Source organism: Helianthus annuus, chromosome 1 (genome assembly GCF_002127325.2).
Source record: "Helianthus annuus cultivar XRQ/B chromosome 1, HanXRQr2.0-SUNRISE, whole genome shotgun sequence".
NCBI lineage: Eukaryota > Viridiplantae > Streptophyta > Magnoliopsida > Asterales > Asteraceae > Helianthus > Helianthus annuus.
Genome location: NC_035433.2, coordinates 142,037,759 through 142,326,116, shown reverse-complemented (window position 1 = coordinate 142,326,116; position 288,358 = coordinate 142,037,759). Strand labels below are relative to the sequence as shown.

The window sequence follows — 288,358 nt, the reverse complement described above, 5'->3', positions numbered from 1 at the left end:
AAATTTATCTTAGTTTATTGATTTTAGGGGGAGTAAATTCAAAAAAATCGGAAAATCCAAAAACATCGAAAAATTTCAAAAACTCAAAAACAATAGAAAAACAAAAATGAGTTTCCTGGCGAGCAAAAGAGAAAATGATAGTACATCAGTGGTCTATCCAAACCTCTTTAAACCTTAAATGAAAAACGATAAGCAGCTCTATATAAGATGTATCGGTAGGCTCACAATCATTTTAAAGTGTGCAGGGTGATATAAATCTTAATCGACTGAAGACCAGGTGGGAACCATTCATTGGCATATGGTCTTAGTACCGAAATTTCGTTTGATAGATTGCCGAGGTTCTGAGATATTCGGTCTTTATGCTGCTTATCATCTGGGTATCATGGTTGTATCTTTTACCGAAAAATAACGGGGACGCAAGTCTAGATCTTCCATGATACTATACATACGTGTACATATTACATACTGCATTCGACCTCAATAAGTGATAAACAATCACATGTCCAAATCAAATAAGTGATAAAATATCACATTTATCCGGGTGTCAAGTTCGTCTCTCTGCTGTACGGAAGTACTGACCTGTTCACGGACTTGCACCTGTGCCCTCATGCATACGAAAATCAAGTTCCTCATCAATAAGTGATTATATCACAAAGGACTTGTTTTCAAATCAAAATAAGTGAGTATCTCACATTTTATACGGTCAAACAGATGATAATCGGTATACTCACCGGTAAGATGAACCCTCGTGCATACCTTGATACGGGAATGTGTCGTGATGTGGATGAACACCGGTCGGTAAGTATAAATCATACCTTAACGTATCCCCTCGCCATGATTACATCTGATAAGTTGAGCTTAAGTGGACAACAATACCGATAATTGTTATAGGATGCTTATCTTAATGTTAACTAACTGAACAACAAGAGTGTTTTGGCATGACCGTACACTGATATGATTCTCTTACTCTCGAAACTCGCAAAAAGAATGTCTGTATATATGTTTATTTACTGCTTAACTTTTATTGTTTTCTTTTTAAACAGTTTCGTCGTTTGGTGCATATCAGCACGACATTAAAGGTGATGTCGTTTGATAACACTCAAAGGATTTTAAATTGTTGTCTTTTACTTTCAAAAATACCAAAAAGATTTTAGGTGTGTTTTAATATAAACTTTATAAAAGACAAAAAGATTTTCTTTCTACTTTATTTTCGATCGTACGATGTTGGAGCTCGAGTCTTCGTTACCTGAAACCTGAACGAAAACCGAATTGACTAAATCTTCATAAACGGTCGAAATTTGCAAGTTTTGAAAGTTAAAGACTTAAATTGACAAATTTATTAAACTTTCAAACTGTCGGACGGTGTTTGATTGTGACATGGTCATTCGTGTGTCATTTGTTTATGCTATGTTCCAAGCAGTTGTTCTCATTACGCGTTTAGATTTCTTGCATGTGCAGATTCTAAAGGCTAGGAGAACATGGTCGATGACAAGCTTTGGAATGAAGACACGACGAGAAGGCGCTCAACTGATGAAGATGATCGAGTAGCCGCTGACCATCCTCAACACCACAAGGATCTCACTTCATAAAGATAAAGTCCATTCACGAGCATAACTCAAGGGGGAGCTTATGTTAAGGGGGAGTTTGTCAACACACTTCCTACATGATACGGGTAGTTTGTTGATACACTCTCTGCTTTCAAGACGTGAAGACTTTGAAGATCCTCCGACATTGAAGACTTGAAAGGACATCAGAGTTTTGGTAACTCGAAGACCAAAGACCGTCGAAGTTCAAGACGAGTCTGCAACTATAGAAGATAAAGACAAAGCTACAGCCAAGGGGGAGTTTGTTGGTGCACTTGTGTCTGTACTTTGTCTGTATTCGGTCTGTATGTAAACGATGTCCAAAGTTAGTCTGTAAGTTGACCAAGTCAACTATCCTCCTAGTTTGACTTGGCCAACAGATAACATATGTTTGATATGTGTGTCGATGTCGAAGGATAGACTCGAAGGATTCTGTTGATCCTTCGAGGTGATCGAAAGATAGGCTTCGAACAATAGACCTCGAAAGGTGATCTTTCGAGGTCCTTGCTAATCCTTCGAAAGCTTTCTATCCGAAAGATGATCCTTCGGACCATCTATCGGATCCTTCGACCAGGCATCATGAGCTGGGTATATATATACCCATGCAGTGTAGTGTGAAAGGCAGATGCACACAGACAAGAGTTAGAGAGCTTGAGAGCATTCTGCTGGAAACACACACACACTTGAGAGTTTACATCTTTGGTTTTGTAAACATTGTGCTTGTAACCGAAATCTTCATACGTATTAATACAGTGGTGTTAATCGGTGAAATCTTGTGTGCTTGTTTCTCTACTTGCTTCATCCCGGTTTGCCTACTAGCTTGGATTCCGCACTTGCTAGTAGGTTAGTATAACAAGGTTTAGGTTCGTTATCCTCCGCGAAAAGGGACCTACACAAGTCCTTGTTACGTGCCATATAGTAAGAATGTCATGAATCCATAATCTTTGAATTTAACTTGGAAGGATTCTATACTTTGAAAGATCTATGATTTGTCCTATCCATGATAGGTAAACCTTCTCATGTTCATCTATTATATCAACCTTTTTCTTCAACCCTCTTAGTTCATAGCTTCAAGAACTTCTTCTATAGATAATCTATATCTCACATACATCAATATATCCACTTAATGTTCATACACTTAAGGTAAAAAGGTTAAGAAGATAATTTTTTTTTGTCTTCTTTCATCTAATATTCTAATTTGACATATACGTTTTCAAGATCAAGAAGAAATTTATTATACTCATTTGTATAATCTTTAAGATACTTACCAAGAGATATTTGAAATGTGTATAATCTCTTCATGGGATAAAAGCACTTAGCTAGGGATTTTGTCATGTAGATACTCTCAAACTAATTGGTTTGAACTCCTGCTGTAGAAATTTCTTTTGATACCGCTCGTAAATACTCTATCCTTAAAATTCATAATCAAAGAACTATGTTATTTCTCCTTAATGTCTTTTTTATCCTACCTAGATAGAGTTCTAGGTAGATTCAAATCACCCAAAAAAGCTTACACAATTCCCTGTATCACAAACGTATCGTCAATTTCAACCTCCATAACTGAAAATTGTTTTTTTTCGCATCAAACTTCTCTAAATGAATTTTGCATGACCCATTCTTCAGTATATTAGAGAATGACTATTTTACCCCCCTTTAGCTTTTTTTCCATTTGTTTTTTCAGTTTTTACTTTTTTTTTCTGACAATCACCGAATGAATCAGCAAGTCCGGAAACAATAATTTCCGACAAACTGTTTGGACAACCACTTGTGAGCTATACATGGATATCGCAAAACGTAAAAATTAGAATGGTTGACTTCCACCATTTGATTTTTCCACCCACTAGTGTAGCAGTGATATGCACAAAATGCAACATATAAATTACATCAATTGTGGCTTAAAACTAACCCTTTTTTAGTACTAATGTTGGAAAAAGTGTGCTTTTGTCTTCCTTTTGTATTTTCAGGATTAAATGAGCTCAAAATAACAAAAGAAGCAAAAAGCCAGCAAAATCAAACATAAATACAAGAAAAGGAACAAAAGTGATATGCCCGACCAGCCGACAGCATCTTCCCAAGCAAAACAAAGAAGGCAGAAGACTGAACACGCCCCGTGCTTAGTGAGCACGGGGCCGTGCCCAAGTGCCAGCAGAAAAGACAAACTCATAGAAGCTTCTCTTGCCCACCACGGGGCCGTGCCCAGCGGACACGGGGGCGTGGTCAACTTCCTGCAGGCGCATTTATTGTAATTGCGAATTACAATTAATGAAGAGAGAGAGTCAGATGGACACGGGGCCGTGCCCGAGCTTCTGTTCAGCCTATAAATAGGAGTGTTTGGAGCTCTTGCAACTCATCCCTTGGCACACCAGCTCTCTCACACTTCACCCACCACCCACCACCATCATAACACCATCATCCACCACCATCATCCATTGTCCATCATAGAGTGTGTGAGTCGTCTCGGTATCCAAGATTGATCGTAAGAGTTCTTGACAATCAAAGGCCATGTTTGCCTAAGTCTCTTACATCACTTGGTGAAGACAAGTGTTTAGTGTAATACTTTTTATTTTTAATCTTTTGCACTTTTAATTGGTTTTGTATTAATGACTTTAATTACTAGTTTCTTATGTTGAAGGTGATTCTTCCTTATCGTTTGTCCGTGGTGTCTTGGCATTATTTTACTGTCTATATAAAATAAAAGATTTTCACCATTCATATCTCCACGGTCTATATGGAGGTATGTTGGCTACCTGGTCGGGGGTTAAGGGAATGGTTTGGTAAGAGTCTTGCCATTGTTCAGTGTATAGATCCTGCAAAGGACATGGGTCAAATTTAGTAGGACCTCCTTCAATGCCCAAAATGTATTGGATGGCGGGGGTCCAAACTCTTTGATCCCCTCATAAGTTAAACTACTATTAAAACTTTAACCCAGCTACTTAGGACTGTATCCCTGCTGACTCAGACTACTTAGCTGAGGGTAACGTCGCCTTCAAAAGAGGGGCCTACCACATTATGCATTAATAACTTAATTAATTATCTTTCAATAATCCGACCCTTTAGGATTGTATCCTTGCTGACTCAAACTACTGGGTTGAGGGTAACGTCGCCTTCAAAAGAGGGGCCTACTACAATAACTAAGATAATCTCTTAAACAAGTGCAAAAGTGCGAAAATAATCAAAGGTTACACTACACATGAGTCGGATCCAAGTGATTCATCTTGTCTATCTGTTTTACTTTTATTTTATTTTTCAGCATTTTAGTTAGTTTTATTTTCTTAGTTTAAAACCTTTTTCTAACATTTTGATTTGATTAGACGTTGATGATAAACCGGTACTAAAAGCTCTTGTGTCCTTGGACGACCTCGGTATCTTACCAACACTATACTACGTCCACGATGGGTGCACTTGCCCATATGTGTGTTTAGTGTTAGTAAATATCGTGTTTTATAAAGGGCTTAAAATATATACCTAAATTATATTACACTCAACACACATCAAGCAGCACAACACTTAATTTACAAAATAGAAGGCTTGATTTCCACCATTAATTTCTCCACTCAATGAATGATGTAGCACCAATCACCATACCGTAGAAGGAAGACTAATGGTACAATTCACGGAGTGTGTGCTATTTGTGGTAGTCGTAGTTACTCCGCTTTCTAACACGTGGTAATGACGGCGGGGATGCAAACAACGGATGAGGTTCCTTCAGGGAATTTCTCTAGAATCTTTGCCGGTGAAATTGAAGATACACCGGAGACAAGAATGGTGAACTCGAAGATACACCGGAGACAAGAAATTTTGTTCTAACGTAACCGCTTTCGATCCAGAAAACCGTCAAATCCATCATTCGTTTCAACACTTCATATGAGACTACAACAAGGATTGCATATCGTTGTTCAGAAATCTTTGTTAGGGTTTGGAGATGTAAAGATGAAATAAGTGTCTGAAATTTTCTTTCAAGTTATAAAAGGGCATTTCAGTCATATTCTTTAATTTTATAGAAGAAGGGAATTTATGTAATTTAAGTTTTAGGTTGGGTATATATGTAATTAGGTTTTAAAATAGAGAGATATATGCAATTCTCCCTAATAAAAAATCAACAATATGAAACTAATATCATTCTAGTATAATCTAACACTACAAGAAATCTTCTCATCTTCTCTGATACGTTGACTTTTTTCGACGAAAAGTTGTGTAACCACAGCTGCGACGCTAAAAGTCAGAAGGTCGTCAGGACCCTTTAACGGCAACGAATCGTCGCTAAACAGTCGTTGAAAATAAAAATTTAATTAAAAATAATTCAAAATAAATATTACATATAACTTTTCTCGACGAAAAGTCGTCGGTAAAGGTTTGTTGTATATATAAAATAGCAGCCTATCCTGATGACAAGTCGTCGTTAAAGGGTTGCTATTTAAAAGATCTGTTAAAAATTTAGCGGCAAATTGTCGTCAAATGTCAATCTAATATCTACAATATTTCCTCCAAATTTTCTCATCAAACGCAAACATATAAATCGACAATTGAAACTAAAACCATTAATACAAACGCAACTAACAATCAAGACAAATCACAAATTACATATGTTTGTTCTAATACAAACCACTAAATCAAGTTATCATAACAAACTAACAATTTTCTTCACCTTCGTCTTCATCTTGGACTTGCGATGGTGACCCGCATTTTTCTATATTCTTGAACGTGGCTGACAAGTAATGGACGTGCTCGTTTAGTTGGGAGAAGTTTTCGTTCAACGGATTCTATTCCGCTCCTGTCCTCGTCAATTGGGTGAGCTCTATTTCAATTTGATCTTGTAAACAATATAGTAAACATATATTAGATTTTTAATGAAGTCCAACAACATAATTACTGTAAAATGGATAACTAACATGTTCAACTATATGCAATAAACGAAATAGTTTCCGAAATTATGCAATAATAGCAACAATACGTAACTATTTCCATCTTTTAGTGGATTTAGATCAAACGGGTGATGTTACTAATTATCTTATATTAAATTACATAATTAATTATGTATAAAATACTTGTTTGGAAAATTGCTTTGCATAATTAGCCGGTGTCGTGTTGTGTTGTAAAGCGAGAACCCGACTTGTATATCAAATTTGGGCTTTCCTGCCGAAGCTTGTCCATACGACATGTCATCGGGAAAGGTTAAAAACACCAAAAAAAAGTATATCCGAGCTTGTACCGACGAACTGTCATCGGGATAGAGTCCCTATACCGACGTCGGGATTGGGTTGACGTGTTAGATAAAGATTTCTTAGAGAGAAAAATTGGCAATTTAGCCCCAAGTCTATTAGACTTAGGCTGACCTAGTCCCTCTTGGCACTAGCTCCTCATTGACACCAAATGCTACCAAACATTCTAGTTCAGTGGCGGATCTAGGATTCGCGCCAAGCGGTAACGTTTTATAAATAAGCGGTAACGAAATCGAAAAAACGTCAAATTTTTCCAAAATTTACACTAATTTTACACTACCGCCGGAGCGCCAAGCCGTAGCGGAGGCTACCCCTTATATCTATGTACATCTGCCCCTGTTCTAGTTGCTACCAAACAATTATTTCTACGGATAACTTCGTTGTTAGCAAACACATCGGTATTGAATTGAGCTCTTAGTTAAATTTATCTTTAACTTAATTAAACAAACACATTTCAACATTAAACTTACAAAGGAATTTTGTTATGTACGTCCACATGACCCACACAACAACCGAAACCACATAACTATTTGTATCGATAACTTCGTTGTTAGCAAACACATCTGTATTGACCTCTTAGTTAACTTGATCATCATCATCATACTCAGTAAATTCCACCAATAGCAAAGCAAAGGTAGGGTCTAAGGAGGGCAACTTGATGTCTGACTTAATTAAACAATACATTTCAACATTAAGCTTAAAGATACATGACCGAGTCCGGACCACATTGAAGGTCGGGCGTATATACACCCACCGGAGGACCAAGTGCTTAAAAGGCCATGACCAATAACAAAAAGGTCCGTCCCTCCGTCCATGGAAAGGACACATCATAAAGTGCGTCCAGTCGAATAACGTCATCTAAAACCAACTGATTGCAAGTACACCTCAAGTACGATTTTCTGAACATTCGTCCTCATTATATCTCTATTTTCCCTCTCTAAACAAATACTTATCCTCATGCCGGAGGGTAGTCGCAGAGTGGCCCTAGCTCCCACCTCTGTGGCGAGCCTAACGGTTTGTTGCTTGTATAGGTTCAGTTCTTCAACCTGTTAAAGGTCTAATCGTGGTTAATTTAGAATTCGGCCACTTTTTTGGATCTTCAAAGCTTAAAAAGGAATTTTGTTTATGTACTTCCACATGACCCACACAACATCCGAAAGCATTGGTAAGAGACCAACATAAACCCGTCATCTTGAAACTTTGATTCATACTTCATGCATTCGACAAACAAGTGGCATTTCTAGCTCGGCCATCATCACACATTGATAAAATGAAAGTTTGCTCCTCGTATGTCTTATTTTATTCTTATAACGGTTGTTAGCATAAAATTTTTTTTTTTTTCCACTTCTATTATTTTAATATTATGTATATTTTGTAATCATATTTCATTTTTGTTTTATAACTGTAATGATATTTTATAAAATTGTGGGTAAACCGTTGTGATTTGTTTATTTTTATCTATATTTCTATATAAGTTTTATTCGATACCCGACCTGGGTCAAATATAACATATTTCGTTTAAAAAATATACTTTTTGTAAGTTCCGATCCGCCTGTTTTTCGATATAACTTTAATTCAAAACCGATTGACGAGGGTTATAATATACTATTAGAACATACTTATCTACCTTTCGATATGAATTTTATTCAAACATGCGGCCAAACCCCACAAAGCAATTATAATATGATTTTAATTTCTTTCACAACAACGTAACGTTATTTTTTTTAAGTCTTGAATATACTATTAGAACATACTTATCTACCTTTCGATATGAATTTTATTCAAAACTGAGCTGCCACATGAAAACAGGGTTAAAATCCACTAATTCTTCTTTAAGAGACTTATAAACTGCTCATAATATATAGCAACAATCACAACATTCAACATAAACGTATTTAAAATTTTGAGGAAATATAACGTACTAATGTTGTATAACAAATCTCAAATATAAGAGTTATCAAAATGTGTCATGTTATATTACACAGGTTATTTTTAACCTGACACATTTAATTAAACTATCTAATACTTAACACTACCACATAGTTCTTAAAAATCAATTTACACGACACATCTATTTTAGCATCATTCACTAAAAGTAGTTCCACAACATAAATGACGCGACATATTTGTCATGATTATTGACATAACTCTGATGTAGGTTGTTCAACAAATCGAATAATGGATTTTAGAATTAATCAAATCGAATCATTCAGGTTTTTATTTTTTTATACCTGGATTCATATTAAATTGAATTTATTTGATTCGAACACGAAATTTATGCCAGTTCAAAATTTGATTTTATTATATTTGAAACTCGAATTCAAATAAATTTCGATTGGATTCAAAATCACCCAAATAATATATTATTTTACCTTTATTTTCAAAATTAATAAAAACAAATTACTTTTAACATAAAAACACTAATCTACAAAAGTAATAAACTATATATCTTTATATCAAAAGACCAAAATCAAAATTGTAACTCCCATGTACAAATCTAAAGTATAGTAGGTTAGAGACTTAGAATTCAGAAAGTAGTATATCTATATGGGACTCGAAAGAAATAGTATGTGACTATGGCGCGATTGGGTGTAGTGGTGTTATGGACTTATGCCTAACTAGTAATACATGTCACAAAGAGACATAATCTAAGGCTGGAGGGTGTGGGGGTCGTCCCTAGCCCATCCTGCTTCGTCGCCGCCGTCCCCCCATCCCCCCCCCGCCCCACCGCCGGTATCCTGAACGTCGACATCCAGACGTTGGAGACGGTCCTCCCCCTCTCTCACACACCTATACATACAATATATATACATATATATATTTTAGGCCCATACCCCATTTCTTTACCTCCATCCTCTTTGCCCCATCCTCACACCCGATCTACGTGACGCTTATGTGGCGGATCATCCTCCAAGGATAGGCTATCACCATACCGTATAGTCTAATGATGATAAAGTGCATTCCCTCTATTTACGAGGTGAAATGTTTAAATCCTACAAAGATCAAGGTACAAGAATATTTAAAAGTAGATTAGATTACTCTTTAAAACATATAAACCAATAATATCTCACCCCTGAAGTAAATGAACCATAATTTTCGGGATTATCTTTGATGAAAATTCTTTTGGGTAAAAACATTTGAATTCTTTTTGTCCCCACTCCGATGTTTTGGCGACAACCGGGGGGAGGGTCGGTATTATTCAAACAATAAAACCAACTTCGAATATACATATACATACATATATATACCCACCACCAAATTCATCATCGTTTCCTACATCCACCGACGTGATCGCCGTTTCTCTTTTTCTTCATTCAACCGGGTACTTTTCTTCCTTCTTTTTTCCCATCAACATGCATACGTTTACATTCATTTCCCACAAAATCATGCCCTTTTGTTGATTTCTATGAATGGTTTCATATGATCTTTGTTAAAAAGTCAGTTGGGTTTTGTCGGAATTAAGAGACTTTGTAATAATGTGCTTGATAAGTAATATATAATGATCCATTGGGTTGCATATAATGAGTTGTCCTATAAGATATAGGGTTATGAGATCATAGCGCGCAATTTGGGAAAAATATGTCTTTATCTTGTTCATGTTCTCATTTTAGCCTGTTTTTTTTTTTTTGTTTGTTTTTTTTTTTGGCTAATTGGTATGAAATTATGTTTGTGTTAAGTAAATTTGATGAGATAATAACATGGTTTTTTTGTGGCTAACTTGTATAAAATTATGTTTGTGTTCAGTAAATTTGTTGATAATAACATGGGATGAGGAAGAGGCTGAAAGTGTAAAAACTACTAAAAATCTTGATTGTTTTTATGGGCAATACATGTCGTGGATCTTATGCAGTAAGAGTCGATGAGGGCTTTGATCAACCCGAAAAAAAGTCTGCTTCCAAGAGAAATAACAAGCCTTCAAACTACCCATCCACAGCTTTGAACCCTCAAAACCGTGCACCCGAAAAGACCAGGAAAAAAGATTCCAATATAAAAAAACCAAATTCAAATCCCATATCAAAACCTCGGATTAAAGAAACCACCATGAACCGCCACAACGCCAATCAGGCTTATTATGTCCTTGGTCATAAAACCGCCAACATTCGTGATCTTTACACATTGGGTCAAAAGCTCGGTCAAGGGCAGTTTGGTACAACTTATTTATGCACCGAGAATTCAACGGGTATAAGATACGCCTGCAAATCTATCGCCAAGAGGAAGTTGATTTCAAAAGAGGATGTCGAGGATGTTAGAAGGGAGATTCAAATAATGCACCATTTAACGGGTCACAAGAATATTGTAACAATTAAGGGTGCATATGAAGATCCTTTGTATGTTCATATTGTTATGGAGCTTTGTAACGGTGGAGAATTATTTGATAGGATTATTCAAAGAGGTCAATATAGTGAGAGGAAGGCTGCCAAATTGACAAAGATTATTGTTAGTGTTGTTGAGGTGTGCCATTCGCTTGGAGTTATGCATAGAGATCTAAAGCCCGAGAACTTTTTGTTGGTTAACAAAGATGATGATTTCTCAGTCAAGGCCATTGATTTTGGACTCTCTATTTTCTTCAAGCCAGGTGAACTTATTAGGAACAAATGTGTTCAAAGGTTAACCACTACTTTGTTATTTAACCGCGGTTAATGATTACTTGTAATGGGTGAGGTTCATATAAAAATGACCATTTTCGTGAGAAGTGTGAGAAGGCATAGGAATTAATATGTAGGCATCATATATTGGAATTAGGCACGACGTTTTGTTAAGAAAAACAACAAACATAACAATTTAAGACACAATGCAATGAATTCTAGGCATGAAATTTAAGACACAAATTAACACTTAAAACACACTACTTAACGTTCTAGACATGATGTTTTAAGTTTTAAGCCTAGATTTCATTGCATTGTGTCTTAAATTGTTATCTTTGATGTTTTTCTTGCCAAAACAGCCCAAAACATCGTCTAAGTTCAAAATATGCCTACATGTCAATTCTTATGACTTCTCACACTTCTCACGAAATATGTCTTTTTTACAGGACTCTAAACCTACTTGTAATAATGATAATAAGGTTTAATACCATGAAGAGAACACTATACTTTCTTATTTTTGTGAAAAAAGTATGTCAACCTAAGTATATTAAAGCCCCTCATCTTGTAAAAAAAAATACATGAGAAGGTCACTAAACTAATATTTGCATATTAAAGGCCCCAAACTTGTCTAAAATGCACGTACTTGTAATTTTTTTAATGAGTTGTTAACTTTTAAAATTGGTCAAAATTTGATAAAATGACATCCAACATTTTTGTAAGATAAAAAACATATATACCATCTTATTTTAACCAATTTAAGAGTTAACAAGTCATTATTTGAATTTAATTCAAAAGTGTGTGTATTATAAACAAGTTTAGGGACTTTAATATACAAAATTAGTTTAGTGACTTTATAGTGTTTTTTAGAAGTTGAGGGACTTCAAATTAACAAATTAGGTTGAGCAACTTTTTCATGAAAAATATAAGGAAGTTAAGTTTTTTTTTTTCAAATTACAAACTGATGTTTTCAAGCTTTTTATCAAAAAGAGGATACGATTCCATTGATGTAAAACTTTTCTCGAAACAGTGCTCTAAACGACGAAAACGGTGCTTCAATTCGAGTGTTTGAATTTCTAGTTAACAAAAATCTCGTCATTTAGAGCACTGTTTCAAGGTAAGTTTTACATCAATCGACTTGTATCCTCGTTCTGATCAAAAGCCCGAAAACATCCGTTTGTAATTCGAAAAAAAAAAACTTAACTTACGTTTTTTTAACGGCGGACTATTTTACAAACAAAATAGAAGAGTTCGGATTATTGTGGGTAATTAACTGAGTTGGGATTATTATCGGCCAAAGGAGCCGGTTCAGATTATTAAAATCCAATTTGCCTAAAATATATTGATTTTTTTTACGGCATTAACATTTTATGGAATATTAACTTTTATTGGGTTCATCTTTCAGGTCAAATTTTCACGGATGTGGTTGGAAGCCCGTATTATGTTGCTCCCGAGGTGCTATTGAAGCATTACGGGCCAGAAGCAGATGTATGGACCGCAGGGGTGATACTTTATATACTTCTAAGTGGTGTACCACCATTTTGGGCTGGTATGTGTTGATGCTATTATCTTTCATGTATGTTGCATAAAATGTTGACTTTCCTGAATGCTTGTTTGACCTTTTTTTTTCTTTTATGTAGAAACACAACAAGGGATATTTGATGCAGTTTTGAAGGCACATATAGACTTTGAATCAGACCCGTGGCCCCTTATATCGGATAGTGGAAAGGATCTTATTAAGAAGATGTTATGTTCTCATCCTGCAAAACGGTTAACTGCTCATCAAGTTCTTTGTATGTTTCGATATTTTTATAAAAATATTTTTTGTGAGATTTGAATTATATGTGTTGATGAAATTGGTATGTACAGGTCATCCATGGATATGCGAAAATGGTGTCGCTCCTGATAGAGCAATTGATCCTGCGGTTCTTTCTCGTTTGAAGCAGTTTTCTGCAATGAATAAGTTAAAGAAAATGGCTTTGCGGGTACGTGGAGATTTCTTTGATGAACTTGCTTGAATTTTCCTGGTTGGTTTTTGTAATGAATGATTTAGCATTTTAACTAAACAAGGAAGATATTGTTGGGGTGACCACACTCGATCAATGTTTGACGGGTCGTGATTCCATATAGATGGAAAAATGGACCAGTGTAATGGGTATCTGGTTGAAACAGGCTGTTTTTACTATGTGTTGGGTCGGGTTGACCAATAAATATTTTTTTTGTTATATGTATATAGTTAATTAATGCATTAATACCCAAAAACTACTTTAATACAGTTATCATCTAGTTTTTTTTAAAATAAAAGTGATTTAGGAGGTGGCTGTAAGCATTAAAAATACACAACAATTTTCAACCGGTTTAACCTATTAATCATTAGGCTTTATTTTTTTTTTATTTTTTTATTTTTTTTTTTTTTGTGTGGGTTGACCTTTTTGGTGTAACCATGTCCAAATGTAAATGGGTCGAAATTGTGCACCTCTAAAATTAATTCCGTTGTCATTTTGGTTGTTATCCTTATTACAATAATAGGTGTGTTGAAAGGCCAATAATGTATTTTGTTGTTGTATGTTGTTAGGTAATAGCCGAAAGCTTGTCTGAAGAAGAGATAGCCGGTTTGAGGGAAATGTTCAAGGCGATGGATACGGATAACAGTGGTGCAATAACGTTTGATGAGCTTAAAGCCGGTTTAAAAAGGTTCGGGTCAACTTTAAAAGACACAGAGATTCGAGACCTTATGGATGCGGTACGTCTATTTTTATTGCTTGGTGTCGTGTTATTGAGTTAACTGTTATTTTCGTCCCTGTGGTTTGTTCACTTTTGACATTTCAGACCAATTTTAAAAAATGCACAAGTTTCCTCTATGATATACTGGAAACGTGCCACTTCAGTCCAAAAATTAAAACACAGATAAATCAGAAAGGTTAAATGAAGGGTATTATAGTCAACTCATAAAATAAGGTGAAAATAAAAGATATATGAAGTGACAATAATACCCTTCATTTAACATGTCTGACTTAACTGGGTTTTAGTTTTTGGACTGAAGTGACAAGTTTCCAGTATGTTAGGGAGGAAACTGATGGATTTTTAAAAATTGACCTGGAATGGCAAAAGTGAACAAACCACAGGGACAAAAATGACAGTTAACTCTCTTACTTTTATCAATTTGTCCAAGTGTATTTTTTAATACATAAATCCTTGTAAATCATCTTAATAAAAAAATTATATTACTATTAAAATAATATTGTTAACTGATGTATTACTGGTTTAGGCTGATGTGGATAACAGTGGCACAATAGACTATGGAGAGTTTGTAGCTGCTACAATGCATCTGAATAAATTGGACCGAGAGGAGCATCTTGTTTCTGCATTCCGATATTTTGATAAGGATGGAAGTGGCTATATTACGGTTGATGAGCTTCAACAAGCGTGTATAGATCATAATATGACTGATTTTCTTGTGGAGGATATCATTAAGGAAGTCGATCAAGATAATGTAAGTTTAAGAAGTTAAATGATGGAAGTTGTTCTTTTTCTATGCGTGAAGGAAGGACAAGATTTAGAGTAAGCCTCGCAAAATTGGCGGGTTGGCTAATGGGTTGGGTCAAAACGCGTAGTTTATTTAAACGTCGAAACCATTGATCCCAACCAGTTTTTTGGCTAATGGGTTGGGTCATTAACAATACACATTGGACAAGTTTCAACCTCGATGTTTTTTGTCCGTTTGATCTTTTAGAGATAAACCATATTCGTAATAGACCTTTTATTTCATTTCACCGAAACATTTGAAAAAATCGATAATGAATTGTAGGGGTGGAAAAAGACGTGGGTTGGGTAGGTTTGGGTGGGTTCGGATGGGTTTATTAAAAAAAGGTTAGAATGGGTTTGATCAAAATGGGCTTGGATCATTATAGGCTAAAAATAAAAATTCAAATTCAAAAAATTATAAAAAAGCAAGTTTTAAAAAATCAATTTTTTTTTTAATTTCTAGAAAAACCAAAAACAAAAAAAAATAGAAAAAATAAAAAAAGTTGAAAATTTAAAAAAATCAAAAACATTTAAAAAAATTAAAAGATTTAAAAATAAAAAAAATTAGGGAAATTTAAAATAAAAAGTTTACAAAAATTAAATTTTTAAATGTTTTAATTTCTTTATAATTAACTTTTAATTTTTTTTACTTTTTAAATATTTTAAATTCTTTATATTTTGTTTGATTTTTTAAAATTATTAAATTAATTTTTTTATTTTTTAAGTTGTTTTAACTTTTTAACTTTTTAAACTTTTTAATATTTTTATTTTTATTAATTTTATTTTTAATCAACTCCAAACGATAAATCATGATCCTCATTTCTCTTTTATATTTTGGTATACAATACAAAACTGGTTTGAGTTACTTTGGTATAAAACACATTTTAATTTTTTTCTAAAATATGTCCGCTAGTTCAACCGTAAACTGACATGAACCCATTTAGACTACCATTTCATGTTAAAATTCAGGGTCATGTCAGAAATTCACAATCCTGATAACAAGTTTATGTTTGTCTTCTTCCAGGATGGAAGGATCGACTATGGGGAATTCGTTGCTATGATGACAAAAGGAAATGCAGGAATAGGAAGACGAACTATGAGAAACAGTCTTAAAAGCATGCGAGGGGATAACCAGCATCCCGACTCGTACATTAATTAGTACCCTAATGTAATTATTAACTGTGTGATCAAAGAATTAAATCCATAGGATTCATGGAATACTTCTGCTGTATTAATGTACAGAACTTACATGGTTTTGGATTTTTTAGATTTTTAATTCTACTTTTGTGGTGCAATCTGGCAGAGGGGCTTGCTATAATGCTAAATTTTGTTTTCATTTTTCCTCAACCATTTCAAATAATTAATTTCCTAAAATTTGAGAATAAAACTCTATTACCGTTGGCAAATCTTGAATTTATATAAAAAAAAAGTTTTGGAGCTACTAATATGGTATTTTAATTCAATAACAACCAAACCTGGGCTTATAGCTCAGTGGTTATGGAAATGAGGGAAGACTCCTGACCGAAACGTCTCGAGTTCGATTCCTGATCCAACCGGGTTTTACCGGGTTTGCATTGTCGTGCCCTCGGGCAGGTGCAGGGTCGGGTTTTCTCCGGAACTGGTGGCATGTTGGCTAGGGGCTCCGTGTGTGCAGGTTGGGCTGCCGCGGGCTACCTTTCGGCCAATGGGTGCCGTGTACGGAGTACCCGGAGATTCTTATGTTGGACGTTCAAAAAAAATTCAATAACAACCAAAAGGGTGTCTGCGTGATACGCCGGGAAACACATACACTGTCAGGGTGTGCATAGTTCGATCAATTCGATTATTATCATCAACTGAAGCCGAAACTAATTTTATTTAGTTAGACTGACGGTTTTTAGTTTGGTTTGTTTAATTTAGATCAATAGGCAAAACCAAACCTGTGCTAAAACTTTTGCATAGAAATAAATGAAATTAAGGTATAAAAAAACCGATAACCAGTTTTTCGTTAATTCGGTTAAACAATTTTCAGTTAATTCAGTTTTTTTGGTTGATTTCCATTCAGTTTCATCTGCTTTCGGTTCGGTTTTGGTTAAAGGCCTATAAAAAAAGTATAGCAATGCTATACTCAAACAAAGATTATGAAATACTCTTTATTATTGTATTTAAAATAAATACTAACGTAAGAAAAATTTACAGACGTTTAAAAATCATAGGTGTAACTAGTAAAGATGAGAAATTATGATTATGTATTAAAGTGTAAGTAGTGTTTTTAGTTTTTTATTTTCCAAATAGGATTTTTCCGCCTGTGCTCCGCAGCGGGATAATCGACCTTTAATAAAAAAAGCAACCAAAGCAACCACCGCCACAGTTCCGGATGTCATGATTTGAAGCACCACTGCCACGAACATGTAATTTGTTTATTAAATCTAAAAAATTTCATTGCAACAAAACAAAAATATATAAATAAACTCTGAAAAAGAACCGAGGGAATTTTAGAAACAGTAATAAAATTTAATACACAATTTCCCCATTTCATTTAATTAACATTAACATGTGTTACGCTCTCGTATTACAAGATATCAAGTCCAACCTTCAAAAAATAAACCAAGCTTCCAACGACTTTCTATACCCACTCTAGTTATCTATAGCAGCGACTTTCTATCCTTGATCAGGCTATCTATATCCGCGACTTTCTACTCGTAACCTTTGTCGCGGTGTAGCCGAGATACCCGCATGGCTTGCCCGAGCAACTCCCCGATCAACCTTAGGTCGCTTTGTTAGCATAATAATATAGTTTAATCATTGTGGGATTTGGCCCGTTAGCTAGTAAGTTTGTAGCCCAGTTGTATGATTTTTATTTCTACTTCATTTGTGTAGAATACTTTTCTATTGAATTAACCCTAGTTGTTTTCCTCTATACATGTTTATCTTTTAACATGGTATGAGAGCACTATTTGATCCATTTTTCTTGTTAACATGATTATGAAAGAGTTTTTAGCAAGTATTAGTTACGCATATCAAACTCCGCATTGAGTATTTTTTGGGAGTTATGGTGTTGAAGGTCATTACCGTGATTGTTTTTTGTTTGATGATATAAGGTTCGGCCAACACATTTGTTTTGTTCCTTGTTATTTTCATCATGGATGATTCTCTTTCGTCTACACGTGGCTTTAAAGTTGCTTTCGATCAATGTGCATATTGCAAACAAAAAAAGCATTGGAAGTCTAAAGGTCCATTGTTGCTTAACAAGATATCACAACAACGACACGTTTCAAATCCGAATGCACCATTTGGTCTTGTACTAATGTCTGCTTCAGATCCTTAGGTTTTTTAGCAATTTAGACTGTTTCTAAACTCAGGCATGTCTTCGTCTAGTACCTTAGGTATTCCTTCATCCAATTGGATTTTGGATTCTGGTGCATCTCATCATATGTCACCCTACTTGTCATCTTTTGTGTCTTTGACATCTAGTTCTCTAGCATCTGTGATGTCTTCTAGTGCTACATCAATGCCTGTAAAGGGTGTTGGATCTGTTGTTACCCTTAATATTTCTCTCATTAGCGTTTATTATAATCTAGATCTTGCTTGACACTTTGTTTCGGTTAGTCATTAGTGCAAATCAGGTTATTGGGTGTTCTTTTTTTATTCCGTTTGTTATGTAATGGATTCACATTCTATGAGGGTGATTGGGGTTGGGCATAGGGTAGGTGAACTTTATGTCTTGGATGGTCTTAAAGAAATTGGTGTGGCTGCTTCTGGAGTTGACTTGTCTTCCTTTCGCTTGAGTCGTTTATCATGTTATTTTTGTCAGGGGCATTCTCGTTTGGGACATGTGTCACCATCGCGTTTAAAGTTTTTGGTTTCCACAGGTGCGTTGGGTCGATTGAACACATGTGGTATTTCTGATTGTAGTGGTTGTAAACTTGCAAAATTCTCAGCTTTGCCTTTAAAAAAAGTATTTCTCATTCTGCTCCTCGTTTCGATATTGTGCATTTTGATATGTGGGGTCCATCACCAATCTCCACTAAGGGTGGGTCGATTTATTATGTATCTTTTATAGATGATTATACTCGTTATACCTGGGTGTATCTTATGAAGCATAAATCTGAATTCTTTGGCATTTACAAAGGCTTTAGAGCATATGTTAAGACGCAACATTCAGCTATGATAAAATGCTTCGGATGTGACCAAGGGGGTGAATATACCTCCAATGCTTTTAGCCGATTACTTGCCTCAGACGGTACAATACCAGGCATCTTGTACCGACACCCCTCAGCAGCATGGTGTCGCTGAAAGGAAACACTGTCATCTTATGGAAACTGCTCGCTCGTTTCTTCTATCTGCTGATGTTCCAAGGGTTTTTTGAGGAGAAGTAATCCTAACCTCCCAACATGTAATTAATCGTATCCCTAGTGCTCATGATTCTGTGATGTCTCCTTTTGAGAAACTATATGGCGAACTCCCAGATTACGATGAATTAAGGGTTTTTGGATGCACTTGCGTTGTTCTTCGTCCTCATGTAGAACGAGACACATTGTCAAATAAGTCGGCACTGTGTATTCTTGGGTTATGCTAGTGGTCCGAAAGGTTATCGCACTGCACAAAAAGGCTATCGTTGTTTTGATCCTCTAACTAAGAAGTTCTATGTTTCGAGGCATATTTTCTTCCTTGAGCATATTCCTTTTTATTCGATTCCATCCAAGTCAAAACGATGTAACAAAGTCAGACCTTCTAAACATTGACTCCTTCACTTGTGATATTGATGCATCAATATCGTCTAATGTTCCTGCTACATTTGTTGAACCCGATGGCCTAGTGGAACTTGATGGGCCAATAGCACCTGATGGATCTGTTTAAGATACCCATATATCGCCAAACACAACTTCAGGTGCGCCTATGCCTGAGACAACTCCTTCATCTGTTGAGACAGCGCCACCTCTAAGGAGGTCCACTCGTGAATGTAAGTCCACCAAGCTATAGATTTTGCGTAATCTACTTACTCAGCTTCATTTGCTTCCTTTATTGCAAATATATACTAGATATCTGAACCCGAATCGTATAGAGAGGCTGTCTCTAATCCTCTTTAGCAGAATGCTATGGCTAAAGAGCTCACTGCTCTTTGTCAAACAAAAACACGGGATTTGGTTCCACTCCCACTTGGTAAACAGGCAATTGGTTGTTGTTGGGTTTATACGATTAAAATGAAGTCGGATGGTTCTGTTGAGCGATATAAGGCTAGACTTGTAGCGAAATGATACTCACAAAAGTATGGTATGGATTATGAAGAAACATTTACCCCAGTGGCAAAAATGACTACAGTTCCTACTCTCATAGTTGTTGCATCTGTTCGTTAGTGGAATATTTGTCAAATGGATGTCAAGAACACCTTTCTGAATGGTGATCTCAATGAGGAGGTTTTCATGATTCCTCCCCCAGGAATTGCTCATCAGCCTGGTGAAGTCTGTCGGCTTCGGAAAGCTCTATATGGCCTCAAATAAGCCCCTTGTGCTTGGTTTGAGAAATTGTCTACAGTGATTACTTCCCTTGGTTTTGTTCATAGTAACCATGATTCAACATTGTTTGATAAATGTAGCGGTACTGGACGCATTACTCTATCTTTATATGTTGATGATATGATTATTACAGGCGATGATTATGATGGTATCGAGGCCTTAAAGCGTGATTTGGCTAACCATTTTGCTATGAAGGATTTGGGTCTGCTACGATATTTTTTGGGTATTGAGGTGGCTCAATCTAAGAAAGGATACCTCATTTCTCAGACAACATATATATCTGATCTATTTCAACGGGCAAGACTTTCTGATAACAGAATTGTAGACACTCCTTTTGAAACCAATGCGCGATATTCTCCCACTGATGGTTTTCCCATGGCTGACACAAGTTTGTATCGTGCTATTGTTGGCAGCTTGGTTTATCTTACAATTACTCGCCTAGATATCACTCATGTTGTTCATGTGGTTAGCCAGTTTGTTACTTCTCCTACATTTGTTCACTAGGGAGTTGTTCTTTGAATTTTGAGATATCTTCGTGGTACTCAGCTTCAGAGTCTTCTGTTTCCCTCAACATCTTCTCTAGAGTTACGTGCCTACAGTGATACTGATTGGGATAGTGATCGCAAATCTACCACTGGTTTCTGTGTTTTCCTTCGAGATTCATTAATCTCATGGAAAAGTAAGAAACAAGATTTTGTTTCAAGATCTACTAGTGAGGCTGAGTATCGTGCTATGGCTGTGACTACATGCGAAATTGTTTGGTTACGATGGCTTCTTGCAGATATGGGGGTTACCATCTCTTAGCCTACCCCTTTACATTGCAATAACAAAAGTGCTATACAGATTGCTAAGAATTCTGTTTTGAGCGAACAAAACATATTGAGATTAATTGTCATTTTACTCGGCACCATCTTCAGCTTGGAACAATCTCGCTAGCTTCCCTTCGTGCCATCAGCCTTACAGATTGCAGATGTTTTCACAAAGGCTCAGTCGACGTCTCAATTTCGGTTCCTATGTGACAAACTCTCAATGCTTATTACTGTTGAATTGTGAGTTTGAGGGGGGATGTTAGCATAATAATATAGTTTAATTATTGTGGGATTCGGCCCGTTAGCTAGTAAGCCTGTAGTCGGCTATATAATGTTTATTTCTCCTTCATTTGTGTAGCATACTTTTCCATTGAATAAACCCTAACCATTTTCCTCTATACATGTTTATCTTTTAACAAGCTTATCTCTCTTGTAGTTCAACCCAAAACCATAAAATCTCTTTTTATGGGTGTCGTTGTTGTTTGTTGTTAAATAAACAAAAAGCAAACAACAAAGCTAGAATAAAATGTTTCAAACCATATAAATACAAAACTAAAAACATGCCACTTTAACAAACATAAACCTTTTCGTCCCAACCTCCTAGTTTAACAAAACCAACCAAACCATAAATTGCACTTTAGTACTCTGTAAAAATGATAAACCACCTTTATGTAAACATTTCCTACTAAGTTTGAAATTCAAAAATTCTACAAACTGGATTCAGTATTTATATATCTTATCAATCGATAAGTATTTGAGGAGTTCTGACACTTGACCCCAGATCACGTGCATAAGCGAAAAAGGATTGTTGGTGCAGTTTTTGTGTCCGATGTAGTTCAAATAGATTAGATTAATTTTATGTTGATTATGTAATAGTTAGTGAAACGGTCAAACGAACGTGTATAGACCCGCTCGTTTGAAGTGGTCAAACGAAAGGGTTATTTGTTTGACCGTGTGTGTTTGCAAGTGAAAGGGGTGTGGCTATAAAAAACACCACTTGGTTATTTGCAACATTTATGAAGGTTTTAGACTTGGGGGAGAGATCACCATTTGGTCTCTCTCCGGATGTATGCTCCTTTGGTATAGTTCGGCTAGCTTGTAACCAGGCCAGTTTGTAATGTTATGCTACCGAATTTATTCAAGAAAGTTGTTTTATCCATATCTAATCTTCCCGTCTTTGAACATAATCACACACTAATCACGGGTTTTGGTCCGAATCATGAACTTACAATTGGTATCAGAGCCATGGTACCCGACTTAGTGAATCTAACCATTTGCTAAGTCACATGTGCTCTTCATCAGTGATTTTTGTGGTGTTTTTGTTCAAGATGTAAAGTTGTGTAAACATGAAGATAACTCAGATCTGGACCCAAATGTATGGGTCTGAGCTGAAACGGAACACACCAGAGGGTTGGGTTTTATGTTTCATGTCACACCCCAACCGATGGCGGAATCATCGGGGCGCGACACTAGGCGAATCAGATTGCTCAAGAGAATCCATAACAACTATATTGCGATAATATTTATTACATTCGTTATCCCATACTAACAAATAATACAATCACATAAGTCATCACAGATTTCTTGTCCTCTCGAACAATTCAAACCCGACAACCTAGATTTTAGGTGAGTTTCTAGACTTCCTAGCTTGATTTGATGTAGACTTCAACTAAACCTGCAACATACGTTAAAATAATGTCAATACAAAAGTATTGGCGAGTATACAGCTTTGATAGGTAATAGCGTATAGATTAAAAAGTGTTGCGAATTTCCACATGCATAAACGTAATACACGACATATATACTCACAAAACTGATACTACCAGCTAAGTCCTCGATGCTCGATTCTTCGATGGCATAACTAGACCCCGTCGGGCACAATAGTACTATACTAGTCGTGGTGGGACGTCACGAGTATAAGTCCTAGCACATATGCAACTAGCATCACGTATATCTATGCAAACAGTTATTCGCAAGTGATAAATTGACTGATTTGATTATTCGTTGGATAAGTTCGATTTATAAGGAACGTATGTTACACCCAAAATTCGATAAAAGAGGTCAAGTATACTCACAGTGCGTATTTGGTTTGGATTGGCGGGATTATGTTTGAGAATGCCCTGATTATAGACTGATCACATGAGTGTTTGATGGCGCGTTAAATGATAACGGAATACGCGAAAGCGAATGAAAATTTGATCAAGGTTGGCCCGTTCGGATGGGCCGTCCGATCGAATAGGTTGTTCGATCGGAGGGACCGTCCAATCGGATGGGCTGTCCGATCGAATAGGCTGTTCGATCGGATGGACCGTCCAATCGGATGGGCTGTCCGATCGGCTAGCCTGTCCGATCGGTTGGGCTGTTCGATCGACCGGCCCGTCCAGCTGTTTTCGACAATTTTGCATGTTTTTCGGTGGTTTTGGTCGAGACGTTGCTGTGACGTGTTAAACAACTGAAATCCCATCAAGTCTGACTTATTTTTAACGGTCGGGCATCACCCCGTTCCATCAGAACTGACCGTTCGTGACGGTTTTTCCATGTTTAACCCGAAATTTGGTCGTCTCATCGTTAGGAATCAGATCCTTGACCAACACGACACTAGAAATGAGTAGAAGGTCGGTATAAGCTCTAATTCCATCGTTTTTGAGTGCTTTGAGAGTAAAAGAGTTGAAAGAGGGTTGGAAAACCATCCTTCAAACCTTTTATTCATGATTATGTGTAGATCTGTGGTAAAAAGGTTGTTTATTCTTGTGGAAATCCCTTAGATCTGAGTTGTTCTTGATAGAATGAGGCCAACACTTGAAGTTCATAAGAACTTCATGATGACATCACTCTAGAACACTCCAAATCCGTTGATTTCACGGTTAAAAGTTGGAATTTGAAAGATAGAAAGGTGGAGGAATGCATATAGATCAAGGAAGTACAAGATTTGAGTTGAAAACTTATAAGAATCGCGAGAAATCGAGAGATAAAGGGGTTGGAACTTCTGGTCGAGCAGCAACAGTGACAACAAGTGTGTTTGAGGTGAATGAGGGGTATTTATAGGCAAGGAGGAAGGAAAGGAGGGCAGGTTGGCCTGGATCGGACGGCCCGTTCGATCGGCCGGCCTATCCGGATCGGACGGTCTGTCCGATCGGTCAGCCCAGTCCGGATCGAATGGCCTGTCTGATCGGTTGGCCCAGCCATTCGGCTGGCCCATCCGTTCGGAGGCTCCTCGATCCTCGTTTTTGGTGCGTTGCGATAGTTTTGGGCATACATTTTCATTCGTATTCAGTTATTATTTATTTATTTATTATAATTAATCACAAAAGGTCGTATATACGTATCTATATATTCAATATTCGGTGCGATGATCGAGTTACGCATGTCTTCGAGTGCGTTCTTCGATGTGATGTGCCACAATGCTTATCGGGGTAGTACTTGCTCGTATTGCCATCATCGTCACGACGGCTGGAGGCATGGTACTCACCCGATAGTCCTTGTTAGCGTTGATTGTTTACGTTTCGACACCTCACGACTATCGAGGAGGGTAGAATAGGTCCTCACTCAATGTCATCGTGAGCGTTATTATTTGCGAAAACAGCTTTGTAATAGTGATAGAATATGCGTAATTATTTGATTATACTGCGATATGGCGATGTATCTGATATTGATACATTATGATCCGAATATCTGATGCTAGGCGTAACGAGTGTAATGAGCAGTAACAACGCACGAAAGTGCGGGTTGTTACATTTCACACAAAGAAAATCAAGTTTTCATCATCGTTTATCATTTTTGAAGTGTTTTTCGTCAGATCTGCAAATGAACAAGATGTCTATGTTCTTGAGGGGGTGGCGACTGTTAAGAAACATTAGGGTTTCTTCACATCAGGACCCACAAAGGACTATGTTGGTGCCTCCTACTCACGAAAAATCCTCTGCCGAAGAACTCCCTAGGCGAAGAATCAGTTGCCACGAAGAACATCTTTCGTGAGTTTGTTGCTGATTACAAGTCCTGCGAAGAACCAACATGTACTTAAAACACCCTCACGAAGAACCTCAGCGAAGAACCTCACTCTGCCGAAGAACCCAGCTCGATGAAGAACCTCTTTCACGAAGAACATACTTCGTATGAAAAGTGAGCGGAGGTGGCCGTTGGCCGGCGCCGCAGTGGTGGTCTGTGGAGGTGACGGAAGCGGTTTGGAGGTGCACGATGGAGGATGTCTGATTATGGTGGCTGGAGAACAATGTTTGTCAGCTGAAAGATGGCGTTAGCGGCTGAAAGTTGAATTTTTAGGGTTTTGGATGAGGGAAGATGATTTGACGGCTTGTACAAGGTAGATGTCGCAGGATTAACTGATGTTTGCAACTAGGGCGTGTGATTTCATGTCTTGAGTGGGCCAAGGTATGGTGGAATGCTTCTTTTTAGGCCACAAAATTCCAAGGTTGGCTTTTATCATCTTGGGCCCACTTGAAATGCCTAGTATTGTTACATGGTGGTTTTATCATCTTGGGCCCACCTAATTTGTCTTGTTTAAGTAAGTGGCCACAAAATGGTTGAATTAATTTCCTTCCATCATATGTTGATGTTGGAGGTTACTAATTTCCATGCAAACTTTTAAGAAAAGTATTTAATACTTTGTTTTTTAATGAATTTGAATTTTTAATTCAAATATAAATTGATTTAAATGTTTGTGAGTATTAGTTAGGTTGCCATCTACGAAACTTAATGGGCCGCAGATTTACTGAAACAATAGGTGGGTTGCGACATGTGTTGGACCTGGTAAAATAAAATCTTTTGGGTTATGAACAAGATTGGGTCGGGTGTTAAAAGAACGACACTTGGGCCAGGAGTACAAGATTATTATATGGGCCAAGAAATTCAAGTGTTGAGTACGTGTTCAAGTGTTGAGTACGTGTTCGGGAGCGCGCCAAACCAGTTTGGGATGATGAAAACAAATGACTTATTTTGAAAAATGTGGGGTAGTCACGGTTACCGATGCAAACGTTAAAATTGGTGACTTGACTATTATGGGCCAAAAACGGTATATTTATTTCTGCACGTGAAAATTTATTTTGTTATTGGTGTTTGTAAATGCTCGAAAGAATTTTGTTTATTGTCATATTCTCGCAATTGATAACGATTGAAGGAACCTAGAGAGCCAAGACCGGTCCTAACGAGTTCACAAAGTCGAAGAGTTATGCCTGTGATGGAAGTTTTCGGATTAGGTGTTAGCAGAACTTTGGGGGAATACAAGTCGGATCCTACGGGGCTAGGGGACTTTCCTTATCAACTAGAATATGCAAAGAAGAAAGTCGTTTTCATGATTCTTCAAAAAACCGAGAACATTTGAAAGATTCTGCTCAGTGGAGAGAATTTGTTCAGTGAAGTTGACGACAGTTCCGCTCAGAGGAGGGAATTTGTTAAGGTTTAGTGATTTCACCAAAGAAATGAGGGGGATAAAAATTTTCATATGTTTTGGAATTTCTTCAGTAAATTTCTAAACGCAATCACAGGTGGTAAAGGTTGTGATTTTGTGGTTATATGTTTTTGAATTTCTTTGGTAAATTTCTAAACACAATCACAGGTGGTAAAGTTTGTGATTTTCTGGTGATACCAAAGGTTCTGCGTGGAATGTTTTGCACAGACACATATTTCAGGATTTTAATTAATTCTCCAGCCAGCGTGAAGGGTTTTGCACGAAAACATATAGGTATCTAAAGTAAACAGTAGTTTCAAAACGCTGTTCACTAAAGACCTGGTGAATCTTTATGAGAGCTGATAGTTCAAGGCGGACAAGTGTGGATTCCAACTCTGTCAGTTGATGGGGAATTTGCAGGATGTGGTTTTGGGTTTGATGTCTCTTTGGGATTTTACAAGGATCTGGGTGTAACTCAATTCGTTGAGTTTGCAAACGATGTGCTTGGTCAAGCTGACATTCTGAGTATTGATGCTGAAGATCCGTAGTGCATGACGTGGTCAACTTCACAAAGGCGAGACAATGAGATCTCGATGTAGTTCAACTAAGTGTGCTGGTTGAGCTTGCAAGTGATATACTCAGTCTAGATGACTTCCTGAGTGTTGATGCTGATGATCAAAGTGCATTACTTGGTCGATTCCACAAAGATGGTTTACAGAAGACAGTTTACCAGAAAACTCTACATTATGTAGTATGCTTGAATGAGATAGAGTTCTTATGACAAGATCAAGACTTGATGCAATTTTTAAAGAATGGAACCCTTATCAAATGCCGGTTGGAGTATTGGAAGATAAGCGGCGGTCAATTTAGCCTTGTGAGGACATTGCACAACACCCAACACAGATACGCGTACTTTGAGGGGGAAATATTATACGAGAAGCTTCAAGGGTTTGATATTGCTATGAAGACTCAAGTCAAGATACTACTTACCTGGATCATCGGTCAAGGGGGAATTTGTTAACACAGAGAAGCCAACATCAACAAATACTTAACTGAAGATCGATTGCAGTTGCATTTTCAGCATTCGATAGCAACGGACAAGGGGGAATTTGTTGGTGCAGTTTTTGTGTCCGATGTTGTTCGAATAGAGTAGATTAATTTTATGCTGATTATGTAATAGTTAGTGAAACGGTCAAACGAACGTGTATAGACCCGCTCGTTTGAAGTGGTCAAACGAAAGGGTTTTTCGTTTGACCGTGTGTGTTTGCAAGTGCAAGGGGTGTGGCTATAAATACCACTACTTGGTCATTTGCAACATTTTTGAAGGTTATGTATGCTCCTTTGGTATAGTTCGGCTAGCTTGTAATCAGGCCGGTTTGTAATGTTATGCTACCAAATTTATACAAGAAAGTTGTTTTATCCATTTCTAATCTTCCCGTCTTTGAAAATATTCACACACTAATCACGGGTTTCGGTCCGAAATCTTGAACTTACAAGGATCAGTAATGACACTTCACTGATACAACAAAATACGGCTCAGTGTCGCTACGGTTGCAAACGGAGTTGCCACACCAAGTAGCAAGCCGACATCATCGCCAGATAACGCTTCAAATCCCCAATAAATTGACATACACATAGTCTTTGCTTTTCACCCCAAAAATTTTAAAGCTTGCATTTTCACAACTACTGTCAACGCCACAACCACCAAGATCAAAACCTGCCTTTTCATCAAAACCATCACAAAAGCCAATAAACCATTGAAACTTCGCAGAAGCAAAGTCCAGTAAAAAAATTAACCACAAGTTGACCTAATGTCCTCTTCAAGTGTAGTAAGTAACAACCATACACATTCGTATGATTCAAAATTGCATAATCAAACACTACACACAAATAGATATAAAAAAAACACACATCAAAACTATACAAATCGACTCAGATCCGAAAGGATCATTATCGTTGTTGAACCCACTCAGTTGCACAGCGATTGCAACCGAAGTTGCCATACTAGGTAGCAAGCAGGGGGATGACCGCCAAATAGGGCTAACCTTGATCTAAAAGTTCTATTATCTCAATATTGTTCATATGTGAGTAGGGATGTTCAGTCTTCAAATCAGATTTGAAGAAATTTAAAATTCGACTCATTTCGAATTTGAGTTTAGCAATCAAATTCGAATCGAATAAGAATATTTGATCCGGATTGGAATTTGAATTTTAACATCCCCAAACAGATTTAACCCAAACAACTTACCTTATTTTGCACGAGGAGAAGGGGTGGTGACGGTGGTGGCCGTGGAGACAAGGTGATGCCGGTGGAGACGAGGTGGTGCCGGTGGAGAACCTACATTCACCAAGAACAAAGAAATTACAACCTATATAACAAAATAAACAAAGAATTCAACAAGAAACTAACCGATTTCAAGTGGAAAAGAAGAGATTCGCCGAAGTGGAGAGGAACCGGATGGAAGCAGAACCGATTTGGGGGAAAGTAGGTGGAGGGAAGAAGATAAATGGCGCTGAACTGATTATATTCGTCGGACCAATAGCGGCGACAATATGTCGCCGCTATTGATTAAAATTCATCGCCGCTATTAACAAGGGAACACCCCAACCGTTGGATGATCACAACAATCGTGTGGCTAGGGTTAAAGATGGGACCGGGTGCGGATTGGACCAATAGCGGCGACACATGTCGCCGCTATTGCTTGATGCTCATCGCCGCTATTAACAACGGAACGCCCCAGCCGTTGGATGATCACAACAATCGTGTGGCCAGAGTTAAAGATAGGACACCGGGTGCGGATTGGACCAATAGCGGCGACATGTTGGAGGTCGCCGCTATTGAGGTCGCCGCTATTACTCGTATTTCTTGTAGTGTATATACATAAAGCTTATAAACTTAGGCCAATATCTAAATTATCCATTTATTTAATTTAATTTAATTTAATTTAAATATTTAATACACAAAGGGGAATGAATATATGTTTTATTATCTTAAATGTGTCGCATCATACTTTTAACTCGTTTAACAGTTTAACATGATTAGTTAAATGGGTTGGACTCTTATGTGGCTTTATAGCCTAATGGTCATTTTGGTGGTGGGATAAGGCTTTGGGACCAATAGGTCCTGGGTTCGATTCTCACAAGGGGGGTTTTCCCATGTTTATTGGGTTTCCTTCTGAATTAGTGTGGCATTATGCCTAGTGGAGATGGATATGATCGGGTGGTTCCTCTGGTGGCACGATAATACTCCAGTGGTCCGTCAGTGATCCAAATTTGCCGTTCAAAAAAAAAAAAAAAAAAAAAGAGGGTTGGACTCTTTAAAACATGTTTTTAGTTGTGTCCATAGCATGTCGGTTATTTAAAACCCAAACTCATTTGCCTCAAACCCTAAGTCATTTAACTTCGTATCGAATCATGTCATTGACATGTTAGTGAATCGAGTAAAAAATTCCATTAGGAGCTCTACCCATATGTACTAAATCTGTTCCTTTAAGAGATAATGGATTCAAAACTTATAACAAAATCTGAAATAAGATAATTTACTTCATATATAGAAACTGATTTGCTGACATTCTAGTTTTGATATGACTTGGCGTAAAAACGATATGTACAAAACAAAACAGAGTAGAAATAGTGAAATCCAAATTGTTGACTTTTGAAAACCCTAGGTAAAACATTTCGGGCCACTGAACACTTCCTGTAAGTTCACAGGTCTTGTAACATTAATTGATCATACGAACCGCCATTTAATAAAAGTTTTTATACTTTTAAGTATATTTTCTAACTTTCACAGAAAAATATAAACTGGAATTTGACCTTAGAAGGGCAAAAATTGAGGATTACTAGAAGAGAGAAAAGTTGACACTTTGATGAATAAGTTGTGGGGTTTTACGTCTCATTAAAGCAACCATGTATTGAGTATTTGGCTGTATAAACATCTGGGATCAATGTCACAAGAACCTGTAATTGTACCAGTCTGTGCTTCTGTCTAGTTTAGTTCTCTCTCTTCAAAGAAATGGAGAGAGAGGGATATATATATTTAAGATAATATATTTGAAGTATTCTCGGTTAATCGTACCAGTATGAATTATATTGTCCGATACGTTTCCTATTGATTTAATTCGTTCACCAACTGAAGCCTTATGTGAATTGTATTGCCTTATACGCTTTCTATTAACGCTATGAGAATCGTATTGCTCTATACGTTTCCTGTTGGGGTCACTTTTCAGACCTTTTCAGTTCTGAACTGTTTGCATGCCAGAGTATATCGTGGTTCAGCGTAACAATTGGAATCGTATTATCCTATACCATTCCTATTAGTGTCATATTTAATGTTTTAAAACCTATGAAAAGCGTATTGAACTATACGTTTCCCAGATCTACATAAATTTTAAGGGATGTGTAGATACCATCACCCTTTTTATATGGTGATATACATATTAATATTCTGTACACATATAGTCTCTATTATTTTATTAGAGTATCTATTCTTTAATAACAAACACGTAAATGGGTCCGACCAAATTCTAATTTACTGATATCTCTTTCCTTGTGAAAACATGATCAGCTTCTTCCTTATCCTAATTTGAAACACTATTGAAAAGATAGAAAAAGAAACTTGAAAACCAAGATGGGAATGGAGGAAAAGTATGGGATGATGGTGTTGGTTATCAGGCCCAAAGATCAAACAATTAAACACTCACGAACCCTAGGAATTCTTGCAAACTTTCTTTATGAAATTGAGAGTACAAAAAAACAATGAAGTCCTGATAACCTATTTATACATAAACTTAACAAATAAAACCACATGCATAATATATCACGTGCTCCTACTTTCAAGCTAAAGATTCCAACGTTCACCTCTCCTCAACTCCACCTCCAACAAACTCGGTCAACCATATACCAAGTCTAACACCGTAACCCGTTGCCGACTTGACCCGTATCCGACCCGAAATAACACGAAACATCAAGATTAAACCCAACATTCACCCCCGTAATCTTGATTCGGTTCTTTCTTCTGGCTTGTCTTCAGTCTTGCTAAACTTTATTGATTCGAACCCGTTCTTGTTTGCTTGTCGAATCTTCTTGCTAACCTTCATACTTTCTGAACTTGCTCTTTCTTTCTTGCTCAATCCAAGTTCAACTTTCTTGCTATTTGAATCATTAAGATTCAATCTTTCTACTTTCTACGAGCCAATATGACTCGATTCTTGCTCTTGCTTCACGAACCACGCGGGCCCGGCCTTTCTCTTTCTTACGTGAACGCTTTCGGTCTCTCGTTCACGACTCGGTCTATTGTGAACTCTTTCGGTCTTTGTTCACAATTTTCGGTCTTTCTTTCTTTCTTCGCTGATTTCAATCAGCCGTTCTCCATTCTTGCTTACGGTTGTCGGCTTTCTTTCTGCATCGACACCGATTCTTTCTTTCTTTCTTGTGACGGCTCTTTCTTTCTTCTTTCTTGCACCGCCATTACTTTCTCATTCTTCCTTGCTTACTTTATTTTCCTTTCGTTCTTGCTTTGCTGATTTTTTAAACTATGTGAGTTCAAAATTCAAACTTGGATTTGAATTTAAAACACCAAGACTTATCCACTCGGAACCACCATCTTCAATTTTGATTTTTTTATTCATACTTATTATCACAAACAAACAGGAATGTTTGTTTATCTTCTTCCTTCTATTCAATTTTCTTGCTGCTTCAATCGGTAATACTTCAGCTTCAATTCTTTCTCAACCTGAATATTGATCCTTGCTTCGTGCTTCATTCTTCCAATCACGACTTTGATCAACCTTGCTTGCTTTCACTTTCACTTTCACTTTCGGACCTTCCCGACGGTTCTTCGGTTTGATTTCCAAACCACCGGCCGATTATGGCTTCGGTCTTTTCTTTCTTTACACCGGTTTCGTATTTCCGTAGACGGTATCTCTCGATCTTACTGCTGTACCAGCGGCTCGTGCTTCTTCGTTCTTTCCGACCGACGACTACATCCCAAGGCTGCTGCCTTGCTTTCTCGAGCTCTCTAAACGACTCTCAAAACGGCGTCTCCGGTCTTAACCTGCTCTGATACCAAATGTTGGTTATCAGGCCCAAAGATCAAACAATTAAACACTCACGAACCCTAGGAATTCTTGCAAACTTTCTTTATGAAATTGAGAGTACAAAAAAACAATGAAGTCCTGATAACCTATTTATACATAAACTTAACAAATAAAACCACATGCATAATATATCACGTGCTCCTACTTTCAAGCTAAAGATTCCAACGTTCACCTCTCCTCAACTCCACCTCCAACAAACTCGGTCAACCATATACCAAGTCTAACACCGTAACCCGTTGCCGACTTGACCCGTATCCGACCCGAAATAACACGAAACATCAAGATTAAACCCAACAGATGGATCAGATCAACCACTACATTAAAGGAAGACCGGTCTTCCCTTCCATACCTCAATCTCCTCGAGACCTGCACTATGCCATGGTGATGTTAGGAGGTGGTGATTGTGGTGGTATGTCTTTTAGATCTGATTCAACCATGGGTATGTCAACAACTTCGGGCCTTAGCGGCGATAGCGGTAGCGGTAGTGGTTTATACATGGAGATTGGTGGAAGATGGCCAAAGGAAGAAACCCTAGCACTTCTTGACATCAGATCAAGGCTCAATTTTCAGTTCAAAGAAGCTAAACACAAGGGCCCTTTGTGGGAAGAAGTTTCAAGGTCTATCTTTCTCAATCTCATCATCTTAAACTAATTTTTTTCTTCTTTTTTATTTATATATTATGGTTTTTAGATCCAGAAGCTGAGTTTTGGTTCACTCAAATAGGGTTTCTCTAGATCATAGAACCCTAAATTCACACCTTTCTTACTAAGCTAATTATTACTTAATAAAAAAGATATTTGCTACATAATTGCTACGAATATCGCCATATCAAATAAATGTTTCATTTTTTTTTATGCTTCTTAAATGCTAGTTTAATGGTTAAAGATCAAAGCTTTACCCTTCTCTGATGTAAACACAAACTTCACTTAGTAACAACAAAACTGTGACGTTATGCTTGAAGGGTTTAACTAGTGGAAAAACTATACTATAAAGTGGACAAACTTTTTACTTCACTTTGTTTTCTTTCCTTCTTAAATGCCATTGTTGAGTTTACAAGTCAAAGCTTTTTTATTTTTTTTCTTTCATAACTTGATCACATTACAAGGTTCACCTTAAATGATGTTGTGCTTGAAGGGTTTATTTAGTTCTTCTAAGTTCTTTGAAACAACTTTCATGAAAACTATTTTAAACTGTTCACTTTGTCGATGGGTTCAATCAAGCAATACATCAGCCTTAAAAGTGGCCAAAAAGGGCTCTTCTTTCTTGTGAATCTTGAAAGCTTTATTCCTACCTTTTTATTCTCACTAACTTATTCATTTTGTTGTTTGATTTTCAGGATAATGTATGTGGAGCACGGGTATAAAAGAACTGGGAAAAACTGCAGAGTGAAATTTGATAACTTATACAAGTATTACAAGAAGATTAAAGAGGGGAAAGTAGGGAAAGCTGGAAGACAAGACCCGAAGCATTACCGATTCTTTCACCAACTACAAGCTATATACGGGGAGACAAGCAGCACTAGTACCAATCTCAATGCTAGCAATGTTTCAGTCACTAATGCAACTTTGCCTCCATTTATGGAAGAAAATGACCAAGCAGTTACCAAGAGAATGCTGGGGAAGAAGCGTTGGAAGACCGCGATAACTGACTATATTGAAACAAAAATGAACACACTTATAGAGAAACAAGAAAAATGGATGGAAAAGGTGATGAATACCATAGAAGAAAAAGAACATGAGAGGATTTTAAAAGAGGAACAAAGGAGGAAAGAAGAGGCTTCAAGGTTAGAGATGGAAAAAACGTTCCGCTCAAATGAACTAGCATGGATGCAGTCTCGAGATTCGACTATAATGGAAGCTTTGCACAACATAACTAAAAATGAATCAACAATTGAGACTTTGTGTACCGAGAACTGTAATGATCAAATCCCATTTGCCACTGATTGGGTAGAACATGAGATTACACAACTGATACTACTAAGAAGTGGGATGGAAACAAGATTTGAGGAAGGTGGGCATATGGAAAATGCTCTTTGGGAAGAAATTTCTTTAACGATGGCTGGTTTAGGTTACAATAGGAGTGCATTGATCTGCAAGGCTAAGTGGGATCATATTAATTTTCTATTGAAATACAAGAAACAAAAAGGAAGCTCAACTTTGTATTCTGATCACCATAATCACATCTTTCATCAGGCAGGTGAAAATTTTGCCGCATTGAATGCTCAACACGATGATTGTGGGAATAGGGTTATGATGAATGACCCTGAGATGATGTGGAATTACAACGGAAACATATAAGAAACTTTATGGTGTTTTCTTGATTATGGAAATCGTGTGACTAAAAGAGGAGTTGGTGTGCTAATAACCTTGGAATATATTATTTGGTTTGGATTTCAATGATTATATTAATATGTTTGATCATATTTTGAGAACAAGTTAATTCTAATAATTTTTTATCTTGTCTTTCCAATGTTATTAGTGGAGGGTATACATATATATCCCCCATATCTTTCTTACTATATGATCTCTCTTCTCCAAATTAATGTCACATCAAATTCCACTAATTTCTTAATTCACTACAAAGAATGTTTGCAATAGCGGCGACCTTTGTCGCCCCTAATACTCCCCAATGTTGCCTCTAAAGGTTTTAGCGGCGACTTGTCGCCGCTACTGAGTCGCCGCTTATGAACCGGCGGAGTCAAGGTGTTGCAGCGGAGCTCCGATAGAGTCAACCTGGTGCGGCGGCGGTGTGGTGTTTTGTGGTCTGAGAGAGAATCAGAGAACCATTGTTGTGTACAGAGGTGTGTGGAGGGAAAATGTGCGCTAAGAGACCTTTTCTGCTTTTTTATTCAGGGATAAACCCTATCCATCAAATTATTTTCGGAAGGAACGACCCAGATCACTTCAAACACCCATGTTGCGGATTGAGACCTTTAGCGGCGACATTTCCTAAGTCGCCGCTAAAAGTGTCGCAGCAATTACTTGTTTTTCTTGTAGTGATTTTCTTACTACAACTGAGGATGTACATACGCTTATTCGCCAAATTACCAAAACTTTTTAAATAATTAATGGTCCACATGAAGAAAGAGATAGAGAACATAAAAGAAGAGAGAAGGGGAGAGAGAGATGGACCATCATGAAGAGAGAGAGAGAGAGAGCGTAGTATGATCGGCAAACTTTACACCGCTCTTGTTGATATGTTGTGGTACCAACAATTTGTAGAAGGCGCTAAACGCTAGTCGGGCGGTGAGGTACCGCCTAGGGATTAATCGGGATTAATCGGATTGGATTTTTTAAGTATAATTTTACAGATTTATATATATATATATATATATATAAGAGTAAATTACAAGTTTTGTCCTTTATGTTTGTCCCAAATTTCAGGCGTTGTTCTTTACCTTTAAAATTGATGAGTTTTGTCCTTAATGTTTCAAAATCTTGCACGTTATGTCCTTTAAGGCAAACCCAGTTAATTTTCAATGTTAAATCTGGTCACATAGACCCCACATAAGGACAAATTTGTGTTTTTACCCTTTCAATAAAAATATTAAATATATATTCATAAAGCTTCATCTTCTCCACTCAGACACTCTCCCTCAACTCTCTCTCCCTCTCTCATTCTCTCTCTAAAAACACCACCTGCCACCACCATCTTTCACCCACAAGCACCGCCTTGTAACACCGCTTTCTACCACCCACCCTCACTAACCTACCCTTTCTCTGTCCATCGCCCACATCCAGCAACCGCCACTGAAAAGAGTCACACTTAATCTGTTAACAGTTATCCATAACAAAATATAAAAAGAGAACCAATACAGGAAACTAGAGGAACAAAATATGAGGGTTAAGGATGAAAAAGTACCAAATACCCAAGTTATCTCTCTTGTCAAACATAACATATGTTTTGTCACACTTTCAAGCCTCTGCCAATTCATCTTATGAAATCGTTAAAATTTTAATTAGCTTCTTCACTCACAAAATTGAAGTGTGACTCTTGTGGCTAACACGAGTCAATTTTGCTTCACATAAAGTTGTTTCTGAACCGTTGGTTAGATTAGGGTTTGTTACAAGTATAAACACCACGCTACTGAAAAGAAAACACCACCGCGCGAGTTTTAACAGAAAAGGTCCTAGATCGGGGTTATCGAGAGAGGATTCATCTAGTAATAACTGCTTTTCTGGCGATTTCTTCTTTACGGAGCTCCGATCTGACGACGGCTTGGCGCGTGAGGATGACGCAGAGGGTGATGGAGGCCTCCATTGCGCCGGTGGTATTGTTTTGGGGTTGATTGAGTTGGAAGTGGTGCGGATCTGGTGGTTATGGTTGTCTTCTGGAATGGAGATTCGCGGTGGCGTTTTGACGGAAACTAAACCGGGCATGGTGGAGATGTGTTGATAAAATGCAGATCTGAAGTTACGAGTGAGTGTGGAGGTGAAGGGTATGGCGGCGACGGTGGTGGGGAGTGTTGACAGCGGGCTGTGGAGGTGGATGTGGAGGTGATGGGGTCTATGTGACCACTTTAAAGTTAAATGAATGGTGTTGTTTGCAACTTTTTACCGTGGGGTTATCTACTCATAAACATGATAGCGGGCTGTCATCTTCACTTCATAAACATGACAGCGGGCTGCGGAGGTGGATGTGAGAGAGGGCATAAAGAGAGATGATTGCAACTTTTGAAGATGGGGGTATTTATTTTAAGTTAATTATATAAATTTTCCAAAAAACGAAATTACAAAAATGCCCTCATGTGCCTTGCACATGATTAGATTTAACATTGAAAATTAACTGGGTTTGCCATAAAGGACATAACGTGCAGGATTTTGAAACATTAAGGACAAAACTCATCAATTTTAAAGGTAAAGCGCTTGAAATTTGGAACAAACATAAAGGACAAAACTTGTAATTTACTCTATAGATTTATTAATAAATTTACAAGTTTAGTAGATAACTTTATACTTTTTATTAATAAATTTAAAAGTTTAGGAACCATATGTAAACTAGTGAAAGATAGAGGGGGTTAAATCTTAAAATACCTCACTTTAAATGTTAAAATAGGTTTATAACTAAAATTTGGGCTTTAAACCATGGCCAGGTTTCAAAAATTGGGTTTTTTGGGTCAAAAAAACATGGGCCTGATTAGTCCGATTTTTACCGATTTGTCCGACTTTTACCGACTTTGACCGATTTTGACCATAACCGATTTTTTTGACCGACTAGCTTAAATTTAGGCAGTAACCCACCGACTAGCGCCTAGGCGCCGATTAATCGGCCGCCTAGGCCGATTTCTGCAACATTGGGTACCAAACAAGAGAGAATGGTGTTACCCTCCTTTCCATGTAGGATCATTTTGGTACCAAATTGGGTTTGCTGCAACCACATCATACAGGCTAAAGCTTTTGTGAGAAAACATGATCCCATGTACGACAGTTGTCACATAGCGTGACTTAGTAGATTTTTCGTCTTATAAGATGGAGAGCTAGATTGTCACTTATGTTGAGGATATAAGTTGTTTGACTGAAATTATATATATATATATATATATATATATATATATATATATATTAAACCCATTAAGTCTAACCGTTTTTGAAATCGATCCTGGCCGTTTAAACTTGCTGAGATTAAATCCTGTCCGTTTAAACTAGCATAAATAACCGCTACCAGCAGCGGTTCAGAGAAGTTACCTGGTAGTTTCCGGTGGTGGTTTCGTTCCATATATTTCTGCCCCATAATCTGGTGGTTTTGCTCCATTATTTCTGCCCCATTATCTACCTGCAACCGATTAATGTAGAGGATTTTCAAAATAACTAAAGCCACGATAAATGTGGAAGTTATTTTCAGCAAATCACATTTTTGTTTAGCTGGAAGTTACCTCCGAAATCTCTGTTATTAATGGTTTTTATTTTTTCCCTAAAAAATGGCCATGTTCTCCACCTTCCTATATTTTAGCTCCTTTGCAGTTATACATGTGCTTATAAATATTGAAACCTGACCGATCAATAGTACATCCTGCTTTCTTTCTTTACCTTATGTCGCTACGTTTATGCCGCTGAACATGGAGCAGCATCCTGGGTTTTTGTTGCTGAACATGGAGCAGCAGATTGAAGATGCAACAATGGATAAAGTTGTTAAAGTAAGCTTCAGACATACCTGTTTATTTCGGCTGGTTGTAAACTCCACTTTTTTTTCTTTCAGGTTGCATCAATGGACAACTCCTTCCTTAGCCCAATCGTGTGTAAACCTACAAATGAATCGGATAAGGTAAGTAGGAGCTTTATAATCAATTTAATAGCTTTTTTATACCTATGATTTTATTGTTATAATTTATCATACAAGTCATTTATTATTGTGTAAAAAACAGGAAATTGTTGACGTGGAGTTTGAGGCATTGAATGGTGGTCACAAAGACATTCCATCCAGTATCGAGGATAGCCAGCAAGCAATCATCTCTGAATCTTTCTATGAATTGGCAAAAGTATATACATTATACTAAATTTAATTTTGTACACGTATTAATATTCTATTATTCTCATGACTTCAATGTTTTTTTAGGTTAGCAAGTTTAAGAGATTCGACAAAAGGGCAAATGCTTTAAAGACTTGGAAGTGGGATGAAGTGATACAAATTGATAGTGAAACCGAAGATGAAGAAGAGGATGCTACACCTGTGATAAAAAGAGCTAAGCATGCTTTTGTTTTTGAATCAAATGTTGTTGGGTAGAAACAGAAATGTTTTTAAGGGGTCTTGTAGTGGTGTTAGAAATTGTAGGTTGTAGTTTTTGTGTTTTTCCTTTCCTAGGCTGGACCATGTGGCTGTATCTTTTATTGTATTGAATGAAATGGCTCTATTTTGATGTTTAAACCATTTGCGGTTTTAGTGGCTGATACTTACATGAAGATGATGTGTCTTTCATCCATTGTATTGAACGACATGGTCTAAACGGGGGTTTTAAATGAGGTAAGTCAAGCAAACTCCCTATGCCTATGGCCCCATAACTCCCAAAGGAGTAAAGGTTCAACCCGTTTTAAGTTAACCTCTCTTTTAGCACTTTTGTCTAATTCGGTTAATCCGTTTAACATTTATTGGATTGACTTTGTAACACTAAGCTTTGTGCTATATAGGAAGGTGTTATTTCCATTTAGTGGCATTTATTTACATTATGTGGAGGATTCCTTTTATTTGATTGAGTAAAAAGTAATTATGTTATCATAAGTTGGTATTTAAAAGCTTGAGTCAACTAATAAATGGGATCACAATCAGATTGCTATGCAATGGATCAGAATTCGGCTCGTGTTTCAACTGTTGTAACTAATTCGATTATATTATCTATTATATACTACTGTACAATCTTTTGGATAACATTTATGTTTGACCAACTACTCATGTACTTAATATTGCATACATCTTTAATTGTTGTGTTTCTTTAAATAAGTTTTTCTAGGTTATATTGAATAGATTTCAACTATACTAGCCCTTTGTTCTATTGGAATTACAACAGAAGAAATAAAATAGTCAAATTACACAAAAAAATAGCAAATTCTAAAAAATTCTTATTAGTTTAATACCCTTCCATCAGAGTTTAAAGAACTGAGAATATGCAACCTAGCTTCCAAAAGTTTTAAGCTTATGCTATCTAATATACTACCAGTTTTTTTGTTACTGGCCCTTTGGGGACTTCCAGTTTATTACTAGCCATTTGTTCTATTTTGAGTTGTTAAAAAAAAAAAGAAACCCAAATGTAGACCTTTGATCTGGCAGTTTTGGCCCAAATGTCTAATTTGGGTTGACTTGGTCTTTACAAAGAAAGTCATTGGCTGTTTTGGTAAACATTGTTATTTTCTTGTAATATAACCGACTAACCAACCCATCACTCCACTAACCCCATGACTTCGCTAACTACAGGGTAGTTGATAACATAAGTTATGTTTTGCTTACTGTTCCCTGCAAGCAGTTATTTTCTTAAAGATAATGTAGGTCCCTTTTCTCGGAGGATCGAGAACAAACCTAAACCTTGTTATACTAACCCACTAGCGAGTGCGGAATCCAAGCTAGTAGGCAAACCGGGATGAAGCAAGAACAAACACAAGAACACACAAAGTTCACCGATTAACACCACTGTATTAATACGTATGAAGGTTTACGGTTACAAGCACAAGGTTTACAATCTGTTTGCAAACTCTCTAAAGTGTGTGTATGTGTGTGTTTTCCAGCAGAGTTTCTCTAACTCTCTATGTGTGCATCTATCTAACACTAACACACTGCATGGGTATTTATACCCATACATAGCAGTTCTGGTCGAAGGACTCGATAGATGGTCCGAAGGATCATCTATCGATAACAGGGAGCTCGAACGATCAGCATGGACATCGAAGGATCATCCTTCGATGTCTAATGGTTGAACTATGGTCGAACCATATCTTTCGAGCACCTCGAAGGATCAGTTGTATCCTTCGAGGCTATCCTTCGATCCAGACAACATCATGTTGTCCAAGTCAAACTAGGAGGATAGTTGACTTGGTCAACTTACAGACTGACTTTGGACATCGTTTACATACAGACCGAATACAGACAAAGTACAGACACAAGTGCACCAACAAACTCCCCCTTGGCTGTAGCTTTGTCTTTATCTTCTATAGTTGCAGACTCGTCTTGAACTTCGACGGTCTTTGGTCTTTGAGTTACCAAAACTCTGATGTCCTTTCAAGTCTTCAATGTCGGAGGATCTTCAAAGTCTTCATGTCTTGAAAGCAGAGAGTGTATCAACAAACTACCCGTATCATGTAGGAAGTGTGTTGACAAACTCCCCCTTAACATAAGCTCCCCCTTGAGTTATGCTCGTGAATGGACTTTAACTTTATGAAGTGAGATCCTTGTGGTGTTGAGGATGGTCAGCGGCTACTCGATCATCTTCATCAGTTGAGTGCCTTCTCGTCGTGTCTTCATTCCAAAGCTTGTCATCAACCATGTTCTCCTAGCCTTTAGAATCTGCACATGCAAGAAATCTAAACGCGTAATGAGAACAACTGCCTGGAATAGTATAAACAAAAGACACACGAATGACCATGTCATAATCAAACACCGTCCGACAGTTTGAAAGTTTAATAAATTTTGTCAATTTAAGTCTTTAACTTTCAAAACTTGCAAATTTCGACCGTTTATGAAGATTTAGTCAGTTCAGTTTTCGTTCAGGTTTCAGGTAACGAAGACTCGAGCTCCAACATCGTACGATCGAAAATAAAGCAGAAATAAAATCTGTTTGGCTTTTATAAAGTTTATATTAAAACACACCTAAAATCTTTTTGGTATTTTTGAAAGTAAAAGACAACAATTTAAAATCCTTTGAGTGTTATCAAACGACATCACCGCTAATGTCGTGCTGATATGCACCAAACGACGAAACTGTTTAAAAAGAAAACAATAAAGGTTAAGCAGTAAATAAATAAATATATACAAACGTTCTTTTTGCGAGTTTCGAGGGTAAGAGAATCATATCAGTGTACGGTCATGCCAAAACACTCTTGTTGATCAGTTAGTTAACATTAAGATAAGCATCCTATAACAATTATCGGTATTGTTGTCCACTTAAGCTCAACTTATCAGATGTAATCATGTTTAGAGGATACGTTAATGTATGATTTATACTTACCGACCGGTGTTCATCCACATCACGACACATTCCCGTATCAAGGTATGCACGAGAGTTCATCTTACCGGTGAGTATACCGATTATCATCTGTTTGACCGTATAAAATGTGAGATACTCACTTATTTTGATTTGAAAACAAGTCCTTTGTGATATAATCACTTATTGATGAGGAACTTGATTTTCGTATGCATGAGGGCACAGGTGCAAGTCCGTGAACAGGTCAGTACTTCCGTACAGCAGAGAGACGAACTTGGCACCCGGATAAATGTGATATTTTATCACTTATTTGATTTGGACATGTGATTGTTTATCACTTATTGAGGTCGAATGCAGTATGTAATATGTACACGTATGTATAGTATCATGGAAGATCTAGACTTGCGTCCCCGTTATTTTTCGGTAAAAGATACAACCATGATACCCAGATGATAAGCAGCATAAAGACCGAATATCTCAGAACCTCGGCAATCTATCAAACGAAATTTCGGTACTAAGACCATATGCCAATGAATGGTTCCCACCTGGTCTTCAGTCGATTAAGATTTATATCACCCTGCACACTTTAAAATGATTGTGAGCCTACCGATACATCTTATATAGAGCTGCTTATCGTTTTGCATTTAAGGTTTAAAGAGGTTTGGATAGACCACTGATGTACTATCATTTTCTCTTTTGCTCGCCAGGAAACTCATTTTTGTTTTTCTATTGTTTTTGTGATTTTGAAATTTTTCGATGTTTTTGTATTTTCCGATTTTTGGATATACTCCCCCTAAAATCAATAAACTAAGATAAATTTAAAAACACACAAAGATATTTACAAAAATGATTTTCCGATGTTGGTTTACTCTTGCTTGACCTTAATGCCATTTACCAATAATAAGAAGTCAAATCTAGATTTGTCAAAAGCTTTGGTAAATAAGTCGGCACGTTGGTCATCGGTGTGGACCTTAACAACATCGATTAGCCTTTTCTCAAAGCAATCACGTATGAAGTGATATTTGATTTCGATGTGTTTGGTCTTTGAATGCTGCACAGGATTTTTAGTGATATCTAAAGCAGCAGAATTATCAACGTATATAGGAGTAGTTAGGAATTCAAAACCGTAGTCCCGCAATTGTTGTTGGATCCAGAGAACTTGTGAGCAACAACTTGAGGCAGCAATGTATTCAGCTTCGCATGTTGATGTAGCGACACACGTTTGCTTCTTGCACTGCCAAGTGACTAGGCGATTTCCTAAAAACTGACATCCAGCCGTTGTGGATTTGCCGTCGATTTTACATCCGCCAAAATCAGAATCACTGAATGCGACCAAGTCAAAGTTATTATCCCTAGGATACCACAGACCGGTGTCGGGGTAAGCCTTCAAATAACGAAAAATCCTTTTGACAGCAGCAAGATGTGAGGCCTTCGGGTTGACTTGATATCTGGCAAGCAGGCACGTTGGGTACATTATATCTGGCCTTGATGCTGTGAGGTACATAAGGGATCCGATCATCGCGCGATAGTATGAAGGGCTAACTGGTTCACCCTTCAAGTCAGGAGTTATTCCGTGATTAGTTGGCAATGGGGTTCCAATGGGCGTTGCATCGGACATCTGGAACCGGCTCAAGATGTCTCCAACATATTTAGTCTGATGGATGAATATCCCAGACTCCGTTTGTTGCACTTGTAGGCCCAAAAAGAAATTCATTTCCCCCATAGCACTCATCTCGAACTTATCCTGCATGATGCGCTCGAAATTCCTACACAAAACATCATTAGTAGAACCAAAAATAATGTCATCAACATATACCTGTACCAGAAGAAGATCTCCATCTTGTTCTTTGATGAAGAGAGTACAATCGATAAGACCTCTTCGAAAACCGTTCTCCAGCAGATATGTAGATAAGGTTGCATACCAAGCTCGTGGCGCTTGATGAAGACCATAGAGAGCTTTGTTGAGCAACCAAACCCGATCGGGATGAACAGGATCTTCAAAACCTGGAGGCTGTTCGACATATACCTCTTCTTCAACCACACCATGTAAAAATGCACTTTTGACGTCCATCTGGTAAACCTTGAATCCTTTGAATGAGGCATAAGCCAGAAAGATCCGAATAGCTTCCAGACGTGCAACAGGTGCATAGACTTCGTTATAGTCGATCCCTTCTATCTGACGAAAACCTTGAACGACTAAACGAGCTTTATTCCGAATAACCACTCCACGGTCGTCTTTCTTGCATTTGAAAACCCATCGAGTGCCAATCTTCTTGTAGTTCTCAGGTTTTTCAACAAGCTTCCAAACACCCAGCTTGTGAAATTGCTGTAATTCTTCCTGCATGGCTTCAACCCAGGCACTGTCTTTCAAAGCGTCTTTCCACAACTTTGGTTCTTCTTGTGACACATAACACGCGAAGGACCAGTCATTTTGTTGGCCAGATTCTCTTATAGCTGAATACAAACCAGCATTCCGGTTGTTTCTCAGCTGATTACGCGTCTGCACACCGCGATGGACATCTCCTATGATATTCTGCTGGGGATGGGTATCGTGAATCCGCATTTCAGGATTATCTGGCACACGAGCATTGATACCCAAATTGTTCAGATTAAGATCAACAACCAACTCCACACCAGGAATGTGGTTAGAAGTGGATGCATTCCCTTCAGCAGTATCGATATTCTGCGTATGAGGTGTATCACCAGAGGCACCTTGAACAGGAGCAGCTGGAGCTGAAGATCCTTCGGCTGCATCATGATATTCATCATCTTCAGAAGAGTCATTATAGTCAGCAGCATCTTCATAAACCTCATTTTGAACCATATTGTTGACAGACGTAGAAGCTTGAGGGTCAACAACAATAGGTCTAACCAATGGCGAGACAGCAGCGTTGTCACTTTCCAACAACATCCGAGCTGCTGCTGATTCTTCGTCAAAGGTTGGCAGATTAAAGGAGTCAAATAGCCCATCATAATCGAACATCCACGGATCACCCGGAGCCCTAACAGGACTCGTGTACCTTTGAACCCTAACTTCGCTCCATAGCTCAATCTTCTTGGTAGCTAGATTCCAAACACGAAAATTCGGAGTAGCATATCCAAGGAAGAAACCCTCGATAGCTCTTGCACCAAACTTTCCATCCGGTTCAATCATAGTACAAGGAGCACCAAACGGTTCAAGGTAAGAAAGATCCGGTTTCCTTTTCTGAAGGAGTTCGAAGCAAGTCTTGCCATGTCTCTTTACTGTAAGAACTCTGTTCAACGTGTAGCAAGCAGCCGATACAGCCTCTCCCCAGAATTGAATAGGGAGTTCCGACTCTACTAACATTGTTCTTGCAGTTTCTATAATCGTCCGATTCTTCCTCTCAGCGACACCATTTTGTTGTGGAGTATAACGAGAACTGTACTCATGAAGAATGCCTTTAGAAGTACAAAACTCATCCATAACTTGATTCTTGAATTCAGTTCCATTGTCGCTTCGGATCCTTTTCACTTTCAACGTATAGAGATTCTCCAACATTGTAAGAAGATCCTTGAGGATGCCAGGAGTTTCACTCTTGTGTGCCATAAAAGATACCCAAGAAAATCTAGAGTAGTCATCAGTAACTACTAAACAATAAGCATCACCAAACGTTGTCTTGTGCTTCATAGGTCCAAAAAGGTCCATATGAAGACGTTCGAGAGGCATGCTAACAGTGTTGATTTTCTTCAAAGGGTGAGACTTCTTCGTTTGCTTCCCCTTTTGGCACGAGACACAGATATCTTGTAGATGAAAACTTCTTACAGGCACACCATTCACAAGATTATTCTTCACCAAATGGTTCATCTTTCTCAAGTGAATGTGTCCCATTCTTCTGTGCCAAGATATAGACTCCTTTTCTGTGGCTTTTGAGACAAAACAAGTAACTTGTGCAGAGGTTGTAATCGCCTGGCTCATGTCGAGAATATAAAGATCATTAACTCTCGGAGCCGATAAGAGAATCCATTCTTGTGGAATTTTGAATCCAGGTTTCAGCACATAGCAGCCAGCATCATCAAAGATTACTGAGAACTTTTTATCGCAGATTTGCGACACACTGAGAAGATTGTGATCAATTTGCTTCACATAATTGATCTTGTCAAAGCACACGATGCCATTGGAGATACTTCCTTCTCCAGTGATGTACCCGCCTTTATCACCCGCAAAAGCAACATACCCTCCTCTGATATTTCTCACGTCATACAGGAGCCGTAAGTCGCCAGTCATGTGCCTGGATGCTCCACTATCAACAATCCAATGACTATTAATAGTTCCTCCTAGAACATCCTGCACATGTCAAATAAACACATCAGTTGAGAATGGGGACCCAAGCCTTAGTGGTCTTGGGTCGTCCCTTGGCATCACGATACGTAAGCTCTATCTCTTGATGGTTTTCAAGAACAACTGCTCCCCCTGAACTGTCACCCGACTTAGGTAACCAAGTTTGTCTGTGACTACCAGTTTTTGAAGATTCTGGTTTTATATGTTGTGACACACTTGGTTCCTTTAGTACTGTTTTAACTTCAGATTTTACAGCTTTTTCAACAGTTTTTATGTTCTTGCGTCGTTGTTTAGTTTCTTGTTCTTTTACAGTTCGTTTATCTTGTTTAGGTGAAACTGATCGACGTTGAGGGTGAACTGTTTCAGGTGGAGTTTTCCCAACAAATTTCTTCTTTGGAGCATTTGGGCAATTTCTGATAATGTGCCCAATTTCTCCACATTTGAAACAAGTTCTCCTTTCAACAGACTTAGGAGAACTTGATTGACTACCAGATGTTGAACCTGTAGAACCTGAGGTACTTGCTCTTTCATCACACCCGTTTGTGTGTTGGGTGTAATTGTTATCACTGTTACGTTTCAAAATTTTGACTTGTTGTACGAAATCAGTGTTTGATTTGTTTTCAAAAGTCTCAATTTTATCTGTACCTCTTGATGCTACAAATTTTACATTTTTTCTTTCTTCGTGTAACGAGCTCCTTTTGATTCAACCTTAGCCTTTGGCTTTGGAGCTCGTTGTTGTTGTTTACCCTTAGAAGCAGTCGGTTGTTGAGTGGTTGGAGATTTTTGATTGCCAAACTGTTTCCTAATCTCAGCCTTAGGAATTGGATCACATTGTGTTACCACAATTCCCGGCAGTGTTTTTCCCAAAAATTTGTTTGTATTGTCTTCAAAGACTTTGTCAATCAAAGATTTATTTACATTTTTAATTGGAAAAACATGATCTGAGTAGATTTTATTATCTCCAACCAAAGTGTACAACACATTACTGCTTTTAACAGTAGACACACTTGTCTTATCAACCTTGACTGGATCAATCACTTGCTTCTCAACAGATGAAGCCTCAGGAGTATCAGGATCACAAAGGATGTGATTCTCTCGTGGAATATCTACTCCTTTCATCTTGCTAAGTGATTTATCCTGATCACTTACAGCCACTTCTGATTCATCATCCGATGTCTCATAGTCCTCGATAATTGGAGGACTTTGTTTCATGGATGGTGAAGTTTCTTGTTCCTTAGGGGCTGTGTTTGAAGAACTGTCCGATTTGAACCCTAGGCCAGTAGAAAATTCCTCAAAGTTCAAAGGCACACTGGGTTCATACCGAGGCATTTCCTCTTCATCGGGCATCTTGGTATAGTTGTCCATCAAAGGGGGTGGACACGCCTTATACCCTACACCTTTCACGTTACCTTTCAGTTGTTGAACGTCTATGATGTGATCAAGCACAAATCGGGAGTTAGAATAACTATCCAATTTCTGTTTGATCGCATCATGCTTGCATTGGGCAATGGCTAATTGCTTCTTAGTTTCTTCCACAAGGTTAATGTATTCATTTATACTTACTTGTTTGTGGTAAACTACTTTGTTAACCTCGGACACATTTTTCTTTAATGTTTCTATTACAGATTTAAATTCTTTTTCATTCCGGGTTAAAGCCATGTTTGCCTCTTGGCATTTTGACAGTTCAATAACCAAATTCTGATTATGACTATGAAGCTTTTCTGATTCAAGCTTCATCTCTGCACATGATTTACAAATACTAGGAGCAGGAGGTTCAGAAGTTACCTGACTAGTAGAGGCTGAACCGTTTGCCATAAAGGCAGTTTGAAAAGAAAAAGCTCCATCTTCAGAGAATAGCTTTTCCACTTCCGTTGATGTAGCAGCAGCCTTCCTAATCAGAATTGATTTCTGACATTTAAGCTCATCAGCTTCATTCAGTAGCTCCTGTATATCATCGTCTCCTTCCTCATTCACATCAGGCTCTGAGTGATTATCCCCAGAAACGGAGCCTTCTTCATCCGAACTGCCCGAATAACCAGAACTGTCATCGCTCCCAGAAGATTCTTCTTTATGAACCTGCTCGATGACCTTAGCATACAATGCAGTTCCACTTCCTTGATCACCTTCACCAAACTGCATTGACCAGTCACATCCTTCATCAGCTTGAACAGCCAAAGCCCGATTGTGATTGGTAGCTCCAGGCTGTCCCTGATTGTTATTCACTGCCACCATCCTCCGTTCACGGTTTTCTTGTTGGGCATTCACATTAGTCTGGTTTCTGAACGGGTTGTGATTGCCGTGTTTTGTTGGTCGAGTGCACTCACGTTTAAAGTGCCCTTTCTCGCCACAGTTAAAGCACGTGACGGCATTAATATCAAACCCATACTTCGTGTTTTTCTTTCCTTCCAACGAAGTTCTTCCAGTTCGCGCCATGAAATCTTTTGCCCTTCTAACCGCACTAGCAAAAGCCCATTTAATATCCATCAACTCCATTTCTTCCTTGTCGATCTGATCATAATCTTCATTGGTCATGTTGATGTTTCCAAGCTGACCAGCTACCAAACCACAGTAAGCACTGACCATGGTGTTGATAATTTCCATATGTTCCTTAGCAACTTCAATGCTAAGGTGTGAAAGATTTGAGTTGTCGACTCGGATTGTGTGATGACTTTGGGGTTGAGGTTGAGGATTGCTTGTATAGTGAGCTTGCTGTTGTTGTTGTTGTTGAGGTTGTGGTTGTGGCTGTGTTGGAACAGGAATGTAAGACCTCGGATCGAATTGAGGTTGTGGTGGAGCAGCTGTTGATTGAGGAAATGGAAAGGAACTCGTATTGGACACAAAAGCAGTTTGAAGCTTCGGTTGCTGAACAGAACTAGAACTAGCTGAAGGACCAAAACCAGGCAAATACATTTCTGTATTCTGAGGAGCTGGAGCACGCCTTGCTTTCCTAATTTCTTCATCATTTTTATGTTCCAGCTTCTGAATGAACTCATAGATGTTAATCTCATCTAGAGCTTTAGTATGCTTCAACAACTCAATAAACGAACTCCACTTTGGGGGTAGGGCGTCAGCAAACCTATTCACCATGTCTTGTTGAGTAGCTGCCACCCCATAAGCACACATTTCACTAATCAAATGATAGAAACGTGTGGTCATATCATTCAGAGTCTCGTTTTCCAAAAACTGAAAAGATTCAAATTCTTTCTTCAACAAATCATGCCTAGACTTTCGAGCAGCTGCATTGCCTTCTCCTCTAGCAACTAAGGCATCCCACAATGCTTTCGTGGTCTTGCAATATGAAAACTGATGGTAGATGTCTTTGTTGAGTGCTTGAGTAAGTATTGCATAGGCCTTTTTCTCCAATTCATAAGCCTTCTTGTCATTTTCAAGCATGTTGGCGTAACCTTCTGAAGTGGATGCTCTACTTTCAAGACTTTCATTGAATGCATTGACAAAACACATCCAAAGGTCGGTGCTTTGTCCTTGAACATATGTGTGAAAGCGGCCTTTCCATGACGGAAAATCGTTCATGTGGTTCAGCTTTGGTGGACGATTGTTACTGCCTGTTTCACTCTCACTAATCAGAAGATTTTGAAGACTTTGACTTTGATTGGATACCAAAGCCCATTGACATGAACTTATTGACTGTTGTTGTTTAGGTATTGCACTCGTCATATATTCAGCCATCGACATCTGTTTTAGATCTGGTTGTGGATCCGTACTCCAATCCCAAGGACTTGTGCAACTCATTTTGATCAAAAATTAACAAATAACCTACACACCACAAACTGTTAACAACAAACAGACAACAATTGAAAGATACAATCTGATCGAAAGATCAAGACTTGTTCGAAGGATCAACAGTGATCGAAAGATTACTGTTGAGTTTCGAGCAAAGTCTTCGAAAGATTCTCAATGAAAGATCCTTATCTTTCGACTGATTATCACGAAAGATTCACAGTTCGAAAGATCTATATCTTTCGAATACTGATCTCGAAAGATTCACAATGAAAGATCCTTATCTTTCGAGATGTATCCTTATCTTTCGGACAACCAATCTTTCGAAAAGATTCCAACAACGAAGGATACTTCTCAGACTTCGAAAGACTACTCGAAGGATGCTAATCTTTCGAGCTGTCTCTAATCGAAAGATGATCTTTCGAAATCGAAAGATATCCTTCGAAAGCTTACTGACACACTGACACGAAAGGACAGGTTGGTGAGAAAGGTGACAGGTAGGTGAAGTTGCTTTCGGCAGAAAGTATGTTCTGCACACAAATCTTCACCAACTTTTTGACTTTCAAAAAGTTTGCCAAAACAAGCAACCTTATCCCCAAGTCCAGTCACCGGAAAGATGATCGGAACACGGCCGGAAAAATCAAAGTTTCACAAAAACGATTTTTATGTTACCCAAACCGACCCCGAACACTCCCGAAGGTTTAGAAGCCGTTTTTCAGTTTAGAAAAGCAAGAAAAACCACCAAAACGGGTGCTAAACCTAGTGTCCAAACACACCAAAGAACTTGAACAAACCGGTTTTAAACAAGGTAAAGAGCGAGGCTCTGATACCACTTGTAGGTCCCTTTTCTCGGAGGATCGAGAACAAACCTAAACCTTGTTATACTAACCCACTAGCGAGTGCGGAATCCAAGCTAGTAGGCAAACCGGGATGAAGCAAGAACAAACACAAGAACACACAAAGTTCACCGATTAACACCACTGTATTAATACGTATGAAGGTTTACGGTTACAAGCACAAGGTTTACAATCTGTTTGCAAACTCTCTAAAGTGTGTGTATGTGTGTGTTTTCCAGCAGAGTTTCTCTAACTCTCTATGTGTGCATCTATCTAACACTAACACACTGCATGGGTATTTATACCCATACATAGCAGTTCTGGTCGAAGGACTCGATAGATGGTCCGAAGGATCATCTATCGATAACAGGGAGCTCGAACGATCAGCATGGACATCGAAGGATCATCCTTCGATGTCTAATGGTTGAACTATGGTCGAACCATATCTTTCGAGCACCTCGAAGGATCAGTTGTATCCTTCGAGGCTATCCTTCGATCCAGACAACATCATGTTGTCCAAGTCAAACTAGGAGGATAGTTGACTTGGTCAACTTACAGACTGACTTTGGACATCGTTTACATACAGACCGAATACAGACAAAGTACAGACACAAGTGCACCAACAGATAACCGATAAACCAACCCCTCACTCCACTAACTACAGGGTAGTTTACAACTCAAGATATGCTTAGACGGGCCATGAACAAATGGTATAAAATATTGACCTCATCCCGATCCTGATACCGATAATCCTGATCCTGACATGTTTCGGTATTGGAAATGGTATCCACATTTTGGTTTTTTCGGTATCGGTACGGTGTGGTATCGGTAAAATACCGTCTTTTTCCCTCAAAATACTGATATCGTACCGAACCGACATGTTTCGGTATTGGTATCATGTATTCATGAAATTTCGGGATGGGGATTATCGGTGTCGGGCTGGGATCGGGACGGGATCGGTATTCGCTCATCCCCACTTTAGTTTTGTGTTCACTTAATGTGTGAGTTTGTAATTGTTTATTTTGACCTGCTTTTAAGTTTTTGACTTCTTAAAATTTAATATGTCATTTTTGTAGTGTTTGGATAACGTTTTTGCAAAATATGTTTCACTGGGTTTAAAATAAAAAAAAAGTTCGATTGTTGTACTATTTTCAAATAGGAGATGGAAAAGAGGAAAAGGAGAAGCAAACCGAAAAACCATGAATATACATTGTCTTTGTCTGTTACCTTAGCGTAACCCGTCCAACGGACGGGTATTAAACTAGTTGATTTGGATCTCCATCTATGTGCATGGAATATTCTTCATTTCTTGTCTTTGACCTTCACTTTGTATGTTGATAAATTTTTTTATTTTTGTGCAAATGAAAGATCGTTTGACTTGTATGCCCAAGAAATTACATATAACAATCTTGTTTTTGGCATATGATGTTAATAATTAGATGATTAAGCGTGTGAAATGCATGTAATTAGATTATTAAGTGTGTGAAATGCATGTAAAACTTAAGTATATGTGTTGTATTTTGTTTATTATGATTATCCGATTTAACTAGGGTTAAGGATGTCAGAGGTTGGTTAGGTAATTTCTTCTTTGTCAGAGTAAACCACAAAATCCCATTAGATCAAATAATGCTCCCATCGCCTCAAAGCTTGAACCACGACATAGATTTCCTAGTCATAAGTTGAATTTTTCATTGTGGTTGGCAACTAGTTTGCATTCTTGAATCAAAACTACTCTAATATCTACCCCACATGCATCACATTCTAGTTCGAAGATTTTGTCAATGTCAAGGAGGGCTAGAACTAGGGCTGTAGTCAATTTTTCTTTGACCAGCTTAAAGATTCATTTGGCCTCCTCGATCTATTTAAACTATCCTTTCTTCAAGTAATCAGTGATTGGGGATTCAATACTACTAAAGTTGCATGTGAATCTTCTGTAATAGTGGCAAGACCATGAAATATGCGAACTTCAGTATTGGATTTTGGAGAGAGCCAATCTAGAACTGCTTTGATTTTCTCATCATACACATGTATTCCTTTATCACTTACAACATACCCAAGAAAGTTTATCCTCTTAATTAAAAAACTACATTTCTTTAAGTTAGTATATAGTCCCATTTTCATGAAGGGTAGACAAAATGGGACGTAAATGAACAAGATACTCCTTCACTATACGACTATAAACCAATATGCCATCGAAGTACATGACGACAAACTTGCCCGTATAAGTTCGGAGTACTTGTCTCATCAGCCTCATGAAAGTACTCAAAAGCGTTTGAAAGATCGAATGGCATGACTAACCATTCATAAAACCCGTCCTTCCTTGTGAAATTTGTCTTTCACTCATCCCATGGCTTAAAATGAATCTAGTGATAGCCACTCCGAAGGTCTATCTTGGAAAACAGCTTGGCACCCGATAAGTTATCCAGTAGATTATCAAGAGCAAAGATTGGAAACATATACCTCAATGTGATCTTGTTGATGGTTCAACTATCTATGCACATCCTCCAGCTTCCATATTTTTAGGTGTGAGGAGAGTAAGAATAGCACAAGGATTGATGTTCTCCAGGATGTGTCCCTTCTTCAACAGTTCCTCCACCTTCTCCTTCATCACTTCACATTCATTGGAACTCATACGATAGTAAGGAAGATTGGGAATGCTTGCACCCGAGATCAAGTCAATCTGGTGTGTTGGATGCTCCTTAAAGGAGGCAAATTATCATGGGTTTATTTAGACATGCTTGCGGATCCGATGACAAAAGGTCTCACACCTAAAGTTTACAAAGAACGTGTTCGGAATATAGGATTTACTAAAGACCTTATTTAGAATATTGTACGAGCTTATGTTTTATGTTAATGAAATTTCCTCAGTTTGATTTTGTATGTCTCTAAGAATATGTTCAACCGGTATAATGGCATATAGACAAATAAAGTTACAAATCAAACAAACGGCTTATGCGTATTTTGATCATAACTATTAGGTTCTAAATTAAGGTTGTAGTATGACTAATGGGGGTCCTGAGTTGCATAATGATTCAACACCTGTATTTCTCTGCTACAGTTCTTGGTTTAGAGCTAAAATGAGTGTTAACTCCTGGTCAAGCTTATCTAATACTCATAGTAAATGATTAGTTGGCTAAGTAGGAGAATGTAAGATTAAATATAGAGTTAAATGTCATTTTAGTCCCTGTGGTTTGGTCCATTTTCCAGTTTAGTCCAAAGGTTTCATTTTCCTCTTTGGGTCCAAAAAGGTTTCACCGTTGTCATTTTATTCCACTTGGTTAACTTCATCAATTTTTTCTATTAAAGAGAAAGGCATTTCGATCATTTTGTAAGGCCAAATTGCTCTTCTAGTTCATAGAATTACATATATACTGACCGAATTGCCATTCTCGTTAACAAAAAAAATTGATGAAGTTAACCCAGTGGGCTAAAATGGCAACGGTGAAAGCTTTTTGGACCCACAGGGGAAAAATGAAACCTTTGTACTAAACTGGTAAAATGGTCCAAACCACATGGACTAGAATGGCATTTAACTCTTAAATATATTTAATCTAGTAGCCATTATAATCATTTAGATTCTACAGATCAAAATATATAACAACCTATTAAATAATTAGTTGGTAATTGTTGATGGACCATATTACCCTTATTAACTAATTAGGTTTTCTCTTGGGTGCATATATAAGAAGACTAATGTAGAGATTAAAGGTTACACAACGTAATTACTCAATAACATCAATCTCGACCTGCTCTCCATAGCCAATTCCCTTTTATCGGTTTTTATCATCATCATCATTAGATTGCACCCTAAGAAGGAACAATATCACCTTGACATGCATGTCGAACTCGATGGTTGCATCACTTACTGGATTCTCTGCTGGCCTGTCTGCAATCACGGTTATGTAATGTTTTCCATTATCATTAAACAGATGATGTGATGAACAAATTTATCTTTTTGTACATATTATATAAAGTAAAATGGTTAGGTAAGAATTTATTAGATGTATGGTGTGATTGAGTGACTGGCTCCCTTTGAATTCATAGATGCATGAGTACGAATATACACATTTGTAATCTTTCATCCTTTATTACCATCCCTTTACGCAAAATGTGTGTGTATACATACACACTTTTGCACTTCCATCTACATAACATGCATGAGAGAGAGAGAGAGAGAGAGAGATTGTGGTTTGAGAAGGATTGAAAGAAGTAGCAGTTGCAGCAAATGCATGCAAATTGATGTAAGATGAAATGTGATGCATGTATGCATGATAGACAACCCACTGTCACTTCCACAGCTTCTTACACAACGTTCCGTTTTTTTGGTGGAAAACCAAGACACAAACAAAATAAGAGACAGAAGACCTTACACAGTCTTGCAGAGTCAATGTCACCCCCACTGCATTACCAAAAAATGTTTTTGACATCAAATGCTAATATATATTAGCATATACAGTTTAATAAGTAGGGGATTTGGGATTATTTTGTTATATTTTATTTACCTCTAGAAATTCATTGAAATATTAACGTTCCTTGATAAATATCCATTAGCTATAACACCAAAGAATCTGAGGCGAATATAGAGTGTAACAAGGGTAACCCCCGTTGCCCCTTGATGCTCCAGTGATAGTGTAAATTTTGGAAAAAGTTGACGTTATTTTTTTATTTCGTTACCCCTTTAGAAATTTTGTTTGAAAGATTCTGTATAATAATTTTCTAGATCCGCCATTGCAAAGAACCCCATAGTGACTAAGGCACTCATGATGAAGTCCACACGATCTCAAATGGATCTTATAATTTTTAGCAATATTTTATTCAGAATTAACAAAACATAATTTTTTAGCAATATCTTATTCAGAATTTACTACTTGTACATTTTCTATACGGTGGAATAGTGTCAGGCAGCTGCCTCGCACTCCTCCATTGGACCAACACGTTTTGTTATTTTATATCCATTTTAAAATTATGTTTTTGCCCTTAACTCAAAATAAAATTACGTTTTTTGTCCCATCTCAAAATTACGATCTTGCCATAAATTCAAAATTACGAATTTGTCTTGCACTCCCCCATTGGACCAACCAGTTTATTATTTTATACCCATTCTGAAATTACGTTTTTGCCCCTACTTAAAACTACGGTTTTGCACCCGTTCAAAATAAAATTATGATTTTGTCCCCAGCTCAAAATTACGATTTTTCCATCCATTGAAAATAAAATTGTGGTTTTGCCTTCAACTCAGAATTACCTTTTCGCCCCCAGTTCAAAATAAAATTTTGTTTTCTCCCCCAGCTAAAAATTTCGATTTTGCTCTCTGTTCAAAAATGCGATTTTTCCCCGTTTAAAAAATTGTGATTTCGCACTCAATTCAAAATTACGTTTTTTCCCCAGTTTAAAATAAATTATGTTTTCGCCCTCAACTCAAAATTACGATTTTGCCCTCGGCTCAAAATAAAATTGTGCTTTTGCCTCCAGCTTAAAATTACGACTGTACCCTTAGTTCAAATTTATCGTACGCTGTTACCCCACGTTCAAAATTACGAATTTGCCCCTGTGAAAATTTACAGCTGTGCCCCTGGTTCAAATTTATAGTACTGCCATTACTTTAGCTTTTGACAAATTACGAGTTTACCCCAGTCAAAAAATACAACTTTCACTCGGTTAAAAATTATAATATTGCCATTGTTTTAGTTTTTTTTAAACTATAAAAGTGTTTTGTTTTTAATTGGTTGACTGTAGGTCCGGGTTTCGGGATCGATTCCGTGATTTTCATGATTATGTTCAAGATGGGAAGAGATTAGAGATGATAAACAAACAACTTTGCATTAATCCGGTAGTAAAACATTACAAGTCGGCCCGATTACATGATAACCGAACTAATACCAAAGGAGTATACATTCGGGAAGAGATCAAGTGGTGATCTCTCCCGGTGAGGTCACAAACCTCCTCCAACTCTCTTATGTTGCAAATGACAAAGTGTTGGTATTTATACCCAACATAGGTTGTATGGTCGAAGGATCTAACTGACTGATCGATAGATCGTCGATCATCCAGCTATCGAAAGATACACATATACCTCGAAGGATGACATATCCTTCGAGGTCCATCTTCATCCTTCGATGGATATCTTTCGAGCTCATCGAAGGATATACACAATCCTTCGATGCCTTATCCTTCGACACCAAACATTATACAACCATAATTTGTCTAGCAAACACACACGGTCAAACGAATAACCCTCTCGTTTGACCACTTCAAACGAGCGGGTCTATACACGTTCGATAGACCGTTTCACTAACTATTACAAATTCAGCGTAAAATAATAACTAATCTATTCGACAAGCATCGGACACAAAATCTGCATCAACAAATTCCCCCTTGTCCGTTGTTGTCGAATGCTGAAAATGCAACTGCAATCGATCTTCAGTCAAGTATTCATCTTCTCTGTGTTAACAAATTCCCCCTTGACCGATGATCCAGGTAAGTAGTATCTTGATGCTCCTTGTATAATATTTCCCCCTCAAAGTACGCGTATCCGTGTTGGGTGTTGTGCAATTTCCTCAAAAGGCTCAATTGACCGATCTTCCGCTGATCTTCCAATACTCCAACCGGCATTTGATAAGGGTTCCATTCTTTAAAAACTGCATCAAGTCTTGATCTTCAAGCATACTACATTGATAGAGTTTTCTGGTGAACTGTCTTCTGTAAACCGTCTTTGTGGAATCGACCAAGTAATGCACTTTAATCTTCAGCATCAACACTCAGGAAAGTCAGCTAGACCAAGTGTATCCCTTGCAAGCTCAACCAAACAGCACGCTTAGTTGAACTACATCCAGATCTCATTGTCTCGCCTTTGTGAAGTTGACCACGTAATGCACTACAGATCTTCAGCATCAGTACTCAGGAAGTCAGCTTGACCAAGTACATCGTTTGCAAACTCAACGAATTGAGTTACCCCCAGATCCCTGTAAAATCCCAAAGAAACATCAAACCCAAAACCGAATCCTGCAGGTCTTCAGCCTTGAACTATCAACTTTCATAAAGATTCCCCCAGGTCTTCAGTAAACAGCGCTTTGAAACAACTGTCGACTTTAGATACCTGTATGTTTCCGTGCAAAACCCTTCACGCTGGCTGGAGAATTAATTAAAATCCTCAAATATGTGTTTGTGCAAAACATTCCACGCAGAACCGTTTGTATCACCAGAAAATCACAAACTCTACCACCTGTGATTGCGTTTAGAAATTTACCGAAGAAATTCAACATATGGAAATTTTTATCCCCCCATTTCTTTGGTAAAATCTCTAAACCTTAACAGAGTCTTTCCACTTCAAAGAACTGTCGTCAATTTCACATAACAAATTCTCTCCACTGAGTAGAATTTATCTTCAAATGTTCACCAATTCCCTCCACTGAGCGGAACTGTCATCAATCTTCATTGAATGTTCTCGGTTCCGAAAAATCACGAAAACGACTTTCTTCTTTGCATATTCTAGTTGAATAAGAACGTCCCCTGGTACCCCGTAGGATCCGACTTGTATCCCCCCAAAGAATTTGTGAACTCGTTAGGACCGGTATTGACATTCTAGGTTCATTCATTCGTTACCAAATGCGAGAATATGACAATAAACAAAAAGATTTCTTCGTTGCATATTCTAGTTGATAAAGAAATTTCGCCTAGTACCCCGTAGGATCCGACTTGTATTCCCCCAAAGACTTTGTGAACTCGTTAGGACCGGTATAGACGTTCCAGGTTCATACGTTCGTTTTCAAATGCGAGAATATGACAATAAACAAAATGCTTTCGAACATTTCCGAATAACCGGTAACAATCATAAATATTGACATGCGGAAGTGAACATACCGTGTTGTTTTTGGCCCATTATAGTCGCGTCACCATTTTTGCCATTTGCATCGGTAACCGTGACTACCCCACATTTTTCAAAAATCAAGTTTTCATCATCTCTTGTTTTCATCATGCCGCATCATCCCGCGCGCTCCCAAATTTGTACGAATTTGACGTTAAAAAATAGAAGCACGGTTCAAATAATCTTCGCGAACACCCGACCCCACTCCCACTAGTAATTTGTTTACTCAAACAAATAAACTAATGAAAATCCAATAAACACTTGTGCCACAAATACTAGTGGGCCATGAAGACTTATGATTGAAAAGGAAATTGGTTATCCACAAGGACTTGGGTTCATTAGTCAAAACCCACAACATGAATTATTGATTTCTTTCAATATTAGAGGCCCAAGACAAAAGAGTTATCATTAAGCAATCACAGCCCAACTCCACTACCCATAATGATTTCGGCCCATTTCATTTGATGGTATGTAAACACCCAATAGTCCTAACCCTATCTCCATTTCAAAACCACTTCTGTCGACATACAGACATCCACACCCCAAAAGTCAAACCAACTACAAAAGTCATACACCAACCCGGCTTCGAAAGATGATCTTTCGTAAGTTGATACAAACGAGAAATGATTACAGATCTTTCGTATATCTTTCGGGCACAGATCTTTCGAGCACATGTCAGATCTAGATCTCACAAACATCAGTTGCTATCTTTCGAACATATCAGATCTGATCTTTCGAAGTTGTTGATGACCCTTCGAAATCTTGTTTGATCTTTCGAAAAACTTGTTTGATCTTTCGAAAATCTTGTTTGATCTTTCGAAGTTGTTGGGGATTATGAAGATCCTTCGAAGTTGTTGAGGGGTAAAGGTGATCCTTGATTCTGTTTAGGTGACCCTTCGAAACAGATAGATGATCTTTCGAAAAACAGTTTGATCCATCGAAAAGGGAGGATGACCCTTCGAGGAGCTACTTGACCCTTCGAGGAACTGTTTGACCTTTCGAAGTATGAAGATACCAAGAACATCAAGAACACAGGAGGCTGTGAAAATTTGCAGATTTGATGAAACACTTTTGTATACAATTTTTGATGATGATTACTTGAATATTCGGGTGAAAAACATAAAATCCAACACTCGTTTAAGCACAGATCTGAATATTCGGGTCCAGATCTGAGTTTTTCTTGATTTTCACCATTTTTACATCTTGAACAAAAGACACAAAAATCACAGATCTAGAGCACATGTGACTTAGTAAACGGTTAGATTTACTAAATCGGGCACCATGGCTCTGATACCAATTGTAGGTCCGGGTTTCGGGATCGATTCCGTGATTTTCATGATTATGTTCAAGATGGGAAGAGATTAGAGATGATAAACAAACAACTTTGCATTAATCCGGTAGTAAAACATTACAAGTCGGCCCGATTACATTATAACCGAACTAATACCAAAGGAGTATACATTCGGGAAGAGATCAAGTGGTGATCTCTCCCGGTGAGGTCACAAACCTCCTCCAACTCTCTTATGTTGCAAATGACAAAGTGTTGGTATTTATACCCAACATAGGTTGTATGGTCGAAGGATCTAACTGACTGATCGATAGATCATCTGTCGATCATCCAGCTATCGAAAGATACACATATACCTCGAAGGATGACATATCCTTCGAGGTCCATCTTCATCCTTCGATGGATATCTTTCGAGCTCATCGAAGGATATACACAATCCTTCGATGCCTTATCCTTCGACACCAAACATTATACAACCATAATTTGTCTAGCAAACACACACGGTCAAACGAATAACCCTCTCGTTTGACCACTTCAAACGAGCGGGTCTATACACGTTCGATAGACCGTTTCACTAACTATTACAAATTCAGCGTAAAATAATAACTAATCTATTCGACAAGCATCGGACACAAAATCTGCATCAACATTGACTCGATTTAATTGTTTTTCGTGTCAATGAGTTGTCTAACACTCGCTTATTATTCGGCCATCGCCCCGCAACGCGGGCGGGACGTCAACTAGTTAACAAAACAAAACCAAAATGATACTTTGACTGTCTAAAGTGTTTGGTGTTTTTTAAAATATAATAGTTATGAATAAAACTGACATATAGTTTCTAAAAACAATTCTGTAGTTTTTTAGAGTATAAAATTTTGAGGGGTTATTGGGTTTTAATAATCCTAAGTTTCACTAGTTGGCTGATAATAATCCTAACTTTAAAAATTCCCTTCAATAATCCCAACTTGTAAAAGTTTGGCCGCCATTGATTCTTTTCAAACATATAAGAATTTAGTCTCCTCAACAGATTCAATTACACCTAGTGACTCTTTAATTGATTTAAGTGCACCTATGTTAGAAAAGGATCAATGGCGGCCAAACTTTTATAAGTTGGGATTACTGGAAAGAATTTTTAGGGGAATTGGTCTGTAATAATCTCACCTATACATTATTGGTCATTAATAATCCCACCTCAGAATATTCTCCCCACCAGTCCCACATTTCCCCTATTTTTCATACAATGGTCCCCCGTTAAAAAAAATAATAAAAAAAAAAAAAAAACTTAACTGAGTTAAGCTTTTTTTTCCCAAATTACAAACAGATTTTGTAGGGCTTTTGATCAGAATGATGATGCGATTCCATTGATGTAAAACTTACTTCGAAATGGTGCTCCAAGTGACTTGATTTTGGTTCCAAACGATGAAAACGGCGCTTCAATAATTTAAACACCCGAATTGAAGCGCCGTTTTCATCGTTTGGAGCACTGTTTCGAGGCAAGTTTTACATCAATGGACTCGTATTGTTGTTCTAATCAAAAGCCCTAAAAAATCTGTTTGTAATTTGGAAAAAAGCTTAACTCCGTTAAGTTTTTTTAACGGGGGACCATTGTAGAAAAAATAGGCGAAAGGTGGGACTGGTGGGGGAAAATATTCTGAGGTGGGATTATTAATGTCCAATAAGGTCTAGGTGGGATTATTACAGGCCAATTTCTCGAATTTTTAAAGTTGGGATTATCATCGGCCAACTAGTGAAACTTAGGATTATTAAAATCCAATAATCCAATTTTAAAACCTTTAGAAAAGCAGATATAAATATTAATAGAAAAAATTATAACCAAACACACCGCTTGTGTCCCCATAGTTGTAAAATGTAATATTTATATTACTTTTTTTAATAAGCCTATACTATATATGAGTTGATGATGAAATCTGATTTGACAAGTGAATGAAGCCAAACTGTGAAGCTGCTGTTTTTGCTACAAACTCCCACTGTTCTATGAATCCCAAGACTGCTAACTAATTCTTTCTCATAATAACTTCCACTTCACTTGAAGTTTAACTACCAGTAAGATGTCTTATAAGATGCATGTCACAGTGTCACCTTTCTTTAGTTATTATCTTCTCCAACTTTAAATTCACTACCAAGCCCTTTGGCAGTGGCGGATCTAGGATTCCGACCAAGCGGGAACGTTTTATAAATAAGCGGTAACGAAATCGAAAAAACATCAAATTTTTCTAAAATTTACACTAAAAACGTCAAAAATTTTCCGACCAAGCGGTAGCGGAGGCTACCCCTTGGTCTAATATATATCCGCCCCTGCCCTTTGGGGCGTTTTTTTGCTCAATCACCCCAATCTTGTCCACATGCCACTACGCATGAGCGTGTTTGGCATATTTTTTGTTTAGGCGTGTTTTTAATCACGCTCATGGGGCAATTGTTTGGCCAATCATTTTTAGCTTCCTATTTTTAGCCAATAGGATTTTTGGTTGGTTTTTTTATTTATATTTAATTCTCTACACCATTTTAACATAATGTCCACATCCCTACTACACCCATTTTAGAAAAACGACCAATAATGCCTCTTGCTGACTGGGCTGACACAAGGCGCAAAACACCCAAGGGTGGATCTTGCCCACTACGCATGGTCTAATATAACTAGCTTTAAAACTGGCTAGTTTTAAATGTATGAGATACCGGAAGCAAGTTATATTAATTTAGTGAATTTAAAGTATGGGAAGATAATAACAAATCAATATTTTGGGCGATACCCGCCAAAAAAGGTTATTTTTCTACTAATGACAAAAAATTTTGTTCGATTAGTTACGTTAACGAACATGAATAGAGGTCTCGTTCTTTTTACATGTTTTTGTGAACGTTCGGTGATATGTTCGTGAACGTCTGTTCATTTACAGTTTTTTCATACTCGTTTATTTATTTTGTTCGTTAAAGATTTTGTACATTTGTTTATTTTATTTTAACTTTTTATATTCTTTAATTCTTATTTCTTTATTTCCCTAACAAATAAAATAGGTAACCTCACTCCCACTTGTTTATGCAATGTTCCTCTTTCCTTCTCATTATGCACATCGACGAATATTATCAACTTTTGTTCCACGATAAGGGCTTTAAGTTCCAATGCTACTCCCTCCGCCATCCACATCTAGCCTCCGCAATTTTATTGTGTTCATTTAATGAACTAACACGAATATAAAATCTCGATCGATAAATGTTCAAAAACCGTTTTTGAACATATTATTTTCTTAACGAATGAACATGGAAAACACCGTGTTGGTGTTAGTATCTTTGTGTAGTGTGGGGTTTAAATTAAAAAAAAAAGTTAAAAGTGGTTGTGGAAAATTGGTGTCTTTTTTTAATGATAGGATTCTAGAAAAACCCAACAATTAGTGTCTCCATTTTGAAAATAAAAGTCAAAAGGACTTTTATAGTATTTGGATTTTAGGAATCTTTGGGGGCGTTTGGTTCGTGGAATGATTTGGAATTGGAATTTGTATAGGAATTAGAATTTGAAGGAATTGGATTTGGAATTTAAACATTCCAATTGGAATTGGAAATTGTTGGAATTGGAATCTCAATTCCATTTTTTATGTGTTTGGTTGTCAAATGAATTAGAATCCATCACCCGGCACCCACAACCCCCGGTTTGGGTTGAAACGGTACGGGTGGAAACGGTCTGCGTCTAAAATGTTTGGATCGAACGTTTCACGTCGAAACGGTTCACGTCGAAAGGGTACGGTTCGATACGGTTCGCGTCGAAACGGTTCGATTCAAAAGGGTACGGGTCGAAACGGTTCGATTCGAAAGGGTACGGGTCGAAACGGTTCGCGTCGAAACGGTACGGGTCGAAACGGTTCGCGTCGAAACGGTACGGGTCGAAACGGTTCGTCTCGAAACGGTACGGTTCGAAAAGGTTCGCGTCGAAACGGTACGGGTTGAAACGGTGCGGGTCGAAACGATCGAAGATTCCAATGAATTTACTTTAATTCCTTCACATATAGGAAGGATTTTGAATTCCTTTAGTTAAAAGAATTTGAAGGAATTCATGCCTAATTCCAATTCGATTCCATTGTTAACCAAACACATGAAGATTGGAATTGGGATTCCAATTCCATCAAATTCTGTGACCAAACATCTTAAGAGATGGAATTCAAATTCCAATTCCCTTAAATTCCATTGAATTCCTGCGAACCAAACGGTCCCTTATAATTTGATCAGATTTTTAGCATTGCCTGTTAATTTATTCTTGGGCCGGTTCTAGTTTAAGGTTTACATGAAAACAAATTAAATTTATTCTTGGGCCGGTTCTAGTTTATGGTTTACATGAAAACAAATAAGTGGGCTTAAATGTTTGGAGTTACAGATGGTGAAGATAGTTGGTTGTGCTGCATTTTGTTTAATGGTTTAACAACATTTTGAACCGATTCAAGCTTTTATGTTGGATCAGAAGTTTGCCTAAAAAGTAGCTTATACGCATATTAGTTTAAATCGGTTGGCGACATTCGTTTGGTTTGGGACAAGATGCGTTCGGATTTTAAAGGAAATAAGTTGGGCTGCTAATTATTTATTTAAATTTGCGGTGGGCTATTTCCGAAGAGTAAGGTTATTGTACAAATAGGCTTAAGATACTATACGTGAGAATTAAAGGAGGAAAATATGATTTTTTTTTTTCAATTTTGTTAAGTACATATTTTAGTCACAGTATCTAAAAAAAGTCGTGTATTTACACTAATAGAGGAATTATGTAATCACTCTAAAGTAATTACACATAAGTACTCTATTAGAGTAAATACATGAATTTTTTTTAACATTTTGTAACTAAACATTATGTTTAAGTAAATGAAAAAGATTCAAAAAAAAAAATCACTTCTAATATTAAGACTCATTTGTATTTTAAAACCCATTTGTATGTGATCTTTACGCATTTTGAAATTCAAATTTATTTGGATCTAATATTTTTTAGCCTATTCAAAGGAGGGTTGCTGCAAGTTGACTGATTTTGGCACACAAGTTTATCATTTGTTTTGGATTTGGGCCGGGTCTTAAAAGCTCATATGTGGGCCTAGAGTTTTAATTTATTTTAGGGTTGGGTGTTAAAGAATGTTTATTTGGGTCAGGTCTTATAAATTTTTAAGTGGGCCAAGTGATTTCCAAGGCGAGTCGTGAACAAGATTGGACCAATCAACAGAGTTTGTACTGTGGGCCGGGTTGTATTGATTTATTTTAGGCCGAATACTCTTTTGGATTACGACTTTAGATTATAATTCTAGACAATGAAAGTTTTTTTTTTTTTTTTTTTTTTTTTTTTTGTAATCAGTTGATTTATGAAGATATGAGACAATGTCAAACAAAGAAGAATTAGCTAAAGCTCAAGGTTAATCCTCTAAAGCTCGTGAAGACAAGTCAACGACATCTGTTGCTTGGTTATCACATGACGAAGACATGAAGCCTGGAAGATGCAATGGTCTAGGGGGAGTATTGTTAGCAATTTGGAGTCCATTGTATACCAAGTCTAAAATTCTATGGACTTAAAGTGTAATTAGCCTAATTATGTTTAGGCTATAAATAGTAAGAGATTTAGGGTTTTTAGTAACACACATCAAGGGTAATTAGGGCTTAATTATATTTATCATTTGCAAATTATCCAAGGGTTTTATTAAATATTTGAGTGCATGTTCATCTTTGATTCTTCATTATAATTAGATTTTAAACCATGTTTGATCCTACACATAAAACCCCAACGATTAGTGTCTCCATTTTGAAAATAAAAGTCAAAAGGACTTTTATAATATTTGGATTTTAGTAATCTTATAATTTGATGTCCAAAGCAGATTTTTAGCATTGCTTGTTAATTTATTCTTGGGCCGGTTCTAGTTTATGGTTTACATGAAAACAAATAAGTGGGCTTAAATGTTTGGAGTTACAGATGGTGAAGATAGTTGTTGTGCTGCATTTTGTTTAATGGTTTAACAACATTTTGGACCGATTCAAGCTTTTATGTTGGATCAGAAATTTGCCTAAAAAGTAGCTTATACGCATATTAGTTTAAATCGGTTGGCGACATTCTTTTGGTTTGGGACGAGATGCGTTTGGATTTTAAATGAAAAAAGTTGGGCCGCTACTTATTTATTTAAATTTGCGGTGGGATATATGAGAAGAGTAAGATTATTGTACAAATAGGTTTAAGATACTATACGTGAGAATTAAAGGAGTAAAAACAAATTTTAAATTTTTTTCCAATCTTGTTAAGTACGTATTTTAGTCACAGTATCTAAAAAAAGTCGTATATTTACACTAATAAAGGAATTATGTAATAGTACTCTATTAGAGTAAATACATGAATTTTTTTTAACCTTTATGGTATCGGGCTGGGGCTGGTATCTGGTTTGACCGGCATAACCAGCCGATTTATACCAGTATTTAAAACATGTCGGTTTATACCGGTGTTTAAAACATTGTAAAAAACAGAAGCACATCGCATATAGAGAAGGAAAGTTCTGCTTCCATTCGCGGTTAAAACTTGTTGACTTTTAAGCAGGGGCGTACCCACCTTATGGCCAAGGTGGGCGGACGCACCCCTTGAAAAAAAAAGATTAAGTGCTAAATTTCTGGTAAAATCTCGATCGCACCCTTTGAAATTTCCGTCCGCACCCCTTGGAAAATCTCGACCGCACCCCTTGAATTGTTTTTTTAAATACAACCTAATTAACTTTCACATAACCCAATTAACTTTCACTTAACCCAATTAACTTTCACTTAACCCAATTAACTTTCTCTTAACCTTTAGCTTAATAAACACTTTATAACCCAAGTCCAACCCAATTAATAATATAATCTGAACTAAAATATAATAACCCAACCCACCGCCCTTTCCATTTTTCTCGTCCCGCTCTTTGTTTTGTGATCCCAGGCCCACGACACCAACAACAGCGCACAACAGGTCTTCATCGGGCAGTAACAACGGCTTCGGATTCCGCCAGAGAATAGTAAATTATGGTCCCCAAACTCACGAAAACAACATCTTCAACACTCTTTCTAGGCATGGTTCGATTATTTTGTCGTTTTCTTGTTTTATTTGGTTTTTTAGGAGAAATAAAATTGTTAAAAATGTTTGAAATTTTAGTTCTTTTGTTGTTTTTTGATACTTTAGTTGGCTGATTTTGTTGTTTTAGTTTAAGTTTAGTGTGTTTAAATGGTTAGTTACAAGAAATCAACAATTAAAACTAGGGCTTGATTTTAAAGTTTAAAATTATAAAGTATGGTGATGGTTGTTTAAGTGTTTAGTGTTAAAACTTAGTTGTATATGTTATACAGAAATACTTGCTTATAAAAGTAGCTCTAAATGATGTTTGTATACGTTTTAAAAAATAAAACCCGTAGGGCGACATTTTAAATATGTTTGTAGCGATGTTTGACGTTTTTTGATGATTATATAAATTTTAGTTTAGTATTCTTTTGTTTTACATTACCCGGCCCGACCCGACCCAATACGGCCCGATATGAACCGGAATTTTTTTCATATACCTAAGAACCTAAAATTTTTAAAAATATTCCTCACCCCCACAAAAAAACCTGGGTCCGCCACTGCTAGTTCAAAATTTTCTTTTTTTTATTAGGTTTCCTCTGACGTTTGCATGGTGATGTACATGTAAAACGATCACATAGGCCGCGAGACTATAACTTACCAAGGTTGAGGCAATGAGACTTTAACCAACAAACAAGGTTGTGGTGATGGCGTCCCACCAATTCATCCTTCCCTCAGTCAATGCGCCCCAACACGGTCAAAGAGCCCCTCACGCCCCCGTTAAGGGTTTGGGTAGAGATGAAGATGGTGATCCCTAATTTGGCCAACATTATGGTGTTTGAAGCCCTGTTTGGGCGAGTTGGCAACCCACTCACATTCATAGGTATGTTCCAAGTTAATTCACAATAATGTATACATTAAGCAAGTTCATCAACATTCATACACCGTATTCGCTAGGTACTAAATGGGTGGTTGATCACTAAATCGTATCTATAGCTTCTAGTATAATATAATGAAAAAGCATAAACATCCACAATACAAGCGCTACAAACGACTGCCACGCCATCTCTGGCTCTCGCACGACTAAAGAAATGGAACACCAATACATTCTCGTGCTGCATGCTTACTATAAAAAATATAAATCAATCCTCAGCACAAATCAAACCTCAAAAGCAGCAAACAGAAGTATATATCAATCAAACCAAGCAGAAATGTTACTCATGCTTATTATAAAAATCTCCTACTCGGATTTAAACCACAGGTCTAAAACAAAAAACAAACATAGAAATAGGTCCAGAAAATCAAAATCCAACCAACCTCATTCAGACAAAAATGTCTCAAAAAAAAAACATAGTACTGAAGACTTACGCAGCAACGTTTAGTACTTGTAGTCCTTAACATGGAGGCTTTCAGATGCACCTTCACTCAAACCAGAACCACCTTGATACTTTCCAAGGGTCGCCTCAGAGTTAGCCTTGCACCTCGCAAGAAACGCAGCCTGTGCTTTCTGCACATTCTCTTCTTTCCCGGCCCAAGCCTTGAGGGTGCTTTGTTGTAGGGCCCGCCCAAATGAAAACGACAACGACCACGGCTTCTTACCTTTGTACTGGTTCATGGCGTTGAGGTTAACAGTAGCCTCTTCCTCGCTCTGACCGCCTGACAAGAACACAACGGCTGGAACCGCTGCTGGCATGGTTCGTTGCAAAGCGCGGACAGTGTACTCGGCTACAACTTCCGGTGCAACCTTTTTGGCGTCTGACCCGGGTGTGACCATGTTGGGTTTCAAAAGGGTACCCTCGAGGAGAACATGGTGGTCGTTGAGAGCTTTGTAGCAGGCGGCTAGAACACGCTCGGTTACATCAGCACACTTGTTGATGTCGTGGGGTCCGTCCACGAGAATCTCAGGCTCAACGATTGGGACCAAGCCGTTTTCTTGGCAGATGATGGCGTACCTAGCTAGCCCGTTAGCGTTCTCGTTGATGGCGAGCTGTGATGGCTCGTTCGGGCCGATTTTCAAGACTGCACGCCATTTGGCGAAACGGGCACCGGCTGAATAGTATTGGGCGCATCGTTGGGCTAGACCGTCTAGACCTTGGGTTGTGGTCTCACCATTTGTTCCAGCAAGCTCAACGGTACCCTTGTCAACCTTGATACCAGGGAGAACTCCGGCTTCCTTCATGACATCCACAAACGGCTTACCTGAAAAAAAAAAAACATTTATTAATATTTAAAGAGTAAATTAGTATTGGATCATTTTTTTAATAATATATATGTATAATTCTTTTTAATAATATATAGGGTTATCGGAATTTATCACCCCTAACTATTGGCTATTAGCCGTTGCCACCACCAACTATCACTTTGACGTCCGCCACCCCCAACTTAACACTTAGTTTGTTCTGTCACCACGCCGTTAACTGATCATCAACTTTTGAGCTTCTTACTATACTTTTCGGGGTGTCCAAAGATCCCTAAAACCTTCCTAAGATCCCTATGACACCCCCAAAAGTATAAAAACAGGATCAAAAGTTAATGATTAGTTAACGACATGGTGACAGAACACACTGAGTGTTAAGTTGGGGTGACGGGCGTGAAAGTGATAGTTGAGGGTGGCAACGGCCAATAGCCAATAGTTGGGTGTGATAAAATCCAATAACTCTAATATATATGTATAATTCTTATGTTTAATTTATTAAAAAGGTGTTTCCAGATGATTGGGTAAAAAGACCAATTTACCCTTCACCCAAGGCTTAAAATTTACAGAGTTAAGATTTAAGAACGTAACATGTGAGATTATAAAATATTAAATACAAAAGCCGCCAATTTAAAAAACAAAGGACACCGCCTGAAATTTGGTATAAAGATAACGGACAACACTTGTGATTTACTCATATTTAAACTCCAGCCAAAAATTAAAAACCAATTGACTGATTCGCTACTAGATTGTAAAACAAGAAATAAATAAATGGAAACGGTAAATATTTTGCATTGTATCGAAAATACTGCATAGTTTTGTAAGTAATAGCAAGAATACTTTAGAAAGGCTCAATAATGTACATCGTGTTTGGGAGCTTGAGGTAGCACTTCATGAAAATTTGGGTAAAAACTGGTCAAAAACTAGGGAATGTGGGTCTGTGTAAACAGCCAAATGGATGAAGAAACTAAAATGGTAGTCGTACATAAAACTTGTTTGGTTGATCGTAGGGCAACCGGCAACGCCTCAAGTATGGAAACTCACACGACACACATTTTTAAAACCAACGAATAGATTGATAAAAAGGTAAATAGTAAATTGCATTTTCTTGCGTTTATGCACAATTTTATAGTAAATATACCTGCAGCAGTCTTCTGGTAGAGGGTTTCCTCAAAAAGAATAACTCCACTGAGGTATTGGAGGGCACCGGGAGTGCAGAAAAGAAGCTCACGAAGAGCTCTCCTGTTTGACTCAACGTTCTCAACATTGATGCTGGATAGACGTTTTCCAATAGTGCCAGTTGACTCGTCAGCAGCAAGAATACCCTTTCCGGGTGTACCAATGTAAGCAGCATTGGCGATTAGCTCATCTGATAAGAAAGAAAAGATTCATTAAATGTTTCATACATGAACGTAAATAAATCTGCATTTATTTTAATCAAAATGGTATGACAATGTCACAATTATAACGTTAAGCATAGTTAATTTATGTTGGAGATGAACAAAATCATTACAACAAAGATGTCAACACATCTACTAAATTACACCATCCAAGAACAAACGCTCCTTTTAAACATTGGATGAGGGCAGGTAAAAAAAAGACACATATGGCGATTAAAATTATATTTATAGTAATTATATTAAAACAAAACTCAAAATCACTGAGGCGGCTACAGTGTTTTTCTAATTTTCTTAACTTTTGGAAGTTTCAAATAAACCCCTTACTCTACAAATAATATACACATTTATCCCAATAATTTTATTTTTCCTCTTCTAAATTTCATTCATTTGTTTTTTTTACAAAAAAACCATACACAATATTTGTTTAATGGGAAATTTCATTGAAATGCCAAAACACAATATAATTTATTTTTAAAACGACCGAACCGGTATCACCAAAAAAAATTATTTAAAATTTCTATTACATAAACTTAATGCTTTTCATTTCAAGTGAAACATCAACTACACAATGACTCATAAACCAAACGTTACTAACAAAGATGCAATTAGCTCTATGAATCAATTATCACCAAAGTAAAAATATACGTCAAATCAACTAAAAATTATTAGACTATCCACATCAAGGATGTTTGTAGGTGACATGGAGGGTGTTCATTCCTATGTGGAGGGCATTTGTGAGAAGGATGGATTAGTGGGTGTTGTAGAGGATGACATGGAGGGTGTTCATTCTTCACAATTCTTGGGGAAGAATGGTGAAGAATGGCCTAATGGTGGGTCCTTTCTTTTTTTTTTTATAAGGTTGTTTGTGGGAAGGATATATATGTTATTGTTGTGGGTAAAAAGTGTTTGTGGGAAGAATAAGTGAAAAGCTGATGTGGCATGCTGATTAGGCTGTTTGTAGAAAGGATAGCCTTTTACTGATGCGGATAGTCTTATACATCAGCTACAAAACATATCAAATAACTAAATCATATCAACAAAACTACTAACAATTATTCTACCTAACCATTACGAAAACAGATAAAAAAAATCCAGTAAGAGCAAGTCTAAATAAACTATCTGAATCTAAGTTGAAAAAAATAATATACATCTGCTACAGACAACATCAACAGCTACTATCAAACAACTGAATCGGCAGTTCTTCAACAAAAACAAACAGATCTACAATAAACAATCTCAAAACAAAATTATCCTCTGCATAAAACTAAAAATCATATCAACAAAACTACTAACAACAGTTAATCAACCTAACGATAACAAAAACAGATACAAATCCAGTAAGAAACCGTTCTAAACAGACTATCTGAATCTAAGTTGATAAAATATTAAACATCATCTACAAACAATATCAACAACTATTATCATAAACTAAATCGACGGTTCTTCAACAGCAACATACAGATCTACAATAAACAATATATCCGCTACGTAAACCTAAAATCATATCAACAAAACAACTAACAACAATTATTGAACCTAACGATTACGAAAACGGATAACAATCCAGTACGAAACAAGTTGAAAATACAAATCAGATCTATAATAGCAGAGAGAAAACCTAAAAAGCTATTACAAAGTCAAACTAACAGTAGATCTGAACAAAAATTGACGAAAAAAAGATGCATATATAGAGAATTGAAAGCAGATGATTGAATAGATTGATCAGAGAGATGAAGATGGAGATTATACCAGCATACTTTCCTCTGTAGCAAGACATGGTTTGAGATCTGAAAAGAGAAGCTTGGAGAAGAAGTTAGTTACAGAAAAGAGGAAAGTGGATATGTCATGGAAAAAGAGTGAGGGTTTATTTATAAGATGGAGACATCGGTATCACCGCCTCAAGTCTGGCGTCTCATAGGTCTATGGGCCGTTTTCGTTTGTTTTGACCATTTTGCCCATAGTTTTGTTTTTTCCTTGACTAGACGGTGTGGGTGTGGGAGCTAGTTCACACCGAGCACATCACCCAGGAACGGCGTTGTTGATGGGGCGAGAAGAATTCCACGGGCATGAGGGGCAAAGTGTTAGACGACGTGGTCGCGTGGTATTAGTTGTTTATAACTAGCTGTTGAATGGCTAGTTTGACTAAAAAAGATATTTTAAAAATAACATATATATTCACATCTTTTAACCTAATTTTTTTATAACACACAATCAATCTAATCATTTCTCTCTACTCAAATATATATTCACTCCTAAATAATTACATCAATTTTTAAGAAATAGAAGGCTCTAGTTCGTCATCTTCATCGTCTTCGTCATCGTCCTCGCTTGAGAAGTATATTTTATTCGCGTCAGATGACGAGGGGCCGGTTCTAATAATTTAAGTGTTTCAGAAAGTGGTTTAAACTAAATTCAAAGACGAAGGGTGCTCATCAGAACCCAGAGGAGGAAATATATACTATGCGATCGAATCACTGCACATGATTCATTGGTAAGTGACTAGTAGGGTGCTTGCGCGTTGCGGTGGGGGCGACACTCTGCATTGTGGTACTCGTTTGTTGTGTTTGTCTTATTCGTTTATTATTTTATTGTAGCATTTTTGTGGTGGATATACGTCATAAGTAGGTTATGCGTTAGTCCATTTCATTGTGGTGTGCATGGTTCGTTCGGTTTAGTTATCGTCCTGAACTGAAGTCATCGGCTATTCTATTTTATTAACCAATCGATTTTCGATAATCAGTTCGATTTATTCATTTAAATTGATGGCAAAAATTTACAACATAGTGCTTGTTAATAACCAACTTCAATAAAAGAAACACAAACATATGAAAATAATTCATTTAACTTTCTAGGTAAACACAAAAATATCTCTAACATTCTAAGTGTAAGATGATATTTATCGTGATACCTAAGACTGGACGGTATGGGGGTCGGCTTAGGCCCGGCGAGCCCTGGCGCCGGTCCCCCACACCGCCCCCCTCCCTTCCGTCCCGGGCTCACCTGCAGCCCACAACCGAAGTTGCCGAGCCTCCTTCTCCTTTCTTCTCTCACATATACCTATACATACATACATATATATACACAAAGGGGTTCATCCTCCATCCCCCTAGATCCATCCCCTCCAAGCCACTCCTATGTGACGGTGACGTGACGGCCCGTTCTTGGAGGACTTGCCTCCTCCATACCTTCCAGTCTAACTACACAATCTCTATTATTCCAGCAATTATGATCATCTAAAAATCCCAAGTACCTCGGTTCTATGTGTTGACATCGTATTGACCACACACTCTTTGATCAATGCCAGCTATAAAGTCAACGCTGACTTTTTTCATCAACATTCTAATGTCATGGTGTTAGATAATATATGTTTTATATATGGGTATTGTTAAATATACCCAAAAAGTCAACTACTTTTACTTTTTCTCATAAATTAGCTGCCATTTCAGTCAACTGTCAGGTCAATGGAACAAATTTCTATATACAACTTTTACATTTAAGAGTTTTTTTTTTTCAAAATGGTGTTAGTGGAAAATTTTTTTTTACCAAAATTGTTTTGTATGAAAAACATTTACCAAAATAGTGTTTTAGAGATTTTATGTATTTCTCACTCCTAATCTTGTTAGATAACTTCAATTCCCTTAAATAATATTTGATTTAATCATAAATTATCATATAACTATATTTTTCATGAATCAGAAATTAAACTTTTTTTTTTTACAAAACTTACTTTGAAAAAAAAAATACTTATTTTGAACACTAAATACATTAGTTTTCTTGTGGGTTACGGTTATCCCTACGGTTACAAAATATTTTTCAAAAAAATGTGCCCTTAATATTTAATTTTTTTTTCTGTAGTAGTTAAACCATAAAATATTGATCGTTGTTTATGTTTATGAATATACATATATGATTCTATATGAATGAATAACTAGATAATAAATTACATTTAGCAAAACATTAAGGTTCGTTCTTGTCGTTTGAAAAGTTGTAATTGATTTGAGTAAATTACCATATTTTGAAAATTCGTTAGCAAAATATTTAGTTTTTTTTTAAATATTATATTTGTTAACCCATATATTCCACCACCACCGTTCAAAAAAAAAGATATTCCACCATCCGCCGAACACCTGTTTAATGTTTTAATGTTTGCACGTTTACTGTTTTATTAGAGACTCGTTATTTATTTATAATTAACTTTTTCACTTTCGTATTTATAATAAAGTATCTTGATTATGTATTTATTAATATTGATATTAATACTAATAATAGTATAACAAAATATAAAAAAGTAATAAAAGTATTATAAAATAAAATAAGATAAAAAACATAATCATTACTTTTGACTTTCTAATAAAATATAATTATTACTTTTTACTTTATAATAAAATAATATAATAAAATAGTTAATTATTACAAAATCATTACTAAAATTGACTTTTAGGTATAATAATCTTTGTGATGGGTATATTTATCACACCCCTTATATATTTTATCTTTGTATGTATTAATGTATTTCCTTATGTAGGTTTTGTGTAAATATCTTGTCAATATAAACTCACTATATTATGATTTTTAATCAATAAGAAAAACCCTTTGATATTTTACACACATGGAGTAGCTTATTATCCCAACTTAGTATCCCTCTTTTCAAGGTCTAAAGATTATAATAAAAGAGTTTAATTTCTGTTTAGTGAGCCTTTTCTTAAACCTTTTCACTCAATGTTGTACCCATCATCTCCAAATTTAGACTTGGCTTCTAAATGCTTGTGTTGCATGATCCAAGCATCTTTACCACCCCCTTTCCTATTTTTAGCACCGTTTTGAGGACTCCAAAAACCATTGTGTTAATACATAATAATACTATGGCCTCCTGTCATTTTCAAGTTCTATATGCATCTTGTAAATGTTTTGTTATATTTAAAGTAACTTCCAACTTTTCAAAATAAATGGATGCAAAGGAGTGTTCAAGTAAGCATTTGGTCTAGGTTGGTTAAGTTAATGATGAAATAGGTAGTTTGGTTCGAGCCAGTTCCGATTCTAACTGCTCGCTTGACCTGCGAAACTTGTGAGAACCAATTTTTTTGGAAATTCTTTTTTTTTTTTTTGTGGTAACAACATAGATAATTAGAATAATAAATTAAAATAATTTAACAGAATATATACACCACCTCCTCTAATTTACTTTTGAGTTAACCGCCATTTTCGTCCCTGTGATTTGGTGGAAAATGCCACTTTAGTCAAAAAAAAAAATTTATGCCAGTTCCGTCCTCAACATTTTTGAAACATGTCATTTCAGTCCAAAAATGTTGAGGACGAAACTAGCGTATTTTTTTTGGACTGAAGTGGCATTTTTCACCAAACCACAGGGACGAAAATGACAGTTAACTCTTTATTTTTAAATTCCATTTCTATATCAAACTCATTCTTGAAATCTTGGTTGATTTTTAAAATCAAAATCATCGCCCTTGTTAACTGGAAATGGAAATGCATTGTTACTTTTGGTTTCGTTATGGAATAATTCACCTTTGCAACTTCTAGTATGCCTTTACATGTGTGTCTTCAGTCTTCACTAGTAACATGTTGCAATAGTCAAAATTGTAAGCTTCCAACGTGCTAGAAGCTAGCTCCATAGCAAGATTATTACCTGAACGAAATTTATTAACAATGTATTCTTTTATGGAAACGATTGTTTGGTTTTATATAAACATGAATGATGGACAAAGAAATTTTGTACAACATGACCTCTGCTATTTTCTTTAACAATTTGCCATTGTTCTCCAAGGATTCTAGATAAGTCAACAACCATGGCATAAAGCTTCTCGTCGCTGTTGATTTTGGTGGTTGTACTTTATCGGCCTCAAGAATATTCAAATACAATTTATTTATATACTCTTAAATAGAAAGCGCGGTGACCAACCAAATAGACAAAACTGCCCCTAAGAAATGTTGTCTTTTTTGTTGTGCCATTGTCTTCCACACATCTGCCAAAGTCTGCATCTTCACTCAACCTTCCCGATCGCCATGACCGAACCTTCATCTTCCAATCATTCTCCGTCATCGTCGCCATGATCAGTAACGGCGCCACCTCTACCACCACCACCGCCGACGCCGCCGCTTCTTCTTCCTCCAACACCGCCGCTCAATCACTCGGTCTCAAAAACTTCTTCAAAACTCCTGGCCGGTACAAGCTTCTGCACGATAAAACGCATCCTTCGTCTCTTCTTCCGTACGCACTCGCTAAATCTATTACTCAGGTAATCAGTTAATCATATTGTATGTGTAGGTGTTTGAGTTTGTGTATGTATGATTAGGTTAATTGAGTTAGTTAAGTGATATTCGTATATGTAGATAGATTCGAAATTGTAGTTACAACTGTAACAGAAACCCTAGCTTACCTCTACTTTTCCTGATGCAAAATTGACATGAGTATTGTTGCAAATTGCAACACAATCTGAGTGATGATTTTTTTGGTGGGTGTGTATGTAGTTAATTTCTATAATATTAAAGAGAAAGGTCGGTGGTTTTGCCACCTAACCTTTCTCTCTTAATAATTCCCTCCAAAATCTCAGACATCTAGGGTTAGGGTTTCGTCTCCATCGCCCAAATCCCTTCAAACTCTCTATCCAATCGTGGATAGATACAGAGGAGGAGATCGATACAACAACCCTAATGATTCTCAACCATACAGACACCCTCGCGGTCCACCGCGATCTTCAAACGATTCTCCGATCAATCGCCACCGTAGCGGTTTCTCCGGCAATCGCCGCAAGTTGCATAAGAAGTCAAGAAATCATCCAATTTCACGAACCCTAGGACCAATACCACAAATAGGTTTCACCATTTTACCTCTTGAATCTCATATCGTGTAGAGGGGTTTAAAGTTGCAGGTAACCAGGAGTTTTAATTTGCTGTTCAAGTAAGTTTTGCTTTGCGCATTCCTTTTAATTCGTAGGGTTCGTAGGGTAGAGTTTCTTCTTTCTTTATTGTCTTTTGGTTTTTTTTTGGCTTCTTCCTTGCAGATTGACCGGTGTGTTTTCAGTTGTTGGATTTCATATGTATTGCCATAATGAACCTTAAGCATGAATGGTTCCTTTTTTTTATTTGAATTTATGTTGGTGTCAATTGTATATCTATACAAGTTATGATAGTTAAAGGCATTGTTTGTTAATTTGTTACAGTTTGGTTCAAGATGTTATTTGAATGCATGATGGTCTCATTTGTATAGTTACTCGATTGTACAAGTGATCACTTTCCCAAAACTGTATATATTTGCTTTTTATCTTATTCCCAGAAATAATAAGACATCAATTCTCAGTTTGTTTACGTACTATCAGTTTTCCTTTTGTGAATTTTTTAGGAGAATTTAAACATCTATTTGCTGGTGCTCTTTTTTAAACAAAAGTCTGGAGGTAGCTAAGGGTTGAAATTGCGACCTTGAGAGCGTAGTTGAAAAAAGTTGGTTTAATGAGATCGGTAGACTTTTTAAAGCAAAATGCTTTTGATAGTCTACAAACTGATGTCATTAAAAGCTTGATGTTGACCAAAATGGCATTTCTCTTGATTACCAGTATGATAAAAAAATATCGTTCTAGCAACCACACAACCAGGAGGTTGCAATGCATTTTTTTAAGTGATCTCTGTGAAGAAGTTATGGCAGACTTCCGTTTTTTATTTATGGGCATTTTTTTTACATTTGACATGGTAAAACACTAACATGTTGTGGTTGTCTAGTCCTCCAACAGTACTACGCTCAATGGTCCACAACTCCACGCATCCTCTCCTTTTCTTTAAGAATGTGACGTGCTTCACCGCAGCAACACAGCCGTGGCCACACCACTACACCACCTCCTGTTAAACCATTGGCCCATTGCTCACACGACGGTGCTTCTTAAAGACCATAAATAAGGATGGTGCGGCGACTGTGGCCTTCGATTCCGACGAAGACGAAACAAGCGATGAGAGGTGACTACGACGGTAGTGGTAAGGGAGAGAGAGAGAATGGTTGTTGATTATTATTGTTCAAAATGTTATCTTTATTAATGTTAATAAAGTCAAGAATGGTTAATTGTATTTGTTTTAGCTTTTGTGACGTGTGTTGTATTGAGATAGTGTTGTGTTGTTGTTTGTAGAGCGATTCGGTGGAGGCGGTTTCGAGAAAAGGAATTTTGATGGAGATGGTTATGATAAAAGACATGGTGATGGTGGTAATTTTAGCAGAAAGCAATCTGATGGCGGCAATGTGGCCAAGCTTTTTGTTGGGTCTGTTCCGAAGACTGCCACCCAAGACGATGTAAGTTAGTTTTGGGCATCTGAAATTTTGCAAATGACACATGGTTTTCTTATATATATATATATATATATATATATATATATATATATATATATATATTAAATAGAAATGTCGGTGACATTTACATGTATGGTCCCTTTGCATTTTTCTTCTTTGCTCCTCAAGTTTTAGTTTTTGTATGTTAGGTCCCTGTGCATTATTAACATACTTCTTTTTTACTTTTTATCTACTTTCTTATACTCAGTGTTCTCCCAAATGAAGACGAAGAAGAAAATGTCGTAATGCTTCGCGTAACATATTAAGCTGGTGTACATTGAATCGGACCTAAGGTAATCGGCCATCCTGTGTTTGTGTTCTCCGTTTTGTGCTTCTCCGGGTTCGTGTCAGTGCCTATTTGGTTGTTTGCATGTTCCAAATTTAACTTCCGAAGTTTGGCGTATTGCATCCCGCACGTAAACAACGGAAGGTAATTTTCGTTTGTTTTCTTTTTGTTTCTTACATTCTGGCCAAAGAACCCCAAATAATTGAAAACCACTGCTCCAAATTTGTGTGCATATGCGAACAATGGTCATGGTAATCGGAAATCGGAACGGTGGTTCTTGATTCTTCAATTTGAGATTTGGAATTAAGATGAATCAAGTTAGTTCGTAAATTATATTTGAAAGCAAGTCGGGTCAAATATAATATGTTTTGATTCGATGGCGATGTAATTTTTTTAAGTAAAGTGTCGGGTCAAATATACAATATAAATACGAGTTACTTTAACTTTCGACGCCGCCGCAACGCGCGGCTAGTCAAAATCCTAGTTTCTAAATACAATTAAAAGAAAATTCCAATTAGTATATCAGTAAATTAACATTCATGTTATAAGGAAAAAACTTAGTTGAAGAGTAGCACGTTGAAGTTGAATCGTTTCATACTCGGGATTAGGTGGCCGACATTCTCACCAAAAGCGTTACGATTAGAACAATTCAGTGATCTACGTGCAAGATTAGGCATCAAGATTATATGAACTTGTTGGATTTATATGTACGGGTTCGATAAGTCAACCCCGCTGACCGAGCTATGACCCGTAAGAGTTACACCTTGGGCAACGAACATTAAATCCACTTAACTCGATTAACTGGTAATCACGAACAATTAACGGAATGAAATATATAATTATCTAGAATAATTATATATCCACGAGAAACGGAATTTATTATTTATACGGGTTATAAATAATATAATGTTTAATTATTTATTTAATTAAACTTTGTTTTTCGAGCTTCGTATCACGTCTGGGCTTGAACTTATTATATTGGGGCTTTAGGGCCTAATAGATAATTAGGGATCTTAACCTAAATATATTACTATATATTTATGTCAAGAATCTCTTTTGGCTAGCCTACTGCCGTAAGAGATCACAAAAGGCAAAGGAATTTTTTTGTGAGACAACTACAAAATACAACAGCCAATGTTATTTTCTTTTGGCGATTGAACTCCAAAAGAAAAGAAGCTTTTGTTTTGTGGTTCAGTGAAGTGCCGCCACCATTGTGTTTCGGTGCCGCCACGAGACGCCTCGCTCTTTGTTCGTGTTTGTGTCTAGCACCCGTTCGTTGTACCTCGATGCCTCACACGGTTAATCTTTAACCACTAAGGTATATTTAATCTCATCAGTAGATTAATTGTTTTATGTATCGTATTTGCATGTTTGTAACCATGTTCCTGTTCGGTTCACTTTTGGTGTTGACTATTTATATTTATTCCGCTGCGTTGTTTTTATTAATTATATATTTAATTAATAAAATATGTCAAACCCGTTTTGATAAAAAGTAAAATTGACACCACTGAATCCCAACAGAACTAAGGGAAGATATCAAAAGTAATTCATATGGACATGTCCTTGTTATTATTAGCCATTGTTATTCTTTGATTTGAAGGTAGTTGGATCATCCAAATATTAAGTTAAGCACACTTATCTACTACAATTTGTTTTAGTTTATTCCTTTTTTTTTGTTCGCATTGCTTTGTAATTGACTATTTAAAGCCTTTCAGTCTAATGAATAAGGTAACTTTTCCTAATCATTATTCTCTCTATTTGTGATTTCTATTATGCGAGTGGTCTGATTCAACAACGTTTTATATTACTCGTCACCTATTTTACCGCTTTAGAGTGAAACAGGGAATCTACAATTGTACATGCATTCTAAATATATGAATATAATAAAATAACCACCGGTAGTTAGAACCATTCTTTTTCGTATTGATGCATTCTAAATTGTATATGATTGTAATTCCAAGGTTCAAATTAGCTCATGCCATTTTGAATTAAATATCGAAAAATCAATCATCACATCTCATTAACTATTGTTCATTGTAAAACATATACTTGAAAATGCACAAAATAATGCTCTCCTATGATGTTATCCTAACATAACTTTGTTTCCCAAATATTCCACGACCATACGTTGAAACCATGAGATCAACAAGCAATGGTAACTGTAATGTCACAAATGAAGCAATTGGTAGACATGTTAACGCAACAACTGGGATCAAGATCCATGACTTTTCTTGCACAAACATAATATATAATGTTGCACTAAAGGCAATCATCATGGATGTTAATGACATGAATAACATCACAAGGCCGAGTATTAGTCTGTTAGGTAACTTGTAAAGAAAATCCTCTTCTGCATAACGTGCTGTGAGAATAGATAGAAACAACAACAAGGAGGTTGTGGATGTGAACAATGAGATTGCATCAGAGACAGCGAATACGATGAAGCTTGGCCTGGTTTGAAAAGTTGGTTTTCCAGTATCCCCTTTGACTCCGCCAGGTACAGTAATGGCTGCAGCAAAAACTATTGTGATAATAAGTGTAGCTGTGATTGTGTAAGATTCGGATGTCTTTTTCATCCAGTCTTCGCCTTTTTGTCTCAAATCATTGTGTTCCTGTCTGAATACCATAATTGGTGTTTCTTGTTTATTGTTCAGAGCTTCCTTGTCCTTCGGTTTCACAAATTTGCCAACTTCCTGTAGGTCAATAGATGTTATAGCAAACGAGTTGAAACACATTTACATATGTTTTATAAAATAACATTTATACCTCAAACCACTGTAACTCTCTTTGCAATTGTAATGCTGCACCACTAACCATGTTGAGTTTGTGTTTAGGAGCCAATATTCCAGCCAAGTGCAAAAGGTTATTGTTATTTTCGTCTTCACTTATAGTATGTAAATACTTATCCTGAGTCACTTTGTACGCTAAAAAGTTGAAAACTTTTTCACATCGGTTAATTATTGAAAGTTCAGAAAGTAAATAACCATTTCCCCTGGTCCAAATTGATTCTGGAAAACTTTGTGTAATCTGCTCAATCACCTCTATAGTGTTATTATTCACCGCCACAATAAATGCATCGTGGTAATAATAAGAATGATTGGATTTTAATTTACTGACTTCCTCACATATAAACTTGAGTATCATGAGAGCTATATTGTGTTTCACTTTGTCTTCCTTTAGGCGCTTAATATGTGGCACTGCAGTTAACAAATAATTAATATAAACAATCCATTTATTAGTTGATTTATTTAAAAAAAAAATATTAGCAGACAGAAACTTTGTTTACCGCGTAGCAATGCAGCCTTCCAAATTTTAACATAAATCATGTGAACGACTACACAAAAAACTAAATTCAGTTCTACAAAAAAAAAAAGGAAATGTATTTAGAAAGAAAAAATCAGTTTCCGTTCAATGAATTAATCTTTATAGTGAATCATACTTGTGGTTCATTTAATTAGACTTTATGAATAACTAACCTGGGTAGACGTAGCTCTTGGTGCAATCTTTGAGAAGATTGGTCGCATATGTCACTTGGTTCTCTAAATCTTCATTCTCATGTGTATGGTCCACATTGTAATTATCCGTTGGCACATCTTCAGAAAGAAAATAAATACAAATTAGTCATTAGTTTTGGATTCATTCAATAAACTTAGCACAAGTGAAGAAACTGACGAGAATAAACAAATCTTTGATAGAAGTTGTAACGTGTGCCACTTGGAAATGCATCCCACATTTTTGCAATACACCATAATGGAGGCTTTCGAGTATGAACTGTGGTAGCTAGGTTAGGGTAGTCCTTGAGTAAATTATATGCAATATCTGCAATTAGGATTTACAATACACAATTAATTTGACAAAATGGCAACTTTTCTAGAAACATATCCACTTTAGCAAAATATTTGAGAGCTCACCTAAAAACCCTGCCAAGATTGTATTATTGAGAAGATAAACACCCTTTTCGCCCTCAAAGGGATCGTGATTTCCATCCTTTTTGCTGAGCCCAATATGTTGTTTGCAAACTTGAAACAAATAAAGAAAAGTTGTTTTGTGCGAATTATATATAGCGTTTTGGATTGGCAAGTTGTTCCGGTTGTCGACACGGAATAACAAATCTGGGTTTTTCTCGACCAGCGTCTTTGCCGCTAAGTAGTTGTCAAGTGTTGCAGCATAGTGCAAAGCGTTTCGCTGTGTATTATCGACCATAGTTGGAAGTGACTCTGGGTTTATCTGCTCCAGGAGTTTCTCAAGTATCCAAATATTTTTAGGATCACCAATTGCAACATGAAGTGCTGTGAATCCGTAATCGTTGATTTTACCAATCAATGCGTCTTCGTCATTGTTGAAAAATTCTTGAGCTTTCTCCCAATCCCCCATTTGAATAGCTCTACATAGTGGGACGTACTCTCCAAAATCTATTGCCACACGAAAAGCTTAATTACAACTGTCATGGAAAAGTACTAACAAAGATATATAGAGATACGATCAAAAGGCATACCTTCTTTCATGGTGTTGACAGCAACGGGTGGCGGAGCAGGGGGAGTAGTGTAATTTGTCTTTAGCTCATTCCAAACTTCATAAGCTGTTTGAAGACCGACAACAGTTTCCATCACATCTTCGCTTAAAGAACCATAAATCCATCCTTTCACTAGCGTGTCCGACCTTTTCCATTCCCTATACATGTTCTCCTCAGGTTTCTCTAACGTGCCATCGATAAAACCGAGCATATCGTAGCAGTCCAGAAGGCATATAATCTGCTCCCGCCATCGTACGTAATTGGGCTTACCGGACAACTTTATAGACAGAAAGCTGGCGGCATTCACTTGAGAAGGGAATGGATATTGTTGTGACACTGAGGATTGTACGAATATGAGATCAATATGTATGTTTTGATTAAAAAAAAAATACACGAAGGATGAACAAATTCATATTAGGGCCATACCTTTTTCTCCGGTAGCAGCTATAATATTGGAATCCATATTGGAAGGTAGCTGTACGTAGACTTGGTGAAGGTGAGCAGCTATTTGAGGCCACGCATGATGGTACTTATGGTAACTTTATCCACCAGTGGACCAAAAAATAAAAGAAAAAACCGTGGTGGTATTATGATAAAGTTATCCACCAATGTGTGAACCAAATAATATAAAGAAGAGTATATTACAAAAATCGTCCTTTATATTTACATTAACATCAGATTGCAAATTAGATTTTTTATTTTTAAAAAATTATAAAAAACATACTCAGTGTATGCAAACTTGTGCACGGTATTTCTTTTGGATAAAAGTGCTATAGAAAATATAATAACTCAACGAATAACTAATGGTATACCCTCGATTTGATTATTGAAACTATTTAAATTTCTATGCCTCTAAACAATAAAACTAAGGGGCTGTTTGGTAGCCTCTTAATGACCATTCAGATGCTACCTTTTAATGGTTTAAAACCTCTGAATGAATAAGAGGTAACCTCAAGTCTGAATGGTTAAGAGGTAACCTCTGAATGGTAAATCATCACATGTCACATTCTTCTACCTTCTCATTGGTAAAATTCTTAATGGTTCCATTAAGAGGTAGCCTCTTAATGACCATTTACAGACTACCAAACAGCCCCTAACATTATTATATATATAATTGGTTGACTATTTAGCTATAATAACTTTGACTTTTTTGAATCTCACTTTCTCAAATTTTAATATTGGCACTTACACAGTTACACCCCCTTTCAACTTTTTAAAAACTTTGCCATTTGACCCCCATCGAGTTTAACATGTTTTTTATGTGCCTATCGATGTAAATTCAAATTGATTTACGTATTAACATGATATTTTTTTCGTTTCATGAGCCATGTCATATAACACGTTTTGGTACTTATTTTTTTAGACATTTTGAGTTAGTCTATGTTTTGACATTTATGTATGTGTTGATATAAATTCAAATTTGTTTACATTTCAACATAATAACATTTTGACAACCTTGAGTTTTACGTGTTTAATATAAATTATATACGTGTTAATATAAATGTGCATCTAGATTAAGCATTTACATCAAATCACATTGACATTTTTTTTAAAGTAAGTCTATGTTAAATATAATTCTACGTGTCCCCAATATTTGTGCATGTATTAGTGTGCGGCTCTTTATCTTACTTTTGATCGATAAGGCATTTGTAAAATTTACCCAAAACAGTAGATCCTACAAATCACATTAAAAAAACGACCCCGCAACACGGGTTCAAAATTCATAATGATGCAAGCTTGTTCAAATTGTCCATAAACAAGTCTGTTATAAGTTAAACCTAACATAAAATAAATTATATTCCACCTCACCACTACAGACATTCTTACACACACCAAACTATAGAGTCTATGATAACATAGGGAAGAAAAGGTATAATTAGGCAATTAAAACTCCGAATTTTCAAGAAAAATGTCCCCAATATTGATGTTATCACAATGTCACCTAAAATTCGCTAGTGAAGTTTGATTTCTACGGTACGATGTAGCAAATTAATTATTGTCAAAAAGCCAAAATGATGCGGCTCTTTAGGTGTCCATTCGTATTCTCTGGGACGCCGACTTACCGCACAAACGCTGGGCCGAATTTGTATTAGAAGATGGCACGGGATTTTATTTACCAAAAAATCGAATGACTATATGTTTTATTGTTTAAATTGTACACACATTAACCAAATCCAATATATGAGGCCCTTAAAATCCTTCCTATCAAAAGATGTTATGGGTATTTTATATATTATAATTTACCCAATAAACTTGATTAAAAACTTACTATATGGCTTTAGTTGAAAACAGAGGGCCCAATCCAATACGACTACAGAAGTAGATTAGAAAAAAGAAATAAAAGACGCAGCATATAGGGCCCAATTTTTCGAGGCTCGAACATAGGTACGTGAATTTCTTAGTTTAATGACAGCTACCTGAGTCAGGTAAAATGTTTTGTTAAATTTATCTACCAACATAATAAACTTGTAGGGTCAAGAACAAAACAAAAAACTAAAAACATCTAAAAGGACCCCTCGGCATTAGTCAATTTGAATTCCATGAAAATATGTGGAAACTTTGAGTGACGCACACATATGTCCTCACTGCAGGTTGATGTCAAGTTAAACATGACCCTTAGCATCCTCGTGAAATTCATGTGCCATGAATACCAGTGTATTCTATGTGAAACGTATGTCATGCAATACCCCTTACACTCCAACCGTAAATCCTAAAATTTCATATAATATTACACAGTTCATAAAATGTAGTAGCCTTTGCTAGACTGTTACTTGCTATTGGATATTTTACAATTAAATTGCCAAATTACACTGCATTATTTGTCATCATCTCAATTCATCAATACCTAAATCCAGTAAATCTCACTTAACAATAGCTCACTAAAGGTTAAGATAAGGTTTTGTCTGAGGTAAAAAAATGCGTAAGATGCCAATATGACATGATTCCTTAACTCTCTATCTACCCCGTAGGAATCACGACGAACGGACACTAAGCTAAACATCCAGACACCAATTTGAGATTCCCATCCGTGCTCGATACCATAACTATTAAATTTGTCTATTTGTTAGTAATAAACCCCTGATAACCATACAAACTAGTTCAATGTCCCAATTAGTAATAAGAGATTCTAACACATCCAGAGGCACCGGTTAGATACCACCCTATAAAAAACATATCTTGTTTAGAATGTTACTTCAAAGAAGGTACTCAGCATTGACGTTCGGTTGCATCGGTTCTCAAAGTCCACAAACTTTTCGACCCCTACAAATTGCCGGTCTACCTGTTAATTGTTCATTACATTAAAACGAACGAATATAAACAAACGTTCGTTTCATTTACAGGCCTAGATCAAACCAAACTTACTAAACCATTTTCAAAATCCCAAACGCACTTCGTTTTAGATTAACTAATTCCAATTCCACATTCTAGATCACAACATAATTGCATCACCAAACCTCTCAGCTTTCAAATCATAACCTAGTTAAATCAAAGCTAACAAAAACATCATACCCTGCCCGGCCTGAGACGACATATAACGCAATCGAAAGCGGCTTTCGATCACTCCTACTCTTCATCCCAGGCAACACAGCCTTAACCAGATTAAAACTCCCAACCAAATTCACATCAATCATCTCCCTAACCTCCTTAATCTCCTGTTTCTCAAGCTCATACGCAACAAAAACCCCTTGATTACAAACCAACACATCGATCGGATCCACACTCTCCACGGCCGTCTTCACGGCGTCAAAGTCGCACACGTCAGCGCTAACGGTGGTGACGTCGATGCCGGTTGAGAGGCGGATGGAGGCTTTGGCTTCTTCGAGCTTGCTAGGGTTTCGAGCTAGGATGGTGACGCGAGCGCCTTCGGCTGCGGCTTGGCGCGCGAGAGCCAAGCCGATGCCGCTGGAGCCGCCGGTGATGAACACGTGGCGGGATTTGATTGGGATTGTGACTGGGTGGGGCCGGATTATGAGTTTGAGGAAGAGTAAGAGGAGGATTGGGAGGATGCAGAGTGTGAGGAATGAGAGATTAATGTCTGCCATTTGTGATGTGAGAAGAAATTAGAAAAAAAAAGTGAGAAAATATGAAATATAGATACAGATGTAACAATATATAGATACAGATGCAACAATAAAGAAAAAACAACAAAAGGTGAAGTTTTTAAGGTTATTTTATTTTATAGATCTCATCGATGATTTTAATAATAGAACTAATAAGGGACGCACGCGTTGCGGCGCGAGAGCATCGCAAGTATCGAATAGATTTGTTCAAGTGTTAGGTAATGCGTTAAGCATATGAAAACGTATGTTTCAACATATCTGATTGAACTCGATGTAACCTCTATAAGTATTGCGATTGTATCACAACGTAAAGTAAATTGAATATTTCTCGTACAATCATAACTTGTTCTATAGGATGAATTAAAGCTTTGAAAAAAAAAAGAAAAAAAAACCATAATTTGACTCCAGTCTGTCCAGAACAAAATTTATGAAAACGTACATAACATAAGTAAGAAAACGTATTATAATAAAAAAAAAGTATATCCAGATGTAGACCAACTCGAATTGATACAGACGCATACATAAAAATATGCACGTAAAATGGTTTTTTAAACGAAAACGTGTTATATTTGACCTAACTTGTTTACAGAAAAAGTTTATGTCGAAAAGTAGACACCCTTAAATTTATACGGATACGTACATAAAAATATACATGGAAAAATAGTTTTTTTAAGTAAAAAAATGATATTGGTAAACAAAAGAAATTAACGAACGAATGTTGTCGAAGGAAATTTAAATTAGTAAAAAGCTAGGGGCTAAAAATGTCAATTGTTAAAGAGAAGAATAGTAAAGTTAGATAAGGGACTAAAATTGATTGCTCCAAAAGTGGAAGGGCCGTAGCAAAGCTAAGGGGCTTCAACTGCAATTATGTAAAACTTTAGGGGGGCAAGGCAAAGCCGGTGGGTATCCCCACCGACTTTGTCTTTTAAGTAAGTATAAAATAAGTAGGGTTTAAAACGAACCAAACGTTTGACGAATAATTTGAAAACCGTTTAGGAAACTTCATTTGTGTCCATTCAACAGAGGTCGTGTCTGTTTATTATGTTCGTGAATAAACAAACACGAATATAATATCGCGTTCGGTAATTGTTCTTGTAGGATCGTATCGCGACCTAAACGAGTCGTTCAGAGGCTTTCTCCTGAGTTTCAGGCGCGGAATAACAAGAAACTAAGGTAGAAATAGCACGCAAATCACTTTAACTACTTGTTTATTGATCTGACAATCTTTTACAGTTCAAATCTCGCACCGGCAGCACTTCGGTACGATTTCAACACATCGTTACAGACTAGATCGCTCATTGGACTATATATAGGCGATTGGGTTCGCTTATTGGACAGGCCCAATAAGCGAACCTGTTACATGCCACTCGAGCGGACCTACATTGGTCACTCGAGCGAACCAAACAACATGCCAAATGAGCGGACCATGTTACTTGCCGTTCGAGCGGACCCAACATCTTGTCGTTCGAGCGGACCCAACATTGTACAAATGAGCGAACCTGATCAATGCTGTTCGAGCGGACCACTCATATGTCCGCTCGAGCGAACCTAACCTAATTGGACCAATGAGCGGACCTATCTATTACATGTTTTCTCGTTTTCCGTTCATTATACCATCAGTCCTATTCTAAGACTCGAACGAAGATGTAGTCGACAGACAACTGCACCAACAGACTCCCCCTTGAATGTTGACGGAATCTTCAGTGAGAGTCTTCAACATGACATTCTCGGATATTGCTCGGTCTTCTTCAGGAATTCTGCCTGGATCTTTCTTTGGCTATAACTATCGTCAGACTCCCCCTATCATCCTGCTAGGATTGTCATCTGGGATTTGTTACCACCATTGAAATCATCTCCTGGCTTTTCTCTGTTCAGCTCATCATCTGCATACATCTCAAACACTCATAAGAATAATTTCAGATTTAACATTTTAAAGACTATGAAGATCAATATGTAGGTTAACATTCAACTTAGAATACAAGTTTAATGAACCATTTTGACGTTTTAATCTTCACTTTTTCACTCACTCACTCTCCCAAACCACAAGTTCAACATGTTTAGCATTTGAAATGTAGAAAATCAGTTCTTCACACACTGTTGTCGAAAATCTTTTTGGAGTTTTCAAATTTAAACAAAAAAATACAATATTTTTGGATTTTTTTAATGAAATACAGAAATGAAACACTATTTTTGAGAGATTGTGCAGGAGGATCATATCGGTTTTTGAGACACATCACTAACACCATTGATCTTACTTAATCAGCATATGTTCAAACAAATTTACTTCTGGTTGTCAGTATTGTTGTCCACTTAAACCTCTACACAAGTTTTTAATTGATTCAAGATACGTATTTAATGTTTTAGAACTTAAAATTATTTGTGTGTCCCACCCCTTGAATATACTCCCGTATCCAGATTTCAATATTCTGATTTACAGGTAAAAATATACTACAAATGATATCTGTATATAAATTAGGGGATATGCGAAAACTGAGAGATCTCAGGTCGATACTTCCGTATGCGCAGAGAGATATCAGTTTCGACTTCAAGGTGTGTCCCCTTTAGGAGATCTTTTAGCTACAACAACTGATTATCAATTTTATTGTCTAATCAGCTGAGGGCTTTATGCTATGTTTCAAGCATTTTGCAGCAAGTATTATCCAGGGACTAGGTCAGAACTTCCATTCAGCAGAAGTCCCGGGATAATACCCCAGACATCATTGAGTAAAACACCTAGTATATCAGAATAAGAAACCTTTCAAACGAGATTTCAGGGGTTACCTATATATTCAAGTAGTGTTCCCCACAAACTAAGCAAGTTTGAATTTAGGTTTATATCTCGAATACAATTTACTAACTGTGTGAAGTCTACTGACACATCATTAGTAAGATTTGTTTAAAAACATTTTTGACTTTACAAATTTCTAGCATGCTGTGATAGTCCACCGATGTACTATCATTTCCTCTTATAGCAACAAATCTCATTTTGTATTTTTCAATTTTTTAAATTTTCAAAATTTTATTACTCCCCCTAAAATCAAAATATGTTTCAATTTTGATTTTCCGAGTAAAAATTGAAAACAAACTATACAAGAAAATTTGACAACATTATGTGAATTACCTCAATTCACCATTCTCATGCAAAAACAATCAGAACTCCCCCTCACAACAAACTATTTACCCATTATGATTTCAAAACACTTAAGTTTGTTTTAATCAAAATGGTTTTTCCGGAAAAATTAGTTTGTTTACCAAACATTTTAGGTACGGAGTTACTTCATCATCTTGTTTTTCAATCAGATGTAGGAAAATCCAAGTACAAATTAATGTCCTTGATTTACCATTTGCAGTTCAGAATCCTCTGTACCACTTGCAAAACATAAACTTATCTAATACCTCTTGTAGGAAAAACACATACAAACCTTTTTACTGTTTGTATGATTGACATTACCGAATAGATTTTGAAAAAGATGCCGATTCATGATCCACAATACCATCTTGGGATCTCCGGCAAGTCAGGATTTTTCATTTAAACAGATCCACCCAAGCCTGACCAGCCTTGGGTGATTTCGAATTTTTATTCAACAATGGTGGAAAGTTTTTCTCATCCATTGTTAAACTAAAATTCTCGACCTTTACCTCAACACATGGCTCTTCTGGCTTTGACGAACCAGAATCATTGCCTGCAGATGGCTTCTCTGACTTTGATGAGTCAGATTCATCGCCTGAAGGTGGCTTGTCTGACTTCAGCACGGCAGATTCATCGCCGACCTTTTCCTTCTTCTTCTCCTCTTTTGTCCCCAGATTTGTATCTGATAAATTCATCTTGCTTGACTTTGCAATCGAGAAAGTTGATTCATCAGCACTCTTATTCGATCTGTCGGGTGAACCCGAGGACAAAATCTTTTCGAGATACTCTCTCGCTTTCTTTCTCTTTTTCCTCAGTCGGTCTTTCTGCCCCTGAGAAAGCTTTATCTTTGTTTCTTGAACTTTAGGTTCTTTGACCTTCTGTTCTTTGACATTTTGGCCCGAAGCTTTCAATTCTTTGGGCTTGACAACAACTGGTATTTTCTTTGCCATTTTCTGAGAATTAGCCCTCAATCTGTCATTCGATCTTGGGCAATCTCTGGCAATGTGACCTTTGATGTTGCAGTTAAAACACCTCCTGGTCTCATAACTCCAATACTGGCAGTTAACAGCAATGTGTCCCTGATAGCCGCAGCTGTAGCACACCATGTTATCGTACCAGTTACCACCTTTTACACACCAACAACTCAGATCATAACATTGTTTTGCTTGGTGGTATTCTTTCTTCCTCAAGTTTGCTGGTTTTGGCGCTTGAGCATTGTGGTCCAACCTGCACCACTTATTACCAACATTTTTTGAATTTTCATTTTTTACTTTTTGTAATTTTTCATTACGGTTGAATGATCGATCTGATGAACTTTTATTATCTTTTTGAACAATTTTCTCATTTTTAATTTTTTGTTTCTGTTCCACTTTCTTCTTCAAAGGTTTTTGCTTAGAGCATTCTCCTTTTTCAGTCGATTGCAAAACAGTTTTCTGAAATTTTTCCTTTTTATCATCAGATTTCTCACCACAATCTTTAACTTTGACATTGTCAAAGTTTGTGACATTGTCACTTATTGGAACAGAATTGATTGGTTTTGGACAGGGAAAATTCAAACTGTCTGATTTAGTCACAAAACCTATCAATTTCTTCTCAAGTTCATCAATTTTGTTCCTCGAATTCTCAGCTTCACTTTCAAGCTGACATATTCTCCCAAAATGAGACTTGATTGTTTTCTCATTATCATTCTTCAAATTTTCAAGAACAGATTTTTCATTCATCAAAACTTTTATCTGTTCCTGAAATTTTGATTCATTCGCTTTCAGATTCTTGTTTTCAAGCTTAATCCAGAAATCTAAATCTTCTGAAGATTTCTGTTTGCTTTCAAGCTCTTTTTCCAACTTTTTGATTTTCAATTGAGCACATTCACCTTCTTTTCAAGTTCGATAATTTTCTGAAGATGGGAATTTATCATTTTCTGTTTTTCAATGTTGTTTTTACTGAACACATTTCTTCCATCTTCAAGAATTTTCATTTGCTCTTCAAATTCTTGATTTTTCAATGTTAAACTGTTAAAATCATTTAATAGTTTGTCATTTTCTGCTTTTAGGTTTTCACAATTTTCATGTAACCAAAGAATCTGGTTTTCAACAGTGTGCTTCTCGTCTTTCAACTTTTTGACTTCAGATGCCAAACTTCCCATGTCTTTCATGAGTTTGTCATTATCAGTCTTGACGTTATCGCATTTTGAGCACATTGTTTCATTGTTCACCAATTCTTCAGCTTTTGGAGCTCCTTCATCCTTTGCTATGAATGTACCTCCACAAAAGATTTTAACAAAATCAAGAGGATTTCCATTATTATCAATATAACAACCTCGTTTGAAATCGTATTTCAGCACATATTTTGCCCTGACACATTTAGCAACCCTTTTGTGCATCTCTTCAATCACATCTGAACTCAGATCTAGTACATTATTCTCCAAAACCTTGATCATTTCTTTCCTTTTCTTTCTGGTTTCAAGTTCATGAGCTTTAAGTTTGCTGATGAATTGATTTAGAGGTAGTTTTGAAAAATTTGAGTCCTCCCTTAAATTTTTCAAACATTCACCCCATTCTATCGGTAATGCATCTGCAAACTTCTCTAATTTCTCAGCATTTGACGGATATATCTCATGATCTTTCAAATAATTCAGTAAGACACCATATCGGTCTTTAAGATCTTCCAACGTTTCGTCTTTCAGACACACAAAATATTTAAACCTTTTTGCCCATCCATCTTTGCTCACTTTTCTATAACCCTCATCTAGAAATCCGTGATGTCAATCATTAAATCTTTCGAAATAATAGTTCTCTTGTTCATCAAACACCATCGCCATTTTTCACAAAATCCCGATACGTAGTTGTTGACAGATAAGCGAACCAGGATGACAGAAAAACGGACCAATCAGCAATTGGACACAAAAGCGGACCGGATGGGTCAAATGAGCGAACCGAATGTATAAGCGGACCGGACAAGCTGATTTGGAGTGGACCGGACAGATAAGCGGATCGGACGAGTTGATCTTGGAGCGGACCGACCGTATAAGCGAATCGGACGAGTTGACTTTGGAGCGGACCGACCTTATAAGCGAACTGATCGACCAAATAAGCGGACCGAACGTCCAAATAAGCGAACCGGACGAGCGGATCTCTATCCGACCGAATAAGCGGACCTCCTGGTTTGACCCATTTTTCTTTCGAACTTCAACACCAAACTTTCCAGGGTTTGTCTCGATACAATTACGCACAATCTGTGAAAATTTGGACCAATTTTGACCGTCAAATCTTCCCGAATCAGTAAAAGAAGGTGTAGAAGTAAAAAAAAGTGACGAAATCCGGCTATTTTCTGCAGAGAACCTCCTCCTAGCTCTGATACCAATTGTAGGATCGTATCGCGACCTAAACGAGTCGTTCAGAGGCTTTCTCCTGAGTTTCAGGTGCGGAATAACAAGAAACTAAGGTAGAAATAGCACGCAAATCACTTTAACTACTTGTTTATTGATCTGACAATCTTTTACAGTTCAAATCTCGCACCGGCAGCACTTCGGTACGATTTCAACACATCGTTACAGACTAGATCGCTCATTGGACTATATATAGGCGATTGGGTTCACTTATTGGACAGGCCCAATAAGCGAACCTGTTACATGCCACTCGAGCGGACCTACATTGGTCACTCGAGCGAACCAAACAACATGCCAAATGAGCGGACCATGTTACTTGCCATTCGAGCGGACCCAACATCTTGTCGTTCGAGCGGACCCAACATTGTACAAATGAGCGAACCTGATCAATGCTGTTCGAGCGGACCACTCATATGTCCGCTCGAGCGAACCTAACCTAATTGGACCAATGAGCGGACCTATCTATTACATGTTTTCTCGTTTTCCGTTCATTATACCATCAGTCCTATTCTAAGACTCGAATGAAGATGTAGTCGACAGACAACTGCACCAACAGTTCTTGAACAGTTTGTGAGCACATGTATTTCTTAACAAAGGAACACAAACAAGGTATCATTCGTGTTCGTACAGTTTGTTTGCAGCCCTAAGAATAATAGATAAGAGATTAAAATTTACAAATAAACTAATTTAATATATACTACAGTTGGTAAACTCCTCTCTTAGTATGGTTAAGACGGTCTTCGATGAATACTGCGTGATGGTAAGGTGTCTTTTCTTTATCTATGAGATAGAGGGTTCAAATTCAGGAAGATGCAGGCGTAGTAGTATTTTAGGGATAGGTTAGTTTATCGCCTAAAAGAAACTCACAGTTCATTGTACAAGAAATGGATTGGTTTCAGGTTTTGGTTTTGTATTTGGGCTTAAAAAGAGTAAAAAAAAACTTGGTTTAATATATGAATTTAGTCTTAAAAAGGTGTAACCTATGGCATTAACTTTAGTTGAAAACGAATGTTAGTTCGTATGTTTATATTCGAAAACAATATCACGATGAACCAAATCAATTCTGGCAAAAAAAAAGAGGATATTTTAGAAATGAAACCACATGTGTCAAGCTGTCATTTCTACAATTGTATATTCCAAGATTTAAGATCCTGATGAATCAGAAATGACTAAAAGTTCAGAAAGAATACCAGTACAGTACACGAATCAGAAATTCATAAATATAAGAGTTAAATGCAATTTTAGTCCTTGTAGTTTGGGTCATTTTGGCAGTGTAGTCCAAATGTTTCTTTTTTGCCTGTGGGTCCAAAAAGGTTTCACCGTTGCCATTTTAGTCCACTGCGTTAACTTCATCCATTATTTATGTTAACGAGAAGGGCAATTCGATCATTTTATATGGCTAAATTGCCCTTCTAGTTAACAGAATTACATATAAAATGACCGAATTGTCCTTATCGTTAACAGAAATAACAGATGAAATTAACCCGGTGGACTAAAATGACAACAGTGAAATCTTTTTGGACCCACAGGCGAAAAATAAAACCTTTAAACTAAATTAGCAAAATAACCCAAACTACAAGGATTAAAATGGCATTTAACTCCAAAATAAAGTGGCGTGATGATAAATCATCAATGGGTCGATGTATTCCATGATTGTTTAAAACATAATTGGGCTTGGGCCTTGGAGGATTGGATTTAACACATAAGATGGGCTAGTTAGAATTGTAGTTATTAAAATATGCAAGTAAAACTATAAGTTGTTAATCGGTTTATTCGGTTACTGAATTAACGGAACGCAAAAATTTATGAAACTGGTAACCAAACCAAATAGCCGAAATTGTTTATTTGGTTCGGTTATGAGTCGGTTCAATTCGGTTATTGGTTAAATCAATTTCTAATAGAATAAAGAACACCCCAAATCAATGTATGGGTTTAATTGATCAAAATCTCAATATTTTACATTATTATATATTTTCTTTTTTAGAAAAATCTTAGTTCAAACCATGATGCCCGAAACCCGAATTCTACATAAAACTCAAAAAAATTAATATAGGTAATGCCATGAACATTTAGGCTTGGAAGCAGTTACGAGATTGCTCGACAAGAAAACCTAAAAAGAATTGTGAGTTTTAGACATGTATGGTATTAGACTATAAGATGATATTCGTCTAATGATTTCTCGAAAAGATATCATACTTGTTTACCTAACTTTCATATTATTTTAAAAATATTATGAATAGATTTGCTACTTGTGTAGTGTTGAGTATTTGATATTTTAAGTTGGTTTTTATGACGAGTTTATGCATGGTCTCTAGTAAGGAAACACTGACAAATAACTTTTAGCCTCATAAATAACACAATGTATCGTGTATTAGCGTATATGCTTGAAATTTCATATTGGATTAAATGTATAATACTAAACCTTGTTTGAGTCATGGGTATGTTACAATATCGATACGGTTATAGCTTCTAAAAGTAGCTAAATTTAAATATTCATTTTAAATATCTATCATCATTTATCTTATTTATTATATCGGCAATTTCATGTCGTATTTGTGTGAGCATGTATTATGTATATAAGATATAAGATGTGTATGGTTCCTAAGGGACATCAAGGTGGTAAAGTGATATGTTCTCTAACCAGTGGTTATGGTTTTAAATCTCTTGAAATGTACGGGTTGTGACTTTAGGAGTAGAGTAAGTGTAGAGTACAGAGTATATGTGTTTGCCGGTAAAAAAAAAAAAAATATAGCATGTGTGTGAATTGTGATGGTTGAACGAAGTCAGATTTCTCTCTTGTTATTTCTTACTAAACTCTAGACCCTAAAAAATATACCCCTGAAAAAAAATTAACACAAAAATCAATCGTTTGGTTGAGTCTTCTCGAGTTTTCTAACGAAAGAAGAGTTTTCTCATGATTCTATCATGTGTGTGTATGTCTATAAGGTTTAATATAGAAAAATATAAGGAGTTTTTAGTTTTACATGTCACCGTATATTGATATGTTTAAGGGCACACAACAAATAGCAAGTAACTTCAAAATACGGACTAAAAGCTTATTATCAAATGTTACAAAATAATACATAAGAAAAAAAATATAGAAGTTCGTCACATGTTAACACATCAACCATTGTTTAAAACTAAAACGTTCTTTTCAATTACGGTGACCAACCATTTGATTAATGAAGTTTAAAAGTCAATATAAACAAATTGAATTAAAAATAATAGAATTCTATAATGTCGTTTTTTGGCTTTATTTTCTTGCCTAATGTTGTTTATCTTGGAGTCAGGAGCTAATCAGTTTAACTTAGGTCTTAGAATGTTGAGTTCCACAAGAGGATTCTCTAAGCACCTTCAAAGGACTAGAATGAACTTAATCATTAAAATAGAGCACTGTAAGCGATGGCGTATAAAATGAATTCTCTCTGTAACCACACTCCAACATGAGAATAAGTATCCGTTTATCACCAGAAAAATAAGCATGTAAGAGAGTCGACAGAGATTGATTGTTACCTGTCATTGTTAAAGAAGAGAGTCGACATAGATTGATTGTTCGCTGTCATTGTTAAAGAGATGAGCTCAACGAGGGCATAACCAAATTGATATTGGCATCCCCATTTTGATTGATGGTCACATTATCATGCATTGTGGATCCACATCAGCCTAATTTGTTACGCTGGAGGGTGTGGTATAAAGCCCCTATGGGCTTTATCATCCCACGTCAGTGCATGTCACATAGGGGGCTTTAAAGCCTCTCCCTTTAACTTGCATGCAATGCTTTAAAGCCCCTTTTAAAACCCTCTATTAAACAAAATAAAAAAATAAAGAGAAGTGAAGAGATTTGATTGGTTGAAAAAAATGGGTCCCACCTTCTTTCCCCTTTAACAAGCGTTACTGCAATGGAGACCTCCCCATACCCCCCCCCCCCCCCGCGACGCCCAGGGGGGTGGCTATGGGGTGTTATAGATGGTGATGTGGCGGGGGCTTTATACCACACCCTCTGGCCTTAATGTTTCCTACCCTATCTAGATCCATAGGTTCGAGATTGATTAGTTAGGCTTAACTCAGGTGTACCGAGTTTGATATCATATATCTTCACGTTTTATAAAGCCGGCTGTGACATATCTACTTAATGCCAATATTCAACGCGTTACGTATGTACTATGAAATCAGTTGAAAACTATAACGACTTTAGGAAGAAAATCAGTTGAACGCTTTAACGACTTTAGGAAAGATAATACATGTGTAACTGCAGGGGAGGAGCTAATGTATTAAGAGGGGTAGCACGTGCTACGGCTCAATCCTGTATTCGTAGTGTATTTTTTTCAGTTTTGTACAAAAGATACCCTTAAATAAACACGAGGATACATCTAAATTAATACGTTAGCTCCGCCACTATGTAATAGTGTAAAAATATATGGGTTTATATCAAAAGGGGATGGTTCAAATGAAAACCACTTTTATTGTGAAAACTCGAAAACTAACTAAAAAAGCCTAAAAAAACCTAAAAAACATACAAAAAAATTTTTTTTTTTTTAAATTTTTTTTAGAAAAATCGCTACTTTTTATATATGGAAAAAAAATTTCAAAAAAAAAAAAAATTTTGGTTGTACTGCACATGTGCACTAATACGGAAAGCCTAAACCACTTAACCCACCCCCACCGACACCCCCCAAAAACCTAAACCCCCCACCCCCCCCCCCCCCAAAACCCTAAACCCCCCCACCCCCACCCTCCCGAAAACCTAAAACTAAACCCTAAACATAAACCCGAAAAAAACCTAACCCCCCCCACCCCCACCCCCCAAAAACCTAAACCCCCCTCCCCCCCACACCCAAAAACCTAATCCTAAACCTCCAAAAAAACTAACCCTAAAAGCTAAACTAGAATCAAAAAGCTAATTTTAAGCATGTAATGCACATTGTAGTACATGTTATATTGCACATGTGCACTACTATAATAATAGTATTGAAAACAAGACGACACCATAAATCTTTTTTTATGTCATAAAAATATGCTCGAATATACTTGAATGAAAGATAAGAAAATTTGTGATCTTATGGTGCCATTTTTGTTTTAAAATGATAACGTATGGGAAATGTTTGAAAAGTTATATATTTTTTGTTCCAATTTTACCCCTCCTTCATTAAAAGTATTCCCCCCCTCCTTTTTAGTGGGTTTTAGTTAGTTTTTTAGTTTTCACAATAACTAATGGTTTTCATTTCAACCTTCCCCTATATCAAAAATGCATTCAAACTTTAAACTAAAGATATAAATACTTGTTAAGTTTAATTTATCTAATAGAGAAACTCATTAAAATATCAAATAACCAATCTCAAACATCCCTATATAGATACATTTAAATTGTACAAATCAATTCATATCTCCTTCACGTGACCGTTAAGATCCATTCGAACTTTTAACACATCTTAGCCACGATCTATGAACCCAAAGTCACAGCTTGGTCAAAGTCAAACCCTCAAAACCAAAAATACGTCATTGCTTACATCACCTCACACTTAACTCAACAGACTTGAAACTTGCTGACCCCAAATTTTTATAGGGCCCCACCCCACCACCATCCTCCTCTACATACCCTTTAACCCCTCTACTTTCTCTCTTGTACAAAAACACCCCTCCAATTCCCAAACTTAACAAAACTAACCCACATAGCAAACCTAACCCAACCCATAACCCAATAAGCTTATTCTCTTTCCCTGCACCCTCACGCACCTTAAAATAACCCACCTTGGTATCATCGAGTGCTTCAACAATTGTTTGTATGGGGTAGTCTATGGTGTAACAAAATCCAGATGTGTTACTGTACACCGCACCCCAGCACGTGCAATTCTCTTCACATGCACGTGCACATTTCTCTAAAGAATTCATGATCGTGTAAGCCATTATCTCTTTGTTTGGTAACTCAACTCCGATCTTCTTCAACACCGTGTACTTTTTCCGGCATAAGTCATCGTCGGTGACATGTATTTCTTCAGTGTCACAACGACCGGAGGTGTAAGACCTCCGGTCGTCCAAACACGAACACCCTTTGCCGCGTTGGCACATACCGTATGGCCCACATGAGCTAGGTAGATCACACTGATCGGGTACTTGCTTGAAATCAACCAGCCAGGATGATCTGGTCCAGTAGTACCCGATCAGGTTACCGTCGGGTTCTAGACGAACCCGACGGTTACCTGTCCCCGGTTACTGGAAGCTAGTAAACGGCTGCACATCAACCGGGGCTGTACTGTTTTGGTACATACCCAGAAACCCATCCGGACTGACCACAACCCGGATGGGTCCCCCGCCTTCTATGACCCGGGCCTTAGCTTCCATTGGATTATGCTGGAAGTAAAGATGGCCCGGGTCAGAACTGGCAACAAACTTAGCGTAGAACCCGATGAAATCGGGTCCTAGCTTCATGGTATACATCCCGTTTGATGAAACTAGTGTCATGTCACTAGTGAAATTTTGACCCTCCATGAGGGTATTATAGGGAAAGTCAAAACTTTGCCATATGATTGAAAAATTGTCTCCTCCTTTCTCTATTATTAAATTAGAGGTGTTGGAGAGGCGAACGCGGTCGCCGTTAGCGTGACTTGACCATAATGCCCCTGTTCGTGAGTCAGTAATTACTAGACTGCCATTGAATGACAACCTAGTCTGGGATGACCACCGACTCAAAAGACCTTTTCCCGCGGCCCATACTTGCTCTTTCGACGGGTTGTGAATAACGACAAGAGCGAGTTGACTTTTATCAACTCGGAGGAAACCCAGTGAGTAGTTACCGACCGAGTCACTGAGTAGAGGCTGGAATGAGGTTACCGATGAATCCGGGGTGGCGGTAAAACCTTTCCGAAGCTCTTGGGGGGTGGCGGTGGTAGCGGATATCGGGTGAGTTAACACGGTGAGGATGAGGAGGAACGAGTATATCCGAGTCAACTCAGAAAGGATATCATACATTTTGAAAAGTGGGAGAGATTATATGAGTGTGATCCATATATGATAGTGGAGAAATTGGTATTGATATGCATGGATATAATATAATAGTGTGCAACTGGAAAACCAAAATTTAATATGTGTAGTCTAAAAAAGAGGTATGACTTTTGGCCCATTGGAGCTATAAATGGTTATCAACTTTTATTGTTTTGAAAATTGCTTATTTATTGCGTATGTCAATAAATAGTGGGTTGACTATGGTTTTTAATAATATAAAACAAGAAAACGAAAGAAACACAATTTGGTAAACGATACTAAAAAAAGTCGTATATTTTATTATAGGAAAAACTTTTCTTTCGGGTTTATTTTGTTAATTTCTTAGACCATGTGTAGTGGTTTAGCCAAATAATGCACCCACCATGGGACGTTTTGCGACACGTGACAGTCCAGTCAGCATGGGGCATTATTGGGGGTTATTATAAAAGTGACGTAGTGGGAATAATGCCCAAAAACCCCCATGCAATCATTACACAATTATTTATTTTTTTTTAAATTAAAAACTTAAAATACTTCATTAAATTAAAAAAAAATACAATACTAAAAAATTACATTGCAAAATTTTAAGTTGAGTAAAATGCACGGATAGTCCCTGTGGTTTGTCAAAGTAACACCTATAATCCCCAACTTTTCAAAATTACACTCGTGCTCCCTTTGGTTTAACAAGTTGTTACTCGAATAGTCCCTAGAGTGAATGGCCGTTAGTTATCTCAGTTAAGTGGGTTTGAAATGACATAATTACCCTTACTAAAAGAAAAACAATTAAAATAAAATCTACCCTTCCCTATATCAACGCCATTATCCACCTTCATTCCAAAATCTCCACATCTTCACTCACACCTCCAATGGCAGATCATCTTCACCCTCAACCGCCACCTGACGCCATCAAGCCTCCACCCATCTCCGACCACAAGCGACTTCTACTGTAAGGCACTTACGTCATCCAGATCCCTAAAGACCAGATCTACCACATTCCGCCACCGGAAAACTCTCGCAAAGCCCAAAAACTCGCTAATCGGAAACCTAAACGGAGTTGCTGCTTCTGCTGGACACTCGTCGCCGTTTTCATCCCTCTAATCCTCCTCGTCGCCGCCGCTGGAGTTCTGTACCTAGTTTTCCGGTATTTAGGAGGTTGTTAGGTGATGAGGTTAGAAAAGGGTTTATGTGGAAATCCAAGAAGATTTCACATAAAGGATGAAAACCACATGCGAAACTATTAAGGTTTCTTATAAAATCAACAAATGAGGCTAAGAACAAATTAGATGCCGTTGAATACTTGAGATGGCCGGTCAAACGGTGAATTTTGATAATTTTCCATCAAATATGGCACTGAAATTAGCGATCATTCAGTTAGAATCTGTGCTCATTAAGAATTTATATAGTTTATTTATGAGTGAAATAATATTGAAAAAATGGGTTTCAGGTCGGAGGGAGTTCGGGGTTAGATTGTAGGTGGTGGTTGATGGAATTCAATGGTGGTGGTGGACGATAGAGGTTTTTGGATTGTCGGGTCGAGTTGGGGGAAGATGATGGCGGCTGAGGTTAGTTGTATCTGTTGGTTGTTAGAGTAGATGGTGGATCTGAGGTGAACGGTGAGTGGATAATAGTGGGTTGTGGAGGTTGCTGGTGGATGGGGAATAAGGATAAGGATAGGGGGTAAGGTGGAGGTTGCAGGTTGTGGAGGTTTTAATTTAAACGTTTTCTTTTTAGCGAGGGTAATTATGTCATTTCACACCCCCTTAACTGAGAAAATTAACGGCCATCCACTCTAGGGACTATCCGAGTAACAACTTGTTAAACCACAGGGAGCACAAGTGTAATTTTGAAAAGTTAGGGACTATAGGTGTTACTTTGACAAACCACAGGGACCATCCGTGCATTTTACTCTTTTAAGTTTTATAAAAGATCCAAATAAGACATTTAATAAACAAAACTTTAGGGACTGATATAGCATTTTTGAAACTTGAAATATTAAAGATATTGAAGTTTAAAACTACAGGGGCCTCATGTGTAAAGAGCAAAGTTTTAAAAGAAACCACCAGCATCCATCTTCTTCTTCGTTACCTTACCTGCAACTTCTCCAAAAAATCCGGCAGAACTTCTCCAAAAATCCGGCAAACTCAAACCCCAAATTCCATCTCTCTCTCTAAACCCACATGCCCTCATCTGATTGGCTAAATATTTTCCATTTAGGCGTGGTTAAAACAACGCTTTTTCAATTTTTTTCGAAAAAAACGCCCACAAACGCCCCTATGTAATGGGATGTGGGCGTTTTTTGGCGTTATTTTTCAATTTCAAAAAAAAAAACGCCCCACTACGGGGGGTCTTAGAGTGAACGGGGCACTATGCGGGGAGTGGTGCGGTGACCCAAGTCTCCGAGCGGGAACACCGCCGCCATCAACGCGGGGAGGCAATTCGGTGAGGGGGATCGGTGTGTATTCACCGCACAACCAAACCCATTTTACACTCACACACAACCTGCAACTTCTAGAGAGATAGAGAAAGAGAGCGTGAGGGGAGTTAAGAGGGGAGTGCCGCCATCAAATTGAGGGTGTGAGGGGAGTTAAGAGGGGAGTTGACGTGGCGCGTGCTGATTGGCCGTGAATAAGAGAGGGGACTCCCCTAAGAGAGGAGTGCCCCTTTCACCTTTATAATTTGAATTACCATATATATTATATAAAAATAGTATTGTTTGATATTGGCTTGAGTTAAAAAAAAAGTAGCACACCGAATATATAAACCTTCATAAGAAATTAAGAGCATTACAATAATACAATCTACAAACAAAGTTTTTATTGGATTTGTGTATTGTCAAGTAAATGTGAAAACCCACGCGTAGCGATAGACGACACGATGATTATAAACTATAAAAAATTGACACTCGGCGAATATCCGTTATTAATGTTATTTTAATGTATAGGTAAAAAGTTTACTTGCAAGTGGATGGTGGTCTACGGGTTACTATAAAAAAAATATATATAATATTATAGAGCAAATGCTGTTTGCTAACCCTGTTATTTGTCGAAAATATGGATTTTAGTATGTAATCTTTTTGTTTTTTTTGTCAAGCCACTCTTTACTTTTCATTTTTTTCTCATTTTGGTCCCTAACACAGGGCCGGCCCAGAGTAAGTGCCGAGTGGACGACTGCTCTAGGCCCAAATCAAAATAGAGTCCAAAAAAATGTTTAAATTATTTTTATATAAATATCTAAAAAAATCTGTAGGTTTAAAAAAAAATCTTAAAGGGTCTGTATTTATGATCCAAAACGTTTTTGGGTTTTTTCAGAATTTTGGATTTTGTGGCCCAATTTGTCAATTTGCCTGGATTTGAATGTATGGAGATTTGCGAATGCCCCAATTTTTTTTATCTCACACAGGGTCCTTTTTTTCGTGATTTTCAGAGACGGTCCTGCTTCGACACTAACAAAGTTAAATCTTACTGTTAGATGGAAGAGTGTAGCTACCATTTTAACTTTAGATTCATATAAACATGTAGAAGGTACAAACTTTAATATAAAAAATAATTCAGATAGAAGGATTATGTGTTATGTCAAAGAAATGCTAAGGATTGAATGAAGGGTTGTCCATTGAGCAGTAGGTTTATGTATATTATACGGATTGAGGTTTTCGTATGCTTGAGCCATAAATGACAAATTATATGTTTAAGTTTGATGAATATTCTGCCTCTTTTTGGTTTGCAGATTTCTTAGTATCAGGCACTGACCTTAAAACAAAAGCAGGTAAGCAAAAAAAACAACTTTTCCCATTGCTTTCAGTTTTCAGATTATGTATTAAAATGTGGACTCAATTGTTAAAAGGAATAATAAATTTTAATAATCCGAACTATTAGCCGAGCTCGAGCCCAGTCGAGCTTGGGTTCAGCACTTCGGCCCAGCTCGTTTACACCCCTACTCGTCAATATACTCCATACAAGCATAGGTGTAAAAAACCGGTTTTGGAATCGAAACCACAAAAAATTTAAACTATTTAACCAGTTTCAACCCGAACCGAACCAACGATTGATAGACTAGTCAGTATTCTTGATCTTTGAAACCGGTTTAAACCGGTTTTTTTAGCCCAGACCGGTTTTAAACCAAACCAATTAGCACCAAAAAACTGTTTAAAAAAAAAAAAAAAAAAAAAAAAAAAAAAAAAAAAACCGGGCCGGTTTAAAAAAATAATCCGATCTACATACAAGTTTCTTTAAAAAAAAAAAAGAAAGAAAAAGAAAAAACGTTTTGTTTGTTTTACATGGGTTGGTTGTTGCTTAATATGGAAGTTTTGTTCTTGCCAATTTGGGGATGACACGTGCGGCTTCGGATCCTTCCCCCTAAACCCTGATTGGTCCGTCAAACCCACCTTCAACAAAAATAAAAACTAAAAATATCTTCCACAGAACCACCAATGTCGGCGGTGCAACAATGGTCACGCCGGTCAACACACCGCCATTGCCAATTTGCCTACCAGATTTTTATATACATTACCTATATATACACACTCCAATCTCCCTATGTCCCCCACCGACCATTCACAAAATTCATTCATTATATTATGTGTCTTCAATGAATCCCCACTCTTCATTTTCTCCGGCAGGATCCGACCCGATTTCATCGGCATTTGGTGGGTATTTAGTAGTTATTACAAATTTTCAATATTTGTTTTAATTTTAGGGTGAACATTGAGCAACATCGTTCAAGGCTACTCTCATGGTACCGGTAAGGGGGTACGGTACGGTACCGGTATTTAAAGGTAAAATTGTATTTTACCGGTTTCGGTACAGGTACCAAAAGTACCGGTACCGAAATGTTCGGTATAGTATGGTACGCTACCGGTTATTTGAAGTGAAAATTGGTATTTTGCCGGTTTCGATATAGGTACGAAAAGTACCAATGCCGAAAAATGCCAAAAAGTGGGTACTGAATTGGTACTGTAAAAAAATTGGTACATGTATTCAGTACCAGATGCTCATCTCTACTAGCATGCGAGGAAGCATTGTGCACGGGGTTCGTTCTTTTCAGTAATTTTATTTTAGGAGTGACTCTTTAGCAAATAGCAACATTAAGGTTGCTATCATGTGACTTAGGACCTAGCTCAGGGGCGGAGATAGCATTGTGGCAGCCGTAGTACGGGCTACGGCTCAAAGTCGTGTTTCGCAGTGTTAATTTTTTGTTTTTTTTTTTCGATTTTATATAAAGGATACCCCTAAAAAAATACGAGGATACCCCTATAAAGGATTTTTTATGAATACACCGTAATTTTTTTTTGTGATACCCCTGGTGTTAAAGTCTAGCTCCGCCACTGACCTAGCTTATGAGAGTTATGTACCGGGTTGCCCATTTTCTGTAATTTCTAATTTGTATAATTTTTTGTTAACTACTTCTTTTATGCTTTTTATATTTTAGTCAGATTTTATTTTAAGATTGAGAATTGGTGACAGGAGATACGAATGTGGCGACAATTCGAGAAGGGGAGATGATTCCCCGACCGCTAGAGAATTTACAAGGAACACAAATTCCAGCATTTTTGTCAAAAACTTTCGATCTAGTGGACGACCCGACACTAGACCCGATTATCTCATGGGGTAGGAGTGGGCAAAGCTTCGTCGTCTGGGATCCAGTGGCATTTTCGAGAACAATCCTGCCGAGGAACTTCAAACACAACAATTTTTCGAGCTTTGTTCGACAACTTAACTCATATGTGGGTAAATATTAGCTTTAAAACATTTTATACACATTTTGCGAAACCAAGCAAAAAAACTGAAGGAATATGAAAAATATTGTGGCTCCGAACATAGGGATGAGCGTGGTACCGGTAGTGAAAATCGTCAAAACTGAGTACCGGTACCGAAAATGCCGGTACGGTATCGGTATTTGAAGGTAAAAATCAGTATTTTACCGGTACCGATACCGAAAATGCCTAAAAGTGGGTACCAGTACCGAAAAAATTTTGTACGGGAAATTTGGTATCGGTACCGGGTACCAAATGCTCATTCCTATCCGGAGATAGACATTGTGGACAAAAAATCTAACATTTCAAGTCGCAGTATCAAACGCAATATCAAAAAAATAAATAAATAAATAAATAAAATCCGGAGTTGCAAAATACGGAATTGAACTACCACCCCAAGTTAAGGGTGTGTATGGGTCAGTTTAGGTCGGTTTTAGGTGCAAGCCGAACCAAAACAGGAATTTCGGTTTTACGAAACCGATCAATTTCGGTTTTCTTAAAAAAACAAAATCAAACTATCGGTTATTAGTTTGTGTTGCTATTTTGGTTCGGTTTTGTCAGTTAAGTCGTTTCAATTCGGTTAATCGTTTTTTTCCACTCCTACCTAGTAGAACAAGAAAGTCCCATTTGTAGTAGGTTTTTTTTTTTTTTACTAAATACATTAGTTTTGAAGAAAACAATAATCCATGTATATCAGTGTTTTCAGACCCGGACCGGCCGGTCGGACCGGGAACGGAGGGATTTCGCAATTCAAATCATACTTTATACTGATTGAACGCGTTTTTTTCGGTTCTTAGCATTGTTTAAACGTGATTCGATTCAGGGATTTCGCAAGATAGATCCCGACAAATGGGAGTTCGCAAAGGAAAGCTTCTTACAAAACCACAAGCATCTTTTAAAGAACATTCAAAGGCGTAGATCGAATCAACCGATGTCAACAAGCACCCGCTTTTTAGCCAATGAAGAATTTAACAACCTGGAAGCTGAGATACAAAGACTACACAAACAAAAGACAGAAATGATGCAACAAGTCATCGAATTAAAGCACGAAAACCGCGAAACACACAAGTATATGGAATCAATAAACGAAAAACTCAAAGCTGCTGAGAGTAAACAGAAGCAAATGCTTTTGTTTATGGCGAAAATGTTTCAAAACCCGACAGAACAACACGAGCAAATGCTGCGAGTTTCGTCTCCAAGAACCGCTCGGAAGTTTGTCAAACATCAACCCCATGATGGTTTTGAGTCAAAAGGAAAGAATGTGGTGGAGAATGATCACTCAGAAGCTGTGCTGGATTACCCATTGGACCCGCTTTCGGGTCGGATAGGTGGCATTAGTGTGAAAGAGGAGGATATTTGGAGTGATCTTGGAAACTATGAGTTGTCGGAATTGTGGGATTTAGGGACTTCTGGTGGTGATAATTGGCAAGGTGATGGTAGTTTTAGTAAAATGGATCCTTGAGGGAATTGGATTCGAATTCGGGTTAAAACAAAATGGTGTAGGTAATGTGAATATTTAGTAATGATAAAACCAATGCTTTAAAAACCGGTTCAAACTGGCTGGTTGTACCGATTGAACCGTCCGGTAGAACCGGTTAAACCGTCCGGTACACCCGGTTGAACCGCCCGATATACCCGGTTAAACCGTTTCTGAACTAAATCCGGTGCGGTATAAAACCGGATTTTAAAACATTGGATAAAACTGTTATTTCATTGTTTTCGTCTTTTTGAAATAGTGGTATGTCATTTGTTATTGCGATAACGACTTAAAATATGTTTATGACCGTGATATTATACATAAAAAGTTTTAAAAAAAGACGAGTTTTAGATGATCATTGATTTGCTACATACAATTTATATATGTAGCAAAGACTGTCTAGTCAAACGAGAGCATGTTCGTTGCATAGTGTAGCGAACTAAGTCGTTTTTAACATGTGTTATGTATGTGATCACACAAACATGTAGGTGTATGTTTTATCATGGGCCTCCTTGTAATGTTGGTCTTCTTCAAATGTATATGTTCTTTTGAACACCAATACATATGCAAATGATCACAAGTAGCAACTCATTGTATTTGGCTTTCTTCATAATAGCACAAAATCATTTTATTAACAGGACTGTTTGAGTTACTATGAATTGGTAAAACGACAACATCAGTTCGACCATGGAATGTTGGATCTGACCCGACCTGAAAGTTTCAACGTTTAGTTGTGAGAATCAGACAACTGAAAAAGGTGAACCCATAGGAAAAAAAAATCCCGATGCTCTTATTGGTCTATTTCATCTTGCAAACAAAGAAGAAAAAAATGAAGATTTATTTTGATAAGAATGTTTATCTATGAGATTTCCCAAATTAATTGACACTTGAAGCCAAGACTAGTCACATACGAATAAATGTAATTTCAAGGTGTTTAAATGTCAAAAAAATCCAAAGGTTAGACTCTCTTTAGTAAAAAGGTTTATGAGGTAAATTAGTAATACACCTTGGTCCTTGGCTAACCTTTGAAAGTTTGAACCCAGACACCGTGTGACCCGTTATCTCTTTAGGTACTTAGACCATGTGTAGTGGTAAGATGTTATAATGCCCCCACCATGGGGCATTATCCGACACATGTCATCCCACTCAGCATGGGGCATTATAGCATAAAGTGGTGTAGTGGGACATTATTCCAATAACCCCCATATTATTTTTAATGAAAAAAAAAAAAACACACACATGGGGCATTCAGCATGTCAGAGCATGTGGATATAATTGATTGGTGGGTATCATTTGTTCCAAAGCAATTCGGCGTTTTCATTATAACGCGAACAACAATTTTTTCCAAAAAAAACGCCGGGTAACGCCGGGGTGTAGTGGGGGGAGGGGCGTTTTGGGGCGTTTTTTTTTTTCAATTTTTTTTTTTAAATCACGCCCCACTACGGGTGGTCTTATTTTGTTTATGCTCATTTGACTCGTAAGCTAAACATAATCCATCCTGCGGGACTACTCATAAGCATATCTGATTTGAGCAACACTTGAGCTTATGAGTTATGGAGTTGGGCTAAGTATTGGATCGTATTATGTTGATTTGGTGCAAAAGGTTCTGAATTGGTGTAGGTATATTTATTTGGAATAGATTTAGTTGACTTAATGTTATCTTTTCTTCATTAATGTTTCTTGTATAAAGTTTGGCCCTATATAAGGATGTGTAGCTTTTTTGTTTTCCATTGTAGCTTGTAATCATATACAAGTTTTCATAATAACAAGTTTATCTCTTTTAAGTTTAACAAGTAGTGTCAAACACAAGCAGTAGGTTTGAGGAACTTGTCAGTTTTATTTCAATCAAAAGAGGTAAATATATATTTTCTTTTACATCGAGATAGAATGTAAGGTCAACAAGCTATGTCACTGTCTCATTTTAAATAGCAAAATTAAGTCTTTTAAAAACTACATCTATAGATCTCGACGTCATAACATTATTATGCATGACCCTTTGAACTCGACTAAGTATATCCACAGCCTCTGGCGCGAGGAAACCAAAAGTATCAAAAGTAAATGAAAAAAAAAAAGATTTGATTTGTTTATTTCTATGTATTGATAATCCATACCGTTAAGAGTTTGTATCTGGAAAGGATACGAGGGAGACATATAAAACTATAATTCTAAGCTTATGAAAAAGGATACGAGAGTCATGTACAACTATAATCCTAAGCTTAAGGGTATAAGGAGTGGTTAAACACTTTAAAGTGGCAAACCAAAAAACCGACCAATGAGAGCGCGCCATGTCAATTAGGCAAAAGTGTTTAAATTTTGGTGAAAAATGTTAGCAATGGTTTAAACACTTGGTGAAGTGGTAAACTATTTTTAAAAAAAAAAAGAAAAAAGATGTGATTGGTTGAGATTGGAATGGACCACACCCCATACCCCCCCTCTCTCTCTCCTTCTTCCCTTTGCCGCATCGGTGTTGGCTCACTGATTTCTCAACATTTTCGTCAAACATGGAAGTGGCAAATGGGTTGGCATTGGTTTGCCACCCATTGCCGCATCGGTGATTTCGTTTTGCCGCCCCCCACTCCTTATCCCCTAAGAAAATGTGTCGGAACAAAATCAGTCAAATCCACTTTGAATCAAACGTACAACTGTAATTATAAGTTTATGAAATATGTAATTAGAGTTTTAAATAGGAGAGATATATGTAATAATTTTTTTTCTATAATACTTAATTCATTATTTTATTTAAATTTGTTTTAATAACTTGTGGTTTGTTGTAAATTCTCACCAATGATTTTTTTTTTTTTTTTGCCATGTCAATTCTCATCTCCAACTCCCCTCTTGCCTCTCCTTCCTGGCTTCCAGAGTTTACTAATAGAAGGAAATGAAAAGAAACAAAAAGAAAGTAAAGATATTATGTGTTCCAGGGTTTCATTTAAGGAAGAAAAAGAAATGAAAATAAAACATGTCGTGTTTCCGAGTTTCATTTAAGAAAGGAAAAGAAATGAAAGGAAAACTAGACTAAATTCTTTAGTTTTTCTTTCTCGTTCTTTCCTTTCTCACTTTTACTTCTTTTCTTTTCCCTCGTTAAGTTAACTTGGGAACATATCACAAGGAGTGGTTTCACTCAAACCATTTAAAAAAATGAAAATGTGTGATTGGTTTCATATGTAGTAACAGTCAACAAACAATTCCCCTCAATGATTTCAAGCATGCCGCGCAGTGAGGAAAGGGTCGACGATGGTGTTACCACACGGGAAAACCCACCCCGCTTGTCACGACCCTCGACCCCACCCTGGACGGAATCGGGAGCCGTGAGCAGCCCAGTGGTACCAGTGATTATTTTTGAAAAACATTGCAGCGGAAATTTCATCAGGACCGTGAGTTAGGAAAACTATTAGAGTTTAGAAACACCGGATTTTATTTAAATAGATGGAATAAATTCCATTTTTACAAAGGTAGCTTTTAATAAAACAATATTCTTTAATTTGATTTAATTAATCAAATAAGCCACTTCTTTGAAGTCTTTCAGTGCCGGAGCCAATCCTTACTCCAATCTACTGTAATTACCTGAAACGTGTTTTAAAAAGGTTTTGTCAGCGAGAAATACTGAGTGAATCATTCATTTTACTTAAAACGACGCATTTGTTATAATTCACAGTATTAAGAGCGATTACAATGTTACTGCTATCAAACCAACTACCCACAGTATTTGTCACTCGACCGGATCTGTGACTGTGGTCATATCACTGTTGGGTCCGTTCACCCACAAGTGACATAAATCACTATTTAGGTCCGACTACCTAATAGTGTATATCATGATTTAGGCTCGCTCACCTAACATGATACAAACAATAGTAATGTGCACAATACCCCACATACCGGCTGTAATTTGGTGATTACAAAGACTTAATCCCTGTAATTATAACTTTGGAAAATAATTTGGAGTATTGTAAAACAATTGATAAAAAGAGAATGACTCACATTATAAGCATGCAGTAATTAACGAGCTTCATGATTCAGATTCTTCTGAGAATTAGCATCTACTTTGATTGTAAGTGTATGGGGTAAAGTTTAGTCTACTGGTAAGACTAATAACCTAATTTAAGAAATGATGCACACGAAACTAGGTAAATAACTAATACAGCATTTACGATAATTCACGAGATTAAACCCTCACAACGATTAACAAAGTGCAATACTTAACAATTCAGCGGATTCACAACGAATGACAGAGTATAGTCCGAATTCGAACAGCACTCAAACATTCAAGTCGAAATCACGATGAATAACAAAGTATGAACTCAATTTGAGCGACACTTAAACAATCGTTGGATAGTTATAATCGAGCGGACGTTGAATCGTAATAGCGATCGAGTTATTACCCTGTTATCGCGGCAGAATTTCGAGATTATGTGGGTTTTTGTAGTATTCAGACGATATCTGGGTGTAGGAATTGAATTTTACCGTCGAACCAACGCAGGAAATCAAGTGCCAAACTCCTCTATTTATACTGGAAAAACGGCGCGCTCGCGTGTCACGAGAGGCTCTCGCGTGGCGCGAGAGGTCACTTTTAATATGAGGTAGCCACGCGTCTCAGTAGCTTGGGTGAGTCGACGGTTCGTTAAAATTCAATTTCTATCGAAAACAGTTTGGATAATACTAACTAGGAAATACCCCCCCCCCTGAGTTTTAGGGGCCCTGATCCTGATTCCGATTGTTCTGAAAATTTTAGGGGTCATGCAGTATCACTTAGGGGTCTTAATTAGGGTTTCCTATTGGACAAAATATAATAAGAAATAATAGTTTTGATGAAAGTTGTTACACCGCTCCCTTCCTCGCACCCACCAGGTTCACCCTAAGGTACCGTTCGTTTTATGGATTGTAATGGAATTGAAATTGGAATTCGCGCGAGAATTGAAATTTGATTTGGAATTTAGGTGTTTTGTTTCACAAAATGGAATACAATCTAGATGGAATTGGGATATATATTTCATTTCTTATGTTATTGTTCAATTACAATGCTTTCATTTATTTAAATTTGTTTTAATAACTCGTGGTTTGTTGTAAATTCTCACAATGATTTTTTTTGCCATGTCAATTCTCATCTCCAACTCCCCTCTTGCCTGTCCTTCTAGAGTTTCTAATAGAAGGAAAGGAAAAGAAACAAAAAAAAAAGTAAAAATATTATGTGTTCCAGAGTTTCATTTAAGGAAGAAAAAGAAAAGAAAATAAAACATATCGTGTTTCCGAGTTTTATTTAAGAAAGTAAAAGAAAAGAAATGAAAGGAAAAATAGACTAAATTCTTTAGTTTTCTTTCTTTCCTTTCTCACTTTTACTTTCTTTTCTTTTCACTCGTTAAGTTAACTCGGGAACATATCACAAGGGGTGGTTTCACTCAAACCATTTAAAAAAAATGAAAATGTGTGATTGGTAGGGCTGTTCAAATTGCTCAGCGCTCGACGCTCGTTCGATGCTCGTTCAAAAGATGCTCGAAATTTGCTCGTTTAATTCAGCTCGATTGAAAAAATGTTCGGTTCGAATCGGTTCGGTTTGTAGATGAACAGAGCACGAGCAAATGTCCGCTCAGTTCGGTTCGGCTCTGTTGTCTCGATTTATTTTTTAATATATGTATTTGTGTGTGTGTGTATCATTTTTAATGAAATGACTAGAGACCAACATCAACAATATTTGGTTCAATATTCAAATAGAGCTCATTTAAGTAATTAGAATTGAAATCCAATACCAATAGTCCATTGTCCAATACTTAAATGTCCATTTGAGTAATTGAGTCAAAATTTCAAATACTTAATTCTCAACCCGCCTTTCGATTCAGAAGTACAAAAACCCTAATCAAAACTCCCCATTGGCCATCGTTATTTGATTTCTCCATCGCCACTCGCCAAGACGCCAGCTCGCGAGGGTTTTGCTTCAATCGGTTCATTCATCAAACTTCCGATAGAACAAGGGTATGTTTCAATCGGTCGATGATTTATCTTTCTGCTTAGTTAATCTCAATAGAACTAGTTAAGGGTTTTGTATTCCTTGTTATTTGTTAAACTTTTACTTGTGTTCTGTTAGACGAAACATAAGGGACGAAAACTGCAATTTATTCTAATAACTAGCACTCCCATCGTCACTTTCCTTGTTTGTTTTGCGACGCTCGATCCTCGCTCGACGCTCGTTCGAAAAATGCTCGGATCAAAATACGCTCGCTCGACTTTGGCTCGGTTGAAAAAACGCTCGGTTCGGTTCGGATCGGTTTGTAAACGAACCGAGTACGAGCAAAGGTCTGATCGGTTCGGTTCGGCTCGTGAACAGCCCTAGTGGTTGGTTTCATATGCAGTAACAGTCAACAAACAATTCCCCACAAGCAGTGACAGGTCCCTGATTTCAAGCATGCCGCACAGTAAGAAAAGGGCCGACGATGGTGTTACCGTACAGAAAACCCCGAACCCACCACGTTCACCCTAAGGGTATTTTAAGTATGTCCGTATTCCATGTATAAACGTGAGGATACAATACAAAATCAAACAAATCAAAAACCCGTAATAAACTTGACAAATTCAATTTTTGAAAACTTACCGTGTTCCGCGAAGCACCGTATCACACCTCCATCCCGCTGCCTCTTTATAAACTTCATATTCATTTTCCCCAAACCCTAACGTTTTTCTATTTTCTGCTCACACACTCTCCTCTCTGCCGCTCATCTTCTCTCTAGAATCTTCGTCAACAATGGAGTTTTGGGGTAACGATTCACATATTTCTCTATTCTGTTATCATTTCTACATGCATATATCGTATTTCATCTTCCGTTCTGATAGTTAGGGTTTTTACCGGATGAAAATGCGTACATATTTTGGATTTTATGATTATTCGTGATGATAAATCGTTATTTTGTTTGTTGTGATTTTGATGTTATGTATCTGTTTATTATGTTTTTGTTTATGATCGTGTGTAGATGATTTGCTTCTGTAATGTGTTATTCTTTCGATTTTATGATTTGAGGTTTGTTTTCGTTGTGGAAATTTGTGTGAATGTGAAAGTTATGTATGCGTTTGCGAGTATTGTTTTGTTTTTAGGTTAATTTTGGAGGATGTAGCTGTAGGTTTGATGATTTGATTTTGATTTTTGTAATATGTTATTCGTTTTTGTTTTGGAAATTGGTATGAATGTGCGAATGTAATTTTGTTTTTAGGTTTTTTATAGGATGTATCTGTAAGTTTGATCGCTCCGTGTTTATGTTTTATTTTGTTTTCATTTGTGATTGTGTGTACATGATTAGTTATTGTCATGTTTTATTCGTTTGAAATTTATGACTTGACGTTTGTTTTCGTTGTGGATTTAGTATGAATGTACTCGTTATGTACGTTTTTATGAATATTATTATACAGTTTTTAGGTTTTTTTGGAGGATGTCGCTGAAGGTTCGATTGCTCAGTGTCTATCTGTTATTTTGTTTTCATTTGTTGTTGTATGTATGTGATTTTGCTTGTTATTTTGATGATACAGTGGTGTGAAAGTGATTTATGAAGTGATGGTCTAGATTTAGCTCAAAATGTTTGAATTGTTCTTAGGTTTTTTTAGAAGACGTTGCGGTAGGTGTTTATGTCAGGAGAGTTTTGGTTGTTATGTTAAAGACAAATTGTCGTGAGAGTGTTTTTTAAAAGTAACGGTCTAGATTTAGTTCATAGTGTTCGGCTAGTTGGTTCTATAGTCAATTTGATCGGTTAATTTTCTATATCATTCTGTTTGCAGGTGTCGAGGTTAAAAGTGGTCAACCACTAGAAGTAAAGCTTGGTGAAGGCAAAGTTTTACATCTTTCACAGGTATACAACTTCTTCATACAATGGATTTCAACGCCTTTGTCGCTTCGATCTAAAACAAACTCGCTTTTTGTTTATGTAGGCTTGTCTTGGAGAACTCAAGAATAACAAACCAAGTGACTCCGTTTACTTGCACATCAACATTGAGTCCAAAAAGCTTGTTCTCGGAACACTCAATTCTGAGAGATTGCCTCAACAGCTATTCGACTTGGTGATTGACAAAGATTTCACTTTGTCACACAACTGGAAAAATGGCAGTGTCTACTTCTATGGATACCAAGCTGACCAACCTATTGATGAATCTGAATTAGAAGAAGAATCTGGTTAGTGTATAATAAAAACATTAGTATGTTTATATATATGTGAAATGATTTATCCATCGCCTACAACAAATAACAAAACGTAACATATAAATTAAACGATTTTCAAAATAATATAAGAGAAAATGTCTTAATAAAAACTTCAGAGAAACATAGAAATATATTATAAGGTATGTTTATGTGTACAATATTAATTAAAAAGGTTAAATAAAAATGCAAACGTTCTTGAATCATGGATATACATTTTTATTTTTGAAACCGAACGTTTATGGTTACGGTTTTACCTAAAAACCGAACCGAGCCGTGCACACCTCTAAATTGTTCTGTATTTTCTTTACTATTTTATTGTTTTTAGTTTTGTTATTTAATGTTTGTTGTTTTTTTCTAGATTCTGATGAAGAAGATGCTCTTCCACTTCCAGTTGTTAATGGTATAAAACTATAAATTGTTTTTTCTGTTAATATACATTATTGGAGTAGTCTTGGTCGTAACATGTAATTTTGGTTTTCAGGCAAGAAAGAAGATAAGCCAGTGGTGGTGAAGCAGGAGGAAAAGAAAGAAGCTGTTCCAGCGGAGTCCAAGAAGAAAGATGGTAAGCAGAAAGTGCAGATTGTAGAACCTTCGAAAGATTCCGACTCTGATGATTCCGACTCTGATGACAGTGATTCAATGTCTGAAGGTTCAGACGAGGTATGCAGTTTTTGTATTGCAAATCTCGTTTCATTCCACTATAGTGATCCACTGAATCTTAGTTACCAACTCTTGGTACTTGTTTTTTTTAAATAGGATGATGAGGATTCCTCTGATAGTGAAGACAGCAGTGACGAGGAGGAAGAGACACCAAAGAAGGTTAGTAAAATATTCTGTTTCTGTTCTTTTTTACTTTCATTTATTTAAGTAAAACAAGTGGGCTACCAACGTAGATAAAAATAAGCAAAACACGAGTTAACATGTTTGATGTTTTAGTTAAGGGGCTAAAGTTATTTATTAGTAAGGGTATACGGGGCACCAGCGGGGAGTGCCTTCGGTGACCCAATTCCCCTAGCGGGAACACCGCCGCCATCCCTGCGGTGACCCAATTCGGTGAATGGGATTGGTGAGAGGTTACCGCGTGAAGGGAGAGAGGGAGAGGGTGGCCCACAAGCTTTTCAACCAATCAAATTATTTTCTTTTTTTTTCTTTTTGAATAAAAAAGCAAGTCCCCTAAGAGAGGAGTGCCGCCATCAAATTGAGGGTGTGAGGGGAGTTTAAGAGGGGAGTTGACGTGGCGCGTGCTGATTGGCCGTGCATAAGAGAGGGCACTCCGAGTGCCCCTCTCACCCTAAAGTTTAGGGGCCAAAGTTATTTATTTGTTTTAGTTAAGGTACTAAATATGTCATTACCAAAGTTGAGGATGTCACTATTAAAGTTGAGGTGCTAAACATGTTGCTCTTAATTATCCAAGTTGAGGATATCACTATTAAAGTTGAGGGGCTAAACATGTTGCTATTAAAGTAGAGGGGTTAAAGTTGGTTAATGCTAAAGTTGAAGGTCCAAAGTTGGTTGATTGGATAAAATAGCATGTTTATAGTTTCAACATTGTTTTGGACTTTTTTTTATTGTTGTAGCAACAATCTGGAAAGAAGAGAGCTAATGAGTCTGCAATGAAGACCCCTGCAAGTGACAAAAAGGCAAAACTGTCTACCCCTCAGAAGACTGGTAAAATTTAGACTTGCAAAATTTTAATCAAGTATGAATGTAGAATGATATTAAAATAGTTGCATATTTTTGACAGATGGCAAGAAAGCAGGAGGACATGTGGCGACACCTCACCCCTCAAAGCAAACCAAGACGCCAGCAAACAAGTCAAATCAGAAAAGCCCAGCCTCTGCTTCTACTGATGGTGCACATTCTTGCAAACCATGCAACAGGTATGCTTTTTTATGTTTAAATCTTTTCATATATTGTTCTAAATTACCCCACCACTGACAGTTCTCGACACGGATACAAACATAGGGGTGCGAACGAGACGAACCAGTTTCGATAAAGCTTGGCTTGGTTTGTGCTTTGTTTTTAAAGCTCGGACTCGGACTCGGTTTGTTTATTAAATATTATAATAAATAAAAATAATATAAATAATAAACTCGTTTAGGCTCGCGAGCTTGATGAGTGAAGCTCAGGCTTGTTTACTTAACAAGACTATTTTTAAGTTCGGGCTTGGTTTAAAACTAGTTTAAATAAGCTTGGCTCGACACGTTTACCAGACAACTTTATATAAGGTTTGAATGTTTCATTTTAGTCTTTGTGGTTTGGGCCATTTTGCCATTTTAGTCTAAAGGTTTCATTTTTTGCCTGCGGGTCCAAAAAGGTTTCACTGTTGCCATTTTAGTCTATTGGGTTAATTTCATCCATTAATTCTGTTAACGAGAAAAGCAATTCGGTCATTTTATATGGCAAAATTGCCCTTGTAGTTCACAGAATTACATATAAAAGGACTGAATTGCCCTTCTAGTTAACAGAAAAATGGATGAAGTTAACCTAGTGGACTAAAATGGCAACGATGAAACCTTTTTGTATCCACAAGCGAAAAATGAAACCTTTAGACTAAACTGACAAAATGGCCCAAACCACATGGACGAAAATGGCATTTAAACTCAAATATTAATAAAAGAAGCTTTAATATGGGCTTAAGGTTTGTTCGGGCTCGATAAAGCTCTGCTTGTTTCGAGTATTTTCTTGAGTTGCTTGTCTTGTTTGCACCTCTACACATACGGGTCATGGTCAGATTTTCAAGTCAACCCGAAACCCTTAAACTTGACGTGATAGTCTCCTGTACTGAAAATCATTTGATTTGAAACTAGCCAACATGAATATATGAACTGTTGGTGGTTTGTTTTTGTAGGACCTTCAAGTCCGATAGTGCTCTTCAATCTCACAACCAGGCTAAGCACAAGTAAATGGTATTTGAAAAGATGAAAATGGTGGCTGATTTTGTTGAAGGATGAGTGAGGTTAGTTTTAAGCAGGGTTGTTTTTTAGTACCAGAAAAGGCACCAGACCAGAATTATGTTTTTGAATGATGTGGAAACAACATGGTGGATTTATTTGCTTCAAATATCTACTTTTTCTAAACTGTTTCAGATTTATATTTATTTGAATTGAATGGAGAAAATGATTAAAGTGTCTACACAAAACAAGAATAACACAAGCATTAACTGCTTAGAATAACAATAAAATGTGTATTGATATTGTAAGAGAGTATGATGTGATTTACATATCATTATATCATTCAGAAGTTGTCAAACAACCCTTAAAACGAAACATACTTGGATTGAGAGAGTTTGAAAAGCATTTATGAAGTGTGTAACAATTTAATTTGTAGATGGGCGTTTCTCGATGGTGATGATATACATTACAACATATATACTTTATGTTAACAACGTTATTCGTGTAAAGATTTTTAACATGTTGAAACATGCAACATGTTTAACATAGAAGAAATTTTTGCTATAAACATCGTCATTTGATCTCTACGTTAGATACAGTTCCAAACTTGTTTCAAAGAGTTAATGTGGTGCAACAAGAAAACCACCTGCTATGTAACTTTATATTTTAAAATGTAACTTTCTTTAAAGAGTTAATGTGGTGCAACAAGAAAACCACCTGATATGTAACTTTATATTTTAAAATGTAACTTTCTTTGTTTAGTTCACTTTCCGAACCATCCTTGGTAGCAAATTTCAATATGTTGCAACATTTCTCTAATGTAATTTTTAAGTTACATTATAAATGATACTCATTTTCAGATTTATGTAAACTTACATAGTAAACTAAAGTATAAAAGTATTATGTTGTCATTGTTTACACATGAAGTATCAAAGGGACATGAAATTTGCACTCTATTGATGTGATTACTTGTTTTGGTTTTTGGTTTTTTATTTTTCTGTTCCAAGTATATTTTTTTGTTTTGTTTCATAAACTTCAAACATAGTCGTAAACTGCACTGTTTTCGATACAATATGTAACTTAGGGTCTGTTTGGTATGGGGTAATGGAATAGATGAGTTAATGGAATAGACGAGGTAATGGAATGGACAACGGAATGAAATGGATCATTCCATTTCATTGTGATGTTTGGTTAATCATATGTGAATATAATGAATCATAACTTTGTACAATTTGATAAACAAAAAAAGATGAAGTAACGAAACACAACTGTATTAAAAACGACAAAAATATAATTGCCTCAATAATAATAATAATAATAATAATAATAATAATAATAATAATAATATATTAATGTTATAGATTTTTTTATATATTAATATTAGTATGAATATTAATAAGTATAAATATAAATACAAATAAAAGTATAAGTATATATATAATAATAATAATAATAATAATAATAATATATTAATGTTATAGATTTTTGATATATATTAATATTAGTATGAATATTAATAAATATAAATAGAAATAAAAATAAAAGTATAAGTATAATAATAATAATAATATGAAAGAAGATATTTATTTCCATTCCTTGAAGGAATGGAAAAAAAACACCTACATACCAAGGAATGAAAATTATTATATTTGGAAGGAGTTGTATTCCTTTGGAATGCTCCATTCCATTACCACATGATAACCAAACATGTTTCTTTTCATTCCATCAGAATGATCCATTCCATTCCACCTTCCATTCCTTCATACCAAACGCTACCTTAATCTGTTATAGTTTATTTCAAAACTTGTAAATGTGATAAAAGATTAAACGTTACAATTGCGTATAGTAACATTATACATAAAGCATTTAATTAGTGATGACGGGGGTAGCCCAAGACTAAATAAAGTGACTAAACATGCAAATGCTTAAAGGGTTAAACGGTTCAATGGTTGAAAAGCTGTGAGATGGGAAAAGCGAGGAGGGAACAGTAATCAATCACATCCGAGCTCGCTTCACCAACCCACGCCCGCAAAAGCAAAGCAGGTCTGCACAATACATGCTATTATCCAGGGGTCAAAAGCCTTCAACCCCAAAAGGGGAAACCCTCCACTGCAAACAGGTTTTACTAGTCTTGTACATACTATTTGGGGAGATGTCTTCGCCTATAAAAAGACAGCTCATTCACCCCCAAAAGACATTCTCCGAGCAGTTGAGATTCTCTCATCTCGGGTCATTCGTAGAGTACTTGCTCGCTTTCAAGTTACTCCTTATCACATCCACCACACACATTCTGTTTGCTCTCACTTCTGGATTCGAGCACGTCTTGGAGAAAGAACTTTTAGCAAACAACAATTACAAACTAGCGAACCTCCTTCCACGTTTTGCAAACGTGGGGGGACCCCGCGACCTGCGGTAGGCAAGGTTGAACCCTTCAACCTTTTTGCCTAACCAACCCAGCTACCATCTTTGGTCTCGTGTTTGTTGCATCAACAAGTTGGCGCCCACCGTGGGGCTACGCCGCTATTTCTTCTAAAAAAAAAGACCTAGTAGTGTAGCTCTCTTCACTCAAAGTCACCATGTCTGAAAGTGGATCTCCGGGAAAAGTGAACCAGATCCCTAACACTTCCACCCCGGGTAGTGGCCAAGCTCATACGACTATAACAACACCTTTCTCGACTCCGGGGAGCACACCCGAGTTCTTTACCTTCAACACACCAACCCTATCCAGATCTGGGGCTCCATCTCCCAACGTCGGTGTATCTGACATCCCGGCGCGTGTTGAACTTACCCCCGAGGGGGTCGCTAATAATTTCCTCGAGTTAAGGTCACTTCTTAACCAACATGTGAGTAAAGAAAGGGAAAAGGGTATAAGGATTCGTTTAGATTATGACGAACCTGAGCCAACGCTGTCTCCCGGACCACCCCTACCTCCTTTTACCACAAGAGGTGAGGCTGGTCCCAGCAACCCTCCAAACCCTCACCCTTATCTGTCCACTATGACAAATCCTACGGTACATCCTATCCTCTCTTCCCAACCAATTACTAGTGGTACTCCTCTGGGACACGAGCTAACGCTTGACCAGCTCCTACAGTCCCCGGTGACAAGCTATCCAACTTCTTTAACAACCACATGGGAGCAAGCTCTGTCCGTACTCCCTTTAGCACGAAGTGCTGTTACCAGCACCCCTCTTGGAGTAAACTGCTCGGTTGGTCCTGGAAGCCTTCAAGGCTTCAACCTCATACCCAATATGATATCCCAGATGATGGCCAACTTCCCATGGCAACACTTCATTAATCAAGTGCTAGCCACTCAGGGGAATCACGGCAATAGTAACAATGTGGATACAAGGCCTGAAGAGGACTTGGCTAAACCCTATAAGCCAAGCAACCTCTCATGCTTCTCAAGGCAGATAGCCGATTATGATTTTCAATCAAAGATTAAGATGCCAACCCACATCAGAACGTATGATGGGACTGAAGATCCCGAGGACCATCTCCAGATCTTCACTGGTGCAGCTCGAATAGAAAAATGGTCAAACGCTGAATGTTGCCTAATGTTCATGCAGACTCTTGTTGGATCCGCCAGAATCTGGTTCAACGACCTACCTGCTCAAAGCGTTCGAAGCTTTGACGATCTCAGCAGGGGTTTTCTGGCAAACTTCTCCCAGCAAAGGCGATATGTCAAAGACGCAACAGTAATCTTCCAGATAAAACAACGTGATGAAAGTCTTCGAGCTTTCATTGAACGATATAAGAAGGAAGGTCTGACCTATGTAGGGGCAGATGAGAAAATGAGAGTGGCTGGCTTTATGAATGCTATAACCTCCAAATACCTCACACGAGATTTCAACAAATCTCTGCCCAAAACCCTGGAAGAAGCCCTTGAAAGGGCCGAAGCTCACATTCGGGGAGAGGAAGCCGTAGACATCAAGGAACAAAGGAAAAGAGGGTCCGGCTGGCGAAGCAATAGCCCGGCTAGAAAGAGGGGAAACTTCAACTCCTATGACAGGCGCCCAAAGGGTTCAGACTCCCGAAGGTCTGAAGGTCGAAACCTTCCAAGCAGAGACAAAGGCATAAGTTTCACTCCCCTCACCAAAACCCCTCAGGAAATCCTGTCAACAGAAGAAGTTAAACAAAACTTTAGATCTCCCAGGCCTCTCCCCAAAAGCAGAAAAAATGAGAACTCCACACAATTCTGCGAGTTTCATGAAGAAAAGGGACATCACACCAACGATTGCTTCCAACTAAAAAAGAGAATTGAAGAGGCTGTTAAGTCAGGAGAACTCGCCCATTTGGTAAAAGGAGTTCGAGACAAGATGGCTGAAAACAAGGGGAAGTAAGTCAATATGGTATACTCTGATGAGAAGGTTCCTCACAAAAAGCAGCGGTTGGTAGAAGCCACAGTAGGAACACTGCAAACATGTAAAGCATACATAGATACAGGGGCAGCCACTGAAATCATGTTCGAAAAGTTCTTCAACCGTTTAAGCAATGAAGAACGTTCAATGCTTCAACCTTCTGGAACCTCCATAAAAGGTATTGCCGATATACCCCTCAAGCCTCTGGGGCAGCTAACCCTTGATGTTCGTTTCAGCGAAGGATCGAAAGAGAGAACCCAATCATTAACCTTTGTGGTTATCAACATCCCCTCAAGTTATGACGTAATCATAGGGAGACCCGGACAATGTGCATTTTACATGGCAGTGTCTGTTGGCCATGGCACGGTCAAATTCCCTACTGAAAGGGGGATAGCAACCCTTCAACCCTCGCAGGAAGCTTACATAATTGAGGGTGAAAGCTCAAACAGTGAGGAAGACAAGCAAGGGTTGGTCATAAACCCTAAATACCCTGAGCAACGGATAAGGGTCAACCCAAACCTTTCCCAGGAGACCCTTTCATACCTTGAAAAGCTGCTAACACATCACAGTGATGTATTCGCTTGGTGTCCTGAAGATATGACTGGGATCCCTCGGAACATTGCCGAACACGAGTTAAGAATACCACCGGATGTCAAACCGGTGGTCCAAAAGAAAAGAAGCCTGGCACCCGAAAGAAGCCTGGCAGCTTGCCAAGAGGTTGAAAAACTTGTGTCGGCCGGCATTCTCCGAGAAGTCAAGTACCAATCATGGGTTGCAAACCCGGTTATGGTCAAGAAACCCGACAACTCTTGGAGAATGTGCATAGATTTTAAAGATCTTAACAAAGCTTGTCCCAAAGATTGTTACCCACTGCCGGAAATTGATCTCAAGGTCGATTCCCTCACAGGATATTCGTTTAAATGCTTTCTTGATGCATAAAAAGGTTATCACCAAATCCTCATGAAGAAGGAGGATGAAGAAAAGACAGCTTTTCACACGGACAAAGGTATCTTTTGTTATCAAAAGATGCCTTTTGGCCTCAAAAATGCAGGTGCCACCTATCAACGACTCATCGACAAGACCTTCGAAAACCAAACTGGCACAAACATGGAGGCATACGTTGATGACTTGGTGATTAAAAGCAAGACGGAACACCAAATACTTGACGATATTCAAGAAACTTTCAAGAACCTCAGAAAGGTCAACATGAAGCTCAATCCGGAGAAATGCTCGTTTGGATTCGAGGAGGGAAAATTCTTGGGTCACATCGTCGGAAAGCAAAGCATCAAGGCCAACCCTAACAAAGTAAAAGCTGTCCTCGAAGCTAAACCACCAAGAACCAAGAAGGAGGTTGAAAGCTTAAATGGGAAGCTTGCAGCCTTGAAGCGTTTTACCTCAAAATTGGCCGAAAGATCGCTACCCTTCTACAAAACGCTCAAGAACTGCTCAGACAAGAAGGATTTCAAATGGACTGATGAAGCTGAAGAAGCTTTCAATCAAATGAAGCAGCACTTAGTTTCCCTACCAGATATTGCAGCGCCAGAAACTGGGGAGGTAATATCGGTGTACCTTTCAATCGCTGACGAAGCCATCAGTGCAGTCCTCACCATTGAAAGAGACAAGGCCCAGGTACCCGTTTATTTTTTCAGCTAAACTCTAAAATTAGCTGAAACCAAATACCCTCCCCTCGAAAAACTTGCCCTAGCTCTGGTTCAAACAGCTAGAAGGCTTAGGAGGTACTTCCAAGCACATCCTATACAAGTGGTCACTGACCAACCTGTCAAGAATGTGCTTGAAAAACCTGAAAACTCTGGAAGGCTAGCAAAATGGGCAGTGGAACTAGGTGAACACAACATCACCTATGTCCCACGAAAAGCCATTAAAGCTCAGGTTCTGGCTGACTTCCTGGTAGAAGTCCCAAGCCAAACAATTGACGAAGTAAACACCACAACCACTGAACCCTCCAACCCTGAAGCCTGGAAATTATTCACTGATGGGGCTTCAAGCGTTGAAGGGTCAGGAGCCGGTTTAGTTCTAATCAACCATGAAGGGTTAGAATTCACATATGCTCTCTGTTTTAGTTTTCAGACCACTAATAACGAGGCTGAATACGAGGCATTGATCGCTGGTTTAAGACTGGCCAAAGAAATGAAAGTTCAGAAGCTTGAAGTGTTCACAGATTCATTGCTAGTCTCAAGCCAAGTTAACGTCAGCTATATCGCTAAAGAACCCAACATGAGAAGATACAAAGAGAAGTCCAAGGAGTTAATGAACACCTTCCAAACATGCAGCATCAAGCAAATTCCAAGGTCCCAAAACAAAAAGGCCGATGCCTTGAGTAAATTAACATCCCTCACCTTCGCCCACCTCACTAAAAAGGTGTTTGTTGAAGGCCCCATCGATCGATGAATTGGAAGTACAAGATGTAGTCACCGAGGAAGATCCAAATTGGATGACTCCCATCAAAAAAATCCTCCAAGGTAATGAACTACCCAATGATCAAATAGAAGCCGAAATGGTTAAAATCAAAGCAAGACAATATGTGTTGCAAGGAGAAACCCTCTACAAAAAAGGTTACCTTTCCCCCTTGCTAAGATGTGTTGGTCCCGAACAAAGCAAGTATTTGATCAAGGAAATACATAAAGGAATATGTGGAGCCCATTTTGGAGCTAGGTCGGTGGTTGCAAAGCTCATGAACCTTGGATATTTCTGGCCGTCGATGCATCGTGACACCGTTGAACAATTGAAGAAATGTGATGCCTGTCAAATCCATGCCCCAATTCCAAGAAGTCCCAAACATGATCTTGTTCCAATAACCTCGGCATGGCCATTCCATAAATGGGGAATGGACATTGTTGGGCCATTCCCTCCAAGCAAAGGGGGAGTAAAATTCTTGTTAGTAGCAATCGACTACTTTAGCAAGTGGCCAGAGGTTAAACCCCTTGCCAAGATCACAGGAAAACAAGTCATAGACTTCGTTTGGGAAAACATCATCTGCCGCTATGGGTTGCCGGGGGTAATTGTCACTGACAATGGAAAGCAATTTGCCGAGAAACCTCTCAGCCTTTGGTGCAAGGAATACAGGATCAACCAGATCTTTAGCTCAGTGGCTTACCCGCAGTCAAACGGCCAGGTCGAAAGAGCCAACCGAAGCATTGTGGAAGGCATCAAGACAAGATTGGGAAGATATGAAAGCAATTGGCTCGAAGAATTGCCTAGTGTTCTATGGGCAATTAGAACAACCGAAAAAACAAGTCACAAGAAAACACCTTATAGCTTGGTATTTGGATCCGAGGCCGTAATCCCTGCTGAAATAGGAGTTGTAACCCAACGAATTGTCAACATGGATCCCGAAACAAATCAACAAGAGACCATGTTGAATTTACAACTCCTAGAGGAAGCCCGAGATCAAGCGGCAATACAAGAAGCCAAATACAAACAAAAGATGGAAGCCTACTACAACAAGAAGGTTAAGAATGAACGATTCAAACCAGGGGATCTAGTCCTCAGAAACAACGAAGCTAGCAAAAGGGAAAATCAAGGGAAGCTGGGCCCAAAATGGGAAGGTCCATATACCATCCTCGAAGCACACAAGGGCGGATCCTACAAGCTAGCAGACTCAGAAGGCAAAAGGCTTCCAAGGCATTGGAACGGAAAAACCCTGAGAAAATTCTATGTGTAAACAGAAAAGTTTGGTTTGTATCAAAATGAAAACCTTTTGTAAAAAGCAGGTACTGCTTGAATGAATGAAGTTGATTTATCAAACTTGTCTTTCTATCCTAATATCAGGTTGAGAACCTAGAAAAAAACTCCATGGCAAGGGCCATGAAAGGGGATGAGCTCCCAGGCCATATCGCTCAATAGGTTCAAGGGTTGAATGAACCTATATAAGGGGTGAGTTCCTAAATCAATACAACTCCATGAGACTTATTATGCAAAAACAATAATGTCTCATAGACAGGTTTGAACAGCCTACACCAATCGTTCCTTAAGTCTTAGAAATATAATCAACAAATAGGCTTACGAAATCAAGTAAATCACAAAGAAATAATGAAAAGGATAGATACTACGTCTTCTTGTTCATAAACACTAAGGCTAAGTGTCTGCAACACTGAACCCTTTAAAGTGTAAAAAACATAAAGACAAAGTAAACTCAACAAAGACAAGGCTAAGAAAAAATGACAGTTGACAAAGGAAAAATAAGCAGACCCATCAATAAAACATGCAAACCAAACCAGAAGCTATCAAGGCTTCAAGCCACCCAGATAATAAGCTCGAAACGTTGAAGGCTTCAACCCAAAAACAGCTAACCAAAAGGCTTGAAGGGTTAAGAGCCTACTGAACAAATCAAGCAAAGCAAGTATACAAACATAACACAAGTAACATAATAACCATCATACCATAACTAGGAAGGTCATAAAAGACCTTCAGGAAAGAGTTAAAGCAAGTTCTAGTAACTTGCAAGAGAAACTATTGTTCAAATGGCCATACAGGCCCAACAAACCACCAATAGGAACCTTAAGGGTTCCTGGAAACCTAATATTGTTTAAAACATTACAGATATAAAGTGTTTTGCTAAGAAAGCTACGAATAAACGTCAGATGGCAGAAGGCTTGGAACCTTCAGCTTTGGACTTCTTGGCTTTCTTAGACTTCTTGGCCTTAGCGCCATCATCACCACCAACCGCGGAGGCCTCTAAACCAACATCCTTTGAAACATCAGGCAGACTGGAGAGGGTATCATCACTATCTCCGGAATAAGATCTCTTCTTTGAAAGGGAGCCCAAAACCTCAGCACACACCTTTTCATTCAGACCCTCAGGTTTCAAATCCTGTAAAACAGATAAAGGCTTACCAAAGCAAGAGGAAACCTGATGAACATAAGGATAGGTTAGCCTCTCCATTTGTTCAACTGAGCTCTTGAATACATCAGAAGAATCCGGGCGAAATAAGGGAGACTTTTCCAGAGCATGCCCAGCTTCATGCAGTTTATAACCAGCAACGAGACCTTGGTGTTTTCCCAAGTTGAGCAACTTTGTATACACTTCACCAAGAGCAGAATTAAACTCAGTAGAGTGAAGCAGGTAAGTGACAACCTGTTGAAAGCCCTGCTCAATCAACCACTGGTTATCGCTAGTGGCACGAGATACTGAAGCCTTCAAACTCTATTTCTCTTCATCAAAGGCTTTCTGGGCAACAGACAAAGCTGTTGGTGCACTTGTGTCTGTACTTTGTCTGTATTCAGTCTGTATAAAAACGATGTCCTAAGTCAGTCTGTAAGTTGACCAAGTCAACTATCCTCCTAGTTTGACTTGGACAACATGATGTTGTCTGGATCGAAGGATAGCCTCGAAGGATACGCATCATCCTTCGAGGTGCTCGAAAGATATGGTTCGCCATGGTTCGACCATTAGGCATCGAAGGATGATCCTTCGATGTCCATGCTGATCTTTCGGACACATTGTCATCGACAGATGATCCTTCGGATCATCTATCGATCCTTCGACCAGGACCTGCTGTGTTTGGGTATAAATACCCATGCAGTGTGTTAGTGTTAGAGAGATGCACATTTGGAGAGTTAGAGAAACTCTGCTGGAAAACACACACACACACACACTTTAGAGAGTTTGCAAACAAGATTGTAAACATTGTGCTTGTAACCGTAAACCTTCATACGTATTAATACAGTGGTGTTAATCGGTGAACTTTGTGTGTTCTTGTGTTTGTTCTTGCATCATCCCGGTTTGCCCGCTAGCTTGGATTCCGCACTCGCTAGTGGGTTAGTATAACAAGGTTTAGGTTTGTTCTCGATCCTCCGAGAAAAGGGACCTACAAGTGGTATCAGAGCCTCGCTCTTTACCTTGTTTAAAACCGGTTTGTTCGAGTTCTTTGGTGTGTTTGAACACTAGGTTTAGGACCCGTTTTGGTGGTTTTTCTTGCTTTTCTAAACTGAAAAACGGATACTAAACCTATCGGGAGTGTTCGGGGTCGGTTTGGGTAACATAAAAATCGTGTTTGTGAAACCTTGATTTTTCCGGCCATATTCCGATTTGTTTCCGGTGACCAGATCTTGAAGATAAGGTTGCTTATTTTGGCAAAAATTTTTGAAAGTCAAAAGTTTGGTGAAAAAGTTGTTGGCAGACCATCCTTTCTGCCGAAAGTACTTCACCAACCTATCACACTTTTCACCAACCTGTCCTTTCGTGTCAGGTGTGTCAGAGGATTCGAAAGATATCCTTCGACATCGAAAGATATCCTTCGACATCCTTCGATTGGAGATAGCTCGAAAGATTAGCATCCTTCGAGTAGTCTTTCGAAGTCTAAAGGGTTATCCTTCGTAGTTGGAATCTTTTCGAAAGTTGGTTGTCCGAAAGATAAGGATACATCTCGAAAGATAAGGATCTTTCGTTGTGAATCTTTCGAGATCAGTGTTCGAAAGATATAGATCTTTCGAACTGTGAATCTTTCGTGACAATCAGTCGAAAGATAAGGATCTTTCAATTGTGAATCTTCCGAAGACTTTGCTCGAAACTCAACAGTCATCTTTCGATCACTGTTGATCCTTCGAACAAGTCTTGATCTTTCGACCAGATTGGATCTTTCAAGTGTTGTCTGTTTGTTGCTAACAGTTTGTGGTGTGTAGGTTATTTGTAAATTTTTGATCAAAATGAGTTGCACAAGTCCTTGGGATTGGAGTACGGATCCACAACCAGATCTGAAACAGATGTCGATGGCTGAATATATGACAAGAGCCATTCCTAAACAACAACAATCAATAAGTTCATGTCAATGGGCTTTGGTATCCAATCAAAGTCAAAGTCTTCAGAACCTTCTGATTAGTGAGAGTGAAGCAGGCAGTAGCAATCGTCCACCAAAGCTGAACCACATGAACGATTTTCCGTCATGGAAAGGCCGCTTTCACACATATGTTCAAGGACAAAGCACCGACCTTTGGATGTGTTTTGTCAATGCATTCAATGAAAGTCTTGAAAGTAGAGTATCCACTTCAGAAGGTTACGCCAACATGCTTGAAAATGACAAGAAGGCTTATGAATTGGAGAAAAAGGCCTATGCAACACTTACTCAAGCACTCAACAAAGACATCTACCATCAGTTTTCATATTGCAAGACCACGAAAGCATTGTGGGATGCCTTAGTTGCTAGAGGAGAAGGCAATGCAGCTGCTCGAAAGTCTAGGCATGATTTGTTGAAGAAAGAATTTGAATCCTTTCAGTTTTTGGAAAACGAGACTCTGAATGATATGACCACACGGTTCTATCATTTGATTAGTGAAATGTGTGCTTATGGGGTGGCAGCTACTCAACAAGACATGGTGAATAGGTTTGCTGACGCCCTACCCCCAAAGTGGAGCTCGTTTATTGAGTTGTTGAAGCATACTAAAGCTCTAGATGAGATTAACATCTATGAGTTCATTCAGAAGCTGGAACATAAAAATGATGAAGAAATTAGGAAAGCAAGGCGCGCTCCAGCTCCTCAGAATACAGAAATGTATTTGCCTGGTTTTGGTCCTTCAGCTAGTTCTGTTCAACAACCGAAGCTTCAAACTGCTTTTGTGTCCAATACGAGTTCCTTTCCATTTCCTCAATCAACAGCTGCTCCACCACAACCTCAATTCGATCCGAGGTCCTATATTCCTGTTCCAACACAGCCACAACAACAACCTCAACAACAACAACAGCAAGCTCACTATACAAGCAATCCTCAACCTCAGCCTCAAAGTCATCACACAATCCGAGTCGACAACTCAAATCTTTCACACCTTAGCATTGAAGTTGCTAAGGAACATATGGAAATTATCAACACCATGGTCAGTGCTTACTGTGGTTTGGTAGCTGGTCAGCTTGGAAACATCAACATGACCAATGAAGATTATGATCAGATCGACAAGGAAGAAATGGAGTTGATGGATATTAAATGGGCTTTTGCTAGTGCGGTTAGAAGGGCAAAAGATTTCATGGCACGAACTGGAAGAACTTCGTTGGAAGGAAAGAAAAACACGAAGTATGGGTTTGATATTAATGCCGTCACGTGCTTTAACTGTGGCGAGAAAGGGCACTTTAAACGTGAGTGCACTCGACCAACAAAACACGGCAATCACAACCCGTTCAGAAACCAGACTAATGCGAATGCCCAACAAGAAAACCGTGAAAGGAGGATGGTGGCAGTGAACAACAATCAGGGACAGCCTGGAGCTACCAATCACAATCGGGCTTTAGCTGTTCAAGCTGATGAAGGATGTGACTGGTCAGTGCAGTTTGGTGATGGTGATCAGGGAAGTGGAACTGCATTGTATGCTAAGGTCATCGAGCAGGTTCATAAAGAAGAATCTTCTGGGAGCGATGACAGTTCTGGTTATTCGGGCAGTTCGGATGAAGAAGGCTCTGTTTCTGGGGATAATCACTCAGAGCCTGATGTGAATGAAGAAGGAGATGATGATATACAGGAGCTACTGAATGAAGCTGATGAGCTTAAATGTCAGAAATCAATTCTGATTAGGAAGGCTGCTGCTACATCAACGGAAATGGAAAAGCTATTCTCTGAAGATGGAGCTTTTTCTTTTCAAACTGCCTTTATGGCAAATGGTTCAGCCTCTACTAGTCAGGTAACTTCTGAACCTCCTGCTCCTAGTATTTGTAAATCATGTGCAGAGATGAAGCTTGAATCAGAAAAGCTTCATAGTCATAATCAGAATTTGGTTATTGAACTGTCAAAATGCCAAGAGGCAAACATGGCTTTAACCCGGAATGAAAAAGAATTTAAATCTGTAATAGAAACATTAAAGAAAAATGTGTCCGAGGTTAACAAAGTAGTTTACCACAAACAAGTAAGTATAAATGAATACATTAATCTTGTGGAAGAAACTAAGAAGCAATTAGCCATTGCCCAATGCAAGCATGATGCGATCAAACAGAAATTGGATAGTTATTCTAACTCCCGATTTGTGCTTGATCACATCATAGACGTTCAACAACTGAAAGGTAACGTAAAAGGTGTAGGGTATAAGGCGTGTCCACCCCCTTTGATGGACAACTATACCAAGATGCCCGATGAAGAGGAAATGCCCCGGTATGAACCCAGTGTGCCTTTGAACTTTGAGGAATTTTCTACTGGCCTAGGGTTCAAACCGGAGAATTCTGAAAATACATCCACAGAGCAACAGGAAGCTTCAACATCCATGAAACAAAGTCCTCCAATCATCGAGGACTGTGAGTCATCGGATGATGAATCAGAAGTGGATGTGAGTGAACAGGATAACTCACTTAACAAGATGAAAGGAGTTGTCATTCCCATTGAGAATCACATCCTTTGTGATCCTGATACTCCTGAGGCTTCATCTGTTGAGAAGCAAGTGATTGATCCTGTCAAGGTTGATAAGACAAGTGTGTCTACTGTTAAAAGCAGTAATGTGTTGTACACTTTGGTTGGAGATAATAAAATCTACTCAGATCATGTTTTTCCAATTAAAAATGTAAATAAATCTTTGATTGACAAAGTCTTTGAAGACAATACAAACAAATTTTTGGGAAAAACACTTCCGGGAATTGTGGTAACACAATGTGATCCAATTCCTAAGGCTGAGATTAGGAAACAATTTGGTAATCAAAAATCTCCAACCACTCGACAACCTACTGCTTCTAAGGGTAAACAACCACAACGAGCTCCAAAGCCAAAGGCTAAAGTTGAAACAAAAGGAGCTCGTTACATGAAGAAAGGAAAAGATGTTAAGTTTGTAGCATCAATAGGTACAGATAAAATTGAGACTTTTGAAAACAAATCAAACACTGATTTTGTACAACAAGTCAAAATTTTGAAACGTAACAGTGATAACAATTACACCCAACATACAAACGGGTGTGATGAAAAAGCAAGTACCTCAGGTTCTACAAGCTCAACATCTGGTAGTCGATCAAGTTCTCCTAAGTCTGTTGAAAGGAGAACTTGTTTCAAATGTGGAGAAATTGGGCACATTATCAGAAATTGCCCAAATGCTCCAAAGAAGAAGTTGGTTGAAAAGGCTCCACCTGAAACAGTTCACCCTCAACGTCGGTCAGTTTCACCTAAACAAGATAAACGAACTGTAAAAGAACAAGAAACTAAACAACGACGTAAGAACATAAAAACTGTTGAAAAAGCTTTAAAATCTGAAGTTAAAACAGTTCAAAAGGAACCAAGAGTGTCACAACCTGTTAAACCAGAATCTTCAAAAACTGGTAGGCAAAGACAAACCTGGTTACCTAAGTCGGGTGACAATTCAGGGGGAGCAGTTGTTCTTGAAAACCATCAAGAGATAGAGCTTACGTATCGTGATGCCAAGGGACGACCCAAGACCACTAAGGCTTGGGTCCCCATTCTCAACTGATGTGTTTATTTGACATGTGCAGGATGTTCTAGGAGGAACTATTAATAGTCATTGGATTGTTGATAGTGGAGCATCCAGGCACATGACTGGCGACTTACGGCTCCTGTATGACGTGAGAAATATCAGAGGAGGGTATGTTGCTTTTGCGGGTGATAAAGGAGGGTACATCACTGGAGAAGGAAGTATCTCCAATGGTATCGTGTGCTTTGACAAGATCAATTATGTGAAGCAAATTGATCACAATCTTCTCAGTGTGTCGCAAATCTGCGATAAAAAGTTCTCAGTGATTTTTGATGACGCTGGCTGTTATGTGCTGAAGCCTGGATTCAAGATTCCACAAGAATGGATTCTCTTATCGGCTCCGAGAGTTAATGATCTTTATATTCTCGACATGAGCCAAGCGATTACAACATCTGCACAAGTTACTTGTTTTGTCTCAAAAGCCACAGAAAAGGAGTCTATATCTTGGCACAGAAGAATGGGACACATTCACTTGAGAAAGATGAACCATTTGGTGAAAAATAATCTTGTGAATGGTGTGCCTGTGAGAAGTTTTCATCTACAAGATATATGTGTCTCGTGTCAAAAGGGGAAGCAAACAAAGAAGTCTCACCCCTTGAAGAAAATCAACACTGTTAGCATGCCTCTCGAACGTCTCCATATGGACCTTTTTGGACCTATGAAGCACAAGACAACGTTTGGTGATGCTTATTGTTTAGTAGTTACTGATGACTACTCTAGATTTTCTTGGGTATCTTTTATGGCACACAAAAGTGAAACTCCTGGCATTCTCAAGGATCTTCTTACAATGTTGGAGAATCTCTATACGTTGAAAGTGAAAAGGATCCGAAGCGACAATGGAACTGAATTCAAGAATCAAGTTATGGATGAATTTTGTACTTCTAAAGGCATTCTTCATGAGTACAGTTCTCGTTATACTCCACAACAAAATGGTGTCGCTGAGAGGAAGAATCGGACTATTATTGAAACTGCAAGAACAATGTTAGTAGAGTCGGAACTCCCTATTCAATTCTGGGGAGAAGCTGTATCGGCTGCATGCTACACGTTGAACAGAGTTCTTACAGTTAAGAGACATGGCAAGACTTGCTTCGAACTCCTTCAGAGAAGGAAACCGGATCTTTCTTACCTTGAACCGTTTGGTGCTCCTTGTACTATGATTGAGCCAGATGGAAAGTTTGGTGCAAGAGCTATCGAGGGTTTCTTCCTCGGATATGCAACTCCGAATTTTCGTGTTTGGAATCTAGCTACCAAAAAGATTGAGCTATGGAGCGAAGTTAGGGTTCAAAGGTACACGAGTCCTGTTAGGGCTCCGGGTGATCCGTGGATGTTCGATTATGATGGGCTTTTTGACTCCTTTAATCTGCCAACCTTTGACGAAGAATCAGCAGCGGCTCGAATGTTGTTGGAAAGTGACAACGCTGCTGTCTCGCCATTGGTTAGACCTATTGTTGTTGACCCTCAAGCTTCTTCGTCAGTCAACAATATGGTTCAAAATGAGGTTTATGAAGATGCTGCTGATTATAATGACTCTTCTGAAGATGATGAATATCATGATGCAGCCGAAGGATCTTCAGCTCCAGCTGCTCCTGTTCAAGGTGCCTCTGGTGATACACCTCATACGCAGAATTTCGATACTGCTGAAGGGAATGCATCCACCTCTAACCACATTCCTGGTGTGGAGTTGGTTGTTGATCTTAATTTGAATAATTTGGGTATCAATGCTCGTGTACCGGATAATCCTGAAATGAGGATTCACGATACCCATCCCCAGCAGAATATCATAGGAGATGTCCATCGCGGAGTGCAGACGCGTAATCAGCTGAGAAACAACCGGAATGCTGGTTTGTATTCAGCTATAAGAGAATCTGGCCAACAGAATAACTGGTCCTTCGCGTGCTACGTGTCACAAGAAGAACCAAAGTCGTGGAAAGAAGCATTGAAAAACAGTGCTTGGGTTGAAGCCATGCAGGAAGAATTACAGCAATTTCACAAGCTGGGTGTTTGGAAGCTTGTTGAAAAACCTGAGAACTACAAGAAGATTGGCACTCGATGGGTCTTCAAATGCAAGAAAGACGACCGTGGAGTGGTTATTCGGAACAAAGCTCGTTTAGTCGTTCAAGGTTTTCGTCAGATAGAGGGAATCGACTACAACGAAGTCTATGCACCAGTTGCACGTCTGGAAGCTATTCGGATCTTTCTGGCTTATGCCTCATTCAAAGGATTCAAGGTTTACCAGATGGATGTCAAAAGTGCATTTCTACATGGTGTGGTTGAAGAAGAGGTATATGTCGAACAGCCTCCTGGTTTTGAAGATCCTGTCCATCCCGATCGGGTTTGGTTGCTCAACAAAGCTCTCTATGGTCTTCATCAAGCGCCACGAGCTTGGTATGCAACCTTATCTACATATCTGCTGGAGAACGGTTTTCGAAGAGGTCTTATCGATTGTACTCTCTTCATCAAAGAACAAGATGGAGATCTTCTTCTGGTACAGGTATATGTTGATGATATTATATTTGGTTCTACTAATGATGTTTTGTGTAGGAATTTCGAGCGCATCATGCAGGATAAGTTCGAGATGAGTGCTATGGGGGAAATGAATTTCTTTTTGGGCCTACAAGTACAACAGACGGAGTCTGGGATATTCATCCATCAGACTAAATATGTTGGAGACATCTTGAGCCGGTTCCAGATGTCCGATGCAACGCCCATTGGTACCCCACTACCAACTAATCATGGAATTACTCCTGACCTGAAGGGTGAACCTGTTAGCCCTTCATACTATCGCGCGATAATCGGATCCCTTATGTACCTCACAGCATCAAGGCCAGATATAATGTACCCAACATGCCTGCTTGCCAGATATCAAGTTAATCCGAAGGCCTCACATCTTGCAGCTGTCAAAAGGATTTTTCGTTATTTGAAGGCTTATCCAGACACCGGTCTGTGGTATCCTAGGGATAATAACTTTGACTTGGTCGCATTCAGTGATTCTGATTTTGGCGGATGTAAAATCGACGGTAAATCCACAACTGCTGGATGTCAGTTTTTAGGAAATCGCCTAGTCACATGGCAGTGCAAGAAGCAGACGTGTGTCGCTACATCAACATGCGAAGCTGAATACATTGCTGCCTCAAGTTGTTGTTCACAAGTTCTTTGGATCCAACAACAATTGCGGGACTACGGTTTTGAATTCCTAACTACTCCTATTTACGTTGATAATTCTGCTGCTTTAGATATCACTAAAAATCCTGTGCAGCATTCAAAGACCAAACACATCGAAATCAAATATCACTTCATACGTGATTGCTTTGAGAAAAGGCTAATCGATGTTGTTAAGGTCCACACCGATGACCAACGTGCCGACTTATTTACCAAAGCTTTTGACAAATCTAGATTTGACTTCTTATTATTGGTAAATGGCATTAAGGTCAAGCAAGAGTAAAACCAACATCGGAAAATCATTTTTGTAAATATCTTTGTGTGTGTTTAAATTTATCTTAGTTTGTTGATTTTAGGGGGAGTAAATCCAAAAATCGAAAAATACAAAAACATCGAAAAATTCAAAAACACAAAAACAATAGAAAAACAAAAATGAGTTTCCTGGCGGGCAAAAGAGAAAATGATAGTACATCAGTGGTCTATCCTAACCTCTTTAAACCTTAAATGCAAAACGATAAGCAGCTCTATATAAGATGTATCGGTAGGCTCACAATCATTTTAAAGTGTGCAGGGTGATATAAATCTTAATCGACTGAAGACCAGGTGGGAACCATTCATTGGCATATGGTCTTAGTACCGAAATTTCGTTTGATAGATTGCCGAGGTTCTGAGATATTCGGTCTTTATGCTGCTTATCATCTGGGTATCATGGTTGTATCTTTTACCGAAAAATAACGGGGACGCAAGTCTAGATCTTCCATGATACTATACATACGTGTACATATTGCATACTGCATTCGACCTCAATAAGTGATAAACAATCACATGTCCAAAACAAATAAGTGATAAAATATCACATTTATCCGGGTGTCAAGTTCGTCTCTCTGCTGTACGAAAGTACTGACCTGTTCACGGACTTGCACCTGTGCCCTCATGCATACGAAAATCAAGTTCCTCATCAATAAGTGATTATATCACAAAGGGCTTGTTTTCGAATCAAAATAAGTGAGTATCTCACAATTTATACGGTCAAACAGATGATAATCGGTATACTCACCGGTAAGATGAACTCTCGTGCATACCTTGATACGGGAATGTGTCGTGATGTGGATGAACACCGGTCGGTAAGTATAAATCATACCTTAACGTATCCCCTCGCCATGATTACATCTGATAAGTTGAGTTTAAGTGGACAACAATACCGATAATTGTTATAGGATGCTTATCTTAATATTAACTAACTGAACAACAAGAGTGTTTTGGCATGACCGTACACTGATATGATTCTCTTACCCTCGAAACTCGCAAAAAGAATGTCTGTATATATTTATTTACTGCTTAACTTTTATTATTTCTTTTAAACAGTTTCGTCGTTTGGTGCATATCAGCACGACATTAGCGGTGATGTCGTTTGATAACACTCAAAGGATTTTAAATTGTTGTCTTTTACTTTCAAAAATACCAAAAAGATTTTAGGAGTGTTTTAATATAAACTTTATAAAAGCCAAAAAGATTTTCTTTCTACTTTATTTTCGATCGTACGATGTTGGAGCTCGAGTCTTCGTTTCCTGAAACCTGAACGAAAACCGAATTGACTAAATCTTCATAAACGGTCGAAATTTGCATGGTTTTGAAAGTTAAAGGCTTAAATTGACAAATTTATTAAACTTTCAAACTGTCGGACGGTGTTTGATTGTGACATGGTCATTCGTATGTCCATTGGTTATACTAACTATTCCAAGAAGTTGTTCTCATTACGCGTTTAGATTTCTTGCATGTGCAGATTCTAAAGGCTAGGAGAACATGGTCGATGACAAGCTTCGGGATGAAGACACAACGTGAAGGCACTCAACTGATGAAGATGATCGAGTTGCCGCTGACCATTATCAACACCACAAGGATCTCACTTCATAAAGTTAAAGTATTTCACGAGCATAACTCAAGGGGGAGCTTATGTAAAGGGGGAGTTTGTCAACACACTTTCTACACAATACGGGTAGTTTGTTGGTACACTCTCTGCTTTCAAGACGTGAAGACTTTGAAGATCCTCCGACTATGAAGACTTAAAAGGACATCAGAGTTTTGGAAACTCGAAGACCAAAGACCGTCGAAGTTCAAGACAGGTCTACATCTATAGAAGATCAAGACAAGATCAAGACAAAGCTACAGCCAAGGGGGAGTTTGTTGGTGCACTTGTGTCTGTACTTTGTCTGTATTCAGTCTGTATAAAAACGATGTCCTAAGTCAGTCTGTAAGTTGACCAAGTCAACTATCCTCCTAGTTTGACTTGGACAACATGATGTTGTCTGGATCGAAGGATAGCCTCGAAGGATACGCATCATCCTTCGAGGTGCTCGAAAGATATGGTTCGCCATGGTTCGACCATTAGGCATCGAAGGATGATCCTTCGATGTCCATGCTGATCTTTCGGACACATTGTCATCGACAGATGATCCTTCGGATCATCTATCGATCCTTCGACCAGGACCTGCTGTGTTTGGGTATAAATACCCATGCAGTGTGTTAGTGTTAGAGAGATGCACATTTGGAGAGTTAGAGAAACTCTGCTGGAAAACACACACACACACACTTTAGAGAGTTTGCAAACAAGATTGTAAACATTGTGCTTGTAACCGTAAACCTTCATACGTATTAATACAGTGGTGTTAATCGGTGAACTTTGTGTGTTCTTGTGTTTGTTCTTGCATCATCCCGGTTTGCCCGCTAGCTTGGATTCCGCACTCGCTAGTGGGTTAGTATAACAAGGTTTAGGTTTGTTCTCGATCCTCCGAGAAAAGGGACCTACAAAAGCCTCCCTGTCCGCCTTTAGCTTCAACCGATCAGCCTCGAAGTTCTTCTTAAAATCAGTCATTTCAATCTCATGCTGCCTAGACAAGCTTTCAACCTTCTTAGACCAAGCCTCCTCATTCTCAGCAAAGTTGCTTATCTCCTTTCTCATTGACGCCATTGAAGACTTCATTTTATCTTTCTTTTTGGAAAAGTCTTCATACTCTCGCATCCTTTGGCGAAAACGAGCAACCCCCTGAGGAAGCATGGCTGCAAGGTTACAAGGTTACAAGTACTAAGAATCATCCGGGATAGCATCACATCATCGTCCATCTCAGAGATAGTCTTGTGAACCGAAGGAGGAGCAATATGACTGAGGGCCTCTTCACAGACAGAAGCATCTTTAAAGCTATCATCAACCTTCACCGACCAGCTTGGCACATAAACTGCATCAGGATTCAACCCTTCAACGTCCATACTCGAAGAACCTTGAACAGGTGTAGCAGCAACCTTTCTGGCCGAATCCTTTTTGCCACGAACAACTAACTTCCCTTCCCTTTCGGAACCCGCCTCAACACCTTGGTCTTCAGACTCTTCAATATCATCACTCAAATCCACCGGTTCAGTAGAGGTGGATTGAGGAGCAACTTTCAAACGACGAGTAGATCGTCGAGTTGAAGCCTTGGGAGCAAGAGGCTTAGAGAAACCTTTCACAGTCGACACACTAACATACCCACCACCCTCAAACCTTTGCTTAGCAGACCTAACCACAACATTCTCACCCGAAACAGATGGAGCATCCTCAAACACAACGTCCGAAGTGTCATCACTTTTGATGAAATCCAAGGCAGACATAACTGCAAAGAACAAACGGACAGAACATGAGACAAAAATTTGAAAGATAAAAGAAAAAAGAAAACAAAAATGCATACCCGTGCCATCTCTCATCAGAACCGGGTCCCGGTCAGCTTTTTCCCACAACTTACTAACCCCTAATAAAACCAGCAAATGCTCAGGAAAGGGACGAACCCTCGCAGGGCATTTACGAATACATTGCAGAAAAGCATCATTTAAATCAGACTCAAGGGGTTCCGGTTCATTGAGAACAGCATCCGGGTGACGCCACACAGTTTTAAACGGAACAATAGTGTCTGAAACCCAGAAAAAACGATTCTTCCAAGTTCCAAGCGTGGTAACCATCGATGAAATAAGGTCAGAATCAACCTTAGATGCTTCAAAAGTAAACCAATCACCATTCTTGGCCAGTCGGAAAAAGCGACGGAATAACCATAAGGAGGGATCATATCCGAGGGCACGGCACAAAACCTCCCTAGCCATGCCCTTCGGATGAATCTGACCAAAGGAAACCCGGTAATACTCTAACAAATTCAAAACAAACAGAGAAAACGGATAACGAAGATTTGAAAATTCAAAGTGACGGCAATAAAGGGCGATGGAACCAGCCGGACATTTATCAATCGAAGCATCACACGCAGGAGCAATAGGTGTAAATTCAGCCCCAATGCCATAATCTTTACAAAACAACTCTACTTCCTCTTGGGTTAACCGGGAAAAGGATCTTGCTAAATCCTTAAGGGCACCCATTTTTGCTAGAAAATTATGAAAAAAGTAAAGCAGAGGATGAACGACACTAACCTTCAAAAAAAAGGGAGAGATTTGCAGAAAACACTTGATGCAAAATGAAAGGGCAGTAAAAGAAAATATAAAACGAGTTAATATAGGGGCAAAGATGTAATTAATGACTTCTGCAAAACCGCCACCCTATCTACTGCCATACATCAATCAAATCAACTGTCAATCATTTAAAGTTCAAATTCAAATATTAACTGCCTTCAGCCTTTCAACCCGTCAAGCAACGAACCATTGAAACCTTCAAGCAATAAAACACATGCATAAAAGTCAGAAGTCTTTGAACATACTACCCAAAAGCCTCTGACTTGGGGGGCTGATGACGGGGGTAGCCCAAGACTAAATAAAGTGACTAAACATGCAAATGCTTAAAGGGTTAAACGGTTCAATGGTTGAAAAGCTGTGAGATGGGAAAAGCGAGGAGGGAACAGTAATCAATCACATCCGAGCTCGCTTCACCAACCCACGCCCGCAAAAGCAAAGCAGGTCTGCACAATACATGCTATTATCCAGGGGTCAAAAGCCTTCAACCCCAAAAGGGGAAACCCTCCACTGCAAACAGGTTTTACTAGTCTTGTACATACTATTTGGGGAGATGTCTTCCCCAATAAAAAGACAGCTCATTCACCCCCAAAAGACATTCTCCGAGCAGTTGAGATTCTCTAATCTCGGGTCATTCGTAGAGTACTTGCTCGCTTTCAAGTTACTCCTTATCACATCCACCATACACATTCTGTTTGCTCTCACTTCTGGATTCGAGCACGTCTCGGAGAAAGAACTTTCAGCAAACAACAATTACAAACTAGTGAACCTCCTTCCACGTTTTGCAAACGTGGGGGGACCCCGCGACCTGCGTTAGGCAAGGTTGAACCCTTCAACCTTTTTGCCTAACCAACCCAGCTACCATCTTTGGTCTCGTGTTTGTTGCATCAACAATTAGCATCAAGAAACTGATAAAATTTGCATGTAAATAGTAAAGTAATATTGTAAAAACAAGATTGTACACCATAATAGCAAACAAGCACTTCATCTTCGAAAGTTCGAAATATATATCGCCATCAAATGTACCATCAAAATCACTTTGGTCATCCGATTCTTAACTTGGAATTCGTCCTATAAATTTAGCTTATTAACTAAGCGCAACGATGTCTATTTAACATTATATACAGATCTATCTTTACATTATAAACATTCACTTTCATATGCTTCTTTCTTTGGGTTAAGTTATTACTATATGTAAATCTGTAAAACTAGCAATAGTTTTAGAATTCATGGCACAATGCGAATTGCTCAATACTCTACTTCAATAGAAGATAAACCACAACAATGTTTGGACTCACCATTCCTTCACGTGCCATAGATGCTTGGAAGTACCTTTGTTATGTTAGGCACATCATTCATCATTGTAATGTAAGACACACTATATCATGTTCTTTTTTTTTTGGATAAAGGGTCAGGCCCGGCAAAATATATAAAAACCACTGAAAAAAATTACATCATCAAGGGGGCATACCCCCGTGTCATCCCCAAAACATGCTTTGGGGACCAAAAGTATGAAACCATACACCCGCGATTCGGGGAGCAAAAACACCTAAAACCAAACGGCGGGAACAGGAGAAAAAAGATTTGGTAAGATCTTTTCCTCTAAAATGACTTTTTTAAACCGCAAATTTTTTGATCACTCACGGACCACTGGAGTATCATTGTGTCACCAGTAGAACCACGCGATCATATCCCCACTAAACAATAATGCCTATACACCAATTCAGGATGACTTTATTGTTGGTTAAAAATTCATTATAATTACTTGATTTTATAAAAATATAAGATTTTTATAAAAATCTATTGGAATTGTTCTAAAGTATTTTCTGGAATTTTTGTAAGATTTTTAGAGGTTGAAATCTATTTTTAACGAATTTATAATATTAAATAGATTTAAAATAAAGGAAAAAATGTCAAAAAAAAATGGGCTAGAACAGGTCCCTGTGAGGCTCGCACTCGGGTCTGGAAAGACCCGAGTCTTATGTAGTTAGCCGCAAACCATCGAGCCATGTGTGTTTGTTTAGAAATTAGTTAGTGATATATTTGATGTATAAGATAACCAAAAGGATCATGCTTATTTGGTCACTAACCATTTTGTTTATAAACAGGCTCGAATTGGGGACAGTTTAGTTTCTTGGTCATCTAAACGTAAAGCTACTATTTCTAGATCGAGTGCCGAAGCTGAATATAGGGGTGTTGCAAATACAACTGTTGAGCTAACTTGGATACGCAACCTTCTATTAGAATTACATGTTCCCGTCAGACAGACATCTATTATTTACTGTGATAATATCTCAGCCATGTACATGTCTCAAAACCCGGACCAACATCAGCGCACCAAGCATGTTGAAATTGATATTTATTTTGTTCGTGAGAAAGTTCGCTTTGGTGCCGTACGAGTTTTACATGTTCCGATAGAATATCAATATGCAAACATCTTCACTAAAGGCCTCCCTCGACATCTCTTCACTCGCTTCAAATCCAGTCTTTGCATTCGGCCAACTACTGCTTCAACTGCGGGGTCTATAAGAAACATATAATAGCATAATATATCTTGAATATATTTGTATTATTGTATATACTTGCGTCTTCAATCTACATGGGCTTACCGCCTTAGGTTTTAAAGGGGCAAAGGCATGCACATTAAGATGAGCAAATAGTACTGGGTATCGGTATCGAATTTCCCAAACTGGAACATTTTCGGTACCAGTTACCGGTTTTTATCCTCAAATACTGGTACCGTACCAGGTATATTCGGTACCGGTACCCGTTTTAGGGATTTTCAGTACCGGTTCGATACTGGTTGGTACCAAGCTCACCCCTAATGCCCATTGTTAAAACGCGTTCTATGAAAACCAAAATAATCATTTCTATAAACAACCAAGCTAAACCTTTTCAAATTCATTGTCTTAATATTGTATTTCATCCTCCTTATATACTTGACTCATTAAAATAGAGCTTGTAACAATCCAAGGTCAAACTAAACTTAAATGTATTATACCCAAAAAAATAACTTATCACACACAAATCAAGTGCACATTATCTTCTCAATCAAGATGCAGAAAAAAAAAAATACAATGTCTTTAACAATATTAAAATACAGAAAAAACATACAATGTCTTTAACAATTCTGAAAAAAAAAAAACATCTATAAATTCTTCAGAATACATGAAAAAAAACATAGAAATAAACCTCTGGTAAAATAGACATCTTTACATCCTCTTGTCTTGAAGACGAAGGTTAAGATGAAGACAACCTGTATAAAATATAATAATAAATGGCAAAATATAAGGACCTGTGCAGAATACCTGAACCTGCAAAACTAGTAAATTAAGTAAGATCACATTTTTAGATGAAAAAAAAGCTGGAAAATTTGGCCTGTAAAACTTAAAAACCTAACAATATCTTGTTTTGGGAAGGCAAAGTATATAAGTGTCAAGATCGGGCCGGGTTGGGTAATGGGTCAAAATGGTTCAATTTATTATGGCTTGAAGTGAGTGAAGCCAGGTTGGGTTGACCTACAAAAGCTTTTCGGGTCAAATTATACAATAGACTTAGGGGTGCAAACAAGCCAAGCGACCCGAGTGGCTCGAGAAAAAGCTTGAAACGAGCTGAGCCTTATCGAGTCCAAGCCGAGTTAATTTATCGAGCCTAGCAAGTGAAGCTCGTTTATTTATCGAGCCTAGCCTTTTTTATATTTAACAGCATTTACCCTTGTCAAACCTAAAAATAAGCTTGTTTAGTATAGACGAGCCCGAGCCCGAGGCCGAAGTTCACTTATCGAGCTCGCGAGCCTAAACGAGTCTATTATTTTTATTTAATATACTATTTAATTGATAATAAATGAGCGGAGCTCGAGAAACTACCAACGGACCGAGCTCAAGCTCTCATAAGTTAATCGAGCTCAAGCTCGGCTCGTTTGCACACCCCACTGGCCCACTCCACACAACTTTCTAGTTTCAACCCATCTGACATGCCTCCCTTTAATAAGAAAAAAATATTTCACCCATTTATGATAAATCCAACCCGAATAAACCCATCTGTGAAAAAAAACCCAACCCGGTGTGAGAAAACCCAACCTAGCCCTAGAACTTAGAAGCAGCAGGAATTTCGCAAACCGGTGTCACCTTAATATCAACTAAAATCATACTTATGAGAACAGACAATAAGCAGCTAGTAATCCTCTCTGTCTTCCCTTGTAATCTCTATTCAATTTCCTTAAAAGGGGTATACAGGATAAAACTAGGAAAACAAATTTGACCGGTCAACCTGTACTCCTGCACAGCGGAAAACCGGCAATAAGCCATTTTTTCCAAGTGAGGTTTTTTTAAACTTTTTCATAATTATTTAGATTTGTTAATAGAGTAAAATGCTATTTTCGTCCCCCAAGGTTTGGCCAGTTTTGCGAGTTTGTTTTCCGCATCTGGATCCAAAAGGTTTGAGATCTTGCCGTTTTCATCCAGCTCGTTAACTCCATCCATTTTTCTCCGTTAAGTCAGGGGTATTTTCGTCTTTTTTGTTAACTTAAAAGGGAAATTCGTTCTTTTTCGCTTTATGTACAAGGATTTATCATAATATATTTAAAAGATCGAACTGCCCTTTAAGTTAACAAAAAAGACGAAAAATACCCCTTAACGGCGAAAATGAATAGAGTTAACGAGCCAGATGAAAATGGCAAGATTTCAAACCATTCGGATCCAGATGCGAAAAACCAAACCTTTGGACGAAAGTCGCAAAACTGGCCAAAACCATTGGACGAAAGTCGCAAAACTGGCCAAACCTTGGGGACAATAATGGCATTTTACTCCTTTTTTATATTATATGTCTTAAAAAAATGCATGCATAACCAAGAAAAAATAACAATCCAGATAATTTCCATCCTTACCATTGATCATTGTTGATGCAACTTTAATCCGTTGCATTAGCTGATTTTGCTTCTTTTTCTCGGTTCCATTGTTCAATCTTAGCCCTTCGTTCAGCACTGCCTTCTCTAACTGGGCTGCGGTTTCTCTTTCCGTCCGGGCTTCTGCTCCGACCAGATCTTCTTGCTGGGCTCCTACTTCTAGGCCTCCTGCTTCTGTCACTGTGGCGGTGATCGGAGTAACCACCGCCACCACGACCGCCGCCTGAAGGGCGGTCATCGTGATTCCGGTGCCTTGGTGGACTACGGCTTCTGCTTCTACTTCTCCTACGTCTCCCAAATAACTGTCTCCTCAAATCTCTAAAAGAAGAATATACGATAAATAGATTAGTAAAAACAATAAGTTGAGAGCTGTGTGGAAGTGTGTAAATTATAGGGGCAATTTCATAGATACCCTTACAAACTTGCAGAATATCTAAAATACCCATGCAAATTACAAATATCATATATATCCGTACAAAGTAGTTGAAATATCATATTTACCCAATTCATTAAAAAAATAATTTATGACAATTTTAACCCTTATTTTTCTAGAACTTTGAAATCTCATATATGACCTTTAATTTCAATTATTATGTTTACTCATTTCTAGCTTAATTTATTATATGTGGAGAATACTATTGCTTACTGGAAAAATAAAAAATATAAATAAAAATGGGTAAAAATAAATTTAAGCTTAATATGTGTTCTATAAAAAATATGAAGTTAAAAGATGAGCATATATGATAACTTGAGGTTAAAAATAAGGGTAAAATGATTATTTATTAGATTATTTCTAATATATTGGGTATAATCGGTATTTTAACTATTTTGTAAAGGCGTATATGATATTTTTAGTTTTGGTTGGGTATATATGAAAAATTCAAGTTTGTAAGGGTATATATGAAATTTAATCTAAATTATAAAAGTAAACTTACTTGTTAATCTTTTTCAGATGCATGAAGTTGCAATAACCACCTCGATTGCATACGTTTTCTTCATATTGTCTACATGTAGCTTCACGAAAATCAGTGACTGGAGAAAAGTCAACAATAATGGGGCGACCTGTAAAATAAATTAGATTGTGGTAGGTGTTGCAGCACAGCTATGCAGTTAATGCGGTAAAATATCGGATATCGGTCAAGGACCGATATTTGAAATATAGGTTATCTCGGTGAGATATCAGTGGGATATCGGTAATTTTAATATAATGCAGAATTTATATATATAGCAATTTAACACCAATAAAACAGTGATATATCAGTAATATATCGGTTATATCAGTCAAATATCGGTGATATATCGGCTATACCGGTCAAATATCGGTGATATATCGGTTATATCGGTCAAATATCGATCAATGTCGCCGATAATATCGGTACCGATATTTTGACTGATATTTGACACCGATATTTTACTAAGGGACCGATATGACCGATATAACCGATATATCACCGATCTTAACTGCATAGCAGCACAGTCAAAGGTTCAAATGATCTCCAAATAGATAATATATGTACGTGAACAGAAACATCAAAAAAGGATAGGTTTATACCCGCATAAAACCTTCCACTCAGATTCTGGAGAGCAGCTGCAGCATGTTCTTCTTCCCTAAACTGTGCGTACACATTTCCTACCTGCACCGTGTGAAGAAACTTTATTTTACGCGTTTTAATTTACAAATAACCAATTGACTTTATGTGTGCAGTTGTTCAAACATATATACCATATGGTCAGCCAAGTTATCACATATGTTTAGGCTTTCAATCTCTCCGTATTTTCCCAACTCTTCAAACAGATCTTCGTAAAAGTCCTGCACATATACATGAATTTTAAGATAAACAGAGAAAGCATCACACACTTAAAATAACAGTATTTATATTGCCAAAGAACAAAATCAATATAAATACTCGAACACAATTGCAGTTCTAAATAATACAGGGGGAGTCATGGTCAAGAGTTAACAAAAATAATATAGTACTTGCATAAGTAAGATGGATTTCAACACAAAAAACACAAATTCAATATAAAACTCAAACACGATTGCAGTTCTAAATAAACTAATAATCGATTATGTAGTTAATATCCCGATATATCAGTGATATACCGGTTATCGGTCCCCTGCCGAGATAGCGGTACAAAATATCGGTCAGAATATCGGTACCGATAATATCAACAAAATTGTCCGATATAGGACCAATATTTGATCGATAAATCACCGATTTTCCCGATATCAGTACCATTCTTCTTATTTCTACTGTTCATTTTTCTTCTTATTGCTGCTATTAGTGTTTTAAGTCTTAATTGTAAGTTGTTACTGTTAAATGTTAGTGTTTTAAGTCTTAGTCAGTTCTTACTTGTTACAATTGTTAAGTGTTAAATTGCTATATATATAAATTTAGCATGATATTAAAATTACCGAATACCGATATCCCACCGCGATAACCGATATCTCAAATATCGGTGACCGATATCCGATATTTTACCGCATTAACTACTTAGGATAACATATCTAACAGTACCACCAATGTTTCCATCACTACCATCACATCATGATCAGAGAAAACCAGCATCTGAAATTACAACCAGTAGCTTCAAAATCAAAACAAACAAAGCCTAATTTTTAAACCACAAGCTAAATTAGTAATATTCTGAACATCTAATAAATTATATAATAAAATTCATCCTAGAATATCAATTCCTACAGATTTAACCATCTAGCTATTCAGAAACTATCTATCAACCGTACAATCACTTAACAAAACGTACAAATCAACAATGAACAAACACGAACATAAATGACTATCCACAACAGATTAACGCACAAACATCATAACTAAACACAAATACACGATACAATTAAAATTCAACTACAACCTATTTGCTCAACCAAAAGCTAAATCGGTAACATATGAATCTCTAACAAACAACAAAAACAATTCATGCTAAAAAATCAAATATCCGCACCAATTCCTACAGATTCAGCCATCTAGCGATTTGAAAACAATCTATCAACTGTACAATCTATTCACAAAACGTACAAATCAACATTCAACAAACACGAACATAAACGATTATCCGCAACATATTAACACACAAACATCATAACTCAACCTTCATTAAACACAATACGATTATAATTCAGTTAGCAGCAAGCTAAATGAGTAACAGTATGAATCTCTAACAAACAACAAAAACAAATACATCCTAAAACCTCAAATATCAGAACCAATTCCTACAGATTTAGCCATCTAGGTGTTCAAAAACAATCTATCAACCGTACGATCTCTTCACAAACCGTATAAATCAACAAACACAACAAATTAAACACAATACGATTGAAATTGAGCTAGAAATAATGAACAAACCTCGAAGTGATCCTGTATTTTGCTCGGATCAAGTGGCTGACCTTGCGGATCAACACCAGGAGTGATCATATCGGGACGCTGGTACATATTGGAGAGTAATAGTGTAGGGCTGATGCTAGGTTTGGTGTGGAGCCTTGAGCATCGATCGCCATGGCGGCATGCTCCGATCTTGAAGTAGAACGGACAGTTGACTCTGTCCTTCTCGGTTCCGAATATGGATGCTAAATGCTCCGCCATTGTTGTTACCAGCAGTTGCAGCGGCTAGGGTTAGGGTTTGGGTGATTGTTGAAGAAGAAAGTGAGCAAAAGAGGAAAGTGGTAGTTTCAGTTTGCGTTATATAAACAAAAATATTTTTCTTGTTTTAACCATAAAAGATAGATTGAATTGCAATGATGTCCTTTATCTTTATACCCATTTGCAGGCGCTGTCTTTTATGTTTAAAATTGACGAGTTTTGTACTTTATGTTTTCAAATCATACACGTTTTGTTCTTTAGCCCTAACCCAGTTAGATTTTTCTGTCAAATCTGGTCATGTGCAATGCACATGAGGGTAAAATTGTTATTTTAACTTGCATGGACTAACTGTGTAAATAACTTAAAAAAAGTTTAAAAAAAATAAAAAAATTATATATATATAAACACACAAAAACAACCCCTAATCTTTCATTCTCTCTATCTTCTTCTCTCCCACCACTTCCACCTCCACCTCCTTCTCCGCCTCTGCAGAACAGGAACAAACCCTCCCACCCTCTGTCGAATTAGAAAACGTCACTGAGTCCTTCATAGACACGCATTTGCAACAGCTTGCCACGGCTAAGTTATCCAACTCATCCTCTTCTGTGACATCATCAGATGGTTATTACGGACTCTCGCAAGTGTTCAGTGATTTCTCCGCCTGTAGTAGTGCCATATCTGGAGAGCTACAACGTCTGGCTTCAACATCAGAGGAGGTGAATAAATTGACTGAAACTGATCGAAAGAATTTACAGGAGCCGGAGCCCTGCTTAGGGTTTCTCCAGCGCGATAATTTCTCTACTGAGATCATTGAAAACATTTCACCTGAAGATTTACAACCCACCCACCCACACATCTCTCTCTCTCTTTCCTAAACCCCACAAACAATTCACGATTAAATCCCAAAAAATCTCACATCACAAATTCAAATCAAGAAACAAATTCATCAATGGGGGTGGCAGGTTTCAGGTGACGGTGGTTATGGGGGTGGCGGTGGTTACGAAGGTGGCAGGTGCAGGTGTCGGTTGTTAATGTGGTGGCGGTAGTAATGGGGGTGGCAGGTTTTAGGTGGCGGTGGTTATGGGGGTCGCCGGTGAATTGTGCCGGTGGTTATGGATGTGGCAGGTGCAGGTGGATGGTGGTGATGGGGTGGCAGGAGGTGGAGGTGGAAGAGGTGGGAGTGAAGAAGATGGAGAGAATGAAAGATCAGGGTTGCTTTTATGTGTTTATATATATATATATATATATATATATATAATTTTTTTATTTTTCTTAAATCTTTTTTAAGTTATTTACACAGTTAGTCCTTGCAAGTTAAAATGACAATTTTACCCACATGTGCATTGTACATGACCAGATTTGACAGAAAAATCTATCTGGGTTAGGGCTAAAGGACAAAACGTGTATGATTTGAAAACATAAAGTACAAAACTCGTCAATTTTAAACATAAAGGACAACGCCTGCAAATGGGTATATAGATAAAGGACAATCCTTGCAATTCACTCATGAAAGATAATAATCAGTGCTAAATTTTGTTTTTATTTTTGAACCTAAATAATTATTTTATTTTTTACTTAAAAAAGATAAACAAAAAAAAAACTACGAGTTGGATGAGTTGAGTCTTTGCTCGTCTATTGTTAAATAATAAATTTGCTTTATTTAAGTTAAAAGAGCTCAAGAGTAGTTTTTTTAATTTGATCTCAGCTCGTTTGTGTATATATATGTATGTTAAACTACTTCATGAGTCTACCTAATAATGATACATTGGGCTTTTTAACTTGGGCTCGATTCAAGATTTCAGTGAGCCAATCTCAATAGCTCTTGGGCAAGTGGCTCGTTTACACCCTTAGTCGCAAAGCAACATACACCCGTCACCACCTTCGGACGACTCTTCAGTCAACACCTGAGTCGTGACTACAAAACTCTACAATTTCAACTAGTAGACCCACACAGATCTTGCATATTGAGAGTTCAGGGACCAGTAAGGGAATCAGGGGTCAAGATAAGTGGTAAGAGGTATAATTAGAATTTATAGTAGTCTTGAGAGATCATAGTTGCCCATAATGTCAGATAATTTTGTTTACACTTTGCAATGCTAGGATATGTTATTAAAATACATTTTGATTTCTTCTAAGATAAGTTGTTTGCGTGAGTTAAGCTTTTGAGGGCACTTACAAGTTGTCTAATCAAAATGAAAACTTGAGGATATAATATAGATAACGATTTATTGTTTTAGTATTAATTTTTCCTATTAATGATCTGTAGTTAGTACATACTTAATTATCAACAGATAAATCTATGGCACTAGATGATTTCTTCTATGTTCATTTTCTAAATGTTATCATTTTATTATTCACTAGTGGGAATGCCCGCGCGTTGCGGCGGGTGTTCCGACTGATATCAGATTCATTTATGACGTCTATTACAAACCAAAAACCCATTCCGGGTTGTTAACATTTTATTCCATTCAATAAAAAATAAACGAAGAACCTATAAGGTCACAAACATGCAAAGAAAATCTACAGTTTCAATATAAAGAGTTAAATTTATTAAACCATAACACATTTTCATCAAAACATCAAAAATAGGTTTATTTACAACCTTATTAACATTAATGATATTAGGGATTTGTACATGTCCATATACTTTGATCCAATCCCGTTTTCAAATAATATACTTCAAGGATATACGTCCATGGGGCTGAAGTTTCTTTGACCGCGCTTTCTCTACAAGCTCCTTCCATTTCTCGGATAGCAGATAAAGATCCAACTACAATACCACACAAGAAAATTTTAGACAGCCTAAACGAGCCCAAACAAAAGTTTATTTATTTTATATATAATATAATAATGATGATGATAACATTAGCGAGCCGAGCTTTGGCTAGTTTAGCGATACTGAAGCGAGCTCGAGTCGAGTTTTTAGCTCGTCTGATGTTGTTCTTAAAATAGCTCGAGCCGAGCTCGACCTTTGGGTTTCCTCACGAGCCGAGCTTGAGCTCAAATAAGTAGGCTCGAACCGAGCCGAGCTCGAGCTTCAAAAAAACATGACGAGCCGAGCTCAAGCCCAGTCGAGCTCGGCCCGGCTCGTTTACACCCCTAAACAGGGGTGATCAAACCGCCATTAATGGCCACAGCCACAACCACAACAATATTGATGGTATGATAGAGGCAAAGTGTGACCCAAAATAATCTGTACAAGGGTCAAAAACTGATTCGTATAAGGATCAAATATGACATCTTTTATCTAATATCGAAACTTCTTGTCAAGCCTTGGTGGTTTTGGTTTATCAAATCAACATATGGTGATAGAGAATTTCATTTTATGGTAAAAAGAGTATCCTCAAGTAGTCAAGTGAATAATGGTCTTAAAAAAAGTTTGAAATACACCACTATACTCACATCTTGAGTGTGAGCATCTGAGTGTAAGATTTTCCCTATAAAAAACCAACTGATATCCTGTCATGAAGTTCTTTGCATATATAAAAAGGGAAGTATTCTACATTATTAAAAAGAAATTACGAAGTCAACAACCAATTTCAGTAGGTCATACTAAATACCTCTGCGTGTATGAGACTCATCCATGATATCATCAAGCACAAGAAAGTTTGCTTGAAGCTGCAAGATTGAAGATCCATTAACAAGAAGGATTTAAGTATACAATATATAATGTAATGAAAGAAACTACTGGCAACAATATATTGTTTTTACCCATTCAATGCACCAACCAAGACGGTTTCTCATCACCGGATCAAAGTTGTACCTATAATATATCACGGTTACCCATTGGCAACAGTGAAGTTTTGCAAAATTTTAAATCGGAACCAAAAAACTATATCATACCACCATAGACGGCTTCTCATCACCGGATCAAAGTTGTACCGACAAAAAAAACGCTGAATTTAAGATAAAAAATAAACGCGTTCGAAGTTGCATAAAGTGTATTCGTGGTCAACAAATACACTTTGTGAACCTGAACTGGTAAGCTGGTTTAAGGAGATGTGAACCTGAATTGGTAACAACCGGTTTAGGATTAAAAACACCGTTTTTTTTTCGGTTTAAACCGTTTTTTACAAACGAACCAGTCTTTAACCGGTTTCAAAGATCGAGATATTGAAGTGGTATCTGAACCATTGGGTCGAGTCAGTTTGAAACCGGTTTTTCAAACGGGTTATGTATCAAACGGGTCAAAATGGGTTCATCTCATACCATACTTTGTTATGACGTTTACGTTCGATATGGACCCAGTTTAGGGGTTTATTATCAACAAAATATTAACCAACTTCAACCTGTCGCTGATTAAATCTTCCACTCGCATTGAAAATATGAATTCGTTCCACACGTGAGAAAATTTTGCTATGTCGACCTCCTAATTTTAGTAGATATTAATGAAACGGAACTCCTGAAACATAGTTAATCAATCAAGAATTATGTAATCAATAAACCACATTCCACAATGTCGACCTCCTAATTTTAGTAGATATTAATGAAATCAAATGCTATAAGTAAGGCGCTTATAGAAATCGGAAGTTACCTCAGTCACAGCAATGAAAAGAACTTCCGTTGGTCCAATAAACTTGCATCAAAACAAAGAGTTTGATAAAGAGTTCCTGGAAAATAAACGGAACCCATTTATTGAATCGAAAACCAGAATTAAGTCAATTAAAATAAAAAATACATACCCCTTTTTTTATTTGAAATGAACATACTCCTTTTTTTCTTTGAAATGAAACCTCCTAATCCGAAAGCAAAGCGCTCCTGAAAACAAAACCGCATCATAAACATTATTGTGAAGTAGAATCTATTCAACAATCCATAACAAATCCCAAGCTGATGTATTCCAGTAATTGCCAAACATTCAAGCATCTGATTATTAGTCCAAAATTCTAGAATTATACTTAAATTCTTGATATCTAAACAAAAGGGGGCAAACCAGTAAGAATTCAAGACTTTCAAATACACCCTGTTCATTTCACTAATTCAACAGCTAAAGTACCCCATCCGCATCAAATCTCAAAAAAAAAAAAAATGATCATAAAAATACTTAGCAGATGCAAGACCAGCTATTAAAAACAGAGGTGTCCACCAGCCTCCTCTATTAAAATTAGAGATAAATATATTACTGACTATCCATGAATGAATAGCATAACTCAGTTGAAAGCTATATATAACTACCTCTTCCAGGAAGAACTTTCTAAACCTCTGCTAAAAATGAAGATCTATGAAACAAGACAACAAGATCAGTATGGAAGGATTAAAACTAACTATTTCATAAGACGTAAACATTAATCTTACCATAAGCGTATTCAAAAGGCCCTCCTCTTCATCAACAAATGAAAGGTCTCCATTTATGTATGCATCACCAAGACCTAAATCAGCTTCCGTAGCAATCTGAATAAATAACCGATGATAGAATAACATTTTAGACTGTTTATCTAATAAGAGGCATAATGTCTTGACAACTGCTTATAACAATCTCGATAAACATAGTTTGCGATGTAAAAACTGAGATAGAGCACTAATTGATACCTCGTTGACGACACCCGTCCCTGCCAACCACGAGTTTCATATCCAAAAACGTCACACGGAATGCATGGAATCGGAATCGCTTCCTCAAATCTCTGGTGCTTCCTCCATCTTTCCGGCAGCTCTTACACACCGTCAACAACCACCTCCCCTGCACTCGTGAGGGTTTTTGTAGGTCTCAATGATCGGTCTCAATATATGGAATCGGGAGGGTTTTTGTAGGTCTCAATGATCGGTCTCAATATATGGAAGGGGAGAGAATGTTTGAAGAGCGAGAGAGGAAGAGCGAGAGAGAAAGATGGAGGATCTTAGGGTTGCAAGGTCGTTGGATTGGGGGTGGAGATGAAGAAGGAGCGTTTGGAGCCGGAGGTTTGGAAGCGTGGGAGCCGGAAATGTTTCATGAGTTTTGGAAAAATGATCGGTCTTTATATATGGAATTTGGGGCATCAAGGTTCCAATACCAATATTACCCTTTAGTGTCTTAAAACTTTGGTAATTGTACCATTTCAACCCCTCTAAACATGCTTTATTTTCTTGTACATATTGTTGTAAAGTTTGTATGCATGTAAAATTACGATTGTGTACGTCACTTCTCCTTTTTATAATAATATAGATATAGATTACGATTGTGTACGTCACTTCTCCTTTTTATAATAATATAGATTATTATTGTTGGGTTTTTGGGCCATCAGAAAAGCCCAACACCTATATGGCCTATAACTTGTTTTCAAAGGTGAATAATAGGAAGAAAATGTTAGAGAATCTTTAGAAAGAAAAAAAAGGGAGGAAGTATTTTATTCACTTTCTTTATCCAACGGTCGTTTTGTGTTAATCACGTCCAGAAGTTGGATTTTATAGGCACAATTCGCAATTACAAATTTGTTGGCGACATCTCTTTATTTTGTCTTTGTTTTGATTCCATATGCTTGAAGTGGTTGATTCCAAGCATATGATGTTTGTTGCATGCCTCTAATATAGGTAGAGAAGACTTTGTATTGCTCTAATTTTGTAATAGTGGATTTGCAGCAGCTCTAGTAGCCCTGTGGTTTTTACTCTCGTTTTGAAAGTTTTTCAAACTAAAATTTGGTGTCTTTTTATTATTGTTCTCGGGTTGTGTAAACTATAGTCTGTATTCTCTATTTGTTTGCATCTTCATAGATTCATTCAAATTTGGGAAAAAATTGGCCAAACGAAGATTGCTTCCGCGCTTTGTTTACCGTTTATAACCGGGTTTCGCGTTTTTCCCATCAATTAACTCACAAAAATCTTTTATACTTTGTATATATATGAGTTAACTAGTTACTAATCTCACACGATCATCATGATTAAAATAAAAAGCCATAGCAAGTGTTGTAAGGAACTTTGTGAAGGCTAGCTAGAGACAACACATACCATGGACCAAAATGATTAATTACCACAAAACAAAATCCACTTTAAACTTTAAAGATACAATTATTATGAGGAAAAGGTCTACTTTTTCTCTTCCCTTGAGTTTTTATTTCAACCGTATTCAACGTAAATCTAGTAGGGCTCTACAGGCTTTCTGAAGTTGGCTCCAGCATACACTGCTTCTGACCCGAGTTCTTCTTCAATCCTCAAGAGCTGAACACAAATTAATCAAGTCAAAGTCAAGTCAAAGAATCATATCCAACGGGTTGACCAGTTTTAACGAAAATTTTGGGCCAACATAACTACGGTTTTAGAAAATGAAAAACCAAAGTGGTCAGGTTGGATGGGTCCAGTTGTTCGGTTTTGATGTTTGAACCCTTTTTTTGTCTCTCAAAATTACTAGGTTTGTATTAAACATTGAATATGATAAAGTGGTTAATCACTATAAGATCGTGGTTTTTGGCGTGGAGGCCTCAACCAAGCCACTACACCACCCCGTTGGCGTTTTGGCTGGCGTGGAGGGAAGGGCGGCATGTTTTCCACCGGCCTGGAGGTTGGGTGATGAGTGATGTTGATGCTTCTCATTGGGTGGTGGGGTTTTTTTATTGATTTTCTTTGTTTTTTAAATTTAAAATAATTATTAAAGTGTATGTCACCTGTCCCACCACGCCCCATCCCACCCCGCGCTTTTTGGTACCAGGCCACTTTTCTGACAGGTGCTTACGTGTCATCAACGTGTCGAATAACACCCTATTTTCAAACCCCTCTACACCGTATAGAGTCTAATACATAAACATGACTGCATATTTTAATTTTAAATATGAAAAAATATATATAAACAATAAAGGTTAAATGGACTACAGGTTTCAAACCGGAGTACCCAACCAAACTGTGAAACTGAACCGTTGGGATCTCAAACAGTCAAACTGCCCGTATTGCTTCGGTTTGGACGGTTTAGTTGGTTTCAACAGTTTTAAAAACGTATCGACGAGTCGGGACCCACCTGATTGTACTTGGCAAGACGTTCTGATCTGCATGGGGCTCCAGTCTTGATTTGGCCCTGATAAGTTAAATATTTTTGTATAGTTATTATCAGTTTATTTATTATTATTTTTTATATATGTTTATATACACATATAAATATAATCAATTATTACCGTTGCTAAACCAACAGAGAGATCAGCAATGAATGTGTCTTCTGTTTCCCCACTGTGACAACAATATAAAATTATTATTTAATATAAAAATGGAGCTAGAAAAACAACTGAAAATGCATATAATATATAAATAATAGAGTAAATTACGTTTTTGGCCCCTGTGGTTATATCACTTTTACTATATTAGCCCAAAATAAGAATTTTTAACATATTTGCCCCCATGGTCTCTATAACTAACCATTTTGGCCCCTAAGTCTAACCATTTTAGCCCTCATGGTCTCTATAACTAACCATTTTGGCCCGCATGATCTCTAGACTTAGGGGCCAAAATGGTTAGTTATAGAAACCATGGGGGCAGATATGTTAAAAATTCTTATTTGGAGCTAATATAGTAAAAGTGGTATAACCACAGGGGCCAAAAACGTAATTTACTCTATATAATATATATTTATATACCTGCGATGACTGGCCATAACGCCCCAACCAGCATGCTTTGACATTTTCACAGCTTCAATGCTCTCAGTTACAGATCCAATTTGGTTAACCTATGATTACAAAACATTATGAGAACAATCAAATATCTATTTTGCGGCCTCAAATTTCTGGTACATGATTAAGCAGATGCGTAATGAGCGGGTCAGATGAGTTGGGTAACGGGTTGAAAGGCATTCGAAAAAAAAAACATGCAAAAACAACAAGGTTTTGTGCATTGAAAATACAAGAAAAGCATGAATAAAAAACATTCTAGCTGGTTGATTTTCTTGTTCGAGTAAAGTACACCGATGGTCCCTGTGGTTTACCAAAATTTTGACTTTGGTCCCTAGTTTTTCAAAAGTACACAGATGGTCCCTGTAGTTTTTATTTTGTAACACATTTAGTTCCCAAATTTTTCCAAAAGTACATGGATGGTCCTTGTGGTTTGCACTTTGTAACACATTTAGTCCTTAACTTATACATGCTGAAACCTTTAGATTTGTTGGCTAGGGATTCAATGCGTTACAAAATGCAAACCACAAGGACCATCCATGTACTTTTGGAAATATAGGGACCAAATCCAAAATTTTGATAAACCGCAGTCCACAAGGACCATCTATGCACTTTACTCTTCTTGTTTTAATATTAAATTTCAAATTTTTAAAAATTAATATTAAAATTTTGAATTTGGTCCCTAGTTTTTCAAAAGTACACAACTGGTCCCTGTAGTTTGAATTTTGTAATGCATTTAGTCCCCAACTTTTTCCAAAAGTACATGGATGGTCCTTGTGGTTTGCACTTTGTAACACATTTAGTCCTTAACTGAGACATGCTAAAACCTTTAGATTTGTTGGCTAGGGATCAAATGCGTTACAAAGTGCAAACCAGAGGGACCATATGTGTACTTATGGAAATATAGGAACCAAATCCAAAATTTTGATAAACCGCAGGGACCATATGTGTACTTTACTCTTCTTGTTTTAATATTAAATTTCAATTTTTAAAAAATTAATATTAAAATTTTGAATTTGGTCCCTAGTTTTTCAAAAGTACACAGCTGGTCCCTGTAGTTTGAATTTTGTAACGCATTTAGTCCCCAACTTTTTTCCTATAGTACATGGATGGTCCTTGTGGTTTGCACTTTGTAACACATTTAGTCCTTAACTTAGACATGCTGAAACCTTTAGATTTGTTGGCTAGGGATCAAATGCATTACAAAGTGCAAACCAGAAGGACCATATGTGTACTTATGAAAATATAGGGACCAAATCCAAAATTTAGGTAAACCAAAGGGACCATATGTGTACTTTACTCTTCTTGTTTTAATACTAAATTTCATTTTTTTTAAATTATCAAGTTGGTCAGGTCAAGCCATAGGGACAATTAACCAAACATGCTAACTGTGTTGACCCGCTTATGACCCGAACCCGTTTAGCCACCTTTACACTATTATCAGTTTGACCCGTTAGAGGAAACAATAACCCGAATCAACTAAATCTAACCCATACCTTGAGGAGAAGGGCGTTACATGTCTTCTCGCTGATCGCCTTCTTAACTCTCTGAAAATCACAATTTGGATAGCGAATAAATCTTATTTTTGGTCAAATGGTCAACGGTTATTGAAACACAATAAATCCAGAATTCGGGTTCTGATAGTTTGAAAAACGATAAATCTAACCGTTGGATTAGTGACCAAAAGATCATCACCGACAATCTGCACTTGATCACCACATTCTGCAGTCATCTTGCCATAATGCTCCCAATCATCTTGGTCAAACGGGTCTTCAATCGACACAATAGGGTACTCGCTCACAAACGATTTATAGAGATCTTTGAGCTGCACTCCGGATATTTTTTGAGACCCGTTGTTGTTCTACGTAAAGGGATCAATGAAACAAACATGTATCAGAGTGCAATTATGAAGAAAAAATATCCATTATTAAATAGGAATAATGGAATTTAATAATTCCAACTTTCACCAGTTGGCCGGCAACGGACCTAACTTCAAAAATAGCCACTGGCGGTCCCAACTTTTGACATTTTGTAAAACATTGGACCCTTGCTAACAGGATGTTAGTGGTGCCCGCCAGTGGTCCAATGTTTGAAGTTGGGACCACCCTCTCCTACTATCCCAGCAAGGGTCCAATGTTTTACAAAATGTCAAAAGTTGGGACCGCCAGTGGTTATTTTTGAAGTTGGGTCCGTTGTCGGCCAACTGGTGAAAGTTGGGATTATTAAATTCCATTATTCCTATTAAATAAAAAATATATAATGAATACGGATGAGAAACGCACCTCTTCCTTGAAGTTTAAATCATAGGTCTTGTCTTTTCCGTAGAATTCAGATGCAGCAACATCCATTCCAATGACAACCTACACGAATGTAATGTTAAGAAGATGGTAAATGGGTGGGTTGAGTAACGGGTCAATATCGGTAATCCTTTTAAATGGGTCAAAAGTACACTTTGGGCAACTTCAACCCGTTTAATGCGTTTCCTTCTTAGTTTTTTTTTTTTTTTTAATTTAGAGTAAAATACCATTTTCGTCCCTTAGATTTGACCATTTTTGCGTCTTTCGTCCAAAGGTTTGCTTTTCCGCATATGTATCCAAAAGGTTTAACATCTTGCCATTTTCATCCGACACAATAACTCCAATCATGTTTTAACGATAAGTCAGGGGTATTTTTGTCCTTTTTACCTATTTGTTAATGTTTATAAGAAAAGTCATAACTAGAAAGTTAACATAGGTGTATCTTTATTTCTTAATAGTTTTTTTTTTTTTTTTATTTTGATAAAAAAATGTCTAGAAAGATGGAAACACCCCTCGTTTAATGGAGAAAACTGGATGGAGTTAACGAGTCCGATGAAATGGCAAGATTTCAAACCTTTTGGATCCAGATGCGGAAAAACAAACCTTTGGACGAAAGTCGCAAAAGCGGCCAAACCTCAGGGACGAAAATGGCATTTTACTCTTAAATTTATTTTGGTATTTTAACCCTCAAAGTATAAAAAATAGCCGTAAGATTTAAAAAAAATATCATTGATCCAAGGAAACTAATGCAAATGAGTGGTTTTAGCGTAATCACCTTTCCTGTGTAACCAGCTTGAGCAATGGCTGTCTTGAGCAACTCGAGGCCCTCTTTGTTTTCCTAAATTTCAAGACGACAATATCGTGTTAAACGACGATCAAGAAACCGAAACTAAATGGCACAATGATATATGACAAATTAAAACCATAATTACCTGAATATTAGGGGCGAAACCACCTTCATCGCCAACGTTGGTTGCATCCTGACCATATTTCTTCTTAATAACAGACTGCAAACGCGTGCGAAAGATTAACAATCACAAACAAAGGTGCAGATTTAAACATTTCAAGAAATATGCTTCAACCCACCTTTAAATTATGATATACTTCAACGCCCATCTTCATGGCTTCCGTAAAACTCGAAGCACCAGTAGGAAGAATCATGAATTCCTAAAAAGACGCAACTCAATATCAAGAAACGTTAAGTATATCGAAAAGTGCGTATGTAATAAAGACTTATACCTGCATAGCAAGCTTGTTTCCAGCATGTGATCCGCCGTTAATAACGTTGAATGCTGGTACTGGTAATACTAACTTCTTGTTGCCCGCCAAGTTTGCAATATGCTGCACAAAGTTTCCAAACCAAACACATCAATATATATATATACATATATATATGACATTGATATGAGCAAAGATTCTTTATAACATACTAGTATTAAGCCCCTGCGTTGCAGCGGTTGTCATAAAACTGTGTTAAGTAGTAGCAATACTATACCATTGTCAGCGACCACCAACAGTGGAAAAGCTCGTAAAAACAAAACAAATAAAAACGGGAAAAAATAACGCCGAGCGAAAAGCAGACGTAAAATCTTTGAATCACGTACGCTCGTTGCTGAGAAATTAAACCGAAACGTAAAAAATAGAAATAATAACTAAGTCCATCCAGGACCCACTTGTTGGACGAACTTGTCAAACGCAGAAAAATAGATGTGACGCGACGGGCCAGTCAAACGGGAAAAAAATATACGAAAAAATGTTGAACCCCACACGCACGTTGCGGTGCGTTAACTCACAAAATTTACAATGAAACGAAAAACTTCAGAAAGACGAAAAGTATGGTGGACTAAAATTGAAAATAAAAAAGAGTTGGGATTAAATTGCAAAAGATGAAAAACTTTGGGTTAAAAGTAAAAAAACAATGGGTCTAAATTGCAAAATTGAAGTTATTTATTAATTTTAGATAAAGACAAGGATAAAAATAAGTGATATCTATATATTGGTTATTAACTAAAATTAATATTAAAAGAAATTTATTAAACAAATATAAATAAAATTTATGAGGTTGAAGGAGAGAATGAGATATGTGGCATTATTTGGAGTCTTTTATTATAAGTTAGATGTTACCTTGTAAAGAGGAATGTTTTTGACACTCGCTCCCGCTTTGCAGACTGCAAGAGACACCGCCAGAATGGCATTTGCGCCAAGCTAAACAACAAAGTGATTCATTCGTAAGTATGATTAATGTCGAATTTTGTGCAAGAAAAGAAATCGATTTAACGTTTGGAACTATACCTTTTGCTTGCACCAACCCCACTCGTTCTTGGTTCCATCTAGTTCTTGAACCATGAAATTGTCGATACCAGTTTGATCAGTCGGGTCCTGTAAAATAATAATTTAAATAAACACGCATTCGAATCATGCACATTATATGATCCAAAACATTGGTTTTTATGGTCCTTAAAGCGGAAAATAACAACAATGAAATTGATATCAAGGGATAACTTAAGGCTGATGAAAGTGAAACAAACCTTGCCGGCAATAGCAGGGCCGATAATAGTGTTCACGTTGGACACCGCCTGATCATAGAACGTAAAATAAACTTAAATTAGCATCATGAGGCGTGTAGTAAACTTAAACCGAAACCGTAATCCAGAAGGGTGTTAACTCACCTTGGAGACACCTTTTCCTAAGTAATCTGAGCCTCCATCTCTTAGTTCTAGTGCTTCATAGACACCTACAGGACAAGAATTATATGCATAGCTTATTCTGATGTTAAAAATTCTAGAAAAATATTATGGTTGCTTACAAATTATACAAATTAAATGTATGAATGCTACAATCAATATAAATATATCAGAAGGCTATAGTATACCCATACCATCAATATAAAAAAAAAAAAAAAAAAAAAAAAAAAAAAAACTTTTGACCATATGCAGTGCTTGACTTTTTTTATAAAAAAAAAAATCTTTTAGATGTTTATAAAAATTCTTTACAAATTTCATAATTTTTCCATTTTTTTTAAAGTTCACGAATTTAAAAAGAAATCCCTAAACTATACCACCAATGTAAAAAAAAAATCTTTTGACCATATGCAGATTGCAGTGCATGACTTTAAAAAGAAAAAACTTTTAGATGTTTATAAAAATTCTTTACAAATTTCATAAATTTTCCATTTTTTTTTAAAGTTCACAAATTTAAAAAGAAATCCCTAAACGATACCAACAATGTAAAAAAAAATCTTTTAGATGTTTATAAAAATTCTTTACAAGTTTCATAAATCTTCCAATTTTTTTTTAAAAGTTCACAAATTTAAAAAGAAATCCCTAAACGAAATATACAAATTTCACAAACTCTTATAAATACATACAAAGTTTTTACAAATTTCACAAAAATCTTAGAAAAAAAAAATCAAACTAATTAAAATTTATTTAAAAAAAGGAAAAGAAAAGGGGAAAAAGTTAAAAGGGCCCACGTTTTGCGTGTGCAAGCCCCTCGTTCCCCACAAACACATTGGCCAAAAACGTCTATAGACAGACTTGCGAGCGTCTAAGAGTCTCTCGTCTATATGTCTATGGAACCCGCAAATGAACCCACATTTGCGGGTTCTCTAACTGTCATAACAGTTTTTTTTTCCATTAGAGAAAGAGATCTTACCGGTGGACGCCCCACTAGGAACAGCTGCACGGGCCCATGTACCATTTGCTAGAATAACATCAACCTATAACAAACAAAAAATAACATCCAACTTTAAATAAAACAATCATATAACAATTCAAATCAATAATAAACACTGTTTCTAACGTATAATTTAATATGGATCTATGAAAATGAACAACGAAAGAAACATACCTCGACGGTTGGATTGCCTCTGCTGTCGAAGATTTGTCGAGCCATTACTGATTTGATTGTGGCCATTATGCTTGTTGGTTGAGATTGAGATGCAGAAACTGATCAAAAGTGAGAAATTGGAGTGATGTAGATGGAGGTATGCCATGTATTTGTAGGGGGTTGAGGTATTTATAGGCCTCCGGTTTTCTTGGTGAAAAAGTCGCCATAACTACAAATACTCATTTCCAAATAAAACATGTTTTTTTTATTATCTTAAAAATAGCTACTTGTTACCGTGCTAACTGAACGATGATCAAAACCGGGGAAAACATAAAAAAAAAATATATGAATTAATAACACTAAGTGATCAACTGAAAACACACATAAAAATAAGAACGGAAATATAGTATATTTGCCCCGACGGAACTCTGGAAAAAAATCTACATCGAAACGTAAACTAATTTGTATTTAAACCGACGTGTACATAAAAGAAAACATGTAAAACTCTATGGAGTAAAAATGATATTTTACACAGTTTTTGAAAAGGTTAGAGGCTATAAGTATGAATGTTAAAAGTTAAAGTAAAACTAATAAACCCCAAAAAAAGAAAAAAAAAATAGGCACTATTCATTGGTATGCTATATACAAGGAGGAGTAATGAATTTTAATAATACTAACTATGTCCCAATTTCAAAAATAACACCTTTTTATATATTGTAAACTAGTGGATCTTTACTAAACCAAAAACGATAAGTGGACAAAAAGGAATTAAGGTTCTGTTAGTAAATGTCTATTAGTTTACAATATGTGAAAAGATGAGACCACCACTGGTTATTTTTGAAGTTGAGACAATTGCCGGCCAATGACTAATAGTTTGGATTATTAAAATCCATTATTCCTATATATAATATAATCAATGGTGTACTTCACAACAACGAGGTTGAGAGTTCAAAGGATGTGATTTGCATGTTATACCAGATGTGATTTATGAAACGAGTGTATAATCATTCAAGAGTACTTACAACCTAAGTTTTAGTTTGGGAGCCTTATCTGGGTACTAAGGATGAGGTCGGGCGAGTTATGTGAGTGTAGGGAGCAGTGGTGGAGCTTGATCAAAAGTTTCGAGAGGGCGGAAAGTCATGGGACCCAATTTATATATTGTATAACTAGGTTATAACCCGTGAATACTCACGGGTCGGATATTTAAATTTTTTAAACACAACTGTATATATATTTTAATAATGAATAATGCGTGACTAATAAGGTATATTAATTAAACGTTAACGTCTTCAAAATTAAAAATAATTTTCAAATATAGATTAGTTGGACAACTAAATTTAAAGCTAAATGCAACTCTACTTTTATTCAAAATTTTATGAGTTGCTGGAAGCATCTCTTCTCTTGACATAAGGTGCTTCTAATATGAGTTATCATACTAAAAGCATCTAATCATAATCAGTCTCATACTAAAAACGTGCAAAACGTTGGTTAAAGCCCAAAATCCAAACCTGTCACATCACTCGCCACATCAATACTCCCGTTATTTTAATAAAACGTTTAGGAGGATTTCTGCATTAAAATTACATTTCTAGTGACATTTGGTTTGATCCCTTCAGTTGCTTTATTGTCTAATTTTATCCGTTGGACCATTTTAGTAAAGAAAATATATAACCCGAATTGACCCACTCAAAAACCAAGACCCGTACCATTTAAGAATGGATAATAACCCTTCCATTCTATATATCAACGACTACATTTCCATTTATTCAGGTCATCCCACATTATAACACAGTTTCTCCTAAAGATTGAGACTGATCTATCAAGTCAAGAGTAGGTTGGCTAAAACAATAACAAAGCTTTATCCTAATCTATCAACGACAAATCAACCCAAAGGTAAACATTATTGTGAATTTCAACTATCAATAACAAAGCTTTATCCTAATATATCAAGTCAAGAGTAGGTTGATTAAAACAATAAGTAAACAAAATGCTTATTTCATAGTTATTGTAATAATGATTTGTTTTGTAATCATAAAGATTCTAAAACTGAAAAAAAAGGTTTACGGGTTAATCGCTACCCGACCCATTATCACATGTACAGGTTATCACCTGTAAATTTCACGGCATAGTTATCGATAGCGAATAGCAACAACGTACCTAGATGCTACGTCGCGTTAGCGATGAAATAGCGCCCGCTATTTCGTGTTAAGCAATATGGTAGTTAAAAATTTAAGGAAAAAATTACTTGTTCAAATAACAATTAAGGTGAAGCAGGGTCAGGAACGACGAATCTCTTTATGATAAACAGATCCGTTTTGCAAATAATTTTTTATATATATTTAATGTTTATTTTATACCTTTTTATACCAATGCAGAGAACTGCAACCTTCCAAAAAAAAATAGTATTTCATCATTACGGACAATCATGATTCATCTAATGGTTAACTTGTATCGAAGGGTGTTTGGATGTGCGTTTAAGCATCTTGTTATTAAAAGCACCCCTAAGTATGAGAAGCATATAAGGCTGTAATGTAAAGATGGTACCTTCTTTATCTTGTTTTCCTTGAAAGACGTCCCAAAAAAGAAGTAATTTAATTGTATCAACAAAACCATATTATTTACTTTGAAATATTCTGTACAAACGCATAGTTATTAAAGGCGCTCGCTATTAAACCCATAGTTATTAAAGGCGCTCGCTTCTTGCGCCTAGGTGCTCAGGCGAAGCATATTACTTTGATTCAAATTTATTACTATGTAAAAAGACATACGTCATCTCAAGTTATATAATTAATATCGAAGCAGTTTACTACAAACAATTTACCAAAAAAGGACACAGTTGAGGCCATGAGCATTGCATGCCTGTAGAAGAGTTATTATATCATGGCAGATTCAAACTAATGAAAGTTAAAACAAATTATTTTTACACATATTACTACTACAAAGTGTGGATGTCATGAAAGAACATAAGTTAATATATAAAATATATGCATGCTTATTTCTTACAACCCATATGTGCATTTCATACACCATATTCCACATCATGTGCCCTAAATATAAGAAACTCTTATGGTGTTAAAACTGAAGCTCCCACGTCTTGACCGTAATAGGAGTAAAGGGGCTTCCTTCATACAAATGTAGTATGAATATGGCATATTACTTTGGTAGCAACTAAACGACACACATCAAATCAAAATAATGGATAAATGAAGCCAAGAGATTGGTAAACATACCTGTTGGGTCCACATAAAAGTTGCAAACCAGAGACTCCCAATTAAATATAACCACAAACTTGAGAAAAAAAAAGTGATTCATTTATAGAGGTAGCAACCCATTTACACCAGAATGGTAAGTTCGAATTGTAGAATATTCATATAATGGTCCAAAACTTGTAAAACATAGTAACAACCTATTATCTAAATTAGCACAGCATATATTTAATATAATGGCAAGTTCGAACTGTAGAGTATTCATATAATGGTTGGAAAAATGTAACACATGAACAACAAATTACATTCTTTTTTCTCATACTATTCCCCAAATCTCAAATAAAAAACAAAACTGCTCAATACAGAACAATAGAAGGTTACCTAACTGAGCTTCATAAAAGTATACTTCCCATTCACAATTTTGCTAATATGAGGGACTGTCAAAAGACGTGACGGTGTTTGTCCAAAGTAAGCAACTTGATCTTCAACCGCATGCCGTTGGACCTTTTAACAGTTTTTATTAAAATTAATAAGAAGAAAAGGACACTTAAATCCAATAACCTTAAGAAACATCAAACAATATCTCCAAAATTAATAAGAAGAAAAGGACACTTAAATCCAATAACCTTAAGAAACATTAAACAAAGGACACTTAAGGTTATTGTGAATGGTCAAATTACGACTCACATCCACCAAATTCCTTCACCACCGCCATTTCGGTGGTCGACGAAAAAGCCGCCTCAGCCTGCCTGAACCAACTGATCACCAAATTTCAAACATCATCACCAAAAAAGGAAAAAAAAACAGATGATGTAGAGTTAGTTGCTACTACATGTAGGGTTCTGACAGTGAAAACAAAAATATATTGGGTAAAAACGAATGATGATAATAAAAAACAAATCCCGATTAAGAAATATATTAAATAGAATACAAGAATATACCAATTTCTTCATCATTTTTAGCTTCTTTCGCTTACGTATATAAAACTATATATAAAACGATGTATAAAACATATATTGGATTCAAAATTCTAAGAACATAAAGCATCAATTTGCCAATTACTAACTCCATGTATAGCTACTGTCATTTGTAGTCCTCTAACTATTTCCTACCTTAGAACCCCAAAGAGCAGAATGCATGTCTCCCTTATTCCACAATTTCAAAACCAAAAATAAGCTTTAATAGCATGAAACATCACTATTTGTAAACTCTATAAATGGTTGAAAAAGTGAAATCACCATTTATACACTGAGAAAAAAGATTGGACGACCTGAATTCATGAGAGCTCTAGACCGCGTATATACACGGTTTACCAAATGAAAATACCATAAATTTCTTGAAACTTTTAATACTTTATTAAGTTAATATAAAGCTGTAAACTATAACTAATTCAAATAAAATTCAAGAACGATAGATTAAGAAGAAGTTCTTACCCAAACATATTCAAATGTCACCCAAATCTCTAAGTCTTATCCAACAGTATAAACAAAAACACTGGCACACAATTAAAAAGAACAAAAATGAGCAAAATTGATTACCGAGAGAGTATGAGTAGAGGAAAGTCAAAATCCATAACTCCAAAATAAAAGACCATTCACAGTAAAACCATGGAACCTTTAAATTCAAACAAAACCCATAAAAAAACACACACAAACCACCAGCTCTTTTTAGGGACCACACAAAAACCACCAGCATGTAACAGACGGAGGATAATATATCATTACTTTATATACAAGCATATTATATACATGAAAAATTCTATAAAGAAGTCATGAATTACATACCAAGCTAGACTCTTTTTTGGGACCACTTGTTAACCATTGTCGACAAACACCTTGTTGCTAACCATTGAAGCATAACATCAAAGACCTATTTGACATATTAAATAACTTATTTAACCCGTTTGGTAAATTTGAGAGAAAATACAACTGAAATCGACTCATTCATAGATAAAAAGGAAGTTCATGTTGCTGATTTACAAATCTTACACTTTACACCTAAGATTAAACCTTGAATCATATATACCTAAGCTCACAAATACAATCCAAGCTCCAGTATAGTTAAGATGACTGAATTCACTCACAATTTAATCGTTGGGTATGTATACACTCTGGATTCAGTAGCTGCAAAAGCAAAGCAATATTACTTAACAACTTTTTTATGATAGAAATTTTGGTACTAAGGTGCTTTTACTTCTTTAATGTTTTTATCCTGGACAAAAACATCAATTTCAACATGGTCTAATACAAAGTTGACCGCTCCTGGTCCTGCTTAGAAAATGTAACTCTGTGCATGGCAGGCCTGATGTATCAATTCAAACATCCTCATTAGCATAGTAATTAATTTAAAGATAACAAATTAATAATTGTTGATTTACCCACCAAAAAGAACAGAATTGACGAAGATTATCGTGCACACAAACACTATGAAGAATAGAATAGGGCCGTAACCTATATCTCCAAAAAGGGTTCATCCAACCTCTGTCTTACCAACAACTGTTGTGTCCATGCAGAGCATTAGACTGCATTAACAAAATTTAAAGCATATGACAATGTAAAGAAACCAACCATAATAGCACAAAACTAATATTGTTAACCAACAGGATGATACACTTCAAGCTCATTGGTACAGCTTCCATCGAAACTAATAGCCTTAAAGTTTTCAAGGCACTATATAAGCTGCAAAGCAAAACATACAACTATTAAACTAATAGCCTTCAAGTTTTCAAGGCACTATATAAGTTTTCAAGGCTACTTTTTGCTTTTTTGATTTAGGTTTTTGGCTAAAATTGGATTAAGCATCACTGAAAACCATTAAAGAACAAATGAAAGGTAGAAAAAAGTTATATTTGAAGAATGGAAACATACAAAATCACGTTTCGATTGATAACTCAATAGAAAAATTGAATGAGCCTGCTTATGTTATTCTTAAAAAAGTGAGAAACTACAATCCAATTCTACATTTATAATCAAGAATCGAAAGAAGAGTGGTGATTCTAAAACACACAGTACATGGGCTGCATACAAATAAACCTCTTCATATACGTAAAAATCTAAATAAAAAACAATGAATGACACTTGTAAACTATCAAAACAACGCAACTCAGTCAGATTGACAGATTCAGATAAAACCGCATGAGTATTCTTCCTGCATAAGAGTTTAAATAACCATAAATAAAGCTCTATGAATCAAGAAACAATACAACAAATAAGATGTATCAATTCAAACCCTAGTTTTCTTACTCTGTTTCTTGTTTTATCATAATCGATTGCATAAATAAGATGTATCAATTCAAACCCTAGTTTAAATAACCATAAATAAAGCTCTATGAATCAAGAAACAATACAACAAATAAGATGTATCAATTCAAACCCTAGTTTTCTTACTCTGTTTCTTGTTTTATCATAATCGATTGCATACAATGATGAATCGGTGAGAACAAATGAATTGGGATTTAGGTTTGAGAGAAGTGAGAAGTGAGTTTGTGATTTATAATCCGAACCTTGAATGATCTGTAGATAACTGGCAATATCTCCTGTAACAAATGGAATAAATAAAAACATGAAGCTTCAATGGACAAAGGATCTGAAATCTGGTGAAATCAGAAACAAAGATCCAACAAAGAATACATTAATAACATCAAAAATCAAGAGTCGATAAATTGGAAGCAAGAAACATACCGAGAATCATAAATTGGAAGCAAGAATCAAAGATTTACACAGGATTATGCCCATGCTTGATGATTGCTGATGCGATTAGGGTTTTCGGGGATGAACGATTGTTATTTTCTTTGCGAAACGAAGTGAAACGGCCAGAATGATATGATATCAAAATTAGGGTTTCAGGAGGAAGAGAAGATGGGTATTTATATCATGGGTGTGGTATGACCCGAAATAAAACGGATCCCGCGTCCAAGGAGAAAATGTGTTATTTAGAATGCATTCCCTCCCAAAATCAACCTCCACTAAACCAATGGATGCCACATAAGCAAAATGGCTCCACCATCCAAGGACAAATAGCCCAAATCATCTCCTTTATTAATATATATAGATTATTAGGCAAAATAATTGGAGGGACAATCCTATATAATTTTAGAATTCTCGGATGAAAAATAGAAAATTTTATACTTCTAACCGAAACATTGGGGAGGCGGGTGCACCCCCCACTTCACACTAAGCTACGCCTCTGGTAGGGAGGAGAGAGGGAGAAGACGCTTTTGGAGGTGTTTTTGTAGTGAGAAATAGTTTGGATAGGTGGTGACATGTTAACGTTTTTAAGAATAACAATCGTGAATGCTTTAACTACATTTGTCTCTTTTTAAGTAGATCTGATTGATCATATATGCACATAATAGTTAGTTACCTTAACATGGTTTATATTTAAAATTGATTCTATATTATAGGATTTCCTTTTCTTCGTTAACTAATATATATATTGATATGTTATAATCTTAGTAATGAATAAAGTGATAAGAGCTCAATACCAAAAGTTGAATTCGTTTTCTTTTTAACCAAGAAATGTTTTTTTTATGCTAAAACTTTGAGCTTTAAAAAATTGAGAAAAATGCCCGGATAGTCCCTGTGGTTTCGCCTTTTTTCACCTATAGTCCCCAACTTTCTAAAATTACCTGAATAGTCCTCAAGTTTTCATTTTTTGTTCCCGAATAGTCCCTGGGTCTAACTTCAGTTTGTTTTCTCTGTTAAGAGGGTGTGAAATGACAAAAATACCATTTCCTTAAAAGGCCAAACCATAGGGACTATCCGGGCATCTTCTTCATTTTTATTTATAAAACCCCACCACCACACTTCATCTTCAACCTCCACCCACCATCACCTTCCTCCACCGAATTCGCGATTCAATCAAAAATCATTATCCTGATTCGACATTTCAAGCTTTAACATGATCAAATATCTAAAATAGCCACAACGATTACTAATTTCACCTTTTTTCAGTTCATAAAAATCAACCGCAGAACCACCCAAACCAGTCACCAACACGCAACAAGAACGATTCCGGCAATGCGGGTCTATGCGGCGATGCATTTAACATCCCATGCAGTTTAGGCCCTCCCCTATCTTTCTCTCAGGCGAGTTCGCCACCACCCGCTGGAAAATCACTTCGCCGGAAAATTAGAAATATAGTTATAATTTATAATAGCCAGTTCTATCGGTGGGTTTTGTTATTATGCATTTGAATCACATTATTAGTTATCAGCATAAAATATGGTGGAAGTGGGAAAGATTTGTGGGTTTTGTGTCAATTGGGGGAAGTGGGATTGAGTGACGGGTAAGCCAGTGAACATCAATTTGTGATGTGGGGGGTGATTTTGTAAAGAAAGTGTTAGAGCTGGGTTTTGGGTTAGTGATGTGGGGAGTGTTTTGTTTGGAATAAGATGAATTGGTTGAAGAAGACGATGGGTTAGAGAGAGAGAGCGCATCGGGGAAAGAGGAACGGCGGTGGTTCTGCGTGGCGGAGACCGGCGGCGGCACGGTGGAGGGTGGAGGAGGGTCATGGTGGGTGGAAATTGAAGATGGAGTGTGGTGGTGGGGTTTTATAAATAAAAATGAAGAAGATGCCCGGATAGTCCCTATGGTTTGGCCTTTCAAGGAAAGGGTATTTTTGTCATTTCATACCCTCTTAACAGAGAAAACAAACTGAAGTTATACCAGGGACTATCCGGGAACAAAAAATGAAAACTTGGGGACTATTCATGTAATTTTAGAAAGTTGGGGACTATAGGTGAAAAAAGGCAAAACCACAGGGACTATCCAGGCATTTTTCTCTAAAAAATTAGTTAAAAATTAATATACTTGATACTCAAAAGTCAAAAGTTAACTTTATTGGATGGCAATATATAACCATTATTTACATATAAATAAGCAACTTCATTGTGCATAAGGTTCTTGTACATTTAGCTTAGGGAGTTTTCCAAAAAAAAGTAGATTTTCCCTTTTTAACCCTAAAGTTTTAATCTTTGACAATTTAAGTTTAAAGTTTTAATTTTTGTTTCCTTTTTAACCCTAAAGTTTTAATCTTTGACAATTTTAAATTTAAAGTTTTAATCTTTGGCATGGTTGTAAAAGTCCCGCCTAGGCTCCGAGTACTACACGAGTACTCGCTACAAGGTAGACTGCCGAGGCACGAGTACTGTTCTCCCAGGTCAATTATTCCCCGAGTACTCTCCGCCTAAGCCGACTTTACTTCTAATTCAAAAGTTTCCATCTTATACAATTTAACCCCTTTGATTAATTTGATTTTTCACTTCTAATTCAAAAGTTTTCATCTTTTGCGATTTAACCACTTTGATTTTCTTTACTTATGTGTTATAATCTTGGCTTTGGGGGTTTTTCAAAGAAAAAATGGCTATGCATATGTTTGTTGTAACCTTGGCTTTGGGGGTTTTTAAAAAAATTTTTTTTTTTTACTTTTCACCCAAAAGTATTTCATAAATTACTTTTAACCCAAAACTATTTGTTTTTTTTTTACTTTTAACACAAAACTTTTTATCTTTTGCAATCCATCCTCACCACTTTTTATACTTTCAACTTTGGTCCTTTATAGTTTTCATTTTCAGCAAATTTTTCGCTTTATGGTTCGTTTTAAATTTTGTGACTTAACACATCGCAACGTGCGTCTTTGGTTTAATGTTTTTACCTTTCGTTCTAAATTTTGCGAGTTAACACGACGCAACGTGCGTGTGTGAGTGAACCTTTTTACATCGTCTATTTTTTCCCGTTTGACAGGTTCAACATAACGTGTGCGTCCTAAATCGACTTAATTATAACTAAAGAGTCCCCGCCGCATTGCGGCGGGTCGTAATTCTAGTTTACAATAATTGGTATAATTAACTATTTTAATCTTTTTTTTTAATAGCCAATATAATCATTCTCGAGTACTCTTGGGCTACTTACTGGACAAATGGAGTACTCCGAGAGTAACCCGAGTCCACTAACAATTTCAGGGAAAACCCAGTAACCCACCCGCCCGAAAGCACGACAATGAAATTACCTGTAAAACCCGTTTGGCTCAAGGATCCAACCAAGGTTTCCCTAAGTCTCCTATCATTGCCCACTAGTGTCTCGACTATTTTAAACTATATACTAAGCATTAGGGGTGAACAAATTAACCACCATAACCGATAACCAAACCATAACCGACATAACCGAACCACTAATAACCGATAACCAATATAACCAATGGTTATGGTTATGAAACTTTGTATAACCGCTCAATCGGTTATGGTTATGGTTATGAAGCTTTGGTTAACCGAATATAACCGAAACCGAACCGAAGTTGTGATGTTAACTTTATATAATAGATTTGTGTTTTACAAAACCATATAGAGGGTTTTTACTAAGATAAAAGTATGCTAGTAACAAAATGATCTTGATGTAGATGTCATTTATTTTGATAAAGAACTAAGGTGATATGGCCATAATTGTTTTTGTTTGAGAATTATCTTATTAAAAAGAACTCTAAATCGGTAGTTTAACCAAAAAGTTTAGTCTTCAAAATAGGCTAAAGCTAAGTTCAAATCGGCACAACCCTATTTATTTCAAACCTTGCTTGGTTACTTAACCAAAATTAACAAAAAACCGAACCGTAACCGACTTCATAACCGATTAACCATAACCGAAGTTTGATTATGGTTATGGTTACCAAAACTCCATAACCGAACTAGCGGTTATGGTTATGGTTATGGTTATGGTTAATAGTAAAAACCGACCCAAACCGACCCATACACACCCCTACTAAGCATTGATAGATTCCAATAATTACCACATTATAAATTTTATAAGCAACATGTTGTTGCTTCATATGGTTGTACACTATGCATTGGGTGCTTTTAAAAAAAAATTGAATTTTATTACTTTAAATCCAAAAGCCTTTTACCTTTTACATTTTAACCCTATTGTTTTTTTTTTTACTTTTACTTTTGCAATTTAACACAAACAATTTTTTTATGTTCAACTTTAGTCCCTCATACTTTTATCTTTCGCAAGTTTTTCGTTTTATGTTTCATTCTAAATTTATGAGTCAACACGCTCCAATGTGCGTGTGGGGTTCAATGTTTTTTGTCTATTTTTCCCGTTTTACAGGCTCATCGCAACACGTCTATTTTTCTTCGTTTGAGAAGTTCATCGCAACGTGCGGGTCCTAGATCGACTTAGTTATTCTTTTCTACGTTTTTACGTTACGGTCTAATTTCTCGCATTAACATGATGCAATGGGCGTCCGTGGTTTAACAATTTTACGTCTGTTTTTTCATTCGGTGTTATTTATTCCTTTTTTATTTATTTTATTTTTACGATCTTTCCTGATATTGATGGTCGTTGGCAGTGGTGTGGCATTGGTGTGGCATTGGTGCTACTTGGGACGATTTTACGAACGTGTTTAACCTATTAAGTTTTACTAATAATTTCTTTCGAGTTTACCCCTATACCTCATTTACTTTAAAAGAAACTATTTTTACGTGTATATTTTTATGTATTTGTCGGCGTGAATTCGATTTGCTGTACATTTTCAACGTCTTCTTGACTAACGGCGTTGTGACCACACCCAACGACCACATTCTTGATTCCTGCATCTGTTTCAACGTCTTCTTGACTAACGGCGTTGTGATCAGACCCAACGACCACATTCTTGATTCCTGCATCTTTTTCAACGTCTTCTTGACTAACGGCGTTGTGATCAGACCCAACGACCACATTCTTGATTCCTGCATCTTTTTCAACGTCTTCTTGACTAATGGTGTTGTGATCAGACCCAACGACCACATTCTTGATTCCTGCATCTTTTTCAACGTTTTCTTGTCTAACGGCGTTGTGATCAGGCCCAACGACCACATTCTTGTTTCCTGCATCTTTTTCAACGTCTTCTTGACTAACGGTGTTGTGATCAGATGCAACGGCGACACTCTTGATCATTCCTGTTTCTTTTTCATTATCTTCGTCTTTAGAAGCAACCACTTTCTTCATCATTCCATCTTCTTTTTCGTTGTTATCAGACGCAACAACTACATTGTTTAGTTCTTCTTTTGTTTCAGCATTTTCTTCTTCTTTGCTGATCGGACTTTCGACAACATTCTTGACTCTTGCATCATCTTCATTACTAACGCGGCTGTCATCAGATACAACGACGTCATTCGTGGCCCGTCCATCTTTTTCAGCATCATCTTTTTTACTAATGCTGTTATCGTAAGCGACGAATACGTTCTCGCTTACACAATCTTCTTCTGTTGCCATGGTTTATGATGAAATTGTGGTTTGATGTGGTATGATTTATAGCAAGAACAGCTGACTTTTGGAATTTTTAAAGATATGATATGCATGAGATCTAATGAACAGTTTTTTTTAACTGATTGTACATTGCCATCCCTCTGACTCTTGAATTTCTTTTTTTTTTTTTTTATTATTTGGTGTTTGTACTAAGTGAAATCTGAAATAATAAATGCATTTTTAATTTCATTTCATGTATAAATTTGTTAAGGGTATATACATAACAGTGGGTAGTTATTATGTAAATGGTAGATGTAGATAACAGGGGGAATTAGAGAGGTCAAACCATGTAAATATTCGGTTCTAAAAGAAAAAAAAAGTATATAACAATTAAATAAAGTTATAAGTTTTATGATTATTGTTTAGCTCAGTTTTGTATATGCCTTTGAAAATACATATTTACACTTGGTCAAACTAAAAGTTTGTTTCTTAAGTTTTACAAAGAGTAAATTACGATTTTGGCCCCTGTGGTTATATCACTTTTACCCTTTTAGCCTAAAAAAACTTTTTAATATCTGAGCCTCCAACGTCTTTTTTTCTAACCCTTTTGGCCCCTAACATTTAATGGATGGGGTTAGTGTTAGGGGCTAAAAGGGTTAGAAAAAAGACGTTGGGGGCTCAGATGTTAAAAAATTCTTTTTTGAGCTAAAAGGGTAAAAGTGATATAACCACAGGGGCCAATATCGTAATTTACTCTTTTACAAAAGTTAACAAGTATATTAAGTTAATGTCACATGAATATTTTACCACATTTGTTAAGAAATTAAAATGCCAACCCCCCCCCCCCCCCCCCCCCTCTCTTAGCCTATCTGGTAATATTCACTAACCTTGTTTCCCAACCTGCCCACTAATACTTATATTTTGTTATTTTTAGGATATATATTTATTCTTTTGTTCAATATATAATGTTATGCTATTAGGAGAATCCATGATTGACTGATCAAGATCTGGGTGAGGTGCGCTCGGCTGCTGGTCGAGGCGTACATGGGTGCCTGGAGACTGGCGTGCTTGTCATCCCAATCTTCTTTGATTCAGCTCCTTTAGATGTCTTGTTGATCCACACCTCAAACCACACATTAGCAATCAGTGGCGAAGCTTGACCCGAATGACGCGCACGCGGGGCCGCGGGGGGGGGCGAAAACATATATACCCAAAAATTTCTATAGAACCGGGGGGTCGAAAACGTATATACCCAAAAATTTCTATAGTAAAACTACATATATAACACTACTGAGCGAAAAGTTCGGGGGGTCGGGCGCCCCCTCCCGCCCCTTCTATACTTCGCCCCTGTTAGCAATGCATATGGCCTTCTATCGCTATCCAGAAATACCCAAACGAGTAATGGGTTTCTCAATATCGAACGCTAAACGTGATTTTAGTTATATGTAACACATTATTCGCACATTGATGACCCACTTCTATAAGTTGAAAAGTTTCACAAAATTATTTTCAGAACAGCAAAAAATCGATTAATATAAAAAAATAATAATAATAATAAAAACTGAAGACAATTTGGTAATTAAAATATACACTAAACACGAAGACAATTTGGTAACTAAAATATACAATAAACACGAACCCCCCCCCCCCCCCTCTCTTGTTCTGAATGATTCATATAACTTCTAGTAATCACTGCACTCTCTTACCAAAAGCACGAATTATTTTCGAATAGTAGTCCCAATCCGGATGAGAAGATGTTATAGCCGGATCCCCAATCGGGTGAGCTTTCACATAACTCTGAACATCTTTAGCCTCTGCAAGCCCCTCCAAGAACACCCGTAACTCGCTATTCGGACCTGGTCAAAATTTCACAAAACTTCACATACTCCAACCGCAAAATGTTCCCAAAAAAACAAGCAATAAATTGTATAAAATTACCTAGAACATCATCCTCCTTGTTTTCGGGATCATAATTCCCAGGATAAATCGAAGTGTTTGGCTGCGACAAAACACAGATATATCATAAAGGGTAAATTACACTTTTCATCCTTTTATGTTTATATACCAAATTTTAGTGGATGTCCTTTACCTTTAAAAATGTCAGGAATCATCCTTGTAAGTTTCAAAAACTTTGCACGATCTGTCCTTTGACACTAAACCAGGTAAAATTTTCAGTTAAGTTTGGTCACATGAGGGTAGTTTAGTCTTATACTCTTTTTTATGGTGTATAGAGAGGAAAGGGGCATTTATATCTTTTATTTTTTTATTCTATATGTTTTATTTTTAAGATACTTTTTTAAATAAATGGATAAAAAGACTAAATTGCCCAAACTTAACTGAAAATTTTAACCGGGTTAGTGTCAAAGGACAAACTGTGCAAGGTTTTTAAAACGTAAAGGATGATTCCCGACATTTTAAAAGGTAAAGGAAATCCACTGAAATTTGGTATATCTTTTATTTTTTATTCTTTATGTTTTATTTTTAATATACATTTTTTAATAAATGGATAAAATGACTACATTGCCAAAACTTAACTGAAAATTTTAACTGAGTTAGTGTCAAAGGACAAACTGTGCAAGGTTTTAAAACGTAAAGGATGATTCCTGACATTCTAAAGGTAAAGGAGATCCACTGAAATTTGGTATAAACATAAAGAACGAAAAAATGTAATTTACCCTATCGTAAATAAAGGTGTTAACTTTGACACACTCGCGCACCGACATATATGTATAGATATAACTAATCTTGTAAGTAAAATGAAATAAGTATATATAGAGAGTGTTACGGGATTTAGAAGGGCCTTCACGGGATAGGTGATCAATAAAGTGTTAGATGCAGAGTATTCTCCTTCGGACCATGGACCGTAAATATACTTTTTCTTCCATATATGTTTAAGTTCTTTTAAGAACAGCGGCTTCTTTTGGTTGTCTGGACACGTGAAACCTGTGTCCGTGCATTGGCCTTGATCCTAACAAGTGTTGTTAATACGTTAAAGCCGTTGTAAAAGATAATACTAGAAGTTAACTAGAAAGCTGGTCTGATTTGTCGTCCAGGCGATTTTAAACTCACCCAAGTAAACAAAAGCTTGCTTTTGAGTTCAGTACCCATTACATTGGTCAGAACGCCACCTATGTTATGCCTGAAAAAAAAAACATAAATTAGTTTTAATAATTTACAAAAATAATAATGAACCAAGCATCCGCCAAACCGTTTGTGAACCTTAGTTATCTAATTTGATATTAGAGTAAATTACGATTTTGGCCCCTGTGGTTATATCACTTTTACCCTTTTAGCCCAAAAAAGGAATTTTTTAACATCCGAGCCCTCAACGTCTATTTTTTCTAACTCTTTTAGACCCTAACGTCTTTTTCCTAACCCTTTTGGCTCCTAAAAGTAAATGGATGGGGTTAGTGTTAGGGGCCGAAAGGGTAAAAGATTCATTTTTTGGCTAAAAGGGTAAAAGTGATATAACCACATGGGCTAAAATCGTAATTTACTCTTGATATTAACTATATATTTGAACGTTTTGTTTAGTTTGGTATCATTTCTACATTTACAAGTTTAAATAAATGGTTAAATTTATTGAGACTTCGCTACATTTACAAGTTTTAAATAAAAGGTTAAATTTAAAATATTATTCTAAAATTTAAATTGTTAATTTAAGATATTTTTAAATAAAACAAATTATTTATCACGAAAACCAAACTTTGTATTAATATATGAAATATTTTTTTTCATTACTAAAAAATTACATATTTTTTTATTATTTAGTATAGAAAATTACATTTATTCAACCCGTGTAATAAATGAGGTTTTTTAAAGATGTATTATTTTATTATTTGGTAAACAATATTACATTATTCAACCCGTGTAATACACATGGTTTTAAAGATATAACTTTTTTATTTGGTATATAAAATTAAATTTATTCAACCCGTACAATATGGTTCTTATAGATATAACTTTTTATTATTTAATATATAAAATTATAGATATTCAACCCGTGCAATAAATGAGGTTTTTAAAGATATATATTGTTTTATTATTTAGTATATAAAATTCATTTATTCGACCCGTGTACTACACAAATTAAATTTATTCAACCCGTGTATTACACAAGGTTCTAACCTAGTTTACTTAAATAAATGAACACAAAAAAGCTTCTCTTTTGATCATTTAAATTCTATAAACTATCCCATCATGTATGTATGTATGTATATACATAACCAAAAGAACAACATAAAACATTATATAGGAAAAAAAAGAATAATATGTTTATTTTAACTTCAATTTCTTACATAAGAGGCTGTTTTTATTAGATAATTTTTTTTTTTTCATGTATGTCAATTATGTAAATTTAGTTATGAGATCAGTACCGGTATGGTACCGATACCAATACCAAAACTGAAAAATGAGTAAAAACACAAGCCGAATACAGTAACAATTATGGCGGTATGGTACTACTGGTCCGGTACCAGTAGTGAATAAATACCAAAATGTACCAAAACCTAAAAAATGAACACCAGTACATGTACAGATGTTGTTTGGTCAGTATCACTATCGCTACGGTCTTGGTATGACACGGGGGTACCCGGTACAAATGCCCATCCCTATATTCATTCCTTTACGTTTGTTTATCTACTAAATCAACACACACGAATAAATATATTTTCTTAACAAAAAACACGTGAATCTGTTCGTTTAATTACCTGTGTTTATTCAGTTAAACTTAAATTCGCAATATAACGAGTAAATAAAAAAAAGTTTCGGAATTGTGAAACTAACTCCATAGCAGATGACCAAATTCCCACTTGAAATCTCTCAAAACAAAACTCCAAAAACTCTTGACAGAATGGCCTCTTGTAAACTGCATATACACATATAACATATAAACACATTAATTAGTCAACATAAACATAAAAGATTCCCACTTTTAAAACTAGCACTCACTCATAAAATTCCCAGAACAAAAATCTGGCTGGCGGTTTTTCGGAATGGTGTTTGGCCGACGACGATGAGCCCGGTGAACGAGAAACCCGCCCATAGGAAGCACAAGAAGCTTCTTCTTGGGACCAAGGTTAAGTTTGCTCATGGAAACATCTAAATTCACTCCTGTTTCTTCTTTTTCATCTTCTTGTTCTTCACCGTTATGATCAGTGTTCTCAGATGCAACAGTCTTCTTCATCATTAATCAAATTGGCAACAACAGTTTGATAAACTCAAAATAAACTTTTGATTTATAGTCTATACCTATTTATAGAACAAAACTGTTTACACTTGTAACAAACCCTAATCTAACCAACGGTTCAGAAACAACTTTATGTAAAGCAAAATTGACTCGTGTTAGCCACAAGAGTCACACTTCAATTTTGTGAGTGAAGAAGCTGATTAAAATTTTAACGATTTAATAAGATGAATTGACAGAGCTTGAAAGTGTGACAAAACATATGTTCTGTTTGACAAGAGAGATGACTTGTGTATTTCCTCTTGTTTCCTGTATTGGTTCTCTTTTTATATTTTGCTATGGATAACTATCAGGGGTATGCAATAACCGAACCATTAACCGAAACTGAACCGAAAAGCGACAAAACCGAACCGAAATTAACCGAAACTGAATTAACCGAAAGTCGGTTAACGGATATTTTTTTTTACCAAATTAACCGAACCGAACCGAATCATTTATTTTTTTTATACCTCTATTTCATATGTTTCATGTTTTATACTTTCATTTCATGTAATAATACCTCCATTTCATTTATTTATGCCTTCATTTCATTTATTTATACCTCCATTTTATGTATTTAAAAATCTATTCATGCATTTATACCTTCATTTCATTTATTTATACATCCATTTCATGTATTTATACATCTATTTCATGTATTTATACCTCTGTTACATGTATTTCTAAGCAAAAAAATTAGCCCTTGTTTGAATTGGTTATTAACCGAAAATTAACCGAACCGAACCGAAAACCGACAAATTAACCGAACGGATTAACCGATAACTTCGGTTACGGTTACGGATAATGCTAATAACCGAACCGAACCATACACACCCCTAATAACTATTAACAGATTAAGGGGTTGTTTGGCAACTTCTGAATGGTTAAGTGCTAAACCAGTAAGAGGTCTTAACAATTAAGTGTTGAACCACTAAGAGGTTTGAACCATTAACAGTCAGTATAATGCTTAACCCACATGTACAGATGTTGTTTGGTTCAGACCTCCCTCTGCACTTAATGGTTCAGACCTCTTGTTGATTCAGCACTTAACCATTCAGATGATGCCAAACAGCCCCTAAGTTAGAAGTCATTTTTTTAGAAAACATAAGTTTGTCATTTCCGTTGCCCGTTTATCTGTCATTCTTATGTAATTTTTCAATCTTTTTTATTGGTTAGATTTTACAGGTTTTTTTTTAATTTATGAAGGACTCAGTAATGAGTTATAATGTGATATGATTTATGATTTATAGCAGATCCCATGAATGATTTCTTTGAACCGACTATATGTTTAGTCTTGCGCTTTCAAATCGTATAGTTTGTCTTTACTAAAAAGATGTTCGAATCAAGGTAGTAAACAATATAATAGATAAATTTTGATTTCATTTAACAATCAAACTTAGAAGCAAAAGTTTCAGATCCTAAACTTGTAGTAGTACAGTACCATGTCTGAATTCGAAAACCAACAAAAAAAGCCTCTTGATCTCAATGATTATATAGAGTTCTAGTGATCACTGGATTCTTTCTTTCCGAAAGAACGAATTATCTTCGAATAGTAGTCCCAGTCAGCATGAGAAGACGTTATAGCTGGATCCCCAATCGGGTGAGCTTTCACATAACTTTGAACATCTTTAGCCTCTGCAAGCCCCTCTAAGAACACACGTATCTCACCACTCGGACCTGATCAAAATTTCACATATATATGGTCAGAAAATGTTTTCAAAACAAGATAACGAATCAATAAACTTACCTAGAAGATTATCTTCCTTGTTTTCGGGATCATAGTTCCCCGGAGAAATAGAAGTGTTCGGCTGCAACAAAACACACATGAAGGTATCAACTTGACACACTCGCACATGCACACTTATATAGATATAATTTAACTAATCTTGTAAGGGGTGCAAACGAGCCGAGCCCGAGCTCGGCCAGGCTCGAGCTCGAGCTCGATTAACTTATGAGAGCTCGGGCTCGAGCTCGAGCTCGGCTCGTTTTGTATTTTATCAAGCTCGAGCTCGGCTCGTTTATTATCTATTAATTAGTATATTAAATAAAAATAATATAAATAATAGACTTTTTAGGCTTGCGAGCTCGATAAGTAAAGCTCGGGCTCGGGCTCGTTAACTAAATAAGCTTATTTTTAGGTTCGAGATCGGCTTGTAAACAAGTTTAAATAAGCTCGGCTCGTTTACACTAAGGCTCGATAAGGCTCGACGAGCCTTACGAGCTTCACATGTGAGGCTCGAGCTCGGGCTCGATAAACAAACGAGCTTTGTTTTGAGGCTCAAGCTCGGCTCGGGCTCGATAAGGCTCGGCTCGTTTCGAGCTTTTTCTCGAGCCGATCTCGAGTAGCTCGCGAGCCGCTCGGCTCGTTTGCACCCCTACTTGTAAGTATAAGAAATAAATGTATATACAGGATTCATAAGGGTTTTCACAGGATCGGTGATCAACAACGTGTTAGACGCAGAGTATTCTCCGTCACACCAAGGGAGATTGCTATACTTTTTGCTCCATAAGTGATTAAGTTCTTTCAAGAACACCGGTTTGTCTTTTTTGTCCAAACACATGAAATCAGTCTTCGTGCATTGGTTTTGATCCTAACAAGTGTCGTTAAAACATCAAAATCGTCATAAAGATAATAACAACCGGTAAACAAACAAACAAGCCTGATTTGTAATTTGGGTTATTATGAACTCACCCAAGTAAATAGCAGCTTGCTTTTGTGTTCTCCCATTACATTAGTCAAAACTGCACCTATGTTATGCCTGAAAAAAAACATATTTTAACTTTAACAAATATATATAAATAATAACAAGTAAATAAAAAAAATTCAAATTGAGAATTTGAGATACTAACTCCATAGCAGATGACCATATTCCCACTTCAAATCTCTCAAAACAAAACTTCAAAAACTCATCACAGAATGGCCTCTTGTAAACTGTATGAACATATATAATATATATTTAAGCGTTAATAAATAGTATAAAATCTAGGGGCGTTAAAAGACCGTTAAAACTAATATAACCTTCCAAATCAAAAGAAAACCAGCCGGTTTGGTATATTCGATATCCAAACAGTTTGGTTAACAATTACTTTTTTACGATTTGTCAGTTCATAAGTTCCACCTGATTCAAAACTTTTGAACTGGACATGTACATTACACTAGCCATTTAATCTATATCTATATTATTATATAAGTTTGGGTTCATTTCAGAACTCTAAATAAATGCAGAACTTTCAGAACTCCAAATAAACAATTATTATATATATATTTTTATATATTTAGGGTATTTTTATCATTTATTATATGTATTTTTATGATTACATACATGTTAAGAGTAGGTTACATATATGTGATAGCCAAATTATATATGTGTAATAACTAATTACATATATGTAAAAAAACTAGTCTACATATGTGTAGTCATAAAATTACATATAAAAATGAAAAAGTTGCTTTTAACACGTATGTAATGATAAATATACATATACTAAATGATAAAATTATCCTAAATATAAAGATATACAAATAAAAAGATTGTTTATTAGAAGTTCTACGAGTTCTGTAAATATTTAGGGTTCTGAAACGATCTTCAATCAAAATATACGTACATACATATTATTATTATTTTAACAGCTACAATCAAACTAATATGTTCTTAAAAAAATAAGAAATCAATTCGAACTATCAAAACTAAACCGTTAAACCACTAAACCAATATAGTAGTTAACGGTTCAAACAGAAATTTGGTAAAAACTGTTCGAACCGAACAAGAAACACCACACAAAAAAAATTAATAATACCCACATAGAAAAAAAAATGTAAGATAATATTGTTTACTCACTCATAAAATTTCCAGAACAGAAATCAGGCATGCGGTTTTTTGGGATGGCGTTTTGGCGAAAGCGAAAAGCGCGATGAACTAAAAAACCAGTTATCGGAAGCACAATAAGTTTCTTTTTCAAACCAAGGTTAAGTTTATCCATAGAAATGCTTAGATCACTTCCTGTTTGTTTTTCATTATGTTCATCTTCAGAAGCAACACCATCTTCTTTATCTTCTTTTTCATTGGTATGACGAGTATCAGACCCAACAGCTACATTGTTGTTTGCTGCTTCTGTTTCAACGTGATTTTCTTCAGAAGCAACAATGGTGATCTTGATTCCTGAGTCTTCTGTTTTAGTGACCGGAATGTGGTCAGAATCAGTGACGATGTTGTTGGTTATGGACTCTTTGGTTGCCATGGTTTTGGTTTTTGATGAAGGATGGATTTTGATGTGGTAACTGGTATGATTTATAGAATGAGATATTATTATGAACGGTTTCTTTCACTCTTGAGTTTCCTCTTTATTAGACCATGCGTAGTGGTAAGGGTGAATAATGACCCCACCCTTGACGGTTTTCTGTCATGTGGCAGTCCAGTCAGCAAAGGACATTATTGGGTGTTTTTCTAAAATGGGTGTAGTGGGAATGTGGGTATTTTGTTAAAAAGGGGTGTAAAAAATTAAATAAAAAAATTAATCAAAAAATGGGGATTGGCCAAGAAAAAGATGGATGCATGTGATTGGCCAACAATTTGCCATTTTAGCGTGATTCAAAACACGCTGGTTTTTTTTTTTTTTGCAAAATCACGCTCAAACACGTGGGGCATTGGCGTTTTTCGGGCGTGTTTGGGGCTTTTTTTGAAAAACAACACGCCCACTATGGACGGTCTTATATTGGTGTTTGAACTAAACATAAATTTCATTTCATGTACAAATTTATTATGGGTATCCTTAAAATAAAACGGTTTTTAAGGACTATTAGGTCTTGGGTTCGATTCCCACAAGTAAGTTTTTTTTCAAATTTTCTCTTAAAACTGGTGTATAGGCATTATAGCCTAATAATGGATATGGATATGATCGGGTAGCTTCGCTGGTGGCACGATGATACTCCAGTGGTCTGTTAGTGATCCAAATTTGTTGTTCAAAAATATATATGTAACGATCTTTGGGAAAGAAAATATAAAGTTATTTAAATTTAGGAGTATATGTTTCATGAACATTGTTTAGCTTAGTTTTGTATTTATTTTCTAACTACTGTAAGTAGGGATGAGATCGTTGCTAAATTGGATTAAACCGATAGCATACCGTATAGTATTGATACCAAAATTTAGCTAAAGCTCAAACCAAAACCAAAACCAAAACCAAAACCAAATACCGTACTATATATGTTCAGTTGGCACAAGTATGGTACGGTACCGTTAAAGTTTCGAACAAGTATTGTACAACATAGTACCGATGATAAAATTATGTTAATTTAAAAACCGAATGCCGTATTGTATATGTTCGATTGGTACCGATATGATACTTTACAAGTACGGTACCGCTATTCGATTATGTGGGGCACATTTTTTGTTTATGGGATAGTAATTTTGTTTTGTTTTGTTTGTGTACATGTGTTCATTTGTTTTTCTTGTGTCTGTGATCCGTATCAGTTTCTCCTATTGGGCTTTCGGTTTTTGGTAATGAAGTTTCTTGTTGGGCTTTCAGTGTCGCTAAGACCAAAGAATGTATGTATATACACAATGCATACCTCAAAAATTTTTAAAAAGATGGTTTTTTCAACCCAGAACCGGTTCTTCGATAAGGCGGGTAGGAACTGGAACCGGTTCCAGGTCGGGTCTGCCGGGTCGGGTTTGGAACCGGTTATTATGCCCATCTCTACACTGTTACATACTAGACATCAAAGTTGTCAAGATTGAGAACTTGATTATTTTTGTCACAACACAATTAGAATTTGGGTTGTCAAGTCAGATTGGGATCAAAATGTTCTACTAAATATTCCAGGACGCTTGCATGTGTGTTTGTGTTCATCTATAATTTCTTTTTATTAAGATACAGGTTTGATAAATATATGAACTGAAGGATACAAGTTTGATAAATATTTAAAAATAAATGCTTGAGCATAATTTATAGATAATGTGACAAAAACAAATAGTTAAAATGGCAATTATGAAGAGTAAATTACAAAAATCGTGTTTTATGTATGTCACTTATTGCAAATTGTGTCCTTTGTCTTTAATAATTACAGAAAATGTACTCGATGTTTGCAAACTCTTGCAAGTTATGTCCTTTAGCCCTAACTCAGTTAATTTTTGTGGTTAAATCTGACCAAATGGACCTCACATGAGAGTAAAATGACCAAAATACCCTCATGTGGGGTCCATTTGGTCAGATTTAACCACAAAAAATTAACTGAGTTAGGGCTAAAGGACATAACTTGCATGGGTTCGCAAACATCGAGTAGATTTTCTGTAATAATTGAAGACAAGGAACACAATTTGCAATAAGTGACATACATAAAGGACGATTTTTGTAATTTACTCAAGTATGAATGATTTCCTGACATATATTTAATATTTAATATAAAAACTGATTTTTTTAGAAGGAAATAGTTAAAAATGGCCCAAAAAAGGGTCATCTGAATTCCAGTGGATTCAAGATTTAGCAGTGACAATAGGAACATCATCAAGAATAAATGGGCCAAGTTTGCCAGCCCTAAATAAAGTAAGAAATTTCTTAGATACCATCATACGAGCCTCGTTTGCTCTATTCGAGATCTTTAATGCCTTCTGCAACGCTTCAAATTGTTTTTCGATCAAAATCTCCAACTCGTCTTCATCTTGCAAATCACCTTTAAATTCTGATAGAGTCGAATATAACGCGCATTGTACCTCTTTCGCGATACCCTTCATGTCAAAACACACACACATGAAACAAGTAAATGTGGATTTCATCCTAACGGGTCAAAACAGAGGTCGGATAGGGTAAACCATGGTTGTAGAACTCGCTAGGCGCTAGTCGGCTGGTCAGGTAGGGACTAGCGATTAATCGGGATTAATCGGATCAGACTTTTCATGTATAACTTTAAGTTTTATACATATATGTAAATAATTTTATACGTAATTTTTTTAAGTAGACAAGTTTTGACCGGAATCTGGCAGGTTTTGGCCAAAGTCTGATTTTTTCTGTTTTTTTGCAAATCTTTTCCTATTTTCATGATTTTTGCCTGGTTGACTAGGGCCGACTAGTGGTTAATGGATTGATTAACGAAAAATTAATCAGTAGAGAGCCGACTAGCGATTAATCGGTGACTAGTCGCTGATTAATCGCGATTTTTACAACATCGGGGTAAATCAATCAGGGCGTCAAATTTAAATACGACTAAAAAAAATATTATTCAACTAAGAATCTAATTTTATTGAAATATGAGTAAATTACAAAAATCGTCATTTGTGTATGTCACCTATTGCAAACTGTGTCCTTTGTCTTCAATAATTACAAAAAACGTACTCGATGTTTGCAAACCCTTGCAAGTTATGTCCTTCAGCCCTAACTCAGTTAATTTTTGGGGTTAAATCTGAACAAATGGACCCCACATGAGAGTATTTTTGTGGTTAAATCTGACCAAATGGACCGCACGTGAGATTAAAATGACCAAAATACCCTCATGTGGGGTCCATTTGGTCAGATTTAACCACAAAAAATTAATTGAGTTAAGGCTAAAGGACATAACTTGCAAGGGTTTGCAAACATCGAGTACGTTTTCTGTAATTATTGAAGATAAAGGACACAGTTTGCAATAAGTGACATACATAAAGGACGATTTTTGTAATTTACTCTTGAAGTATAAATGCTTTTGGAGGGAATCATACATAAAAATACCTTTAGGCGACGTTTGACCCGTTTACTTTATTTTACATGTTTAACTCGTTAGAGATGAAGGCAGAAGTTACCTCCACGTAATGCACATTCGATGCAACAGGGAGAGCTCGTCTTTTAGGCAAAAGATCCTTAATATTATAATCACGTTTATCATCGGTTTCATTTTGCGGCTCTTTCAAGGTGTTATTATGCACATTCCTCCAATGTAGGGGTGTTTGTCGTGTATTTAGAACCGCAAGCAAATACTGGGCAATACGTTCTTCACCCACGACAGAATCTTTCACGGATCCTGCAAGAGCTAATTTCAATCCTGTTTCAATGTCTGAAATGGAAGGTACAAGTACTCCTGGGGTATCGAGTACGTATATGCTAGGTCGTTGTGCAATCTGCATGTGAGAAGAAATCAACTTAAAAAACCTAATTGCTTTTTCGTCGATATTATCTATTATCTATATGTATTAATTCATAACATTTGGATGAATAGTGAAAATTTTTCTTATTGTGATTTTGTCTTTAGTGTTTTATTTTTTATTTTTTGTTTTTTTAATTATTTTTGCAACTTTAAGGTTTTTTTTTTATTTTGTAATAAATTTTTGTTTTTTATTATTTTCCCACAAAAATTAAATCAGTTTATTATTTTATTTTTTGTTAGTTTTGCTTACGTTTTTTCTCGAATTTGGTCGTCGTTCGGTTGCTACTTAGCACAGTGTTTGTTGGTCACGTTTGGTTCCTCAAGTTTTTTTACCCCCTCGACTTTCTAATACGTGTCCGTATAAATTCAACTACGTATACGTTTTACGTCACGTGAGTCACTTGGTGTTATAAATTCGTGGTTTTATTATTTTTTTCCAGTTTTGGTTGTCGTTCGGTTGCTACTTAGCATGGTTTTACGCCCTCCCTACAACGTTGTTATCATGACTTTACGCCCCCTCACCACAACGCGGGGGAGCCAACGACTAGTTATTATGAAATATACATTCTTATATTTTTTCTTTATTTAAGACCGACCTTAAATCCGGCAATATCCTGAGTTACACCAGGCAAGGGTCCTACTTTTGCTCGTTTCTTCTTCTCCTGCGCTAAGAAAAATCCAAAAACGTTATTGATAGAGAAGACATGCCTGCAAACTTTATACTTTAGAGGTCTCAATATGGGTTGGCTGGGTAGTGGTAAGAACAGGCCCACGTCAAAACGGGATTGGGCCAGAACGGTTGAGATTGAGTTGACCAGCAAACACTTTTTTGTCCACCTTTTAAACTTATTTTATAATCAACTTTCAACAAGTTTAATCCCGCTGCGACATTTGAGACTCATTCCCTTTAACGTAGGTCTTATATTTGAGCCCCTTGACCCGTTGATATAAAACATTACCCAAATTGACCAAACATAAGTTTTTATTTGTTCCCTTTCAACTTGTATTTTATTTCTTGATGTCTATATTAATTACTTATTTGGTTAACTAAGTTTAAACTTTAAATGACTATATTGCTATTATTTTTATTACGACTTACGGGAACTTTTTGATTAAAAATAAAAAAGAAGTTACTCAGCAATAATCCATCTAATAATATTCCGCGAACATTTATGAGATCTTGTATAGTTTATGTAGTAGAAAAAAAATAAATTTGCTAATGTTACTAATTAAGATGTAATTGAACGTTTCTGAAAAATGAAGAATATCACATTTAATAAAGACTATTGTTTAAGTTATACTTATATTACCTCCTTTCATATTAACTTATCATCATTTGTATTTTCTTTGACCCGACCTATTTATGACCCAACTCATGACCATGGTTGTTAATGGCGAATAGCGACAAATTGCGTTAAGGTACCTATATGCTACGTAGCAAATAGCGATAAATAGTGGGCGGCTATTTTATAAATAGCGATACACTAGAAAAAAAATTAAAAAATTTATACGTTTATTATATCAAAATACCCTGGTTAGTATATATGCTATTTTACATGTATATTTAACAAAAACTTAAAATCCAGCTATTTTATAGCTATATTTAATTGCTATTTGTATTAATAAAAACAAAAAAAAAATGTCGCTATTATCGCTATCTATCGCTACAACCCTAATAGCGAGCCTAGACCTATACGCTACGTAGTTCGCTATAGCGATCGCTACGCTCGCTATTGACAACTATGCTCATGACCCAACTATGTCAAATCCTATTTGTGACCCAACTAGTTAACATATTACCAGGAAAACGCGATGATGCAATTTGATGAATGCAGTTGATCAAAGCAGACTTCCCGACGTTTGGCACGCCTACCACCATCACAAGAAGAGTAGGTTCTTTCGCAATCTTTTCCTTCAGTTTCAGCTCAACAAGTTCAAGAAGCTACGTTTTATGAATTTAAACACAAGTTAGACCTTTTAAAACAACCGTTAATGTGTAAATATATCTACCAAATGTAACAAGCAAAGAATTTCATCGATCCAATTAGATCAACTACATGTTTGTTCCATTCGTAATCCATATTAACTACATTCATATAAATATTGTAAATGTTTAAGCAAGGAACAGTCACTGGTCACAGTTTAAAATAAATTGTAGAGTAAATTACAATTTTGGCCCCTAAGGTTTAGTCAGTTTAACCCTTTCGGCCCAAAAGGGAATCTTTTGACATATCAGACCCTGAGGTTGACTTTTGTAACGATTTTGGCTCCTAACACTAACTTTGTTACTTTTTATAGTTAAGTGTAAGGGTATTTTGGTCCTCTTACACCTTCAAGGTTGTTTATGTAAATTACAAAGTTTTTGTTTTAAATGTAAAGGGCCATTTTTATGATTTACATAATCAACCCCTGAGGTGTAAAAGTACTAAAAGTCTAAAATACCCTTACACTTAACAGAAAAAAGTAACAGAGTTGGTGTTAGGGGCCAAAACCGCTACAAAATGAAACCTTAGGGTCTGATCAGGGCCGGCCCAAGGGTAAGCCAAATGAGGCTTGGGCCTTGGGCCACCAAAACTATAGGGCCTCCACAATTTGATGAAACCATGGTCCATTTATAAAAGATTTAGGGTGTGGGTTATCAATAGATTGATGCTTGGTAGTGTAGTGGTTTTGTGTATGTATGAATGTTGGTGAGACCCGGGTTCAAATCCCTGGTTCGCCATTTTTTTTCTTGTTTTTAAATTTTAACACAATCTTTCAAATAATTACACTTGGGCCCTTCAAGTTTAACTTTCAATCACATACATTTTTTTGGGAAAAAGGCCACAAGATTTTACTTCGCCTTAGGCCACCAAAATGGTTGAGCCGGCCCTGGGTCTGATATGTCAAAAAATTCCTTTTTGGGACGAAAAGGTTAAACTGACTAAACCTTAGGGGCCAAAATAGTAATTTACTCTAAATTATACTTAACAGAAACTAAAATACCCTTACACTTAACAGAAAAAAGTAACAGAGTTGGTGTTAGGGGCCAAAACCGCTAAAAATGAAACCTTAGGGTCTGGTATATCAAAAGATTCCTTTTTGGGTCGAAAAGGTTAAACTGACTAAACCTCAGGGGCCAAAATAGTAATTTACTCTAAATTATACTTGCGGAACTTGAGAAACTTCATGTCAGTTAAGTTCATCAATAAAGAGGAATAAAACAAACCTTCTGAACAGAGCTCCTGCTGTGTGCATTGATAGGAAGACAATCTTGCTTACAGGATTCAAAGTAATCAACCCATTTCTGACAAAATTCAAAAACGATATACGAGGTTCACACACACACACAAACATAAAGCTGAGAACCGACAGACGGCGTACTTTTCAGAACCAAGGTATGTTGTGAACCGTGTGAACCAACTAAGAATGCATACATATCGCTTCAATGAAAAGACGTAATTTAAAAAACAATGTTTTATTTAGAGTAAATTGCCATTTTAGTCCCTGGGTTTTTGTCTAAATTGCCATTTTAGTTCAAATATTTTTTTTCTCCTCTGGGTCCCTGACTTTTCCTTTTTCTTGCCATTTTGATCACATTGCCTAATTTAGTCTAAAAACCAGGTTATAATCATGGGTATTTTTAGCATTAAATTATTTTTCAGATTTATAAACTATGTTGTAAACTACCCCAGGTTATCACTACACAACAGTTATGCCAAAAATACCCCTAGTTATAACCAGATTTTTAGACTGAGTTAGGCAATGTGATCAAAATGGCAAGAAAATGGAAAAGTCAGGGACCCAGAAGAGAAAAAAAAAAACTATTTGAACTAAAATGGCAATTTGCACCAAACCTCAGGGACTAAAATGGCAATTTACTCTTTTATTTATCTATCTCCACTATTTCTTTGTTTTATCTCCCCTCTCCTAAATTTTTTTACAAAAAAATAAAATAAAAATGTGCATGTACTGCATATGCATTCATGCATTTTTTAAAAGTAAACGCTAAACATATTAAAATTTATATGCGTTCTAAGTCTCAGTTTAAAAAAGTGTGCCTAAGGCGGAATCGGATGTGCTTCAGGTGACATAAGACGCACGTGAGGCGCGCATGTACAACAGGCTTTTTGGGTTGTACATGTAAAAATTTTATATGTTAAAACAAATATAAAGCTTATTTATAGCTATATTGTGGTTACGGGATGCTAAAAGCCAATGAAATATAAAATATATATATATATATATTCACTTTGCGCTTTGCATACAAAAACCGCACCGCTTTTGCACTTCACACTTTGTGCCCTAGTTCTTGATTTTTAAAACCAAAAATCTAGTCTAACCATTAAGGCGAGTACGAGAGTTCTCATACTGATGGTTTCCGAAAAAAAGAACGCCTTTCGCTATCTTGGTTTAAAAAAGCGTGCCTTAGGCGCGCTTAAGCGCGAGGCTCACACCTTGGGGCTTTTTTGCTCAGTGCCTAGAGTAATTACAAGAAGCCCCAAAAGGCACGCTTTTTTGGGATTTTTCTGGGCTTTATTGGCCTGAGGCGCGCGCCTCTTGTACCCGAGGCGTTTTTATGCATCTAACTGTTGTACCTCGGGTTTTTTTTTTTTGGCTTGTACATGCAGCTAAAATCATACAAAAACCTTACTTATAGCTATATTTTGGGTAGGGAAAGCTAAAAACGTATGGGATATATAAAAAATATATATAATTAGGTTTTTTTGGCTTGTACATAAAGCTAAAATCATACAAAAACCTTGCTTATAGCTATATTTTGGGTAGGGAAAGCTAAAAACGTATGGGATATATAAAATTATATATAATTAGCTTGTGCCTCGGTACGAAAAGTTCGCCGCTTTTGAGCTTTGCGCCTCAGTTTTAGACCTCGTTGCTTCTGTGCGCCTCTCGCTTTTTAAAACCAAGGTCGCTATATATATATTCCCTAAATCTCCAAATAATAGCTAGTCATTAAATCTGTTGTGACTTTAGCATCTCAAGATACTAATGGCTACAAAAAAAAAAAAAAAAAAAAAAAAAAAAAAAAAAAAAACACACAAGTTAAGAAACAGAGAGTTATTTAACACATACATGCATAATATTGGGGTTAGCTAAATCCTTCTTATTGAGAGCAATTACACGCCGTTTGGTGGATAATCGAGGTTGAAGGTCTTGATTCGCAGACGATAACGGAATCTGTTTGTCAAATTTTACAATTACTGAACACAAATAAAAATATAAAACAGTGAACCTGTAAACAACAGAAGTGCTTACTCGTGAATCACGAACTTCGATGACGAGATCGGCGAGCTTGAGGCGAGCGTTAATGGCGCGAGTGGCGGCGGCCATATGGCCCGGGTACCAGTTGATGGTGCCGCCGCCCGTGTTGAAACTCATGTCTCCTAAGCATTTCTTCAGTATCTTCCCCACGGGACTCATGTTTGTTGCAACGGTGGTTGAAAGTTTGAAACTGTGACGTGTCACTATTACAGATATCAAAACCGAAACCAATCCATAATAGGAAATAAAATAATGAGTTAAATGCCATTTTAGTCCCTGTGGTTTGGGCCATTTTGCCAGTTTAGTCCAAAGGTTTCATTTTTAACCTGTGGGTCCAAAAAGGTTTCACAATTGCCATTTTAGTCCACTTGGTTAACTTCATCCATTTTTTCTGTTAACGAGAAGGCCAATTTGGTCATTTTGTATGTAATTTTGTTAACTAAAAGGATAATTCAGCCATATAAAATGACCGAATTGGCCTTCTCGTTAACAGAAAAAATGGATGAAGTTAACCCAGTGGGCTAAAATGGCAACTGTTAAACCTTTTTGGACCCACAGGTTAAAAATGAAACCTTTGGACTAAACTGGCAAAATGGCCCAAACCACAGGGACTAAAATGGCATTTAACTCTAAAATAATCCTAATTACCTTTTTATTAGGTTACAAATAATACAATTAACAAGTGATCGTCAACTTCTTTTAACGCTCCTCACTGATTCCCCAAATATTCCCGGATTACCTGTCGAACAAATAAGACAAAACAACAAAGAAATATACGGTTGAGCCAAAAATTACTCAGTAACGGAGAAATCAACAGCACAAGTAAAGACAAATCAGCGAAAAGCATAACATAACAGAACTGAGACTGAACTGAAATGGTTACAGATACAGGTACCGAAACAGGTGCAGACACATAACCGATACAAGAACCCATCTGAAACTACAACGGAAACTGATACGGAAATAGAAGTCATATAGATGCATAAGTGAATCAAAGTCGAAAGTGAAACCGCAATTGAAACTAAACGGGTAACGCAACAACTGATACGGAAATAGAAGTCATATACATACTGACGGATACAAACTAAACGGGTAACGCAACAACTGAATCAAAGTCGAAAGTGAAACCGCAATTGAAACTGAGGCGGATACCGAGACAAAATTGGTACAGATACCGAGTCAAAACATGTATAACCATAGTTACTAAAGGCGTTAGGCGCACTCAAGGCGCATAGGTCTCGCCTGTGGCGCAAGGCGCAAAAAAAGTGCGGGCCTGAGAAAAAAAAAAAGCGCACAACAAAAAAAACTTAAAAACATTTTATATAATAGAAAGTTAATACTATTCTTCAAATAAAATAAAGAGTTAAATGCTTGGTTGGTCCCTGTGGTTTGCAAAATTTTCATACTTGGTCCTAGTGGTTTACTAATTACACGCGTGGTCCCAAAAGTTGTCAAAAATGAACTCGGTTGGTCCCCTGACCTAACTTCTGTTAAATTTCTCAGTTGTTAACTGTGTATGAAATGACTATATTACCCTTGAACAATTAAAAGAAATAAAAAATATATATATAAAGAATATGGCCCACTAGTCATCTTCTTCAACCTCTCTCTCTAAAAAAACTCTAACACCACCATCTCCTTCACCTTCACAACCCACCACAACCTGCAACTACCTCCACCACCACCGTATTCTTCTTCCTCCTTTTTTCAGTCCAATCTCCTCTCTCTCCATAACCAAATGTTCAAATAACTAACGAATTGAATTCATTGGAAATCAATAGATTAACGAGATATCAAAATACCCCCCATCTATAGATACCCCTCAACTAACTGTTGACTTGATCAAACAGCAGATCCATCACCTTATTAAAGACCAAAATTGCCCAACTTGTGAAAGATTATCAACACCAGCATATGGTGTGTGCACACCTAGGGCTGGCAATTCTGACACGAACACGATAACACGACACGAACCTACACGAAGTTAACAGGTTTCGTGTTTGACCTTAACAGGTTTCGTGTCTAAACAGGTCGACACGATAAGACCTGTTTAAATTTCGTGTCTAAACGGGTTAAAACCCGTTAACCTGTTAAGACCCGTTAGTGACCTGTTTATAATTTTAAATTAAAAAAATATATCAAATATGTGGGGTTAACAGGCCGTGTTCGTGTCTTAACAGGTCATGTTCGTGTCTTAACAGGTCGTGTTCATGTCTTAAACAGGTCATATGATATGATGGTAACATTTTCGTGTCTTAACAGGTCATTTCGTGTAACCTGTTTATTAACAGGTTCGTGTTCGTGTTTGGAAAATCAGACACGATAAGATTTCATGTCGTGTTCGTGTCTTATCGGATTCGTGTCTTAACAGATCGGGTTGACCCGATATGCCAGCCCTATGCACACCATAAAACCCCAAATCAGGGTATTGACACCCTTACTTCTAGTATATGAGTTAGCTGCAAACCTTTGAAAATCAATTATATATACAAATAACAAAATACCTGAATTAGATGACCAACTCTAATTGAAAAAGCTCACTATCGCCATTTTCAGATCTCGATTATTCTCCAGGAATCTTGTGGCCTTTTATCGCATACTGGTGGTAACGGGTCGGGTAATGTTCGATTTGGACAACTTCAAATTCACACTTGCAGGTTCAGTTGCAGGTTCGTTTTTCTAGTAGCAGGCTCCGGCAGGATCGATGTGCACCTTCAGCTGGGAGGTAAAGAGGGAGAGAGAGATGAGGGGACTGAAAAAAGAGGAGGAAGAAGAATATGGTGGTGGTGTTGATAGTTGCAGGTTGTGGTAGGTTGTGAAGGTGGAGGAGGTGGTGGTGTTAGAGTTTTTTTAGGGCATGCTTGGGTAAGCTTATTGAAACAACTTTATTGACTTATTGGCTTTTTGAAAAAGTCAAGATTTTGTGACTTATTGACTTATTGGCTTTTCCCCCTCACATACACCCTCTTTGCCAAACATCATTTTAGAGCTTATGACTTTTCAAAAAGCCAATAAGTCAATAAGTTGTTTCAAAAAGCTTACCCAAACATGCCCTTAAAGAGAGAGTGGTTGAAGAAGATGACTAGTGGGTATCTTCTTTATATATATATTTTTTTTATTTATTTTAATTGTTCAAGGGTAATATAGTCATTTCACACATAGTTAATTGGGAAATTTAACAAAGGTTAGGTCATGGGACCAACCGAGTTCATTTTTGACAACTTTTGGGACCACACGTGTAATTAGTAAACCACTAGGACCAAGTATGAAAATTTTGTAAACCACAGGGACCAACCAAGCATTTAACTCTAAAATAAAACTAAAGCTATTATATAACATGGGTAAAGTTCTTGTACAAATAATCTTAACATACTAAACATACAAATTGAAGGAAAACTCAAAAAGACAAGGTGGCATTTTTGTAATTATCAATAACTATCAAAGTTACTCTACAAATATACCTAAAAAAACCTAACCACTCCCCCACCCCCAAAAAAAACCTAAACCCCCCCCCCAACCCCCCAAAAACCTAAAAAAACCTAACCCCCCCCCCCACCCCCCCAAAAACCTAAAAAAAACCTAACCCCCCCCCCCCCCCACACCCCCAAAAACCTAAAAAAAACCTAAACCCCCCCCCCCCCCCAACCCAAGCTAAAATGCTAAAAACTAAACCCCCAAAAAAACCTAAAAAAATCTAAAAAAATAAAAAAAAAAAACACATAAATTATTTTATTTTATTTTTTTAACATTTTTTATTAAAAAATCGCTACTTTTAGTAGCTGCCAAAAAAAAAATTTTTTTTTTTTGCTAACGAAATGTAGCGATTTTTTAATAAAAAATGTAAAAAAAAAATTGTGTTTTTTTAGGTATTTTTGGTTGTAACTTTGATAGTTGGTGGTAATTACAAAAATGCCACCTTGTCTTTTTGGGTTTTCCTTCAATTTGTATGTTTAGTATGTTAAGATTATTTGTATTTGATCTTTTGCCTATATAACATTTGATATCGTCTATTTAGTACCAAAAGTTATAAATGCTTGTTTATAAGTGTAGAAAAATAGTTTTCGTTAGATAAAAGTAGGAAATCGAGCTGGAATCTTGCCAGAATTTAAAGAATTTGGCCGAAAACTCTCCAGAATCTAGGAATCTCACTGGAATATGCACATGAACCATCACCTGGAGAATTAAAGCGCAATTGTCTTGACTTAAGGCGCAATTGCCTCGCCTTGCTAGGAAATTGGGCCTAGGCGCAAGAGGCGATGGCTATTAACAACTATGTGTATAACTAATACTGAATATAAAAAGGGCCAAAATCTATAATCACTAATCAGATACATAATCAATGACCTTAAATATTGTTTGGTACAAGAATGATGTTCTCAATCTAATACTTGCAGTTATAAAATGCTTTGTTAATGTTTTCATGTTTTCTTCACATAAGCCTTGGTCGTGAGCAACAAAAAGAGTCGGTGTCATTCAGAAACAGTACACTTAAAACTGTTTGCTACCATACAACTTTGATTGTTCATATTTTTTAATTTAATTTGTGTGTCTTGATAGATAACTAGTTTTTTTACACGCCGCGCGTTGCGGCGGCGCCGTACGCGAGATGGCGGCGCCGTACGCGAGGTCGTTGAATGAAAATATATTATATTTGACCCGATTTGTTTCCAAACAAAATTTACGTCGAAACGTAGACCAATCCAAAACATACATAAAATAAACACGTGTGGTGGCATCGTATGCAGCGTGATAAAATAGAGACTAAAATTGACCCAACTCATTTCTTAACTAAATTTACGTCGGAACATATAGTAACTCAAATTTATTTCGCCGAATGAAACTCAAACGTATTATATTTGACCCGATTTGTTTCCAAACAAATTTTACGTCAAAACATACATAAAAATAAAACATTTTTTTAATTGACTTGACTTATTTAAAAAAACTACGTTAAAGCGTAGACAAACTCAAATTTATATTGACACGTACATCAAAATAATAACGTAAGAAATTAGATTTAGAATAAACTCGAAACTTTTGAAACTTGATGGATCAAAATGACATGTATAAAATTAGAGGGTTAATTTTGTCATTATAACAAAGTTTAGGGATAGAAGGGGTTGGTGGCTTATGCCACCGACCTTCTTCTTTTAAGGTATTATAAATATAAATGATTCTGAAAGTTACATTTCAAAATTTTAAATGCGTTTGTTATCCGAATTATCCCACCAATTCTAGTACGTGCTTAAAGCTTGGTTGGTATTATTTTTTATACACAAAAACGTGCTTTATTGTTCACAATGCATATAATATTATATGTACTAAAATATAAATAAAATAGTGAAACTTCTTCGCGTGTTGCGGCTAGAATTCGGTCAATATCGGTTCGGTTCGTTACGATGGCGGTACACTACTGGCATTTGGTATGGAAGCTGAAAGATAAAACTCAAAAATATAGTTGTAGTATGCCCAAAAGAACATTGACACATGTTTCACATTGATCAAAAACCATAAAAAAACGAATATCAATACCGACGTTGTTCAAACGAAATTGAAGTGGAACTCATATTGTTGTGAAGGTATCCGTTAGTACCAACACTCGTTATAACTTACAATATAAGAAAGATACTCCATTTCATTGCGTATACAACTCTGCTTTCAACAAAATATGTCAAAATTAAAAAAAATTATATTTACATGTATGGTATAAAAATATCATTCATCATTACAACAAAAACCACTAAAGCAACATATACAACTGATATATGCATAAACTTGTTGCCAATTTTTTTGAACAAATTGGTTTAGAACAAAAAACCACTAAAGCTACATGTACAACTTATATATGCACAAATTTGTTGCAAAATAATAGTATATAAATAAATGTTGGATGGAAACAGGTATTTGATTGATTTTAATAAAATAAAAAAAAAAAACAGTTGTTCTAAAGTTAAAACCCACCCAGTTACTGTTCTGCAATCTCATATTACGATTTCACCAATTACTAATTAAAAAAAAAAAAACTGAGTTGAAGTTGTAGTCCAGATTAAATATTAAATATTGTAGATAAAATGGAATGGAGATGGGGGAGTTACCTGAATTTGAATGAAACGGGATGAAAGCGGTGTGCGAAGGGAGCAGCGGTGGCCGACAGAGGGGCAGCTATGTGCGGAGTAATCGCAACAACAAACATAGGTGATGATGATGGTGAGGTTACAAGAGATGAAAACGTAATGGCGGCGGTTCTAGAGTCAGGGCATGTTTGGCTAATCTTTTCTACACAACTTATTCACTTCGCTTTTTGGAAGTATGAAGTAACTTATTAGGGTGAGAGGGCACTCACCTTTTAGGAGAGTTTTCTCTCTTACACACATCAAATCAAGTTATGTCACGTCAACTCCCCTTTTAAACTCCTCTCACACCCTCAATTTGATGGCGGCACTCCTCTTAGGGGAATTATTTTTTTATTCAAAAATAAAAAATAAAAAAAATAATTGATTGGTTGAAAATTAGGGTGGCCCACCATCTCCTCTCTCCTTCATGCGGTGAACCCTCCCCGACCCCCCTCCCCGATTTGCCTCACCGCAGGGATTGCGGCTAGGGCTGTAAACGAGCCGAGTCGAGCCGAGCTAGACCCAGCTCGAGCTCGGCTCGAACTCGATTCGAGCTGGCTCGGCTCGAGCTCGAATTTCAAATCGAGCTGAGATTTGAGGCTCGAGCTCGGCTCGATTAGAATTCGAGCTAGCTCGGCTCGGCTCGATCTAGCTCGAACTAACAAAGAACCACAAAATTTATTACTTAAAAAGCAATTAAAAATGAATTTCTTCATAGCCTAAGGGCCATAATTACCATTTAATTTAACCATATTGCTAAATATGCAAGTATAAATAGTTAATTCACTTTCTCCATTGTCTTTATCTTCTTTTATAGGGAAGATACTCTCTTAGTTTTTGTTTTCTAAGCGATGTGGGACAAAAAAATGAAGGATGTAAACCTTATCGAGCCAGCTCACGAGCCCACGAGCTAAGCCAGGCCAAGCTCGAGCTCGGCTCGTTTACAAACCGAGCCGAGCCGAGCTGGCTCGTTTACAACCGAGCCAATTTCGAGCCGAGCTTTCTTCGAGCTTTTTTCGAGCGAGTTTCGAGCGAGCTGCGAGCCACGAGTTTTTTGAACACCCCTAATTGCGGCACCCTTCCCACACGGCAAACAAACCCCCCGCATGGGGTCACCGAGGGTGCTGTCGACACCCTTAACTTATTGCTTTTTCTCCACACATACACCCTCATTGCCCCGCCTTGTTTGACTCACCGCAATTTTGAATGATTTCGGTGTATATTCACCGATGTGGGAAGAGGAGGGAGGGAGGTTTAATAGTGGGTTCCAACCTCTTTCAACCAATCACAATTTTTTTTTTTAACCTACTCAAACATCCTATGGTGTTTGACTATACCCCCTGGTTGAGTGCAAAATGGGGAACGGAATGGAGAGTTGACATGGCATAATATTATTGGGTAGGATTTCACTCAAACACCCTAAAGTGTTTGACTATACCCTCCACCCTTATGACTTTTCAAAAAGCCAACAAGTCAATAAGTTGTTTCAAAAAGCTTAGCCAAACATGCCCTTAGTTTACCGTTTTGTTCCCGAGTTAAGTTAACAAGTTAAAAGATAAGAAAGTAACGAGGGGAAAGTTAAGAAAGTCAAAGTGAGAAAGGAAAAGGACGAGAAAAGAAAAAAAAAGGATGTCTTTTCCCACATTTCCTTCCAAATCGGAAGAAAATAAAAACTAAAGAATTTAGTCTAGTTTTCCTTTCATTTTCTTTCTTAAATGAAACTCGGGAACACGACATGTTTTATTTTTCTTTATTTTCATTTCTTAAATGAAACTCTGAAACATAAAATATTCTTACTTTCTTTTTGTTTATTTTCCTTTTCTTTCATTAGTAAACTCTGGAACACAGGGCACAAGAAGATATTCTATACTATCTTAACAAGATTAAGTCGGTGAGGTTTTCACCGGCTTTGCCTTACCCTTAAACTTTTATAAAATTCTTTGCTATGCCTCCTCCACTTTTGAATCCCTTATCTAATTGCGTGTGAGTTAGAAGTAATACCCAACATATTAACCAAATTTAGTGTAAATAAAGTATGGGATGATCTTAACTCTTTAACTCTCTATGGTTAAAGCTAACTCTAGTTGGTATTGCTTTGGAATTTTAAAGTGCAGCTCGCGTAGGCCCAAACAAATCTGTATATTATTAACTGAAATCTATTTTGAGCTAGAGGATCCTGTAAAAAGTTCAACTTTTGTGAGAAATGTGAGAAATAATTTGGGAATGACAAGTGTCCCTTATCTTAATTAATTCAAAAGGGTATATTAGTAATTGTCCATTCTTATCAATTAATTGATTTCCAAAGATAACTGCCAAATATATCAGGCGATATATTAGGGATGTGATTCGAATTCGATTTGTTCTATACATTTCATTGTTTACGGTAAGTTCTTGTTGTAGTGTTATATTCCCCAGTCAATAGTGTTATATTATGTACGGGTATCTTTAATCTCTTTTTCATAGTGTTTCATTCTGTATAGTGTCTTACAGTAAACAGATAGTGTTATATCTTTCTATAGTGTTTTATCATGTAATATACTGTTCCTTTTCATAGTGTTTTATCCTCATCAATAGCGCTTTATTCTGTATAGTGTCTTACAGTAAACAGATAGTGTTATATCTTCCTATAGTGTTTTATCATGTAATATACTGTTCCTTTTCATAGTGTTTTATCCCCCATCGACAGTGTTTTATTTATGTATAGTGTCTTACAGTAAACAGATAGTGTTATATCTTCCTATAGTGTTTTATCATGTAATATACTGTTCTTTATAGTGTTATAAAAAGTTGTTGTGAATGAAATCGAAGAATTTATTTCAGTACGAGAAATTCGCTGATTTTTTAGGAGATTGATGGGGGTTTTGAAACAGTTACCATAAATTCGCTGATTTATAGGAGATTGATGGGAATTTTGAAACGGTTACCATATTTGAAACGTTGGAAAAGTCACTATTGCCCTTTAATTTTACATAAGGTCCTTCTAATTAAAACACAATTTACATTTTATACCCTATTGATCTCAACCATTAGATCAAATATCCAATGGTTTAAAACACTTCTTACCCTTCTCACATTTTAGACACTTTTTACCATATCCCTACCCTCTATTTTGAAATTTCCCTTTACTAAAGGGATAAACTATCTACACACTAAGTGTGTAGATAGTCACCCTTAAAAGGTGTTTGTTGTTCTTATATGCACACCTTGTAGTGTCGAACTGTGACCAAAATGCGGCGTTTTGGTCTGGTTAACCAGACAAAGACTGACGGGTGTCTGACGGGTCTGTTGACCGAACCAAAACGCCGAGCTTTACCCGCGTTTTGGTCCTGTCAACCAGGCCGGGTGTCAGTCTTTTGTGGTTGATAGGACCAAAACGCGGCCAAAGCTCGGCGTTTTGGTCCGGTCAACAGACCCGTCAGACACCCGTCAGTCTTTGTCTGGTTAACCGGACCAAAACGCCACGTTTTGGCCACAGTTCGACACTGTAGGGTGTGCATATAAGAACAAAAAACACTTTTTTTGTGTGTAAATAGGCAAAATGGTGTGTAGATAGGTACACCCTTAGACCATGTGTAGTGGTGGAACAAAATAATGCCCCCACCATGGGGCATTATTCGACACATGTCGGTCCAGTCAGCATGGGGCGTTATTGCAAAAGTGGCGTAGTGGGAATAATGCACATTCCAATCATTAAAAAGAATTAAAAAAAAGAAACTTACACTTGTCAAAAAATGTCAGACTAAAAAGCAAGTAATGCCCCTTCCAGTCAAACATGTCATCCCACTTGGACCACTAATCCCCCTTTCCATTGGTCAATCAAATTGGACATAATATTTGTTGAGCGTTTTATATAAAACGCCGGACACTTTTTTTTTTTCAAAAAAATCACAAAATAACGGCCCATGTAATGGTGGGGGAGGCGTTTCCGGGCGTTTTTTTCATTTTTTTTTTTAAATAACGCTCCATTACGGGTGGTTTTACTAAAACACTCAATAAGCTACATTTAATTGAAATCTCTTTTGAAATTTTACTAGAACACTCAATAAGCTACAGCTTTATTTCAGGTATCAAGATCACACACATAATGATGGTACAAGCTTAAAATAGTAAAAGAATTTTAAGGAAGAGTAATCTTGATTAACTATATGAAGCAACTTATAAACTCACAATGCAATTCAATAAAGTTTAATATTTTTTCGGGACGCCAAATTATTTTTATAAGCAACAAAGCTAAAACATAAAATCCAAGAAAAATGAAAATGAATATTTTTAGGGTGAGAGGGGCACTTCCCTAAGAGGGGAGTCCCCTCTCTTACGCATAACCAATCCTCGTGTGCCACGTCAACTCCCCTTTTAAACTCCCCTAACACCTTAGATTGATGGCGGCACTCCCCTCTTAGGTGACTTGATTTTTTATTTTATTTTTTTGTTTTTTTATTTGTTGTAATTATGCATGTTTATAAAAAAATATTAATAAAAATTAAATAAAATTGAACAAAAGACATTTCAAACTAGAAAATAAAAATAAAAATAAAAATTAAATTCAAACTAGAAAATTAAAATTACATTCAAACTATAAAATAAAAATTACATTAAAACTAGAAAATAAAAATTTAAGAAATCGCATGGCCACCCGTACTTGTTAGCGATGTCGCGCTTTCGGGCGAGGATGAACGGCAACATATTTGGCGGAGCATCGTCGTGCGGCTTGAGGAATGTTTTCATATCTCGATCGTAATTGTAGTTTTTCATCGTCTCGCGTTGTTCCGATATGAGCTCGCGAGCCTCCGACTCTCTTTTCTTCCTCAATTCGATATTTCGATCGCCTCCAATTCCATCGCGTGCTTCGCTTCTTTCATGGTGGTGTACTCTTTGAATTGTGTTGTCAACTCGGCCGAGCTTCCCTCGGACGATGTCGCTTGACGCTTGTCTCGCCGTTGTGTTCTTTGTGGCGAGGGGTCTTTGTTCATATCGGGTATCGAAGGGTCCATGTCAACGGACTTTCTTTTATGTGCCGAACCTTCACATTCCTCACCCAACAATGGGACTTGGGCCCATTTGTCGTGTTTTCGAACGACCTCCCACGCCTCAACATATTGAAAACCGTTCGGAAATCTCTCTTTAAATTCTTTTAAAGCGACTTTCATCACGTCGAGATCCTTACATCCGCTTCCTCGTGTGCGATCCTACATATTATAAAATAATAAGTGTTAAAATAATATGAACTTAGTAAAGAAAATTAAAAAATATACAATGTTAAAAAAATATAATTTTTACCGCTTGTTGGTATAGGCCGTTGAAAAAGTTTATTTTCGTCATCATCGGGTTCCATTTAGACCGTACTTAATGCACGGTCCGGTTACTTCCACCGACGGTGGCGTTAAAATGATCTAAAATCTTACGCCAAAAACTATCGCGGTTTTGTTGATTGCCCTTCTTTTTGTTGGTAGAGCAATGTACCCACGCCTTCGCCAACGCCTCTTCTTGGACCTTTGTCTATTTTTCGCTCACTGTTTTTCCCTTTTTATCCCGAGCGTCATCTTCTTCGTTGCCCGCGTCTTCATCCACATCATATTCATTGTCCTCGTCCTCGTCCTCGTCACCCAAATTTTGAGTTTCGGGCACTACCTCATCGTCCTCATCGTCCTCGTCGTCGTAAATAGGTAGAGGACGTTCGACATTTCCTCGTGTAGATGGAACTTGTGGGGAACGAAAACCATATGGGTCGAATGTGGGGGATTGAGGAGGAGCATCCATTGATAACAAATTTTGAAAATAGCCAAAATTGGCTTGAAGGCTGGGTGGTTGGTTGTTGTAAAAGGAGGGGTGTGAAGGTTGTTGGAAAAAAAACGGGGGTTGTGAAGTGTATCCGAAAGGGGGTTGTGGTTGTGCACTTGCACCGCTCGAACCACCACGAGACGGTTGCGAGCCCCGTCCCTTAGTTTTTTTCTTGGCTTCGCGGGGTTGGTTCTCCATTGCTCGGTTTGAAGTGGGTGTAGTTTGAGAGTATAAAAAATGAGTGAAGTGGGTGTGGTTTAAGAGTATAAAAATGTATGAAATTGGTGTGGTTTGAGAGTATAAAAAAATGAGTGAATGGTGTGGTTATTTATATATGTTTAAAAAGTGATTTTTTTTTAAATTCGACCGTTCCTCAATAATTGTGCCCATTCATCGCGGTGACTTCCCCCCGATTCCCTTCCCCGAATCGGGTCCCCTCCTTAATGGCGGCGGTGTTCCCGATAGTTGGATAGGGTCACCGCACCACTCCCCGCTTGATGCCCCGGATACCCTTATAATTTTTTCAGTTGCACCGAGTGTCAAATTATATAATCAAGCACGATAAATCGTCGGAGCCGCCGCAACGCATGGTGTCCAACTAATTAATTACATTTTTCAAATCCAATCCTATCCTATAGTATTAGAGAATTAGAGAATTTACAAACAAATCTTTTAGTTTATTTTATAAAACCCTAAACTCAATCAAATAAAAATACTAACTACTTAATTTTTGTATTAAACTAGCTTTACGCCCGCGAGTGCGGAGTGGTAAGCCGAATATTTCGCACTTTCATAACATATACACTTTTTGTTTTGGTTACTTGCACGTATTACTCATAACACAATCTCAATAAAAATTACTTGGAATAAACCAATAAAAAAACACTACCATAGTTTTACTATAAAAACAAAAACGATGGTAAGACCGTAATTTTAAACCGAGGGCAAATTTGTAATTTGTCAGGACCAATGATCGAGTCCCAGGAAATTGCATAGCATGAATAAAAACTAAATCGAGTCAACCAATTAAAACAAAACACTAACATTATTTTGACAAAAAAAAAAAAAAAACAAAACCAAAATGTGTGCATTTTTAATTATCGTTTCGATTCTTACACTACATCAATTTTTTCTTTTAAGTTTGGATAGTGTAAAAGAACCAAAGGGAAAACAGAGAAAAAATTTTTAAATTAAATTTTGAATACTATATAGTAAGTTTAAATGTTTGAGGGTAGTACTTTTTTAAATGTTAACCACTATATATTAAGTTTTAAAGTTTAAGGGTAGCTGATGAAACAATGGTTAACCGGGCAGGGTTAACACACTGGTCTCGTCAAGAAGGGTTAATCCCTTCCTCTCGGAGATCGCTGGCTGGGTCACCGGTGGATGATCTCCTGCACAAGGAAACAAGCCGTGACTCGTAACAAGGAGGATGGGGTGGGGGGTGCTCCTTGTTACCACTCTCCGGCGTGAGAATCAGTAGTTTGCTTGGGAAGCAAAGTAAGATAGTAGTAGTGAGAGAGTTGTGAAGAGATACCTCAAACCTGGTTTGGGGTCGGTATTTATAGCCGAGGAGTGAAGGAGGAGATTGATGGATGGGCTGACGACGAGCTGCACCGTTGCAGGTGTGTCAGTCTCGCCGGCCGTGGGGGTTACGCCACGTCAGCCCATTGCTTTAATAGCTCTGACAGGGGACTGTCGCCGGCGCCACTTGCCTCGTGGTGTCAGCCACTTGCATAGCGTGTCAGTCCACTTGTTGGATATGCAGGGTGCGGTGCGAGCCGCATCGCTGCATGCGGTAACGCCTGAAGTTACCGCGTCTCCTACTTGTGATCAAGAAATACGCGAGATGCGGTGTTGGCCGCATCATCGTATGTGGAGACTATTTGCTCGCTTCCCTTGTCGTGACGAAAATGGTCATATGATGCGGTGCCAGCCGCATCGATATGTTCATCTTCTTTTGTACTTAGGTCAAGCTATTCATCTTCGGACCGAATGGGTTCGAAGTATGTGACCGCATGGGTGCGGTCTGCTTACTGGTAGGGGTTTGTTTGATGCGGGTAATGGTCGTTTTGGGACCATACCCCTTCAAGTCCCCCCAGTCTAGTGTTGCTGCCTTGTGCAAGTTGCACGTGGGAGGAGCACTGGACTTATGGTGTAGGAAGGTAGTTTGGCAGTCTGGAGAAAATTCTAGGCCAGATCAAACTGGTGATCTGGTAAAAAATCCGGCTATGCCTCTTCCGTACCGGTGAAGGAGTTTCGCTTGATGCGAAATTCTCAGCCGTTGCATGTCATCAGGTGGGTTGCCACCTGTTGTTGTGTTGAAGGCCTGTTAGGGACCTTCATAGTAATGCTGCACAAACTTCGAACCAACCTCTAGGATGGTGGTTCGAAGGTTTGCACATGTTTCGAACCTCTTGGAGGTGGTTTCTTCTTCGAACCATTTGCCAGAATGGTGCACGAAGAAGAAAAGAAAAGCTTTTAAACCAACCTTTGCGGTCGGGTTTGAAGGTTTTGGATGTTGTGTTAGAACTTTGCTCAAGTTCTATGTTCAGCATCCTATGATGAGATGACCATCCCTTTTTTGTGGGGTGTTCGTGTTCATCTTGATAGCTCTCAAGTAACCGTACGTTCTTTGCGGTTACCTCGTTGCGTCATTGTTGGCCCTGTTTGGTCGAACAATGTGGATCTAAACTATGGGTAAATAAACATGGTCATAGGCAAGGGGATGCCCATCGTTGTTTATTCCATGCGGTCCATTGGTAGGTAAACAAAGTCCTAAGCAGACTTGTTACCGCGGTCCGTTGGCAGGTAAACAAAGTCATAGGCAGACTTGTTACCGCTGTTCGGACACTTGCTGCTTGATAAGTGCTTGTTTAGAGCACGTATCTGCGTTCTTTCTGGAGCCACTTTCCTTCACGCTCCAATACCGAGTTTACAACGAGGTAGCCTCGTTCGGTGATGTGGAGTGAGCTTTGCTCTACCGTAGCAACCACTCTGCGGAAGCTATGATTATGTCTGTAGCTCTTCATGGGTGTCTGCGATGTTGCAGTCCCATTTTCGCTCAAAGTGTGCTTGTTGCACGGATGTAGCTCTTGAAGGTTCAGGAGTCAGGGCTGCTGATGTGCGGTCGCGTAGATTCCGTTCCTTCTTTTTGCTGAAGAAGTTGTTCATGCACCCTCTGTGGTTGTGAACCGGACAGGAGGGATTTGAAGCTTGAAGAGAATGAAGGCAATGCGCTTTGCCTGTTCCTGAGATGCGGTTCAGTCCAAAGAACAACACTGGTTCTGAGCATCTGACACACCTGAACGGGTTCGTGTGTGTCACTTCCGCATATTCCACGTGTGCTCGTGAGTGATGCGGAAAAGGTAATATATCCCTTTATAGTATAGATAGATATATTTCTACCTATTTTTTAGGGTATATAAAAAAACGACATGCGGTATGGGTTATGGTGCGGTAAACCAGAGAAACCGCATGCCGCTTATATTTTGTTTGGATAATGTTGTCGCTTTTTCTTGCCTACGTGGCTTGATCGCACGTGTGAGTTGGTAGAAGTTGGTGAGACGTTTCTGCATGTGCTGAAATGAAAGGACACTTGCACTGCCCGAGGCATTAAATGCACTGTAGCAGGGAGTGTAAACGTCTTCTTTGTCAGGCGCGTGGGCGGCCACGCGCGTGTGATAACCGTCAGCTAAAACGGCGCTCGACACGTGTTGTTGTAAGATACGCTCTTTTTGAACGTGATGATTTGCTTTCTCCCTCCGCATTAATTGCGATGGGTATATAAGGGGAAAACCGTTCGTGGTTTCCTCTCACTTGGTCGAAAATTCAAAAAATTTGCCGTTTGAGAGAAAGTTGTCATCTGTCTTCTCCGACGATTTTTTCTGAAATTCCGGTGAGGTTTCTAGTGTTTCTGTTCACCATCTTTTGTTTCTTTGATATTTTTGATGGCTGAACCATCTAGTCCACATAATGTGGAGGGTGAAAACCCTGAACAGCCTTTAGTGGCCGAATAAGAAGAAGAGGGGGCTGCCGGTGGTGGATTACCGGCGCTGAAGTGGACCAGAAAAAGCTTTGATCGCCTTATGCTTGAGGTCCAAATGCCCTCTGAGTATGGGGCTCGGTACCCATCAGAGGGTGACACTGGTGCCGACGCTCCGGCCGGTTATGTGACCATGTGGTCCGATTTCTTCGGAGATTGTAACCTCCGATTACCGTTGACGGTGTTTGTTGTGGATATCTTGGAGTGGTACAAGGTCCACATTTCTCAAGTGAGTCCGCTTGGGATGATTCGGATTCGTAATTTTGAGTTTACCTTCCGTGCTCTTGGTATAGAGCCTACCGTCGGAGATTTCCGACGGTTTTATCAGATGACAGTGTCCATGGGGTTCTTTTCTTTCCGTCAACGAGACGGTACCCCCAAGCTGATGACTCCCCCCAAGGGGATGACGATGTGGAAGAAGAAATTCTTCTACATCAAAGCTCCTGCCATTGTTGCAGATATGACGTTTCGGAATGTGACCGAGACGATCATCGCGGAGACCATTGCGGTCCCCAGTTTGAAATCAGTGCAGTGGTTTCCGCAGCTGCAGACTATTGAGTCTGTGAAGCTGACAAATACGCAGCTGTGGTTGTTGCGCATGATGCTGAGGAGGAGTAAGAACTCGAAACCCGTGGTGCGGGAAAAAAGCGGTGGTACGTACTTTTTGTTTGTTTACGTTCTTTATCCTCACGTGCGTTACTGACTTTTGTGTCTACTATCAGAAGATGCTCCCGCATGGAGGATGTTTGCTCCGGATTTCGAGGGTACGGTTGAGACCGTAGTTTGTGCGGATGGTGAACAGGATCACAATACTATCATCCGTAGTAACTTCCGGGTGCCTACTGAGGCTGCACTGGCAGTTGAGTTGCCAGTAGGCAAAGGTATACTATCGAAGCTTTGCTACTTGTGTTGATCATGTTGTGTTATTGACGTATTGATTCCATGCAGGTGATCTTGGTGCCTTGGGGGACCCTGAAGCGAAAGGTGTGCCAAAGAGGCAAACTGTGAAGGGCGTGCGCTTTCGCCAAAAGAAGATAAAGGAGGTCACTACTGTGCCTCATCTGGTGCCGCAGGCAGCAGGTATCTCTCATTCCTCTTTTCGTCGACACAAGGATTATGTGATAGTATCTGATACCCTTGAGGGTTTGGGTACAGCCGCGGAGTCACGTTCTGGTGCTGCGAAGAAGCAGGCAGAAGAGGCGGCTGCGGGAGGGACAGCGGCGGGTCCCCCTGTGATTGGTGAGAAGAGGAGGCCAGAGCAGAAAGCTGGTGGTGGTGTTGAAACCAAACGTCGGAGACTAGTAACCAAAAGGTCTGCTCCGACGCAGAAAAAACCTGCGGTTGTCGTTGGTAAGTGTAGGCTATCTAGTCTTAACTGTTGTGTAACTAGTTTTGATAGCTATTTGACTTTTTTGCAGAGCATCAAGATGAAGATTTTTCTATCTTCGATGCTCCGGAGTCCCCCCCGCGTGCCACGGGTGCGGGTGCAACGGAGGTGCCGTCGACACCTCCCGTCAAGGTGGTACCTGAGTCAACCGTGCAGAAGGAGGGTACCGCAGAGAATGCTGCGGCCCAGATATTTGATACTGTCGACTCGTCCAACAATCTAATCTCTCCCAATGAGGGAGACGATTTGAGTGTGCGGTTCACTGCTACTGGGAAGCAACATTCTGATGCTGAACCGCAAAAAACTGGCGCTGAAGCGCGGCAGCATGATGCTGGGCCGCAGAAGTCTTCGGTTGATAAGGGTACCAGCTCGTCTGCCGGTGGTGCGGGGTATGACGGGCCTCCAATTCAGCCTGGGGAGTCTGAATTGGAGTATTACTACCGCACCTACTCCCAGGATCGCAGTACGGTGTACCATCGACCCCCCTGGACTGTATTGCAGGGGGATGATATTGCTAACGACCCTGCGGCCTGCAGGGAGATCTTGGGCGGTCTGGGGACCCCCTTTGAAGTTGAGCGGGCTCGTGCCGCACCGCGGGAGCTGCGTATAAACCAGCTCTCGACCATGTTGGTAGGGACTTCCATTGTGGCGAATGCCATGTTGGAATACTATAAAGTTCTGAGCCGCCGTGAAGAAGAGGCTGTCCGCCTGCGAGCAGAGGCGGAAAAGCTGGTCCAAGCTGCTCGTGCGGGTGCAGAGCAGCTGGAAAAAGATAAAGCTGCTTTTGAGAAGCAGAAGCAGACCTCTGAGTGGGCTGCCACTGCCCAACTGAAACAGGTGCGTACCCTTGCTAAACTCCTTGCTGATGAGCGTAAGCGTTGGGAGGAAATTTCATCCAACGAGCGCAAGAAGTGGAACGAATCTTGGGCTAAGCAGAACAATCTTCTGTTTCATACTCGGCAGGAGCTAGCAAACGCCAAGGCGGCAAATGTTGCCTTGGGCAATGAAAAAGCTGCGGCTGAGGCCGCATCGGCTAAAGCGCTGCAGGCGAAGGACGAGGCCCTGAAGGCGCTTGAAGAGGCCAAAGAGGCCGGGGCTCGTGCTGCGAAGGCCCTTGAGGAGGCAAATGTGGAGCGCCTCCGTTTAGACCAAGTCGTTACCAGCTTGCAGGTATGTCTCTTTAACTGTGCTTGATATTTCATCGCTGGTTCGTAAATGTTTACCTTGTGAACTGCTTGCTATTGTTGACAGGCTGATGTTCAAGCCCGAGAGGTCGCGGTTACAGATCTTACTGCCCGCGTGTCTGCTGCGGAGGAACGTGCTGACTCCGCTGTGGAGGCCAAGGATGCCTTGGTGTCCTCCCTTAATCAGTTGGAGGCTGACCGTGAGTGGATGCGGTCATGCGGTATTTCGCGCGTAAGTATCTTCGTGTTTTAGCTTTCTATAGACTAACACATGGGACTTACGTGTTGGTTTGAATTTGCAGATTGTCGAGGCGATTATGAATGCCCCTGAGACTGCCGCTGGTTTGAATCTGGTCCGGGATCGCGCTCGGGATGCCGGTTTTAAGGCAGGGTACAACCGCTGCATCGGCCATCTGAACGTGATTACCAAGGGTAGTCATACGGATGAGCGATCGGGGTTCCGTGGCGTGGATACCGAGTCGCACCTGAAAGCAGCCGAGGCCTCCTTCTATGACACGTCCCTTGCTTGTATAGAGGAATTGGACCGTTGTTTGGAGGCCGCGGACTATGTAGACCGCTTGCGGATGCTGTATCCGGATGTGGAAGAGGACGACGCTGCTGGTAACGCTAGAGATGATGCGGGGACCAGTGGTACAAAGTAGGGTTTAGGTTAGCCGGTGTGCCCCTTTTTTGCTGTCCTCTTGTATAGAATAGGAAACCTTATGTAAATCTGTGTAAGCATCATGTTGGTGCCTGAATTTTTTGAATATAAGGTGTTTTGTTCCATTATACAAGTATTGTCAGTTCTTGTATGTTTGAAACGTATGTATGCGGGTCTCTACCCATTGTGAATGGGGTTGAGTATACTCTATACTATTGCGGTATGAGCATGTGTCAATTCCATTGTTTGCCTTTCTGGGCTCAGGAATTGTATTAGGTAAGAAATATGTTTATCCGGTTGGATAGCACTTAAGTCTTTTTTGCCTTGTGTTGGCCTATTACAATAGTTGCGTGTGGCTACCACTTTGTATAGGTATCGTAAATGAAGATTTTGCCAATCTGTTTTTTGGATACCGCGAAGTGGAAACACGCATTTGTAATAGTAGTAAACAAACAATAATGTATAAAATGACTTGTTTATTTATTTGCAAATGACCTGCGGTCCGATAGGTTACATGGGGAGTGTAAGAACATAGCTTACATATAGCAGCGTCTAAGCTGTTGTGCGTTCCATGTTCTGGCGATAGGTTCGCCCTCTAGTGTTTGTAACCTGTATGCGCCCTTCCCTAAGACCTCGCTGATGAGGTAGGGTCCTTCCCACTTGGGGGCAAGTTTTCCTGGGCGCTCGGCGTTAGATGCCTCGTTGTCACGTAGGACGTAGTCCCCTGGATTGAAAGTACAAACGCGGACTCGCGCGTTGTAATACTTTTCCAGTTTGGATTTGTATTTGGCCTCGTTGATGGCGGCGTTCTCGCGCCTTTCTTCTAGGAGGTCCAAATCGATCCTACGTTCCCTGTTGTTGTCTAGCTTTTCGATAGCCAACATTCTAGGAGATGGGAGGCCCATTTCCGCGGGTATCACCGCTTCAGACCCGTAGACGAGGCTGAAAGTTGTTTCCCCATTGCTTGTTTTTGGGCTAGTGCGGTGAGCCCATAAGATGCTTGGGAGTTCATCGACCCAGCCACGCCTGGCTGTTCCCAATCGTGCTTTGATTCCTTCGACTAGGCCTTTATTTATACTCTCGACTTGGCCGTTCCCTTGCGAGTGTGCGACTGACGAGAATATGTGTTTGATGTTCAGCTCTTCTAGCCATTTTTGGAATTCGTCGGCAGCGAAGTTTATGCCGTTGTCGGTAACAATGTACATTGGTAAACCGAAACGGCAGATGATGTGCTCCCAAATGAACTTTCTTGTTACCATAGCAGTGGTTGAAGCGAGTGGTTTCGCCTCTACCCATTTTGTGAAGTAATCAACCGCCACTATGATAAATTTAACTGCACCTGGTGCGTCCGGGAATGGTCCCACTACGTCGATTGCCCATTTTTGAAAAGGCCATGCAGTAGTGACGGGGACCAGATTGTTCTTTGGTCGCAAAGTTTTTGGAGCATGGCGCTGGCAGTCCATGCATTTGCGTAATTCTTTGACGGCGTCCAGGTGCATGCCGGGCCAGTAATACCCGGCATTCATGATTTTTGCCACGACCGTGCGTGGTCCAGCATGTATGCCACATATGCCCACATGTATCTCTCGGATGAGGTATGTGGCATCTTGTGGATTAACGCATCGGAGGAGCGGTCCGAGGTATGACTTTCGGTATAAGATACCGTCTCCCATTTGATAGTGGCACGCTTTGTATTGCAACTTACGTGCCTCTGTTTTGCTCTCGGGAGTCACACCTGACTGAAGGTATGCGATAATTGGTGTCATCCATGACGTTGTTCCGTATTGGATGACACTGACCTGGCGTAGAGGAACCGAAGGATTTTGCAAAATCTCGATACGTACCTCCTTTGCCAGGTGTTGGAAGCTGGTGGATGCAAGCTTTGATAGTGCATCCGCGGATTTGTTTTCGCTTCGATTAATGTGTCGAATATTGAATGAAGCGAATTTGGATTTTAGCTGCAGGGCTTGCTCGAGGTAGAGGATCATGATATCCCCTTTGGCGGCATAGTCGCCGCGTACCTGGCCCGCAACTAACAAGGAATCGACGTGCGCTTCCAGATGTTGCACGCCGATTTTGACTGCTAAACGTAGCCCGGCTAATAGTGCTTCATATTCTGCCTCGTTGTTTGTGCTTTTAAAATCGAGGCGGATGGCATATGTAAGCTCTTGGCCGTCAGGGCTGACGAGTCGCAGACCTGCGCCCGCGCCTTCCTCGTTGGATGCACCATCGGTAAATAGTGCCCATACTTCTGAGGAGGGCGGTGGGGGCGCATGATTTTGGGATTCTTCGCATTCTTGGATGCGATTCGCTGGTACTTCAGCGGCGAAATCAGCTAAGATTTGGCCTTTGATGGCAGGGCGCGGTTTGTAATGTATCGTATGTGCGCCCAGCTCAATTGCCCATTTTGCTAATCTCCCAGAGATGTCGGGTTTGGACAGGATCGGGCCGATCCTGTAATTGGTTAGCACTGTGATGATGTGGTTTACGAAGTAGCGTCGTAACCGTCTTGAAGCATGTACCAGTGCTAGTACCAATTTTTCCATGATTGAGTACCTCGTCTCCGGGTCGTTGAGCATTTTGCTGATATAATAGATGGGTGTTTGAACCCCCGCTCGTTCCACTATTAATACCACGCCCACTGCGTTGTCTGCAGCGGATAGGTATAAGATGAGTGGCTCATCTTTGCATGGTGCGGTTAGTGTTGGGAGTTGTATCAAACACTCCTTCATTTCCCGGAAGGCCTTTTCAGCCTCTGTGGTCCACTGGAACTGTTCTTTCTTTGAACAGCTTCGCAGGGTCTTGATGAAAGGGTATGACTTGGCTGCGTGGTTAGCCAAGAACCTGTTGAGTGCCGCCAGCCTTCCGGCCAGGCGTTGCATATCTTTCATCGATGCAGGCGATGGCATGCGCTCGATCGCCTGCACTTTTTCCGGGTTTACCTTGAATCCATCTTTGGTGACGATGAACCCAAGGAATTTGCCTTCTTCCATTCCAAACGAGCATTTCCCTGGATTGAGCTTCATGTTGACGCTTCGCAGAGTTTGGAATGTTCTTTCTATATCGGTGAGCATGGTATCTTCCTCCATGCTCATGACGACCAGGTCGTCCATATAGATTTCGACACTTTTGCTTATTTGACCGCGGAAAGTGTCGTTCATCAGTTTTTGTTAGGTTGAGCCCGCGTTGCGCAACCCAAACGGCATTTTTGTATAGCAGTAATTTCCGGTTGGGGTCCGGAATGCCGTTTTGTCTTCATCCTCAAGTGCCATTTGTACCTGGTGGTACCCTTTGTAGCAATCGAGGAAACACTTCCACCTAAATGGCGCGAGGTTATCGACTTTTTCGTCGATTTCTGGAAGCGCGTAACAATTCTTGGGGCAGGCCTTGTTAAGGTCCTTGTAATCGACGCACATGCGCCAGCCCCCGGATGGTTTTTCTACCATGACAGGGTTGGATAACCAAGTCTGGTACTTGACTTCCCGCAGTATACCTGCGGAGAGCAGTTCTTCGATCTGCTCTTGCATCGCCTGATTTTTAGCTGACCCAAGGTGGCGTTGGCCTTGGATCACTGGCTTGATACCTGGTTTGGTATTCAAATAGTGCTGCGCTATTTCGCGTGGGACCCCTGTCATGTCTGCGGGAGTCCACGCGAAGATGTCTTGGTTCCTGAAGAGGAGCTGCTTCAGGTGCGTTCTGGTGGTCGAGGATAAGGCGTGACCCAATGTGACCTTCTGTTCCGGATGCTTTGGGTTGAGAACCCATTTTTCCGGTTGGCCGACGGGGGTGGGCCTTGCGATCTTTGTCGGACGTGCTTCGTCCGTCATCATGACGTCCTTGCGGGCGTAGATGATTGCAACCCCCGATTTGGTTGGGAAACCAACCGCGGAGTGGGGGACGGATGTGATCATATTGAAATCTCCTTGGGATTCTCTCCCAAGGAGGACGTCATAATTGGAGGTGTGAGGTAAAACCATGAAGTTTACCTCCTCCGTCCGCGTGTGTTTACCATTGGTAAGACGCACGGGAAATGTAATTTGACCTAGGGGAAAGACTGTTTCCCCTGCGAATCCGGCCAGCGGGTAATCTACGGCTTGCAACCGATCTTTGTCCTCTTGGTCAAATTGATTGAAGCATTGCTCGTAGATTATATCGGATGTACTGCCCGGGTCGATGAACAGACGCTCGGTGCAGTAATGGGCCAGCTGGCCTGAAATGACGACGGCGCGTCTATCACGCGGTCCGCCTCGGACTTTTGGGAAGACGACTTCCTCGTCTTTCCAATCATTGTCCGGTCTTCGTGCCGCTTTGCGCGGCCTACCCTTGCCTCCGTAGATCATGTGGGTGGAAGTCACGTACATGGCTTTCTTCCCGGAGGAGGTACCTTCGTTGTGAGGGGTGATATGCTTGGTGGGCTTTTGTCCACCTGGCAAAAGGTGTTGCAGTTTCCCCTCTTTCAACGCCCGCTCAATCTCCAGCCGGAGACTGATGCAGTTGTTGGTGGTGTGGCCCGAGTCCTTGTGGTACTCACAGTATAGTGTGAGGTCCTGACTTTTCTTGGACTTCATTGGTTGGGCCGGTCGCAAGAATTGTGGGTCTGCGAGGAGGACCTCTCTTGGCGACTGGTTGATCTCGGTCCATTTGCGGTCCCGAGATTCTTTTCTTGGTGCCCGAGTGTCTCGGGCAGGGTTGTAGCATTGTGGGTCGAACGTGTTGGGTTGCGGGAAATACGGTTTAGTAATATCCCGATTTCCTGCATCCCGGTTTCGTTTGTTGTTACGTTTGGACCCTTGGTGGGATGTTTCGGCTTGGGGCTTTGCCTTTTTGACGTGCGGTTCGAGCGACCGCTGTGTCTGGGCATATGTCTTGACTGCGGTCATGACATCCTCCCATTTTTTAGGCAAACCCTCCTTGCCAGAGATGGTCATGATCATCTCTCTGTCTTTGACGGCCCGAATAAAATGGTTTCGCGCCATTTGGTCCGCCACGTCGCCTATCTCTAGGCATTCTTTATTGTAACGGATGACGAATGCCTCGAGCGATTCGTCATCCCTTCGCCAGATGTTCATGACGTCCAACGAATCGCGTTCGTGGCGTCGCTGCTGGCTAAAATGGGCGAGGAACTTGGCGCGCAAGTCCTCGAAAGAATCCAGTGATCCCACTGGCAAAGAATCAAACCATGCCCTCGCCAGACCGATAAGGGTCTGGGGGAAAAAATTGCACCAGGTGGGTTCGTCCCACCTGCCATTGACGCCTGCGCCTGTGAAGATGTTCATGTGGTCGTCCGGGTCGGTCGAGCCACTGTATTTCCCAATGTTGACTGGGAATTTTGTCGTGGTGATATCGGCGTTGGCGATGTGCGGGACGAATTTTGAATTTTCGGCCGCGGCCCTGGGCCTGTATGTTTCGTGCACAGGGCGCTTTGCCGCCCTGAGGTATGTAGTGCGGGGGTGACTGGGAGGAACATAGTTGCGTCCCCCCGGTCTGCTGCTGGTGTCGTGAGACTCCCCGCGGTAGGTTTGATCGTCAGGGTCGGTATGACCGTACCCTTCCGTGTAAGGTTGCGGGCCCAGTCGGCTCTGGATGCCTGGGCCGCGCCTGGAGGCTGACCGCCTCCTATCTTCGCCATAGGGCCCAGGCGGGTATGCACTGGCCCTCTGGAGCGGGACTCATATGAGGAAGTATCCTCGTTGAGTGTATTGACCGAACAGTAAGATGATCCACGGTCGTCATGTCGGCTTCTGGAAGCCGGACGTGAGTGTAACCTGCCATCGTATTGGAGTATACGGTTGGCAGGTGTGTGTTGTATTGGAGTAGGCCCAGCTTGTACGTTTGCTTCCGTACAAGCGCGGTTGTAAGCCGCTATCAGCAGGTCAGTCTGCTGTTGGTACCAGGAGTGTAAGTCCACGCCTGGTGGGAGCACAGTTGGGGCCTGTGATAAATCGTGTCCGAACGCAAAGGATGGGATCCTTTGGGTGGACGTGCCAATGTGTCCGGGTTGGGGGGTCGAAGGGTGGACCCCTGTTGGGACCGGGGGATTTGGATTATCCGCATTGGTGTTTTGGTTATCAGTCATGATCTTGAGAGGGAGAGGGATGGATTAAAAAGTGCTAAGAGTAGCGGTGGGCGCCAATGATGAAACAATGGTTAACCGGGCAGGGTTAACACACTGGTCTCGTCAAGAAGGGTTAATCCCTTCCTCTCGGAGATCGCTGGCTGGGTCACCGGTGGATGATCTCCTGCACAAGGAAACAAGCCGTGACTCGTAACAAGGAGGATGGGGTGGGGGGTGCTCCTTGTTACCACTCTCCGGCGTGAGAATCAGTAGTTTGCTTGGGAAGCAAAGTAAGATAGTAGTAGTGAGAGAGTTGTGAAGAGATACCTCAAACCTGGTTTGGGGTCGGTATTTATAGCCGAGGAGTGAAGGAGGAGATTGATGGATGGGCTGACGACGAGCTGCACCGTTGCAGGTGTGTCAGTCTCGCCGGCCGTGGGGGTTACGCCACGTCAGCCCATTGCTTTAATAGCTCTGACAGGGGACTGTCGCCGGCGCCACTTGCCTCGTGGTGTCAGCCACTTGCATAGCGTGTCAGTCCACTTGTTGGATATGCAGGGTGCGGTGCGAGCCGCATCGCTGCATGCGGTAACGCCTGAAGTTACCGCGTCTCCTACTTGTGATCAAGAAATACGCGAGATGCGGTGTTGGCCGCATCATCGTATGTGGAGACTATTTGCTCGCTTCCCTTGTCGTGACGAAAATGGTCATATGATGCGGTGCCAGCCGCATCGATATGTTCATCTTCTTTTGTACTTAGGTCAAGCTATTCATCTTCGGACCGAATGGGTTCGAAGTATGTGACCGCATGGGTGCGGTCTGCTTACTGGTAGGGGTTTGTTTGATGCGGGTAATGGTCGTTTTGGGACCATACCCCTTCAGTAGCAACGTAAATTATTAAAGTACAAGGTTCTCGTTAGAGTCTAACAAAAAATAATTAAATAAAAACAAAGCGAATTGCCTCAAACATGATTCGAACCCGCGCCAACGGGTTTAAAACCTACCAGCTTTCCTACCATAACACTTTTCTTATTTGTGATTAGGGGTGTAGACAAGCCCAGAGGCTCGAGAGCTACTCGTTATCGGCTCGGTTAAAAGCTCGAACGAGCCGAGCTTTAACGAGCCCGAGCCCGAGTTCGAGCCTGAAATAGAGCTCCTTTAGTTATCGAGCCCGAGCTCGAGCCTGAAATACAAAGCTTGTTTAGGCTCGCGAGCCTAAACGAGCCCAAACAAAAATTTATTTATTTTATATATAATATAAGAATAATGATGATAACATTGGTGAGCCGAGCTCGAGCCGAGCTTTGGCTCATTTAAGCGATATTGAAGCGAGCTCGACCTGACTTTTTAACTCGTCTGAGGTTGTTCATAAAATAGCTCGAGCCGAGATCGAGCTTTGGGTTTTACTCGCGAGCCGAGCTCGAGCTCAAATAAGTAGGCTTCATAAAAACATGACGAGCCGAGCTCGAGCCCAGTCGAGCTTAGGCTCGGCCCGTTTACACCCCTATTTGGAAAAATATTATTTAGTCGGTGCCATAGCACCCAATAAACGCCTTTCCACCCATTATTGTCATTTACTATCGCTGCCAATGTTGAATGTAAATTTAGGGAATAAGAATACAATAATATTTCCATTCAAAAAAAAAAAAAAAAAAAAAAAACCGTTCAAAAAAAGAATACAACAATATTTAGTAAATAAAACAATCAAGTAAGTTCATCGAGACGATTCCAATACCGCTAGAATGAGTTCAACTAGAGTTTGTTTGATACTCTTTCTACGATTTCTTATTAGTAGGAGACTAAATATTTGAACTTATTAACTAAAAAGTATACGATAATGTCGAGTCGGTATAAAAAATCCCACTTTTTTAATATATAATTCACGAGATCCATTGATTTGAGAAATTAATAAAAAATTGAACTTGACTAACTAATCTACGATGTTTGAACAGGGATATAATTATTCAAAGTTAAACGATTAAAACTGCTCGAAGAGTTCTTGTGGTTTGCTGAAATTTCATATATAGTCCATAACCTTTTGATATTACACCTATGGTCCTCACATTTTACACACTCATTTCTCGAATAGTCCCTAGCGTGGATAATGTTAGTTTTTTATGTCAAGTGAGTGTGAAATGACCTAAATAATCTTTCACTTAAATATAAATTAACTTCACCCTCATCCAACCCACCCCCTCACCCTCTGACCATTTTCGGCGACCATCACAGCCCCGCCATGGCACCACCCTCGGGCCTACCAATCCTTAACCAATCCTCTCTCTCCTTGTGTTTCACTCAAACCTTCGTCGTTTAAAAGGGAGAAAGAACGCAAAAACTAATCATTCAACTGAGTTCTATACAAGTCGTAGTCGTATAGGCTCCATACGAGCGGTATACCGCTGACGTAATATCACATCTATTACTTTGTGTCGTTATTGAATGACGTCATACTATTTTAGAGGGCGTATAGGGTTTAGATTTTAGACCGTTATAACACAATCTCCGACTTCTTCACAGAAATGGGAGCAAGCAAAGCAGGCGAAACGGTTTACATGATCTACAAAGCTCTGACATACGGTCTATCACCGCTCATACATCTTCATCTCCGCTGGCGCAAGTTCCGAGGCCTCGAACATCCTATCCGCTGGCCGGAGCGTCTCGGTCGACCGTCTCACCGTCGCCCTCCTGGCTCACTCATCTGGTTTCACGCCGTTTCATTAGGTTTTACCACTTTTTCTTACTCGATTCACATATGAACGATTCAATATGTTAACTGTATAAAGCGAAATACCTGTGTAGTATTGCTGTATTGATTTGTAGGTTTTTGAATTTTCGTTGTTAGTTTTGGAATTTCTAAGTGTCATGATGTTCGTGATGTGAATTACGGTTTTCTAATTTGATCTATGTATGAATACTTGAATTGTGTAGTATTGATTTGTAGGGTTTTACGCCCCGCTTACGCTTACCGTATGCGCATATAATGTGTATATGTGTGGGCCATCGGGGGGCAAAAGTGAAAGTGCAATAATTTTAACGTTATTTTACTAATTTCGTGAAAATAAAAAAGCTGAGGACGGTTAATCAGGCATCATGTGGTGGCGTTGATAGCTGAAAGACAAAAGGGTACATGCACTAATCGGTCTTTGTCCCGATTGCTGAGTGTTATGTGCCTTATGTCCAAGGCTTGATGCAAAACTAATATCGAGCCGGGGGTGTCACTGGAAGCAGCCTCTCTATTCCTATGGGGTAGAGGTAAGGCTGTCTACACCTTACCCTCCTCAGACCCTACCTTTACTTTGCTATCGGTGGCATTTACTGAGTATGATGATGATGATGATGATGATGATGATGATGATGATGATGATGATTTGTAGGGTTTTGAATTCTCGAAGTGCATTGTTGTTAGTTTTGGAGTTTCTAAGTGTAATGATGTTCATGAGTGGATTACGGTTATGAAACTTGATCAACGTATGAATGATTGAATTGTGTACTATTGATTTGTAGGTTTTTGAATTCTCGAAGTTTATCGTTATTAGTTTTGCAATATATAAGTGTAATGATGTTCACGTGTAAATTGCGGTTATGACACTTGTGTTGGAAAATCAGGCCCTTGATCAATCACACAAACACGAGTTAATTACGGTTACGAAACTAGATCTAAGTGTGATTAATTTGAATATGTTAAATGCAATAAGCGAAATATCTGTGTTGTATCGATTTGTATGATTTTGATTTTTTGAAGTTTATTGTTGTTAGTTCTGGAATTTCTAAGTGTTATCAGTGGCGGGTCGGAAGTCACCGGACCTAAAAGTATATACCTATTTTTTTTTATAAAACCAGGGGTCGAAAACGTATATACCTAAAAAATTCTATACGAAACGTACATACATAACACTACTGAGCGAAAATTTCGGGGGGTCGGGCGCCCCCCGGCCCCTTCAACGCTTCGCCCCTGAGTGTAATGATGTTCATGACTTCATGAGTTAATTTCGATTATGAAACTTGATCTACATATGAATGATTGAAAATGTTAATTACTTAAATGCAATAACTTAAATATCCGTGTAGTATCGATTTGTAGGATTTTGATTTTTCGAAGTTTCTCGTTATTAGTTTTGGAATTTTCTAAGTGTAATGATGTTCATGAGTTAATTTTGATTATTATTATTACGGTAAACAGGTGAAGGAATGTGTGTGGTTCCTGTGATTAAGCGATGTGTTGAACAAAGACCCGATCTAACTGTTTTGATGACTACAACTACAGCATCTGCATTGTAAGGATCAATTGTATTCTACTTCGTATTTGTTATATCAGTTTAATTCTGTGAAAATTTGGAGAATATGATATTTTGGTAGTCAATCACTGAGGTTAATGTGACAGGCCTCGTTGAATTCAACTTTTACATTTTGTCAGTTACTCAGTTTACATACTCATTCATTATACTGTATACATATCTTTTGTTAACAATCTTACTTAATGTAGATATAGTTTTGTAAGGGTAAGGATAGTGTAAAAAGTGCTCAAAGTGTGAGAAGTGTGAGAAGTGTATTATAACACTATATATAATACTATATAACACCATATAAACACCGTATAACAATATGTAACACCATATAATACCATATAACACTATGTAACACTATATATCATTATATAACAAATATAACACTATACATCTATCATAGACATGCTATCAGACAACCTATGGTGTTATATTTGTTATATAATGATATATAGTGTTACATAGTGTTATATGGTATTATATGGTGTTACATATTGTTATACGGTGTTTATATGGTGTTATATAGTATTATACTATTATATATAGTGTTATAATACACTTCTCACACTTTGAGCACTTTTTACAGGATCCTCTACCAGTTTCGTAAATCTCCATTTAATTTACTTGTCATATAGTTTACTTTTTGCCCATTGTTATTTAGTACATAATTAAGTAATATATATGTTTTTTTATCGTTAATACAGTGAAGTACTCAAGCCGTTGCTTCCCTGTAATGTCATATATCAGGTATATTCTCTCGTATCTTATAATACAAGTTCCATTTGCAAGCTTTCTGTATGATACACAGTACACTCTGCTATTTGAAGATTTTTCAACACATTTGTTCTAGTGTTTAGAAGTAGCACTACCTGTGCTCGTGCGCCCTTTTTTTCTGTTTCATCTTTTGGAGTTCGTTACAAAGTACTTAAAATGCTAGTTGTTGGTTATTATCTTGTTTTGTGGGCCCCGTCAGTTAGGTACTTTAGGGTGAGGGGGGCACCCTCGGTGACCCCATGCGGGGACCAAGTTCGCCGAAGAGGGGCGGTGCCGCCATCAAGGCGGGAGGCCAAATCGGGGAGCCGGCACCGAAGAGGGGAGGAGAGAGAAGGTGGGCCCCCCATTCAATCAACCAATGAAATTTTTTTTTTAATAAAAAAACAAGTCACCTAAGAGGGGAGTGCCGCCATCAAATTGGGGTGTGAGGGGAGTTTAAGAGGGGAGTTGACGTGGCATAACCTGATTGGGTGTGCGTGAGAGAGGGGACTCCCCTCTTAGGGGAGTGCCCCGCTCACCCTTAGTTTGTCATTGTATATATACACTTCACGTAGCAATAAAAAATGTCAGTTTGCTCCAGTTGATACACCTGTTGCTGTGAATGCTTTTCTTGAATATTGGAAACCGTACGCTCTTGTGCTAGTGGAGAATGAACTATGGCCAAATCTTGTTCTTGGTGCCTCAGCAAATGGTGTAAGTTTTTTTACTTTGTGATATTATTCTAGTATTAGATAATTGATAATGCGAAAATAGTTTTCGGGTTTCAAAATTCTTATGTGTTGGGTTATTTTGTTTACATTTCAATGTGCAGGTTATGCTAGCATTAATAAATGCTCGAATGTCAATAAAATCCTTCAATAATTGGTCCAGACCAGTAGCTCGGCTACTTGCTTCATTGATGTTGTCTAAATTTTCGTTAATACTTCCATTGGTATGACCTCTTTAGTTCGTTATTAAATTTAGAGTTAAATGCCATTTTAGTCCCTGTGGTTTGGGCCATTTTACCAGTTTAGTCCAAAGGTTTCATTTTTCGCCTGTGGGTCCAAAAAGGTTTCACCGTTGCCATTTTAGTCCGCTGAGTTAACTTCATCCATTTTTTCTGTTAACGAGAAGGGTAATTCGGTCATTTTATATGGCCGAATTCCCCTTCTAGTTAACAGAGTTACATATAAAATGATCGAATTGCCCTTCTCGTTGGCAGAAAAAATGGATGAAGTTGACCCAGTGGACTAAAATGGCAACGATGAAACTTTTTTGGACACACAGACGAAAATGAAACCTTTGGACTAAATTGGCAAAATGGCCGAAACCACAGGGACTAAAATGGCATTTAACTCTTAAATTTATATATATGTTATAAAACCTTTGTGTTTTTTGTCCTATTGCAGAGCAATATTCAGGCAATTCATTTTCAGCTGCTGCAAGCTTCACCATTAATTATTAACTTCTCTGGTGACTTAAAACTTGGTATGTTCTATCTAAGCAGTTAATGCGGTAAAAAACTGGATATCAGTCAAGGACCGATATTTGAGATATAGGCTATCACGGTGGGATATATTGATAATTTTAATATCATGTAGAATTTTTATATATAGCAATTTAACACTAACAATTCAGTATACTCTCCTACCATTAACAAATTAACCTTTTGTAACTTGCGAAACACCAACAATTGTAGCAAGTAAAAACTGATTAAGACTTAAAACACAAACTTTTAAAACTGACAATTAACAATTAAGACTTAAAACACTAATAGTAGCGATAAGAAGAAAGACGAATGGTAGAACTAAGAAGAAAGGTACTGATATCGGGAAAATCGGTGATATATCGGTCAATATCGCCGATAGTTGTTAATGGCGAATAGCGACAAATAGCGATAAGGTAACTATATGCTACATAGCGAATAGCGATAAATAGCGGGCGGCTATTTTATAAATAGCGATACACTAGAAAAAAATTTAATTTTTATATGTATATTATATCAAAATACCCTAGTATATATACTATTTTACATGTATATTTAACAAAAACCTAAAATCCAGCTATTTTATAACTACATTTAATTGCTATTTATATTAAAAAATAAATAAATAAATAAATAAAACATCGCTATTATCGCTATCTATCGCTACAACCCTAATAGCGAACCTAGACTTATACGCTACGTAGCGCGCTATAGCGATCACTACGCTCGCTATTGACAACTATGATATCGCCGTCGGTACCGATATTTGACACCGACATTTTACATGGAGACCGATAACCGATATATCACCGATATTAACTACATAGGTTATAATGCTCACAACCATTAAAGCTTTTGAGTTTGATTGTTACAGTGATATGTTGTTTTTGTAATCATAGTTCACATTACTTATATTGAAAAATTGCGAAATTCAATAAAAAGGTTCTAGTGGGTCGACCCAATCTAAGCGTTTCTCCCCACACTAAAGATGACCCAATTCAACTCAAACCCATATTAACTTGTTTCTTGACCCGCTCATCTTGGCATCTTTAAATTGATAACGCCTGATCTCGGTATGATGTTGACCTGATCAGGTATTGAAGAGTTGGTCAACATGACAAACATGGAAGATTTGAAAGAAAATATTGCAGGTAGATGTGTTTGGATGGCTTCATCAATACATAGGGGTGAAGAAGAAGGTGATGCACATTAGCCTTATAATGGGTAATATTTATACAAGTCAAACAGAGTCAACTTTTTTTTTTAAAATAGCTTGATATGTTTTTTTTTACAGTAATGCTTGGTGTTCACAGAGCCTTAATGCAGAAGCACCCGAATATCCTCGCAATCATTGTTCCTCGCCATCCACATTTCGGACGGGAGGTTGCTTTTGTATGAATCCTTTTTTCTCCATATTGTAAAATTAACTTAAGTTTCTGGTTCAGATTTTTATAAATAAGACATAATATATATATAACACATAAAAATATGAGACTTAAGAATAAAAATCTATTAGAGGTGGCAATATGGTTGGGTTAGGTTGTTTAGATGACGGATCAAAAAAGGTCTGGGCTGAAACGAAACAGTTTTAGTATGGGCTAAAACGGGTCGGGTTGACGAAAGACTTTTTTTTTTTTTTAATTTTGAAACTAAGTTATAAATAGTTATTGCGTTAATTGTGATTAGAGAAACAATATTGTTACATTACTAACACGGATCTTTGTATAAAAATGATTTTGGATGTTGTATGCTTTGAAAATGGACTTTGGTTGACGTTCCACTCTTTTAACCTGGACCCATTGACCCATTCTGACTGTAGCTAAACTCTGGGTCAAAGTTTTCACCTCTAAACTAGAGTTAAATGCCATTTTAGTCCCTGTGGTTTGGGTCATTTTGCCAGTTTAGTCCTAAGGTTTCGTTTTTCACCTGTGGGTGTGGGTCCAAAAAGGTTTCACCGTTGCCACTTTAGTCTACTGGGTTAACTTCATCCATTTTTTCTGTTAACGATAAGGGCAATTCGGTCATTTTATATGTAATTCTGTTAACTAGAAGGGCAATTCATCCATATAAAATGACCGAATTACCCTTCTCATTAACATAAAAAATGGATGAAGTTAACCCAATGGACTAAAATGGCAATGGTGAAACCTTTTTGGACCCACAGGCGAAAAATGAAACCTTTGGACTAAACTGGCAAAATGGCCCAAACCACAGGGACTAAAATGGCATTTAACTCTCTAAACTATATACAAACTCAAGAACAACTACAAATCACTAGATATTTATATGAACTTAAAAACAAAGGTTGGTGGCAAAAGCCACCGACCCATTCTCTACCGCAAAACTTTTGTATATTGTCAAAAGTAACCCTCAAACTTTGTAAATGTCATTTTGACCCCCTCAAGTTTCTAAAGTTTCAAGTTTACCCTAACTTTAACTTTTACATTTTTATTTTTATGTATGTTTGTTATAAATTCGAGTTCATCTATGCTTCAACGTAATTTTTGTTTGGAAACGAGTCAGGTCAATTGTAAAATGTTTAATATTTATGTACATTTTGAGTTGGACTACGTTTTGACATAAATTATGTTTGGAAACACATTGGGTCAAATATAATACGTTTTCATTCGAAAATATAAATTTGAGTTGGTGTACGTTTTGACGTAAATTTAGTTCGGAAATAAGTCAGGTCGATTGTTGTCTACTTTATCACGCTGTGTACGATGCCACTACATGTGTTTATTTTTCGACGTAGATTTATTTGGAAACAAGTTGGGTCAAATATAATACATTTTCATTCAGCGGTATGAATTCGTATTACTCTAAGTTTCAACGTACGATGGGTAAAAAACCAGTTCTCAATAGTTTCAAGATTTTAATGTTGTTTGTTAATGATGCATGCAGGACTTGCAGAAAAAAGGAGTGAATGTGGCACTGAGATCCCATGGTGACTCGATAACGTCTGAAACAAGCATTTACATGGTGGACACGTTAGGTTGCGTACTCATGCTTTCACTCTTTTTTTCGGAGTTATTTTTGCGTTTGACACTGAAATAATATATTTATTTAAATGATTATGTAGGTGAACTGAAGCAATTTTATAGATTAACGCCTATAGCTGTAATTGGAGGTTCCTTTTTGCCCGGTTTTACTGGCCATAATATTTCCGAGGCTGCTGCTGCTGGATGTGCTGTTTTGACTGGTAATCTTGTGTCATTAAAATTCAATTGTGTAATTATTATTTATTTATTTATTTATTTATTTCATTACAGTTTCTGAACTAATATGTTTGAGTTTTATTATTATTTGACTGATGTTAGGTCAACATGTTGGTCACTTCTCAAATATGGTTGTGGCAATGCAGCGGTTGAATACTTCATCGATAATGCAGGTTAGACTCATTAAATTAATTACTTAATAATTACTAAATTTAAGCTATATTATTTATATACATTTATAATTATTAATTTTTATATATGTATATAGATTCTATATATAACATGATATGTATATTTTAGTTATTTTATCGTATTATTAGTATATTATATATAATAATAGTTGTTATGTAAATATATATTTAATATATTAAATAAAATTTAAATAAATAGCAAACTTGTTTAGCCTCGCAAGCCCAGTTGAGCTCGATAAGTGGGCTCGAGCTCGTTTATTAAATGAGCTACAAGGTTGGCTCGAGCTCGTTTAAGCTCGGCTCGATTTGAGCTTTAACAAACCGATTTCGGGTAGCTATTGAGTGGCTCGAATCTTTTACGCCTTTACTTAAGATGCATATGCTGTAACTAAATTTACCTTTTTAGAATTAAATAAGGGCTAATTGCATAAAATGGTAACCAGCTTCCGTTTGATTTATGTTTTGGGTACCCTACATATTTAGACTTGAATATCTTGTGTGTTAGTTGCAATCAAAGATGTAAACGAGCCGAGCCGTTTGTGTGCTACTCAATGTAAGATTATATTTATGTGGCATTTTCCCATTATGAAAAACTTGAATTTAGCCGCTCAAGCCAAAATTGGTGCTCGTTTAATAAAAAAAGCTTCAGGAATGAGCCTATTATATAATAAATATAAAGTATTTATGTATAATATATTATCATAGAAATATATAGTTACATACTAATTTGCTATATATTTAGTCTTATGTATATTGTTATATAAGAAAATGGGTGATACATTACAGGTAAGTGGTGGTCTGGAACTAGAAGAAAATCTAGATAAACTTCTTAGTAGTCCTGAAATTCTGGAAGAACGGCGTTTGGCTGCAAAACGGGCATTTCATGGTTTGTCAAATGGGGTTGTTGAAAATGTTTGGACCCTGTTGCAAATCCATATTTTCAGAAATAAGCCCCCTTCAGTTATAAGTTATAACCAGTGCACATGACTCATCTGGGTTTGACTTTCTTGGAGTGGTCAAACATGCACATGTCAACTGTTCAATAAATGGGTAGATTTGGGTTAAGTTATACAACTTGTAATTAAAAGAAAAATCATTGCTAAATGGGGAATGACTTAATTAAAAGAGTGGGTGTTAGGGGTTTCGTTCGAAACCGTGAAACTGCTCAAACTGTTCATTAGTTTGGTCTTGTCGTCGGTTATTTTTCTAACTTTTTTCCTGGTTGGCCACTTTAGAAACTTTAAACCGTTTAGAACGGTATGGTTTATACTCGAAAGCTAACGAAAAAACAAAGCGGGCTGTAGAACGGTATGGTTTATACTTGAAAGCTAACCGTTTTTTTTTTTTTTATTATACTTGGTCTTTTAGTTATTTTAATTTGGACCATTAACATGATTGGACTTTGCTTAACTGATAGAGTCCATTAGAGTTGATTTAACAGTTTGGTTTTGATTTACGGTGGCGGTTTGGCTTACGGTACCACAAACACCTGACTCCTGACTTTTGAGTGTGTATTTTTTTTTTTACATTTACTATTAATATTATTTCATGAGATTTCTAGCTGCAAACTCTTGTTAGCTCATATTTTATTGATATATCAAATAATATATTTTAGCCTAAAAGATACAAATCCTTACAAAATGGTATAAAAGGGGAGTTGTATATTTGGATGGTTTGGGCTTAGATTCTCCTTCCTTTGGTAAAAGTTAAAGTGTATAACAAACAAAAGTTCTTTTTACTTTTTCTTTTACTTTAGTTTATTTTCTATGTTTTTAGTGAAATATTGTTATGAACTATTTTTCAAGGCAATTGTAAACATTTATTTGTGATTTTCACAGGATGTTTTTTTTGTTTTGCTTCTACAAATTAGTGATAGTATGGGTATGGTGGTTTATTTTTCGGTTTCAAAACGATTAAATTGATAACCGAATCACATTCGGTTCAACTTTCCGTTCTAAAACACTCAATTCGGCTTGAATTGAGGTACCTGAATAACATTTATTGGGCTACAATTTTTATTATTTCTACGTCCAATTAAACATTTAGCTTATTACAAAAGTGAGGAACCCGACATCTGCACCAATAAATGCCAATCTTGTTAGAATTGGGTTTTTTGGTTTGAAATCGAACCGAATTAAAATTTGGTTTTCGGTTCGGTTTTTCAACTGCAAATTTGGTTCGGTTTTCGGTTTTGACTAAAACTATTCATATAAAGGAAACGAAACCTAAAACAATAACACCCCTACGCCTAGGGGTATATACATAAAATGTATAACATTGCTACTAAATTAGTAACACACACAAATATTATATGTATAGTGATATCAAGGTGTTGAAAAAGTGACCAGTCTCATGAGGTTAGGTGTTCTAGTCTTGTAGTAAATAAAAATGTGTAATTTAGGCTTATGTATAGTGAAGAAATTCATGTTGATATACTCTAATTGGCATTGTTATCTTAATATAAACCATAAGTATATGTTGTTTGTTCTCAGGGGCCTTATGAGAGCAATCTCTCTATCTATTGAAAGATGAGATACATAAATTTTTTCCCTTATCCCATCATTAGGTTTAGGGGTGTGGATCGGGAAACACCATCGGGGAGCCTACGTGGTTGGCTTCCCTGTCGGCAAACCCCCCCTCCCCCGGGCAAGCATCATTGGTGCCCATGGGGCTTCACTCCCATCTGTCCCGATCAACATCTCCCTCTCTCTTTTGATATGATTGGATGGAGATGGATGGGGAGACCATTTTCTATGGATGGGTGAAGAGGAAGGGGAAGAAGAAGAAGGTGGTGAGGTGAAGGTGGGGGAAAGGGAACCATACCCCATAACCTTAGATTCAATAGTTATGCTATGAATGAGATTTTTAATAGATAAGTTTGTTCTAGGTTTTTGTTTCTTCTAACTAGTTGGCAAGCTTGCATTTATTAAGCACTACAAAGTTATCTATTAATATACATCTTACTTTTAGTAAACTTTTACAATGTATCTTTACTTGCTATATATCTTTTTATGCTATATTTGTTCTTTAATTATTTTAAGAATACTTAAAAGAAACTATAATGCTTAATATAAGAAAGGATACCACTTAAAAATTGAAATATCAAAAAAGTTCAAATATAAATTATCTAAGTTGGTCATTGATTTGATCCTTCATGTTGTAAGAATTAAAAAAATGATATCTAGGCATTTCTCTACCATGGGTCATGTCCAAAATCCTTAAATTTGTATCTATATGTTTGATTTGCATCTATGCACACATTCCCTAAATGCTATAAAACACTAAAAGAAGCATGATTCTGCCTATTGGTCTATATGCTAAGTTTCTGAAATTTCCTTTGTTTGTAGGGTCTGTCTGTGTCATAAAAATATGTTTCGTCATTTTTAATGATAAAAATGTAAAATAAGTAAATTATAACTGTATTTTTTTATATAATCTTTTTTAACGTGTTCAAATTACAGTTGTCACCTTATACTATGAACAATTACACTATAGTCCCTCCACTATTTAAAACGTAACACTTCAACTTGCAAGTACAAAATCCAACAAGTATGTGAAGCCTATAGTCCAAACCGAAGTTTGCTTTTCAATTACCAAGTGAAATTAAAACGTGTCTGGTTCTATCCAACTTTTGCTTTTTGTATTTGTATGGTTGCTTTTGTCGTACCCACTTAGCATTGTTAAAAGCAAATGGCATCAGGGGCGTAGCTTACGTATAATGGTATGGAATTGGTTGAACCCGTACAAAAAAAACTTTTAGTGTTATATATATGTGTGTATTTTGACTTTGCATCCGTAAGAAATTTCAACATCGAACCCGTAGAAAAAGCCGAAAGAGTTAATTACTATTTTCGTCCCTGTGGTTTGTCAAAAATCACTATTTCAGTCTATTAGTTTAAAAATTGCGATTTCAGTCCCTGTACTTAACAGAATAAATGGATTGAAATGGTTACGAAAGTGAAACCACAGGGACTGAAATGGTTACGAAAGTGAAACTACAGGGACTGAAATCGCAATTTTTAAACTAATGGACTGAAATAGTGATTTTTGACAAATCACAGGGACGAAAACAGTAATTAACTCTTTCGGCTTTTTCTATGGGTTCGATGTTGAAAATTAGTGATAGGCAACCTGTTGTCCGTCCCTTGAAAATTTCAGAACCCGTAATCCCGTATGAAAAGAATTCTGGCTGCGCCCTTGAATGGCATATGAATGTAGATATTATATGTAAAAAGCTACCATTTTATGTTAATTAGGAGGGTTTTTTTAGAAAATGCCTTTTTATCCATGGTAAAAGGTTGAAAATGATGGAAGTTAGAAAAAGATGAAGCATGCTTTTGGTAACTTTTCCTCTATTCCATGTGGGGAAAATTTATAGACATTAATCATACCTTCAACCACCTTCTTATCCATACTCAAGTGTCCTTTAATGATTCAGAGATTGATTTCTAATAACATTTAAGAAGCTGGTCTAATCAGGATATTAATTAGCTACTAATTTTCTATGATTGTTTCTATTGATAAAACTTATTAGATCATCTGTAATGCGGATTTGGGACATTGGTGAGTTTGGGTATGTTTGGCAAAAGTAGCTGGTGGTTAAAAGTTGGTAGTTGGTGGCTAGAGCTGGTAGCTTTTTAGATATATTCAGTGTTTAACAGAGTAGCTGGAGCTTTTAATAAAATGTATAAAATGACCGAAATGGGCATAACTAAAAATTTAAAAAGTTTGTGCATTAAAAAGTTCATTATCTTTAGAGGTTAAAATAGTCATTTTTCCCTAAATTTTTTTCCCTAAAAGCTTGTAGCTTCTTATAAACGCTATTAGGGTATGTTTGGCAAAAGTAGTTGTTGGCTGCTAGCTGAAAGCTGTAGCTGGTGGTTGGAAGCTGTTAGCTGGTAGCTAGTAGCTTTTTAGATATATTTGGTGTTTGACAAAGTAGTTGGAGCTTTTAATAAAAAGTATACAATGACCAAAATTGACATAACTAAAAATTTAAAAAGTTATTTCATTAAATTAAAAAGTTCATTATCTTTAGAGGTTAAAAAAAATCATTTTTTCACTAAAAGCTTGTAACTCATTCTAAATGCTACTAGTAGGAGCGTTCAACCAAAAGGTTAAAGCTCCTAACCTAAAAGCTTCAAGTCCCTTCAACCAAACAAGGCTTTTTATTGAATAGGAGTTTTTTCTTAAAAGTTTAAAGCTAAAAGCTCCTAAAAGGTCCATGCCAAACATACCCAACGTTCAACCAAAAGCTTCAAGCTCTTAACCTAAAAGTTTCAAGCTCCTTCAACCAAACAAGACTTTTTATTGAGTATGAGTTTTTTTTTTTAAAGCTTAAAGCTTGAAGTTCCTAAAAGCTCCATGCCAAACATACCCTTTAATGTGGAAGGGAGAGAGGAGACACGGCTGATATGGATGAGAGGGAAAGAGAGGCGTTATTGTTTAAAAACGTCCAAAAACAGATTATGTGAGAAGACGAGAGAAGGGACATTTTTAATGTGATAGGGTAAAGCCTTGAGTAGGGGTGTAAAGAGGGTAAAGCCTTGAGTAGGGGTGTAAACAAGCTTATTTTTATGCTTTGGCTTAGACTCGAGCTCGGCTTTGTGTTTTTTCAAGTTGATATCAAGTAGCTTATGAATAGCTTGCCTCGTTTACACCTTTAACCTAGCCAGGGGTGGACAAAGGTGACGTTTTCACGTTTTTAAAACTCCCCCTTGTGGATGATCTAAGTTTGAGAGGAAGTAGGTTGTTATAGTTTAGTGTAGTTGATTCAACTCAAGTACATATACACCCATTACTTGGCCCATCAGAGTTTCTTAATAGATCTTTATACTTCTATCTACAATCAATCAATCAAGAACACATAATATATGGCTTTATATATAACTTCTAAGAATTTGAAGTCAGACTGTATTTAATAAAACATTTATTAAAAATGATCAATTCTAAAAAAAAATCATATATTGAAATTGTAAACCATAATAGAGTTAATTACTGTTTTCGTCCCTTTGGTTTGTTAAAAATTACTTTTTCAGTCCATTAGTTTAAAAATTGCAATTTCAGTCCCTGTGGCTTCACTTTCGTAACCATTTCAGTCCCCCTCCGTTAAGCTCATCCATTTATTCTGTTAAGTACATGTGAATTGACCATAATGCCCTTATTAATAAAAAACAAAAAGATATCTAAATGAGTTAATTACTGTTTTCGTCCATGTGGTTTGTCAAAAATCACTATTTCAGTCCATTAGTTTAAAAATTGTGATTTCAGTCCCTGTGGTTTCACTTTCGTAAGTATTTCAGTCCAGTCTCCAGCATCACAACCCACCCTCTTAATGTCCGGCGACCCATTACCCCACCCCAATTAATATCTTCCTAGCAGCATCAATTAACATAATAACTTTGGAAAAATAATGCTTTCCTGGACATTTTCTCATTCTAAAATCCAAAATTAAAATTTTGGAACCATATATTTAAAAATAGTGCCAGACTTCTACTTCTACTGAAGCCATGGTGGGTCGAACCCTACAATCCAATTTAAATCCATATGTCATACAACAATAAAATCATATAAGTCCATATTTAATTAACACAAGGGTAATTTTGGTATTTCATTAAAAACTTAACGGTAAAATAGACGGTGTTAGGATACTGGACTGAAATTGTTACGAAAGTGAAACCACATGGACTGAAATAGTGATTTTGACAAACCACAGGGACGAAAACAGTAATTAACTCATTTAGATATCTTTTTGTTTTTTATTAATAAGGGCATTATGGTCAATTCACGTGTACTTAACAAAATAAATGGATAAGGTTAACGGAGATGGACTGAAATGGTTACGAAAGTGAAACCATAGGAACTGAAATCGCAATTTTTTAACTAATGGACTGAAATAGTGATTTTTGACAAACCACAGGGACGAAAACAGTAATTAACTCATCATAATATATAAAATGAGTAGTTTTACACATGCATTGTAATGATTGTTTATTATTTCTCATCTATAATGTTTCTTCTTCGGAAATTATGATAGATAACAGGAAACTAATTATGAAAGGAAATGATTCAGCATAAAAGTTACAAGGTATCTAAAAACTTCTAATGTAAAATATTTGTTTGCGATAATCAAACAAACAGTTCTTATTTATTTGATATTTTATTAATAATTAAGTAAGAATTTATGCTTTTATTAACGCAAAAATAAATGAAAAACAAATATTAAAATATGGGAATGGACGTTTGTGTGCTTTGTGGGGATGCTTTCGAATCGGTAGACCACATCTTCACGGCTTGCATGATTCCCATCGGGTGTGGAACTGGTTCTGCGTTTGGACTAAGGTGCAACAATTTTTTGCTTTTTCCTTGAAAGATCTGGACATTCATAAAGGAGTTGCCGGAGACAAAAGAGCTTAGGATATTGTTTTGTTCGTGGGCTTGTGTGTCTTTGGAAAGCTAGGAACGCGAAGATGTTCTCTAACGGCAAAGGTGATAGTGGGGAGATTTGCGGGAAGGTCAAATCTTTGGGATTTTTATGGTTGAAAAGTAGGTCTAAATTTTGTAACTTAGTTTGGAGAGATTGGTGTAGTTACCCTCTGTACATGATGTAATTGGTGTTGTTGGTGCGGCTTAGCGTTTTTGGTCTAGCCGGCCTTTTCTAATGAAGTTCACTTAAAAAAAAAGAATATGGGAATGGAAATTTGTCATTCATCAGCGTAATGATGTTACGATTAAGATAAAACTTACCATTTACACTTAAATTTATTTCAAATTATATTTTTAAAGGGAGTATTGGATTTTAATAATCTCAAGTTTCACTGATTGGCCGGTAATAATCTCAACTTTAAAAATTGCCTACAACAGTCCCAACTTGTAAGATTTTGGCCACCAATGATCATTGTCTAACTGGGTTATAACCCAGTTAGTTTTTTGAAGTTTTGAGCGGCGGAGAAGGTCACTAGAGGTTGGAGATGACAAGTGGTGGTCTCCTTTGGTGGTTTCAGGGGTAAAGAAGGTCGTCGGAATAAGTTGCAGGTCACCGGAGTTGCGTAGATGGTGGAAATTTTAAACTTTTGAGAAGCGGAGAAGATTACAGGAGGCCGGAGATAATTGGTGGTGGTCTCGTTTGGTGGTTTCAGGGGTAAAACGGGTCGCTGGAATAAGTTGCAGGTCACTAGCCCAACAAGGTTATAACCTAGCTAGACAAGGATCATTGGTGGCCAAAATCTTACAAGTTGGGACTGTTGTAGGCAGTTTTTAAAGTTGGTATTATTACTGACCAATTAGTGAAACTTGAGATTATTAAAATCCAATACCCCTTTTTAAAATAAAAAAATTTATCTATCTATATCTCTATTACTATAGAATAATCTCCTTAAAAGGATGATAAAAATACACCTATATATCTAAATCAATATTGTCAATATGGTACAACCCAGTTGGTCAGGAGATTTTCCACTAAGCGGTTTTCTCCTGGCTCCGGGGATATCTCAGGTTCGATTCCTACTAAGTACAAATTATGTAAATATGGGAGATCAAGTTTAAACAACATATGTTGGTCTTTTGGAGTAAGTTGGAAATCCAGTTAATCTGCCATTCAAAAAGAAAATCTATATCTATATCTATATTTTTGTAAAATACATCTCTTCAGATTAAGATGACAATTTACATTAAATTTTCCTTTAAATTAAGATGATATTTTACATTTAATTTTAAGACGTCTTAAAAAACTTTCATGCGTTTGGTGTAAATATTTTATGCATAAGTAGTCTGTAAATTACATTTTTGTCTGCGACTTTAATGACATAAATTCAGTTCACTAAATTTAATCTGTAATGACATAAATGTTCATTTATTTCTTCTTTTATTAATCCGTATTCAATGACATAAATTTTATTTATCTTTATTTTAAATTGCTAATTTTTTCCCTTAACTATTTACACCTCTCAAGGATTGAACCTTGGTCTCTAATAAGAGGTCTCTCACAAGAGATAAATTTTATTTATCTAAATACTATAAAATACATTCTATAAGGAGCAATCATGGGTACTAAGACACAAGATTTTTTTTCCTAATAGGTTTTTGATAAAGTGATAAGAAGTCATGCTATGCTATAATGGATCATAGATTGTGTTAATGTGCATATTACAAAAAGGTTAATGGAGCAGTTTGTTACTCGTTTGCCTTTTATTTTATTTCAATGTAATCTATTTTTGAGGATGATATTTATATAATTGTTAAAAGATTATGTGTTTTATATTTCAAAAATCGTTAATATTTTTTTGAACGGCTAATTTTATTTCTTTACACCAATAACCCTTAAACACATCACTTCGCCTTTTTAGGTATTTTATAATCGTTTGAGATTGAGTTAACAGATGTCATGACTCGTTAACATAAGAGGGGAATGGACACTTAAGGGTAATACCCTTGCCCCAACCTATCAAATCCCATCATGTGTCAAAAAACTTAAAAACAACCTTTTGGCCACAAACATTGGCGACGTCTTACCCATGGCATAAACTATTAAAAAAAAAAAATTAAAGTCAAATACCCCAACCAATCACAATCCACCAACAAATTCCAAGGTCATCTTTGACATCAAACAACTCAAATGGTTCACGGGTACTTCTTAAGGCAAACCTAACCCGCCCGCCGTAGACCCTTGTAGGTGATGAGAGTGTTGTGGCACCACAATGAACCTGTGGAGGGTACCCGCATGAGCGCCTTATCCCCCATAATATTTACTCAATAAAAAACTATCCATATTCCCCTATTAAAAACACACAATATATCATCACATTTATTCCCGCCCACATTTCTTAATTTTCTCATCATTTTCCTATGGAGATTTTCCGTTCCATACTCCTCTTCCTCCTCCTCGTACCATCGTCTCTCTCCTTAACAACCACCACCACCGCCACCGGCGACGTCGACAGCGACACCGCAGCATTATCTCTCTTCCGTTCCCAAACCGACACTCACGGCCTCCTCCTCTCCAACTGGACTCTCTCCTCCCTCTCTCACTCCACCGCCTGCTCCGCCGCCTGGACCGGCGTCAACTGCACCAACAACCGCGTCACCGCCCTCACCCTCCCGTCACTCAACCTCCGCGGCCCTCTCCACTCTCTCTCCTCCCTAGATCAGCTCCGCATTCTCGATCTCCGTAACAACCGCTTAAACGGCACCGTTTCACCTTTATTCAACTGCACAAATCTCAAACTCGTTTACCTCTCCGGAAACGACCTCTCCGGCGTCATTCCGCCGGAAATCGGTTCTCTCACTCGATTACTACGTATCGATTTATCCGATAACAATCTCGAAGGTCCAATTCCGGACGGTTTAACAAAACTAAACCGTCTTCTCACTCTACGACTCGAAAACAATGCATTTTCAGGTGAGTTGCAATCATCCTTCAATTCGCATATTCAACAGTTAAATCTATCGAACAACGAGTTGTACGGTCACTTACCGGACAATTTGGTACAGAAATTCGGTTACAATAGTTTCATAGGGAACAAAGGACTATGCGGATCGAGTCCGTTAGTTTCTTGTTCAGCAAGTAGTCCTCCTGTTGTACCTACCGTACAATCAAACCCTAGCTCATTACCAACAACTTCTGTTATAGACGATGATGAGGATAATAACAGAAAAATCACGCATTCGAGATTGCATCCTGGCGTAATTGTCGCGATTGTAATCGCTAATTCGGTTTTAATTCTAGTAATCGCTTCGTTTTTAGTCGCGTATTACTGCGGAAAACGAGCTTCGAATAGTTCGAAGATAGGGTCTGAGATTGGGAAGAGTAGGAGTAGTTATGGTAGTGAGAGTCGAGTTTACGCGAATAGTGGTGGTGGTGGTGGTGGAGATAGTGATGGGAGTAATAAACTTGTGTTTTATGATAAGAAGAAGAGGTTTGAGTTGGAGGATTTGTTGAGAGCGTCGGCGGAGATGTTGGGGAAAGGCGGGTTGGGGACGGTGTATAGGGCGGTGTTGGATGATGGGTGTACGGTGGTGGCGGTTAAGCGGTTGAAGGATGCGAATCCGTGTGGGCGGAAGGAGTTTGAGCAGTATATGGATGTGATTGGGAAGGTTAAGCATTTGAATGTTGTGAAGTTGAGAGCTTATTATTATGCTAAGGAAGAGAAGTTGCTTGTGTATGATTATTTGCCTAATGGAAGCTTGCATTTGCTCCTTCATGGTAATTTTATTTATGGTTTGATGTTGATTTGTAGATTTTTCTAAACCTTGATTATCAATCATATCATCAATTTCTGAACGATTTATCGATAAATCGTTCATAATTTTAGGTTTTTTATGCCCTTCAATGTTGACGGATGACGCTAATATACCCTAGGGTCACCCGTCAACATTGTAGATTTTCTAAACTTCAATTATCAATCACATCAACAATTTCTTGATTTTGGGTTTCACTTTAGTTTACACAAGACCTTGAAATTGTTGACCATATCATAATTCTAGATTAGGGGCGTGAATTTCTGACACGACCTGAAAACCCGACACGAACCTAACACGAAATTCGCGGGTTTAGGTTTAGTCTAAACGGGTTCGGGTCAGTTTCAGGTTGAACCCGCGAACCCGTTTAGGTTAACGGGTCGGGTTCGGGTCAACCTGGTCGGGTTGACGGGTTGACCCGTTTAACACATTTATACTATATTATATTTTTTTACAATATATTTTATGTCATAAATTAAATGAGGTGTGTATTTTATGCAATGATTATAACTTAAAAAGAGAAACTAAGATAGATTTTATAATTTAAATATGATATTATTATATACATTTGTATTTTTAGTGTAAATTTTAATTTTAATATATTAATTTCAGAAAAAATAAAAAAAATCGGGTTGAACGGGTCGTGTTCGGGTCAACCCATGAAACTTCGGGTCGTGTTCGGGTTCTTATGTAGGATACAATTTTCGGGTTCGGGTCGGGTTCGGGTTTGTGTAAAATTTTCAGGTTCGGGTCGGGTTGAACCCGCCAACCCGCGAACACGACCCGTTTAGCACCCCTATTCTAGATCTTCCTAACCTGTAATTCTGAACGATTACCCTAAATCGTTCAGAAATTTAGGTTTTTTTGCTTTTCAAAGTTGACGGGTTTCATAGCAAACCCGTCAACATTGATGATTTGACCACTTACGATGATCAAGAGTAGCAATTCGAGATCTTGAGTTTAAACTTTAATTTTTAATATAAATTTTGGAATTTTATATTGTTACAGGAAACCGGGGACCGGGAAGAATTCCGTTAGATTGGACAACAAGGATTAGTTTGGCGTTAGGAGCGGCCCGGGGGCTCGCCCACATTCACGAAGAATACAAATCATCAAGGATTCCTCATGGAAACATAAAATCATCAAATGTGCTACTAGACAAGAATGGTAACGCGTGCATTTCTGATTTCGGGCTCTCGCTACTTTTGAACCCGGCCCATGCCTCGGCTAGACTAGGAGGATACAAAGCACCCGAGCAATTTGAGACCAAACGCTTATCACAAAAAGCAGATGTTTACAGTTTTGGGATCTTGTTGTTGGAAATGTTAACGGGTCGGGCTCCAAATCAATACTCGTCACCTTCTCGTGTAGAGGAAGAGGAACAACCCGTGGACTTACCGAAATGGGTTCGGTCCGTGGTGCGGGATGAGTGGACCGCGGAAGTGTTTGATCAAGAATTGTTAAGGTACAAGAATATTGAAGAAGAGCTTGTTTCAATGCTTCATGTTGCAATGACTTGTGTTGCGGCACTGCCCGAAAAGAGGCCGACAATGCCGGAAGTTGTGAAGATGATCGAAGAGATTCGGGTCGAGCAGTCACCGTTAGGGGAAGATTACGATGAGTCGCGTAATTCGATCTCGCCTTCGGTTACAACCGAAGATTAACCGTTGGATGGTTCTTCCATCTTAGTTTGTTAAATATCAACCGTTTGATCTTGTTGTTGCTTGTTTATTTTTTTTTTGCATATGTTTAAGTGTTTTGTGAGATATTGTAATGTAAGTGTCAAGAAAATTAATTTAAGAATTTGAATTTAAATTTATGTATTAGTTTAAAAAAATATATTTATAAATAAAAAAGTGAATTTAAAAATAAAAAAGTTAAAGTTATGAAAGGTAAAGAAAGTGAGGATTGCAATCTCATGCTTGAAATGATGGTGTCTCAGGGACATCACTTTACTCCATTTTTTTGCTTTTCATGCTTTTACACATTTGACTTCATATTCACTCAACACTAAATTTTATTTATTTATTTTTCTTTTGCAATTATCTATTAAAATAAAAAACAGTAAAAAAACAATATACTTTACCCAAAAATAAAAAAAACAATATATTTTTTTACATATACAACGTTATATTATGATTTTAGTTTATAAGTTTTCAAAAATTATATTCATAGTCCACACTATTCACAAAATAAGGTATTGACCAGATGGTAAACATTTTTTAAGCCTAACAGTTTTATGGTTAAGTGAATAACTAGACTCGCGGAGTGTAAAAACTTGAGAGAACAATGTCGTAACATGAATTTATTAGTGGCGGTGGCGAAGCTTGAGATTTTCGACCGGGGAGGCGGAAATCACCGGACCTAAAAATTTCTATAAAACCGAGGGGTCAAAAACATATATACCCAAAAATTTCTATACGAAAACTACATACTTTCCACTACTGAGCGAAAAGTTCGGGGGGTCGGCCGCCCCCTCCCGCCCCTTAAAAGCTTCGCCCATGGCGGCGATTTCTGACACTACAGAAACGTTGACACAAAAATAAGCATATTTTGATGTAGCTCGTTTTTATTAAACACTTTAACTCGAAATGACACGTTTAATCAATGGGAATGAGAGATAAAACTTGAATTGTTACTAAGTTATTATATATTTATTTACTTAAATTTACAAATAAACATCAAACGAAGTCCCAGTTAAAAATTTAACCTGTCAAATTAAGAGCATTTACATTGGAGCCTCTATCTTTATTTATATAAAAACACATTTTTCTCTAAATTTTGTTAATTGTTCAAAAACAACTCACATCCGACTCTCTTTCTCAATCTATTCCCTACTCATAAATACTTATTTTATTATTTCTATTTCTTACACTCACAATAAAAATATAGAGAGTTGAATATGAACATCAAAATATAGAGGTCTACTTTACTTTCTATATTTTTTCTCTATTATAGAGATTCCAATGTTGTAGTGTTTTTGTTGTTTCCTCATTCTTCTCTATATTATATAAAATAGAGGCTCTAATGTAAATGCTCTATTCGATCCTTTTTTGTGTGATTAAGTTCTTTATATTGTATATAATGGTTGTGAGTGTACTATTCATAAGTAAATTTGGTAAAACATTGTTCACTCTTATAAATTTTTTTTAAGAATTTTTTAAAGTGGTTGTGAATAAAGGAGAGAGAAAGATAACCACAAAAGTATAAAAAATATTATATAATTGAAAATGAGAGAAAACTTAGTGATTTTTAATGTAATTATAGAAGTAGATGTGGAAAATCGATTGTGAATCCTCTAACGCCGTGAATTATATATTAACGGGTTATTGGATTTTTCACCTCCAACTATTGGCTATTGGTCGATGCCACCCCCAACTATCACTTTGGCACCCGTCACCCCTAACTTAACACTTAGTGTGTTATGTCACCATGTCGTTAATTGATCACTAACTTTTGATTCTGTTACTATACTTTTGGGTGTCACAGGGATCTTAGGAAGGTTTTGGGGATCTTAGGACACCCCCAAAAGTATAGTAACAAGATCAAAAGTTAGTAATCAGTTAACGACGTGGTTACAGAACACACTAAGTGTTAAGTTGAGGGTGACGGACATCAAAGTAATAATTGGGGATGGCAACGGCCAATAACCAATAGTTAGGGGTGATAAAATCCAATAACCCTATATTAACCGAAAAGGAAGAAACAATTTAATTAACCGAAAAAAAAAACAATTTAGTTACTCATTATGACCTTTTACCTATTAATCACTTCCACACATATATGATAGCAACAATTTAATCATACTTTAATTTTAAACCATAATCAGTTGCTTGACTTTCGGGTGGTAGGTTCAAACCAAGTTGACATATTTACATCAATTTTACATATTAAAATTCTATGTATCAACTTAGTGTACTTTGTTTGTGAAATGAAATAACTACTAGCACTTTATAGACTTGTGTAGTTGTATTTTCATAAACTTCACACATTCCACTTCTTTCTATAGACTTTGTGTTTGACTGTTTGTAGTGACATCATCTACGATCAAAATAAATGGTTTCAATTTATCATATTAAGGATTTTTTGTCTTGTAGTTATGTAATTAGCATGCAAAGTATGTAGCAAAGTGTATGGCACCTGAAAACGGGCGTGTAAGCAAAGAGCAAGTATGGATCATTTGTGACAGTAGTGTAACCATAAATTCTTATAGGGGCAACGTTTATAAAAAATGTAACGAAATTGAAAAAACGCTAATTTTTTTCCAAAATTTACACAATCGCCGAAACGTTAGATGCGAATAAGCATTTGAAACATGAGATAAAAAAAAACTAGAGGAAAATGTTGTAGATAACAATTAACAAACTTTGTTTGCTTTGCGAATAAGCATTTGAAACATGAGACACTTCATACATAAGATCCTTAGAAACATAATATTTATATAAACACGAATTCACAAAATATCAATCTCAAAGTTTTCTCTTACAAAAATGTATATTAGTTTTATTTTAAATTTGATAATCTACTTTTTTTTTATTAATTTTCCCACTATATATACATATATATATATATAGGGGAGAGTTTAAATGAGAACGCTAAATATTTGTGAGAACCGTGAGAACAAATGAAAAAACCATGAGAACTTGGTAAAAAACAATTCAAATTCAAAAAATTTTTCTACACTTATCATTATTATTCGAATACAATGTTAGAAATTCAATTTACACGTTTAAATTTACGTGAATTCATAAATAAAGAAAATTTACACATGTGTAAGTTTGCCGTTTACACATGTGTAAATCTGCTATATTTACACATGTGTGAAAAATCTAAAAAGAATGATTTTGAAATGAGAAATGAATTATTTGATGTTATAAATTCTTGTTTTGATGTTGTATCTTAATTACAATGAGGTTTGTATAAAAAAAATTGGTTTTGATTGGTTTTTTCATTCGTTCTCACGGTTCTCACAATATTTAGTGTTCTCAAGATAACCCTCCCCTATATATATATATTTCTAAAGAACCTTAATATTAATATCACATGGGACATGTAGTGCACTCAATCATAAAAAGGAAGGTGGTTGGTAATTTGGAAGAAATTTGAAGACAGAAAGCGGTAAAGTATATAATATGCCCACCAAACTTCTTTAACAATAGTTAATAGAAAATATTCTAATCATATACTATTATCTTTTTAAAATTTAATTATTAAAAGATAAGGATTTTGCGTATAGGATCCTTTTTTTCTGGAAACAATGAAACATATATGCCACAATCTATTAAATTAAGCAATTAAAAATAACGTGATAATCATTAGAAAAAAATTCACATTTGTGGTTTCTCTAAATTTTTAATGTCATGTACAAATAGTTTTTTTTTTTTTTTTTTTATTTTTACAAAATTAGATATTAACGTTCTAATTTGTCACGGTGTTGAGTAATAAGCCCAAACTTTGTCACAATGTTGAGTACTTATGCCAAACCTTGTTAAAATTTTTGTTAAGTCTTACTAAAATGACTAAAATGTCCTTTAATTAATTAAAGATTTTAGTCATTTTGTAAAAGTTAAAAACCGTAGGGACGGAGTACATGTGTTAAATAACCAAATAAATCAAATAAAAAGAAAGCTCGCCTTTTAGGGGGTCTTCTCCGGTAAAGTCGCCGAATTCCGGCCATATCAGATATGTAAAAATTGTTCATTTAAACCTTTTTTTCCGTTAATTATTATCTCCATCATAATCAAAAGTAATAACTCGCTTATATCATGTATAAACTGCAAATTATACTTATCTGCTAACCTTTTTAACTCCGAAATTCCCATCATCCTCTCTCATCTGTTATACTTTAATTCAAGTATATACATACACCTCTTGACCCGATGCGACCTCATTTCCACACAATTTCACAACCAATTTCGTCTCTACAACTAATCGGAGCCGCGTCGGCATACTAAAACTTCGGCGATGCAATTCTTATATATAACATCGCAAACTGGTACAAATATTAAATGTTATTTGTTTGTTTTATCATACATAACCAAAGCACCATATTTATTTCAACTTACAAAACTATTATATTCCTAGGTCAGAAATTTGTTTTAGTTATTTTTATAAATCATAACTTGGTTTATTATTTAGATTAAGTTAAAAAGTTTATTTTACTAGCACATTATTTATAAACTCAAACTTTATAAATAAGAAACTTCAAATCCATTTAAATTTATAAAGGTTATTGGATTTTATCACTCTTAGCTATTGGATATTGGCTGCAGCCACTCCCAACTGTCACTTTGACTCTCATCGCTCCCAACTTAACACTTTGTGCGTTGTGTCATTCTACAGGTGAACATTTCTTAGTTTTGACTTGTGTTATTGGTAATATTAGACTAACACTTTGTGAATTACTAATGACGGCAGGTGAATCTGCTCCTAAAAGACAAAAGGGGAGCCAAAAACCACTCAACCGGAGTGTAGGGGTGAGCAAAAGGAAAAACCCGACCCTACCCGACCATTACTCGACCCTACCCGAGAACCGATCAAACATAAAATACAGAACCGATTCACTACCCTAAATATAGGGTCGGTTCCGGTCCATAGGTTCAAGTCGGGTTTCACCATGAAAAAACCGAGAACCGACCCGACCCGACCCTATTTTATATGAAAAATTGGAACCGATCTAAATACCTAGGTACTTCGGTTCGGGTCGGTTGGGTATATTTTCGGTTCGGTTCTCGGTTATTTCGGTCCAGACCTAAACTTGCTCACCCCTACCGGAGTGGCGCAACATACAAAGTGCTAAGTGATAAGTGGTGGGAGTCAAAGTGATAGTCGGTAGTGGCAGCAACCAATACCCAATAGTTGAAAGTAATAAAATCTAATAATCCTTTTATAAAAAAAATATAAATAAAACAAAAAACATTCCTTCAAAATTATTTTAGTCAAATATAATTAATTCAAAAATAGACCCTCTAATTATTAAAGGGCATTTTAGTAAGACTTAACAAAAAAGTTAACAAGATTTGACCTTAGTAGGGATGGGATTGGTACAGTACTCGTACCCGTACCCATACCTGTACCGGTACCGAAAATACCGGTATCGAGTTTGAACAAAACCGGGTACCAAATACCGTACCAAATATATAGGTACAGTACGGGTATTTTCGGTACGATACCCGTTTTGGTACCATTTTGTTTTTATTTAGTTTTTAAGCACTTGTACGAGTACTAAATAGGTAAAATTGACATGATTACCAATATAGTACGAGTACTAAATACGTAAAATTGGTACGAGTACCAATACGATACGGGTACCATATAGGTAAAATCAATACGAGTACTATAAATACCATAATACGAAATAAAACATAAAACAAAAAACTTTTAAAGGTCTACATAAAATTCGGTACCAGTACCCGTTTTTACCCGTACCCATACCAATACCGAACGTACCGAATACCAAAATCAATAAACCGGGTACCGATACATGTACCAAATACCTAAAATCGGTACGGGTACAGGTACGGATACAGTGCGGTACGGTACGGGTACGAGTACAGATATTTGGGAAAAAAACCCATCTTTAGACCTTAATACTCAACATTGTGATAAATTAGAACGTTAATACCTAAGTTTACAAGAAAAAACTATTACTAGGATATTGAAATTTGGCATAAACCAAAAGTACAAACGATGAAATCTTTTCTGATCATTATTACAAGAGTGTATAATTTTGTGTTTACTCATGTAATTAACAAGCTCACTATATAAATAACTTGATTTTAAATAACCAAAGTTGTCAAACAATTAACATAAACAACTTTAAAACAAAAATAAAAGTAAAAAGTTTTCTATTACACTAGATTTTCATTAGTTAAGGGTGTAAGGGGCACTCCCCTAAGAGGGGAGTCCCCTCTTTTACGCACACCCAATCAGGTTATGCCACATCAACTCCCCTCTTAAACTCCCCTCGCACCCCAATTTGATGGCGGCACTCCCCTATTAGGTGACTTATTTTTTTATTCAAAAAAAAAAGTAAAAGTTTTTGATTGGTTGAAAACAGGCTGGCCCCACCATGTCATCTCCCCCTCTTCGGTGAACAAGCCCCAAACAAACCCACCGATTTGGGTCCCCGCACCGACGACGCCGGTGTTCCCGAGCGGTGAATTGGGTCACCGCACGCACTCCCCGCGAGTGCCCCAATCACCCTAATGTTGGCATATCACTTTAAACACATCATAATCAAAAATTCAAAATCGTTTAGATACATCTTAGTCAATCTTACTAACTTTGATATAACAAATTTATAAAAGTTAGTGCACTTCAAAGTCCTCATGCAAATAAGCAATTCAAATGTTATCTCTTTAAAAAAGATATTGGATTTAAACTTTCACCAATTGGTCGATAGCACTTCCAACTTTCAATTTGTATCACACCACTCCCAACTTTCAACTTATTGGCTGTTAGCACTCCCAAACTAACTAAACCCTAACCCAATTGGTTTATTTTTTTTATTCTTTTTGCTGATGTGGTACTTGTGTGTTGACGTTGCAGCTGATGTCAGCAAACCGGGTTAGTGTTGGGTTAGTTTGGAAGTGTCATCGGCCAATAAATTGAAAGTTGAGAATGATGTGATACAAATAAAAAATTAGAAGTGTTTTCAGCCAATTGATAAAAGTTAAGGTTATTTAAATTTAATATCCTTATAAAAAATCCTCAAACTCTTGGATTTGTAACAATGAAACAAACTCATAACAATAACAATAGGTGATAGTAGTCCTCATTTGATTTCATATTTGTTTCAAAAGAGAATAAAAACCATCAACTTTTTAAACTTTTGTAATTGGTGCTTGGTTAATTTCACCTTCCAAATAACATTCAAAGATATCTTGGTTTTTTCTCTGTAAAGTTTGTGATAGTGCATTTGTAACCCCTGAAATTTGCAACATTAAGTTTAAGTAAACCCAATATCAAATTAATATACATGGAGAAACTACTTGCTTGCTTTTGGCTAGTGATCCTACCACATGTTTGTTAATAATATTTTTTTGGGCACAAGGTATTCTTTTTTTAATCATATAACCATTTTTTTCATAAAAGATAGGAAAATTACATAAGAATGACAGGTAAACGGCCAACAAGTTGCACCGCAACCCCCTTTTGAATAGCAGATACAATCCTACCAAATACAAAACTCTGGTTCCTCGGCGTCGAGAAATTGTTGTGCACAACCCTCCGCACTCTCTCTAAGAAACCAACAGCTTCAGGGGCAACGGAACCTAAAGTATTAAAGGCAAAGGGAATGAAGACATATTGATTCTCGGTACAAGTTTTTCATGCTTATCAACTTTCCCTGATTCTGACTTTAACAAAGTCTGATTTTTGGAACAAATGAAAAACAAACCAAACCAGGGCACAAATGTTTTTAACTCACTTAATGAATAAGTATACAAAAGTTCAACATCAAGAAACAAGCAAAACTAAGCCAAATATGACTTTGCAAAAAGTGAACAAGAAGATATAAAATGACAAACAAAATTAAAGGAGAAAGACAAATATTATCAAGCAAAAAGGAAACAAACAAAAATAGAATTACTGATGACCGCAACTACATAAGGCTGTGATCAGCTATAGAAGGCAGTGAGGATAGGGTGTTTCTATTTGAATTTCGAATTCAGTTTTTGAGTTATCGAATGGATTCCGAACTTAGCCTTCAAATATGTGACTTTCAAATCGATTATAATTCGTATTTCTTTTTATATATAACTAGTAAATTGCCCGGCGCGTTGCCACGGCGTTCTGAATTTTTTTTTACGCCAAAAAGAACAAAAACGTATTATATTTGACATGACTCATTTCCGGAAAAAAAAAAAACAAAATTTACGTCAAAGCGTAGACCAACCGAAAACGTACATAGTAATAAGCATAAGAACATACTACATTTGACCTGACTCATTTCCAGGAAAAATTTACGTCGAAAGTAAATCAACTTGAACTTATACTGACATGTATATAAAAAAACATGTATACATGTCAGTATAAGTTCAAAGTCTTTAGAAAGTTAAGGGGTTATAACACTTGTAAGTATCAATGCTAAAAGTTAAGGAGTAAAAGTTAAAAGAAACAAAAAGGCAAAAAAGAGAGAAAAAACAAGTCAAAGTACTATTTACAAAGTTGGTAATTGTACTATAGATAATACTGAGATATTTTATTTACCTTATACATATACACATGCCCATATTACTTATATTGTTTTCTCTGAAAACTAGCATTATTTGAATCAATCCGAATTCGACCCGATTTTTCTCTCTCAAAACTAGCATTATTTGAATCAATCCGAATTCGACCCGATAAGAATTTTAAAGATCGAATCATTTTTTTTGAGTTCTAATTCGAATTACTTTCAAATTTTCAAATTCAAATCTCAATTGTAAACACACGGGATGGTGTAGTGATTGTGTTCTAGTGGGATGTACTGATTGTGTTCTAGTGGTCCTATCGTCTTAGTGTCTTGGCAATTGGCATGTGAGTGAGTGAGTCTATGCTTGCCCTATCCCTACATACAAAACAGCCCATCATGGCCTGTCCAACAACAAACCAAGAGCCCAACGCTCCAACTGGCGGCAAGCATGATACTCCAGTAGTCTGTCATTGATCCAAATTTGCCGTTAAAAAAAGCAAGTGCTTGTTCCAACAAAAAAAATGTTTTTAAAATGTCGTATCGTTTATGTCAGGTACATATTTAACACATCAAAAGAAGGTACCTATGTCACATGACACTCTGAGAGCTTACTGCATATATCTCATTTAAGAAAAAATTAGAAACTAAACCGGATAAATTTATGGATGATAATTGGGCGTTAAACTGACGAAGTCATAAAATAGAACACTTACACATCAAATATATCTAACACTAACTCTAATATGCAAAAAGTTATACAACTCTTAACACAATTTGTGTTATGAACAAAAAAACACATTATATGCACAAAAGCATTCATGGTGCTTAGATGTTGACGACCAACAAAAGACGATATAGTACTAGCAAGATGTTATTATTCTTCATCGATCCGCAAATTATATCATGGTATTATTCTTCATCGATCGACAATATTAGGCGTAACAAAATTTTTGTGAACAATCCAAGTCCGTTAATATAACATAACGTCTAGAATCAAATAAACCCTAAACCTTAAACCATAACCCAACCCACCACAGACATTGACTTTTGTTAGTTGAACCCATGTAACTACTCGAGCCGATATATTAGGATAACGATTAATACAGACACACGTCATACTAAAAACTGTGGTTGATTGACAATCAAAGCACAAAATATGGGCGGCATCATCACTCACAATCCACGTACAAGACCCCAACTATAGCCAAGATTTAACTACCGATGTTACAACACTCTAACTAAGACATCTATGAAGAGACAATAATAATAATATTAATTTACACATCAAATACAAGAAGCAGACCGCTAATGTCGTTAGTGGTCCAGCAAGTGAGCCAGACCAGAAGACACACGGTTAGTCAATCCTTCCCGTTTGATCAATTAATGTGCCAACATGTTCTCCGGACAACGCTCTTGATATGTTTCCAGGCTCATGGAGATTGAATATCACAACTGCAAAACATAATCGGGTTAAAAAACGTCATTTGGTTACGAGTTAGATTTGGTTGAAATAATACATTTTTAGGTTACAAGTGGCTTGCAAGTACTTTTATTGAATACAGATTCTTGTAAATAACTAAAATTGTTACAATAATAATCAAAATATTTTAATAAAACGATTTAGGAGGTCCTAAGCATTGACAAATTGAACAACTTCCCTGTGTTGACCGATTTGACCCATTTGACGAGTTCCATGTCAACTAGATAAAAACACAGCCCAAATCAACTTGTTCATAAGTGAAAGGGTTAAAACTGACACCCTCTAATTAATCAAGGTGGGAGTAATTAACCCATCACTAAATACGTTTATGTCACTTAATTGTTTTAAATTTTAACATTTATAAAAAAGAGTAGAGTTCACGGATGGCCCCTGTGGTTTACCAAAATTTTGGATTTCGTCCCTAGCTTTCCAAAAGTACAAAGATGGTCCCTGTGGTTTGCACTTTGTAACACATTTAGTCCGTAACTTTGACATGCTAAAACCTTTAGATTTGTTGGCTGGGGACTAAATGCGTTACAAAGTGCAAACCATAGGGACCATCCATGTGCTATTGGAAAGCTAGAGACCAAATCCAAAAGTTTGGTAAACCACAAGGACCATCCGTGTACTTTATTCATATAAATAAGTTTCACAAGATTGTGACTTTAGAGAAACAAGAAAACTTCACTTTAGTGGACCACTTGAGAAACTTGGTTACCATTGGGTGAATTTTTCCGTTTAAAAAGTAATTGTGAATAAAAGTGTTCCGAAAAGAAAGAGTAAAATGTCATTTTCTTCGTCCCTGAGGTTTGGCCAGTTTTGCGACTTTCGTCCAAACGTTTATTTTTTCGCATCTGGATCCAAAACGTTTTAAATCTTGCCATTTTCATCTGGCTCGTTAACTCCATCCATTTTGCTCCGTTAAGTCAAGGGTATTTATGACTTTTTTGTTAACTTAAAGGGCAATTCAGTCTTTTTCACTTTATGTAAAAACACCAAATACCCCTGAAAAAGACCGAATAACAAAAAAAAAGGAAATACCACTGACTTAACGACAAAAAATGGATGAAGTTAACGAGCCGGATGAAAATGACAAGATTTCAAACCTTTTAGATCAGATGCAGAAAAACAAACCTTTAGACGAAAACCGCAAATCTGGCCAAACCTGAGGGACGAAAATGGCATTTCACTCGAAAGGAAAAGACAGAAATAAGAACAAACCAACCTGGAATCCCGTTTTCTTCACAAAATGTTGCAGCCATCATGTCCATCGGTGATGCGCCTCTAGAAGCCAACTCCCTAAAGGAAATGTGCTCAAATGCAACATTATTCATGGAGTCACATTCATATACACCGTCAGCGTTTGTACCTTTAATAAACGCATCTGCGTTAACTGCATGAACGCAATACAAATACACTCTTTTTTAAATTATTTTTTCATCATAAATAACTGCAGAAATAGTTGCACAAAATAGTAACGAACTATAAATTAGGCATAAAAAGGATATTACCTTTTATTTACTACTGATTTTAGCAACCAACCTCATTTTAATTGACACTTGTTGATGTCATACAAAATCATCTTTTTTTATATAATATATTAACATAAACTTGTAATATTTGCTGATATGGCCCTTAATGTCATGCAAGCCGCGATATCAAACCCACATATGCAAAAAAAAAAAAAAATGCTTATATGAAATAATTTTGAAAAAAAGAGTAAAATGTAAATTTCATCCCTGAGGTTTGACCACTTTTGTGACTTTCGTCCAAAGGTTTGCTTTTCTGCATCTGGATCCAAAAGGTTTAAAATCTTGCCATTTTCATCCGACTCGTTAACTCCATCCATTTTTAACATCAAGTCAGGGGTATTTTCGTCCTTTTACCTATTTGTTAATGTTTATAAGAAAAGTCATTACTAGAAAGTCAACAGAGGTGGATCTTTATTTCTTAACATTGTTTTTTTATTTTGATAAAAAAATGTCCAAAAGGATGGAATTACCCCTCCTTTAACAGAGAAAATGGATGTTGTTAACGAGTCAGATGAAAATGACAAGATTTCAAACCTTTTGGATCCAGATGCGAAAAAACAAACCTTTGGACGAAAATCGCAAAACCGGCCAAACCTCGCCAAACCTCAGGGACAAAAAATGGCATTTTACTCTTTTAAATATATTTTCAGGTTTGCCAAAAATGATCTTTCCTTAAAATTAATCTTCAAACATTAATTGGTAAGTGTCACATATGATGCCATGTGGCATATATACATGTACTACTTAAATAATAAAATTCATAATAATAATAATAGAAAATCATAGAATGTATGTCATACTCTCAGATGCTCTAAGAGCCGCAGCTGTGTCAGTAGAGAAGAGTGGATTCCCTGTGCCAGCACCGATACCGCCAAATATAACAACGCGCCCTTTCTCTAGATGCCGGATTGCTCGTTGCTTACTGTACGGTTCGAAAACCTCTGGAATAGAAAAAGCTGACTGGACACGTGTCTGAACGCCTAGTTTCTCCAATGCTGACTGGATTAACATGGAATTCATCACAGTTGCCATCATACTGGTAACATGTGAAACCCATTGTTCATCAAGATAATTGTACAACTGGATATATTCATCAACATGCCATCATACCAATATTTTAGTTTTTCATACGCTTGTGTGTTTACAGGTCGTTTCATATATATCATTCTAAATTTCGTAATGTCATATTTGTTATTTACAACTGTCTGTTTCTTTGATTAAACAAGAGCGTAATGTGATGAGATGATTCTCAGTAATAATTTTGTTTTCCTATTTGTTTGTTCAGTAAAAAAGACTGTTATAAGTGATGGATTTTAGACAAAATTACACAAATCAACCTTTATGCATACCCAAACAGCGAAACTTGTACTTTATACCTTTCTGTTTAAAAAGCGCTATAATCGACCTTTTACTTTAATTTTTGTTGCCATAATCAACCTTTGAGACAAACTCCGTTTGTTTTGTTGGTGTATTTTGGTCTTTTACGCTTCCCTTTTTAATATTTATTTTTTCCCTTCCCGTTTTAATATTTATTTAATTCTTTTTCAATAACTAACCTGCGGAACAAGGGCATGTCCATACAAATAATTATTTTTTTATATCCGTACAAATAATTATTTTTCTTTTAGAAAATATGCGTGTAGACTTTTTTATTTGTATTGAAAAAAAAAACATTAAAAAGGGGAAAGGAAAAATACCAAAATACCCTCACATGCAAAGCATTTGAGGGGAGTTGATCAACAAAACAAACGGAGTTTGTCTCAAAGGTTGATTCTGGGAACAAAAATTAAAGTAAAAGGTTGATTATAGCGCTTTTTAAACTAAAAAGTATAAGGTGCAAGTTTGGATATACACAAAGGTTGATTTTAGATTACTTAGTATAGAATATATGATATTAATCATATTATGAAATTTAGATGGTTGCGTATAAAATTCTGAACCTTTAGAAAGATATACGTGAAACTAATTCATATAACCTCTTATGCATCAACTTGTTTATCCATTTAATCCATACACGTGTATTATCAGATAATTATAATTAGCATATCGGCGAGTAATAATATTACCCAATTTGATAGGCGGTGCTTCTATCCATACCGGTAGATGTAACCCATGTGTCTCCACAAAAAAAATTGCGCCCACCAACCACTATTGCCACCTGAAATAGAGGCTTGCGTGTTCCAGATCACATTCAACTAAATATGCAGTTATGCACTTTATAAAAGTAACATCTGATAATGATAATAAGATAGAAATAAACACCTCAACACCAACATTGCAAGCCATAGATACTTCTCTAGCAATCAGCATGGCCACCTAAATAACGTAATAGACCCAAGAAAACAAAATTATGATTAATTTCGTATACATCTATAAAAATACAAAGATATAAATATAAGAGTAAACTGCCATTTTGGTCCCTGAGGTTTGGTTACTTTTGCCACTTTAGTCCAAAACTCAAACCTTTTGCATCTGGGTCCCTGTGGTTTCAGTTTTATTGCCATTTTGGTCCAAAAATGAAATCAGGTCATACTTGTCTTATAAAATCCTGCAATTTTGTCATTTTCCTCAGAGGCAAATCAGGTCATATTTGTCTTATAAAATATGGTATTTATTTATAAAAAAGAAATGATCATTTTGCCCCTGCAGAAAATGACAAAATAACAGGATTTTATAAGACAAATATGACCTGATTTCATTTTTGGACCAAAATGGCAATAAAACTGAAACCACAGGGACCCAGATGCAAAAAGTTTGAGTTTTGGACTAAAGTGGCAAAATTGACCAAACCACAGGGACCAAAATGGCAGTTTACTCTAAATATAATCAAAACCATTAATATGTTGAGAACTACATAATTCACTTGTACACGTTGCTTTGAACGAGATACGTTAGACGTTTATGTAACCACCTTTTTGTGTTATCCCACTGCTTTTGGTTATCTTTTATACACAGCGTACAGGTCTATTATCCGGTTGTCAACATACCATTGGTTCTAAATTGTATGTGCCCATGGATATACATATATACACACACACTCTCCCACACCGTCACACGTTCAGAGGCTATTGTATTTAAAACTTTCACTATATACATCCTTCTAAGTTTCACAATATCATATGTACCCTTTCAAAACACTAAAGGTGACATACTCAATCCATTACGTATTACATAAAAGAAAACCAGTTAAATATTAACTATCTTTTCCACTGAATAAACAAATAGAAAACGTGACTACTATGAGTTATTTCAGCGCATAATGTTCTTCACATTCTGCAGCCGCTCAAAAAAAAATATTCTTGACATTTATTCAGTGAACGCGCTGTTAAAAGTAACAATTATATTCTGTTTACTAGGGAATGGATAAATATGATATTATTAGTGTTATTAAATAGTTAAAACTTCATCAAATTAGAAGAATGTATATACATTTGTCACTGTTAGGAAAGGATGAATACAAAATTGTCCTCATCCCACACTCCCCAGGCCCCGACCGCAGGAGTAGCTTTTGCTATGAGTAGGATTTTACTGCGTACGTTTGTTTGTTTTTTTGGTATTAAGACGAATATAAAACTGCCGAAAAAACTGAAACAAACATACCTTTGGGTCAGCACTGTGGGAACCAGTTCCAGCCAGAGAAGCACCGCTAATTTTAAAAACAACTCTCCTCCATCTAGCATTTGCTACTGGCTTTGCCTTTATAGTTGCGATTTGACAACTTGGACTAGATGTTGCTGTTGCGTATCTGCAGAACAACGTTAATTAGATACTCGTTCATATGAATATTGACCAGCAACAAGATCAGACTACATTACTATTTCACACACAAGAGTTAGCCAAAACCGAACATCTTTAAAACAACAACAACGAACAAAAGGTAACATACCTCTTATTAGACTGTCATTTTGGTCCATTGAAATTAACTTTGTTACGATTTGGTCATTACTCATTAGAGAAACAATTTCAAGTCAAGTACAACTACAGCATTCAAAGAACTTACAGAAATGTTCCATATTGGTCATCAAAATATGCTTTTTGTTTCATTTTGCTAATTTGTGTTCCGCTGAAACGTGTTTAGGCCTTTGTTTGTTTAATTAATTGCACGCGAAAGATGGCATCTGCTTTTCATGACCTAAATGGAACAAATATAACCGGACAAACATACCTTTAAACTATGTAGTTAATATCGCCAATATATCACCGATATATCGGTGATATATTGGTTATCGGTCCTCTGTTGAGATATCGGTGCAAAATATCGGTACTGATATTATCGGCGATATTGACCGATATATCACTGATTTTCCCGATATCAGTACTTTTCTTCTTAGTTCTACCATTCGTCTTTCTTCGTATTGCTGCTATTAGTGTTTTAAGTCTTAATTGTTAATTGTTAGTGTTTAAAGTGTTAATCACTTCCTACTTGCTACAATTGTTAGTGTTTTGCAAGTTGCAAAAGGTTAAAATGTTAATGATAGGAGGGTATACTGAATTGTTGTGTAAAATTGCTATATATATAAATTCATCATAAAATTAAAGTTACCGATATCCCACCGCGATTACCGATATCTCAAATATCGGTCCTTAACCAATATCCGATTTGTTACCGCATTAATTACTTAGCTTTTAAATACCAACTAGCATCAAAACCAAGTACAATGAGTCAATAACCATAACATAACATCTTTGTAAGACTGGAAGGTATGGAGTGGGGAGGATGGGCCGCCACGTCACCCGCCACGTCACCGGAAGTGAGGATGGGCCTAAAGGGGATGGACCAAGGGGGTGGAGGATTGGGCTAAATATATATATATATATGTATGTATGTATGTATAGGTATGTGTGTGAAGAGGTGGCCCGGCTTGGGCATCGGCTGGAGGACGGGGAAGACGGGATGGACCACAGGGGGGCGGTGTGGGGGTGCGGCGCCGGGCCTCGCCGGGCCAAGGCCGGCCCCCATACCCTCCAGTCTAACTACATTACTATTTCACACACGAGTAACGAAAACCGAACATTATTAAAACAACAACAACAACGAACAAAACGTCACATACCTCTTATTAGACTGTCTACCAGGACTACTCATTCCACTACCCGAATTCTCCTCCCCTAACACCGTCTTCAACGGCAACGAATTCCCGACAATCTGCTCCATCTTCTTAAACCAAGGCCAATGACTAGTAACATTTCCGCCATTCGCATTCACTGTATTCATCATCCGATGCCGCTCTAACTTATACCGCTTCTTCAGATTATCCACCTTGTTCTTACACTGCTCAACACTCTTCGTCTGCTTCTCGCACCTCTCGCTCACACTCACCGCCACCTCTTCCCAATCTCTACCTCTCAAATTGCCTCTATTCAACTGTACAAACTTATCTAAATACGCATCTAACAAACACGCAATCGCTGTATCACTCCACTCTTCTCGATCCTTCCTGTACTCTCCGGCAGAATTCGAACCGGATACTTTAGGTTTTTTATAGTTATACGGTGTTCCTCCGTCGCTAAGTTCTTCTCGATCGTTCCACTTGTCGTTACGAGCACCGTTGATTCTAGATCTGGTCGGATCGGAGTCGTTATCGTACGGAACCGCCACGGTAATCTGTTGTGAACAGTAAGCGCCCTCGCCGTACGCCTCGCCGGTGGCTTCTGCCGGAGGCCGTGCGGTTATCTGATTTGTTTGGGAGGATAGTAGGTGAGCGGTTGCGGCGAGCTGGTGGCGGTGAAAATTAGGGTTTGACTGGTGGCCGGTGGTGGTTGTGTCGGCGGTGGTGGCGGTGATTAGCGGGAAGTCGTCGTCGGAAGATGCCATCGGAGTTAGGGTTTGGGGTGAAATGAGACGACGTTAAGTTTGAGGTTTGGAGAGCCGTTAACTATACCGGAGTTAAGACGTGAGTGTTTGTTAGGGTAGAAACGTCACGCTACATGACGGGTCCGTTAAGTGTAAAACATGCTTTTAATGTGTGTGGACCCCACGATAGGTTACCAAATAAATAAACATTTTTTTAGAACGACTAACAGAAGTAAATTTGAGCATTCTCGGGACACTCACTGAAGTAAACAGAGTACTTCGAGAGTAACTCGAGTCCACCACCAATTCCGGTGAAAACCTGGTAACCCACCTGCTCGTAGGCACGATGGTGAAATTACTGGTAAAACCCGTTTGGTTCAAGGATCAAACTCAAGTTTCCTTGTGTCTCCTATCATTGTCCACCAATGACTCACTCTGCACCAAGTGAGAGTTGAACTTGCGTCTCCCAAGAGAAATGCAAGTCTTCCACAACTTGATAATTCAGATTTTTTTTCTTAAAATTGCAAAAATAGGGTTTCTGAAAAATCAACATGAGTTATATGACCAAGTTTCGAGTTTTAACTACTCCTCAATCAAAAAGGTTGTGAATCATTTATGATGTGGATTTTAGCATAGTAATTGTTTGGAATTTGTGTTAGAGTCGGTTACATGAAGGCTAAGCAAAACAGGCTTGGAGTGTGTAAGTCTGGAGATGATGTAATCTTTAGCTTCAAATGTAAGTTGATTGCGAGAATCATGTGGCGTCTCAATGGAAAGACATGCATCGCGCATCTTTCTATTGTCTAACATGATTTAAGGTTTATCATTTGTATATGTTTATTGGTTTTGAATATTTAGGTTTGATTCACAATCAATTGTTGTTACTTACTTTGTTATGTGTGTTATGTGATACCGTGAAAGTTTATAAATATAAGCTTGTATTTTAGTATATTTTCCATGTACTATCTAGATAAATTAGCGTTTATTCATTATGTGATGATGACAGCATAATATAGAATAAACAGGGATGACAAAAATGACCGAGCCCGACGGGTATACCTGAAACCCGACACAAATGGGACGGATATACCCGATACCCGATGTGATAACAGGTAATTTTCGGGTTTAGTTTACGCGATTAACAAACGTTTAGACGATTAAAATGGTGTTTAAGACACAAATTAACTTAAACAGGCTTTTGGGATGCCTAGGAACGCCTATTCGACTTTACAGTATGCGAATGTTGAATTGCGGGGAAATCTGCTGAATGTTAAACAGTAACGAAATGACACCGGACAAAATACTGACAACGCCGACAAATATGAGTTTTACATGTATAAATTTTACATATGAATGTGGGTTTGCGAAAATATTATGCTTTCGAACGTCACAAAACGCATATGTGAAAGAAAAACGCGACTGCAGGAACGCACTGGCAAAGAAACGGAAGCATCGGACACGTTTATTATCTTAAAAACTGAAATATTATTAAATATTTACCTTCTTAATTGAATTTTAGTAACCACGGTCGAAACCGGATCCAAAAACGGATTAAAAACGACAACCGAGGCCTTTTACGCGATTTTAACACAACCGACGAACGAACACGTCAAACGTCAATTACCAACCCTATTTTACACATTCTCGATCTTAAAACAATATTATACGACGTTCCATGAAGATCGGGAGCAAAAAGGGGCTTTGGAAATGTGAGGGCTCTTAAAACACTTTAAACGGGCTTATGGGCCTTGGGCCCAAACCCACAAAACCCACTTATAAATACCCTTAGTTTCCATTTTTTTCTTCATTTTTCACCTTCTATCTCTCTCTTCCTCACTTTCTCTCCCTCACTTTCTCTCTCTCACTTCCCCTCTCTAAAATAAAGGCCCGGTCAGTCAAGAGTCCGGCGACGACGGACATCCGGCGAACGTCCGACAACAGTCGGCAGGGATGGCGGCAGCGCCGCCGCCTGCGGTGGCTTTCCGGCAACATTTTTCGACGATCTGACACCCTACCCCCACGAAACTGAACGTTCCCAACATGATGGCGGTGTCCGTTTTCAAAGATTCTCAGCCGTTTGAGCCCACGCGCAACTCCGGCAAAGCTCCGACTAATTTTCTGGTGAACTGGTTTTGAACTTTTCACTTCGGGGATGCTTAGATCCGGTCATTAGGAGCATTTCTGCTCAGTTTCAAGAGTTTTTATGTTCCGGTGACTTTTCGGTAAGTCAAACCCGACCTATTTCTACCGTTTTCTTCTTCTTCTCGGGGTGGTTCGGGTTGTTAACCTTATATAACGGCAAGGTGTGGTGTTTCCGGCAGGGTGACGACAGTAGTGGTGGAGAAGGGGTGTTGGTGATGGGATGCGGTTGAAGTAAGGAGAGTGGTAGTGGTGCGACGCCACCGACGGCGGTGGGGCCGGCCGACGCCAGCGGCGGTGGGGGGTGCTTATGTTGGTTCTGGTTGGGTTGGTTCATGTTTCTGTCCAGTTTTGGTAGGAGTTTGGGTCAGAATTGTAGCTCGGGTCTCGGCTCGAGTTCAGGTCAACGTTAGTCAACATTAGATTCACTCGGTTCAGTTTTGGTTCAGGTCATACCCGGTCAACGAGTCAATTCAGTCAAACCCAGTCAACCGGTCAACTGCTGGTCAACGTGGTCAACTCAGTCAGTGCAAGGCCCGGTAACACCATAACGATGTGAATTGGCATAGTTTAGGGTGTAAAGTGCAAAATTCAAAAGTTTGAGGGCTAAAGAGAAAGGTCGGTGTCGTAAAAGTAATTCAACCAAAAGGATGTGTCAAGTTATTCAATAGAAAAGGTTGGAGGGAACATCATTAGACAGAGATAAAAAAGAGTATGACTCAGACGTTGCGATAAAAAATCGTAAAGGTAATTTAGGCAGTGGTGTAAAGTCGTAAAAGTAATTCAAAAAAAAAAGGATGTGTCAAGTTACTAAGTAGAAAAGGTTGGAGGGTCAAAGTTGCCAATTACCAAAATTTAGAAGTGAATGTGTAACTTGATTAAAGAAAAGAGTTAATAGCGTTTAACGTCAAAAGTTTGAGTGTGTGAAGGATAAAAACTTGAAAATATAAGAGCTTATAGTTGGTGGCATAGTCTAGGATGTGAAGTGCAAAAGTCAAAAAGTTTAAGGGCTAAAGAGAAACTTCTACACCAACCTTTCAGGATATATAAACAATTTGTGTTTGTATTTGTTCAGATCAGTTATTAGGGTTTCAAATTGGTTTATCCGAGTGCTATAGTAGCTCCTAGTTGAGTTCTGAATATTAGGGTTTTTGTCCGTTGTGATTCTTGACTCGATCTATTCATATCTGAGGGTTCTTATGGCGAATATGGTTTATCAACAGCCGACACTAGACGATGTAGCAAATGGGAGCATTGTTTTAGCCTTGAAACATATTTTTTTCAAACTTCAGTCCAAAGAGTCAAATATATCAACTGAAGAACTTAAAATCTCTCCCGGATGGGACGAGCTTGATTCGTTCAAGCTCCATAATAGCCAATCATGTTTTTTATCACTCTGTGTAGGGTGGAGGTAATGTTTTAGTACTTTGATGACTTGTTGTTCTATGAAAAAAAAGATGTTTAGTAGTAACTTTTCGTTGTGTGTTTGTTTGTTTAGAAATCAGCATTGGGAAAGCACGCAATAATGGAATTGTTTGGAGGTTGCGTTTGAGTTTCTTACTTAATCTTCGACAAGCGCGACACCACCATATACGACCTGGAATCATTTGTTGGTTATATTGTATATTATTACCAAAATAACGAGTTCTACGCTATTAATGTGTGCAACGCTGATTTCATATATTCAGCTTGACGTGGAAGGATGGGAAGACATCTATGCTTCTTTGATGAAACACATTGAAGTATATGATATCACAAAAGTAAAATACAAAACTACTGAACTTGGTTTGAAGGTTAGGGATCAAAATTGCATGTTTAAATTTTATCAAAAAATAACTGTGAATGAAGTGTGTGTGTTTGTTTTTCTATGCCTTACTAATTAGGGGGCTGTATTGGTGGGCAAAACGTTTTCAATTTTCCCGCCTATTCTTGTTTTTTTTTTGTTAAAGCGTTTTAAATACGACTCCACAACTGGGGAAACCATAAAAGTGAGTGTCACTTATTGTGAACAAGATGACATCATATATATGGGATTTGAGGTTCATTTTTAGGGTGCAAGGTATCATTACTTCTTATGCTTCTCTTGTTGGAACATCTTTTTTCATCCACAGTAGCGCCATATTTTATTCCATTAATTTCTTACCCAACTTGTCAAATTATTATGAAATGTATTTGCTTCTCATGCTTACTTGCCACGACCAGTTTTTTAATCAACGGCTAACTTTGAAGGGGGCCTACCCCAAAAACTCCTTCTCTCTTGCCAATAACATCAATACAACGAATCAATAACCATAACATAACATATTTGAAACGACATTACTATTTCACACACGAGTAACCAAAACCGAACATTACTAAAATAACAACAACGAACAAACCTTCACATACCTCTTATTAGACTGTCTACCAGGGCTACTCATTCCACTACCCGAATTCTCCTCCCCTAACACCGTCTTCAACGGCAATGAATTCCCGACAATCTGCTCCATCTTCTTAAACCAAGGCCAATGACTAGTAACATTTCCACCATTTGCATTCACCGTATTCATCATCCGATGCCGCTCTAACTTATACCGCTTCTTCAGATTATCCACCTTGTTCTTACACTGCTCAACACTCTTCGTCTGCTTCTCGCACCTCTCGCTCACACTCACCGCCACCTCTTCCCAATCTCTACCTCTCAAATTGCCTCTATTCAACTGTACAAACTTATCTAAATACGCATCTAACAAACACGCAATCGCTGTATCACTCCACTCTTCTCGATCCTTCCTGTACTCTCCGGCAGAATTCGAACCGGATACTTTAGGTTTTTTGTAGTTATACGGTGTTCATCCGTCGCTAAGTTCTTCTCGATCGTTCCACTTGTCGTTACGAGCACCGTTGATTCTAGATCTGGTCGGATCGGAGTTGTTTTCGTACGGAACCGCCACGGTAATCTGTTGTGAACAGTAAGCGCCGTCTCCGTACGCCTCGCCGGTGGCTTCCGCCGGAGGCCGTGCGGTTATCTGATTTGTTTGGGAGGATAGTAGGTGAGCGGTTGCGGCGAGCTGGTGGCGGTGAAAGTTAGGGTTTGACTGGTGGCCGGTGGTGGTTGTGTCGGCGGTGGTGGCGGTGATTAGCGGGAAGTCGTCGTCAGAAGATGCCATCGAAGTTAGGGTTTGGGGTGAAATGAGACGACGTTAAGTTTGAGGTTTGGAGAGCCGTTAACTATACCGGAGTTAAGACGTGAGTGTTTGTTAGGGTAGAAACGTCACGCCACATGACGGGTCCGTTAAGTGTAAACATGTTTTTAATTTGTGTGGACCCCACGATAGGTTACCAAATAAATAAACATTTTTTAGAACGACCAACAGAAGTAATACCGAGCATTCTCGGGGCATCCACTGAATTAAACGGAGTACTTCGAGAGTAACCCGAGTCCATCACCAATTCCGGTGAAAACCTGGTAAGCCACATGCCCGTAGGCACGACGGTGAAGTTACCGGTAAAACCCGTTTAGTTCAAGGATCAAACTCAAGTTTCTCTGTGTCTCCTTTCATCGTCCACCAGTGCCTCACCCTGCACCAAGTGAGAGTTGAACTTGCGTCTTCCAAGAAAAATGCAAGCCTTCCAACACTTAATAGTTTAGATTTTTTTTTCTTAAAATTGCAAAAATAGGGTTTTGGAAAAATCAACATGAGTCATATGACCAAGTTTCAAGTTTCAACTACTCCTCAATCAAAAAGGTTGTGAAGCACTTATGATATGGATCTAAGCATAGTAATTGTTTGGAATTTGTGTTAGAGTCGGTCACATGAAGGCAAAGCAAAACAGGCTTGGAGTGTGTACTTCTCTCGAGATAATGTAATCTTTAGCTTCAATGTAAGTCGATTGCGAGAATCATGTGGCGTCTCAATGGAAAGACATGCATCGCGCATCTTTCTATTGTCTAGCATGATCAAAATGTTTAAGGTTTATCATTTGCATATGTTTATTGGTTTTGACTATTTAGGTTTGATTCACAATCAATCGTTGTTACTTACTTTGTTATGTGTGTTGTGATACCGTGAAAGTTTATAAATATTGTAACACCTCGAATTTTTGTGTCCAATAATGTGTTAACACGTGTCATTTGTTTACACGTGGCATTGATATTAAATAAAGGACCAATTTTGACAAACCTTGAAAGTATATAAATTCGAGGGTTATAAATGTCAACAAGGGTAAATATACTGTATAGTAACCCTAAATAACGCTTGAACCTTCAAACGAATAAATCATAGATCGTACGGAAACGAAACGTGGAAGAAAGTGAGAGATTACGAGCTACAGGGGTTAACTGTGTCAACATGTTTAATATTACCTCTGAGTGACCCTTTAACGTTCCCAAGGCTTCGTAACAGTATGATACGCTCACTAGAATATACTGTATAAATCCCGCGAAGTTCCGTCTTAAAACGAAAGAGTTATACTCAAATTCGTATAAGAAGGGTTAAAAGCGTCAACAGTGAAAGTTAAGGCTTTCCAAATGAATAATAAACTAACAAGGGACTTTATAATGCGGGTAAATAACACGAGGCCCCTATCGGTAAATAACCGAGGGCCAAACCGCAAAGTTACCCCTTCAAACCCGAAAGGTCAGGTAAATCATTACGAAAGATTTCGTTATTAATTACCAGATTCTGATAATCATTACAAAAGATTTTAAAAATCTGAAAAACAGACCTCTCGCGACCCGCGTGAAGGTTAGGCTTAAGTTGAGGCGGGCCGCGAGCCACCTCAATTACGCGTCTGATTTGTTAAACTCAGGCGACCCGCGTAAAAGTGCATGGGAACTCCCATGCGGGTCGCGTGAAGTGCCCAGATGCAGAAAGTTGTAGTTTCTTGCCTTTTGGAGCATTTGAACGATCAAACAACCAATTAATTGAGCATGGGTGCCCCCTACACGACCCATACCACTTAGGGACACCTGCCCATGATCCATGATCAAGTATAGCATGTGTTGTAATGATCTTGAAGGTTTTTGAACACTATAAATAGCCACATTGGTTCATAACATTCACCACAACACAAACACTTCTATTTGATCATTCTAAGAGCTTTCTAGCTTCCATCTCTGCTCTATAAGCAAGAACACTCTTCTGTAAGTCGTTCATAACCATTTTGATCATACATTTCCATAGTTATAGCCTATAAACACAACCGTCGTAACTAACGGTTGTCAATACAATAACTTGCAAATGGTTCAGTATTATGACGGATCAAAAGTAGTTTTGAGTAGGTAATTATGTGGGTAATAAACCTCTAAAAGGGTTCCCCCTGATCACCACTCTAACTATGTCAAATATCGAGTCAAACGTGCGGTTAAAAAAGTCAACAGAAAGCTATTTTAGCGATTTATGCATAATCTGTAATGTACATGTTATGAAACCTGTTTTGACACTTATAAAACATGATATTAAGTATATAAACTTGTTTGCGCTCGTTTGAATCGATCATTTGCTAAATTGAACCGGTTCGGAGCCGAATGTCGCAAAAGTTTGACTTTTGCTTTGACTTCAGTTCTGACCCGTTTTAGTGAGGTATAGATATACCTTAGGACTCTCTTAGGACCAGGTCACATGTCGGTATAAACCTCTGTGATCGGTTCATGAGTTATCCGAGTCTTTTACGTATTTCCGTCATTTGCCTAAAAGTTGACCGTAACGGCCTTTTAAAATTAAAACGAGTATTTCGGACACGTGAATTAAACACTATCCTATTGTGTTTAATCTCAATGACACAATTGCACATACTTGAGTCTAGACAAGAACTTAGGACAAAATTGGAATAACAATTCGAAGAGGAATAACAAAATTTTGTCTTTTCTTTTATTATTTGTATCTAAAGTTCTATTAGCAGGAAAATGCCACCTGTTATATTCCGAGGAAGAGGAAGAGGAAGAAGAGGCAGAGGAGAAGTCGTGACACATCACGATAACGAAGCTGGACCATCTGGTACAAGACATCCTTCGATGACACGGAGCGAAGAGCCACAACGACGAAGAGATCTTTACGAACCCGCGAGGCATTCCACTTCGCACAGCTCGACGCCATCCTACCGGCACTCCTTTGGCCCAAATTCAGAAAATGATCCCAACAACCCACAACCTTCCTTCATACCTCTACAACGTTCGGTTTCGCACCGAAATTACGACGACCCTACTCCATACTACATAAGTCAGTTTAATCCGGCTGACTACATACAGGAACCTTCAGGATTTGTTCCGCTTGGTCCACAAGACCACTTTTCTGAAGATCCCATGGAGGAAGATGAGGATCCTACTGAACCAGCTCGTGGTACGCCCACGCATCCGATAGAAGTCTCTGATGGGTCATCCTTCCATGGCACGCCCTATCAAGGACCTGACAGTTTCCAAGCGATGTTTGACCGACATGAGTGGTACTACACACCACCTCAACAGACATCTCAACAACCGAGACATCCACAGGATCCCTCTGAGGATTCACGCTTTGAGGCAGTTACGCCACCACCTCCGCCACCGGCGCAACCAGTAATACCTGATCCGCCAAGGCGTAGGAGGACAAATGCTCGTATGTCTACACGAGGAGGAGGGGGTATCCACTTCAGCACTCCTCGACATTCTAGTAGTAGCCACTATCCGCCACTACAAGAAGAATGACCTTCAAGTCCTATACAGGAGGCGAACTCCGCACCAGCTGCACGAAATTCGCCACCATTTGGGTATGACCAACCCATACCTGCTTACACGGGTCCAACGGCTTACAACCCGTTCGAACCATCACAAGCACAATACAACTATGGCTATGAGCGCGACCCATATGTGGTGTCGGCAAGATATAATGCGCGCTACCCTGACGGAGCACATGGAAACATGGGACCACCGGACTACTCAGCTCATGGGTATCCAATACCTCCCAGACCTCCCGTTCCGCATCAAGCGCCACAACCACGTTTCTCTCCTCCTGAACAGGAAGAAATACTCCATCGACTAGATCGTGTGGAGAGAGAGTTCGAGGAAGAAAAGAAAAGCCACCGAGGATTTCTCAAGGGCTTGGCAAACCTACTAAAGGGCAAAAAGAAGAAACGTGACCATTAGCCCTTAATAATTGTACTAATGTAATTTCTACTTTGAAATAAGTCCCTGCGTGGACACTTATCGTATTTCAGTCCCTACGTGGACTTATCTTTAGTCCTTGCATGGACACCTATCTTGTATTAGTCCCTACGTGGACTTGTCACTTATTTTAAAACCTCTATGGAGGCATGTACTATTTGAAAGACCCGTTTAGGGCAATATGTAATTGTATTTGAGATTATGGAATGTATGTTATAAGTTTTGTTTTAATATGTATAAAATAAATCAAAACCATTCCTTTTATATTGATCTGCCTAAATAAAGAATCTTAAATGGTGAAACCTAGCTTGGTGTCTTTTAAAGATCCAGTCAAGATGGTACGACCTAATTAAAAAGATTCTGATTCCCTGTTAACCTCTGTACGCATGTTAACAATCATGGCAGATGTGATTCGTTAAAATCACGCACGTCATTCTTATACAATAATCCTTTAAGGATTTCAAACCCCACTAAATGATTTATAAATCGTGGGTTAAATCACCAATGAAGGTGATCAATATTATTAGATACATCCATTAGTGATGTAGTGCCTACGGGCCAGTACTATTAAAACATCCATTAGTGATGTAGTGCCTACGGGCCAATATTATTAAAACATCCATTAGTGATGTAGTGCCTACGGGCCAGTATTATAAAAAACATCCATTAGTGATGTAGTGCCTACGGGCCAACCATATTAAAACATCCATTAGAGATGTAGTGCCTACGGGCCAACCTTATAAAAACATCCATTAGTGATGTAGTGCCTACGGGCCAACCTTATTAAAAACATCCATTTGAGATGTAGTGCCTACGGGCCAACCATATTAAAACATCCATTAGAGGTGTAGTGCCTATGGGCCATAATAATTGTCTTATAAAGACAAAAGGCAGTGGTAGTCTATGACTCTCTGTCAGAAAGAGATAAGAGAACTACGGTTCGAACCTCTATGCCTTTGATTCTCTGAAATCTCGGCTAATATTATAAAACATCATCATGATTAGGCTTTATGCCGCCAATACTATTTATGTAGCTGAAATAGGATATATTCAAATCCTAATATTTAATGAAATAATAAGTTAACCAAATATGGTCTCTGTACCATGGTTGACAAATTGTCATAAAAGACAATTATATAATAATCGCCTAAATAAAATTTTGTTATCTTCTGTAACAGATTCAAGTTACGATGGCGGATCCCAATGGAGAGAACAGCCACACAAATGAAGATGACTATGACAATACGCCAGTGCATCTGACAGGCGCACAACTGAAGGCTCTGATTGACAATGCTGTTCAGGCAGCTATTGATCGTCAATATACTGAGTCCCAAGGCAGAACTGTGTCAAAACCACCCTCTAAACCAAAGACACACTCCAAACCACCCTCTGAACCCAAGAAAGATGACGACAAACACTCGTCCACTGAGTACAGCGTTCATCGCGATAGAGAATATACTGATGCATCCAGTGCTAAGGGTTGCACCTACAAATACTTTGTATTATGTAAGCCCCGGGAATTCACAGGGGAGAAAGGTGCTGTTGATTGCATCACCTGGCTAGATGAGATGGACACTATTGTGGACATCAGCGGGTGTGCAGCGAGGGATGTGGTGAAGTATGTGTCCCAGTCTTTTAAGGGCGAGGCCCTGGCATGGTGGAGGGCGTTGGTGCAGGCATCTGGTAAGTCTGCTTTGTACAAGATGACATGGGAGGAATTTATTGCTCTCATTAAAGAAAACTACTGCCCTCAGCACGAGGTTGAGAAGATAGAGGCTGATTTTGTCTCACTGGTGATGACGAACCTGGACTGCCAGGCGTATTTGACGAGTTTCAATACCATGTCTCGTCTAGTTCCATACCTGGTGACACCAGAACCCAGAAGAATCGCCCGTTTCATTGGGGGATTAGAGCCTGCAATAAAGGCTAGCGTAAAGGCTTCTCGGCCGACGACCTTCAGGTCAGTTACTGACCTCTCCTTGTCTCTCACCTTAGACGCTGTCCGTCTGAGGACACTAAGGAGCAAGGAGGCTGAGAAAAGAAAACGTGAGGATGATACCTCACGAAGATCAGGGAAGAAGCACCGTGGAAACGGTGAAGGCAAAAGAGGGTCGGAGGCAAAGAAGGATGGGCAAACTGGTGAAAGGCCCAACTGCAAGATCTGCAAGAAACCCCACTCTGGGAAATGCAGATTTGCATCAAACTCACAGTCGCAATCAAAGACTCCTTCCTGTGGACTATGCAAGTCCAAGGATCATAAGACTGTGGAGTGCAAGAAGATCAAGGATGCAACCTGCTATGGTTGTAATGAAAAGGGGCATATCAAGAGTAACTGCCCAAAGTATGCCAAGAAGGCGGAAGAGACAAAGAAGTCAAATGCGAGAGTTTTTCGCATGGATGCAAAGGAAGCGGTTAAGGACGACAATGTGCTTACAGGTACTTTCCTCGTAAATAATATATTTGCAAGAGTACTATTCGATTCTGGCGCTGATAAATCCTTTGTAGACCAGAAATTTTGCCAACTACTAAATATGCCAATCAAAACCCTTGACGTGAAATACGAAGTAGAGTTAGCAGACGGCACGATCGAAACCGTCTCTACTGTTTTAGAAGGATGTGAAATGTCCATTAGGAACCATTCTTTTCCTTTATCTCTACTTCCCTTCAAATTAGCGGGTTTTGACATTATCCTAGGCATGGACTGGTTATCCCATAACCAGGCCCAAATCATTTGCGGCAAGAGGCATATAGTGCTAAAGACTCCGAGTGGTGAACCTCTTACCATTCGAGGGGATACGCAGTACGGATTGCCCGAAGACGTATCTATGTTGAAAGCTTCAAGGTGTCTGAACAGAGGCTGCGTGATTTACATGGCTCAGGTGATAGTTGAAGAACCAAAGCCGAAGATCGAGGATCTTCCTGTCATTTCTGAATACCCCGAGGTTTTTCCTGAAGAACTACCTGGTTTGCCACCAGATAGACAAGTGGAGTTCAGAATAGACATCATTCATGGAGCAGCTCCGATAGCAAGAGCGCCTTACAGGCTAGCTCCAACGGAAATGAAAGAACTGAGGACCCAGTTGGATGAGCTGCTGGCGAAAGGTTTTATCAGACCTAGTTCATCTCCCTGGGGAGCTCCTGTCCTATTTGTAAAGAAGAAGGACGGATCGATGCGGTTGTGCATTGACTACCGAGAGCTAAATAAAGTTACCATAAAGAATAGATATCCTTTACCAAGGATCGATGATCTATTCGATCAGCTGCAAGGAGCAAGCTACTTCTCAAAGATCGACTTAAGGTCGGGCTATCATCAACTAAGGGTCAGAGATGAAGATGTACATAAGACAACATTTAGGACTCGCTATGGCCATTACGAGTTCCTAGTGATGCCTTTTGGGCTCACAAATGCACCGGCTGCGTTCATGGATCTCATGAATCGCGTTTGCAAGCCGTACTTGGACAAATTCGTCATAGTCTTCATCGACGATATCCTTATCTATTCCTAGAATCAAGCTGACCACGAGAAGCACCTCCGTTGCATTCTCGAATTACTACAGCGTGAGAAACTCTACGCCAAATTCTCGAAATGTGAATTCTGGCTACGAGAGGTTCAATTTTTAGGACACGTTGTGAGTGAGCGTGGTATTCAAGTAGATCCCGCTAAGGTAGAGGCAGTCATGAACTGGCAAGAGCCAAAGACGCCTACCGAAATCCGTAGTTTCCTGGGGTTAGCAGGATACTACCGGAGGTTTATTGAAAAATTTTCGAGGATTGCTGCGCCCTTGACTTCCTTGACCAAGAAGAAAGAAAAGTACATTTGGGGCCCAAAGCAGCAAGAGTCCTTTGAAATACTGAAGCAGAATCTAAGCAACGCACCTGTGCTGACATTACCAGAAGGTACAGATGAATTCGTAGTTTACTGCGATGCATCACACCCGGGCATGGGGTGTGTGCTTATGCAGAAGGGCAAGGTGATTGCCTATGCTTCAAGGCAATTAAAGGTGCATGAAAAGAATTACACCACCCATGATTTGGAGTTGGGTGCCGTTGTATTTGCACTGAAATTGTGGAGGCATTACCTTTATGGTATTAAATTTGTGATTTATTCTGATCACAAAAGCCTCCAGCACCTGTTCAACCAGAAGGAGTTGAACATGAGGCAGCGCCGTTGGATGGAAACCCTGAATGATTATGACTGCGAGATCAGGTACCATCCCGGCAAGGCGAATGTAGTCGCCGATGCCTTGAGCAGAAAGGAAAGGGTAAAACCTATTCGAATCAATGCCAAGAGCATTGAAGTCAAGAACAATTTAATTGAAAAGATATTAGCTGCACAGCGAGAGGCTGTGTTGGAAGCTAATTATCCTAATGAAAAGCTGGGAGTAACTGAGGAGCAGTTGACTCTTAGCAAGGATGGAATCCTTAGGTTAAACGGACGTATATGGGTTCCAATTTATGGAGGACTACGAGATGTTATCCTCCAGGAAGCCCATAGTTCCAAATACTCAGTCCATTCTGGTGCTGACAAGATGTACCAAGACTTAAAGGCAAATTATTGGTGGATAGGCTTGAAAAAGTCTGTAGCCGCCCATGTAGCAAAGTGCTTGACTTGTGCTCAAGTCAAAGCCGAACACCAAAAGCCGTCTGGCTTGCTACAACAGCCTGAACTTCCCGAGTGGAAGTGGGAATGCGTAACTATGGACTTCATAACCAAGTTACCCAAAACCAGGAAAGGAAACGATGCAATATGGGTCATAGTCGATAGGCTGACTAAATCGGCTCATTTTCTACCCATCAAGGAGACGTATAGCTCCGATATGTTAGCCCAACTTTATGTTGATAAGATTGTAGCCTTACACGGCATACCTGTGTCTATTATCTCCGACAGGGATACTAGATACACATCTTACTTCTGGAAGAGTTTCCGGCAATCTTTGGGCACGCGTTTAAACTTTAGTACGGCTTACCATCCACAGACGGACGGTCAAAGTGAGCGTACTATCCAAACGCTAGAAGACATGCTTCGTGCATGTGCGATCGATTTAGGTGGTAACTGGGATAAGAATCTACCCCTGATCGAATTCTCCTACAATAATAGCTACCACACCAGCATAAAGGCTGCGCCCTTCGAGGCATTATACGGTAGGAAATGCAGATCGCCTGTTTGTTGGGCGGAAGTAGGGGAGGTCCAACTATCAGGACCAGAGATTGTTTTCCAGACAACGGACAAGATTGTCCAGATCCGGGAACGTCTCAAGGCTGCCCGCGATAGGCAGAAGAGCTACGCTGATCCAAAGCGTAAGGATTTTCACTTCGAAGTAGGTGAAAAAGTGTTGCTTAAGGTATCACCCTGGAAGGGGGTGATGCGTTTCGGCAAGAAAGGCAAACTGAGTCCGAGATACATAGGACCTTTTGAGGTCATCGAACGTGTCGGATCAGTCGCCTATAAGTTGAACTTTCCTGAAGAGCTCAATGGAATTCACAATGTGTTCCACATCTGCAATCTCAAAAAGTGCTTCGCCGATGAATCATTGGTGATTCCACACACAGATGTGCATATAGATGAGAGCTTAAAATTTATAGAAAAACCTTTGTCGATTGAAGATCGACAGGTGAAGAAGCTTCGCAGAAAGCACGTACCGATTGTAAAAGTCAAATGGGATGCTCGTAGAGGTCCTGAATATACGTGGGAAGTCGAAGCTACAATGAAAGAAAAGTACCCCTATTTATTTGAGAAAATCTCGGGTCGAGATTTATTTTAAGGGGGTGAGGATGTAACACCTCGAATTTTTGTGTCCAATAATGTGTTAACACGTGTCATTTGTTTACACGTGGCATTGATATTAAATAAAGGACCAATTTTGATAAACCTTGAAAGTATATAAATTCGAGGGTTATAAATGTCAACAAGGGTAAATATACTGTATAGTAACCCTAAATAACGCTTGAACCTTCAAACGAATAAATCATAGATCGTACGGAAACGAAACGTGGAAGAAAGTGAGAGATTACGAGCTACATGGGTTAACTGTGTCAACATGTTTAATATTACCTCTGAGTGACCCTTTAACGTTCCCAAGGCTTCGTAACAGTATGATACGCTCACTAGAATATACTGTATAAATCCCGCGAAGTTCCGTCTTAAAACGAAAGAGTTATACTCAAATTCGTATAAGAAGGGTTAAAAGCGTCAACAGTGAAAGTTAAGGCTTTCCAAATGAATAATAAACTAACAAGGGACTTTATAATGCGGGTAAATAACACGAGGCCCCTATCGGTAAATAACCGAGGGCCAAACTGCAAAGTTACCCCTTCAAACCCGAAAGGTCAGGTAAATCATTACGAAAGATTTCGTTATTAATTACCAGATTCTGATAATCATTACAAAAGATTTTAAAAATCTGAAAAACAGACCTCTCGCGACCCGCGTGAAGGTTAGGCTTAAGTTGAGGCGGGCCGCGAGCCACCTCAATTACGCGTCTGATTTGTTAAACTCAGGCGACCCGCGTAAAAGTGCATGGGAACTCCCATGCGGGTCGCGTGAAGTGCCCAGATGCAGAAAGTTGTAGTTTCTTGCCTTTTGGAGCATTTGAACGATCAAACAACCAATTAATGGAGCATGGGTGCCCCCTACACGACCCATACCACTTAGGGACACCTGCCCATGATCCATGATCAAGTATAGCATGTGTTGTAATGATCTTGAAGGTTTTTGAACACTATAAATAGCCACATTGGTTCATAACATTCACCACAACACAAACACTTCTATTTGATCATTCTAAGAGCTTTCTAGCTTCCATCTCTGCTCTATAAGCAAGAACACTCTCCTGTAAGTCGTTCATAACCATTTTGATCATACATTTCCATAGTTATAGCCTATAAACACAACCGTCGTAACTAACGGTTGTCAATACAATAACTTGCAAATGGTTCAGTCTTATGACGGATCAAAAGTAGTTTTGAGTAGGTAATTATGTGGGTAATAAACCTCTAAAAGGGTTCCCCCTGATCACCACTCTAACTATGTCAAATATCGAGTCAAACGTGCGGTTAAAAAAGTCAACAGAAAGCTATTTTAGCGATTTATGCATAATCTGTAATGTACATGTTATGAAACCTGTTTTGACACTTATAAAACATGATATTAAGTATATAAACTTGTTTGCGCTCGTTTGAATCGATCATTTGCTAAATTGAACCGGTTCGGAGCCGAATGTCGCAAAAGTTTGACTTTTGCTTTGACTTCAGTTCTGACCCGTTTTAGTGAGGTATAGATATACCTTAGGACTCTCTTAGGACCAGGTCACATGTCGGTATAAACCTTTGTGATCGGTTCATGAGTTATCCGAGTCTTTTACGTATTTCCGTCATTTGCCTAAAAGTTGACCGTAACGGCCTTTTAAAATTAAAACGAGTATTTCGGACACGTGAACGGACCAAAACCTTGCTTATTAAATTATAAGCATGTCCTTAAAGTTTCACGTCAATCTGAGGTCTAGAATGAGAGTTATGCTAAATGGCGTATTTAAAGTAAACTTTATTAATTAACGGCGCAATTAGCATAACACCTATCTAAACCAAGATTTCGTCACCAAATCTTTTACCCACTGTATTAAAATAATATTTTGGGAATTTTAAAGATTTTTAATAATTTTTACCTCGCTCATAACCTGCGGTTATGGCTACGGTTCGGTAAATACCGAATATGCCCTTTTCGGCCAAAACATGAGTTCTACAAGGTCTTTTGACCCGATTCCAGTTGCTACTGGTTTTAAATAATAAATAAAGTATTTTAAGCTTTATAAGCTATTCGGGAAACTCAGATTTCCTGTAGAACTCGAAAAGCCCTTTTTAAAGTCTTTAAAATGACCGAAAAGCCCCTACGGGGCATAATATAAACTTAAACTCGTTACGGGCATCACGGAAGGTATCCTACTGATACCACAACCCATTTAAGGCATATTGACTTAGGAAATAAGCGTACGACTCTCATGGTTAACCGTTTCGCCTTTTGCGCGCACGGTTCGGCTTATGAAACTAGTTTTCATAATTTAGCCGATACGGGTCAAATTATATTATTTGAACCCCAAAATCCAGAGTGTGAACCATAAACCCACTCGAAACAAGTCTCTGAACTTGTTGGGTCAGAATCACACTCCATTCTCGGTTTTCGCCTTTCACGCGATTAAACCCTATCTATATATATCGGAACCAACCGGTCTAGGCTACGGCCATTATAACGACCCGTTAGGATTCTAAGAGGTTAATTAAAACCTTCGTTCCAGATTAGGAGCCCCAGTAAAAGCTATCGGTGATTTAATCCAAAATAAGGAAATATACTTGCAAAGGTAAATACTTTAACTTATTTCCCATATATGGGCTTGGGTTACGGTATATTAATACCGCTTGATTGAGCATTATATTCTTCCATCGCTTAGGTGGTTAATTAAATAATATGATCGGCTCATTTAAACAGTTTTGTTGCTTATAAGCCTTTGGGGGGTTTAATGACCGTTGTCCCGGATATCCTTGGCATCATTTTACGAAATGGCCACGACCATCGACATCCCGGTGTAGGCGTACACCCGGTATAAAGTGTCGACATTAAATTAAAAGACGTAGCCGTTGGTTTTTATACTACGGTTTTACGCAAACGTGGTGTGTCTATAAATCTTTAACCCGGCACGACCCGGGCTACTGAACGCATAAAAGAACATGTAAAACGTTCACAAGATTTTATTATAATTTTCCCAAGTTATAAAAGAGTTTGTGCCTTGTGCATTCAAATCAATTTTAATAAACATTTTCAAATGTGTCAGTTGAATGTATTTACCAGTGTAAACTGACGTATTTTCCCCAAAAAGATTAAGTGCAGGTGCTAGACGAAATTGGCTGGTATTAGCTGCCTAAGCATCACGAATAGTCTCGCAAACTCGATGCCGTATCTGAATGAACAATAATTATTTATTTTGATCCGCTGTGGATACATTCGACTTCTGTAATACATTTGATATTACAATCAGAGGTTGAAATATATTTATTTATCTTTAAGCTTCCGCTGTGCATTTATATAATTGTGTGGTTTGACTATATTGTTGCCAACATCGTCACGGTAATCCCCCACCGGGCCCACTGGTGAGACACGTGGAAATCGGGGTGTGACAAATATAAGCTTGTATTTTAGTATATTTTTCATGTACTATCTAGATAAATTAGCGTTTATTCATTATGTGACGATGACAGTACAGTATAGTATAAATAGGGATGGCAAAAATGCCCAAGCCCGATGGGTATACCTGAAACCCGACACAAATGGGATAGATATACCCGATACCCGATGTGACAACCGGTAGTTTTTGGGTTTTAATTACGGGATTAACAAACGTTTAGACGACTGAAAATGGTATTTGACTTTATAGTACGCGAATGTTGAATTACGGGGAAAATTGCTGAATGTTAAACAGTAACGAACTGACATCAAACAAAATACTGACAACGCCGACAAATAGGAGTTTTACATGTATAACTTTTACATATGATTGTGGTTTTGCGAAAATATCATGCTTTCGAACGTCACAAAACGCATAAGTGAACGAAAAACTCGACTGCAGGAACGCACCGGCAACGAAACTGAAGCATTGGACACGTGTATTACCTTAATAACTGAAATACTATGATATATTTAGCTTTGTAATCGAATTTTAGTAACCACGGTCGAAACCGGATCGAAAAACGGATTAAAAACGATAACTGAGGCCTTTTACGCGATTTTAACGCAACCGACGAACAGACGCATCAAACGTCAATTACCGACCCTATTTTACACATTTTCGATCTTAAAAAAATATTATACAATGTTCCATGAAGATCGGGAGCAAAAACGGGCTTTGGGCCTTGGACCTGAACCCACAAAAACCCACCTATAAATACCCTTATTTTCCATTTTTTCCTCATTTTTTCACTTTCTCTCTCTTCCTCACTTTCTCTCTCTAAAAAAAGTCCAGCCGGGAACCCACAAAAACCCACCTATAAATACCCTTATTTTCCATTTTTCCTCATTTTTTCACTTTCTCTCTCTCTTCCTCACTTTCCCTCTCTAAAAAAAGTTCAGCCGGTCAATATTCCGCCAACGGCGTTCATCTGGCGAACGTCTGGCGAAGGTTCCGGCGACAGCCGGCGGGGATGGCGGCGCCGCCTGCGGCGGTGGCGGCGACTTTCCGACAACATTTTTCGACGATCCAACACCCTAACCCCACTAAACTAAACGTTCCCGACACGATGGCAGTGTCCGTTTTCGAAGTTTCTCAGCCGTTTGAGCCCACGCACAACTTCAACGAAGCTTCGACCAATTTTTCGACGAACCGGTTTTGAACTTTTCACTTCGGGGATGCTTAGATCGGGGTATTAGGAGCATTTCTGCTCATTTTCAAGAGTTTTTATGTTCCGGCGACTTTCCGGTAAGTCGAACCCGACCTATTTCTACTATTTTCTTCTTTTTCTCGGGGTGGTTCGGGTTGTTAACCTTGTATAACGGCCAGGTGTGGTGTTTCCGGCAGGGTGACGAAGGTAGTGGTGGAAAAGGGGTGTTGGTGATGGGATGCGGCTGAAGTGAGGAGGGTAGTAGCAGTGCGACGCTGCCGACGACAGCGGCGGTGGGGGGTTGCTTATGTTGGTTTCGGTTGGGTTGGTTCATGTTTTGGTCCAGTTTTAGTATGAATTCGGGTCAGAATTGTAGCTTGGGTCTCGGCTCGGGTTCAGGTCAACGTTAGTCAACATCAGATTTACTCGGTTTAGTTTTGGTTCAGGTCAAACCCGGTCAACGAGTCAACTCAGTCAACACCGGGTCAACTCGGCTAAACCCAGTCAACCGGTCAACTGTTGGTCAACGCAGTCAACGCAACGCCCAGTAAAACTATAACGATGCGAATTAGCATAGTTTAGGGTGTGAAGTGCAAAAGTCAAAAGTTTTAGGGCTAAATAGAAATGTCGGTGTCGTAAAAGTAATTCAAACAAAATGATGTGTCAAGTTATTCAATAGAAAAGATTGGAGGGAACGTCATTAGACATAGATAAAAAAGAGTATGACTCAGACGTTGCGATATAAAATCGTAAAGGTAATTTAGGTAGTGGTGTAAAGTCCTAAAAGTAATTTAGACATTAACGTAGTTAGGCATAGATAATAAAAGTATAATAACGTGTCGTACGTTGCGGTGTAAAGTCGTAAAAGTAATTCAAAAAAAAGGATGTGTCAAGTTACTAAGTAGAAAAGGCTGGAGAGTCAAAGTTGTCAATTACCAAAACTTTATCAACTGCCGACACTAGACGATGTAGCAAATGGGAGCATTCTTATAGCCTTGCAACATATCTTTTCAAACTTCGATCCAAAGAGTCAATTCTATCAACGGAAGAACTTAAAATTTCTCTCGGATGGGACGAGCTTGATTCGTTCAAGCTCCATAATAGTCAATCATGTTTTATCACTCTGTGTTTGAATCTTGATGAAAGGGTGGAGGTAATGTTTTAGTAGTTTGATTACTTGCTGTTCTATGAAATTGTTTGGAGGTTGCGTCCGAGTTTCTTACTCAATCTTCGACAGGCGCGACACCACCATATACGGCCTGGAACCATTTGTTGGTAGTTACTGTATATGATTACCAAAATAACGAGTTCTACGCTATTAATGTGTGCAATGCTGATTTCGGATATTCAACTTGACGTGGAAAGATGCAAAGACATCTATGCTTCTTTGATGAAACACATTGAAGTGGATGATATCGCAAAAGCTAAATACAAAACTCCTGAACTTGGTTTGAAGGTTAGCGATCAAAATTGCATGTTTAAATTTTATCCAAAAATAACTTTGAATGAAGTGTGTGTGTTTGTTTTTCTATGCCTTACTAATTAGGGGGCTATATTGGTGGGCAAAACGTTTTCAGTTTTCCAGCTTATCCTTGTTTTTCTCGTTAAAGCGTTCTAAATACGACTCCACAACTGGGGAATCCATAAAAGTAAGTGTCACTTGTTCTATTTACCTTATTTCCTAGCTTAAATACGACTCCACAACTGGGGGCTGATGAAACATATTAAAGCGTTTTAAATACGACTCTACAACTGCAAATTAATGATTGTTATGAATTCCCGTTGGAGATGGATCTAGAGGACGAGAGAATCTGTTCAGAAAGTAGGAACCCCCCCATTCGAAACCTTTACACTCTTCACATGTATCTATCTAATGCTTATTCAACTTGATTTTGAGGTTCTTGCACTTTTATCCCTTGTATTGTTCACTTATTGCAAACAAGATAACATCATATATATGGGATTTGAGGTTCATTTTTAGGATGCAGGTATCATTGCTCTTATGCTTCTCTTGTTGCAACATCCTTCTCATCCACATTAGCACCATATTTCATTCCACTAATTTCTTATCCAACTTGTCAAATTATTATGAAATGTATTTGCTTCTCATGCTTACTTGCCACGACCATTTTTGTTAATCAACGACTAACTTTGAAGGGGTCCTACCCCAAAAACTCCTTCTCTCTTGCTAAGGCAAGCAATGCCACACACTTTCCCGTCGCTTTCCCTACTCACTGATTACCCACGGAGTCCTCTTACCACCCTAGCTTATACCTCTTACCGCAAATACATTGTGCACACTTAGCGACATCAAATTAGAATAAAAAAGTTTATAACAAACCGATTAAAAGGAATATGGGTCAGGCAAAAAAAATAGGGATACTTTTGTTCTAATTAAAATATTTATTTCCTATCTTCTAACATTATTTTATTTTTTGAGATAGTGTAGTAGATGACAGTTTGGATTAGTTGAACCCTCTAGGCCATGTATAAACGCTACATATATCACACTTCATGATTTTTTTTTCACTTTTAATCACATTTTCAATTGAATTGACGTACGATATCCCATCTCTTCGTAGTATAATGTAATTTTATATAATTATCCTTCATATTGAAGAAGAGAGGTTTCAACAGTTCTCAACTGTGATTTGCTACATTGACAGTTGTCCAATTGGTGGATGTCACAGGGCATCCACTATTTAAAAAAAAAAACATTTGTGTATTTTGGTATAATTATAAATCAAAACTAATATAAACCATGAGTAAGCTTATTGTCACGGAGTCAACTCCCAACTCTCATGCAACTCTTAGTCACCTGTTACGATCAACCTTATAACCCTAAAAGCGCTAGCGATTCAACGACTTTTTAAAAAGGGAACAAGACTATGTAACAAAGGAAGATCTAGATTGCTTTTAGAACTTAAGTACAAGAGATTGTTTACAACTTTGAAGGTGATTTGTAAAGGAGTATGGATCATCTATTTATACTTGTTGCTAATCATCTAGATCCTTCCTAATCTAGAGATTTCTAACTATAAAATATATGAAATAGTTTGGATATTTACAAGGAAAGTTCTAGTAAATCAAGGGTTAATATCTAGGATATTTCTATGGAATTCTCTAGATCACCCTTAATATTTTCATAGTCCAAAATCTAGATTTTTCTAAAAGAAAATGAAGCCTTGAAGCTGGAACAATATTTCGGAAACTCGAACATTGTAATCCGAATTTCAATAGTCCGTGACATTATGGTGTGTTGGTTTTTGTGCTTTAAACCAAAGAGAAGGTCCCCAATTCAAGCCAAGTGGCAAGCGCCTTTTCTAGTTTTTTCTTTTCATGAGTCATAAAAATGAGTGTTGTAACCATTAAAGTCAAAAGTCTGATTAAAAGTGTCACACCCCAACCGATAGCGGAAACATTGGGATGAGATGAACAAATTGCTCAAAACTTTATAACACTATGTGACAATATGAATTTAAATTGAATTTCATAAATTGCTAAAAAAATGTCATACAAGAATCAAATATGAACAACATTGTTTCAAACATACATTACAAAATAGATTAATCTAAGTGTGTTTCTAAGTCCACCTAAATCTTGTTTCTTCACTTAGCATCATATTGTCTATCAAACCTGCAACATGTATTAAAACATGATAAACAAAAAGTTGGCGAGTATACAAGTTTGATGCATAGCATAAAATAGATTAAAATAGTTTAACGGCTCATATCCAACATGAATCACAATATGCAAGTTACTAGTATCTTGAAACGGTGTAAGCTATATGTTCAAACCCAAGAATCCAATGCGTTAATATAGCCTATCCCAAAGAATAACGAGAGGTTAACATGTTTAACTTAACAATACCCCAAGACTCGTGGGTGGTGCATTACTCCTATAGCACTATAATTGTTAAGGTAGGCTTGTACGAAGTTAATGAGCATATAGACACGAAAAATTTACATAACATACAAGATTAATAAGCATCATATAGTTTCAAGTTCAAACATGGATAGAGAGTGATTCAAATAGTTTCAAGTGTTTCGTGTTTTTATATAGAATACATGATGCACCCAAAAGTGTTTAAAAGTAAAAATGGGTTCAAGTATACTCACAAAATTGCATATACTTTCCGATTATCCAATTTGATGATGTTGTCGAGACTAGAATAATGAAGGTGTTTGATTTGGAGTTCAAGGAATGTTTACATTCGGGTTTAAGGATTCGTAGTTTGAAATGTATAAAAGTAGACATATTAGGAAAATAATCATCTAGGCTTATAATACTTATTTTGACACTATGAACCCACAAGGATTAGAATGTTTTCATGGGTCAAACTACCCATTAGAATCATAACAAGTTGTTAAAGTCATGGATGATGCAACTTACTATCTTGACAAATGACCACTAGTTCATCATCAAAAGTTCGATTACTTGGGTAATATGTAAGTATTATATAGTATACATTAAGTTATATAATTCAAGCATGAGGTAGGAGGATGGATCCTCCATTTAGGAACCTCTTTTGTATCATATAAATCATGCATGAGGTAGGAAGAACAAGTCTTCCATTTAGGTACCTCTTCATTCACCACTACACATGCTGCTATAAACAACAAGGAGGGTGAAGAACATACAATAAAGAATGAAATTATTATAACTATTCTAAGGAAAACATCAAGTAATGTGTGGATTTTCAAGTAGGATAGCCCAAGTTAGTCCTATACTCACACAAACTACAAGCTTTAAGCTTGTACATTACTTATGGGTTAAACCCTAACCAAAACAGAAAGTTTATGAGGTTTTAACCTCTGATTTTAAGTGTCACAACCTTGTTTTTAAGCCCAACTAACCATACAATTGATTATGAGCATAAGGACATAGGAATGTATGAAGAAAAAATGAGTTTTCTTCCAAAACATGAAGATAAAAATGAGCAGGATTTAGGTGCACTTTGGACCTCAAAAATGGTGAGGTTTCACCTTAGTTTGCCCAAGCAAACTTGTGAGAACCTTCCTAGAGGTTATCCAAGTGTTGTAGAAGAAGAAACAAGAAGAAAATTGAAGTGGAAGTGAGTTAAAACTCACTTTTTATGGCTGGAACTTTCAAAAATGTGGCTGAAACTCAGCTGAGTTTGGGAGAGTTTTTGAAGTGTTTGGAGGCTTGTAAAAGTTGGATAAAGGATGGGGAAGTGTTTATTACATAGGGAAGCTGAGTTTGGGAGAGTTTTTGAAGTGTTTGGAGGCTTGTAAAAGTTGGATAAAGGATGGGGAAGTGTTTATTACATAGGGAATGGATTAGGGTTTCAATGGGTTGGGCTTTGGAAGTGTTTAGAAGGGGTTACACGTTGAAACAAGCCCACAAAACTCAGCCCAAGGGGGGCTGTTTTGAGTGCTGAATTCAGCCCTATATTTCCTTTATATTTTTTTAAACATTAAAATGTGTAATTTTTGCTGACTAAGTTATGTAATTAATATGTAACAATGTTCCCCTAACTTGTAACAAGGTATAACTTGAAATAAAACGCGATTTAACTAGACAAAAAGTGTGATGTATAAGTATGTAACATGATTGTAAGTGACAAGTATATGTAACATATTAGATGATTAATCGTTGTGTATTTTATGTATTTAAGGTGTATCAATTGTATAGGTGTCAAGTATCATGTCCTAACATACATAATCAAACATGAAGTGAGGGTTTAATCAAGTAATTGAACATGGATCCGGTGTTGTAAGAACGAATGAAGTGTTGAAATGATGTAACAAGTATATGTAGCAAGTAATGAAGTGTTGAATGTGTATAAGTCTCGAAATTGAATAACCAAATGTTTTGTTTGCATGGAACGTTTAAGAATTACGAATATACGCTAGTTGTTTATGATTTAAATTTATGTTTATGTGAATTACGAATCATGTATCAAACGAATGCACATATCAATGTATAAACATGTATAAACGATGTATAAAAGATTCATTTCATTACGATCAAAGTCTCAAATTTACAATGGCTCGAAACAAAATACGATTACAGGGGAAACAAGTTTCCGAAAATAGAATTATAAGATGAACTTTCTAAAAATGGAAAGCATGAAAAGCAGGGCGTTACAAAAAGTTACATCAAAACTGAAGGTAGACGGGCAACAATCTGCGCTGCTAGCCCTTTTTAAATTACAAACCCTAACCTAACAAAGACAAACCCCTGCCCCCCGGCTGAACAATTGTTGTGGATGACCCGCTGGACCCTGGTTAAGAAGTGGATAGCTTCTGGTTAAGTGTGAGTAAATAATATAATTAAATAATATCCATTATATAAAAACTTCCATAATTTTTAGAACCAATAATTGTGTAGTTTTTTGAAGTTCTATTTGATCTATGTGAGCATGGCTTTTTTTTAATAATCAAATAATTTTTTATTTGATAAGACGAAAATGGGTTCACCTTTTTAATAAACTTTTTGTAATTTCTCTTATGCATGCTATAGAATGTGTCGGTACCTTAACGAAACCATATTAATACCAGTTGAATTCCTGTCACATCGCCACGTCAACACACATGTTATTCACCCTAAATTATAACGTACTTTTTCATCGTTACATTTAAGCATGCTTACAGTCTCACATTTCAACACAACAAAAAGTGTCTGCCATGAAACACGGGCTTACCACACCCTTAGTTTTGATAATTAGGACAACTAGTACACAATGTAGTGTCACACCCCGATATTTCCACGTATTACCGGTGGGCCCGGTGGGGAGTATCCTGACGTAGTTGATATCATCATAGTCAATAATC

At 37.5% G+C, this 288,358-nt stretch overlaps 20 protein-coding genes and 1 long non-coding RNA gene across 33 annotated transcripts; 8 read left to right on the top strand and 13 right to left on the bottom strand.

The window, feature by feature from the left end:
- The first annotated feature begins 10,621 nt into the window (after positions 1 to 10,621).
- On the top strand, positions 10,622 to 16,069 carry LOC110882744 (calcium-dependent protein kinase 26). The gene is made up of 7 exons (XM_022130691.2): positions 10,622 to 11,378; positions 12,791 to 12,934; positions 13,026 to 13,178; positions 13,255 to 13,370; positions 13,961 to 14,128; positions 14,654 to 14,878; positions 15,935 to 16,069. The coding sequence occupies exons 1-7, from the start codon at positions 10,622 to 10,624 to the stop codon at positions 16,067 to 16,069; spliced, it is 1,698 nt and encodes a 565-aa protein (XP_021986383.1).
- A 3,719-nt stretch (positions 16,070 to 19,788) lies between these two features.
- On the top strand, positions 19,789 to 21,209 carry LOC110933366 (uncharacterized mitochondrial protein AtMg00810-like). Its single transcript, XM_022176598.1, has 3 exons — positions 19,789 to 19,852; positions 20,539 to 20,870; positions 20,952 to 21,209. Exons 1-3 carry the CDS (start codon positions 19,789 to 19,791, stop codon positions 21,207 to 21,209), a joined length of 654 nt encoding a protein of 217 aa, XP_022032290.1.
- An 11,781-nt stretch (positions 21,210 to 32,990) lies between these two features.
- Positions 32,991 to 35,109, top strand: LOC110933356 (trihelix transcription factor PTL-like). The gene is made up of 2 exons (XM_022176587.2): positions 32,991 to 33,330; positions 34,050 to 35,109. Exons 1-2 carry the CDS (start codon positions 33,011 to 33,013, stop codon positions 35,008 to 35,010), a joined length of 1,281 nt encoding a protein of 426 aa, XP_022032279.2. The 5' UTR covers positions 32,991 to 33,010; the 3' UTR covers positions 35,011 to 35,109.
- Positions 35,110 to 68,571: 33,462 nt separating this feature from the next.
- Positions 68,572 to 72,900, bottom strand: LOC110882734 (fructose-bisphosphate aldolase 6, cytosolic). Its single transcript, XM_022130684.2, has 3 exons — positions 72,744 to 72,900; positions 70,736 to 70,963; positions 68,572 to 69,599 (listed from the first exon to the last, which is right to left on the bottom strand). The coding sequence occupies exons 1-3, from the start codon at positions 72,769 to 72,771 to the stop codon at positions 68,779 to 68,781; spliced, it is 1,077 nt and encodes a 358-aa protein (XP_021986376.1). The 5' UTR covers positions 72,772 to 72,900; the 3' UTR covers positions 68,572 to 68,778.
- Positions 72,901 to 76,906: 4,006 nt separating this feature from the next.
- Positions 76,907 to 79,919, top strand: LOC110882708 (flowering time control protein FCA). 3 transcript variants are annotated; one of them, XM_022130666.2, is made up of 4 exons: positions 76,907 to 77,248; positions 78,726 to 78,974; positions 79,124 to 79,284; positions 79,529 to 79,919. In XM_022130666.2, the coding sequence occupies exons 2-4, from the start codon at positions 78,902 to 78,904 to the stop codon at positions 79,541 to 79,543; spliced, it is 249 nt and encodes an 82-aa protein (XP_021986358.1). In that variant the 5' UTR covers positions 76,907 to 77,248; positions 78,726 to 78,901; the 3' UTR covers positions 79,544 to 79,919. The 3 variants fall into 3 exon arrangements, with proteins under 3 accessions (XP_021986358.1, XP_021986354.1, XP_021986361.1); XM_022130669.2 differs by lacking the exon at positions 76,907 to 77,248 and adding an exon at positions 77,511 to 77,910; XM_022130662.2 differs by lacking the exon at positions 78,726 to 78,974.
- An 801-nt stretch (positions 79,920 to 80,720) lies between these two features.
- On the bottom strand, positions 80,721 to 84,680 carry LOC110882695 (protein ACCELERATED CELL DEATH 6). Of its 2 annotated transcripts, none has more exons than XM_022130654.2 (8): positions 84,546 to 84,680; positions 84,102 to 84,455; positions 83,518 to 84,018; positions 83,279 to 83,425; positions 83,083 to 83,199; positions 82,893 to 82,964; positions 82,373 to 82,803; positions 80,721 to 82,299 (listed from the first exon to the last, which is right to left on the bottom strand). In XM_022130654.2, exons 1-8 carry the CDS (start codon positions 84,580 to 84,582, stop codon positions 81,682 to 81,684), a joined length of 2,277 nt encoding a protein of 758 aa, XP_021986346.1. In that variant the 5' UTR covers positions 84,583 to 84,680; the 3' UTR covers positions 80,721 to 81,681. The 2 variants fall into 2 exon arrangements, with proteins under 2 accessions (XP_021986346.1, XP_021986349.1); XM_022130657.2 differs by having other exon boundaries at positions 81,600 to 82,299; positions 82,893 to 82,940.
- A 2,909-nt stretch (positions 84,681 to 87,589) lies between these two features.
- Positions 87,590 to 88,205, bottom strand: LOC110882685 (3-dehydrosphinganine reductase TSC10A). Its single transcript, XM_035989574.1, has one exon. The coding sequence runs from the start codon at positions 88,160 to 88,162 to the stop codon at positions 87,590 to 87,592; it is 573 nt and encodes a 190-aa protein (XP_035845467.1). The 5' UTR covers positions 88,163 to 88,205.
- Positions 88,206 to 99,971: 11,766 nt separating this feature from the next.
- Positions 99,972 to 100,797, bottom strand: LOC118480884 (PAN domain-containing protein At5g03700-like). Its single transcript, XM_035975847.1, has one exon. It carries the CDS (start codon positions 100,759 to 100,761, stop codon positions 100,204 to 100,206), a length of 558 nt encoding a protein of 185 aa, XP_035831740.1. The 5' UTR covers positions 100,762 to 100,797; the 3' UTR covers positions 99,972 to 100,203.
- LOC110882674 (PAN domain-containing protein At5g03700) lies at positions 100,009 to 101,697 on the bottom strand. Its single transcript, XM_022130641.2, has one exon. The coding sequence runs from the start codon at positions 101,659 to 101,661 to the stop codon at positions 100,903 to 100,905; it is 759 nt and encodes a 252-aa protein (XP_021986333.2). The 5' UTR covers positions 101,662 to 101,697; the 3' UTR covers positions 100,009 to 100,902.
- Positions 101,698 to 106,006: 4,309 nt separating this feature from the next.
- On the top strand, positions 106,007 to 108,991 carry LOC110882670 (heat stress transcription factor A-3). The gene is made up of 3 exons (XM_022130636.2): positions 106,007 to 106,315; positions 107,133 to 107,392; positions 108,246 to 108,991. Exons 1-3 carry the CDS (start codon positions 106,117 to 106,119, stop codon positions 108,882 to 108,884), a joined length of 1,098 nt encoding a protein of 365 aa, XP_021986328.1. The 5' UTR covers positions 106,007 to 106,116; the 3' UTR covers positions 108,885 to 108,991.
- A 6,498-nt stretch (positions 108,992 to 115,489) lies between these two features.
- Positions 115,490 to 120,169, top strand: LOC110882664 (histone deacetylase HDT1). Its single transcript, XM_022130631.2, has 9 exons — positions 115,490 to 115,642; positions 116,652 to 116,722; positions 116,802 to 117,042; positions 117,428 to 117,469; positions 117,551 to 117,729; positions 117,826 to 117,888; positions 118,647 to 118,737; positions 118,814 to 118,949; positions 119,921 to 120,169. Exons 1-9 carry the CDS (start codon positions 115,630 to 115,632, stop codon positions 119,973 to 119,975), a joined length of 891 nt encoding a protein of 296 aa, XP_021986323.1. The 5' UTR covers positions 115,490 to 115,629; the 3' UTR covers positions 119,976 to 120,169.
- A 25,208-nt stretch (positions 120,170 to 145,377) lies between these two features.
- Positions 145,378 to 150,963, bottom strand: LOC110882231 (splicing factor U2af small subunit B). Of its 5 annotated transcripts, none has more exons than XR_002560027.2 (7): positions 150,629 to 150,963; positions 148,987 to 149,073; positions 148,816 to 148,897; positions 148,199 to 148,325; positions 147,246 to 147,581; positions 146,488 to 146,637; positions 145,391 to 145,674 (listed from the first exon to the last, which is right to left on the bottom strand). XR_002560027.2 is itself a non-coding variant. In XM_022130323.2 (7 exons), exons 1-5 carry the CDS (start codon positions 150,863 to 150,865, stop codon positions 147,269 to 147,271), a joined length of 846 nt encoding a protein of 281 aa, XP_021986015.1. In that variant the 5' UTR covers positions 150,866 to 150,963; the 3' UTR covers positions 145,391 to 145,616; positions 146,630 to 146,637; positions 147,246 to 147,268. The 5 variants fall into 5 exon arrangements, 3 of the variants coding, with proteins under 3 accessions (XP_021986003.1, XP_021986015.1, XP_021986010.1); XR_002560025.2 differs by having other exon boundaries at positions 145,391 to 145,616; XM_022130323.2 differs by having other exon boundaries at positions 145,391 to 145,616; positions 146,630 to 146,637.
- A 6,750-nt stretch (positions 150,964 to 157,713) lies between these two features.
- Positions 157,714 to 170,260, bottom strand: LOC110882272 (enolase). 2 transcript variants are annotated; one of them, XM_035975826.1, is made up of 18 exons: positions 169,133 to 170,260; positions 165,567 to 165,664; positions 165,372 to 165,435; positions 164,387 to 164,451; positions 164,246 to 164,293; positions 164,010 to 164,096; positions 163,842 to 163,922; positions 162,957 to 163,058; positions 162,804 to 162,884; positions 162,650 to 162,724; positions 162,493 to 162,555; positions 161,703 to 161,780; positions 161,087 to 161,281; positions 160,917 to 160,967; positions 159,391 to 159,479; positions 158,935 to 158,986; positions 158,781 to 158,837; positions 157,714 to 157,990 (listed from the first exon to the last, which is right to left on the bottom strand). In XM_035975826.1, the coding sequence occupies exons 2-18, from the start codon at positions 165,630 to 165,632 to the stop codon at positions 157,910 to 157,912; spliced, it is 1,335 nt and encodes a 444-aa protein (XP_035831719.1). In that variant the 5' UTR covers positions 165,633 to 165,664; positions 169,133 to 170,260; the 3' UTR covers positions 157,714 to 157,909. The 2 variants fall into 2 exon arrangements, with proteins under 2 accessions (XP_035831719.1, XP_021986031.1); XM_022130339.2 differs by lacking the exon at positions 169,133 to 170,260 and having other exon boundaries at positions 165,567 to 165,929.
- A 1,189-nt stretch (positions 170,261 to 171,449) lies between these two features.
- On the bottom strand, positions 171,450 to 172,572 carry LOC118480875. Its single transcript, XR_004864013.1, has 3 exons — positions 172,432 to 172,572; positions 172,254 to 172,343; positions 171,450 to 171,898 (listed from the first exon to the last, which is right to left on the bottom strand). It is a non-coding gene; the product is annotated as an uncharacterized LOC118480875 (long non-coding RNA).
- Positions 172,573 to 179,531: 6,959 nt separating this feature from the next.
- Positions 179,532 to 183,449, bottom strand: LOC110882291. The gene is made up of 6 exons (XM_022130353.2): positions 182,920 to 183,449; positions 182,755 to 182,836; positions 181,039 to 181,108; positions 180,755 to 180,937; positions 179,908 to 179,968; positions 179,532 to 179,825 (listed from the first exon to the last, which is right to left on the bottom strand). Exons 1-6 carry the CDS (start codon positions 183,155 to 183,157, stop codon positions 179,659 to 179,661), a joined length of 801 nt encoding a protein of 266 aa, XP_021986045.1. The 5' UTR covers positions 183,158 to 183,449; the 3' UTR covers positions 179,532 to 179,658.
- A 1,104-nt stretch (positions 183,450 to 184,553) lies between these two features.
- LOC110882280 lies at positions 184,554 to 187,495 on the bottom strand. Its single transcript, XM_022130346.2, has 6 exons — positions 187,033 to 187,495; positions 186,044 to 186,125; positions 185,886 to 185,952; positions 185,602 to 185,784; positions 184,941 to 185,001; positions 184,554 to 184,870 (listed from the first exon to the last, which is right to left on the bottom strand). Exons 1-6 carry the CDS (start codon positions 187,430 to 187,432, stop codon positions 184,695 to 184,697), a joined length of 969 nt encoding a protein of 322 aa, XP_021986038.1. The 5' UTR covers positions 187,433 to 187,495; the 3' UTR covers positions 184,554 to 184,694.
- Positions 187,496 to 189,581: 2,086 nt separating this feature from the next.
- On the bottom strand, positions 189,582 to 202,871 carry LOC110882315 (short integuments 2, mitochondrial). Of its 4 annotated transcripts, XM_022130382.2 has the most exons (10): positions 202,664 to 202,871; positions 199,073 to 199,286; positions 197,217 to 197,307; positions 196,563 to 196,758; positions 196,380 to 196,484; positions 194,515 to 194,592; positions 193,107 to 193,248; positions 191,903 to 191,973; positions 190,966 to 191,280; positions 189,582 to 189,918 (listed from the first exon to the last, which is right to left on the bottom strand). In XM_022130382.2, exons 4-10 carry the CDS (start codon positions 196,725 to 196,727, stop codon positions 189,667 to 189,669), a joined length of 1,128 nt encoding a protein of 375 aa, XP_021986074.1. In that variant the 5' UTR covers positions 196,728 to 196,758; positions 197,217 to 197,307; positions 199,073 to 199,286; positions 202,664 to 202,871; the 3' UTR covers positions 189,582 to 189,666. The 4 variants fall into 4 exon arrangements, with proteins under 4 accessions (XP_021986074.1, XP_021986059.1, XP_021986064.1 ...); XM_022130367.2 differs by lacking the exon at positions 199,073 to 199,286 and having other exon boundaries at positions 196,563 to 196,771; XM_022130372.2 differs by lacking the exon at positions 199,073 to 199,286.
- A 21,381-nt stretch (positions 202,872 to 224,252) lies between these two features.
- On the top strand, positions 224,253 to 233,112 carry LOC110882340 (probable 3-deoxy-D-manno-octulosonic acid transferase, mitochondrial). 2 transcript variants are annotated; one of them, XM_022130392.2, is made up of 12 exons: positions 224,253 to 224,512; positions 225,972 to 226,065; positions 226,779 to 226,821; positions 227,419 to 227,541; positions 227,660 to 227,779; positions 228,237 to 228,315; positions 229,408 to 229,512; positions 229,608 to 229,696; positions 231,218 to 231,308; positions 231,396 to 231,515; positions 231,634 to 231,704; positions 232,509 to 233,112. In XM_022130392.2, the coding sequence occupies exons 1-12, from the start codon at positions 224,311 to 224,313 to the stop codon at positions 232,707 to 232,709; spliced, it is 1,338 nt and encodes a 445-aa protein (XP_021986084.1). In that variant the 5' UTR covers positions 224,253 to 224,310; the 3' UTR covers positions 232,710 to 233,112. The 2 variants fall into 2 exon arrangements, with proteins under 2 accessions (XP_021986084.1, XP_021986080.1); XM_022130388.2 differs by having other exon boundaries at positions 224,255 to 224,512; positions 229,608 to 229,705; positions 232,509 to 232,874.
- An 8,141-nt stretch (positions 233,113 to 241,253) lies between these two features.
- LOC110882356 (leucine-rich repeat receptor-like protein kinase PXC1) lies at positions 241,254 to 244,776 on the top strand. The gene is made up of 2 exons (XM_022130399.2): positions 241,254 to 242,922; positions 243,966 to 244,776. The coding sequence occupies exons 1-2, from the start codon at positions 241,566 to 241,568 to the stop codon at positions 244,619 to 244,621; spliced, it is 2,013 nt and encodes a 670-aa protein (XP_021986091.1). The 5' UTR covers positions 241,254 to 241,565; the 3' UTR covers positions 244,622 to 244,776.
- A 9,412-nt stretch (positions 244,777 to 254,188) lies between these two features.
- LOC110882364 lies at positions 254,189 to 262,076 on the bottom strand. Its single transcript, XM_022130406.2, has 7 exons — positions 261,201 to 262,076; positions 259,747 to 259,891; positions 258,409 to 258,462; positions 258,213 to 258,304; positions 256,947 to 257,182; positions 255,840 to 256,007; positions 254,189 to 254,586 (listed from the first exon to the last, which is right to left on the bottom strand). The coding sequence occupies exons 1-7, from the start codon at positions 261,959 to 261,961 to the stop codon at positions 254,489 to 254,491; spliced, it is 1,554 nt and encodes a 517-aa protein (XP_021986098.1). The 5' UTR covers positions 261,962 to 262,076; the 3' UTR covers positions 254,189 to 254,488.
- Positions 262,077 to 266,433: 4,357 nt separating this feature from the next.
- On the bottom strand, positions 266,434 to 267,228 carry LOC110933265. The gene is made up of 2 exons (XM_022176496.1): positions 266,955 to 267,228; positions 266,434 to 266,882 (listed from the first exon to the last, which is right to left on the bottom strand). Exons 1-2 carry the CDS (start codon positions 267,226 to 267,228, stop codon positions 266,434 to 266,436), a joined length of 723 nt encoding a protein of 240 aa, XP_022032188.1.
- Between the last annotated feature and the right edge of the window lie 21,130 nt (positions 267,229 to 288,358).

Excerpts from the sequence above, each read along its gene's own strand:
- LOC110882272 (XM_035975826.1), bottom strand. The coding sequence starts at position 165,632 with ATGGCCACAATCAAATCAGTAATGGCTCGACAAATCTTCGACAGCAGA. Across the intron at positions 163,923-164,009 it reads GGGGTTGGTGCAAGCAAAAG|CTTGGCGCAAATGCCATTCT; the intron begins GTATAGTTCCAA and ends TTTGTTGTTTAG. Across the intron at positions 163,059-163,841 it reads AAAACATTCCTCTTTACAAG|CATATTGCAAACTTGGCGGG; the intron begins GTAACATCTAAC and ends AACTTTGTGCAG.
- LOC110882340 (XM_022130388.2), top strand. The coding sequence starts at position 224,311 with ATGGGAGCAAGCAAAGCAGGCGAAACGGTTTACATGATCTACAAAGCT. Across the intron at positions 224,513-225,971 it reads GTTTCACGCCGTTTCATTAG|GTGAAGGAATGTGTGTGGTT; the intron begins GTTTTACCACTT and ends TACGGTAAACAG. Across the intron at positions 228,316-229,407 it reads CTCTGGTGACTTAAAACTTG|GTATTGAAGAGTTGGTCAAC; the intron begins GTATGTTCTATC and ends TGACCTGATCAG.
- LOC110882664 (XM_022130631.2), top strand. Across the intron at positions 118,738-118,813 it reads GTCTACCCCTCAGAAGACTG|ATGGCAAGAAAGCAGGAGGA; the intron begins GTAAAATTTAGA and ends TATTTTTGACAG. Across the intron at positions 118,950-119,920 it reads TCTTGCAAACCATGCAACAG|GACCTTCAAGTCCGATAGTG; the intron begins GTATGCTTTTTT and ends TTGTTTTTGTAG.
- LOC110882364 (XM_022130406.2), bottom strand. The coding sequence starts at position 261,961 with ATGGCATCTTCCGACGACGACTTCCCGCTAATCACCGCCACCACCGCC. Across the intron at positions 258,463-259,746 it reads CCCACAGTGCTGACCCAAAG|GTGGCCATGCTGATTGCTAG; the intron begins GTATGTTTGTTT and ends TACGTTATTTAG. Across the intron at positions 257,183-258,212 it reads AGCACCGCCTATCAAATTGG|TATGATGGCAACTGTGATGA; the intron begins GTAATATTATTA and ends ACATGTTACCAG.
- LOC110882674 (XM_022130641.2), bottom strand. The coding sequence starts at position 101,661 with ATGTATGATATCCTTTCTGAGTTGACTCGGATATACTCGTTCCTCCTC.
- LOC110882315 (XM_022130382.2), bottom strand. The coding sequence starts at position 196,727 with ATGAGTCCCGTGGGGAAGATACTGAAGAAATGCTTAGGAGACATGAGT. Across the intron at positions 191,974-193,106 it reads TGCATCATCGCGTTTTCCTG|CGCAGGAGAAGAAGAAACGA; the intron begins GTAATATGTTAA and ends GATTTTTCTTAG. Across the intron at positions 191,281-191,902 it reads AGGATATTGCCGGATTTAAG|ATTGCACAACGACCTAGCAT; the intron begins GTCGGTCTTAAA and ends TCTCACATGCAG.
- LOC118480884 (XM_035975847.1), bottom strand. The coding sequence starts at position 100,761 with ATGTGCCAACGCGGCAAAGGGTGTTCGTGTTTGGACGACCGGAGGTCT.
- LOC110933366 (XM_022176598.1), top strand. The coding sequence starts at position 19,789 with ATGCCTGAGACAACTCCTTCATCTGTTGAGACAGCGCCACCTCTAAGG. Across the intron at positions 19,853-20,538 it reads AAGGAGGTCCACTCGTGAAT|GCGATGATTATGATGGTATC; the intron begins GTAAGTCCACCA and ends TGATTATTACAG. Across the intron at positions 20,871-20,951 it reads TCACTCATGTTGTTCATGTG|CTTCAGAGTCTTCTGTTTCC; the intron begins GTTAGCCAGTTT and ends CGTGGTACTCAG.
- LOC110882685 (XM_035989574.1), bottom strand. The coding sequence starts at position 88,162 with ATGGCAGACATTAATCTCTCATTCCTCACACTCTGCATCCTCCCAATC.
- LOC110882670 (XM_022130636.2), top strand. The coding sequence starts at position 106,117 with ATGGTCACGCCGGTCAACACACCGCCATTGCCAATTTGCCTACCAGAT. Across the intron at positions 106,316-107,132 it reads CCCGATTTCATCGGCATTTG|GAGATACGAATGTGGCGACA; the intron begins GTGGGTATTTAG and ends AATTGGTGACAG. Across the intron at positions 107,393-108,245 it reads TTCGACAACTTAACTCATAT|GGATTTCGCAAGATAGATCC; the intron begins GTGGGTAAATAT and ends GATTCGATTCAG.
- LOC110882280 (XM_022130346.2), bottom strand. The coding sequence starts at position 187,432 with ATGGCAACCAAAGAGTCCATAACCAACAACATCGTCACTGATTCTGAC. Across the intron at positions 185,953-186,043 it reads ATATGGTCATCTGCTATGGA|GCATAACATAGGTGCAGTTT; the intron begins GTTAGTATCTCA and ends GTTTTTTTTCAG. Across the intron at positions 185,785-185,885 it reads GCAAGCTGCTATTTACTTGG|GATCAAAACCAATGCACGAA; the intron begins GTGAGTTCATAA and ends GACACTTGTTAG.
- LOC110882231 (XM_022130311.2), bottom strand. The coding sequence starts at position 150,865 with ATGGCGGAGCATTTAGCATCCATATTCGGAACCGAGAAGGACAGAGTC. Across the intron at positions 149,074-150,628 it reads AAATACAGGATCACTTCGAG|GACTTTTACGAAGATCTGTT; the intron begins GTTTGTTCATTA and ends GTATATGTGCAG. Across the intron at positions 148,326-148,815 it reads GAGTGGAAGGTTTTATGCGG|GTCGCCCCATTATTGTTGAC; the intron begins GTATAAACCTAT and ends TTTATTTTACAG.
- LOC110882744 (XM_022130691.2), top strand. The coding sequence starts at position 10,622 with ATGGGCAATACATGTCGTGGATCTTATGCAGTAAGAGTCGATGAGGGC. Across the intron at positions 13,179-13,254 it reads AACTGCTCATCAAGTTCTTT|GTCATCCATGGATATGCGAA; the intron begins GTATGTTTCGAT and ends TGGTATGTACAG. Across the intron at positions 14,879-15,934 it reads AGGAAGTCGATCAAGATAAT|GATGGAAGGATCGACTATGG; the intron begins GTAAGTTTAAGA and ends GTCTTCTTCCAG.
- LOC110882734 (XM_022130684.2), bottom strand. The coding sequence starts at position 72,771 with ATGTCTTGCTACAGAGGAAAGTATGCTG. Across the intron at positions 70,964-72,743 it reads CTACAGAGGAAAGTATGCTG|ATGAGCTAATCGCCAATGCT; the intron begins GTATAATCTCCA and ends CTTTCTTATCAG. Across the intron at positions 69,600-70,735 it reads CTACCAGAAGACTGCTGCAG|GTAAGCCGTTTGTGGATGTC; the intron begins GTATATTTACTA and ends TTTTTTTTTCAG.
- LOC110882291 (XM_022130353.2), bottom strand. The coding sequence starts at position 183,157 with ATGATGAAGAAGACTGTTGCATCTGAGAACACTGATCATAACGGTGAA. Across the intron at positions 182,837-182,919 it reads TTGTTCTGGGAATTTTATGA|TTTACAAGAGGCCATTCTGT; the intron begins GTGAGTGCTAGT and ends GTGTATATGCAG. Across the intron at positions 179,969-180,754 it reads TGAAGGCCCTTCTAAATCCC|CCAAACACTTCGATTTATCC; the intron begins GTAACACTCTCT and ends GTTTTGTCGCAG.
- LOC110882356 (XM_022130399.2), top strand. The coding sequence starts at position 241,566 with ATGGAGATTTTCCGTTCCATACTCCTCTTCCTCCTCCTCGTACCATCG. Across the intron at positions 242,923-243,965 it reads CTTGCATTTGCTCCTTCATG|GAAACCGGGGACCGGGAAGA; the intron begins GTAATTTTATTT and ends ATATTGTTACAG.
- LOC110933356 (XM_022176587.2), top strand. The coding sequence starts at position 33,011 with ATGGATCAGATCAACCACTACATTAAAGGAAGACCGGTCTTCCCTTCC. Across the intron at positions 33,331-34,049 it reads TTGTGGGAAGAAGTTTCAAG|GATAATGTATGTGGAGCACG; the intron begins GTCTATCTTTCT and ends TTTGATTTTCAG.
- LOC110933265 (XM_022176496.1), bottom strand. The coding sequence starts at position 267,228 with ATGGCATCTTCTGACGACGACTTCCCGCTAATCACCGCCACCACCGCC. Across the intron at positions 266,883-266,954 it reads ATCTAGAATCAACGGTGCTC|TATCCGGTTCGAATTCTGCC; the intron begins GTAACGACAAGT and ends AAAAACCTAAAG.
- LOC110882695 (XM_022130654.2), bottom strand. The coding sequence starts at position 84,582 with ATGGATTCCAATATTATAGCTGCTACCGGAGAAAAAG. Across the intron at positions 84,456-84,545 it reads AGCTGCTACCGGAGAAAAAG|TGTCACAACAATATCCATTC; the intron begins GTATGGCCCTAA and ends TACAATCCTCAG. Across the intron at positions 82,965-83,082 it reads CAAGAGCTACGTCTACCCAG|AACTGAATTTAGTTTTTTGT; the intron begins GTTAGTTATTCA and ends TTTTTTTTGTAG.
- LOC110882708 (XM_022130662.2), top strand. The coding sequence starts at position 77,060 with ATGATCAGTAACGGCGCCACCTCTACCACCACCACCGCCGACGCCGCC. Across the intron at positions 77,249-79,123 it reads TCGCTAAATCTATTACTCAG|AGCGATTCGGTGGAGGCGGT; the intron begins GTAATCAGTTAA and ends TGTTGTTTGTAG. Across the intron at positions 79,285-79,528 it reads AGACTGCCACCCAAGACGAT|TGTTCTCCCAAATGAAGACG; the intron begins GTAAGTTAGTTT and ends TCTTATACTCAG.